We start from the raw sequence: 288,358 nt of genomic DNA on the forward strand, positions 1-288,358 counted from the left end.
AAGAACAACACTCAATAGTAAAATCCAGGTCACACTGAGACACATTCAGTTACATTGAGAAGGAAAAACAGCAGCCTGCCAGAAAGCATTTCTCTCTTAAAGTGCAGGCACAAGTCACATGACCAGGGGCAGCTGGGAAATTGACAAAATGTCTAGCCCCATGTCAGATTTCAAAATTGAATATAAAAAAATCAGTTTGCTCTTTTGAGAAATGGATTTCAGTGCAGAATTCTGCTGGGGCAGCACTATTAACTGATGCGTTTTGGAAAAAAACCATGTTTTCTGATGACAGGATCCCTTTAAAGAGTAGGAAAAATACCTCCTCCAGAATAAACAGAAGGGGGCACAGTTTAGAGGCGAAGTCAAACGCCTATTGTCTGGCTGATTGAGGCACAAATTTTAGCTTCTCTTGCCATTTGCTGAAAAACAAGTCGATGGAAAAGAAGTGTTTGGGGGTGAAATTGCTAGTGTGCCAGTCTTCCTTGTGGAGTCTCTCAAGAAAATTAGTTCTTGGCAACACAATCCCAAAGCGGCGCCAAGGAAAATATGAAACGTAGAACATAGCCGAGGCGTGATCTGTCACCCAGCTGAAACAAAATAACCAGTGCAGCAGCGTGTGTGTTTGTGTTGGCCTCACCGAGGGCCCGTCTTGGTGGCACTTACCTGGAGCTGAAACAAAGTATTTTTGTAGCCCAAAGTCACATATTTTAAACAGAGCACATTTAACATGGTGGTAACCAAAAAAAAAAAAACAACAAAAATCCAGCAAATATGAGACACGCTCACATGAGTCAGATTGTATTTGTTCACTAAGACCTGGAACAAATTTGAAATTTAAAAAAAAAAAAAAACCTCGAAAAATTGCTGTTTTCACATTGTAAATATGAGTAACGTTAGAAAAACAATTGTCTTTTTTGTCCAAACAGAGTGCTTTAAAAAGTGTTCCTTCAACAAAATCATTGCCTAAGGAAAAACGAAGGAGCTCGTTTCATAGCAATATTCCACTTTTTGCGTTCAAAATCAGCCGTCGCTGAGGTTTAAATTCAATCACGGATTATATGGGGAGGGGGGGGGATATATAACAGATATAAACCATACTTAGTTTTTTCTCTTTTTTTCTGGCTGCTGCCCAGCTCAACCATCATATGATAAAATAATGTAGAAAAGAAATAAAATAAATTATACATAACTTAACTAATCTGGGAACAGCTGACAATCATTATTATTCTTATAATTATAATATCAACACTAAGAAATAGAGGCAGTTGAACAGAACAGAAAAAAAAATACTCATTAAATACAAATGCATCCCCCAAAAAAATAAATGCCATGCAGACATATAAACTTTAACTAAAAACTCTAAATAGGAGAACGATAAAAGCGAATGAGAATTGGGCAAAAAGGGTTTAAAAAAAAAATTGCAACACATCCAATGGTTTTTATAAAAATCACTTTCGAGGTTGCATTATTTCATAAACTTCAGCAGGCAAACCAATGCTTTCAAGCGAAAACTGAAAAAAATAAATCTGAATTCTGAAATGTTTTAAAAGCAGTTAACATGTATTTCGGGTGTCAGAGGAGTTAGTCCAAGATGAAAAAATTCTCTTATGGGGGGGGGGGGTTGAGTCCTTAGAACAAAAATGCATCCATAGGTTAGAAACTATGGCGGACATTTTTCTACACTCTCACTGGGGTCTGACAGAAATCAGATGGGGGCCCTGGGAGATGCTGAGTGCTGAGACCTCACTATATCATCCACAATTTATTTGAAACTGGAATTTTAGCTCCAAATTTGAAATCTTGTATTCTAATGTCAAAGATGAGAGTTTATGGAATTTTTCGGCAAATTCATACAGGTCCCCCATAGCCCAGAAGAGAAATAGACCCATCTGATTCTATGAGTGGTTCTGTCCCCAATGAGTTGCCATTTACGATTCCAAAAAAACCCCAGAAACACTCATTCCCATGGGAACAGTCGTGGTACCCTAACGTTTGCAAATATTTGGTTATTGGAAAAACAGATGAAATATTTCTACTTAAAAATTCAGACCCTAATAAATTCTAAATATATTTTTGTCTTACAGCAAAAGCTTTATTGCCCACCCAACCCATATTTGCTGAATCTGAATTCTGAAGTGCAAAGAGTTCTTAAAAGTCTTTTCAAAGATTGACCACAACTTAAACGTGGGATTTTATCCACAAAAAGCACTACTTTTATCTAGCATGGTCAATTGTACCATAAAAAAAAGCTCTCTCTCTCACACACTCGCACAAAAATCCAAGTCACAATTTGATTCTCTTTCAAAAACTTCTCACTCCTTCACCTGAGAATGGCTCTTTCAATTTCTATTCAAATAAAAATATTATTCTTCACCTTCCGCTGGTGTTTTAATTTTTTGTTGTTGTTGAAAGATTGTCTAAGACGTTAACACTGCCCTCAATTAAGACAGACCAGGAGAAGTGATGGGGGAAAAAAAGTAACAAACTAGTAAGTAAAAATTTTGGCACGTTTTTGCTTAGAGATGCAATGTGAAATGTCGTCGATGGAGCGATGCCTAAGGAGTTATCATTGGAGAAAGTAAAATGTTGCTATTGAAGCTGCCGCCTTAGAATCTGTCCCCCCACAAGGGAAGAACCATAGGGTCAGCCAAGGTAAAAAATATCTAAATCCGGGAATTTAACTAACAAAAAGCAAAAAAAAAAAAAACTCTTAAAACAAAAAATTATAATCTTATTCCTCTTAAAACTGTAGCACAAAACAACAAAACACATTCACAAGCCACTGTTGGCACTGTGTACCTGAGTGAGAATTTCTAGAACAAACAGCCATAAAGTTTTTTTTGTTTTTTTTTAAAGTTTTTTTCTTTTCTTTTTTTCATTTTTATGAAAAAGAAAAGTTGAAGGGTAAAGACTTCAGTGCTTGGGGGTAGCAGCTGAATTTACTGGCTTTTCCTTGAATTTTTTTTTTTTACCCATAGCTTATTTTCTCTTCTTTTGGTGGAAATTGTTGATTTAAATTCTCTTCCTTTCCCCAGCCGGTAAGTTTGGGCTGAAGTCGAATTGTCTGTTGATGTCCCAGTAAGAGTTCTAGTAACAGTCAGTGTATGAGAAAGTTCATGTGCTTGGCCTCCACTGTGGAGAAACCAGGTTGGGCTTAGAAAGTCTATAAAGTTCCCAAGTCTGGCTCGTATCAGTTGGCTTGCGTTGCACTAGGGTTTTCACTGTCACTGCCGTAGTCTACATCGGGGTCATCGTCCACATCGTATTCGTCGTACATTTTTCCGTTGATGTTGTCTCCCCGTATCTCCTCCTTGATGTGTTGTTCTTCTTGTTTGATGCCGTAAGTGCTCTGGATGACGGGCATACCTGGCTCAGGGCTACTGGATACACTGGAGTGCTCCGATGGTAAATGAGGAGAGGGCATGCCCGCCATTGCGATGGCACCGGGGTAAACAACAGCAGCTGTGCTAATTGGGATTTGTGCTTGCTGCCTGAAGAAGGACAAGAAATAAAGACCACGTGAGCTCAACGAATACAGCCCAAAACATACTCACAGCCACTGGCCATGTATTCAGCTGAGGTTTTTTTTTTCCCTACCAATCATTAAAATAATCTCTACAAACGAGGCAATTTTTATTCATGAGCGATAGAAATCACTAATAAATTAGACTGCGTGCGACACTAAGGAGAATTTTTGGTTCAGCTATAGATAGAAGCCCTAAACACTTCGAGGCATTTCAGTTTTAACCTATTCATAAAAAAATTCAACTGATTTTTTCTACACTTCAAACTAAAATCTAAAAAAAAAAAAACATTATTTCAAGTGGGAGGGTCTAGAGTCTGTTTTTGTCAAAATTGTTGGAAATACAAAAAAATTACCATTTTCCAACATATTGGATATGAAATATTTGACACAGTAGGAAAGTACGGTAACTGGAATTTTAGTGGGATTTTACTGTTTTGATGTTGTTTCCTGCTGTAGGAGATCATTTAAGATCCAGACTCATTTACAGACCACCTCCTATAAAAAACATACCCCACATTGAAATACTGTCTCATCTCTTGCCTCCGGCTGCGCATAATTGCCTTGTATTCGCCGATTCGGAGCTTCTTCCCGTCCACTAAGCAGGTGCGCTTCGGTCTCGGCTTATATTTGTAGTCTGGGTACTTCTCCAGGTGCTGCTTACTGAGCCTCGCCTGCTCCTCGTAGTATGGCTGCTTCTCCAGATTCGTCATGGACTTCCAGCGAGAACCTGGTCCATAGGAAAACGCAAAGGCATCTGGGTTATTCCAGCCTAAAAACCTTTAATATTCCCTTTACATTTTATATTGAATATGAATGTGCTGAAAATACCATAGATAGGATTGGATATATTGATGACATTTCCTATGTGCCCAGAGCATTCCTCCTCGGCATATTTGTATTTTTACATATGGGAGGAGGTGCCATATTGATTCCCTTAGACAGTACAGTATGAGGGTATAGCTTATTGTGTGCCCAGAACATTCCTTCTCTGTATATTTGTATTTATACACATGGGAGGAGGAGGTGCCATATTGATTCCCCTAGACAGTACAGTATGAGGGTATAGCTTATTGTGTGCCCAGAACATTCCTTCTCTGTATATTTGTATTTTTACATATGGGAGGAAGGAGGTACCATATTGATTCCCTTAGACAGTACAGTATGAGGGTATAGCTTATTGTGTGCCCAGAACATTCCTTCTCTGTATATTTGTATTTATACACATGGGAGGAGGAGGTGCCATATTGATTCCCCTAGACAGTACAGTATGAGGGTATAGCTTATTGTGTGCCCAGAACATTCCTTCTCTGTATATTTGTATTTATACATATGAGAGGAGGAGGTGCCCTATTGATTCCCTTAGACAGTACAGTATGAGGGTATAGCTTATTGCGTGCCCAGAACATTCCTTCTCTGTATATTTGTATTTATACATATGGGAGGAGGTGCCATATTGATTCCCTTAGACAGTACAGTATGAGGGTATAGCTTATTGTGTGCCCAGAACATTCCTTCTCTGTATATTTGTATTTATACATATGGGAGGAGGAGGTGCCATATTGATTCCCTTAGACAGTACAGTATGAGGGTATAGCTTATTGTGTGCCCAGAACATTCCTTCTCTGTATATTTGTATTTATACATATGGGAGGAGGAGGTGCCATATTGATTCCCTTAGACAGTACAGTATGAGGGTATAGCTTATTGTGTGCCCAGAACATTCCTTCTCTGTATATTTGTATTTATACATATGTGAGGAGGGAGGTGCCATATTGATTCCCTTAGACAGTACAGTATGAGGGTATAGCTTATTGTGTGCCCAGAACATTCCTTCTCTGTATATTTGTATTTATACATATGGGAGGAGGAGGTGCCATATTGATTCCCTTAGACAGTACAGTATGAGGGTATAGCTTATTGTGTGCCCAGAACATTCCTTCTCTGTATATTTGTATTTATACATATGTGAGGGAGCTACCATTATACAGTACAGCACGAGGGTATATACATTACTCTGTGACACATTGCTACGCAGTTCTAGACAGTTTCGTAAGCGAGATTCTGGTGCAAATAAACACGTTACATTTGATGACAGCGCCCCTTTAAATTACACTTGTTTCTCTGTATAATGATTTCCTGCGCTTGCGGAGTCTGTGGTACAATCCCTGTCATTTCGGTAGGATCTATAATGAATGTGCACGTGTTTTTCTTCCAACTACTGTACGAGTAATGAAAGAAAGATGTCCCGGAGCTCCCTGATCCCGCGCCAGACAGTAAGAGGGGCCCCTCATGTGAGCAATTTCAGGAGAGAGCGGCTGATTAGAACCAGATCGCCACTATTGTTAAATGCTTAGAAGCCCTTTAAAATGTCAGCGGGAATCTCCGGAGACGCCACAAATGTCAGGCGGCTAAAGTGTCTGTTTTAAGAGAAAATGCGAGAGCCAAGCATCACCTCCCCGTGGTACTGACAGCTCCTTAAAGGGGAGGTTAGTCGCGCTGCTCAGCACAGTTATCCGCTATTTACAGACAACCGATTTGCCCTCCCCGGAGACAAGTCAGGTTAAAGCCTGTGTCACATTTTAAGTTAATTTATTTATATATATATATATATACATACATATACACATATACACATATATATACATACATATACACATATACACATACACATATACATATATACATATATATATATATATATATATATATATATATAATATATATGTGGGGTTTCTTTCCTCTGCCTATGCCAAGCTCTCTTATGTCTCTCAATCTCCTGCTTAAATCTATCTCACACCTCTCCAGTCTGCAGTGTTGCAAATGTAATAGTATTCCCTGCACTGCTCTTGAAACAACACAGCAGAAGCCAGCAGTCACAACCAGCAGTGCAGAGATTAAAAACAGAGACATACCATCTTCAATTACTTTCGCTAATTACTTTAAAACAACAGAACATCCGTTTCATTATGCAAAACAAATTCCTGCTCCGGAGCTCACATACCTAGTATTTTGCTGATGTTGGAGTTATGCATGTCGGGAAACGCCTGTAGGATTTTCCTCCTCTCATCTTTGGCCCAGACCATGAAGGCGTTCATAGGGCGCTTTATGTGCGGCTCGTTGCTGCCTCGTCCTCGCGCTTCCCGATATATTCTGGACTCGGAAATTCCTGCGCTTCCTGAGGTAGAAAGATAAACCAGTGTTACCTATAAACGTGTACCGTATATACTAGAGTATAAGCCGAGTTTTTCAGCCCCCAAAATATGCTGAAAAACTCTACCTCGACTTATACTTGGGTCAAGCGCAAAAACGGTCGCCGGTGTCTAAGAATAGTCACCGGCGTCCAAGAATAGTCTCCAAGAATATTTGCCGGCATCCAAGAATGGTCGCAGGCATCCAAAAACGAGACGCCGGCACCTCCAATGGGAGCAGAAACCCTCAATTTTTTGATTGAAACTTACCAGGAGCTGCTGCATTTCTCACCCTAGGCTTATACTCGAGTCAATAAGCTTTTCCTGTTTTTGGAGGTAAAATTAGGTACCTCGGCTTATACTCGGGACGGCTTATACTCGAGTATATACGGTATATATAGTTTCTCTTTCTAGGGCTCTCGGGCCAAAGTCATGAAGACAAAGGTGGAAATTAAACCCTAATAAGGGTCTACAGTTCTGAAAGTCCCGTTGAAAAATAGGGATGTACCGAATCCAGGATTCAGCTGAATCCTTTTGCCTGGCCAAATCTGAATCCTAATTTGCATATGCAAATTAGGGGTGGCGAGGGATATCACGAGACTGTCACAAAACAAGGAAGTAATAAATGTTTTCCTTCCCACCATATGCAGATTAGGATCCGGGTTCGATATTTGGCCGAATCTTTCAAGAAGGATTCAGGGGTTCAGGCGAATCCAAAATAGTGGCTTCAGTGCATCCCTAGTTGACAAGTACCCTGTTAGGAAATTGGAGGAGGTACCTACTAATCACTGGCCCAAGGGCCCCTCAATGGTACCAGCCTAGTAGTGAGCAAATGAGCCCGGATAGCGGCAAACTCACCATCTGAATCACCGCTCAGATTGAAATCCATCATGGCGTGGCTGAATTTGTCTTCGTTGGGTTTCCCCGTCAACTGCTGCGTCAAACTGTCTAGCGACGACTTGTCCTGTTGGGGAAGAAGAATAAAACGGTTATAAATGGGCCAAATGATCCCCCTAAAGTCACAATGCTGAAGAGACCTTTATGGGCGCAGACTGGGGGACCCGACCCAGGAACTTACAATCTAGAGAAAGGGACCAGGAGGGGGAATAATGCAATGCAGTGGTTATCACAGGATCCTATGTGGCACGCTGGGGACGGGGGGGGGGACAGGTCAAGAAACCACAACAGCACCCAATGGGCACCCCAACCTTAATATATGCCCAATGCACTTGAACCTGAGTACCCCTAGTAACTGGGCAGCCGGAAATCGGGCTACAAATTTCACTTTAACAAACACAACAAATGAGGAGATTTGGAAACAGAATCTGAAAATGTTCAAGAAAATCTTGGATCACAGAACTACATAGATGATTGTATCGCAGTCACCCTGGAACCCCAAAAAACATGTTGCGGCCCCTCAGGGTTCTGCTTTTTATTAAAAGGGCCAGTGGCGCCCAATTCGGACACAAACACGGTCACTTTCTATAGATTTCCATCCCAAAAGTCAGAAGAGGCAGTGACTTTTAGGATGGACTTTTTTTGGCCGAGTCCCCGCGGAGCCTTCCTGGTGGCGCATTTTTATAGGGTCTGTAAAAGAGAAGCATAAGCGAGACCACCAGAGAGGATAAAAGGCTCCTGCTAATGATTAATTACTTGTCTTTTATATTAACGAGACCGCCAAACCCCCCCTCTTCCATCTTATCCCGAATTTTCCCCAGATAAGCGAATCTTCCTCCCACTGCCTTCAGATACAGGGATTAAAGTTGCCCAAGTGCAGGCCGTTTCTGGATATTTGGTGCAACCAAACGTGGCAGTATAAATATAATAGAGATATTTGTGCAATTAAAGAGCTGCAGAGAAGGAACATTTCTATGAGCAGAAATAACATGAACTTATTTTCTGCTCATCGCCAGTGTGTGCCGTGCGTGGGCAGAGTCATTAGCTGGCACTCGTGGCACGGGTACAAAATGAAGGAAGGCAGACTCAATCGACAAGGATGTTACTGGCCATCTGTGAAAATCCGGCACGTAGCCATGAAACAGCTGTAAATATACACACACACCGTGCCACTGTGGGAAGGAGAGGGCACAGAGGAACGGCTCAACCGACAACTCCTCCGACAAGCTCCACATGGTGACTTTCTGGATAAACCGAGAATCGGGGAAGGAAAAAAAAGAAGGAAAAAATTGGCTGCAATATTCTGCAACGAGGAGGTATCCCAGCTGTGCCAGCGGGGCACCCAAACAAATACGAAGTTCAGTTGCACGTATTTGTGCCAAACCAGAATGAATAGTAAAATCACCTGCCACTCTGTTTTATTCTCAGTTAATGTGAATACATACGTAGGAGTGTGAGTTGCCATATTGCTACTGCAGCTTTGGCACCAGATAGAGCTAAGGAGAAGCCGTTCCTAAACATTTTGGGTACAGGATGAGACCTCATCGACTGTGAGAGCGTGGCTAATGTATCACAAGGGACGGTGGGTAAGGAAGTGGTTCCCAAATTATGAGTACCAGTATCTGACCCCCCCTATACTCCGAGAGACATGTCAGGGTGCTGGGAGTTATAGACAGATAAATAAAAGGAAGACACCAATGTAGAGGGAGGGCCGGCACAAAGTCATGTGTCAGAAGAAAGATCCGATGGGTATTAGAGAAGATTAACGAGGGGATTATATGAATACACTCCCATAAGCACAATTACCCCCCCCCATGCGAGTGACTGATGTGGAAACGCAGTTAAAGAGCGCGCAGATTAACGGCCCCGCCGCTTCATCAGGATAAATTTCCACCCCATCCAAATGCTTTTAATGGGATCCGTGATCCAACTCAAGACCCGCTTAGCAACCCGCGAGGAGTCGGGATGAAGGCTTTCTGTCCAAAAGGATTTGGGCACTTGTCACTTGACAACTCCCAGCTAGCACAGAGGAGGAGGAGGATTGGGAGGGGGGACAGGGAGACTACAGAGATTAAAAGAGAAGCTACAGATGTATCAACAGCTGAATGCAATGCGCTTAACAAATAAGGGCAATTTAGCTCCGCTGCCGACAAGCGGCTCCCGTCACTTTGTATTAGCCTCTGCCTGAGTGTTACAAGTCATTTCTACAGAGACGGCTGAAATGTCTGAATAGCAATGCCCCCTGCACAGTTTAGCTGTGCTTCAACTACAACTCCCAGTATATTTCAGCAATCTACACCTATACCCAAAGGGTTACAGTCTCCATGTGCCTTAATGTCACCAACCTGCTCAAGTCTCTATATATGTGGGGTGTGGGACATGGCAGGGGCTGCTGTAAGATGCCATAGACACTTAGTATTTTTCGGGCCGATTGGGCCTCCGCGTAGTTGAAATACGAAGGCCTATTCTGAATCCCAGACTTGCCCATTATTCACAGCTGGTACTTGGGTGGGCCAAGCTATGTGCAAGGCTCAGGGTAGTTATCTGCAGAAACCCCTTAAACTCCACTCTGGATGAAATCCCCCCCCAACCCTGGGGCTTCTCCGTGCTCTCCGCATTTGATTCCCAGTAGATGATGCTCCGTGAGATGTGTAAGCAGTGAAGGCAGCAGTGTTCCGGCTAATCAGAAGCGATTATTGTTATAGTCGCAGATAACAGGCAACGGAGGAGGAGATTGTAGCACCGGCTCGTGCATTACATCCCTAAACCGGATTATATTCCTGCAAAGCTGAGCCGAGTATCAACGGAGGTTTATTTCCTAGAGAGGCTCACGGATCCCCAAATCCTCCTCTGATCTCAGTAACGCGCACAGGCATTTCCATCAGTCCCAATCCGACCCGGGCACTTCTAACAACTCACAGCACCCACTAACCCAAAATTCATAATATGAAGTGGCACCCGATACCGACGCAATGATCAGTGGGAAAGGGAAGGAGGGAACATTGAATCAATAGGGGGTGCTAACAGGAACATCAGGGGTGCCAACAGGAATAATAAAGGGTGCTAACAGGAACATTAAGAGGTGCTATCAGGAACATTAGGAAGTGCTAACAGGAACATTAGGGTGTTCTAACAGGAACATTAGGGGGTGCTATCAGGAACATTAGGGGGTGCTATCAGGAACATTAGGGGGTGCTAACAGGAACATTAGGGAGTGCTAACAGGAATAATAAAGGGTGCTAACAGGAACATTAGGGGGTGCTATCAGGAACATTAGGGGGTGCTATCAAGAACATTAGGGGTGCTATCAGGAACATTAGGGAGTGCTATCAGGAACATTAGGGGGTGCTAACAGGAACATTAGGGAGTGCTAACAGGAACATTAGGGGGTGCTATCAAGAACATTAGGGAGTGCTAACAGGAACATTAGGGGGTGCTAACAGGAATATTAGGGAGTGGTATCAGGAACATTAGGGGGTTCTAACAGGAACATTAGGGGGTGCTAACAGGAACATTAGGGAGTGGTATCAGGAACATTAGGGGGTTCTAACAGGAACATTAGGGGGTGCTAACAGGAACATTAGGGGGTGCTAACAGGAATATTAGGGAGTGGTATCAGGAACATTAGGGGGTTCTAACAGGAACATTAGGGGGTGCTAACAGGAACATTAGGGGGTGCTAACAGGAACATTAGGGAGTGCTAACAAGGAAGGGGAAACAATGACTCATATGGAGGACTAACCTTTTCCGTCCTGCAGTTATTGAGCCCCAGACTGTTCACGACTTTCCCGTCCAGTGCCTGTTGCTCGCGGCGAAGTTGCTCTTTCATTTGCCGCGCTTCATGGATGGCCTTGGTGACAGCGTCGTGGTCGTTCAAATACCCCGGGGATGTTAAAGACGACAAGATATCTATAAAGGGACCAATTGAAATCAATTAGTATTGGAGCCTGGGTGTGACATTGATCATGACATTGGCTGCCAATCCACAGCAGCTGGACTTTGATTTGACCAATCCCCAAGCAGATACCAATTGGCCCCATATAAAGACTGGTCAGTTGGTATCTGCTTGGGGATTGGTCGAATACAATGTTGAAAATTCCATTGGGTGAGGGCCACTTGGGTCCATTGATGAAATCCTCTCCTAATAGATTCACTGTAGGCCACTACAGAATCCTGAGAGTTGTAGTTTAACTCAATCGCAACCCAGAGAACGGATCCAGTCTGGCGTTATAGCTGATTAATACAATATTTAACCCTGACACAGCCGTGCTGTCATTACCCAGAAGCCCCTGTGGGGAGGGTTAATCACAGAGAAGGAAAAACCTCAGTGAATTCCTCGGCGCAGCGTGACAGATGGGGGTGATTGTTGGACAGACGGCGCTCGCTAATCGCACATAAAGTGACCGGCTTGCCTGAACACGTTCCCCCCGTAGATTCCACAAAACTTTACACCATAATCCATTTTTAGAACAAAAAACATCTGGGCTGTAATTCCTCTAATCTGCCAAAACACGCGATTAAATCCTATGATTTGTTGCAAAACACTGAGATTAGAAGAAAGGAAATATAAAATGACTCGCGGCCTCGGCATGGATATGATATTAATAACCCTTTTCTCTCCCCAACTATGGGCCCTTCTGTATCTCAAACCCCCAGTCTGGGGCCCTTATTATAAACCAGTGTCTTCTCTCAATTTATACTTCTACCCATTCCCCCCTCTTTTCCTTTCTTCTGTTATTGGATCCTCTGATGTCTTCCCTCTTCTCTCCTGCTTTGTCTTCTTCGCTTCTTCTCCCTCTATTTATCCTTCCTTTTTTTCTTCCCTCTTCATCTGTTTTCCTCAGCTGTTTGACCTTACTCTCCCCCATCCTCCCTCTTCTCTCCCCTTCTATATTTCTCCTCTCCCCCATTTGTCTCTCTACTCCCTAACCCCCTTTCACTTCTCTCCTTCTGTCTCTCATCCCCTCTCCTTTCCTTTTTTCCCCCAACTGTTTGGCCTTACTCTCCCCCATCCTCCCTCTTCTCTCCCCTTCTATATTTCTCCTCTCCCCCATTTGTCTCTCTACTCCCTAACCCCCTTTCACTTCTCTCCTTCTGTCTCTCATCCCCTCTCCTTTCCTTTTCTCCCCCAACTGTTTGGCCTTACTCTCCCCCATCCTCCCTCTTCTCTCCCCTTCTATATTTCTCCTCTCCCCCATTTGTCTCTCTACTCCCTAACCCTCTTTCCCTTCTCTCCTTCTGTCTCTCATCCCCTTTCCTTTCCTCCCCCAACTGTTTGGCCTTACTCTCCCCCATCCTCCCTCTTCTCTCCCCTTCTATATTTCTCCTCTCCCCCATTTGTCTCTCTACTCCCTAACCCCCTTTCCCTTGTCTCCTTCTGTCTCTCATCCCCTCTTCTTTTCTTTTCTCCCCAACTGTTTGGCCTTACTCTCCCCCATCCTCCCTCTTCTCTCCCCTTCTATATTTCTCCTCTCCCCCATTTGTCTCTCTACTCCCTAACCCTCTTTCCCTTCTCTCCTTCTGTCTCTCATCCCCTTTCCTTTCCTCCCCCAACTGTTTGGCCTTACTCTCCCCCATCCTCCCTCTTCTCTCCCCTTGTATATTTCTCCTCTCCCCCATTTGTCTCTCTATTCCCTAACCCCCTTTCCCTTCTCTCCTTCTGTTTCTCATCCCCTCTCCTTTCCTTTCCTCCCCCAACTGTTTGGCCTTACTCTCCCCCATCCTCCTCATTTGTCTCTATGTTCCCTAAGTCATTTTCCCTTTCTATATGGGGTATATCTGTGCCCATACATTATACCGTGTGTGGGGGGCGGGGGGTTACACTGTGATTGACTGTAGATGAAATATTTGTTGTACATCTGCCCCATGCTCCTTTTTACCCAACTTACCTAATGAATTGACTCTGATGGGGGTACTTGCTGACGTGGAGGAGATGGGCTTGTGTGTGCTGCTTAACCGTGGTATATGTGGTGAGGTGGGGGATGAGGAAGATCTACTGTCGGAACCCTTGGGTTTAGCAGAAAGGTTCAGGGGCTGCGCCACATCATCCTGTAATTAAATAATAAGACATTAAGGAACTATGGTTTAAAGGTACAGTACACTGGAAGCCCTAACACTCAGAAACTCTTTTCATTCACTAGGACCAAAACCACCCCAAATACAAGTGATCATCATTCCACCCAAACTCTTGACACTCTTGGCTGTATTTAGTCTACCAAGAAGGCTCCACCCACACCCTGCTCTCCTTTACTTGATCTCATGGATATAAACTGGTGAAGCCCATGATATGGCCCACATTTCCCTTCACTGCCAGTATTAGTCCAATTAGATGAGTTTGCCTTGAGCTTTCCTGGGTCAACTCAACCACATGACCAGAGCAGAAGAACCAAAGAGAATCCTTTCTGCAGCTGGAAACTCACAGTGAGCTCCCATTCCCAAAAGAATGATGTCTGCCTTAATAACAATAATCATTTATACAAACAAATGCCATTTCAAATACACAATTCCCAGATGAAAATATTATTTTTAAAAACTGTACACAGGTGCCCATAGAGAAGGAACCTATAATGCACCTGGATTTAATGGAAACCTGTGTAATTCATTCCCTAAATTCAGGTCTTCAGCTACAGTTTGTATCACCATCAAAATCATGGGTTTTCATGTATTTATCTCATTCACATGTATTACTGTATCTCAAATGTGAAGAACAGCTTTTTCTTCCATAAATACAGTTTTTTTCTGTACCGTCTTATTTCACCTCCAGAGGTGTTACATCTTCAACATATATATATATATATAACATTAATTAGTGCATGCATGGGGAAAGGTGTTTTTTGAGTCTTTTAGCAGGTTTATAGTTTATAATTTGACAGCTGTATACGCCATTAATGATTTAAATAAATGGGTTTTACAGAGCTTTGTATGGGAGATTATTACTTAGCTTTAGGTTTCTACCAAAAGGATTGTGTTATGTATTTATCCCTACTGATACATAAAGGGCAGAAATGTTGTTAGAGGTGACGATAGGACAAGATAGACACATTAGGGCAAGATGGAGACAGTAAGACATGATGGAGACAGTAGGACAAGATGGAGACAGTAGGACAAGATGGAGACAGTAGGGCAAGATGGAGACAGTAGGACAAGATGGAGACAGTAGGATAAGATGGAGACAGTAGGACAAGATGGAGACAGTAGGACAAGATGAGGCAGTAGGACAAGATGGAGACAGTAGGGCAAGATGGAGACAGTAGGACAAGATGGAGACAGTAGGATAAGATGGAGACAGTAGGACAAGATGGAGACAGTAAGACAAGATGAGGCAGTAGGACAAGATGAGGCAGTAGGACAAGATGGAGACAGTAGGACAAGATGGAGGCAGTAGCGCAAGATGGAGACATTAGGACAAGATGGAGACAGTAGGACATGATGGAGACAGTAGCACATAATAAAGAGAGGAGAAAAAGATAGAGACAGTAGTATAAGATGGCACCGTAGGAAAGGATGAGGCAATAGGACAGGATGGAGACAGTAGGGCAAGATGGAGACAGTAGGACAAGATAGAGACAGTAGGACAAGATGGAGACAGTAGGACAAGATGGAAACAGTAGGACAAGATAGAGACAGTAGTATAAGATGGAGACAGTAGGGCAAGATGGAGACAGTAGGACAAGATGGAGACAGTAGGGTAAGATGGAGACAGTAGGGCAAGACTGAGACAGTAGGACAAGACGGAGACAGTAGCACATGATAAAGACAGTAGGACAAGATGGAGACAGTAGGGCAAGATGGAGACAGTAGGACAAGATGGAGACAGTAGGACAAGATGGAGACAGTAGGGTAAGATGGAGACAGTAGGACATGATGGAGACAATAGGACAAGACGGAGACAGTAGGACAAGACGGAGACAGTAGCACATGATAAAGACAGTAGGACAAGATGGAGACAGTAGGACAATATGGAGACAGTAGGACAAGATGGAGACAGTAGGACAAGATGGAGACAGTAGGACAAGATGGAGACAGTAGGGTAAGATGGAGACAGTAGGACATGATGGAGACAATAGGACAAGACGGAGACAGTAGGACAAGACGGAGACAGTAGCACATGATAAAGACAGTAGGACAAGATGGAGACAGTAGGACAAGATGGAGACAGTAGGACAAGATGGAGACAGTAGGGCAAGATGGAGACAGTAGCACATAATAAAGAGAGGAGAAAAAGATGGAGACAGTAGGACATGATGGAGACAGTAGGACGCGATGGAGACAATAGGACAAGACGGAGACAGTAGGACAAGACGGAGACAGTAGTACATGATAAAGACAGTAGGACAAGATGGAGACAGTAGCACATAATAAAGAGAGGAGAAAAAGATGGAGACAGTAATACAAGATTGAGACAGTAAAACAATACGGAGACAGCAGGACAAGATGGAGACAGTAGGGGATGATGGAGACAGTAGGACAAGATGGAGACAGAAGGAAAAGATGGAGACAGTAGTTCAAGATAGTAATACAAGATTGAGACAGTAAAACAAGATGAAGACAGCAGGGCAAGATGGAGACAGTTCATATCAGTGTTTCCAAAGCTGCAGCTATACCTAAATAAAACACTGATAAAAGATTTGCAGGTTTAAGATATATATATATATATATACTTATAACAGCATTACATGCATTATCCCAGGTCCTAAGAACTTGCACTTTGTTGTGATCATATAAAGAAATCCTAATCAGTACTTTTTGCTGTGGGGGAAATTCTTATATAAAGGGGGAACTAATTATACAAAGATGTTTGTGACCCACAAAACTGACTGGGAGCGAGGGAGGGGGGGGGTCGATACATTTGCAGCCTGGGGTAAGAAGCCCATAAGAAGTATTTAAAGTGATTGCCAGTCACAAATAGTCACATTGTGAAACTTGCGAGAGGCAAAATCAGAGCTGGGAATGAAGAATTTCAGCACAGGGCAAGGGGATGACTTTGAGGGGTGGAAAATAAAAAGATGTTATTTTTCGGTGAATATGAAAGAATATGATGGCGGTGTCAGATGTCAGGGGCGACTGCACTCATGTGATTCTTTGTCTAGAGAGAAAGAGGAAAACTATGCCGGGGTCACCCGCTCTTCACTTTCAACTTTCAGCTTTTCTTTCCAGCAAGGCCCCAGGCAACAACCAGCAGAAAGCGAGGAGGAGGGAGCAGAACACAGGGACATTTCCACAACCAAACCAAGCTGCTTTCTATTCAGAAAACTTCCCCTTTAAATGCTTCAATTCCCGGGGCAGGATCTGCATGGAAGCCTCGTTCAACGACCCCCCCCCGGATAACAAAGACCGCGCAGGTCGGGCCGTTTGCTGCAGATCCATAAAACCAGCAGACGCCTTCATTTCAGCAGCTTCAACGGTCTGAGGAGAAGACGTCTCCCCGAAACAGGTTTTTCACGAGCGCTGGGAACGGATTTGGCACAGAGCGAAAGTTTGGCGCGTCGCTGACCTTGAAAGCGTTTTTTGGAGAAGCTGTCCAAAAATATAAAAACCCCAAAACAGTAATAGCAGATTGCAGGAATCCTATAACCTGTCTGGTGGAAAAAAAAAGGCTTTTCCTTTGCTGATGGTGAAATGTCCTTTCCTCCAGTCACACTGTTATGTGATTGGATATAACTCTATATACAGTATAACTGTTTCTTTCTAATATTTAAATGCAAGTGTTGTATACCTTTATTTTAACCCTATGCGTTCGGTAGCAGTCTGGATGTGTTTCAACATGACTCAATGTTTTATTCAGCCAAATCCCCATGACCCAAGTGTCTGCGCTTGAAAGGCCTATTATAAAGGCAAAGCTAAGGGTGACAGCTGTCCCACATAGAGAGCAGGCTGGCTGGACTTAATAGATGGCCGTTCTGTGCAGCAGGAGGCAGATATCCAAGTGATCTATCGCCCGACGCGTTTCGCTCGGCCCCACAGCAGTTGGGAAACAGCGGAGGGATTTTCTGTCCTCCTATTAATTTGCTGATGTCAAAGGTTACCCAGGGCCATCTTGTTCTGATTGATGCCCAATCGCGAGGCACGTCTTTCAGCTTGAGCCTGACACTGGAAGACGTTTTCAGACCTCTCAGCGATTGGATGCCCGATGGCCGACAGCAACGTTATGTCTTTGGAAATAATCGGAGCCTCTGTCGGACGTTTGACAGACAATGTTATTTTGCCATACGGAATAGAACATTCATTGTGAGCCCAAAAGGGTCAATGTTGTGCCACAAAAGTCTTCAATTCTGCTGCACGACATGGACTTTCATTGGGTGCACCCAGAACTATATTCTAGACACAGGGCCCCTTTTTTGCAATCCAAAACGGTGTCAAGCCCCCCCCTTAGCGTAGGAACAAACGTAGAAATACATTGTATGATCCAAGTGAGCCCCTAGACAACTCCAAGAGTATCCGGAACATCACTTAGCATTCAGCCTGACATTTTAATCTGCCTTCAGCTTCGGCCCCTGAGTATAAAGATGCCCAGGGGGCTGTAGATGAAACAGTCCGGAACTGGGCAAAGTGTTCCCTTCCATAAAATCCCCCTCGGCTCCTCGGCTATAAACAGAACGAGGCCTCGGGGGGCACTGCCCTAATTCCAATTGTTTAGCTCTGTCTAATGGAGATTCTTTGCTTCTATACACAAGTGCTGCTCTGCAGGACCCTCTAGTAGTAGGGCAGTCCTATTCCGTCCATTAGGGAATAGGTATAAAAACTTCGAATTTCGAAGTTTTTTTTGGGCTACTTCGACCATCGAATGGGCTACTTCGACTACGACTTGAAGGATTCGAAGTAAAAATCGTTCGACTATTCGACCATTCGATAGTCGAAGTACTGTCTCTTTAAAAAATACTTCGACCCCCCTAGTTTGCCATCTAAAAGCTACCGAAGTCAATGTTAGCCTATGGGGAAGGTCCCCATAGGCTTGGCTAACTTTTTTTGATCGAAGGATATTCCTTCGATCGTTGGATTTAATCGTTTGATCAAAGGAATAATCCTTCAATCGTTCGACCGAACTATCTGCGCTAAGTCCTTCGACTTCGATATTCGAAGTCGAAGGATTTCAATTCCTAGTCGAATATCGAGGGTTAATTAACCCTTGATATTCGACCCTTAGTGAATCGGCCCCTTAATGTTACAGAGACCCTGATACAGGCTATACAGGGACTGTATATAGTGAATAAAGTAGCCCCTCTTGTAAATTATAAGGATATTATAAATTACCGAGGAGTTTCATGACCATATAAAAGTACGAGGCCGAAGGATTTTATACAGGTCATGGAACTCCGAGGTGACTTCTAATATCCTCATATTTTACAACTGGGGGTACTTTATTTATTATAATACACACGTTTCAGTGAGTCATGTGACAGAAATGACATCAGAACTCACCGTTTATAACTGATGACATCAGAACTCACCGTTTATAAGGATATCATTTACAAGATATTCATGGCTTTTGTGTATTATATATATATAATACACAAAAACCATGAATATCTTGTAAATGATATCCTTATAAACGGTGAGTTGTGATGTCATTTCTGTCACATGACTCACTGAAACGTGTGTATTATAATAAATAAAGTACCCCCAGTTGCAAAATATGAGGATATTAGAAGTCACCTGTATGACCTGTATAAAAAACACTCGGGGGTAAATTTATCAAAGAGCGAAGTTCCGCCACTAGAGTGAAATTCCGCCGCTCTCCATTCATTTCTATGGGATTTTGAAAGGCGTATTTATCAATGGGTGCAAGTGAAAGTTCACCCTTTGATAAATACGCCTATAAAAATCCCACAGAAATGAATGGAGAGCGGCGGAACTTCACTATTAACTTCACTCTTTGATGAATATACCCCTCGGCCTCGTGTTTTTATGTGGTCATGAAACTCCTCGGTAACTTCTAATATCCTTATAATTTACAAGGGGGGTACTTTATTCACTAGATACACTATAGTTACACAGGATACACTGTAACAGTAACTACAGGAAGCATTTGCTTCCTCAATATAAAAGCTGTAGGATTGTCTCAGCCAATGTCATGTCCTCTCCATACATGGGGGTCCTACGTGTAGGGTGGGGATGAGACACGTCCTTACACAGCAGTCAGGTGACCTCTCTCTAATCCCCACTCCTCTGTGTGTCTGTCTCTGGCACAGGGAAGTCACAAAGTGATCTGTCTGTCATCTGCCGCCTGCATTAGCCCACAATCCTGTTCTTTTATTCCAGCTGAACTCTGCCGGATTTCTCAGCAGGAAAGCAAAGTGAAATCAATGTCTTGGATTTCCAGGCTGAGCTCGGAGGTCACAACGAGTCTGTCATTTCTCAGCATTATCCGTTCCATCTCTCGCTCTCTCTCCGAGACTCCCACCGGCACCAGCAGATTGAAAACAGCGTGAATCACATGGATCTCGCTGCGCAATTTCATAGCCTTTTCTCTCAGGTTCCCCCTGTCAGTGGCCCATCCTTTCCCCTCTCTGCAATTTGCAAATACACATTCTGCCGTTTGCCAAGGACACAGGAAAAATAATTACACACATTTATTTTTAACCCCAAACCATTTACCCTCCTTACTAAAATTGTATTTATACATATGGGTTGGAGCTGCCATATTGATTCCCTTAGACAGTACAGTATGAGGGTATAGCTTATTGTGTGCCCAGAACATTCCTTCTCTGTATATTTGTATTTATACATATGGGAGGAGGAGGTGCCATATTGATTCCCTTAGACAGTACAGTATGAGGGTATAGCTTATTGTGTGCCCAGAACATTCCTTCTCTGTATATTTGTATTTATACATATGGGAGGAGGAGGTGCCATATTGATTCCCTTAGACAGTACAGTATGAGGGTATAGCTTATTGTGTGCCCAGAACATTCCTTCTCTGTATATTTGTATTTATACATATGGGAGGAGGAGGTGCCATATTGATTCCCTTAGACAGTACAGTATGAGGGTATAGATTATTGTGTGTGCCCAGAACATTCCTTCTCTGTATATTTGTATTTATACATATGGGAGGAGGAGGTGCCATATTGATTCCCTTAGACAGTACAGTATGAGGGTATAGCTTATTGTGTGCCCAGAACATTCCTTCTCTGTATATTTGTATTTATACATATGGGAGGAGGAGATGCCATATTGATTCCCTTAGACAGTACAGTATGAGGGTATAGCTTATTGTGTGCCCAGAACATTCCTTCTCTGTATATTTGTATTTATACATATGGGAGGAGGAGGTGCCATATTGATTCCCTTAGACAGTACAGTATGAGGGTATAGCTTATTGTGTGCCCAGAACATTCCTTCTCTGTATATTTGTATTTATACATATGGGAGGAGGAGGTGCCATATTGATTCCCTTAGACAGTACAGTATGAGGGTATAGCTTATTGTGTGCCCAGAACATTCCTTCTCTGTATATTTGTATTTATACATATGGGAGGAGGAGGTGCCATATTGATTCCCTTAGACAGTACAGTATGAGGGTATAGCTTATTGTGTGCCCAGAACATTCCTTCTCTGTATATTTGTATTTATACATATGGGAGGAGGAGGTGCCATATTGATTCCCTTAGACAGTACAGTATGAGGGTATAGCTTATTGTGTGCCCAGAACATTCCTTCTCTGTATATTTGTATTTATACATATGGGAGGAGGAGGTGCCATATTGATTCCCTTAGACAGTACAGTATGAGGGTATAGCTTATTGTGTGCCCAGAACATTCCTTCTCTGTATATTTGTATTTATACATATGGGAGGAGGAGATGCCATATTGATTCCCTTAGACAGTACAGTATGAGGGTATAGCTTATTGTGTGCCCAGAACATTCCTTCTCTGTATATTTGTATTTATACATATGGGAGGAGGAGGTGCCATATTGATTCCCTTAGACAGTACAGTATGAGGGTATAGCTTATTGTGTGCCCAGAACATTCCTTCTCTGTATATTTGTATTTATACATATGGGAGGAGGAGGTGCCATATTGATTCCCTTAGACAGTACAGTATGAGGGTATAGCTTATTGTGTGCCCAGAACATTCCTTCTCTGTATATTTGTATTTATACATATGGGAGGAGGAGGTGCCATATTGATTCCCTTAGACAGTACAGTATGAGGGTATAGCTTATTGTGTGCCCAGAACATTCCTTTTCTGTATATTTGTATTTATACATATGGGAGGAGGAGGTGCCATATTGATTCCCTTAGACAGTACAGTATGAGGGTATAGCTTATTGTGTGCCCAGAACATTCCTTCTCTGTATATTTGTATTTATACATATGGGTCAGTAGTAAATCTGATGGATTTATGGACATAGTAAAGACCCGTGACGGATGCCAAGTTCCTACAATAGAACCTTCTTTCCAACCATTCCAAATATTTTAACAGTGACAGATGTGAGGAAATGTCTGACGACTGATACATATTTAGTTTCACATAACACAGGACTCTTTAAGGGAAATGTAATTACAACTATTCGGGGTCTGTGACCCGCTAAGAAACAGCAGAGGCGACAGCAGGACAGAAAGGAAAGGGGTTCATTCCCAGGGTACCTTGCTTTTGGGTGGGGGGCTGCTTGTGCTCTTGTCTGTGTGGATGCTGCTCGGGGAGATGGAGTTGCTGAGATTATTTTGGGGTACGCCAGGTAATTTGGCCCCCGGAGACACCTGCATGGCGGCCAGTTGAGCTGCGTACAATTGCTGCAAAATAAAGAGACAAAAGGGGGAAAAAAGTCAGAATTATTTCGAAAGTTTCTGGCGGCTGTTGCGCTGTATTCAGATTTAAAGAGACGGATGACATATTTCTAGACAGGCGCCGTCACCTTAAGTTTTATGATTTGTGTCTCCAGGGGGAGGGGGGATAAGAGACAGGGCAGGAGTCACCTGTCGGATACAGACCATAAAGGGGAAGTAAACCTGGGGTTGGGGGGTTACATACAGTATATACAGTAGATATATATATATATAATCGTCTCTCTTCTCTCGGGGAAGGCAAAACGCCGGCTGATCATTTATCGTCGGTATTCGCCGCGTGCCGGCTCCACGCGCTCCTCCCTAATCCCCCCCAATATGCTGCAGCATCTGCCTCTCCATATGATGCCTGACCCCTTCCATTGACCCTCTTTACAAAGCTCGGGATTAGCCGAATGTTACGGGGAACAAATAATCTTCTCTCTCTCTTACTCTTTATTTTATATTCCCGGGTACAAAGCAGATTTTAATTTGGGGTTTTGAGTCACTGAGCCCTAATCTCTGATGCCCACTCTGCACCCCCAGACACAAAGTGGCACCCTAAAATTGTATAATTAAAAACAAACAGAAATGTCTCTGCAGGAAAGTAAAGGACATAATGGCAGAGATAAGTAATCAGAGAGGGTTGGCACATTCTCCTCATTAGTGTGATGCATCTGGCACGCTCATCCCAAAATGCATCCAGATCTGAAAATCCATTACTGTTTGTTTCAAGCTCACTTCCAGGGTACAAGAGTCTGGGGGTAGATTCCCCCGCAGGGGGTTTGCCAAAATCCAAACATTGGGTAGAGACCAAAATATAACCCCTTGCAACACACTTCAATTTAGCATGGTACTTTATCCAGCGGCAATATTTATAGATATGGGCTGGAGCTGCCATACTGTTTCCCCTACACTGTACAGTTAGACAGTATAGATTATCGTGTGGCCAGACTCGCCCTCATGCAAAGGAAGTAGAGACAGTCACACGAGTACCAGGAAATACACTCCCCGTGCAAAGGAAGTAGAGACAGTCACACGAGTACCAGGAAATACACTCGCCCATGCATAGGAAGTAGATTCAGTCACATGAGTACCAGGAAATACACTCCCCCGTGCAAAGGAAGTAGAGACAGTCACACGAGTACCAGGAAATACACTCCCCCGTGCAAAGGAAGTAGAGACAGTCACACGAGTACCAGGAAATACACTCCTTCATGCAAAGGAAGTAGAGACAGTCACACGGGTACCAGGAAATACACTCCCTATGCAAAGGAAGTAGAGACAGTCACATGAGTACCAGGAAATACACTCCCCCGTGCAAAGGAAGTGGAGACAGTCACACGAGTACCAGGAAATACACTCCCCCGTGCAAAGAAAGTAGAGACCGTCACACGAGTACCAGGAAATACACTCCCCCGTGCAAAGGAAGTAGAGACAGTCACACGAGTACCAGGAAATACACTCCTTCATGCAAAGGAAGCAGAGACAGTCACCCGGGTACCAGGAAATACACTCCCTATGCAAAGGAAGTAGAGACAGTCACACGAGTACCAGGAAATACACTCCCCCGTGCAAAGGAAGTAGAGACAGTCACACGAGTAACAGGAAATACACTCCCCCGTGCAAGGGAAGTAGAGACAGTCACACGAGTACCAGGAAATACACTCCTTCATGCAAAGGAAGCAGAGACAGTCACACGGGTACCAGGAAATACACTCCCTATGCAAAGGAAGTAGAGACAGTCACACGAGTACCAGGAAATACACTCCCCCGTGCAAAGGAAGTAGAGACAGTCACACGAGTAACAGGAAATACACTCCCCCGTGCAAGGGAAGTAGAGACAGTCACACGAGTACCAGGAAATACACTCCTTCATGCAAAGGAAGTAGAGACAGTCACACGAGTACCAGGAAATACACTCGCCCGTGCAAAGGAAGTAGATTCAGTCACATGAGTACCAGGAAATTAACTCCCCCGTGCAAAGGAAGTAGAGACCGTCACACGAGTACCAGGAAATACACTCCCCCGTGCAAAGGAAGTAGTGAGAGTCACAAGAGTATCGTGAAACAAACTAGGGAAACAAATGTAGCTGTCTGAATCCAAGCATTCTCCGGGGGGCAACTTTACTTCCCCTTTATTTAGTGGTGCCTATTCCTGCCTGATCACTTAGTAACAGGCAGCGCGAGAGCAGAAAGCATTTTGGCAGTGGGAATGAGGTGAGTTGGATGATGGAGGTGCGTCTCGCAGGGATGGGGGGGTTCTATTAAATCCCATTGTTATATTTGGTGCACGAGGAAGACATTTGCAGTGACACAAGCGGAGCAGCTGCTCCCGAGATCTTGCCCCCGCGCCACTCTATCCCTCTCCAACATCTCTATTACAGCCAATTAATCAGCGCTATTTGTCTCTCTGCGATTAACAAGCCACCGACCAGAAAGAAGGAACAATGGCGATTGTCAATTCGCTTTCTGCGCCACCGAAGATCCCCGCACTGCCAAGCCGTCACCCCCTGAGACATGGGGGCGCACCTGCATAACAGGGCAGTCTTCTTTATACTGTATACAGGGAGGGAGAACTTGTCCTTTAATTCCTTAAAAAGGGAATTTAGAGGTGTAAACAATGGAGGGGCCAGTAAATCTCAGTACTGATACCATTTAAATCTGACACATGGAAAGCAGACACAGCAGGCAGACTTTCATGTGGGGGGTCACACAACAGGGGGTCGCAGGCCGCCAGTTTAAGGGAATCAATATGGCACCTCCCAACCCTATTGATTTAACTAGAAATATACAGAGGAATTCTGGGATTTAATTCAAAACCAAAACTGTCACATGTAGTGGGCAGTAATGGGTCCTGCACCGCCCTGACAACAGAGGATTATGGGAAACAAAGGCTGGAAGCAGAGGATTAAAGCTGAGAGTAATAAGAAGGCCTCCCGGGCAGGTGTCTGACACTTACCTGTAACTGCAGAGGAGCCAGTCCAGGTGTTGCTGCCGCGGCTGCTGCCATAGTAGTTGGAATGAGCTGTAGAGGGTAGGGGTCACCTAAGCGAGACAATGAGAGAAGCATCAGCACCTTTTATCTTCCCTCCACCTGCAAATTAAAGTGCCGCATTCAGTGAGTGCAAAGCCGCCTTTTGTGCTCCGAGCCGAGTCCTAATGAAAGGGAAGTATTGTGCCGCGCTTCACTAACACTCCGCACAATGGCGGCCCCCAGACCAGTGCCGATAAAAGGCAGCAGGCAATTAAGGTGGAAACCTCATCCCTTTATTTCTCCTTCCTTTGCACAATGTACTGGGCGAGTGCACTCACATGGGACGGCAGCACTTCGGCTATAGGGGCAGCTGGCCCGGATTTGTCTCATCTGTCAATTTGTGCAACAATCACCTCTCACTAACCACATTCCTATCCCCTAATTGTCAGGGATTGTTCTCTCCCCTACTCCTCCCCTGCTCCATTCTTCTGCCTTATAAATCCTGCACAGGTGTCATTCAGCCCTGTCTAGTCAAACAACATGGCAGCACCACCCATAGATTTATATTTATGTATCCACAATAAGCTATACCCTCATACTGTACTAACGCAATCAATATGGCACCTCCTCCTCCCATATGTATAAATACAAATATACAGAGAAGGAATGTTCTGGGCACACAATAAGCTATACCCTCATACTGTACTGTCTAAGGGAATCAATATGGCACCTCCTCCTCCCATATGTATAAATACAAATATACAGAGAAGGAATGTTCTGGGCACACAATAAGCTATACCCTCATACTGTACTGTCTAAGGGAATCAATATGGCACCTCCCTCCTCCCATATGTATAAATACAAATATACAGAGAAGGAATGTTCTGGGCACACAATAAACTATACCCTCATACTGTACTGTCTAAGGGAATCAATATGGCACCTCCCTCCTCCCATATGTATAAATACAAATATACAGAGAAGGAATGTTCTGGGCACACAATAAGCTATACCCTCATACTGTACTGTCTAAGGGAATCGATATGGCACCTCCTCCTCCCATATGTATAAATACAAATATACAGAGAAGGAATGTTCTGGGCACACAATAAGCTATACCCTCATACTGTACTGTCTAAGGGAATCAATATGGCATCTCCCTCCTCCCATATGTATAAATACAAATATACAGAGAAGGAATGTTCTGGGCACACAATAAGCTATACCCTCATACTGTACTGTCTAAGGGAATCAATATGGCACCTCCTCCTCCCATATGTATAAATACAAATATACAGAGAAGGAATGTTCTGGGCACACAATAAGCTATACTCTCATACTGTACTGTCTAAGGGAATCAATATGGCACCTTCTCCTCCCATATGTATAAATACAAATATACAGAGAAGGAATGTTCTGGGCACACAATAAGCTATACCCTCATACTGTACTGTCTAAGGGAATCAATATGGCACCTCCTCCTCCCATATGTATAAATACAAATATACAGAGAAGGAATGTTCTGGGCACACAATAAGCTATACCCTCATACTGTACTGTCTAAGGGAATCAATATGGCACCTCCTCCTCCCATATGTATAAATACAAATATACAGAGAAGGAATGTTCTGGGCACACAATAAGCTATACCCTCATATAGTAGTGCAGTGTATCCAGCTATAAGCAGAGCTCTATGCCCAGGGCTGGGTAAAGACTCGGGCTGTGTCCTTCATGACATTTCAGCAGTGGGCACTTGGGCTGTGGGATTAGATCTGCCTCTTTGGGTCTCATATCTCCCTATAGGAATGGTTAGACCCCAGGGAACAATGATTTCTGCTCAGCAAAATGCTCAGCACTCCCCGGGCCCAGCAACGCTCTGCACAGAGATAATTATATCATCATCTGATCAGCCGGCCAAGCAGGGACGCTCTGCTGATTCCTATTAATTGAGCAGAAAGAGATTAAATATTATGTCTTGTAACTAGAAATACAGACTGGAACTAATTAGCTCAACACAAAGGGACAACTCATAGGATCGACCCGAAACCCACCGGCAACAGTCTTCCATTATCAGGTTTATTGGATCAGAATGGCAAATCCTGTCACACCCACAATTGTTATCTTTATTTTCCATTTCCCTTGTACAGTATGAGGGTATAACTTACTGTGTGCCCAGAACATTCCTTCTCTGTATATTTGTATTTATACATATGGGAGGAGGAGGTGCCATATTGATTCCCTTAGACAGTACAGTATGAGGGTATAGCTTATTGTGTGCCCAGAACATTCCTTCTCTGTATATTTGTATTTATACATATGGGAGGAGGAGGTGCCATATTGATTCCCTTAGACAGTACAGTATGAGGGTATAGCTTATTGTGTGCCCAGAACATTCCTTCTCTGTATATTTGTATTTATACATATGGGAGGAGGGAGGTGCCATATTGATTCCCTTAGACAGTACAGTATGAGGGTATAGCTTATTGTGTGCCCAGAACATTCCTTCTCTGTATATTTGTATTTATACATATGGGAGGAGGAGGTGCCATATTGATTCCCTTAGACAGTACAGTATGAGGGTATAGCTTATTGTGTGCCCAGAACATTCCTTCTCTGTATATTTGTATTTATACATATGGGAGGAGGTGCCATATTGATTCCCTTAGACAGTACAGTATGAGGGTATAGCTTATTGTATGCCCAGAACATTCCTTCTCTGTATATTTGTATTTATACATATGGGAGGAGGGAGGTGCCATATTGATTCCCTTAGACAGTACAGTATGAGGGTATAGCTTATTGTGTGCCCAGAACATTCCTTCTCTGTATATTTGTATTTATACATATGGGAGGAGGGAGGTGCCATATTGATTCCCTTAGACAGTACAGTATGAGGGTATAGCTTATTGTGTGCCCAGAACATTCCTTCTCTGCATATTTGTATTTATACATATGGGAGGAGGAGGTGCCATATTGATTCCCTTAGACAGTACAGTATGAGACCATTTCAGGTGTATATATATATATATATATATATATATGGGTGGGTGCTGCCATATGCCTTGTTACTGTGCAGTATTATGAGTAAGGGTCTGTGTGTCAGGGAATGAAACAATAGAAAGGAGACGGGAGCCTCTCTCTCACTCACTTGGCTTAGTGTCAGGTCTGTATGAGGATTTAAGGAATTGACTAAACACCAGGCAGCTCTGACAACCTACAGACTGTTGGTTCCTCTCCCAAAATCTCTCAGACAAAGATCCCGGCAGACTCTCCGACACAAAACAGATTTTATTGTCGCTGCGTGAATCTGCCCCCGACCCTTTGGATCCCGTCTCCCTGGAAGCAAACGGCATAGATTTGGCGCAGGCTCGGGGCGCGACTGTCGTGTTTGTGTTATAAACAGTCTCCCATTCGCTGCCGCTGCTTCGAATAAACGCCACCAGATTGAGACCTCACACTGCTGCCTAATAGGGCTCTATTAAAGGGGAAGTGCAGCCAAACACTGAAACATACATACATACAATGCTCATCTCCAAGGCAGTTATTGGCACTTGCAACAATGTAGGAAAATCAAAGCCAGAAAAGAGAAAGGGATAAACACCCCCCCCCCCCTTATATCCACTTACTGCATCCCGGCTTGTAACTGAATCCGGGGGGGATTAGGAACCCTTGTTGCGCCGCAGCCGCTGCTGCAAACGTCCTCTGGTCTGGGGGGAAAACCGGAATCATTAGGGGCGGAAGTTGACCTTGAACCTGTTGGGGGGAAAAAAGAGAGAGAAGCTTGATCATTTACATATATCATATATTAACTAAATATGCCTCAATCTTAAAGGCGGGGGCTCTGGGACCACCACGGCAGATCCGCAGGTGCCCCTGACCCCTAAATTCTATGGAGTTTTACCCTCGTCTTCAGCCCTTTGAGTCTAATGTGGGATTATAGGATCCAAAAACCTGTCCTTCCTCCGGGTGTTACAACTATAATGAAACTTATAAGAAGTAGGGATGCACCGAATCCAGGATTCGGCCTTTTTCAGCAGGATTCGGATTCAGCCGAATCCTTCTGCCTTGCCGAACCAAATCCGAATTTGCATATGCAAATTAGGAACAGGGAGGGAAATCGTGTGACTTTTTTGTTAGAAATGAAGGAAGTCAATTTTTTTCCCTTTTCCACCTCTAGTTTGCATATGCAAATTAGGGTTCAGATTCGGTTTGGTATGTGGCCGAATCTTCTGCGAAGGATTCGGCCGAATCCAAAATACCGTATATACGCGAGTATAAACCAAATTTTTCAGCCCACAAAATATGCTGAAAAACTCTACCTCGTCTTACACTCGGGTCAAGCGCAAAAACGGTCGCCGGCGTCTAAGAATAGTCGCCGGCGTCCAAGAATGGTCGCCGGCATCCACAAACGAGACACCGACACATCCAATGGGAGCAGAAACCCTCAATTTTTTGACTGAAACTTACCAGAAGCTGCTGCATTTCTCACCCTAGGCTTATACTCGAGTCAATAAGCTTTGCCAGTTTTTTGGGTTAAATAAGGCACCTCGGCTTATACTCGAGTATATACGGTAGTGGATTCGGTGCATCCCTAATAAGAAGTAATAAGGGCTCAGAAATATCCATTTTTAGGGGGTCTTTTACTAAACTCCGAATGCAAAAATCACGAAAAATTCGTGTTTTTTTTTTTTTTATAAAATCGGACTTTTAAAAAAATCACAAGTTTTTCGGAATTTATTAAACCCAGAGGATGGGAAAAGTCTGAATCTGAAAATCCGGCATCTCAGACCTGTCGAGGTTGCATATAAGTCAACGGGAGAAGTCCCAATGATTCTTTTGATGTGCGCTGGGTTTTTGGCAATACTCTGAGTTTTCTGGTAAAAAATCCTGAAAAAATCGCGAAAATCTTTCGAGATTTTTTTCCCGCAAACAAAATTTTCGGGAAAGTGTATTAATAAATAAGCCCAAAAAAACCCGTGTGGATTTCGTCAGTTTTTTTCAGAAAACATTGGACTTTGATAAATAACCCCCCCTAAAGGTTATAGGGGGGTTTAGGAAGGGATCTCTTCCCCCCGTAACTCCCTGATATTAACACTGTACATACAAACTATGGCATAAGGGAACAGCTGGGCGCAATTGTTACAATCTTCATTCCGGCAAAGAGCCATAAAACTTATTATTATTTTATTATTAATTTTTTTTTTCGTTAAAGCCGCGGTTTCCAAGGATAAAAGTGAGTTTGCCAAGGGAAGAGTCGACAACAGGCCTCGCAAACACGAATAGAAAGACAGATGGTTCTGCTGAGAGCGGAGCTGCCAAATATGTAAAAAAAAAAAAAATGAAATAAATAAAAATAAAACGGATGATATTGAAGCCGACGGTTATGTCCTCGAGCCGCTGCCAGTGGGAAAGGGAAGAGAAAAGTGGGTGCAAAGCCCCGACCTTATCAGATATCGTTATACAACCAACCAATTAATATAATGCTTCCAGCTGTGGTCAAACTACAACTCCCTGTATCCCCCCGACACAGCAACATCTGTCTAATCTCATCTTCTTCTGCCTTTTGTCGCTGCGGAGAATGAGTAAAGGGCACATTGTCCCTCTGTGTGAATTGGTACAAAAGCTTTTCGCTGGCAGCGGAGACACAAAGTAACTGCACTTTTGTTCTCATGCAACAATGCAGCAGCCAGCGAACATGTCAATAGATAAATGCGCACAATGCACCCTTCTGTTGTATCAAGGGCAACTTCACGTTCCTACAGGTATCGCATTCACCCACTAAACTAACAAAGGGTGTACAGGAAACATATACCTTATTCATGAAAGCACTTGTTCATAAAAGGTATAGCGTATTGTGTGCCCAGAACATTCCTTCTCTGTATATTTGTATTTATACATATGGGAGGAGGAGGTGCCATATTGATTCCCTTAGACAGTACAGTATGAGGGTATAGCTTATTGTGTGCCCAGAACATTCCTTCTCTGTATATTTGTATTTATACATATGGGAGGAGGAGGAGGTGCCATATTGATTCCCTTAGACAGTACAGTATGAGGGTATAGCTTATTATGTGCCCAGAACATTCCTTCTCTGTATATTTGGATTTATACATATGGGAGGAGGAGGTGCCATATTGATTCCCTTAGACAGTACAGTATGAGGGTATAGCTTATTGTGTGCCCAGAACATTCCCTCTCTGTATATTTGTATTTATACATATGGGAGGAGGAGGTGCCATATTGATTCCCTTAGACAGTACAGTATGAGGGTATAGCTTATTGTGTGCCCAGAACATTCCTTCTCTGTATATTTGTATTTATACATATGGGAGGAGGAGGTGCCATATTGATTCCCTTAGACAGTACAGTATGAGGGTATAGCTTATTGTGTGCCCAGAACATTTTGGTGCAAATCTCTTTGAAACAACAAAAAGTAAAGGAGACTATGACATCATCAGGCTGAAACAATGATGCATTTCCTGTTTCCTTGACATGATTACTGACAGCTGGAATCAGATTAGGAATCAATGTAAGAGCCGGATTGGGAAAGGGATAAATGAAAAGGAATTCCCCTCCCCCCAATCAGTAGCAGAATTAAATCCCGGGATTGGTTTCTCATTATCAGACAATGGGAACTTTTTCCTCTGTGATTTCTTCTCAGTGAGTCTTGTGGTTTGGAGGAGACTTCAGGCCTGATGAGTGTTTGGCTGGAGAGAGACGCGAGTTCTCTAATCACACAATTATTGTGCTGGGAACAATTTCATTCAGCATTTTGTTCTCAACCACACAACAATTACACAACAATTTTGGTTAACCAGAGAAGCATGCGGCCCGGGAGAAACGGGAACTGTCTGCGCAGGAAAAGTCTATTGTTTGATACTAAAACGCCACTGCAGGCCAACAACTGGCCGCCATCTTGCCGCTCAACTGAGATCCGACGCAACTCCTGCGCCCGTTATACAAGAGAACTGATCTGACACCCCTAATTAACTGCACAGTAATAATCTGCACCCCAAATACTATTAATTAACTGCAGCCATTCACCTGTACCCCAAATACTTGTTCTAGGCACCCCGATTAACTGAGACAGTCTTACATACTTATACTGGACACCCCTAATTAACCACAGCCGACACATTAGTCATCTACTACTCCCAGTATTTGGAGTAGTAGATGACTAATGTGTCGGCTGTGGTTAATTAGGGGTGTCCAGTATAAGTATGTAAGCCTGTCTCAGTTAATCGGGGTGCCTAGAACAAGTATTTGGGGTACAGGTGAATGGCTGCAGTTAATTAATAGTATTTGGGGTGCAGATTATTACCCCCAATTAACAAAGGCAGGCTTACTCAGTCAACTGAATGAGCACCCTCAATAATTCTACTGGGCACCCCTAAGTAACTGTAGCAGCACATTAGTCATCTACACCCCAAATACTTGTACTGGGCACCCCTAAGTAACTGCAGCAGCACCTTAGTTATATACACCCCAAATACTTGTACTGGGCACCCCTATGTAACTGCAGCAGGCACCTTAGTTATCTACACCCCAAATACTTGTACTGGGCACCCCTAAGTAACTGCAGCAGCACATTAGTCATCTACACCCCAAATACTTTTACTGGGCACCCCTAAGTAACTGCAGCAGGCACCTTAGTTATCTACACCCCAATTACTTGTACTGGGCACCCCTAAGTAACTGCAGCAGACACCTTAGTTATCTGCACCTCAAATACTTGTACTGGGCACCCCTAAGTAACGGTAGCAGACACCTTAGTTATCTACACCCCAATTACTTGTACTGGGCACCCCTAAGTAACTGCAGCAGACACCTTAGTTATCTGCACCTCAAATACTTGTACTGGGCACCCCTAAGTAACTGCAGCAGGCACCTTAGTTATCTACACCCCAATTACTTGTACTGGGCACCCCTAAGTAACTGCAGCAGGCACCTTAGTTATCTGCACCTCAAATACTTGTACTGGGCACCCCTAAGTAACTGCAGCAGACACCTTAGTTATCTGCACCTCAAATACTTGTACTGGGCACCCCTAAGTAACTGCAGCAGCACCTTAGTTATATACACCCCAAATACTTGTACTGGGCACCCCTAAGTAACTGCAGCAGCACCTTAGTTATATACACCCCAAATACTTGTACTGGGCACCCCTATGTAACTGCAGCAGGCACCTTAGTTATCTACACCCCAAATACTTGTACTGGGCACCCCTAAGTAACTGCAGCAGCACCTTAGTCATCTGCTACCCCACATACTTGTAGTGGGCTCCCCAATTAACCACAGCAGGGATTTGTATGAGCTCCCCAAATACTTGTACTAGCCACCTTTTTAATTAACCACAGCAGGCACCCCAATTCCTTGTGGCTCTTTAACCCTTATGCAGAATGTACAGACATTTAAAGGCGCAGTGCCCTTATTGTAAAGCAATCAATGGGAATGAAAGGCTCGAGATCCGGGGAAGAAAACATCTGCTGTTCAGCGGCTTCACGTCTGGGATAAAACGAGGTTTGATGTGGCCTTTAAACAGCGGCTTCTCATCAGATCTGAAATACCTTTTTATTAGGGGGAGAAATTGCCCCCGGGGGCCAGCGAAAGTCTCTCTTTAGAAGCAAAAGGAAAAAAACAAGATGCGCCCGGATTGAAACTTTTAATGACTTTCCTTTAAAATAAAAAAAAGAAAAAAAAAGGTGTAAGTGTTGCAGCCAGCTGGCACTCTATCCTGAAAGGCGGCACAGCTTGAACTTAAAGCGACGGTACGTGGTGAAGAAGTGCCAGTAATTAGCATATGTAGTGCGAACAGGTTTGCTGGCACGAGCCGGTGAAAAAGTCCAAGGTAAAGTTATTATTAGTGAGTAATTAGCTGTGTGAAGTAAACGAGCGAAACAATAGCTGCCAGCGCTCGCAATATGTCCAACATCTGACGCTGGAGAAGCGCCGCTCACTATTGCTCTGCGAGCGACAAGCTCTTAATAACCGTATGTCGCAGTAATTAATTCTGACCCCTCGTCACTTAGGAACAATACTGGCTTTTTATTCATTTCTATTCCCGCCGCTGACTTGCGCAGCACTCCCCGTTATTAAAGAGACAGACGCGCTTAGCAGCGCCCAATTAACGGCAGGCGCAAAAAGCGAGACGGGATCTGCGTGCGGGGTAAATAGGAGTCCAAATGTATTCGCCGACTCCAAACGCTGACGGGGCTTATTTATCAAAAACCCAATTTTAGAGAGGTTCTTTTTTCTACTTCGAATGAACTCAGGCGTTTCCGTATTTATTAAAAAAAAATCTGAATGTAAAATACAATTGTGGGGGGAAAAAAACTGCAAATAAAGGTATAGGAACTGTTATCTAGGGGTTTCTGGATAATGGATCTTTATGTAATTTGGATCTTCATACCTTAAGTCTACTAGAAAATCATATAAACATGAAATAAAGCCAATAGGCTGGTTTTGCCTCCAATAAGGATTAATTATATCTTAGTTGGGATCAAGTACAGGTATGGGACCTGTTATCCAGAATGCTTAGGACCTGGGGCTTTCTAGATAACAGATCTTTCTGTAATTTGGATCTTCATGCCTTAAGTCTACTAGAAAATCATGGAAATATTAAATAAAGCCAATAAGCTGGTTTTGCTTCCAATAAGGATTAATTATATCTTAGTTGGGATCAAGTACAAGGTACAGGTATGGGACCTGTTATCCAGAATGCTCGGGACCTGGAGTTTTCCAGATACTAAATCTTTCTGTAATTTGGATCTTCAAAATTAGAAAATCATATAAACATGAAATAAAGCCAATAGGCTGGTTTTGCTTCCAATAAGGATTAATTATATCTTAGTTGAGATCCAAGTACAAGGTACAGGTATGGGACCTGTTATCCAGAATGCTCAGGGCCTGGGGTTTCTGGATAACAGATCCTTCCATAATTTGGATCTTCATACTTGAATCTACTAGAAAATCATATAAACATGAAATAAACCCAATAGGCTGGTTTTGCTTCTAATAAGGATTAATTATTTCTTAGTTGGGATCAAGTACAAGCTACTGTTTTATCGTTTTTTTTTTAAAAATTTGGATTATTTGGTTAAAATGGAGTCTATTTCAGTTCGGATAAAGGAAGGATAAAATAGATTGTAAGCTCTTCAGGGCAGGATCTTCATGGCAAAGTATTCGCATGTACCGCTGCTTGAGTTTCCCCCCCTTAAGGCAGAGACACACGCTGCTATTTCGTGAGATTTTTTCGCCCAGCGACAAATCGCTTCTTCTTCGGGCGACTAATCTCCCCGGACTGCCTTCCCGCCGGCTAGAATGTAAATCGGTGGAATGAGTTGCCGGAAGAAGAAGTGATTTTTCGCTGGGAGAAAAATCTCCCGAAATAGCAGCGTGTGTCTCTGCCCGAATATACAATACAATTGATTTAGTTTCCCTTTAAATGTGCCCAGCTGCCCTTCCCCCTACCCATTGCTCCTGCCCAAATTTCTGTATCACAAAAACTCAACTAAACTCACAAGAAATATCCAAAAGAAACTTTTTTCCCCCCTGGGAAGTGGGTTTTGGATCTGTTTCAGGCCCCTCTCTCCCCTCGCTCACAATAAATGTTTTCCTGATGTTTCAATGTTATAATTAGCGACTGTATCACATAATTACCAGCCCGACGCTCTTAATAAGTCACCGGGTTCAACCCAACCAGCGCGGAGACACATTTTATTTGCTATTTTATCTAAATACCCACCATTAGTCTCCCCCCACCAACACAGCGATATGGAACAGCCTGGCATGCCAGATATTGGGGGTCGGGGGGCACCTCCATTACTGTGATATTCCCATATAATCCACTGGTACGAGCACATTTATCAGGATATTCATTATATATAATGTACTGGATAAATAATGTACATCAATATGGCACCTCCTCCTCCCATATGTATAAATACAAATATACAGAGAAGGAATGTTCTGGGCACACAATAAGCTATACCCTCCTACTGTACTGTCTAAGGGAATCAATATGGCACCTCCTCCTCCCATATGTATAAATACAAATATACAGAGAAGGAATGTTCTGGGCACACAATAAGCTATACCTTCATACTGTACTGTCTAAGGGAATCAATATGGCACCTCCTTCCATATGTATAAATACAAATATACAGAGAAGGAATGTTCTGGGCACACAATAAGCTATACCCTCATACTGTACTGTCTAAGGGAATCAATATGGCACCTCCTCTCATATGTATAAATACAAATATACAGAGAAGGAATGTTCTGGGCACACAATAAGCTATACCCTCATACTGTACTGTCTAAGGGAATCAATATGGCACCTCCTCCCATATGTATAAATACAAATATACAGAGAAGGAATGTTCTGGGCACACAATAAGCTATACCCTCATACTGTACTGCCTAAGGGAATCAGTATGGCACCTCCCTCCTCCCATATGTATAAATACAAATATACAGAGAAGGAATGTTCTGGGCACACAATAAGCTATACCCTCATACTGTACTGTCTAAGGGAATCAATATGGCACCTCCTCCTCCCATATGTATAAATACAAATATACAGAGAAGGAATGTTCTGGGCACACAATAAGCTATACCCTCATACTGTACTGTCTAAGGGAATCAATATGGCACCTCCTCCTCCCATATGTATAAATACAAATATACAGAGAAGGAATGTTCTGGGCACACAATAAGCTATACCCTCATACTGTACTGTCTAAGGGAATCAATATGGCACCTCCTCCTCCCATATGTATAAATACAAATATACAGAGAAGGAATGTTCTGGGCACACAATAAGCTATACCCTCATACTGTACTGTCTAAGGGAATCAATATGGCACCTCCCTCCTCCCATATGTATAAATACAAATATACAGAGAAGGAATGTTCTGGGCACACAATAAGCTATACCCTCATACCATACTGTCTAAGGGAATCAATATGGCACCTCCTCCTCCCATATGTATAAATACAAATATACAGAGAAGGAATGTTCTGGGCACACAATAAGCTATACCCTCATACTGTACTGTCTAAGGGAATCAATATGGCACCTCCTCCTCCCATATGTATAAATACAAATATACAGAGAAGGAATGTTCTGGGCACACAATAAGCTATACCCTCATACTGTACTGTCTAAGGGAATCAATATGGCACCTCCTCCTCCCATATGTATAAATACAAATATACAGAGAAGGAATGTTCTGGGCACACAATAAGCTATACCCTCATACTGTACTGTCTAAGGGAATCAATATGGCACCTCCTCCTCCCATATGTATAAATACAAATATACAGAGAAGGAATGTTCTGATGATGGAGGACAAGGTATTGCTGATTAGGGAACATTGGGATCGGGGGGGGGGGGCTCTATACAATCAGTAGGTGTTTCATTAAGTGCAATTGTCAGCCATTTATAAAAAGTGTGGGGGGGGCATTTATAAAAAGAACTGTTAATTACATTTAACAAATCGTATTTCTTAGGGGAGAGAAGAGCGAAGAGCGTTGGCCAAGAGATAAACGTTTGGAAGGAACCACTGCATTTGTAAAGGGGAACTTCACCCCAAAAAATATCTTTGCCTAACGGAAAGGAGCGCGGAATTGAAGCGTCCGATGTGCTGTCTAGTTGCACTTCTGAGTGACGCTGATGCTGAGGATTGGGGGGAAGATTTTAGGAGACGTCCAGTTGGAACCTCTTCCGATAATTCCCGCCCCTCAAAGTCTTAATGACACTTGCCGTGACTTTTTGTCACAAAACAAGGAAGTAAAAAACGGTTTCCCCTTTCCCACCCCTAATTTGCAAATGCAAATTATGGTTCGGTATTCGGCCGAATCTTTCTCGGAAGACTCGGCCGAATCCAAAATAGTGGATTCGGTGCATCCCTACCCCTCGTATTGCGGCCCCCGTTCCCACCTTCACCCTGTATAAGAACCAGAAATCAGCATTCAATCCTATTGTGGCCATTGTGGTGAGTGCAAGCTTCACTGCCCAGTGCTCAGCCATTCAGGGGAAAACAATAGAAATGAGTAAATCTCAGCAATTTGTGGCCCTAACGTTCACTCATGGCGGGGCTCCTGATAGTAACAGGTATGTGGGGCCCCATGGGAAGTGAATAAGGGCCCGGCCTCGAGGCTATTGATCTCTTCTATATGGGAATGAACCCAGGGGCCAATTAAATTCCGTTATTCTCGTGCTTAGGGCCCGACGGGGTCCCGAGAAACAAATGGAAATGTTTGGGTTTGTGGCTTAGAATTAGGGATGCTCCGTATTCAGGATTCGGCCTTTTTCAGCAGGATTCGGAATCCTTTTGCCCGGCCGAAACCAAATCGTAATTTGCATATGCAAATTAGGATTCGGGCGAATCTTTGTTGAAGGATTTGGGGGTTTCGCCGAATCCAAAATAGTGCATCCCTACTTAGAATAGAATTTCCACTCCTTTTTCATCCTAAATATTCATTGTACACCTTATTGTTTGGGCGTAATGCCCCCCAGCCAGGGATTCTGGGTAATATCCCACCCTAATACCCCCTGTCTAGGACCCCTCAGAGCTGAATCCCCCTTAGAAGTGACAATGGCTCTGTGGCATCAACTGGAACAAGAAAAGGATAAAGTGTTTTGGGAAGAAGCTTTCGCAGTCACATGGGGGACCCCCGGCATTTCCCCCCACAATAGACTGTTCCATCAAGGAGCGAGGGGGTGGGTGTCCTTGTCTCGCCTCTCACTCGCATGAAAGAAACACCTGGTTTATCCCAAAGGAGAAAATCCCACGCACAATGGGGTTTAAGGAGCGACAGAAAATGCGAATGCCGGAGATAAAACCGCGGGTAAATGTGGGCGGGACTCGGGCGCCTTAAATAAATCATAAGAAAGGGCAGAGGGAGTGTTGCAGTCGCACACAGCAGTGACAACCGTGCCGCCCCCAATCTCAACCATCATCAGCTACTTTATTTCAGAAGTCATAACCAGCAGTGCAGAGAATGTAAATCCTGTGAGAATGAGGAAAGCACTTTGGCAGCTCCTTCCTATAAATAGAAATCTACAGAGAGGGAAATGGAATAATGTGATTTCACCCAAACAAGGAATCGTCTGCTTTAGGGCCAAGTTCTGGGAGCTGCTGGGAACACTGGGAATGTGATGCCGGACTGGAAATATTTGGGATGGTCTGTGCTGCTGCTTCCCAGTCACAAGGAGGAGAGAGCGATGGCCCAATGGGTCGGAGCTGGAAGGGTTACTGGGAGTTGAGACACATTCTCCCTCTCCTTTGTGTTCCCAGGGCTTTATCTGAGGCGCCGGAGGGTGGGCCCCATTCTGATAGGAGATCAGCTGCGAGGGCCTCTGTGAGAAACAATTGTTCCCAATCTCTGAGCCACCGGCAGCTTCTCTTGTTTGGGAAAAGGTTGCGGAGTCATGGGAAAGGGACAGAAGCCACCAGAACCTGCATTCCATTTGTCTGAGGGAAACAGAATGGCAGCTCCCAAGCACAGGAAGGAATGCTCTGGGCACACAAGAAGGAATGCTCTGGGCACACAGGAAGGAATGCTCTGGGCACACAAGAAGGAATGCTCTGGGCACACAGGAAGGAATGCTCTGGGCACACAGGAAGGAATGCTCTAGGCACACAGAAAGGAATGCGCTGAGTACACAGGAAGGAATGCTCTGGGCACACAGAAAGGAACGCTCTGGGCACACAGGAAGGAATGCTCTGGGCACACAGAAAGGAACGCTCTGGGCACACAGAAAGGAACACTCTGGGCACACAGGAAGGAATGCTCTGGGCACACAGAAAGGAATGCTCTGGGCACACAGGAAGGAATGCTCTGGGCACACAGAAAGGAATGCTCTGGGCACACAGAAAGGAATGCTCTGGGCACACAGAAAGGAATGCTCTGGGCACACAGGAATGAATGCTCTGGGCACACGGGAAGGAATGCTCTGGGCACACAGAAAGGAATGCTCTGGGCACACAGGAATGAATGCTCTGGGCACACGGGAAGGAATGCTCTGGGCACACAAAGGAATGCTCTGGGCACACAGAAAGGAATGCTCTGGGCACACAGAAAGGAATGCTCTGGGCACACAGGAATGAATGCTCTGGGCACACGGGAAGGAATGCTCTGGGCACACAGGACAGAATGCTCTGGGCACACAGAAAGGAATGCTCTGGGCACACAGAAAGGAATGCTCTGGGCACACAGGAAGGAATGCTCTGGGCACACAGGAAGGAATGCTCTGGGCACACAGGAAGGAATGCTCTGGGCACACAGGAAGGAATGCTCTGGGCACACAGAAAGGAATGCTCTGGGCACACAGAAAGGAATGCTCTGGGCACACAGGAAGGAATGCTCTGGGCACACATAAAGGAATGCTCTGGGCACACAGAAAGGAATGGTCTGGGCACACAGGAATGAATGCTCTGGGCACACGGGAAGGAATGCTCTGGGCACACATAAAGGAATGCTCTGGGCACACAAAAGGAATGCTCTGGGCACACAGGAATGAATGCTCTGGGCACACGGGAAGGAATGCTCTGGGCACACGGGAAGGAATGCTCTGGGCACACGGGAAGGAATGCTCTCAGTAGCAACACAACTCTCTTTAGAAGCTTTGTTAGTCCATTAAAGTATCAAGTTTATGGCACGGAACATGGAAACTGAAGGTCAATCTGTGACACATACCCCCAGCCTTTTACCCTCAACTTCTCCTTAAAATGGTTTACGTTAACTTTAAGTTTGTTATAGAATGCCTAATTCTAAGCAACCTTGCAATTGGTCTTAATTATTTATTTTATATACTTCTTGAATTATTTGCCGCCATCTTCGGGCTCTTTCCAGCTTTCAGATGGGGGTCACCGACCCCATCTATAAACAAATGTTCTATTAGGCTACACATGTATTGTTATTACTCATCTTTCTATTCGGGCCTCTCCTATTCTTATTTTAGTCTCTTTTTCAAATCAATACATGGTTGCTAGGGGAATTAGGACCCTAGCAACCAGATGCCTGAAATTGAAGAATAAAAAGCTAAAAAAGTCAAAAACCACAAATAATAAAAAAATGAAAACCAATTACAAATTGTCTCAGAATATCATTCTCTTAATTTAAAGGGGAACTACCCCTTTAAGGTTTAGTTACCGTTTAACCTCTACCTCTCTGTTCCTGGGCAGCTGGTGAGAAGATGTTGGTGGGACAGGACGGATATAAAATTCACCCCCCAAAGGAATCTCTGCTCCTCCGATAAGGAAAACCATAAAAAAACTTTTCTGCTTTGAAGTTTTATTGCCCGGGGGGGGGGGGCAGAGAATCATTAACCCCTGGTGTCGTTATTGGGGTAACTATAGGGGGCACGGGGCTTCCCCAATCCCTGACTGTACCCACACTTACACCCTGTAGAGAAAGTATATAATATTATATGACATCTTTGCAGCTGCTCTTGCTTTATTCTCATTCTGGGATATTTTGGTTATTATTTGCCCAAACTGAATTCAGGGTCTGGGTCAGGAACACAAGATTCTCAATATTTGCACAAAAACATATAGATCCCAATTCAGTTTCCTCCGGGTCATTTCAGTTCTGCCGAGAGAAACAGGGGGCGCTGCCCATTATCCAATTGTCTCCCAATTACTAAAGCCACGAGCCGCCGGCTACTGACGCACACGGACCCCTCACTAATGGCTCTGCCTCGCGCTCATTTTGTTTTTCTGACTTTTATTATTATTACTGACAAAAACATTCAGTCAAGCTCCGAGGGAGGGGATTTTAGGGCAATTGTGGCCCCTGTCTGGGAGGGGATTTTAGGGCAATTGTGGCCCCTGTCTGGGAGGGGATTTTAGGGCAATTGTGGCCCCTGTCTGGGAGGGGATTTTAGGGCAATTGTGGCCCCTGTCTGGGAGGGAATTTTAGGGCAAGTGTGGCCCCTGTCTGGGAGGGAATTTTAGGGCAACTGTGGCCCCTGTCTGCAAAGGAATTTTAGGGAAAGTGTGGCCCCTGTCTGGGAAGGAATTTTAGGGCAAGTGTGGCCCCTGTCTGGGAGGGAATTTTAGGGCAAGTGTGGCCCCTGTCTGGGAAGGAATTTTAGGGCAAGTGTGGCCCCTGTCTGGGAAGGAATTTTAGGGCAAGTGTGGCCCCTGTCTGGGAGGGAATTTAAGGGCAAGTGTGGCCCTTGTCTGCAAAGGAATTTTAGGGCAAGTGTGGCCCCTGTCTGGGAAGGAATTTTAGGGAAAGTGTGGCCCCTGTCTGGGAGGGAATTTTTAGGCAAGTGTGGCCCCTGTCTGGGAGGGAATTTTAGGGCAAGTGTGGCCCCTGTCTGGGAGGGAATTTTTAGGCAAGTGTGGCCCCTGTCTGGGAGGGAATTTAAGGGCAAGTGTGGCCCTTGTCTGCAAAGGAATTTTAGGGCAAGTGTGGCCCCTGTCTGGGAAGGAATTTTAGGGAAAGTGTGGCCCCTGTCTGGGAGGGAATTTTAGGGCAAGTGTGGCCCCTGTCTGGGAAGGAATTTTAGGGCAAGTGTGGCCCCTGTCTGGGAAGGAATTTTAGGGCAAGTGTGGCCCCTGTCTGGGAGGGAATTTAAGGGCAAGTGTGGCCCTTGTCTGCAAAGGAATTTTAGGGCAAGTGTGGCCCCTGTCTGGGAAGGAATTTTAGGGAAAGTGTGGCCCCTGTCTGGGAAGGAATTTTAGGGAAAGTGTGGCCCCTGTCTGGGAGGGAATTTAAGGGCATGTGTGGCCCCTGTCTGGGAGGGAATTTTAGGGCAAGTGTGGCCCCTGTCTGGGAGGGAATTTAAGGGCAAGTGTGGCCCCTGTCTAGGAGGGAATTTTAGGGCAAGTGTGGCCCCTGTCTGGGAGGGAATTTAAGGGCAAGTGTGGCCCCTGTCTAGGAGGGAATTTTAGGGCAAGTGTGGCCCCTGTCTGGGAGGGAATTTAAGGGCAAGTGTGGCCCTTGTCTGCAAAGGAATTTTAGGGCAAGTGTGGCCCCTGTCTGGGAAGGAATTTTAGGGAAAGTGTGGCCCCTGTCTGGGAGGGAATTTAAGGGCATGTGTGGCCCCTGTCTGGGAGGGAATTTTAGGGAAAGTGTGGCCCCTGTCTAGGAGGGAATTTTAGGGCAAGTGTGGCCCCTGTCTGGGAGGGAATTTAAGGGCAAGTGTGGCCCCTGTCTAGGAGGGAATTTAAGGGAAAGTGTGGCCCCTGTCTAGGAGGGAATTTTAGGGCAAGTGTGGCCCCTGTCTGGGAGGGAATTTAAGGGCAAGTGTGGCCCCTGTCTAGGAGGGAATTTTAGGGCAAGTGTGGCCCCTGTCTGGGAGGGAATTTAAGGGCAAGTGTGGCCCCTGTCTGGGAGGGAATTTTAGGGAAAGTGTGGCCCCTGTCTGGGAGGGAATTTTAGGGCAAGTGTGGCCCCTGTCTAGGAGGGAATTTTAGGGCAAGTGTGGCCCCTGTCTGGGAGGGAATTTAAGGGCAAGTGTGGCCCTTGTCTGCAAAGGAATTTTAGGGCAAGTGTGGCCCCTGTCTGGGAAGGAATTTTAGGGAAAGTGTGGCCCCTGTCTGGGAGGGAATTTAAGGGCATGTGTGGCCCCTGTCTGGGAGGGAATTTTAGGGCAAGTGTGGCCCCTGTCTAGGAGGGAATTTTAGGGCAAGTGTGGCCCCTGTCTAGGAGGGAGTTTAAGGACAATAGTGGCCCCTGTCTAGGAGGGAATTTAAGGGCACGTGTGGCCCTTGTCTGGGAGGGAATTTTAGGGAAAGTGTTGGCTCCTGTCTGGGAGGGAATTTTAGGGCAAGTGTGGCCCCTGTCTGCAAAGGAATTGTAGGGCAAGTGTGGCCCTTGTCTGGAACACTGTTCAGGCCCCCCATGTGAGAATGGTTATGCCCCCTGGCTTGGGACACAAAAGCTGACAGCCAGTGACCTGCAGAGATTGGATTTCTCTGTCCTTCTATAAATATCACTTTCCTTCTCTATTACATTAAGGCCTCTCTTGTCTGCGCTGCTGTAAATAACTGGTACACAATGGGGCCCCTGTCAGTGCTATAAGAATGGGGGGGGGGGGTCTGACCTGAATCTGCTGCTGGAGGAGGTTGATTTTGTGTTGTTGTTGCAGGAGTTGCTGCTGTTGTCTCGCAATCTGGAAAAGACAAAAGGAACAGATCAGGGGAGAATTTGCAACGGGGGAGCTGCCATGTTGCTGTACAGAAGCTCTGATCAATATTCTCCTTCCTTTAAATGTATCCCCCCCCCCATTTATCTGATCAGGAAAAGGCAACAGAATAAGCCCCTCCCCTCCAAAATAAATGATGTCTATGTGCCTCTCACCCCACATGGTTATGATGTCACAATCCCAGGCCGGGCTGTTGCCAACCTCTATGTTGGTTGAAAAAAACTCAATTTCTGCTCATTCAATGACCCCAAATGTCAGGCTGTTACTCAGATCTCCCCCTGGGTTTTTACTCAATGAGCCCCACTGGGTTTCTCTCCCGTATCCGACCCATTAGTAACCACATGCTCTGCAATTGTGACGTCAATCTTGATCTGAGCAGTTCATTTACTGACATACAGGGGGGAAAATTAGGGGTTTAGTAAAATCTGTAGGCACCCCAGTTCCCTCACTCAGTCCCAAAAGACAAAATCTCACCCAAACCCCAAAAAAGGTGAACCCCCAACTCACCTGTTCTTGTTGTTGCTTGGCCAACTCCATTTGTTGCCGCTGCTTTTCGATTTGCGAAGCCGCCAGTTTCTTCTGTTCGTCGTGCGCTGCCAGCAGCTGTTCCCGTAAACTGGTCAACTGGTTAATCATTGCCATGAGCTGCCTCTCCTTTTCGGCAAGACTCTCCGGCGTCCCTGGGGGGGGGGGAAACATTTACGTTAGTACAGTCACATATCAACCATATGGCAACTCCATACAAATATACAGAGAAGGAATGTTCTGGGCACACAATAAGCTATACCCTCATACTGTACTGTCTAAGGGAATCAATATGGCACCTCCTCCTCCCATATGTATAAATACAAATATACAGAGAAGGAATGTTCTGGGCACACAATAAGCTATACCCTCATACTGTACTGTCTAAGGGAATCAATATGGCACCTCCCTCCTCCCATATGTATAAATACAAATATACAGAGAAGGAATGTTCTGGGCACACAATAAGCTATACCCTCATACTGTACTGTCTAAGGGAATCAATATGGCACCTCCTCCTCCCATATGTATAAATACAAATATACAGAGAAGGAATGTTCTGGGCACACAATAAGCTATACCCTCATACTGTACTGTCTAAGGGAATCAATATGGCACCTCCCTCCTCCCATATGTATAAATACAAATATACAGAGAAGGAATGTTCTGGGCACACAATAAGCTATACCCTCATACTGTACTGTCTAAGGGAATCAATATGGCACCTCCTCCTCCCATATGTATAAATACAAATATACAGAGAAGGAATGTTCTGGGCACACAATAAGCTATACCCTCATACTGTACTGTCTAAGGGAATCAATATGGCACCTCCCTCCTCTCATATGTATAAATACAAATATACAGAGAAGGAATGTTCTGGGCACACAATAAGCTATACTCTCATACTGTACTGTCTAAGGGAATCAATATGGCACCTCCTCCTCCCATATGTATAAATACAAATATACAGAGAAGGAATGTTCTGGGCACACAATAAGCTATACCCTCATACTGTACTGTCTAAGGGAATCAATATGGCACCTCCTCCTCCCATATGTATAAATACAAATATACAGTGAAGGAATGTTCTGGGCACACAATAAGCTATACCCTCATACTGTACTGTCTAAGGTAATCAATATGGCACCTCCTCCTCCCATATGTATAAATACAAATATACAGAGAAGGAATGTTCTGGGCACACAATAAGCTATACCCTCATACTGTACTGTCTAAGGGAATCAATATGGCACCTCTTCCTCCCATATGTATAAATACAAATATACAGAGAAGGAATGTTCTGGGCACACAATAAGCTATACCCTCATACTGTACTGTCTAAGGGAATCAATATGGCACCTCCTCCCATATGTATAAATACAAATATACAGAGAAGGAATGTTCTGGGTACAGCTATACCCTCATACTGTACTGTCTTGGTTAACACTTTGCTCACTGGGTGGCGCTGTTTCATTGGAGCTTATTAGTAAGTGATAAACAGGTCAGGGAGAGAGAGAAGAAAGTTTAAGCTGATTTCCCTGTGAGCAATTTGTCCAATTCGGGGGATTCGAACGCATTTCTCATGCGCCTCTGAGAGTTAAACAGTCCCCCCGTGCGGCGCATTTGCATCCGATTCATGTTTCGGTCCCTCAGTTATTGCTTAAAAGCCTCGGCGCATAATTATAGCCCATTGTGTGTAATTGTGTTAAAAATGGAAAACAGGAGGAGAGGAGGTAAATGCACAGCGGCTTGTGATAAATATTGAATTTATACTTCTTGGAATACATTGACCAATTGACTTGGCTCCTCTAATTATGGGGCATTTTTTTCCTTTCGCGCATTCGCCGTGCAAAGGTCAAATGCATTAATGTAACTCCAACCAAACACGCCACCCCCCCTCCTCTAATAATGTAATGCGCCGATGGGAATATAGAAAATTAATCTCGGAATGAGGCTAAAAACACTAAAATTGCACTGATCAGCCCAAGCTGGGAGTTTCAGTTCAACAACAGCGGGGGGGGGGGTATTACCCTTAAGTCTGTGAGTAACAACAACAAGGGGGCTAAGTGGGACCGGGGGAATTGCAATATGTTAAATAGAAAAGCAATAAGCTCTGCAGTGATGTCACTTTCAGGTTATTGTGATGTCATTTCTAGATAATACTGACAGATGAGAGTGACATCACCTCCAGGTTACGTTGATGTCATTTCCAGATTACAGTGACATCACTTCCATACTGTATATTATATGTCAACAATATATATATATATCTATTTTTTGAATTTGGACAAACCCTAAACTGAATAAGGCGAATAAGACTATTGTGACGTCACTTGCATTCGGTTGGCAGTTAGAATTCCGGTTCCGAGAAACTGATGTGGGTTCGGATCAGGAACAGTTAACTCTGTGGGGGTCTCTGGTTCATACAATGGAGAAATCTCCCCACTTTACTTTTATCTTTATTCTTCCATCCCAAGGGGTCAGAGAACACAGTCATTGTCTGTATGTAGAAACACACGTATGTTGCTCTGCACGGACCCACATTCCCTGGTTTTATTGGGAACCTCCCGCTCTCTGAGAATGAGGCTGATCCCACAGAGGTTCCTATGAAGGTGCAAATCAAGCACCGAGGTGAGAATGTCACAGGCAAACAAAGTTATATCACATACACACACATCCACCTAGCACCCAAACTCACCCACATTCATCCTAAGCACCCAAATCTGCCCTAACCACAAACTCAGTCTAAGCATCCAAACTCATTCTAAGCACCCAAACCTGTCCCTAAGCACTCAAGCCTACTTTAAGCACAAAGTTATTCTAAGCACCTAAACCCACCATAAGAACAAAACATCTACCCATAGCACCAAACCCACCCTAAGGACCCAAGCCTGCCCTAAGCACCCACAAACCTACTTTAACCACAAAGTTTCTCTAAGCACCCAAACCCACCAGAAGAACAAAAAATCTACCCTAAGCACCCAAGCCTGCCCTAAGCACCAAACCCACCCAAACCTGCCCTAAGCACCCAAACCCACCCTAACCACAAACCCAGCCTAAGCATCCAAAGTCATTCAAGCACCCAAACCTGCCTCTAAGCACCCAGGCTTCTTTAAGCACAAAGTTATTCTAAGCACCCAAACCCACCATAAGAACAATAAATATCTACCCTAAGCACCCAAAACCACCCTAAGGACCCAAGCCTGCCCTAAGCACCCACAAACCTACTTTAACCACAGAGTTATTCTAAGCATCCAACCTACCAGAAGAACAAAAAATCTACCCTTAGCAGCCAAGCATGCCCTAAGCACCCAAACCTGCCCTAACCACAAACCCAGCTTAAGCACCCAAACTCATTCTAAGCACCCAGGCCTACTTTAACCACAAAGTTATTCTAAGCACCCAAACCCATCTTAAGCACTCAAGTCTGCCCTAAGCACCCAAAGCCACCTAAAGCTTCCAACGCTGCCCTACGCACCCAAAGCTGCCATAAGCACCCAAACCTACTTTAATCACAAAGTTATTCTAAGTACCCAAACCCACCATAAGAACAAAGATCTACCCTAACCACCCAAACTCACCTAAGCACCCAAGCCTGCCATAAGCACCCAAACCCACCCTAAGAACCCAAACCTACTTTAAGCACAAAGTTATTCTAAGCACCCAACCCCACCCTAAGCACTCAAGCCTGCCCTAAACACCCAAACCTACCCTAAGCACCCAAACTTGCCCTAAGCACCCAAACTTGCCCTAAGCACCCAAACTTGCCCTAAGCACCCAAACCCACCCTAAGCACCCAAACTTGCCCTAAGCACCCAAACTTGTCCTAAGCACCCAAACCTACTTTAACACCAAAGTCATTCTAAGCACCTAAACCTACTTTAACCACAAAGTTACTCTATGCACCCAAACCCACCACAATAAGAAATAATCTACCCTAAGCACCCAAACCCACCCTAACTCACCTCCAATCATCCAGACACACCCTAAAAAGCAACAACACTCAACTTGTCCAAGAAAGCGGGGTCTTTCTCCCCCATAACTCATGACCCCGCTCTCTGCACAATCAGATGCTGATTTAGACAATATCATTTTTTGGGCTGAAACTGACTTTTAAGTGAAGGCGCCAAGAGTTGATTTAAAGGGCCGGTGACAAATGAAGCAGGAAAATAAGAAAGTTCAGTCCCTGCACAACAGCTGAACTCACACTCACACACCTTCCTTGTTGTCTCACTAAATACAGCTGGGCCACAGCTGAACTATTTGTAAATAGGGACCCAGTCCTGAGCAGTAAATTATCAGCCCTCTGACCCCTCCAACAACCAATAAGTCAAATTGCCTCCAGGGGTAAAGACTTCATTGTATCCCCCCATCTCTCTCACCTTCCTGCTTACAATAGTCACTAGCTGCGCCTGCCACGCTCCTCTGCACTAACAATAAACCCACGGCTGTTTTCTCAGCTTTCTGTCACATTTTCTCCTACCTAATAACCAGACACCCCCAACTACAGGTTTAGGATCACTAAATGTCTGCAACACTCCAACCAAACTTCAATAAACCTCTTATGGCTCAGACTCAATAAGAAACCACAGAAACATCTTCTCCTACTCTCACAACGTATTGCCCTGCTGTTCCCCTCTCACCTTACTGTTTTCTACTGTCTCCATCTTGTCCTACTGTCTCCATCTTGTCCTACTGTCTCCATCTTGTCTTACTGTCTCCATCTTGTCCTACTGTCTCCATCTTGTCCTACTGTCTCCATCTTGTCTTACTGTCTCCATCTTGTCCTACTGTCTCCATCTTGTCCTACTGTCTCCATCTTGCCCTACTGTCTCCATCTTGCCCTACTGTCTCCATCTGGTCCTACAGTCTTCAACTGGTCTTACTGTCTCCATCTTGCCCTACTGTCTCCATCTTGTTCTACTGTCTCCACTTCGTCCTACTGTCTCCATCTTGTCCTACTGTCTCCATCTTGCCAAACTGTCTCCATCTTGGCCTACTGTTTCCATCTTGTTCTACTGTCTCCATCTTGCCCTACTGTCTCCATCTTGTCCTACTGTCTCCATCTTGTCCTACTGTCTCCATCTTGTCCTACTGTCTCCATCTTGTCCTACTGTCTCCATCTTGTCCTATTGTCTCCATCTTGCCCTACTGTCTCCATCTTGTTCTACTGTCTCCATCTTGTCCTATTGTCTCCATCTTGTCTTACTGCCTCCATCTTGCCCTACTGTCTCCCTATTGTCCTACTGTCTCCATGTTCTCCTACTGTCTCCCTCTTGTCCTACTGTCTCCATGTTCTCCTACTGTCTCTATCTTGTCCTAATGTCTCCATGTTCTCCTACTGTCTTCCTCTTGTCCTACTGTCTCCCTCTTGTCCTACTGTCTCCATCTTGTCCTACTGTCTCCCTCTTGTCCTACTGTCTCCCTCTTCTCTTACTGTCTCCATCTTGTCCTACTGTCTCCATCTTGCCCTACTGTCTCCATCTTGCCCTACTGTCTCCATCTTGTCCTACTGTCTCCATCTTGTCCTACTGTCTTCAACTGGTCTTACTGTCTCCATCTTGCCCTACTGTCTCCATCTTGTTCTACTGTCTCCACTTCGTCCTACTGTCTCCATCTTGCCAAACTGTCTCCATCTTGGCCTACTGTTTCCATCTTGTCCTACTGTCTCCATCTTGTCCTACTGTCTCCATCTTGCCCTTCTGTCTCCATCTTGCCCTACTGTCTCCATCTTGCCCTACTGTCTCCATCTTGCCCTACTGTCTCCATCTGGTCCTACTGTCTCCTTCATATATCAAGGGAGATTGGCTACATGTGGAATGGTGTTACAATATCGCATGTAAAACACAGTGAAGGAGGCTGCACTAGGGCTGCACGTTACCTTTTACATCTCCCAGGTTCCCTGATCCCATTGCGAGGAGCTTGTCCTTCCAGTCTTTAGACAAAAGTTTTTCTATGCTGGGGGTTTCTGGGGAAGAGAAGAAGGATCAGGTCAGGATTTCATGAATTTTATGTCTATTTTCAGCCTGTTACTGCATTGCTACATCTGATGGACAGACCAGCTTAAGTATCACCCACTAACAATATAGTCGTCTTATTCACAGTCAGCAGTCAGTCCCATCTAAACTACAACTCCCAGCAACCCCTTAGGGCCACTGAAAGATATGATTTAGGAACAGGGGAACCAGCACCTGCCCAGCTCTTCCTTGTGATTCACATGATTTTAATTCATTCATCATAAAGGCCAATCACAGGCGTTCAGTCACTGACATCATATCGATGACATCACTGACTCCACTGTAAGAAGTCAATGTTGTCTAATCCTTGACAGGGCATGCTGGGAGATGTAGTTTATTAAGGGCCTGTAAAGTATTTGAAGCACAAATTCCCAAAGCCAATTGATGATAATGAGGGATCCATCTGCCCCCCCCCGTGTTTAAAGGCTGGACTTTTTGGGGGGCACTAAAATGATTTTGTTGTCCTTGTGCCCCTGGAATAGACATGGCTTCCTCTGTGTTTATGTAAATGACAAGTTTGCGACTCCCAGTGCAACTCCCGTCACGCTGCGGGGGCTGAGCCAGACAAAAAGCACATTTCAGAGCGACTATTTGCGATTTTGACATTGATTGTGGGGCGCAGTGACCCCCGTTTCTTTACATATATGTGAGGCTGAATGGAAACGCTATTGAAATGCAGAAGACAATGGAGTGAATGGAACAATGTCATTGTATAGTGGTGTCAGCGGAGGAGACGGACGCACAATTACTTCGCTTTTCAAATCCGTGATTATGACGGCGACATTCACAGTTAAAACCACAGAGAGGGAGAAGTGTCCCGATATGATTCCGCCGGGGAACAATGGGCTGCGTCTCTCATCCGCTTTTAAGAAAGTCGCCGCTGTTATTGCCCCCGCACTTGTGTTTATGTGCGTTGCCAAATTGTTTGCCCATTTCACTACCCCCTGTTGCGACTACCCAGCGCCTGCTTGTTAACTCATCAAAGGAAGCGTCAGCCCTGAAGGACAAGATTATTACAACCTGGTTAATTTCCCCACTGATGAAGAAAAGAGGGAGATAAGAGACTGGAACCATCATTATCCTCCGGGCTGAGAGCCGCCGTCATCTTTCTAAAGGTGCCACTTTGCTGCCATAATGGGAGAGCGGCGGCACTAACTGGCACTTGGGCACATAATACAGAAGCACCAATATCAATATACACATAATATATCTATCTATACATATAATATTGATACATTGTTGCACTTCATTAATGTAATAGAGCTGATCAACTGTATCAGGTCCACATTCAATAACTACCACACTGGGAGCACATTATAGGCTGCTCCTTCTATTCCCAACTGTCATACACAGCATTCCTTTACATGAACAATGACTATGATCCTCAACTAGAACATTCAGTAGGGCAAGATGGAGGCAGTAAGGCAAGATGGAGACAGTAGGTCAAGATGGAGACAGTAGGACAAGATGGAGACAGTAGGATAAGATGGAGACAGTAGGTCAAGATGGAGACAGTAGGACAAGATGGAGACAGTAGGACAAGATGGAGACAGTAGGACAAGATGGAGGCAGTAAGGCAAGATGGAGACAGTAGGTCAAGATGGAGACAGTAGGACAAGATGGAGACAGTAGGGCAAGATGGAGACAGTAGGGCAAGATGGAGACAGTAGGACAATATGGAGCCAGTAGGGCAAGATGGAGACACTAGAGTATGATGGAGACAGTAGGACAAGATGGGGACAGTAGGGCAAGATGGAGACAGTAGAGTAAGATGGACACAGTAGGAAAATATGGAGACAGTAGGGTAAGATGGAGACAGTAGGACAAGATGGAGACAGTAGGACAAGATGGAGACAGTAGGGCAAGATGGAGACAGTAGGGCAAGATGGAGACAGTAGAGCAAGATGGAGATAGTAGAGTAAGATAGAGACAGTAGGGCAAGATGGAGACAGTAGAGCAAGATAGAGACAGTAGGACAGTATGAAGACAGTAGGGCAAGATGGAGATAGTAGGGCAAGATGGAGACAGTAGGACAAGAGGGAGACAGTAGAAGAATATGGAGACAGTAGGGCAAGATGGAGACAGTGGGCAAGATGAAGACAGTAGGGCAAGTTGGAGACAGTAGGACGAGAGGGAGACAGTAGAACAAGATGGAGACAGTAGGACAAAATGGAGACAGTAGGACAAGATGGAGACAGTAGGACAAGATGGGGACAGTAGGGCAAGATGGAGACAGTAGAGTAAGATGGACACAGTAGGAAAATATGGAGACAGTAGGGTAAGATGGAGACAGTAGGGCAAGATGGAGACAGTAGAGCAAGATGGAGATAGTAGAGTAAGATAGAGACAGTAGGGCAGGGATCCCCAACCTTTACAACCCGTGAGCAACATTCAGAAGTAAAAGGAGTTGGGGAGCAACACAAGCATGAAAAATGTTCCAGGGTGCCAAGTAAGGGCTGTGATTGGCCATTTAGTAGCCTCTATGTGGAATGTGAACCTACATTAAGGCTCTGTTTGGCCATACACCTGGTTTTAATGCAATACAACTTGCCTCCAAACCTGGAATTCAAAAATAAGCACCTGCTTTGAGGCCACTGAGAGCAACATCCAAGGGGTTGGAGAGCAACATGTTGCTCAGGAGCTACTGGTTGGGGATCACTGCAGTAGGGCAAGATGGAGACAGTAGGTAAAGATGGAGACAGTAGAGCAAGATAGAGACAGTAGGACAAGATGGAGACAGTAGAGCAAGATGGAGACAGTAGGACAAGATCGAAACAGTAGAACAAGATGGAGACAGTAGAGCAAGATGGAGACAGTAGGACAAGATCGAAACAGTAGGACAAGATGGAGACAGTAGGGCAAGATGGAGACAGTAGGACAAGATGGAGACAGTAGGGCAAGTTGGAAGCAGTAGGTTGAGAAGAAGAAAGAACATGCCAATGTGCTCCTCAACTGGATTAGTTCTCAAACCTTGCAATACATTTGTGGACAATTTGGGTGAAGATCTCAGTTAAGGGCAGGCTGTTGGAAGGGGCCCATACACTGTAACTCACTATTTGGCCCTAATATTTCTTATTTCCCAAGTGCCCTCTCCCCAGAAGGTTTTTTTATTTTTAAGCAAAATCGAATGTCTCTGCCGCCTGATTCTTTGCCCCATTGTCCCGTGTGCCCAAGAGGGGGAATTTGTGTAAGTCCAGGGAACAATGGGATAAACCCGTTCAGCCCAGCCCCCCCCCCCCCAGCCACTTTCACAAATAAAATGTAAGAATTATTTTTTTTTTGTCCCTTTTTTGAAGCCACAGTGGGGGCCGGGGAGAGCGGCGTGTTATTTGCGAGAGGCCTGTCAGTCATTAAAAGCTCCGAGCCCTTCGCATGGCAGGAATGAGGCAACAGAAATCCTTTGTGCGCTGACAATGGGGCTGTGGAACCTTCAGGCGGCAGAATCAAGTCATTTCACTTATAAGCCCATTGTCAGGCGAGTGGATGATAAAGTCGTTCCCCGCAGCGACACAAAATACACACACACTGCCGAGCGCCTTGTAAAGGAACCGCAACTCACACACCAACCCGCCTAAAACTTCTTTACCATTAAATCAACACAGAGCTGATGGGAGAGCAAAGGAGTTCATGAAAGGACTCAGCCTGTAGAACAGGGGCGCCCAACATGAGTCTGCTGGGACACTATGGATTCTATAGCGGATCCAATTTCTAACAAGTGGGACGTTCCTCACGGTGCAAGTAGCTTCCATGTCCTTCCATTATTCCCTTTTGTAAAAGGGAGACAATCTCTTGTCCAAAGAGCTTACAATCTAACCTGCCTTTCTAGTCAAAGGACATATTCCACTGAAAGACAGAACATCATTCTAGATTGATTCTATTTTCTTTCCTATAAGGTTCTTCATGGTGTAAATAGATTTCATGTCCTTTCATTATTCCCTTTAGTAAATGGCAGACAATCTATTGTCCAAAGAGCTTACAATCTAACCTGCCTTTCTAGTCAAAGGACATATTCCACTGAAAGACAGAACGTCATTCTAGATTGATTCTATTTTCTTTCCTATAAGGTTCTTCATGGTGTAAATAGATTTCATGACCTTTATTATTCCCTTTAGTAAATGGGAGACAATCTCTTGTCCAAAGAGCTTACAATCTAACCTGCCTTTCTAGTCTAAGGACATATTCTGCTGAAAGACAGAACGTCATTCTAGATTGATTCTATTTTCTTTCCTATGAGGTCCCTCATTCCTCATGGTGCAAGTAGCTTCCATGTCCTTCCATTATTCTGTTTTGTAACTGAGAGACAATCTCTTGTCCAAAGAGCTTACAATCTAACCTTTTAAGTCCAAGGACATATTCTGCTGAAAGACAGAACATCATTCTAGATTGATTCTATTTTCTTTCCTATAAGGTTCTTCATGGTGTAAGTAGATTTCATGTCCTTTCATTATTCCCTTTAGTAAATGGGAGACAAGCTATTATCCAAAGAGCTTACAATCTAACCTGCCTTTCTCGTCTAAGGACATATTCCGCTGAAAGACAGAACGTCATTCTAGATTGATTCCATTATCTTTCCTATGAGGTTTCTCATTCCTCATGGTGGAAGTAGCTTCCATGTCCTTCCATTATTCTGTTTTGTAACTGAGAGACAATCTCTTGTCCAAAGAGCTTACAATCTAACCTTTCTAGTCTAAGAACATATTCCACTGAAAGACAGAACATCATTCTAGATTGATTCTATTTTCTTTCCTATAAGGTTCTTCATGGTGTAAGTAGATTTCATGTCCTTTCATTATTCCCTTTAGTAAATGGGAGACAATCTCTTGGGCAAAGAGCTTACAATCTAACCTTTCTAGTCTAAGAACATATTCCACTAAAGGACAGAACGTCATTCTAGATTGATTCTATTTTCTTTCCTATGAGGTTCCTCATGGTGTAAGTAGCTTCCATGTCCTTCCATTATTCCCTTTAGTAACTGGGAGACAATCTATTGTCCAAAGAGCTTACAATCTTACCTACCTTTTTAGTCTAAGGACATATTCCGCTGAAAGACAGAACATCATTCTAGATTGATTTTATTCTCTTTCCTATGAGATCCCTCATTCCTCATGGTGTAAGTAGCTTCCATGTCCTTCCATCATTCTGTTTTGTAAAAGGGAGACAATCTCTTGTCCAAAGAGCTTACAATCTAACCTGCCTTTCTAGTCTAAGGACATATTCCACTGAAAGACAGAACGTCATTCTAGATTGATTCTATTCTCTTTCCTATGAGGTTCTTCATGATGTAAGTAGCTTCCATTTACTTCCATTATTCCCTTTAGTAACTGGGAGACAATCTCTTGTCCAAGGAGCTTACAATCTAACCTGTCTTTGTAGTCTAAAGACATATTTCCCGCTGAAAGACAGAACGTCATTCTAGATTGATTCTATTCTCTTTCCTATGAGGTTTCTCATTCCTCATGGTGCAAGTAGCTTCCATGTCCTTCCATTATTCCCTTTAGCAATTGGGAAAAAAACAATTGTCCAAAGAGCTTACAATCTAACCTTTCTAGTCTAAGGACATATTCCGCTGAAAGACAGAATATCTTTCTAAATTGATTCTATATTCTTTTCTATGAGGTTCTTCATGGTGTAAGCAGCTTCCATGTCCTTCCATTATTCCCTTTAGTAATTGGGAGACAATCTCTTGTCCAAAAAGCTTACAATCTAACCTGCCTTTGTACTCTTAGCAGATATTCCACTGAAGGACAGAACTTCATGATTCTTTCTTGTTTCCTATGAGGACAGGCTGCAATTTGTAGCTGGTGTGACTTGCCCTAAAGAAACTAATGAGATGAATTTAACCAGCAGAGAGACCAGTGTGAGGCACCGGCTGTTAATATGAAGGATTTTTAAAAAATTTTAAAGGTCGAATTTTTTTAAAACTCTTAAATTCGAATATAATTCGACTGGGGGGTTATTCATAAAAAAAAAAAATTGAATATCTAAAACTCTGACTAATTTTCCCGACCTGAAAACTCGAATTCAATTTGAAATGTTTTCAGATTGTTCCCCGGAAATAAGGACTTTTTTCAATTACTTTTCGTTATTTTTTTTTTTTTACTGTTTTTCCAAAATCTAAGTTTAAAGTTGAATTGTCTTTAGCATTTCAGTCTGGCAGCTCAGTGATCCAGGAACTGTTACAATTAGTTGCTACAATTAGTTGCTACAATTAGTTGCTACAATTAGTTGATCCATTTCTCAGCAGTATCTGCGCGATATTAGCAACTATTGTATCAAGTCTAACAGCTGCCTGTAATGAAACTCGGGGATTCTGCTCAGCAGAGACAAAGATAAGATTAAATGTTTACAGGGTCGGCGACCCCTCCTCCCAGAGCTGCTTTAGAAGGTGAAAAACGACACCTCACTTCAATATTACAAAACCGGTGACACATAGAAAATAGAAAGTCATTGGAAAAAGTGGTTATTTCTGGTGATCTGAAACCAACTAGTTGTTTGTAGGTGAACAACCCGAGGGTCTGTGTGTCGCACTGGGGGGACGGAGGGAGAGGAGGGCAGAGACAAGGCGGGGGATGGAGGGAAGAGACAGGTGGGGGTGGGAAGAGAGAGAGAGGGGGGTGGGTAAGTGTAAGGAGAGAGACAGCTGAAGGCTGGGAGGGGATGCTGGGAGCTGTAGTTAAACATTAGCTGTAGGTAACATGCTGTTAATTCCCAGGGGGCAAATAGTTTCTCCTGAAATGCTTCCAAAGAATTCAGCAGCCCCTCACCCAACCCAACCAAATCCAATGAGGGAGTGTTGGGGTTAAGTTCTCAGAATTCCTTCGTTGCCCATTTTCCTTCTGACACATATGTTTGCTAGCCTCAGCAGCCATTCCCGTGCCCACTGGCTCCCTGCTCTCTCTCTCTCTGTGCCAACTCCACTTACACTGACATTCTGGCGCCACTGCCAACCAGCGACTCCTTCATGTGGAACAATGCGACCCCCAAACGCCGGCCAACCTTCTGCCCCCCCCCCACAGCCAAAAAGACAAATCAATACAAAAGGCAAGCGGAGGGGCTGGCAGAATCCTTGGCACCGACGCGTGTGGCCCTTTAACTGGAGCAGGGAATCTCTTTGCTTTCATTACTCATTCATTGACGACACCATTTCCAATAGAGAAGCAATTAAAGGTCTTGTTGCACTACAACTCCCAGCATCCCCTGCTGCTGCTGCTGTTGTAGTTCAGTCACGGCCAGACCTTATTACACTGGATCTTCATTGACTCAATGGGAAAGGCTGAACTTGATGGACCTTATGGGTCTTTTATCAACCTGAGCTGCTACGTCAGCATATAAATATACAAGATATAGAGTCTCATGTAACACAGGAAGATTATACAGGTATGGGACCTGTTATCCACAATGCTCGGGACCTGGGATAATGGATCTTTTTTTACTTTTTTGTACCTTGAGTCTGCTAGAACGTCATGTAAACATTAAGCCAATAGGCTGGTTTTGCTTCCAAAAAGGATTACTTATATTGGGATCAACTACAGGTATGGGACCTGTTATCCAGAATGCTCGGGACCTGGGGTTTTCCAGATAATGGATCTTTCCATCATTTGGATCTTCATACCTTAAGTTTACTAGAAAATCATATAAACATGAAATAAAGCCAATAGGCTGGTTTTGCCTCCAATAAGGATTAATTATCTCTTAGCTGGGATCAAGTACAAGGTACAGGTATGGGACCTGTTATCCAAAATGCGCGGGACCTGGGGTTTTCTGGATAACAGATCTTTCCCTAATCCGGATCTTCATACCTTAAATCTACTAGAAAATCATATAAACATGAAATAAACCCAATAGACTGGTTTTGCCTCCAATAAGGATTAATTATATCTTAGTTGGGATCAAGTACAAGCGACTGTTTTATTATTACAGGTATGAGACCTGTTATCCAGAATTCTCAGGACCCTGGGTTTTCCAAATAACAGATCATTTGGATCTTAATACCTTAAAATTACTATAAAATCATATAAACATGAAATAAACCCAATAGACTGGTTTTGCCTCCAATAAGGATTAATTATATATTAGTTGGGATCAAGAACAGGTATGGGACCTGTTATCCAGAATGCTCTGAACCTGGGGTTTTCCAGATAATGGATCTTTCCATAATTTGGATCTTCATACTTTTCATCTACTAGAAAATCATATAAACATTAAATAAAGGCAATAGGCTGGTTTTGCCTCCAATAAGGATTAATTATATCTTAGTTGGGATCAAGTACAAAGTACAGGTATGGGACCTGTAATCCAAAATGCTTGGGACCTGGGGTTTTCTGGATAACAGATCTTTCCCTAATCTGGATCTTCATACCTTAAGTCTACTAGAAAATCATATAAACATGAAATAAACCCAATAGGCTGGTTTTGCCTCCAATAAGGATTAATTATATCTTAGTTGGGATCAAGTACAAGGTAAAGGAATGGGACCTGTTATCCAGAATGCTCGGGACTTGGGATTTTCCAGACAACAGATCTTTCCATAATTTGGATCCTCTTACCTTAAGTCTACTAGAAAATCATATAAACATGAAATAAACCCAATTTGCCTCCAATAAGGATTAATTATATCTTAGTTGGGATCAAGTACAAGACACAGGTTTGGGACCTGTTATCCAGAATGCTCTGAACCTGGGGTTTTCTGGATAACAGATCCTTCCATAATTGGATCTTCAAATATTAAATCTAATAGAAAATCATATTAACATTCAATAAACCCAATAGTTTGGTTTTGCCTCCAATAAGGATTAATTATATCTTAGTTGGGATCAAGTACAAGCGACTGTTTTATTATTACACAGAAAAAGGAAATCGTTTTTAAAAATCTGGATTATTTGGATAGAATGGAGTCTATGGGAGACGGCCTTCCCGTAATTCGGAACTTTCTGGACTATGGGTTTTCCTGATAATGGGTTTCCCGATAACAGATCTTTCCATAATTTGGATCTTCATGCCTTAAGTCTACTATAAAATCATATAAACATGAAATAAAGCCAATAGGCTGGTTTTGCCTCCAATAAGGATTAATTATATCTTAGTTGGGATCAAGTACAAGGTACAGGTATGGGACCTGTTATCCAGAATGCTCTGAACCTGGGGTTTTCTGGATAACAGATCTTTCCATAATTTGGATCTTCAAATATTAAGTCTACTAGAAAATCATATAAACATGAAATAAACCCAATTTGCCTCCAATAAGGATTAATTATATCTTAGTTGGGATCAAGTACAAGCGACTGTTTTATTATTACACAGAAAAAGGAAATGATTTTTGGATAAAATGAAATCTTTGAGACACAGCTTGTCTGTAATTCAGAGCTTTCTGGATACGGGATCCCATAGCTGTATATCTAGCCATATATATATATATATAATAGAATCTACCCCCTGTTTATGGCAGACAATGTGTGTAGGAGGGGCGGATATGTGATAATAAATAGGGAGCAGCTGTCAGATTGGGGTCAGAAATGAACGTTTGGCAATTGCCACATGACAGCTGTCATCTTTAAATCCCCCCATGTGGCCTGCGAAGCCGACAACATCCTCAAATGGGTTTTTTAAAAAAAAAAACGCAACGCAGGAAAGCGGGGAAAAGAAAAAACAATTAAAGGGGCGCCGGCGCACAACGATTTCATCAAAAATTCAACATTTAAATATTTTTTTTTTGATATTTCCCCTCCGCTGTACAAGTGTTGAAGCAACGCCAGGCTCAGATCTGCGTTTCCCATGATGCCCCAATACTCTGTGCCAAGCAGGGGGGGGGGGCACAATCTGAGGGGCCCCCCACTATCAAGCACTAAATGCAAAACATTCTGATTTTAACATGAACATTTTGGGCCCCTTTCTGATTATATTAAATGTCCTGCTACACAAGTGATGGCAAAGAGGAAATGGGAGAATAAAATCATTACTGGTATCCGGGGTCACAAGTTCCACGGCAACGGTGGGTTTCCTTCCCCGGAGATTAACACTCGCCGTCCAGTCTCTCCTGTCCCCTGACATTCCTCTAACTTTACATTTACTTCCCAATGTGCTTGTCAGCAGGAGGAGGAGTCTGCATGGAGAAGGGGCGGGGCTTCTACCTTCCTTAGTGCCGGCCCTATCCCCCCCCTCCGGCGCATATTATGTTCTTAATTATTGCAGCTTTTTTTAACTCCCTGCGCTGACAGCTGCCTCCTATATCACCCCAACAGGTGCCCCAACAATGGCCTCACAATCCTGACAAGTGAAAGGAGCAACAAATGGTTTGACAAGTCACTCACTTACTATACAGTATGAATGTCTAGCTTATTGTGTGCCCAGAACATTCCTTCTCTGTATATTTGTATTTATACATATGGGAGGAGGAGGTGCCATATTGATTCCCTTAGACAGTACAGTATGAGGGTATAGCTTATTGTGTGCCCAGAACATTCCTTCTCTGTATATTTGTATTTATACATATGGGAGGAGGAGGTGCCATATTGATTCCCTTAGACAGTACAGTATGAGGGTATAGCTTATTGTGTGCCCAGAACATTCCTTCTCTGTATATTTGTATTTATACATATGGGAGGAGGAGGTGCCATATTGATTCCCTTAGACAGTACAGTATGAGGGTATAGCTTATTGTGTGCCCAGAACATTCCTTCTCTGTATATTTGTATTTATACATATGGGAGGAGGTGCCATATTGATTCCCTTAGACAGTACAGTATGAGGGTATAGCTTATTGTGTGCCCAGAACATTCCTTCTCTGTATATTTGTATTTATACATATGGGAGGAGGAGGTGCCATATTGATTCCCTTAGACAGTACAGTATGAGGGTATAGCTTATTGTGTGCCCAGAACATTCCTTCTCTGTATATTTGTATTTATACATATGGGAGGAGGAGGTGCCATATTGATTCCCTTAGACAGTACAGTATGAGGGTATAGCTTATTGTGTGCCCAGAACATTCCTTCTCTGTATATTTGTATTTATACATATGGGAGGAGGAGGTGCCATATTGATTCCCTTAGACAGTACAGTATGAGGGTATAGCTTATTGTGTGCCCAGAACATTCCTTCTCTGTATATTTGTATTTATACATATGGGAGGAGGTGCCATATTGATTCCCTTAGACAGTACAGTATGAGGGTATAGCTTATTGTGTGCCCAGAACATTCCTTCTCTGTATATTTGTATTTATACATATGGGAGGAGGAGGTGCCATATTGATTCCCTTAGACAGTACAGTATGAGGGTATAGCTTATTGTGTGCCCAGAACATTCCTTCTCTGTATATTTGTATTTATACATATGGGAGGAGGAGGTGCCATATTGATTCCCTTAGACAGTACAGTATGAGGGTATAGCTTATTGTGTGCCCAGAACATTCCTTCTCTGTATATTTGTATTTATACATATGGGAGGAGGAGGTGCCATATTGATTCCCTTAGACAGTACAGTATGAGGGTATAGCTTATTGTGTGCCCAGAACATTCCTTCTCTGTATATTTGTATTTATACATATGGGAGGAGGAGGTGCCATATTGATTCCCTTAGACAGTACAGTATGAGGGTATAGCTTATTATGTGCCCAGAACATTCCTTCTCTGTATATTTGTATTTATACATATGGGAGGAGGTGCCATATTGATTCCCTTAGACAGTACAGTATGAGGGTATAGCTTATTGTGTGCCCAGAACATTCCTTCTCTGTATATTTGTATTTATACATATGGGAGGAGGAGGTGCCATATTGATTCCCTTAGACAGTACAGTATGAGGGTATAGCTTATTGTGTGCCCAGAACATTCCTTCTCTGTATATTTGTATTTATACATATGGGATGAGGAGGTGCCATATTGATTCCCTTAGACAGTACAGTATGAGGGTATAGCTTATTGTGTGCCCAGAACATTCCTTCTCTGTATATTTGTATTTATACATATGGGAGGAGGAGGTGCCATATTGATTCCCTTAGACAGTACAGTATGAGGGTATAGCTTATTGTGTGCCCAGAACATTCCTTCTCTGTATATTTGTATTTATACATATGGGAGGAGGGAGCTGCCATATTGATTCCCTTAGACAGTACAGTATGAGGGTATAGCTTATTGTGTGCCCAGAACATTCCTTCTCTGTATATTTGCATTTATACATATGGGAGGAGGGAGGTGCCATATTGATTCCCTTAGACAGTACAGTATGAGGGTATAGCTTATTGTGTGCCCAGAACATTCCTTCTCTGTATATTTGTATTTATACATATGGGAGGAGGAGGTGCCATATTGATTCCCTTAGACAGTACAGTATGAGGGTATAGCTTATTGTGTGCCCAGAACATTCCTTCTCTGTATATTTGTATTTATACATATGGGAGGTGCCATTAGACAGTACAATATGGGGGGGGGATATAGACACATAGGGAACATTTCATGTAGTTGAGGCAAAAAGCAGTAGAAAGAAGCCCCTGGGGCAAATATCAGGAGTCAGACAATAGATTTACGGGCTGTTGTTGTCACTTACTGACTCAGTAGCTGAGAATAAAGAAGCAGCTGTATTTTATTATGGAGAAATAAAGGGTTAATAAAGGGCAAGAAAGAAGTTGCAGCGGCTTGAGGGCTGCACTGCTGATTGTGACTGTTGGTGAAGAGAAAGTAAAGAAGATTTAGTTCCAGATCTAGGGCTGTGTTTAGTGGGGGGCAAAGAGTTGGGGCCTTTCAGTGGCTCAAATATACCCCCCCCTGCAGAGCCACCAGTATTGGGTGTGAGGAGTGGGGGGGGGGCAGCAGTTATTATTGGGCTAATTAAAGACTTGGGGCAGTTATTGGCCAGACACTGGTACTTTATAGAAATATAATGGGACCCCTATAGTGTTGTCTGGGGGTATGTGATTATGATGCAAAGTGTTGCCCCAACCTGGCACATGCCCCCCCGTTCTACTCTCATCCACCACCCCCCCCCCATTTACATACTGAGCCTTTAATATTGATCAGAGGAACAAACATTGTGAAAAACGTTAAACAATAAAGTCGCAGCAGCCAAAGACCCCCCCGGGCTAAACTGAGACATCACCCCCCCCCCCCCCAGCTGTCATGAACTGCCCCCCAGGGGATCCAAAAACGCTGACACTCATTAGGGAGACATGTCAATTGTTTTGCACATTTTAAAGGGAACATGAACCCAAAAGTTACAGCCGCTCTAACCGTCCTGATGATAAATAATTAACCCCTACAGCTCCCACTGCTTGGCACCCCCCTTTATATAAATATGTAATGGAGCTCCCCCAGAAACACTGAAAACAACTCGACTTTATGGAATGATTTGCCTTTATCTTCTGAGAGTAAAACTAGAAAAAAATGCCTTGGGGTTGCTATGGTCAGTGACCCTGGCAACTAGAAAGTAGATGAAGCGCGAGACTAGATTTTTATTTTTTTTATTATTATCAATCATTATATCTTTCCTTTAAGACCCGGCACTATTAGGGTATGTGCCTGTTGCTAGGGTTAGTCACCCTAGCAACCATATAACGGGCCAAGAGCAATAACCATTAGTAAAAAGTAAAAACCAACTGCTAATTGCCTTATAACTGCCCCCGTCTAAACTGACAACAAAGACAGGTCTTGGCTCTTACGGGTCCCCAGGGGCCAAAGGAACATTTTCCATGAGAAATGAAACACACTGATATCATGGAAGGAATAATCTCCCATTAACCCTTTAATTCTCTGCTTAGAGCCCGTCCAGGCAGAGAGGAAAGTGGCCCTGCACCCCCACAATTACAGGGGTCCCATGAGGCTACTGAATATTTGTCAATACTGATAATAATTAGTGATATACCCAGTAATGTTTATATTGTATCTCCCAATGAACCAGCACGAGGGGCAACTGCAAGGAAGTCAATTTAATGTCTATAGTGAATATATATATATATAGTGAATGTATATAGTGAATGTACTAAATGTCTCATTAGACTTTTATAGATTTATGTATTTAAAAGCTCTGTGGGTTTGTTTGCTTTAAGCTTAGTCCGTCACAGGCAACTCTTGGCAGCAGTGCTGTAAATGTGCCTTTCACACAGATGTCACACTGTTAGATACTCAGCATTACTACAACTCCCAGCATCCCTAGCCAATTAAGGGTTCAGTGCCCTGAGAGCCCACTGGGAGTGGATCAGCTGCACAATCTGTGATACACGGGGTTAAATGGACCCGTGTTACGTTATTGACTGGCTACATGGGATCTCCTGAGCTTGTGGGGTGCATTTGTGGGGTGCCAGGGTCCCTGCTGAACATACTGGGCCCATTACATTTATATTGAGCAGGTCAGTGTTATAGTTACATGTAAAGGAAATGACAAATGTATCTCTGTAACGTTGTATCACTGTAATGTTGTATCTCTGTAACGTTGTATCTCTGTAACGTTGTATCTCTGTAATGTTGTATCTCTGTAATGTTGTATCTCTGTAATGTTGTATCTCTGTAATGTTGTATCTCTGTAACGTTGTATCTCTGTAACGTTGTATCTCTGTAATGTTGTATCACTGTAATGTTGTATCTCTGTAATGTTGTATCACTGTAATGTTGTATCTCTGTAATGTTGTATCTCTGTAATGTTGTATCTCTGTAATGTATCTGTAATGTTGTCTCAATGTAACATTGTATCTCTATATGTTGTATCACTGTAATGTTGTATCACTGTAATGTTGTATCTCTGTAACGTTGTATCTCTGTAATGTTGTATCTCTGTAACGTTGTATCTCTGTAATGTTGTATCTCTGTAATGTTGTATCACTGTAATGTTGTATCTCTGTAATGTTGTATCTCTGTAATGTTGTATCTCTGTAATGTATCTGTAATGTTGTCTCAATGTAACATTGTATCTCTATATGTTGTATCACTGTAATGTTGTATCACTGTAATGTTGTATCTCTGTAACGTTGTATCTCTGTAACGTTGTATCTCTGTAATGTTGTATCACTGTAATGTTGTATCTCTGTAATGTTGTATCTCTGTAATGTTGTATCACTGTAATGTTGTATCTCTGTAATGTTGTATCACTGTAATGTTGTATCTCTGTAATGTTGTATCTCTGTAATGTTGTATCTCTGTAATGTTGTATCTCTGTAATGTTGTATCTCTGTAATGTTGTATCTCTGTAATGTTGTATCTCTGTAATGTTGTATCTCTGTAATGTTGTATCTCTGTAATGTTGTATCTCTGTAATGTTGTATCTCTGTAATGTTGTATCTCTGTAATGTTGTATCTCTGTAATGTTGTATCTCTGTAATGTTGTATCTCTGTAATGTTGTATCTCTGTAATGTTGTATCTCTGTAATGTTGTATCTCTGTAATGTTGTATCTCTGTAATGTTGTATCTCTGTAATGTTGTATCTCTGTAATGTTGTATCTCTGTAATGTTGTATCACTGTAATGTTGTATCTCTGTAATGTTGTATCTCTGTAATGTTGTATCTCTGTAATGTTGTATCACTGTAATGTTGTATCTCTGTAATGTTGTATCTCTGTAATGTTGTATCTCTGTAATGTTGTATCACTGTAATGTTGTATCACTGTAATGTTGTATCTCTGTAATGTTGTATCTCTGTAATGTTGTATCACTGTAATGTTGTATCACTGTAATGTTGTATCACTGTAATGTTGTATCACTGTAATGTTGTATAACTGTAATGTTGTATCTCTGTAACATTGTATCTTTGTAATGTTGTATAACTGTAATGTTGTATCTCTGTAATGTTGTATCACTGTAACATTGTATCTCTGTAACATTGTATCTCTGTCTGCATGTTGTATCTCTGTAACGTTGTATCTCTGTAATGTTGTATCTTTTAATGTTGTATAACTGTAATGTTGTATCACTGTAACGTTGTATCTCTGTAACATTGTATCTCTATAACGTTGTATCTCTGTAATGTTGTATCTCTGTAACGTTGTATCTCTGTAATGTTGTATCTCTGTAACGTTGTATCTCTGTAATGTTGTATCACTGTAACGTTGTATCTCTGTAATGTTGTATCTCTGTAATGTTGTATCACTGTAACATTGTATCTCTGTAACATTGTATCTCTGTCTGTATGTTGTATCTCTGTAACGTTGTATCTCTGTAATGTTGTATCTTTTAATGTTGTATAACTGTAATGTTGTATCTCTGTAATGTTGTATCTCTGTAATGTTGTATCTCTGTATGTTGTATCTCTGTAACATTGTATCTCTGTAACGTTGTATCTCTGTAACATTGTATCTCTGTCTGTATGTTGTATCTCTGTAACATTGTATCTCTGTAACGTTGTATCTCTGTAATGTTGTATCTCTGTAATGTTGTATCTCTGTAATGTTGTATCACTGTAACATTGTATCTCTGTAATGTTGTATCTCTGTAATGTTGTATCTCTGTAATGTTGTATCTCTGTATGTTGTATCTCTGTAACATTGTATCTCTGTAACGTTGTATCTCTGTAATGTTATATCACTGTAACATTGTATCTCTGTAACATTGTATCTCTGTCTGTATGTTGTATCTCTGTAACGTTGTATCTCTGTAATGTTGTATCTTTTAATGTTGTATAACTGTAATGTTGTATCTCTGTAACGTTGTATCTCTGTATGTTGTATCACTGTAACGTTGTATCTCTGTCTGTATGTTGTATCTCTGTAACGTTGTATCTCTGTAATGTTGTATCTTTTAATGTTGTATAACTGTAATGTTGTATCTCTGTAACGTTGTATCTCTGTAACGTTGTATTAATGTAACACTGTATCTCTGTAACATTGTATCACTGTAATTTTGTATCACTGTAGTGTTGTATCTGTGTATGTTGTATCAATGTAACATTGTATGTATTGTGATGGATTGGGTAGAAATTGGTACAGGTTGGTGTAGGTCTGAGAAGGTTGTGATCTTGCAGCTCTATACAGACACCTATATATATACAGTATATACAGCTACAGATTAGTGGATAGATGGACGGACAGACATATAATAGATAATAAATGTACAGATGTGACTGTAGCATTAGAATCAAGTCATTGAGTAAAGAGAGTCATTAGATGAGATGGGGGGAGTTGGATGCGACTCATGACTATTTTTAGTTCAGTTCCAGACATAAACAAAATTACTGGCTGTTTTTCCTTCTGTTTTTATCTCTCGCTCAGAGTTTTCTTTTTGTGCTGAAATGGGGCCGTCGAATAGTAAACAAGTAAATAACAGGAACTCGGCCCATTCGTAACTGGCCTGGAATCCGCCGGTGACAGTCAAGGGGTTAAATGTGGAGGGAACCATTTGTGCTCCATTAGTCAGGGCCGGAATTCCAGCCATTCGTTTAACTGGGACCCAATGAGCCCCTAATCCCACCAGCCCAACACATTAGGGCACCGATGCCCCCCGCCTTCCTATTGGCTCACGTTAATGAGTCGGGGAGGGTATCCCTTACACTAGGGAGTGGGAAAGTGAAGCGGAATACTCTCACACGCATTGTATAGTGATTATAGGGGGCTTACACTTGTGCTACATGTCACCGATACCCCCCTGGGCCCGAAATAGACTTGCCCATCAGCAAAGTGCCATGTATGTGTATATGTATTTATGTAGCCACACGTCATCACTACTTGGCCTTGTTCCCCTTTAAATCAACTCTTAGCATCATGCCGACAGGGAGATTCTCAGACAAGTTGCAGTTGGTCTTTATTTTTTTATTATTTGTGGTTTTTGACTTTTTTATTTTATTCAGCAGCTCTGCAATTTCAGCCGTCTGGTTGCTAGGGTCCAAATTACCCTAGCAACCAGGCATTGCTTTGAATATGAACAGGATAGGGAATAGAAGAAAAAAAAAAGAGTCATAAAAAGTAGCTTTTGTTTTCTACACGGGGGTCGGTGACCCCTGTTTGAAAGCCGGCAAGAGTCAGAAGGCGAGGAATTCGAGAACTATAACAAAAAGGAAGGCCAATGGAAAAGTTGCTTAGAACGAGTCATTGTATAAGATACTGAAAGGACATAATAATACGATATATAATAATTACTAAACGATATACACTGATATGGGGTTGGGGATAAACCAACTAAAAATAAATCGTTCACTTTAGAAAAGAGGGTTCGACCCCAAACTTTGCCCGTACCCCACAAAGTCTCCCTCTACTTAAACCAGTCCTTTCCTACACCTTTTCCTGCACTGCTGCTCCTGACTACATGTATCCATTAGCCACATTGTTGTGCCATTCACGATCAAGGCATTGACTGGAGGAGCCGACTCGGGCCACATAGATTTGATGGTACACGCAGTCGGGACCAGCAGTGCATCCAGTAGCAATTACACTTCCAGATCACTAATTAACGTAGGGAGGAAATTGCTGAGAAAGGCCTTTTCTTTCATTAAAGGGACATTTTGGCTTTACTCCCCCTTTAAACAAACAGACCAACATTCCACGGATCCCTCACGAAGACGCCCAACAAAATCGCCAGTTTTCTTTCAAAATCAACTTTGCTCCCCCGCAAATTTCCCTTAGTGAGATGGGGGGTTTCCTGAGGAACTCCGTGACTTATATATTTAACAAGGACCCTCTCAGTTTGGCATGAATTGAATTGGGCGCCATGCAAATAATAAAGTGCTGTTGTCTGCACCGCCGGTTCTGACTCCTGAAACAATGTGTTACACAAGGGATTTCTTTGTTCTGTTTATTCAAGGGAAGCGGAATGATTCGAGGGGTTGAACCCAATGGAAACGATTTCATTTTCCAGCCTCGGCTGCTGTGAATATTGTGAGAACAATACAAGGGGGCCCCTGTTCTGCAGAGCTGACAATCAATGGCTCGGCACTCTGGTCATATAACAGCGTGTTTATTTAAAGCTGCTGAATTGAAGGAACTGAACATGAGGTCATTGACTGGATGGGGGGTGGGAATATATTTATTTTTGCTAAACAGACCCCCCCCGCTCTCACATTACCCCCCCACCCTTTATTTCCCAGACTCCCCGGCTGCTGCTGCTCCTGGATAAGAGCACAAAGTCCATGTATTTGTGTCGCTGGGAGACTGGAGGGGAGAGCAGGGGGTCGGCTGATGTGTAACAAAGAGACGGGGTCAGACCCAGACATGGAGAGAAGGAAAAGCTCCCACTCACTCCACTCACTCGCTCCACTCACTCACTACTCTCAATCACTACACTCACTCACTCCATTTACTCACTACTCTCACTCACTCACTACTCTCACTCACTACACTCACTCGCTCCACTCACTCACTACTCTCACTATACACACTCACTCACTACTCTCAATCACTACACTCACTCGATCCACTTACTCACTCACTCACTACACTCACTCGCTTCACTTACTCACTCCACTCACTCACTCCACTCACTTGCTCACTCACTACACTCACTCACTATACTTGCTATTCACTACACTCACTACATTCACTCACTACATTCACTCACTACATTCCCTACACTCACTACTCACTACACTCACTACATTCAATACACTCACTACATTCACTACACTCACTACACTCGCTACTTACTACACTCACTACATTCACTACACTTGCTACTCACTACACTCACTCGCTTGCTCACTCACTACACTCACTCACTACACTCGCTACTCACTACACACACTACACTCACTACATTCACTACACTCACTACATTCACTCACTACATTCATTACACTCACTACACTCGCTACTCACTACACTCACTCACATTGGCAACAGCTCCCCATGTTCCAGGCCAGGGGTCTGGAATTAAATAACAAATGATCCCACCGCTCATTCACTTTATCCAACATTTCCAAACTCTTATTATAGGCCAGTGCACCCCCCCCCTCATGTGTTATCATTTCATTACTGGGGACACTTCTGGGGTACGGCACAAGGGGACCCCCGGGAGGAGAAGGGGGGAGGGTGTAGGTGTCTTGGGGTAACTGGGGATCAACTGTACCCAGAGTTAAAGGGATATCTCACAGACATTATATTTGGGGTAACTGGGGCTCCATTATTATTAAAGTCTATTTATTCTCATGACATAAATAATATTGCCCCCCCCACTCAGCAGAAGAGACGATTATTTCCTGCGTGGGGGGAACAGCTGGTGTTTGTGGTACAACCCGTTCCCCACGAGATCCTTATTCTACATTCATGGGGTCGTCTGCCCTGGGCAAATTGTCACCTGTCACTCACTGACTGACTCCTGCCCCCCCCCCCACCCCTCATCTGCACATTAATAACTATACACCCATTCCTACTGCCAACTTAACCCCTTCACTGCACCCCCCCCAACTGACACTCTGAACATGGAGTCTCCTTACTGCAATGATCAACCACGAGAGTCTAATGGGGGACGTAATGTCTTATTAGGGCTCCTGTATGGGGAGTTCACATGAGGAACAGTAGCTGAGGGACATGATAGAGCAACATGGAGACAATAGGACAACATGGAGACAATAGGACAAGATGAAGACAGTAGGACAAGATGGAGACAGTAGGACAAGATGGAGTCAGTAGAGCAAGATGGAGACAGTAGGGCAAGATGGAGACAGTAGGGCAAGATGGAGACAGTAGGACAAGATGGAGACAGTAGGGCAAGATGGAGACAGTAGGACAAGATGGAGACAGTAGGGCAAGATGGAGACAGTAGGACAAGATGGAGACAGTAGGGCAAGATGGAGACAGTAGGACAAGATGGAGACAGTAGGGCAAGATGGAGACAGTAGGACAAGATGGAGACTGTAGGGCAAGATGGAGACAGTAGGACAAGATGGAGACAGTAGGACAAGATGGAGACTGTAGGGCAAGATGGAGACAGTAGGACTAGATGGAGACAGTAGGGGAAGATGGAGACAGTAGGACAAGATGGAGACAGTAGGACAAGATGGAGACAGTAGGACAAGATGGAGACAGTAGGGCAAGATGGAGACAGTAGGACAAGATGGAGACAGTAGGACAAGATGGAGACAGTAGGGCAAGATGGAGACAGTAGGACAAGATGGAGACAGTAGGACAAGATGGAGACAGTAGGACAAGATGGAGACAGTAAGACAAGATGGAGACAGTAGGACAAGATGGAGACAGTAGGACAAGATGGAGACACTTGGAAAAGATGGAGACAGTAGGACAAGATGGAGACAGTAGGACAAGATGGAGACAGTAAGTCCAGATGGAGACTGTGGGACCAGATGGAGACAGTAGGACAAGATGGAGACAGTAGGACAAGATGGAGACAGTAAGACCAGATGGAGACTGTAGGACCAGATGGAGACTGTAGGACCAGATGGAGACAGTAGGACAAGATGGAGACAGTAAGACAAGATGGAGACAGTAGGGCAAGATGGAGACAGTAAGACAAGATGCAGACAGTAAGACAAGATGGAGACAGTAGGACAAGATGGAGACAGTAGGACAAGATGGAGACACTTGGAAAAGATGGAGACAGTAGGACAAGATGGAGACAGTAGGACAAGATGGAGACAGTAGGACAAGATGGAGACAGTAGGACAAGATGGAGACAGTAGGACAAGATGGAGACAGTGAGACAAGATGGAGACAGTAGGGCAAGATGGAGACAGTGGGACAAGATGGAGACAGTAGGACAAGATGGAGACAGTAGGACAAGATGGAGACAGTAGGACAAGATGGAGACAGTAGGACAAGATGGAGACAGTAGGACAAGATGGAGACAGTAGGACAAGATGGAGACAGTAGGACAAGATGGAGACAGTAGGACAAGATGGAGACACTTGGAAAAGATGGAGACAGTAGGACAAGATGGAGACAGTAGGGCAAGATCACATTGTGAGTTCATACTGCTCGGGGTATTATTGCACCCAATTAGTTTGTAAATTCATCATTAAAGTAAAAGTGGGTAAGTTAAAGGGGAAGTGTCAGAGGAGCAGTAAATACCTTGTGTTGTTATATTTATACAAATGTTGAGCGGTGGGAGTAACATGGGGGGGGGGATGGTACAATTGTGGGTGACGCACAGTGAGTTTGTAGGAAAGGAATCCCCCTCTGTAATATAAATATCCCTGTGACAATTCTGCAGGGAAATAAATATTTTTATCCCATTAGGTGCGACCAATCAGGCTGCTTCCCCCTGTCCCCACTGAACATTCTTTCACTTCTATTTGGGCCCCTAGTCTGGGACGGCCGTGACCCCAATATGTTTTGTTGTTACAGGACTTTTTTTCCCCCTAAACAAACCATTATCAGCTCATCCCTTGTCCTTATATTTATCTATAATCTGTGCCCTGTCCAACTGTCAGTCACAAAACCTCCTGCCTTGTAATCTGCCTGTAATGCTACTTCTGTTACTGAGTCGTATCCACGGTGCACAACTAATGGACAAATTGCTCATCAACTGTCACCTATAAAGTCTCCACCTACTTAACTTTCATTGGTTACCTAATGTCATTGTGTCTGTCCCTTTCTCTGCACTGCTGCTTCTGACTCCTGATACAACTTCCCAATATCCATTCATTCCTCATTCTCACTGGGTTTATAGTTCTGTGTAACTGTCATTGTGTCTGTCCCTTTCTCTTCTCTGCACTGCTGCTTCTGACTCCTGATACAACTTCCCAATATCCATTCATTCCTCATTCTCACTGGGTTTATAGTTCTGTGTAACTGTCATTGTGTCTGTCCTTTTCTCTGCACTGCTGCTTCTGACTCCTGATACAACTTCCCAATATCCATTCATTCCTCATTCTCACTGGGTTTATAGTTCTGTGTAACTGTCATTGTGTCTGTCCCTTTCTCTGCACTGCTGCTTCTGACTCCTGATACAACTTCCCAATATCCATTCATTCCTCATTCTCACTGGGTTTATAGTTCTGTGTAACTGTCATTGTGTCTGTCCCTTTCTCTTCTCTGCACTGCTGCTTCTGACTCCTGATACAACTTCCCAATATCCATTCATTCCTCATTCTCACTGGGTTTATAGTTCTGTGTAACTGTCATTGTGTCTGTCTCTTTCTCTGCACTGCTGCTTCTGACTCCTGATACAACTTCCCAATATCCATTCATTCCTCATTCTCACTGGGTTTATAGTTCTGTGTAACTGTCATTGTGTCTGTCCCTTTCTCTGCACTGCTGCTTCTGACTCCTGATACAACTTCCCAATATCCATTCATTCCTCATTCTCACTGGGTTTATAGTTCTGTGTAACTGTCATTGTGTCTGTCCCTTTCTCTGCACTGCTGCCTCTGACTCCTGATACAACTTCCCAATATCCATTCATTCCTCATTCTCACTGGGATTATAGTTCTGTGTAAGTGTCATTGTGTCTGTCCCTTTCTCTTCTCTGCACTGCTGCTTCTGACTCCTGATACAACTTCCCAATATCCATTCATTCCTCATTCTCACTGGGTTTATAGTTCTGTGTAAGTGTCATTGTGTCTGTCCCTTTCTCTTCTCTGCACTGCTGCTTCTGACTCCTGATACAACTTCCCAATATCCATTCATTCCTCATTCTCACTGGGTTTATAGTTCTGTGTAACTGTCATTGTGTCTGTCCCTTTCTCTGCACTGCTGCTTCTGACTCCTGATACAACTTCCCAATATCCATTCATTCCTCATTCTCACTGGGTTTATAGTTCTGTGTAACTGTCATTGTGTCTGTCCCTTTCTCTTCTCTGCACTGCTGCTTCTGACTCCTGATACAACTTCCCAATATCCATTCATTCCTCATTCTCACTGGGTTTATAGTTCTGTGTAACTGTCATTGTGTCTGTCCCTTTCTCTTCTCTGCACTGCTGCCTCTGACTCCTGATACAACTTCCCAATATCCATTCATTCCTCATTCTCACTGGGTTTATAGTTCTGTGTAACTGTCATTGTGTCTGTCCCTTTCTCTTCTCTGCACTGCTGCTTCTGACTCCTGATACAACTTCCCAATATCCATTCATTCCTCATTCTCACTGGGTTTATAGTTCTGTGTAACTGTCATTGTGTCTGTCCCTTTCTCTGCACTGCTGCTTCTGACTCCTGATACAACTTCCCAATATCCATTCATTCCTCATTCTCACTGGGTTTATAGTTCTGTGTAACTGTCATTGTGTCTGTCCCTTTCTCTGCACTGCTGCTTCTGACTCCTGATACAATGAGGCAGCTGATGAACTGACCTGACTTTTGCTACATTGTTTCAGGAGTCAGAACCAGAAAACAAACAATGCTTTCATTACAATGATATTCCTCTTTTGTTGATATAAATCTGCAGATAACGGGGTTCTTTGGGCAGAAAACGTTTATTTTAGAGAAGGAGCCAAGCGAGGGGAGACTTCCCCAATAGACACAACTCATTCTGCTGCAATTTCCGACTCCCCACGCGGATGTTTTCTTACATACCGTACATGTTATCTGTCAAAATAATTCCTGCAGCTTCTTGGGAAAATAATATTCTTTGCTAAGGGTCGTCGGACCCCCCGACTGCGCTCAGACCCAGCCCTGCCATGTTACGAGGGGGACGGAGGGAGGGTCGAAGCAGAGAAACTAAAACCACTGCAGTTTTATACCGCTCTGGTCTAAGCTCTAATGGGACAGAGGGTTACGTAGACGCCAATTAATAAATCAAGATGATCAACATAATCCTAATATCACAATTCTCATACATACCCTCTCCTCTATATATATATAATGTTGATTTAATTCCTATGTAGAAGAACTGGCCTATTGAGTGTAGGAAATGAGAAATCTCTACAGCCCCATCTGCTGGATGATAATGTTGGTTAAAATCCTCTGAACCCAATTCCTCATCGTGAATTCAAAGCCAGGCAGCTCCCACCGGGCTAATTGCCAGAGACTGGGCGCAAGAGCTTCAGTTTAATCTCAGGTTTAATCCATCAGAAAACAATAAGGAAATTTCTATCCAAAGATGCGACGATTTCGGCTCCTTCTGTACAACCCCCCCCGGGTGCGACTCAGAGACACGGGCGAATGGTGCCAGCGCAGCCCTTGGCAACGGGCGAGGAACACAACCGAAAACGAGTAACAGCTGGAGCCGACAGTTGTTTTAGCAGCTGAGCCGACACGATTAATTCACATGAACTGAAATGAAAAGCCGCCAACACCTGTTTAGTCTTGCGGGGCCAGCGGACAAGGTGGGGCCCCGGAGCTTCTGCCAACGCTCGTGCGTCTAATTCTTCTACTGACAGTTTGTGTGGGACACTGCAGTAAAGCAACATGGTGTGACAACATTGCAGCAAAGTGAGATGCTCGCCTCCAGCTCCCCAGTGCATGCTGGGAGATACACTGTATAAATAGACTGGAGTAAGGAGGGCCCCGTATAAGGGATCATTCAGGGGCCACAGGAGCAGCTGGGAGAGGAGGTCGTCGCCCAATTGTTGCACCATGTTGTTCCCCCCCGGGCCCCTCTCTAGATGTAAACGAGCGGATTTCAAATTCTCTGGGGCTGATTAGCACTTTCTCTTTGAGCTCCCGAAATCTCCCTCTTCCCTTTCATCGACCCCTCCATCCTTCAAGTCACTTATTGGCCAACTCACAACTTCTTTATCCACATGAAAAAAACTCACCATAAAGGGAAAATAAAATAATAAAGGCAAGTGAGATAAAAAGTCTGGAATGTTAGAACTTTATCTGAGATTCAACTGCTCCAAATCAGCCAATGACTGTTCTCTAATGGGGTGTCTCAGAGGGGACACTAAAGGGGGAGCCCTGGGAACCACAATTTAAACAGGAGATGGAGACAGTAGGACAAGATAGAGACAGTAGGACAAGATGGAGACAGTAGGACAAGATGGAGACAGTAGAACAAGATGTAGACAGTAGGGCAAGATGGAGACAGTAGGGCAAGATGGAGACAGTAGGACAAGATGGAGACAGTAGGGCAAGATGGAGACAGTAGGACAAGGTGGAGACAGTAGGACAAGATGGAGACAGTAGGGCAAAGTGGAGACAATAGGACAAGATGGGGACAGTAGGGCAAGATGGAGACAGTAGAACAAGATGGGGACAGTAGAACAAGATGGGGACAGTAAGACAAGACACAGTAGGACAAGATAGAGACAGTTATGACAAGATGGAGACTGTAGGACAAGATGGAGACAGTAGAACAAGATGGAGACAGTAGGACAAGATGGAGACAGTAGGGCAAGTTGGAGACAGTAGGACAAGATGGAGACAGTAGGGCAAGATGGAGACAGTAGGACAAGATGGAGACAGTAGGGCAAGATGGAGACAGTAGGACAAGATGAAGACAGTAGGACAAGATGAAGACAGTAGAACAAGATGGAGACAGTAGGGCAAGATGGAGACAGTAGGACAAGATGAAGACAGTAGGACAAGATGGAGACAGTAGGACAAGATGGAGACAGTAGGACAAGATGAAGACAGTAGAACAAGATGGAGACAGTAGAGCAAGATGGAGACAGTAGGACAAGATGGAGACAGTAGGGCAAGATGGAGACAGTAGGACAAGATGGAGACAGTAGGACAAGATGGAGACAGTAGGACAAGATGGAGACAGTAGGACAAGATGGAGACAGTAGGACAAGATGGAGACAGTAGAACAAGATGGAGACAGTGGGACAAGATGGAGTCAGTAGGACAAGACAGAGACAGTAGGACAAGACGGAGACAGTAGGACAAGATGGAGACCGTAGGGCAAGATGGAGACAGTAGGACAAGATGGAGACAGTAGGGCAAGATGGAGACAGTAGGACAAAATGGAGACAGTAGGACAAGATGGAGACAGTAGGACAAGATGGAGACCGTAGGGCAAGATGGAGACAGTAGGACAAGATGGAGACAGTAGGACAAGATGGAGACAGTAGGACAAGATGGAGACAGTGGGACAAGATGGAGTCAGTAGGACAAGACAGAGACAGTAGGACAAGATGGAGACAGTAGGACAAGATGGAGACAGTAGGACAAGATGGAGACAGTAGAACAAGATGGAGACAGTGGGACAAGATGGAGTCAGTAGGACAAGACGGAGACAGTAGGACAAGACGGAGACAGTAGGACAAGATGGAGACCGTAGGGCAAGATAGAGACAGTAGGGCAAGATGGAGACAGTAGGACAAAATGGAGACAGTAGGACAAGATGGAGACAGTAGGACAAGATGGAGACAGTAGGACAAAATGGAGACAGTAGGGCAAGATGGAGACAGTAGGGCAAGATGGAGACAGTAGGACAAGATGGAGACAGTAGGGCAAGATGGAGACAGTAGGAGAAGATGGAGACAGTAGAACAAGATGGAGACAGTAGGGCAAGATGGAGACAGTAGGACAAGATGGAGACAGTAGGACAAGATGGAGAAAGTGGGACAAGATGGAGACAGTAGGGCAAGATGAAGACAGTAGGGCAAGATGGAGACAGTAGGACAAGATGGAGACTGTAGAACATGATGGAAACAGTAGGGCAAGATGGAGACAGTAGGGCGAGATGGAGACAGTAGGACAAGATGGAGACAGTAGGGCAAGATGGAGACAGTAGGAGAAGATGGAGACAGTAGAACAAGATGGAAACAGTAGGACAAGATGGAGACAGTAGGACAAGATGGAGAAAGTAGGGCAAGATGGAGACAGTAGGACAAGATGGAGACAGTAGAACAAGATGGAGACAGTAGAACAAGATGGAGACAGTAGAACAATATGGGCTGAGGTCCAATACTCCCAAAGGAAAGAATCACTCATTGCACTTTTCATTCCCCAGATGCATCACATGATTCCCTAATGACACTCGTATTATGTGAACAGGAATTAGGAACTTAAGTTCAAAGTCAAAGTTTCTTTACGTGGGCGGGGCCAGCACATCAGTGAGATCATGTGATGGTATAATTGTCCCCTGTATAGATTTCCTGGGGGCAGTGTCAGATCCAGCTCAGCCACTACTGCAGGATCTTTGCAGTTAAAGTCAAATATTAAAGGGCAGACGTTCCCTCAGTGGGAGATTCTATAGAAACTCTGCAGAGAGAGAGAGAGTACAATGTATATGTATATTATGTTGCAAATAAACGAGGAGCTGCTTTATCCTCTCGCACTAATGAATCACGTTGGAGCCGGTACCTATTGTTATGGGCCCAGTTGGCATCGCAGATTTTCTCTCTTTTCTCGTTAATTAAAAGAGATTCCCATCTGCATTTCTCTAATTAAATTCCCCCCTCTCTGTCCCCAGCGAGAATCATGGGAAGGAGACAAGGACATTCCACAGGGGGATTTGTTACTGCCAAAAGCTTCTCTTTTTCACATGGGACATTAGACCTGCAGATGTGCAACCGTATATAGTGGTATTAATAGTATTATTATAGGAACATTGCTCACACGAGTACCAGGAAATACACTCCCCCGTGCAAAGGAAGTAGATATATTCAGACGAGTACCAGGAAATACACTCCCCCGTGCAAAGGAAGTAGAGATAGTCACACGAGTACCAAGAAATACACTCCCCCGTGCATAGGAAGTAGAGACAGTCACACGAGTACCAAGAAATACACTCCCCCGTGCATAGGAAGTAGAGACAGTCACACGAGTACCAGGAAATACACTCCCCCGTGCAAAGGAAGTAGAGACAGTCACACGAGTACCAGGAAATACACTCCCCCGTGCAAAGGAAGTAGAGACAGTCACATGAGTACCAGGAAATACACTCCCCCGTGCAAAGGAAGTAGAGACAGTCACATGAGTACCAGGAAATACACTCCCCGTGCAAAGGAAGTAGAGACAGTCACAGGAGTACAAGGAAATACACTCCCCCGTGCAAAGGAAGTAGAGACAGTCACACGAGTACCAGGAAATACACTCCCCCATGCAAAGGAAGTAGATATATTCAGACGAGTACCAGGAAATACACTCCCCCGTGCAAAGGAAGTAGAGATAGTCACACGAGTACCAAGAAATACACTCCCCCGTGCAAAGGAAGTAGAGACAGTCACACGAGTACCAAGAAATACACTCCCCCGTGCATAGGAAGTAGAGACAGTCACACGAGTACAAGGAAATACACTCCCCCGTGCATAGGAAGTAGAGACAGTCACACGAGTACCAGGAAATACACTCCCCCATGCAAAGGAAGTAGAGGCAGTCACACGAGTACCAGGAAATACACTCCCCCGTGCAAAGGAAGTAGAGACAGTCAGACGAGTACCAAGAAATACACTCCCCCGTGCATAGGAAGTAGAGACAGTCACACGAGTACCAGGAAATACACTCCCCCGTGCAAAGGAAGTAGAGACAGTCACACGAGTACCAGGAAATACACTCCCCCGTGCAAAGGAAGTAGAGACAGTCACACGAGTACAAGGAAATACACTCCCCTGTGCAAAGGAAGTAAAGACAGTCACACGTGTACCAGGAAATACACTCCCCCGTGCAAAGGAAGTAGAGACAGTCACACGAGTACCAAGAAATACACTCCCCTGTGCAAAGGAAGTAGAGACAGTCACACGAGTACCAGGAAATACACTCCCCCGTGAAAAGGAAGTAGAGACAGTCACACGAGTACCAGGAAATACTCTCCCCTGTGCATAGAGACTACTACAGAGTCAACTACAGTACAAAATGTTTCAATATAATCAGGGAGGGGATCCCGCGTTTATTTGGGGTACAGGACATGATTATAATTTGCTGAAGAGAAAGAAGGAAAGAAGGAATTCCTCACATGAAAGTGACAACTCGGTGGCTGGAGCTTTAGAGGGTGGAACTTTGCAGATGAGGGGATTTCCTGAATGTTGTGGAACTGTATCTCTCACAGACCCGGGTGCTCTGTTTGCCCATCTTATTTGTAAGGATTTTAGTTTTGGATGAGGGGCTACCAGGGCTCCCTACTCCCAGGACAAGAAACAGGGAAATTCCAGGAAGAGGAGTTGGGAATACTGGTGCTTCCGTGGCCACTGTTTGTGATTCGGCTGAGCTGACAGTTAGTGAAGATGATTCTTTCCAGAAAACAAGAAACGTCTCTTCCCAGCTCTGCTCATCCCACAGATTCCGAGGAGATAATTACTAACAATTCCTGAAGAACGGATCCATGCTGCTAATTTCTACAACAAACTAATTACTCCCAAATGGTTAAAGTTCCTGTCTCCCACGCACCCAACCAATCAGCATCTGTCTGACAGGGGCCCATGTACTCAGCACTTGTATCAGGGGATTCTGGGATTTGTAGTACAATCATTGATCTCTGTTCCTTATTCCCTGGGGTGAAACCTGCACAATACTCCCTGCACAATACTACTCCTCGCACAATACTCCCTGCACAATACTCCCTGCACAGTACTACTCCCCGCACAGTACTCCCTGCACAATACTACTCCCTGCACAGTACTACTCCCCGCACAGTACTCCCCACAAAGTACTCTCAGCACAATACTCCCTGGACAGTAATCCCCACACAATACTACTCCCCGCACACTACTCCCCACACAATACTACTCCCTGCACAATACTACTCCCTGCACAATACAACTTCCCACACAGTACTCCCAGCACAATACTATTACCCGCACAGTACTCCCCAAAAATACTCTCAGCACAATACTCCCTGGACAGTAATCCCCACACAATACTACTCCCCACACAATACTACTCCCTGCACAATTCTACTTCCCGCACAGTACGCCACGCAAAGTACTCCCCGCACAGTACTCTCTGCACAATACTACTCCCTGCACAGTACTCCACGCAAAGTACTCCCTGCACAGTACTCCCTGCACAATACCACTCCCCGCACAATACCACTCCCCACGCAGTACTACTCCCCGCACAGTACTCATAGTACAATACTCTCTGCACAGTACTCCCAGCACAATACTACTCCCTGCACAGTACTCCCCGCACAATACTACTCCCTGCACAATACTACTCCCCGCACAGTACTCCCTGCACAATACTACTCCCTGAACAATATTACTCCCTGCACAATACTACTCCCTGCACAGTACTACTCCCTGCACAGTACTACTCCCTGCACAATACTACTCCCTGCACAGTACTACTCCCTGCACAGTACAACTCCCCACACAGTACTCCCCGCAAAGTACTCTCAGCACAATACTCCCTGGACAGTAATCCTCACACAATACTACTCCCTGCATAATACAATTCCCCACACTGTACTCCCTGCACAATACTATTACGTGCACAGTACTCCACGCAAAATACTCCCTGCACAATACTACTTCCCACACAATACTACTCCCTGCACAATACTACTTCCCACACAATACTACTCCCTGCACAATACTAATCCCTGCACAATACTAATCCCTGCACAATACTACTTCCCACACAATACTACTCCCTGCACAATACTACTTCCCACACAATACTACTCCCTGCACAATACTACTCCCTGCACAATACTACTTCCCGCACAGTACGCCACGCAAAGTACTCCCCACACAGTACTCGCTGCACAATACTACTCCCCGCACAGTACTTCCCGCACAATACCACTCCCCGCACAGTACTCATAGTACAATACTCCCTGCACAGTACTCCCTGCACAGTACTTATAGTACAATACTCCCTGCACAATACTTCCAGGTAAAAAACTGCATTTCCAGTGACCCCAGTGTTTCGTGACCATAACAATCAGGTTCTGATTCTGCAATAAGCAATAAATGGTCAATAAAATGAGCTTTTTACTCCCCCTGTCACCCCCAACAAACATCCAGACTCCTGGTGTACCTGTGTATTGGGTAGGGCAATTAGATTGTGAGCTCCACTGGCCAGTGACTGTGATAAATAAAGAACAATAAATAGCATTGCTACTGTTTACTTTCCCTTTAGGAATGACTGTGTGACAGTGGGTCCATGTGTACAATAGCTGAGAGCAGGGCTTTATGCTCCAGGCAAGTCGTTACAGGCTGCGGCGGCACTGAAATTCGATTACGTTGGAACAAAACAACAAAAACGTAAAGGTTTAACTATTTCTGTTCTGATTTGAAGTAGAACCCCACCCACTGAGCCCATGACTCCGCCTCACACGGGAAGCTTCATAAATAGCAAATTGCAGGGAGTTGTGACTCCCAGACCGGCCCCTGTGTCTAGAACTATTGATTTAGGGACCACAATCTACCGTTCCCGCCCCACTGATGATGGGCGGAGCCAGGGCATATTTTTATTGTCTGGTTTCTAATACAATAGATTGAGATATGAGGGTGGGGCTAAAGGAGGGGGCGGGGCAGAAAGAGATAAAGAGACTGAAAGGGAATTTCCTGCGTCACGATGTGACACTTAAAGGGGTGGTTCACCTTTAAAGTAACTTTTATTATGTTATAGAAAGACCAATTCTAAGCCACTTTTCAATTGGTTTTCATTATTTATTTTCTTTATTTTTCTACTTATTTGTCTTCTTCTTCTGATTCTTTCCAGCTTTCAAATAGGGGTCACCGACCCTCATCTAAACAACAAATACTCTGTAAGGCTACAAATGTGTTGTTATTGCGACTTTTTATTTCTCATCTTTCTATTCAGGCCTCTCCTATTCATATTCCAGTCTCTTATTCACATCGGTGCATGGTTACTAGGGGGGTTTGGGCCTTAGCAACCAGATACCTGCTGAAATCTTTCATCTTTCTATTCAGGCCTCTCCTATTCATATTCCAGTCTCTTATTCACATCGGTGCATGGTTACTAGGGGGGTTTGGGCCTTAGCAACCAGATACCTGCTGAAATCTTTCATCTTTCTATTCAGGCCTCGCCTATTCATATTCCAGTCTCTTATTCAAATCAAGGCATGGTTGCTAGGGGAATCAGGACCTTAGCTACCAGATTGCTTAAAATGCAAATTGCAGAGCTGCTGAATAAAAGGCTAAATAAGTAAAAAAAACACAAATAATAAAAAATGAAAAACAATTGCAAATTGTCTCAGAATATCCCTCTCTATTTCATAATAACAGTTAATTTAAAGGGGAACCACCCCTTTAAAGGGTTTTGTTGTTGGGAAACAGAATGTGACCCCACGTCACTCACCTGCAGACAGGGGGCGCTGTTCTCTCGCTGCTCATAGGCTGGTCCCACCCACATAAAAGGGGTTGGGCCAGGTGCTGATTGGTCAATAACAGGCTGGGTTTGAGTTGAGTCTGCGCTGTGATTGGACCTAATGGGGTCTGTGTTGGTAAATGGAGCAAATGGAATGGGGTCAGATATGGGGGTACCAGTAGAAATGGCGGGGGATTCATTGGGTGCAGGTGGGTGGCATGTGCGGCGGGTGCAAACAAGCCCCGATGTGGCACAAAAATGAACATTTGGACAAGTAAATCATTGAAATGATCAGTGAAAACTTGCCGGTCGATTGAGGGTTAAACCCTGCGACTACCAATCCCCTTTCAGGCTCAGAACAAATGCTCGGCGCTCCCCTTAATGTGTTAAAAGGGAAAGTTGGTCTCTTTGATGGGACCTTTCTTCCCTCCCGCTGAGACTAAAAGAAGCGCCCCCATTCCTCCCGGGGGGCTCCCAGCTCTCTCTCCGCATTTATTAGAGGGGAGCACAGAATAAAAGGAGCCAGTCGCATGTGAACTCCACATAGAGGCCCAGATCTGTTACATTTCTGCCCCCCGGGGGATGGGAGGGGGGTAATTATTTGTATTTGGGAATTATAAACCAATGTTTAATCGCTTGCCCCTCCCCCACGAGGGTCAGAACCAATAAGAGTCTAGACTGATGCGGCGCAGGAAATGCAACATCCCTCCCCCCCCCACAGCTTCATCCCATAACCCTTCACTCTGCATGAGATCATGGAATTCTCACTGTGGCCCCTGAGATTAGGGGCCAATCTCTGACTCCCTCATAGAAGCCTCATATGCCTACACTTCCTTCCTACGTATTTATCCCGATGACATCATCCCATCGCATCACATGTACACCGCGGGGGCGGGGCCTGTGCGGCACTCCGGTTCTGTTTCTTCAAACGGTTCCTGGTGCACCCCAAAAGTATTTCCCAGGTCTCGACTTTAAGGGGCAGATTTATCAAAGGTCGAAGTGAGAATTCGAATTTAAAAAAATTCTAATTTCAAGCTAATTTTTCTGTACTTCGACTAGGGAACAGTTCAAATTTGATTCAAATTTGAAAAAAACCCGAAAATTCTAATTTCTGTCTCTATAAAAATTCGGCTTCGACCATTCGCCATCTAAAACCTGCCGAATTGCTGTTTTAGCCTATGGGGGACCTCCTGGAGTCAATTGGTGAACTTTGAAAAAATCGAAGGTTTTTTTTCCATATGATTCGAATTCGATCGATAACAGACCTATTTGGCCAAAAAAAAATTTCAATTGCGGTTGGTCTTTTTTGAATTCGAATTTCGACGTTTTTCAAATTCAAACCTTGATAAATCTGCCTCCCAATGTAGCTGATTTTTTTTTTTAAAAAAAAAAATTTCGAATGACTTCAAGGTGTTTTTAAAGGCGAACTAAAGCCAAAAAATAAATCAAGGTAGAAATGTTGTATTTTATATACTGTACTTACTGTACCAGGACAAATGTAGAGCAGCCCTATAGCAGTAATGATCCAGCCCTTCAATGTTGCCCTCCAGTAGGCCGCCATGTTGGATCTTGTTCGGCATCTTGTGCACATGCTCAGTGGGCTGATGGGGAGGAGCTAAGCTTAGGGGTTGTGGGAAATTATCCAGCAGGAAGTTTATTGATCCTGTATATTGTGAGTGGCTCAGGTAAGTGAATGAGCAGAATGTGTTGCCCCTGGCCTCCTGTTGTAAGGCTACTGCAGTAGTGAAAGGAACTTCGGGGTAATCCCGAGACGCCAGGAATTTCCATTGAACCCTATTTGTGACATGTGATGAACCTGGACAAGGAGCAGGTGAAGACAAAGGTGCGGCGGGGGGCGGGGACAAAAGGGGGAGGGGCACAAAGGTTGAAGAATCGCCGTCACCCAGGCGGAACCGACAAACAAAGGACATGGTCCGGGAATAGAACTCGGTCAACAGAGCGAACAAAAGGGCCGACGAAAGAGATATTTACTCGCACTCGCTCTCTCTCACACTTTGCATTGTCCCACTCAGCAGCCAATGGGAGGCCGGCGTTGGAACGGGCGCAGGGTGGGGAGCGCGGGAACAATGGCCCCAACAGACACTTGTGTGAGGAAGGAATTCGGCAAATAGTACAAGAACAACAATGGGCCCGGCAGCTTTCAGCACTGCAATGGTTGCACAACTCCCCGTACAACTCCCCGACACCTGCGTTGTTGTGCCCAAATATTAACCCCGTTCCACTTTCTCTTTCTGCCCACAAAGATCATTACAAAGTGCCAGCTCCTCTTCTTCCTCTTGGCATGACACTTGGGTGAGGGTGCGGGGAATCCTCGCTGCTTGGGGTGCAGGTGGCAGGGAGTTCCCATTCTATGGGCAGAGTGGCACTAGATCAAACCCAAGACGCTCCAATTAACGAGGGGCCGAGCCCCAGACTCTTGAGTTAATCACAGGCCGGGGCATCAGAATTACTGTTAATATTCAGCACCACAAATGGACCCCGGGGCCCACACTGGAGTCTAATGAAGCTCAGAGACACAGGCTGAGCCGTGGCCCCTGATTGGCTGATCATTATTCATGGGTGGGTATGACTTGAACCTCTTGATTATCCGCAGAATAGTAGCCCTTCAACAGGACACCGACGCAACACTGGGCTCAAGTCCCAGCACCAGACGGGCCAATATATTGTTTCCTTGGGGTCCCCTTGAGACCCAGTTATACCAGTCTATCTGAGCCGACGTTTAAAGGGAAACTAAACCTCACATTAAAGTAGCGATGCACCGAATCCACTATTTCGGATTCAGCCGAACCCCAAATCCTTTGCAAGAGATTCGACCCAAAACCGAACAGAATCCTAATTTGCATATGCAAATTAGGGGTGGGAAGGGAAAACATTTTTTCCTTATTTTGTGATAAAAAGTCACGCGATTTCCCTCCAGTCCCTAATTTGGCCGAAACCGAATCCTGCTGAAAAAGCCCAAATTCTGGATTCTGTGCATCCCTACTTTTAGTATGTTATAGAATGGCCAATGCTAAACAATTTTTCAATTGCTCTTTATTATTTATTTTTTTATAGTTTTTGAATGATTTGCCTTCTGACTCTTTCCAGCTTTCAAATGGGGGTCGCCGACCCCATCCAAAAAACAAATGCTCTGTAAGGCTACAAATGTATTGTCACTGCTACTTTTATATTTCTATTCAGGCCTCTCCTATTCATATTCCAGTCATTTATTCAAATCAATGCATGGTTGCTAGGGGAATTTGGAACATAGCAACCAGATGGCTGAAATTACAAACTGGAGAGCTCCTGAATAAAAAGTTAAATAACTCAAAAACCACAAACAATAAAAAATGAAAACCAATTGCAAATTGTCTCCAAATATCCCTCTCTACATCCTACTGACAGTTAATTTAAAGGTGAACAAACCCTTAAAGTAATTTTCCCCCCCAACGTCTTATTGGGATTGGTGTCAAGTTTAAGGTGATGGGAGGAGAGATGAACCCGCACCCTATTCAGCCTGTGACACTTCATACACAATCCCAAGATGCACTGCAGTATTTTTGGGAATGGAATTGTTTCCTTGGATCCCCTGGGGGGGAGGGGTTCCATTCCTTCTAACGGTCCAATCAGGTTGGAGTCAGTCAGTGAGTGACAGCGATAGAGACAAAACCATTACAAGTCTCTTCCTTTCATGTTGAGCCAATGGGACTGTGAAAAAGCAACAACAAAGGAAACTCGACCCGCGGCCAATTAAATGGTTCTTCCTCCCCCAACACTCCCGACAATGGGGGGTTCACTCGATTCCATTATCCTCCTCGTTACTGGGGCAGAATATTATACGGCTAAATACCCCCCGCATTCATTATCTCATTGGGAGACAAGGGGAAACTCATTCCAATTCTACAAGTTACAAAAAGAAATAAAAACTACAAGTGGCCCATGTCGCCTCCAGGAGCGCGATTAACCGGCGAGTTCCCACGAATCAAATCGACCGACGCGCCAATGACTGAGTCTCCCAAGTGGGGTCGCAATGTATCGAGGTATAAATCTGCCAGGGAACGTCATGATGAGGAATACTTCCCCTTTAAATCAATTGTAATGACAAATGGAGAGTTTTTAACTTTTTTTTTAGTTGAATTCTGATACTGAAATTCTGTTTTCCTGAAAGGAGAGAAAAAGACTGAGACTGAGACAGTTCGGCAGAGAGAGAAAGGGAATCTGATCAACTTGTTAGAGACAGACAGAAAGGGAGACTGCTCAGTTTATTAGAGAGACAGAGAGGGAGTCTACTCAGCTTTTTGGATAGACAGAAAAAGAGACTGCTCAGCTTGTTAGATAGACAGAAATGGAGACTGCTCAGCTTGTTAGAGAGACAGAAAGGGAGACTGCTCAGCTTGTTAGATAGACAGAAAGGGAGACTGCTCAGCTTGTTAGAGAGACAGAAAAGGAGACTGCTCAGCTTGTTAGAGAGACAGAAAAGGAGACTGCTCAGCTTGTTAGAGAGAAAGAAAGGGAGACTGCTCAGCTTGTTAGAGAGACAGAAAGGGAGACTGCTCAGCTTGTTAGAGAGAAAGAAAGGGAGACTGCTCAGCTTGTTAGAGAGACAGAAAGGGAGACTGCTCAGCTTGTTAGAGAGACAGAAAGGGAGACTGCTCAGCTTGTTAGAGAGACAGAAAGGGAGTCTGCTCAGCTTGTTAGAGAGACAGAAAAGGAGACTGCTCAACTTGTTAGAGAGACAGAAAAGGAGACTGCTCAGCTTGTTAGAGAGAAAGAAAGGGAGACTGCTCAGCTTGTTAGAGAGACAGAAAGGGAGTCTGCTCAGCTTGTTAGAGAGACAGAAAGGGAGACTGCTCAGCTTGTTAGAGAGACAGAAAAGGAGACTGCTCAGCTTGTTAGAGAGACAGAAAAGGAGACTGCTCAGCTTGTTAGAGAGAAAGAAAGGGAGACTGCTCAGCTTGTTAGAGAGACAGAAAGGGAGACTGCTCAGCTTGTTAGAGAGACAGAAAGGGAGTCTGCTCAGCTTGTTAGAGAGACAGAAAAGGAGACTGCTCAACTTGTTAGAGAGACAGAAAAGGAGACTGCTCAGCTTGTTAGAGAGACAGAAAAGGAGACTGCTCAACTTGTTAGAGAGACAGAAAGGGAGTCTGCTCAGCTTGTTAGAGAGACAGAAAAGGAGACTGCTCAGCTTGTTAGAGAGACTTTATATATAAGTGATATGACTAAGGGAATTATTGGTGGTTGAGACTTTTGTAGCACAAACTACATCAGATACATTTGGGGGTATCAGGTTGGGTATTTGCAGGTCCCTGTGACTGAGCAGATGGTCTGTGGGTACCGTGTCTGGGTTTATGGGTAAAGTGTGGGAACAAATCTGAAATTGCCCCCCCCATTTAATGGCCACATATAAACCCCCTCGCTCTGTTTCACCTCGCCGACCCCTTTCCTTTAAGTCGCTTTTCTTACCCGCTGCCCCCGGCGGGTTTTTTATTGAAAAACACAAAAAAATAAAAATCTATTTTCCCATTTCCTAATTTTTTCAGTGCGTTTCTCGCCGGCTGAAGGGCGACTATGAATATGGCGGCTCATAATGACGGAACAAAGAATTAATGAAATGTTCATCATAACCCGCTGTTCATTTTAATGGCCTCTGCAAGACAATGGAACAATGGGGAAGGGAAGCCTCAGATTGGTCGCCCTCTTCTTTCTCTTCTCCCTCTTAGGTTTTTTTTTTTTTTCCCTCTATCAAAGAAGCGAGAGGATCTTTTGTTTGTACATTTCCATTTTAGCCAAAGCCGAGATAATGTGTGGGCTCGGCAACCATTTCCATGTCGAGCGCTAACCTCTGCTAATGGGGTCCTTTCAATCTGTGCAATCTCCTACTTAAATCTCTACCTTTACATGTCCCCAATTGTTGGCGGCTGTCTTTCACTCCAGAGACTTTCCACCGTTCCACAAGCACCGGGCCGGATTAGACACAAAGTATTTACTTTCTACTGAAAGGCCTTTCTAGGCAAGACAAAAGTATCTGATCTATAAAACACACTTCAGTAGGGTTCAAAGATCACCTTTATCTTGGTGGTGTCACAGCAGATGTTCATCAGAACCTGGATGAGAACCATTCAAGTCAGTTACAACCATGAGGCCCAACCAAAGTACTCAAGGTCTGTCCATCATGAGATCTAAACATATCAAGAGATCAAGAGATCTGGACATATCACAGGTACAACCATGAAGACTTCATAGACTGTCCATCAATAGGTCTAAACATATCAACTATGAACCCCAAACATCAAGAGATCTGGACATATCACAGGTATAACCATGAGGACTTCAATAGGTCTAGGTACGGCAATGAGCATCAACAAAAATACTCATGGACTGTCCATCAATAGGTCTAAACATGTCAACTATGAACCCCAAACATCTAGAGATCTGGACATATCACAGGTATAACCATGAGGACTTCAATAGGTCTAAACATATCAACTATGAACCCCAAACATCAAGAGATCTGGACATATCACAGGTACAACCATGAAGACTTCATGGACTGTCCATCAATAGGTCTAAACATATCAACTATGAACCCCAAAAAACATTAAGGGATCTGGACACATCACAGGTACGGCCATGAGCATCAACCAAAATACTCAAGGACTGTCCACCAATAGGTCTAAACATATCAACTATGAACCCCAAACATCAAGGGATCTGGACCCATCACAGGTATGGCCATGAGCACCAACCAAAATACTCAAGGACTGTCCCTCACAAGATCTAAACATATCAACTATGAACCCCAAGCATCAACGGATCTGGATACATCACAGGTATAACCATAGGCACAAACTACAATCTCATGGATTGTCCATCACTAGGAAAAACAGAATCCCAACCAAAAGCGGTAGACATCTAACAGTTCATCATTTATGAGGACCATCATTTCACTTGATGTTTTTCCTCTTCTTAAATTCAATTCAGTACTTCTATCATTTACCATTTTACAAGTTAAGGTGGCCGTACATAGTGAGATCCACCTATGTGGTTGACCAAATCAAGGCTTGATACATTAAACACGTAGGGGTCTCTGTGTGCCGCTTCTTCATTTGTTGTTTCTTGTAGATCCACGGGAGGGCCGTCTCCCTACAGGACTGAGCACCGGATATCTGGATTATAGGAGGGCCTGGGAGTGCTTGCGGAGTTTACTTTGACCAAATCAAGCCCAGGTCACCAAACTTTGGGTGGTCAAGGACTATATTGGAATGTTGATATGATCCATGTCATATGGTCTTGTAGGTCCCACTGTATGCTCCAATGATTGGCCCCAGAGTCATATAATGGACAAAGTCTACAGCAATGCACCAAAGTGGTCCTTGTCTGGTGGGATTTTCAAATCTACCATATCCCAAATTCAAATGCATTAAAGGGGGCAAACACTCTTGCATGCTGGATATTCTTGACAAACCTAATGCCGCCCAACCCCTCCCCCCCAACAATGAATACATACATTTGCCATTGGGTCTAAATTTATCAAGAACTCAAAAATGACCCAACATTGACCAACAAAAATATTCCCAAGATGCTCCGAGGCCACCAAATATCCACAGCCTGAAATGTTCCACAAATTGCTCTACGTACATTGTATCCAAAGCCTTATCCCTGAGCAAATAGAAATCCTCGGCTGTAGCCAATCAGCAACTGATATTTAATCAACACAAGCACCACTAAACCACAAGCCAAGCTTATTTATAGTCAAGGTCAAGGTCAGAAATAGTCAATGGATTATTGTCCAAGCAGGAACCTTCCTTACCTTCTGGCTCACTCTTTATGAGCTCTTCCATCTTCCTCTGCTTTAGGGTGTCCACGACATCCGCTAAACTTCCCTTGCGTCTCTCCGGGGTTCCAAGCATGGCGTTGGCTAAAGACTCCCCGCTCTGGCGCCCCAAGTCTTCTGCCTTCATGGGTGAGGTAGCTACGTTGTGCAGGGCAAATGCTGACATTTTATTACAATCAAGTTCCTGAAATGTAGAAATGGAAAGGTTAAAGGTAATGTCAACCCATGTAGAGTAAACTAGAGAAAGTACAGAGAAGAGCAACTAAGCTGATAAAGGGAATGAAAGGGATCAGTTATGGGGAAAGACAAGTTGGGATTGGTTACACCCGAGTCCCGATCCCGACAAAAGTGCGAGAATTCTGGGAGTAATTTCCCATGATTCCAGAGGGATACAGAGGGCCCCCTGAGTCAGTGGGTCCCAGGAAATGTCGGGGGGTATCAGGAATGAGAATGACGTGGGTTGGGCAGTCGCTGTATATACAGAGTTTATTATACACAGTCCCTATAGCCGGGCGTCTGCGATATGTTTCCCACATGTGAGTGTGCGGGGGGGGGGGTGAGTGTTTACTCAACAGACAAATATTTTAAGCTCCAAAGTCAGTTCTTCTGCAGCGCTGCCCTGTGAACTGGGAGATACGACTGTCTGACAAATGTATGTGTATGGAACAGATCAGCAGCTCCGACTCTGCTGCTACTTCATTTATTGCACTGGCGGCTCATTCATTTGTCTTTCATTTGTTTCACATGAACTTTAATTGCTCCTTATGTCAAATTCATCCTCAACATCCAAATATTTATGTTTTCTAAAGCTCCGTTCCTTCATTTCCTTCAACTCAACTGAGTTTTATCATCTCCCCCACCCACTCTCCTACTCTCCTACTCTCTTACACTCCCCCGTGCAAAGGAAGTAGAGAGAGTCACACGAGTACCAGGAAATACACTCCCCCGTGCAAAGGAAGTAGAGACAGTCACACGAGTACCAGGAAATACACTCCCCCGTGCAAAGGAAGTAGAGACAGTCACACGAGTACCAGGAAATACACTCCCCCGTGCAAAGGAAGTAGAGACAGTCACACGAGTACCAGGAAATACACTCCCCCGTGCAAAGGAAGTAGAGACAGTGACACGAGTACCAGGAAATACACTCCCCTGTGCAAAGAAAGTAGAGACAGTCACACGAGTACCAGGAAATACACTCCCCCGTGCAAAGGAAGTAGAGACAGTCACACGAGTACCAGGAAATACACTCCCCCGTGCAAAGGAAGTAGAGACAGTCACACGAGTACCAGGAAATACACTCCCCCGTGCAAAGGAAGTAGAGACAGTGTCACGAGTACCAGGAAATACACTCCCCTGTGCAAAGGAAGTAGAGACAGTGACACGAGTACCAGGAAATACACTCCCCCGTGCAAAGGAAGTAGAGACAGTCACACGAGTACCAGGAAATACACTCCCCCGTGCAAAGGAAGTAGAGACAGTCACACGAGTACCAGGAAATACACTCCCCCGTGCAAAGGAAGTAGAGACAGTCACACGAGTACCAGGAAATACACTCCCCCGTGCAAAGGAAGTAGAGACGGTGACACGAGTACCAGGAAATACACTCCCCTGTGCAAAGAAAGTAGAGACAGTCACACGAGTACCAGGAAATACACTCCCCCGTGCAAAGGAAATAGAGACAGTCACATGAGTACCAGGAAATACACTCCCCCGTGCAAAGGAAGTAGAGACAGTCACATGAGTACCAGGAAATACACTCCCCCGTGCAAAGGAAGTAGAGACAGTCACACGAGTACCAGGAAATACACTCCCCTGTACAAAGGAAGTAGAGACAGTCACACGAGTACCAGGAAATACACTCCCCCGTGCAAAGGAAGTAGAGACAGTCAGGTGAGTACCAGGAAATACACTCCCTCGTGCAAAGGAAGTAGAGACAGTCACACGAGTACCAGGAAATACACTCCCCTGTACAAAGGAAGTAGAGACAGTCACAGGAGTACCAGGAAATACACTCCCCCGTGCAAAGAAAGTAGAGACAGTCACACGAGTACCAGGAAATACACTCCCCCGTGCAAAGGAAGTCGAGACAGTCACACGAGTACCAGGAAATACACTCCCCCGTGCAAAGGAAATAGAGACAGTCACATGAGTACCAGGAAATACACTCCCCCGTGCAAAGGAAGTAGAGACAGTCACATGAGTACCAGGAAATACACTCCCCCGTGCAAAGGAAGTAGAGACAGTCACACGAGTACCAGGAAATACACTCCCCTGTACAAAGGAAGTAGAGACAGTCACACGAGTACCAGGAAATACACTCCCCCGTGCAAAGGAAGTAGAGACAGTCAGGTGAGTACCAGGAAATACACTCCCTCGTGCAAAGGAAGTAGAAACAGTCACACGAGTACCAGGAAATACACTCCCCCGTGCAAAGGAAGTAGAGACAGTCACACTAGTACCAGGAAATACACTCCCCCGTACAAAGGAAGTAGAGACAGTCAGGTGAGTACCAGGAAATACACTCCCCCGTACAAAGGAAGTAGAGACAGTCACACGAGTACCAGGAAATACACTCCCCTGTACAAAGGAAGTAGAGACAGTCACACGAATACCAGGAAATACACTCCCCCGTACAAAAGAAGTAGAGACAGTCACACAAGTACCAGGAAATACACTCCCCCGTGCAAAGGAAGTAGAGACAGTCACACGAGTACCAGGAAATACACTCCCCCGTGCAAAGGAAGTAAAGACAGTCACAGGAGTACCAGGAAATACACTCCCCCGTGGATCTGGCTGGGGAAGAAGTAAAATGGGGGAGGTTTGGGGTTTAGAATGTTGAGGGAATAGAAATACAGGAGGTCTCCGGGCAGACGACACAATATTTGCCACTGACTCTCCGGCAGATGAAACAGAAGGAGAATAAAGAGAATTTATGGACATTTATAGATTGAATGACTTTCAGGCTCCTCATTGTGTCTCTCCCCCTGTAACAGCGCCGCCAGCTCAGCGTCTCACCCTAAATCACATCCATGATGATTCACAGGGCGACTGACAAGAGACCCCAGGCCCCCCGATACTCGGCTCATTCACAGGCCAATCAGTGTCGTGCTGCGTCCCCACGGCTAATGGCCCGGGGCAAAGGGCAAGTAAAGAGAAAGAGTTGGGAGAGGGGCAGGTAGCAGCTCCCCTGGGAATTATGAGGGTCTGATTTATACAATAGTCGTCTCCCCTAACACTTTAATCTGGTTATACACACAGGCTTGTTGCCCCCTGAAAGTACCCCTGCCCAATAACTACACTTGTTGGGGGCAAAATAAGGTAAAGGATTTGGCTTTCAGGGCAACAAGAATCCTATAGGGGCTTTGTGCTGTGTCAGCCAACGTCCAGCCCAGTTTAAAGGTTCCCATGTAGATATGAACTAGAAGGGGAGCCATCGTTGCACCCAGGCATGCTGGGAAAATAAAAATATGGTCACATGGATCTCCCCATAAGGTTCAAAGTAGGGCGTCTGCCTTCCAAAAATAGTCTGTGCCAACCCATAGGACATTCATTGTACCAACCCATAGGCCTGGGGCAGATGATGGGGCAAAACAGGCGTCTGATGATTCCCCAACAGGGAGGCCGGGGGCAATTACACTGCGGGACTCCAGTAATGTGGGTTCTACTAACAATTCAAAAAGGAAAAGTTTCCCTGGCGATGACTTGTTATTGTTGGGTACAGATTCCCCCCAAACTTCCCAAATGAAAAGTACAAAATCTGTACATTGTCCCTGTGCCCCCTGATATCATTCTGCCCCCCGTCCCCTGACTTAGCAACTGCCCCTCTCCTTCTTAGCAACTGCCCCTGTCCCCTGACTTAGCAACTGCCCCTCTCCTTCTTAGTAACTGCCCCTGTCCCCTGACTTAGCAACTGCCCCTCTCCTTCTTAGTAACTGCCCCTGTCCTCTGACTTAGCAACTGCCCCTCTCCTTCTTAGTAACTGCCCCTGTCACCTGACTTAGCAACTGCCCCTGTCCCCTGACTTAGCAACTGACCCTCTCCTTCTTAGTAACTGCCCCTGTCCTTCTTAGCAACTGCCCCTGTCCCCTGACTTAGTAACTGACCCTCTCCTTCTTAGTAACTGCCCCTGTCCTTCTTAGCAACTGCCCCTGTCCCCTGACTTAGCAACTGCCCCTCTCCTTCTTAGTAACTGCCCCTGTCCTTCTGAGCAACTGCCCCTGTCCCCTGACTTAGCAACTGCCCCTGTCCCCTGACTTAGCAACTGCCCCTGTCCTTCTTAGCAACTGCCCCTGTCCCCTGACTTAGCAACTGCCCCTCTCCTTCTTAGTAACTGCCCCTGTCCTTCTGAGCAACTGTCCCCTCTCCTGACTAAGTAGCTGCCCCTCTCCTTCTTATTAAGTGCCCCTGTCCTTCTTAGCAACTGCAGCGTCCCCTGACTTAGCAACTGCCCTCTCTTTCTTAGCAACTGCCCCGTCCTTCTGAGCAACTGCCCCATCCCCTGACTTAGCAACTGCCCCTGTCTTTCTAAGTAACTGCCCCTAAGTAACTTCCTTCTGAGAAACTGAACAACTAGTCCGGGACTTGATTTTACTTTTTAAAACCATCAGGTCTTCATTTGCTTAACAGGAGTTGCGGGGAGTTGCGGGGAGTATGGGAGCAGGTAGGAGTGAGAGATGGGCTCATTATGCTGCCGACATCAAATGGGGGGAAGATAATTAAAAAGCTGACACTGAGCAACACGCAGAGCGGGGGGGGGGGGGGGTCGGACAAAGGCAGCGGCCGGGGCTTTGTCTCTTTAATTAATTCTTATGGCGTTTCCTGTGCATTTCCCTGACATTTATACGACTGTCGATTTTAACCCTCTCACGGCCGCCTCCATCCACGGCCGCATTCTGATTTCTTTTTTTACTGAATTTTACCGAAATGTAAATATTGGTGGAGGGTTCACGATTCAGCCAAATATAACAAATGACGGATTCAGCAATTAATCAGATATTTGTCATTGCGGGTGGCGCTGTTGCTCTGATCTCTAGGGGAAATAATCTGCAGTGGGCGCTGGTGAAACGGTGGTACTGCAAGTGCTATGGGGGAAACCCTGCAGACACTCTCTATGTGCATGAGATGCGACTGTGTTTATAAAATAATAAAGTGGAGAATAAAGAAAAGCCTCAGCCGAGTCGAAGAAGGTCACTACTGCTAAATGGAGCGCCGCCACTTTAATTTGCTACGACAACATAAAGCCCTAATCCTTGCTCCGACAGTCTGTAAACCGCCTCCCCCAACGCACTCCATCTCCGTCTCCATCATCTCCACTATCTATCACTTGCTCCAACGCCCAGGACAAAGCACCCCGAGTTATGCATGGAAATCAGCACCCTCTCTAAACTGAGGGGACCCCCTGGTGCCCCCCAGCTCCACCCCCTCCCCAAACCCAAGACAAAATGTTTAACATTCCCATAATCCATTGAGCTCAATCTGTCGCCCCAAAAACCCTCATAGTCCCAAACATTTGCCTTCTCCGAGCCTGATGCCCCCGGAAAAGCCTCCACTACATTAGATCCCCTAAAAACCCCAAAAGAACCTGCAATTAAAACACAGCAACAATTTTTTATTACATTTTTAAATTTAAAAAAATATATAAATTTAAAAAAAAAAATTAAAAAAGTTTTATTTAGGGATTCGGTTCAGGATTCAGTTCAGAATTCAGTTCAGGATTCGGTTCAGGATTCGGTTCAAGATTCAGCCTTTTTCAGCAGAATTCAGACAAATCTTTCTGCCTGTCCGAATCCTAATCCCAATTTACATATGCAAATTAGGGAAAGCGCTTGACTTTTTGTTTTCCAGTTCCCACTCCTAATTTGCATATGCAAATTAGAATACGGAATCAGTTCGGTAAAATCTTCCAAAAATAGTGAATTCGGTGCATCCCTAGTTTTTTTCTCATTTTGCAGGTGTTATTTCATTGTTTGACGTTATATAATTCATATATAAATATATTGATATAAAAATCGAATTAGGAAGGGTTTTATTACATTTTTAATTTTCCATGCGAGAGACTTTCGAAATAATGTTTTTTTAAAAAAAAATAAAATATTTAACAATATTCATTTTGAAATCTTTGAGCAATATTCGGTTGGAATATTCACGGCGGATAAAGGTTTCATATAGGAATTATTTTAGAAATAACTGATGTATAACTGCTGAAGTCAGAGGTGTGAGAACAGGGGGAGCAGTGAAGCCTGTGATCCCGGGGAGGACAAGGTGGGGGTAACAGAGAGACTCCCCAAATTTGGGGGTTTGAATTGCCGGGAGGAGTCCGGGAAGTTGTCTGTAAATCTGAGATTTTAAATTTCAGAGAAAACAAAAGGTTCTGAAAAACTTTGGAGAGGCCATTTCCGAATAAAAGGCAAAAAATATTCCGTTCAATTTATGATTTTATTTCAATGATTATTATTTTGTACACGATTCCAGTTCCACAGGGTTTTCACAGACGGAATAAGAAGTAACATTTGTGACTGGGGACGAGGGAGACTCTGGGCATCGCCTGCAGATAAACAAAACTTCCCGTTTTCTCTTCTTTCTGTTCTGCAGTCAAAACGTTCAACTTGATTCAATGAGACAATTTGGGAAGAAAAATACGTAAAATTTCCAACGTGCCGTCATTATCCCTTATAATACATGAGTGATACTCAGAGTTCCCTGTATAACTCAGCCTGCAGCCTTGTGTCTTTATATGGTCACAGAACAACCCCTCAGTGATTTCTAATATCCTTATCATTTACAGTAGGGGGTACATTATCCCTTATAATACATGAGTGATACTCAGAGTTCCCTGTATAACTCAGCCTGCAGCCTTGTGCCTTTATATGGTCACAGAACAACCCCTCAGTGACTTCTAATATCCTTATCATTTACAGTAGGGGGTACATTATCCCTTATAATACATGAGTGATACTCAGAGTTCCCTGTATAACTCAGCCTGCAGCCTTGTGCCTTTATATGGTCACAGAACAACCCCTCAGTGACTTCTAATATCCTTATCATTTACAGTAGGGGGTACATTATCCCTTATAATACATGAGTGATACTCAGAGTTCCCTGTATAACTCAGCCTGCAGCCTTGTGCCTTTATATGGTCACAGAACAACCCCTCAGTGACTTCTAATATCCTTATCATTTACAGTAGGGGGTACATTATCCCTTATAATACATGAGTGATACTCAGAGTTCCCTGTATAACTCAGCCTGCAGCCTTGTGCCTTTATATGGTCACAGAACAACCCCTCAGTGACTTCTAATATCCTTATCATTTACAGTAGGGGGTACATTATCCCTTATAATACATGAGTGATACTCAGAGTTCCCTGTATAACTCAGCCTGCAGCCTTGTGTCTTTATATGGTCACAGAACAACCCCTCAGTGACCTCTAATATCCTTATCATTTACAGTAGGGGGTACATTCTCCAGTATAATACAAGTTCATGGTTGAGGGGGAGTGAGGGGGCAGGGCCAGTGGAACGAGTAGGTAAATCCCTGGTAATTACAAGACTATTATAGAGCTCAGACGTTGCCCTTGAGAGCCGGGGACTGGAAGTTCTTATCAGGACAGGACAAATCTCTTTTGCCCCCGGGTGTCACTGATCAGGAGTTCAGAGAGTGAGACGTGAGCGGTACAGATAGAGATAATATTATATATAATAAGTGAGTGTTATGTGAGAATTGAATGAGAAGTTCCTATAGGACTGAATCAAAGCCACACACCTCAGATCAGCAGCTCCCAAATTGTTACGTTTGCCCCACTGAGGGCGTTGGAGCAGGGACAGGGGCAGTTATTAAGAGATGGGGGAAATCTGCCCTTATACATACACCTCACAGCCCACTGATACCCTGACATTTCTTATCCCTGTAACTGTCCCTTTAAGGAAGGTTTCAGCCCGGGAAGGTGTCAGCTTCTTGCTTCAGTCTCAGCGAGACGCTAAATACAACTTCTACTTCCCAATTAACCCGATGGACTCGTTTGTCCCGAACTGGAACGACGATCAGAGCAAACTCATTGGCAACTCAGCCGGGAAGGGACGGGCACAGCCACGACGAGACGCTGCCGGCAACACTCTAAAGAAAATGGATGAGACCCTCCCCTTCTCTGTTTGTCTGTCATCTATGTCTCTGTCTTTTTCTCTCTCACTCTCCCTGTCTCTGTCCCACTCTCTCTCTCTCTCTATCTCTCTAACTTTCTATATCCCCCTATCTATCTGACTTTCTCTATGTCTCTCTCCCTGTCTCTGTTCCTCTCTCTGACTTTCTCTGTCTCTCTCTCCCTGTCTTTGTCACTTCCTGTCTCTGTCCCCTCTCTCTCAGACTTTCTCTGTCTCACTCTCTGTCACTTCCTCTCTCGGTCCCCCTCTCTCTCTCTCTGACTTTCTCTGTCTCACTCTCTGTCACTTCCTCTCTCGGTCCCCTTCTCTCTCTCTCTGACTTTCTCTGTCTTTCTCTCCCTGTCTTTTTCTGCCTCTTTCTGACTTTCTCTGTCTTTCTCTCCCTGTCTCTTTCTGCCTCTCTCTGACTTTCTCTGTCTCCCTCTCTGTCTCCCTCTCTTTCCCACACTCTCTCTGACTTTCTCTGTCTATCTCTCTCCCTCTACCTGTATCTTTCCTTCTCTCTCTCTCTCTCTCTCTCTTTGACTTTCTCTATGTTTCTCTCCCTGTCTCTGTCCCTCTCTCTCTCTCTCCGTCTCTGTCCGCCTCTCTCTGACTTTCTTTGTCTCACTCTCTGTCTCTGTCCCTGTCTCTGACTTTCTCCGTCTCTGTCTGTCTCTCCCTGTTGGTGTCTCGTGCAGTCTCGTTGTTGGGACGTGTAATTGAGGGGTGCAGGAATGTAAATAGGAATATTACAGGGGAAACGATGGCACAAACAAACGCTGTTCCTTCCGCCACAAATCTCTCCGGCAGGAGAGCGGCATTTTGGGAAAGACGACAAATCTCGCCACTTTGGGGAAAAAAAACATTCCGCTTGCACCACAAAATGAGGATTGACTGTTTGTGCCCCAAACCGGTTTAGGGGGTTCAAGAGGGTTGAAAGCTGACTCAGCATTACCCCCATAATGTTAGCGCTTCCCAGGGGTCCTGCCCCCCATTATTTTATATAATAGATACAGTGTCACATTGTCTCTATCCAACCCCTCAGCAAATCAGCATTTGGCCCAAATCTCCCCAATATTGGCCCGTAGGGTGCGGCTTCAACTCTCCCAATTTTTATACTTCACAAATGAGTTTTCTCAGTTTACTAAAGTTTCTTTTAAAAAAATTCCATTCCAACATTTCTAACTGAACCTACGACGGAAAAACGGCTGAAAGTTCATCAAATGTTCTCACCTGCCCGACACATTCCTACAGCCCAATCCCCTGGGAAGCTGACGCTCTTTAGCAAATGTTATAATACAGAAAGCAGGATTTTTCAAATATATTTTTATTTATATAAAAATCTCTGAATATATAGTAGAAATCGATAGAAATATAATAATAATATATATATATATATATATAGAATATATATTTTATAATTTATTTAACTGCATATATATATTAAACGTAATATAACTATATATTATATATATTTTTCATATTATCCTTTAAATTAAAAAAATATTCAAATTAAAATTCCAATTAAATATCAAACATTAAATGTGTAAATTGAATATATAAAAAATTAAATATGTTAAATATTTTTGACTATTTATAATATATATTTATTAGATTTTTTAAAATATAAAAAATTTTCTTATTTATAAGGAAAAAAAATGTATCCGTATTTTTTCTACTGTTTTCAGTGATGGAAGGGAGGCAGGCTGCAAAGTGACAGATATTTGTAAGATATTTGTGCTTTCCCTTTAAATCCGGCGTGATACAAATCGGTGTGACGAGGTTCTGGTGGCAGCTGGGCCAATTGGCTGGCAGTTGCGTGCTGATATGTGACAGGGCTGTAAGTGAAGAGATCAGCGTCTCCAGCCCTGAAATCCCGGGATTATATCTGAGCAATAAGAGCTTTCATGTGGGTTCAGGAGATTGCACTCGACAAACCGCCCGTCAGACAATATCAATTCTCTGCTGTAACTGCCGCCCTGACAGCCAAAAAAAAAAAGCCCAAGCGCATCATCCGGGAAACGGGCGCAACTATCTCTCGCAGAAACATCAGTTTAAAGATACAAAGTGTGAAATCCCATCCAGGGAATTACTTTGAGGCATCAACATTGCACATATGGCTCCTAAGCCCGATTTACTTCAATCCCTATAGATCTACTCCCCGCACCCTCTCACACACCAGATAAGCAGCACTTTGACTTTCTTCTCTCAAAGGATGGATTTCAAGAAAAGGGGGGTTCCCATGGGGCGCAACCTAAATAACCATCAACCTACAACCTAGGCTAGACATCTAAACTTCTTACATGGACCCAAGAGTCCAAGCAAAGCCCTCAGAGATAATTCCCTGTAGGAATTGAACTAAACACCATAAACCTAACCCTAACCCTAACCCTAACCCGTCTACAGACTCATGCCAAATAAAACCCAGGCCCAGTCAAAATCAAATCCAAGGACCCACAGAAACATGGGAAATAACTACAGGCTCCTGAAATGTTGCCCAGTATCCTCAACAAGGCAGAAAGGGACTTATAGTCCATATTAACATCTCACGTGGACCCAAGAGTCCAGACAAAGCCCTCACAGATAATTCCCTGTAGGTATTGAACCAAACATCATAACTATAACCCTAAACCTGACTTGTCTACAGACCCCTGCCAAATGAAACCCCGGCCCAGTCAAAATCAACTCCAAAGACCCACACAAATATGGGAAACAACTACAAACTCAAACAAAATTTTGCCCAGTATCCTCAACAAGGCAAAAAGGAACTTCTAGTTCATATTAACTTACTTCCAGTGGTTACCTGGTTGGGACACTGCATTCATTAATGCATTTTAGCTCGAAACATCGTCATTAGGAAAACAACTCCTTTAATAAGCCCCCACCCGCCTTTGGTGTTTCTGCTGTGGAACAATGTTGTGGTTGGAAATGATGGAGACCAAGGAGGAAGATCTCAATGGAATTGTCACAATACGGTATGGTGTTTTGGGTGAATTCACATGGAAACAGATGTTTTATTCTGTCACCATTTTGCATTTTTGGAAGGATATGGAGTCTGAGCAGCAAGGTCAAAGCAAAGAATGTCTGGCATTGGAAGACGCCATCTTGAGGGAAAAAGAGGCACGTACCATTATGTTGTGTTGATATGAGGGGCTTCTACGGTCACAACTTTCTTGCGTCAGCAAAGAAACAGCCTGAAATTCCTCAGAGTGAGGCTTGTTGGGAAAACCCACATGTAAAGGAAGATGAAAAGCAGGGAGGCCATCACTGCCGTCGTCTTCCATTTTCTGCCTGCTCGTCACCATGGCTACCTCTCCATCTGCTTCCCCATACGGAGAGGCTGGTCGCTTGGAAGACATCCTGGAAGGAACAAAAGAAAAGAAAATAATGAAACCTCCACATAAATCCTTAATGCCGTCATTGTGTTGTTAGGGGCCATTGTAACAGAAATGGGTTTTTTTGTGCTTGGAGCGGGCAGGAAACCATCCAAATACCACTGCGGAGAATACACAGTCAAGAACAATGAGCGAGCAGGTAGCAACAGAACACTGCCTGTTTGTTATGAGAATAATCAACTAATAGCGCATTCTCTCCGGCTCCTGGAACCAGAAATATTACCTAAAATAACATGATCTGGTGGAGGCCTTCTGCTGGGAAACTCACTTTCCTTCACTTCTAAAGGATATTGGGCAAAAACCTCCTCAATCCCTTCATGATATGAACATCTCTACCTGCCCATGAACTCACATCCCCGTGTACCTGAGGAATTCTAGGGGCCTTGCTTCAAACAGGTCTCAGGCTGGGTCTCGGTCGGAGAAGAAGTCAACATGAGCTGCAAACTTTTATCTAGTCTTGGTCTATACTCTTCCATCCATACTTGGCCTACACTTTGCCATCTACACTTGGTCTAATCTCTTCCATCCACATTTGGTGTACAGTCTTTCATCCACACTTGGTGTACACTCTTCCATCCACACTTAGTGTACAGTCTTTCATCCTCACTTGGTGTACACTCTTCCATCCACACTTGGTGTACACTCTTCCATCCACACTTGGTGTACACTCTTCCATCCATACTTGGTCTACACTCTTCCATCCATACTTGGTCTACACTCTTCCATTCACAATTGGTGTACAGCCTTCCATACACAATTGGTGTACACTCTTTCATCCTCACTTGGTGTACACTCTTCCATCCACACTTGGTCTACACTCTTCCATCCACACTTGGTCTACACTCTTCCATCCACACTTGGTCTACACTCTTCCATCCACACTTGGTCTACACTCTTCCATCCACACTTGGTCTACACTCTTCCATCCACACTTGGTCTACACACTTCCATCCATACTTGGTCTACACTCTTCCATCCATACTTGGTCTACACTCTTCCATCCACACTTGGTGTACAGTCTTCCACCCACACTTGGTGTACAGTCTTTCATCCTCACTTGGTGAACAGTCTTCCATCAACACTTGGTCTACACTCTTCCATCCACACTTGGTCTACACTTCCACATACTCTTGGTTTACACTCTTCCATCTACACTTGGTTTACACTCTTCCATCTACACTGGTCTACACACTTCTAACTATGCTTGGTCTTCCACCCACACTTGGTCTACACTCTTCCATCCACACTTGATGTACAGTCTTCCATCCACACTTGGTGTATAGTCTTCCATTCACACTTGGTGTACACTCTTCCATCCACACATGGTCTACAATCTTCCATCCACCCTTGGTCTACACTCTTCCATCCACACTTGGTCTACACTCTTCCACATACTCTTGGTCTAGACTCTTCCACCTACTCTTGCTCTACACTCTTCCATCTACACTTGGTTTACACTCTTCTAACTACTCTCTTCCAGCTACACTTGATCTATAGACTTCCAACTGTATCTGGGTTAACATTCCATCTACCTTTGGTCTATATGTCCAACTCTCCGTTGTCTACACAGTTCCAACTGGTCTTGGCCGAGACACTAATAACTACGCTTGGTCTACAACAACTACATATGCCCTATGTTTACAACTACATTTGGTCTGTATTTTCTCAGGTTATTTGGCTCCTGATATAACTGATCCTAGGGTGTTGTAAGTTCTGGGGCATGGACTTATGGGACCTTAGATTGTAAGCTCACTGGGGCAAGGGCTGATGTGAATGATATATAAACTGTAAAGAATATTAGGGTTAGGTGCTATACAAGTAAAGAATAAGGATAATGAAATGCTTTTACTTTGATGACATTTGTCCTTTAAAGAGACTTTTCTGAGCTTAGAACCCCGTTTGGTGCATAAAATATTCTGATCAAAAAACATGATGAATTTCAGACGCCTGGCGGCAAGTTAAATCATTCCTGTATTTGCCGCCATTGTTAGCGCAAGGCTAATTATACAAGAAGAAGGTATTAAATAGGCAACTAATGTATGGGGCATAATTACAGTTTGGGCAGGAAAATGCTTTTGCAATTAAAAAGGCCAATTGCCAGACAACATGAAAAAGGTAAATTACATGCGGAATTAAGCGACTCGGAGTGAAACAAAGGCGCGTCGCGAGCAGGTTAAATCTCTCGTAACCGTAACTACTTGTAACACACTGACATTTGTGTCGCTCACTAATTTCCATAACGATGGATCGCGGTTTTACCGTCGCTCGCTGTGATGCTTTTATCTCCGAGCAGAGGAAACTCGCAGTTACCGGGGCACTTACGCTCCTTCCACTGAATACACCGTTAATTAGGATTGTTTCTTCAAAACAAACAAACAAAAAGTCATTACACAGAGTGTTCTGCGGATTTATTCTACACTCCCTGTCCCAATGAGCTTACAATCTAAGGTCCCTATCACATTCCCATCAGTCCCTGCCCCAGTGAGTTTACAATTTAAGGTCCTTATCACATTCCCATCAGTTCCTGACCCAGTGAGCTTACAATCTAAAGGTGCTATCACATTCCCATCAGTCCCTGTCCCAGTAAGCTCACAATCTAAGGGCCTTATCACATTCCCATCAGTCCCTGCCCCACTGAGCTTACAATCTAAGGTCCCTATCACATTCCCATCAGTTCCTGACCCAATGAGCTTACAATCTAAGGTCCCTATCACATTCCCATTAGTCCCCGCCCCAGTGAGCTTACAATCTAAGGCCCCTATCACATTCCCATCACTTCCTGTCCCTTTGAGCTTACAATCCAAGGTCTCTACTACACTTCCCCTTAAGAATCAATGTACTTGTATTACTTTGACTAATGAGTGCGGAAATTTGAAAGCCTGGGGCAATAGTGGGAGGAGGAGACAACAACTAAATGAAAAGTTAGCAGTCAGTCAAATTAACATTCGCTTTGAAACTGCCACCAGTCTAATGAACTCCTCCTTATCTGTGAACCTAAGACAAAGGCAACTGCTGGAGCTCATTGAAAGTATAAGCTGTGCTCGTTCCTTAGTATGAGCCCTATAAATAAACCCTATAAATAACCCCTATAAATAACCCCTATAAATAACCCCTATAAATAAACCCTATAAATAACCCCTATAAATAAACTCTATAGATAAACCCTATAAATAAACCTTATAAATAACCCCTATAAATAAACTCTATAAAAAAACCTATAAATAACCCCTATAAATAAACCCTATAAATAAACCCTATAGATAAACCCTATAAATAAACCCTATAAATAACACCTATAAATAAGCCAAAATGAAACAATATTAATTAATATGAGATAAAATCAAGTCCCTCCACTGATTCCTTCTCTACACGGGATTCTACAAACTCTTCTTCTGGCCATTACCTCTCCCCCTCCCACCTTAGAATGTATTTTTGGAAGGTTGACTTGAGTTTGTTGATTTTTCTGGGAACTTAGAAAAAAACCTCCCCCCCCCCCCCCGGGACGTGACAAGGTGAGGGGCAGCTCGGGGGACACAATGGGATCCATTCAGGCCCTGTAGGTAATTTGTCAGGAATCTGTTGTTCCTCAGATAAAGCCGTAAAACAGCACAAGGGCCCCAGCTGAACAAACCTGAGACCCACAACATGTCACTGAGGGAGGGGGGAAGGACCTGGGGGGGGGGATAACCAGTTCTGTTTGTTTACCTGTCCCTTCCAACCCCCCCCACCCCCATCTGAGAAGCTTTTGTGTCTCCTACCCCCCCCCCCCCATTGCTCAATTTCCACAAACTCTGCAAATAAAGCGAAAAGGACAGAATTCTGCGGGTCGGTGACGTGTCCCTCAATTGTCTGAGAAAAAAAGAGACAATTTGTTATTTAGCGAAGGATTTGTCTCACGGTGACACTCGGGTTGGACCATTGTCTCTCCTGCAGCCGAGAATTCTCGAAATTATTGTCCTGATCCGTCTTATTCTATGTGATATTCTCTGTATATTTGTATTTATACATATGGGAGGAGGAGGTGCCATATTGATTCCCTTAGACAGTACAGTATGAGGGTATAGCTTATTGTGTGCCCAGAACATTCCTTCTCTGTATATTTGTATTTATACATATGGGAGGAGGAGGTGCCATATTGATTCCCTTAGACAGTACAGTATGAGGGTATAGCTTATTGTGTGCCCAGAACATTCCTTCTCTGTATATTTGTATTTATACATATGGGAGGAGGAGGTGCCATATTGATTCCCTTAGACAGTACAGTATGAGGGTATAGCTTATTGTGTGCCCAGAACATTCCTTCTCTGTATATTTGTATTTATACATATGGGAGGAGGAGGTGCCATATTGATTCCCTTAGACAGTACAGTATGAGGGTATAGCTTATTGTGTGCCCAGAACATTCCTTCTCTGTATATTTGTATTTATACATATGGGAGGAGGAGGTGCCATATTGATTCCCTTAGACAGTACAGTATGAGGGTATAGCTTATTGTGTGCCCAGAACATTCCTTCTCTGTATATTTGTATTTATACATATGGGAGGAGGAGGTTCCATATTGATTCCCTTAGACAGTACAGTATGAGGGTATAGCTTATTGTGTGCCCAGAACATTCCTTCTCTGTATATTTGTATTTATACATATGGGAGGAGGTGCCATATTGATTCCCTTAGACAGTACAGTATGAGGGTATAGCTTATTGTGTGCCCAGAACATTCCTTCTCTGTATATTTGTATTTATACATATGGGAGGAGGAGGTGCCATATTGATTCCCTTAGACAGTACAGTATGAGGGTATAGCTTATTGTGTGCCCAGAACATTCCTTCTCTGTATATTTGTATTTATACATATGGGAGGAGGAGGTGCCATATTGATTCCCTTAGACAGTACAGTATGAGGGTATAGCTTATTGTGTGCCCAGAACATTTCCTTCTCTGTATATTTGTATTTATACATATGGGAGGAGGAGGTGCCATATTGATTCCCTTAGACAGTACAGTATGAGGTATAGCTTATTGTGTGCCAGAACATTCTTCTCTGTATATTTGTATTTATACATATGGGAGGAGGAGGTGCCATATTGATTCCCTTAGACAGTACAGTATGAGGGTATAGCTTATTGTGTGCCCAGAACATTCCTTCTCTGTATATTTGTATTTATACATATGGGAGGAGGGAGGTGCCATATTGATTCCCTTAGACAGTACAGTATGAGGGTATAGCTTATTGTGTGCCCAGAACATTCCTCCCATTCAGTTATATAATGGTAAAGAGTATATGAGAATGAGTATATAATATAATGAAGGACGGGGGGGGTGACAACGAGTGACGGGACAATAATGGAGGTGACAAGTCGTTAGTCTCACACTTGAGCGAGTGGATTAATTGTACCTTCCGTGGCCCATAAATCCCCGGTCTTGGCTGAGCCCATTGTTCTTGCAGTTGGGCGTGTTTTTCCCCAGTCCCCCCCCACGTCCTCTACTTAATTGACTTTTAGTCTTAAAGGAAAAGCAGAACCTAATTCACTTAATTGTCTCAGTTAATTAAAAAAGACCCTTGTCTTTCCTCTCGTGATTCCTCCCTGGATGCGCCCAATGACCCAGCAGCTGGTGTATAATGTATAATATATAATATATATGGGACTGGGGGGGGATCAATATTTTGGGTTTTGAGTTCCTCAGAGTCAAATGGAAACAATCAGATTGGAAGGTCCCCCTAAAGGGCAAATCTGGAATCTATTCAATTAAAGGATCGGGTTAGTAGATCTTTCCCTTTAAATTTATCCTTAAAGAGACACTGACGTCCATCACTTCCCTGTACCTGCCTGTTTGGCCCCTATAAAGCTCATTATTAAAGTGCGATATCCCCTCCCCCGGGGGTCTCGGTGCAATGAGGGGTTCAGGGGCACAATCTGTTACCCCAAGAAAAGGGCAACAAGTTTAATTATCTGGAAATATTTAGGGAAATGTCTGGAGTGAATCACCTGCTTTGTAACAATTTGTCACTCACTATTGTAATGTAACACTAATATACAGCACTGAACTCTAACACTCACACACTCAGACACTCACACTCACTCACACACTTACTCAGACACTCACTCACACACTCACTCAGACACTCACACTCACTCACACACTTACTCAGACACTCATTCACTCAGTAACACACTTACTCACACACTCACTCACTCACTCAGACACTCACTCACTAACACACTTACTCACACTCACTCACACACTCACTAACACTCTCTCACACATTCACTAACACACTCACTCACACACTCACTAAAACACTCAAACACTCACACAGACACTCCCTCATTCATTCACATAGACACTCACTCACATACTCACTCACTCACACAGACACTCACACACTCACTCACATACTCACTCACTCACTTACACACTCACTAACACACTTTCTCAGACACTCACTCACTCACTCAGTAACACACTTACTCACACACTCACTCACTAACACACTTGCTCACACTCACTCACACACTCACTAACACTCTCTCACACATTCACTAACACACTTACTCACACACTCACTCACACACTCACTAAAACACTCAAACACTCACACAGACACTCCCTCATTCACTCACATAGACACTCACTCACATACTCACTCACTCCCACAGACACTCACATACTCACTCACATACTCACACAGTCACTCACTCACTCACACTCACTAACACACTCTCTCAGACACTCACTCACTCAGACACTCACTCACTCAGTAACACACTTACTCACACACACACTCACTCACACACTCACTCAGACACTCACTCACTAACACACTTACTCACACACTCACTAACACACGCAAACACTCACATAGACACTCACTCAAATATTCACTCACTCACACAGACACTAACACACTCAAACACTCACACACACACTCACTCACATACTCACTCACACACAGACTCACCTACACACTCACACTCACACACTTACATATTGAAACACAAAAGCTTTAGTTAAGTGAAACAAGGGAATATTTGATGCGTTTGGATTCCGGTGGTGTTTGTGTAATTACAAGACATAATTGTGTAACAAAGTGAACGTCACACAAAACACACTCTCTCAGCAGCCAGACTTTGTGTCTCAGTGGGGTTTGTATCAATCACAAGTGTGTTTAGGAGGGGGGATAAGAAACACAATGGGGCTCTTGGATCAGGTAGTTATTAGACTGTAAGCTCTTTGGTACAAGTTTCTTTGCCTTTAACACAAACCCTTTCAATGTATTTCTGGAAGCTTTAAACAGACGCAGATGTCGGAGGAGCCGTAACACAAGTAGCCGAGACCCGTCAGCCCCCACTTTTACACTCGCACCCCCCAATGAAGGAAAGATTCGAGAGCTGAACACTGAGCAATGTCCCAAACTGACAGTTTGTAACTATATTATCCCTAATCAAACGACAACAAGTTCAAGGTGCTCGGGGGGTGGTTGTGTTAATGGGGTCACAGCTCGGCAGTCTTATTATAGAACAGCACAAGTGATATTTATCATCATCTTCCCGTGGGGAAAATTGTTTATGTCCAAGGAAAAGTATATTCAGTGTGGAATTCGACTGGCAGCACATCGCTAGGCTCATTGTCCATAGCAACCAGCAGTGGTTTGAATGACAGGAAGATAAACAGAGAGTTTATATAGTGGATAAAGTACCCCCAGTTGTAAATTATAAGGATATTATAAGTCACCGAGGAGTTTCATGACCATATAAAAGTACGAGGCCGAAGGCTGAGTTATACAGGTCATGGAACTCCGAGGTAACTTCTAATATCCTCATATTTTGCAACTGGGGGTACTTTATTTATTATAATACACAAGTTTCAGTGAGTCATGTGACAGAAATGACATCAGAACTCACCGTTTATAACTGATGACATCACTAGTCATCGTTTATAAGGATATAATTTACAGATATTCAGGGCCTTTGTGTATTATATATATATATAAATATATTAGATAGATGGTTTGTTCCAGTGTATCTTTAGGGGTTGGGAAACATTATGATGCAATGAAACTTCTCAGGGACCCTCCTCAATTCAACGACTTTTTGTTGATAAAGACATTGACCCCCACTTGCAATGACCCTGAATATCACGGGGCCCCATCTAATACCCCATATCAGTCATTTGGAGTCAATATTTAGCTTATCAGGTTGAGTCTCCCCCCCCCCATCCAGGAGACAATCAATATTTACTTTTTATTGAAAAATGCTTGTCGGCCGCCTACAGTGCCCCCCCCCAGTCTATCTGACCAATCAGATTTGGATATTCCATCTACAATGATTCAACAAGTCTATACGACCAATCAGATTTGGATATTCCATCTACAATGGCCCCACCAGTCTATCTAACCAATCCAATTTTTATATTCCATTACAATGGCCCCACCAGTCTATCTGACCAATCCAATTTTTATATTCCATTACAATGACCCCACCAGTCTATGTGACCAATCAGATTTGGATATTCCATCTACAATGGTCCCACCAGTCTATACGACCAATCAGATTTGAATATTTCATCTACAATGGTCTCACCAGTCTATACAACCAATCAGATTTGGATATTCCATCTACAATGGCCCTACCAGTCTATGTGACCAATCAGTTTTGGATATTCCATTACAATGACCCCCTAGTCTATACGACCAATCAGATTTGGATATTCCATCTACAATGGTCCCACCAGTCTATGTGACCAATCAGTTTTGGATATTCCATTACAATGATCCCCTAGTCTGTACGACCAATCAGATTTGGATATTCCATCTACAATGGTCCCACCAGTCTATGTGACCAATCAGTTTTGGATATTCCATTACAATGACCCCCTAGTCTATACGACCAATCAGATTTGGATATTCCATCTACAATGGTCCCACCAGTCTATGTGACCAATCAGATTTGGATATTCCATTACAATGATCCCCTAGTCTGTACGACCAATCTGATTTGGATATTCCATCTACAATGGTCCCACCAGTCTATACGACCAATCAGATTTGGATATTCCATCAACAATGGCCCCACCAGTCTATACGACCAATCCAATTTGGATATTCCATTACAATGGCCCCACCAGTCTATCTGACCAATCATATTTGGATATTCCATCTACAATGGCCCCACCAGTCTATCCCATTCTTGCCTCGTCCTAAAGAGTTTGACGGGACTCTAGTTACTCAACAAGGGTCTCCCCCCCTCACTGTGGCTTTAATTAGAGATGAGCAGGCGGCGGGTCCCTTTAAGTGTTCCATCATGTGGGGCAGAGTGGGGGGCTCATGTCACAACGTTGGGAATCAGTAGCATAAATCAGGCCTCAGATACAGGAGTTTTTAATTAAAATGTACACGGGGTTTAGTGAAAAAGAAGTTGGAGCCCAATAAACAAAAAGAAGTGCCCTCTGGGGCCAAATTGAACATCAGCTCCGAGTCAAAAGGCCACGAGATCCTCTGGTTAACGAGACATTCCAGGGGACCGGGGGGGGCATGTGGCAAGCAGATACCTCTCCAGCTGGAGGGGGGGCATTAGGTAACAATAGGGTGTTGTTCCCCCCAATTCATGCCCAACATAAGGAGCCACTATTCTCCCCCCACTGGGGAAACGACACCCCAAATCTTACGCAAAATCTCGTCGGCCGCAAACACTTTACTGTTCCACATAATTGAGAGTCTGGGGGTGGGGGTGGGGGGGGCTAAGACATTCCTACCAGAGTCATTTAATAGCAGAACACAGGAGTTTTTGGACAGCAAAGGCCTCTTTGTTCGGACCTGTGAAAAGCTTCTATTCAGCCCATTACGTCTGGGACCACGTGTGCCCCGAGAAGGGGGGGGGGGAAAGAAAACTTATTTTATAGAGAGAATATTGTCTAAAAAGGAAAAACGAGTGAGTGTATTTAGGGCCGCGCCCCCCCCCCAATGTAAAGAAAAAGGGGGGACCCGTCCAAAATGTCTTCTCCTCGACTGACCCTAGTCCTTCAACGAAGGGTTAAATCCGACTGCCTCCAGGGCGTTTCATAATGTTACCTACACCTGGTCAGGTCCTGCCTCTAATTAGCGTTCATTAGCCGCAACCCAAGGTTCACGCGTACAAAGGAGCCGCCTGTTCCCGGCCTGGAAAATGTGATTTTAACAGAGAAATATTTATACCCAGATATAAACCATCCCTGAGACGCCTGTCAAACAAACGGCCCTGAAAAAAAAAATAAAAACTGCCGAGGCAGAAACTGGAAAACTGCAGGAAAATCTTCCAAAAAGTCGTTTCTCCTTCATTTCTAGTTAATTTGTCTATTTATCAAAAATTTTAATCTCAAAACACTTTAATCCCCCACGATACGTCTCACCTGAACCCCCAAATGTCTATTTTGCCAACAGCCTCCCTGGGATTTACTCCCATTTTAATAAAATTTCGGCCAAGAAACCCTCAGGCATCAATTTATTCCCCTTAATATTTAGGGGCAGATTTATCAAAGGTTCAAATATCGAAATTTATCACGTACTGACGACCATTCCCCATCTAAATCCTGCCAAATTGACTTCCTAGAACCTATTTGGAGTCAATTGGTGGACTTTGAAAAATCGAAGGTTTTTTTTGAGGAAAAACTTTGAATCAAATTCGATTCGGCCGAATACAGACTTATTCGATCGAAAACGGACCTATTTGACCCAAAAAAAACCTTCGACTTGATTTCGGTTGGTCTTTTTGATAGTGTTTCTCCCGTATATCTTCAATATTTAACAATAGTTTTTCTCTTCTTGAGAAAGCAAAGGAAATTAAAATGAAAATTTAAAAGAAATTTCATCCCCCTATTTCATTTTTTTTTTTTTTTACCTATTTCAATGAGATCATGTTCATAAATTCAGACTTCAAATATATTGAACAAATTAAGGATTGAAAAAAAAAATGACATTTAGTGGTGAGAAATAAAGCAGCCGGCAATTGAGATTTGCGAATCAATTCAGACGGAATCGAAGGCGACGCTCAAATCAATTGAAGGTGAAAATGAGTTTTCAATATTTTTCCTTTATCTCCACCAATATAATACACACACATATAAAAAGAGAATTAAATAACATAAAATGAAAACAAATATAATTTATAGAAAAATCTCAGAACAAATTCTCCCTCTTTCCCAGACAAACAGCGAATTCCGTTCATTAGAAACAGGATGAAATGTTTCCACTTAAAAACCAGTTGTCTGGGAAGAAAAGAAAAAAAAAAATCCCTTCAAACTGTGTTTGGTTTTCAAATTAACAGAATGTCATTTTCATGATTTAATTAACGTTAATAAAACCTCCGAAACCACAAGCAGATTCCCTCGTACGGAAAGACGATATTCTCCCTCTCGGCTTCTGCAGAAATATCGTTTTGCATAATAACCATAATAATAATAATAATGATAATAAAAATAAAAAAATGTGAGTTTCTATAACAGATTTATCAATCACAATATTTGAAGTTCAGCGTAATTTTCCGAATGGAATTCACTGGCCACTCAGACATTCGTCAGACTCTTTTAATAGAAAACTAAAATCTTGGGATTTATTGGGAACAAGGAATCTCTTTCAAAGCTCCGAGAAACGGCGACAGATTTCCTTCTAAATCAGAAACCAGTGACAAGCGAGCGGCGCTTCTTTCTTTTGGGACTTTCGGAAATAAAAAATGTTTCGTGTTTGATGGAAGTTGAAACGAAAACTTTGATGTGTAAACGGCACTCGCTATTTTGCCTGGATTTGCCTTTCTGGTTTGTTACATTCAGCTCCGAAGTCGCAACAGCAAAACTCAATGGGAGAAGAACTCATGTTAAAGAGAGGGAGAAAGAGTGAAGATAATGGAGAGAGAGATGGGAAGAAACCAGAGAGAGCGAGAGAGAGACGATGGGAAGAAACCAGAGAGAAAGAGACAATGGAAAGAAATAAGAGAGAGAAGATGGGGGGAAAAAACAGAGAGGGAGAAGCGGAGAGTGTGAAGAGGAAAGACAGACATATTTAGACAGAGAACGGGAAAGGAACAGACTGAGTTGGAGAAAGAGTGAAGATAGTGGAGAGAGAGAGACGTTGGGAAGAAACCAGAGAGAGAGAGATGATGGGAAGAAACCAGAGAGAGAGAGAGACGATGGGAAGAAACCAGAGAGAGAGAAGATGGAAAGAAAACAGAGAGGGAGAAGGGGAGAGTGTGAAGAGGAAAGACAGACATATTGAGACAGAGAAAGGGAAAGGAAGAGACTGAGTTGGAGAAAGAGTGAAGATAGTGGAGAGAGAGATGATGGGAAGAAACAAGAGAGAGAAGAAGGGGAAAGTGTGAAGAGAAAAGACAAACATATTTAGACAGAGAACGGGAAAGAAAGAAGTCAGGAGAGAGAGAGAGAGAGATGGAGAGATAATAAAAAAGAATTAAAAAAGGAGGAGAGAGAAAAAGTGAAAGAGGAACTGAGAAAGGTAGAACTGGGGAGAAAGAAAGGGGGACAAAGATGGGAGAAAGAAGGAAGAGAGAATAAAACAGAGAAGGGAGAAAAGTAAGGGGGGAAGAGAAAACCCCTTTAATAGAGAAATTGAGAGAAAGAGGAGGACAGAGGACTTTGAGAAGAAAAGAAAATGAGAAGTCCTGGAGAATGACAGATGAGAAAGAAAGAGAAGTAAAGGGAATTTGGAAAGAAAAAAGAAGTGAGGGAGACAGAGAAGAATTGGAGGAATGAAGTATTAAAAAGAAGGAGAAAGTGAGAATAAAGAGATGGAAAAGAAAATGGAGAGATAAAAAAAGGCAAGAGGACAGAGTGTAGAAGAGAGAGATAAAAAGAAAGAACAGAAAGGAAGAAAAATACAAAAGGAGGAGAGAGAAATAGTGAAAGGAGGACCAAGAAAAGAACTGGGGAGAAAGAAAAAGGGACAGAGATAGGGGAAAGAAGGACGTGAGAATAAAACAGAGAAGTGAGAAAAGTCTGGGGGAGACAGAGAAGAACCTTCTAATAGAGAAAGAGAGAAAAGAGAAGGACAGAGGACTTTGAGAAGAAGAGAAGAAGCGAGAAGTCCTGGAGAATGACAGATGACTGAGAAAGAGAGAGAAGTAAAGGAAAAGTGGAGAGAAAGAAGAAGTGAAATATGAAAGAGAAGAGTTAGAAAAGGGGAGTTAGTGGGAATAAGAGATGGAAAAGAGAAGGGAGAGAGAGAAGAAGGGCAGGTAGGAGAGAGTGAAGAAGAGGGAGAGAGATGGGGAGAATAAGAGAGTAACGAGTGTGGGAGAAATATGACGAGAAATCAGAAGAAATGAAGGTTGAGAAATTGCCACAATATGATCATCACGTTGCAGCAGAGGGTAATGTGGATTAAGTAGGGAAAACTGCTATAAATAAGTGGCATAAGGAGAGCAGAACCCTGACCTGCACAGCTTACACTCTAATTAGTATAATTGGTGACAAACAAGCAAACTGGGGAAGAATCATGTTTTCCCTCGAAGTGACGCACTTTATAAATAGCTCAACATATGGGCACCGGGCAAGGGGGCGTCCTGGGAACGTAACTGACACCCGATTCGCCGCGTTAGATTCCCCCACAGACGATGTGATTATTCTTATACGTGAGATTCCCGCCAGCCTCACTTACATAGAAACGCCGCGACTGCGGCAAATAACCGCCGCTAATTACATTTGTGTTTAGGATTTCTCGTAAAATCACCGACAAAAAATATCCTGTAAATTGTGCAATGAAATAAACTGGCAGTTTGGGATTTGCACCAAAAACATTCAAACTGATTAAAAGGCAAATTAAAATCTTCTAATAATAACCAGCCATCCAAAGACGAACCAATCAAAACCTGCCAAATGTCAGACCTCTATTCCTATTGGGCTCTCTGATTAAGGACCAGGTACATTTTCCTTTTTAATTTCTAAATGTGAATTGGGGGAGGGGAGCGTAAGATGTAAACTATTAAAGGGGTTGTTCCCCTTTAAATTAACTGTCAGTATGATATAGAGAGGGATATTCTGAGACCATTTGCAATTGGTCTTTATTTTTTTATTATTTGTGGTTTTTGACTTATTTAGGGTTAGTTTGTAGTTTCAGCTGTCGGGTTGCTAGGGTCCCAATTCCCCTAGCAACCATGCATTGATATGAATAAGAGACTGGAATATGAATAGGAGAAAAATGAGTCATAAAAATGAGCAATTACAAGAAATGTGTAGTCAAGACCAATTGGAAAGTTGCTTGGAATTGGCCAGTCTATAACATAAAGGAGAACTAACCCTTTTAAATCAAGAAGCCAAAACTCCTTCCAAAAACATTCGTTTTATTTTTTTTAAAGACCCAAAAGAAAATATTTTGACACTGACCACAACATCGTGGGACAATTTGTTTGGGTCGACCTCAGTCGGGGGTCCGAACAAGCACCAATTACCGCACCATTGGCCAACGTCTCCGACAAACTCCCCCAAAATCAGAATTCTATAGTTTTTATTCATCTTTTATGAAAATCATTCCAAAAACCTTCATATTGAAGACGCATAAAAACGACTTTATTTAAGCTTCACCCCCCGTCTTTTCTACTAAGGAGAATTGAACGGACGTCGCCCAGTTTTTTTTTGCAGTTACAGATATTAATTTGGGGAAATATTTCCCTTATTGGAGACTCAAGGGGAAGTCACTTAGGGGCAGATTTATCAAGGGTCGAGGTGAATTTTCGAATGAAAAAAATTCAAATTTATTTGTTGTGTACTTTGACTAGGGAATAGTCCAAATTTGATTTGAAATTTGAAAAGATTTCATAATTCGAATATCGAAATGTATCATGTACTATCTCTTTAAAAATTCGACTTTGAACATTCGCCATCTAAAAACTGGCGAATTGCTGTTTTAGCCTATGGGGGACCTCCTGGAAACCTATTCGTAGTCAATTGGTGGACTTTGAAAAACGAAAGGTTTTTTTGGGGGAAAAACTTTGAATTGAATTCAATCAAATTCAATTCATAAGATTCAAATTCAGCCAAATACGGACCTATCCGATGGAAATAAACTTCAACTTAATTTCGGTTGGTCTTTTTGAATTCGTATTTTGAAGTTTTTTCAATTTGAAATTCGACCCTTGATAAATAGGCCCCTCGGTGTCTCGAAGTTTCCTCGTTGTGAGTGAAAGACCCTCTTGGGGTCTGCGACCACCTCTAAAACATGAAAAAAGCGCCTTTATTTGAGGGGTGCAAGAGATGGACCCCCCCCCCACCTCCGCCCCATTGAGTCGACATTAATTCCATTCTAATGGGGGGGTGGGGGAGTAGTTTCAACTTTTATTAAACACATTGTCCACAAACAGGAGGAAGAAATGAAAGCAGTGAAAGTCCAGAGCAGACTGTACCCCAATACAGTGATACAGGGGGGCACCTTCCCTTATGGACCAACAAGTCTGGAGTGAGAAGACCCACATTTTGTACCCCCACCTGGTGACGTGTGACCCGAGTGAATAATAAGAGAATCACTTTGTATCAACTGCAGCCGACAGTCTGGGACCCCCCCCCCCCAACCATCACTCACGTTAAGTCTCTCGGAACAACTCCCTTAACAAAAGTAACATTGTGTATTATTTATGTTACAGACCCCCGGCCCCTCCGACGCAGCAAATGGAACCCATATGTTCTGGGCACACGGCATCCTACCCAGACTCCTCTCCTGTCACAATAGTCTCCCTGTGCTTGCACTCTAATTTATCTGACGAGCTGTCACTTGCACCTCTCTACTGCAAAACCACAACTCTCTAACTAAGTCACACATAGGGGCCCAAACTGAGGAGACACTCATAGGCTCCACTTAACCAGGGGCCCTCAAGTACAACAGATGTAGCTAAGAAAAAGGAAGAAAGATAATTAGCTACAACCTGTAGTAACAGCAGCTGTGGCCTCAGGGAAGGGAGTGTGACTGTGAGATAGCAGGTATAGTAGGGAGAGATGGTGTCTATAGTAACAGTGGATAATAGTCTCTGGGAAGGGAGTGTGACTGTGGGATAGCAGGTATAGTAGGGAGAGATGGTGCCTATAGTAACAATGGATAATTGTCTCTGGGAAGGGAGTGTGACTGTGGGATAGCAGGTATAGTAGGGAGAGATGGTGCCTATAGTAACAGTGGATAATAGTCTCTGGGAAGGGAGTGTGACTGTGGGATAGCAGGTATAGTAGGGAGAGATGGTGTCTATAGTAACAGTGGATAATAGTCTCTGGGAAGGGAGTGTGACTGTGGGATAGCAGGTATAGTAGGGAGAGATGGTGCCTATAGTAACAGTGGATAATAGTCTCTGGGAAGGGAGTGTGACTGTGGGATAGCAGTATAGTAGGGAGAGATGGTGTCTATAGTAACAGTGGATAATAGTCTCTGGGAAGGAGTGTGACTGTGGGATAGGCAGGTATAGTAGGGAGAGATGGTGTCTATAGTAACAGTGGATAATAGTCCTCTGGGAAGGGAGTGTGACTGTGGGATAGCAGGTATAGTAGGGAGAGATGTGTCTATAGTAACAGTGGATAATAGTCTCTGGGAAGGGAGTGTGACTGTGGGATAGCAGGTATAGTAGGGAGAGATGGTGTCTATAGTAACAGTGGATAATAGTCTCTGGGAAGGGAGTGTGACTGTGGATAGCAGGTATAGTAGGGAGAGATGGTGCCTATAGTAACAGTGGATAATAGTCTCTGGGAAGGGAGTGTGACTGTGGGATAGCAGGTATAGTAGGGAGAGATGTGCCTATAGTAACAGTGGATAATAGTCTCTGGGAAGGGAGTGTGACTGTGGGATAGCAGGTATAGTAGGGAGAGATGGTGCCTATAGTAACAGTGGATAATAGTCTCTGGGAAGGGAGTGTGACTGTGGGATAGCAGGTATAGTAGGGAGAGATGGTGTCTATAGTAACAGTGGATAATAGTCTCTGGGAAGGGAGTGTGACTGTGGGATAGCAGGTATAGTAGGGAGAGATGGTGTCTATAGTAACAGTGGATAATAGTCTCTGGGAAGGGAGTGTGACTGTGGGATAGCAGGTATAGTAGGGAGAGATGGTGTCTATAGTACAGTGGATAATAGTCTCTGGGAAGGGAGTGTGACTGTGGGATAGCAGGTATAGTAGGGAGAGATGTGTCTATAGTAACAGTGGATAATAGTCTCTGGGAAGGGAGTGTGACTGTTGGGATAGCAGGTATAGTAGGGAGAGATGGTGCCTATAGTAACAGTGGATAATAGTCTCTGGGAAAGGAGTGTGACTGTGGATAGCAGGTATAGTAGGGAGAGATGGTGTCCTATAGTAACAGTGGATAATAGTCTCTGGGAAGGGAGTGTGACTGTGGGGATAGCAGGTATAGTAGGGAGAGGATGGTGTCTATAGTAACAGTGGATAATAGTCTCTGGGAAGGGAGTGTGACTGTGGGATAGCAGGTATAGTAGGGAGAGATGTGTCTATAGTAACAGTGGATAATAGTCTCTGGGAAGGGAGTGTGACTGTGGGATAGCAGGTATAGTAGGGAGAGATGGTGCCTATAGTAAACAGTGGATAATAGTCTCTGGGAAGGGAGTGTGACTGTGGGATAACAGGTATAGTAGGGAGAGATGGTGCTATAGTAACAGTGGATAATAGTCTCTGGGAAGGGAGTGTGACTGTGGGATAGCAGGTATAGTAGGGAGAGATGGTGCCTATAGTAACAGTGGATAATAGTCTCTGGGAAGGGAGTGTGACTGTGGGATAGCAGGTATAGTAGGGAGAGATGGTGTCTATAGTAACTGTGGATAATAGTCTCTGGGAAGGGAGTGTGACTGTGGGATAGCAGGTATAGTAGGGAGAGATGGTGTCTATAGTAACAGTGGATAATAGTCTCTGGGAAGGGAGTGTGACTGTGGGATAGCAGGTATAGTAGGGAGAGATGTGTCTATAGTAACAGTGGATAATAGTCTCTGGGAAGGGAGTGTGACTGTGGGATAGCAGGTATAGTAGGGAGAGATGGTGCCTATAGTAACAGTGGATAATAGTCTCTGGGAAGGGAGTGTGACTGTGGGATAGCAGGTATAGTAGGGAGAGATGGTGTCTATAGTAACAGTGGATAATAGTCTCTGGGAAGGGAGTGTGACTGTGGGATAGCAGGTATAGTAGGGAGAGATGGTGTCTATAGTAACAGTGGATAATAGTCTCTGGGAAGGGAGTGTGACTGTGGGATAGCAGGTATAGTAGGGAGAGATGGTGTCTATAGTAACAGTGGATAATAGTCTCTGGGAAGGGAGTGTGACTGTGGGATAGCAGGTATAGTAGGGAGAGATGGTGTCTATAGTAACAGTGGATAATAGTCTCTGGGAAGGGAGTGTGACTGTGGGATAGCAGGTATAGTAGGGAGAGATGGTGCCTATAGTAACAGTGGATAATAGTCTCTGGGAAGGGAGTGTGACTGTGGGATAGCAGGTATAGTAGGGAGAGATGGTGTCTATAGTAACAGTGGATAATAGTCTCTGGGAAGGGAGTGTGACTGTGGGATAGCAGGTATAGTAGGGAGAGATGGTGTCTATAGTAACAGTGGATAATAGTCTCTGGGAAGGGAGTGTGACTGTGGGATAACAGGTATAGTAGGGAGAGATGGTGCTATAGTAACAGTGGATAATAGTCCTCTGGGAAGGGAGTGTGACTGTGGGATAGCAGGTATTAGTAGGGAGAGATGGTGCCTATAGTAACAGTGGATAATAGTCTCTGGGAAGGGAGTGTGACTGTGGGATAGCAGGTATAGTAGGGAGAGATGGTGTCTATAGTAACTGTGGATAATAGTCTCTGGGAAGGGAGTGTGACTGTGGGATAGCAGGTATAGTAGGGAGAGATGGTGTCTATAGTAACAGTGGATAATAGTCTCTGGGAAGGGAGTGTGACTGTGGGATAGCAGGTATAGTAGGGAGAGATGTGTCTATAGTAACAGTGGATAATAGTCCTCTGGGAAGGGAGTGTGACTGTGGGATAGCAGGTATAGTAGGGAGAGATGGTGCCTATAGTAACAGTGGATAATAGTCTCTGGGAAGGGAGTGTGACTGTGGGATAGCAGGTATAGTAGGGAGAGATGGTGCCTATAGTAACAGAGGGATAATAGTCCTCTGGGAAGGGAGTGTGACTGTGGGATAGCAGGTATAGTAGGGAGAGATGGTGTCTATAGTAACAGTGGATAATAGTCTCTGGGAAGGGAGTGTGACTGAGGGATAGGAGGTATAGTAGGGAGAGATGTGTCTATAGTAACAGTGGATAATAGTCTCTGGGAAGGGAGTGTGACTGTGGGATAGCAGGTATAGTAGGGAGAGATGGTGCCTATAGTAACAGTGGATAATAGTCTCTGGGAAGGGAGTGTGACTGTGGGATAGCAGGTATAGTAGGGAGAGATGGTGCCTATAGTAACAGTGGATAATAGTCTCTGGGAAGGGAGTGTGACTGTGGGATAACAGGTATAGTAGGGAGAGATGGTGCCTATAGTAACAGTGGATAATAGTCTCTGGGAAGGGAGTGTGACTGTGGGATAGCAGGTATAGTAGGGAGAGATGGTGCCTATAGTAACAGTGGATAATAGTCTCTGGGAAGGGAGTGTGACTGTGGGATAGCAGGTATAGTAGGGAGAGATGGTGTCTATAGTAACAGTGGATAATAGTCTCTGGGAAGGGAGTGTGACTGTGGGATAGCAGGTATAGTAGGGAGAGATGGTGTCTATAGTAACAGTGGATAATAGTCTCTGGGAAGGGAGTGTGACTGTGGGATAGCAGGTATAGTAGGGAGAGATGGTGTCTATAGTAACAGTGGATAATAGTCTCTGGGAAGGGAGTGTGACTGTGGGATAGCAGGTATAGTAGGGAGAGATGTGTCTATAGTAACAGTGGATAATAGTCTCTGGGAAGGGAGTGTGACTGTGGGATAGCAGGTATAGTAGGGAGAGATGGTGCCTATAGTAACAGTGGATAATAGTCTCTGGGAAGGGAGTGTGACTGTGGGATAGCAGGTATAGTAGGGAGAGATGGTGTCTATAGTAACAGTGGATAATAGTCTCTGGGAAGGGAGTGTGACTGTGGGATAGCAGGTATAGTAGGGAGAGATGGTGTCTATAGTAACAGTGGATAATAGTCTCTGGGAAGGGAGTGTGACTGTGGGATAGCAGGTATAGTAGGGAGAGATGTGTCTATAGTAACAGTGGATAATAGTCTCTGGGAAGGGAGTGTGACTGTGGGATAGCAGGTATAGTAGGGAGAGATGGTGCCTATAGTAACAGTGGATAATAGTCTCTGGGAAGGGAGTGTGACTGTGGGATAACAGGTATAGTAGGGAGAGATGGTGCCTATAGTAACAGTGGATAATAGTCTCTGGGAAGGGAGTGTGACTGTGGGATAGCAGGTATAGTAGGGAGAGATGGTGCCTATAGTAACAGTGGATAATAGTCTCTGGGAAGGGAGTGTGACTGTGGGATAGCAGGTATAGTAGGGAGAGATGGTGTCTATAGTAACTGTGGATAATAGTCTCTGGGAAGGGAGTGTGACTGTGGGATAGCAGGTATAGTAGGGAGAGATGGTGTCTATAGTAACAGTGGATAATAGTCTCTGGGAAGGGAGTGTGACTGTGGGATAGCAGGTATAGTAGGGAGAGATGTGTCTATAGTAACAGTGGATAATAGTCTCTGGGAAGGGAGTGTGACTGTGGGATAGCAGGTATAGTAGGGAGAGATGGTGCCTATAGTAACAGTGGATAATAGTCTCTGGGAAGGGAGTGTGACTGTGGGATAGCAGGTATAGTAGGGAGAGATGGTGCCTATAGTAACAGAGGGATAATAGTCTCTGGGAAGGGAGTGTGACTGTGGGATAGCAGGTATAGTAGGGAGAGATGGTGTCTATAGTAACAGTGGATAATAGTCTCTGGGAAGGGAGTGTGACTGAGGGATAGGAGGTATAGTAGGGAGAGATGTGTCTATAGTAACAGTGGATAATAGTCTCTGGGAAGGGAGTGTGACTGTGGGATAGCAGGTATAGTAGGGAGAGATGGTGCCTATAGTAACAGTGGATAATAGTCTCTGGGAAGGGAGTGTGACTGTGGGATAGCAGGTATAGTAGGGAGAGATGGTGCCTATAGTAACAGTGGATAATAGTCTCTGGGAAGGGAGTGTGACTGTGGGATAACAGGTATAGTAGGGAGAGATGGTGCCTATAGTAACAGTGGATAATAGTCTCTGGGAAGGGAGTGTGACTGTGGGATAGCAGGTATAGTAGGGAGAGATGTGTCTATAGTAACAGTGGATAATAGTCTCTGGGAAGGGAGTGTGACTGTGGGATAGCAGGTATAGTAGGGAGAGATGGTGTCTATAGTAACAGTGGATAATAGTCTCTGGGAAGGGAGTGTGACTGTGGGATAGCAGGTATAGTAGGGAGAGATGGTGCCTATAGTAACAGTGGGATAATGAGGAGCAGAGGAATATAGAAGATAATGCAGAATAGGTCACATTATATAAATATAAAACAATAATAATAATAATAAAGAGCAGAATAATATTTCTCTGTGGCCCAAACCCATTTTCTGTTTCCCTAGGGAATTGGGGGCAGAGGGATTAATACACAGAGAGGAGAAGGAGCTGACACTTCTCACAACATGAAGTACAAGTGGTTTATGGGGAGACGGGGGGAATGAGAATATTGTGACAGTTGCTCGACTGTGAGACAATGGAGGTTTGGGCTTTTATCCTGCGAGTGGCGCAGAGTCGCAGACACAGAAGTTTAGGAAAAGCAACGGGATTAACCCTTAGCGAGCAAGTTCCCAGACGCTTCCATTCCTGTGACATATTCGGGGGATGGGAAGGCAAAGTTCCCCCAGGGCTGCGAGAGAGAGGGCGGTCTGTGCGTCTCGCTGCGGCTAATTGTCAGCCCACGCGCCAACTCGAATATCGCCATATGTCTCACTTCATTATTTCACTTTAAAACTTTCCTTTTTTATTGTTACAATATTGAGAAATGAAAAGTTTGAGGCGTTTGGGCGACTTTCTGAACTTCTGTATGGGCTGCTCTGGATTCCCTGGCTCCCTGTTGTAAGGCTACAAGTTGAAATCAACTCACCTAAGGGGCACCGCATAGTAAACAAGTACTACATCTCCCAACTGCCTGTTTTAAGGGGTCACTTAAAACAACGGAAAAATTCAAGCAAAAAACTCGAAAATTGACACCCGCATTCATTTTGGACGCACGTCCGTAAAGGCGTTAAAGTCAATGGGCGTTCGAATAGTGTTGTCCAAAATTATTTGACCCCAGCGAATTTTCATAGGAAATGTGCGAATTTCTTCACCAGCGGCGACACACTGAAATTCGCGCAAGGCCAAGTTATTCGCCCATCACTAGTGAAGAGTCGGATTAGGAATGGATCCCCGTTTCACCGAAAAGTATCAGCCGGGGCCACGTCACCCTAATGGGGCGCACACAGCTCTCGGCGACACTTAAAGGGCCCCACGTTGGAGCCACGGCAAAGACACAAGATTATTTGTTACTCTCAAACACCTGATCGTTCACAGTCACATGACCCTGCACCCAAAGAGCTGACAATCAATTTACCCTAAATCTGGGCACACACAATAACATACCGTATATACTCGAGTATAAGCCGAGTTTTTCAGCCCCCAATATATGCTGAAAAACTCTACTTCGGCTTATACTCGGGTCAAGCGCAAAAACGGTCGCCGGCGCCTAAGAATAGTCTCCAAGAATATTTGCCGGCGTCCAAGAATGGTCGCCGGCATCCAAAAACGAGACGCCGGCACCTCAGAAACCCTCAATTTTTGATTGAAACTTACCAGAAGCTGCTGCACTTCTCACCCTAGGCTTATACTCGAGTCAATAAGCTTTCCCAGTTTTTGGAGGTAGAATTAGGCTTATACTCGAGTATATACGGTACTAAGGGACGTCACCAAACGAGGGGATCCCCCGACACCTGGTGCCAAATAGAAATGAGACCTGTTGGGAAAGGGCCCCATTAATGCCCCACTGGCTCTGGCCTGGCAGGATCTGCCAACTTGCCCCATACTGGTAGGGCCACATTCACGGGCCAATCAGCTGCCAACACTTCTGTTAATCATAAATTGCCACCAATACCCAATAACAAGTCCAATTTTTGGACAATCCAACTCCCCTTAAAGGAATCCAGCACCCCTGAACCCTCAATGAAGCCCAGATCTTACTCCTCTCCCCCAAGCCTGGCACATTGTACCCTAAAATGATTCCACTGGGGGGTAAACATTTCATATCAAGAAACGCAGCTGTACCTCTGTGATTTAAGGGAAAGGGCCTAATTTGGGGGGCAGCTATACAGTGGCGCCCACTATAAATACAATGGAAGTTGCTTCTGTATCAGCCGTTGGTCGGAGCAGCTGAAGGAGGAGAGATGCAGTTCAACTACGTTCCATAAACCATTTCCTGGGATTATTAGCCGATCAATGGAAGGAATCTATTAATTAGCCGCTTGCTGATTCCGCTAAATCGCCCAATAAAACGCAGCCGCTCGGATTCGTTGTCAATGAATCACTCGCTGGTCAGACATAAATCCCTTTAACCCCACTGGCTCTTCCTTCCATTGGATGGGGGGCAGATTTAACCCTTTATTTATTATTGCAGCCGAGTTGTTGGGTCAGAGATGGAGATATTGGGGTTCTCTCTATTGAAGCTCAAATGCAACTCATTATCCCCAGTTTAGCAGGTGGGTCCCCTTGATATTTCTTGGTTTGTTCTACTCCTGCTGGTGCCCAGTTTCCCCAGTAGTGCCAGCTCTCACTCACATTATAAGATTGGCACATTATACACCCAGCGGTGCCTTTTATGTTACACAGGTGGGACCTCAGAACAAGAAGCCAATCTAGGGGCCCCAATGGGCAGAAGGTGTTTTATGGCCCAGTCACCTTCACCCCCTGGCACTGATACCCCTTCTACATCTCACCAACCCACTAATGCCCGACTGAAACCCACTTACCCACCTCTTCTCATTCACAGCAACACCCCAAACCCCCCTCAACTGCAAGGAGCCCACCTAAAGGGATTTAACAGTTAAATTGCCCCAATGCCCAACTCTCCAGTTGGCACAGCTAACGGGCACTGATACCATTCACCAGTCACAATCAGGTTCCCAGTGGGGGGCACAATAAGTCTCTATGGCAGGGATTATACAGCAGCCGTTCCAATAGATTGTAAGCTCTTGTGGACCGAACGCCAACCTTTAATTCCTTTAATTAGACATCACCCAATCACACCCTGGATGAGTGCACCCAAAACATCTGTAAGTAAATTCCATGGGGGGACTAAACGAATAACTAAATTTCCCCAAATCTCCACGTGTGTCTCTGCCCTTAACAAACACCTAGAGGCACATTTATCAAAGGTCGAATTTCGAATTCACGTGAGTTATTAAAAACTCCCCTAAACTCCCATAAAGTCAACCCATCGAAATGTATTAATATAATCGAATTGACCGGAAAACTCGAATAAAATTTGATTGACCAAAGGTCGAATTTCTAATTCACGCGAGTTTTTAAAAACTCCCCAAAATCCGACCCATCGGAATTTATTAATATAATCGAATTGACCCAAAAACTCGAATCGAATTCGATTTATCAAAGGTCGAATTTCTAATTCACGTGAGTTTTTAAAAACTCCCCTAAACTCCCATATAGTCGACCCATTGAAATTTATTAATGTAATCGAATCGACCCAAAAACTTGAATCGAATTTGATTTATCAAAGGAGGAATTTCTAATTCAAGTGATATTTTAAAAACTCCCATAAATTTCGACCCATCTGAATTTATTAATATAATCGAATTGACCCGAACTCGAATCTAATTCGATTTATCACGAATTCACGTGAGTTTTTAAAAACTCCCCTAAATTCGACCCATCGGAATGTATTCATATAACCGAATTGACCCAAAAACTCAAATCGAATTTGATTGATCAAAAGTCGAATTTCGAATTCACATGAGTTTTTAAAAACTCCCATAAATTGGACTCATTGGAATTTATTAATATAATCGAATTGACCCAAAAACTCGAATCGAATTCGATTTATCAAAGCTCGAATTTCTAATTCACATGAGTTTTTAAAAACTCCCATAAATTCGACTCATGGGAATTTATTAATATAACCGAATTGACCCAAAAACTCGAGTTTTTTCTCCGGGAAAAAAAAAATGTCGGGAAGGCTGCAAATAGCTCACAGATTGATCCCGGGACGTCTCCCATTGACTCAAACAGCCATTCGGCAGGTATTAGGGGGCGGAAAGTTGAATTTGAATTCTTAAAGGGCCAGAGTATGATAAATCTCGAAAATCTGATTTTTTTAAATTGAATTGGAATAATTTCCTGAATTGAAATCTAAATTTTCAATTCAAACCTTGATAAATCTGTGCCCCTAATGCCCTTGGAGTGGGGGTGCAAGTCGCTCTACAACCCCCCGTTCCTTTAAATAAAGCCCCGGTCAGCTGATAAACAGCCCCAATAACAACACAACATCACTGCAGCCCTTGTTTACACAAAAAAAAAAAAACGCACAAACGCAGAATCGCGGCCAATGGAGTGGAGGAGGGAGCGCGTCGGCCGGGCGATTACGGGGAAACAAAAGCAAATTGTTATTGCACGACTAATTACCTAATGATTGATCTGTCACGCAGGAGTTTGGGAGAGTGAATAGAGCAGAACTGGACCAATTCCAGACCCCTCACCCCCACTTTTCTTTTCTTTTAAATCCCATTGAATGTAAACTGAGAACTTTCCTTGTTTTGCACCCACAGATCTGACACTTTATCAGCGAGGCACCCTTCCCATGCCAGGCCGCAGTCACAACAGCACCCCACGAGGGAACGCCAATGGGTGCTGCACCCCCAAAACTGCAGCCAATAAAATCCTGATACACAATTACTGCTCAGTTTAGTCACAGACACAACAGGCTCCATATATTCTATATATATATATATATATTCTATACAGGGGGCATTTATTACTCACCCACTGCAAGTGAATACAAACAAATGCCAATGGGACAGGGACACCCACAAACAGAGGAGGGTGCTGCTTCTCTAACAAGCCTATGGCTGCTGAATCCAAAAAAAAAAACATAAGGTGCTGATTTCTGAGGAACCTGCGGGCGCTCGTCGGCTCAGCAACAAACGCAACTTACGGAACTGAGCTTATAATGGATCTGTCACTTTAAATAATTCAATCTTTTGGTTTGACAGATAAAAGGGGGTTGGTATAGGACCTGTTATCCAGAATGCTCATGATCTGGGATTTTCTGGATAACGGATCTTTCCATAATTTGGATCTTCATACCTTAAGTCTACTAGAAAATCATATAAACATTAAATAATGTTGGGCTCAAGTACAGGTATGGGACCTGTTATCCTGAATGCTTGGGACCTGGGGTTTTCTGGATAATGGATCTTTCTGTAATTTAGATCTTCACACCTTAAATCTACTAGAAAATCATATAAACATGAAATAAAGCCAATAGGCTGGTTTTGCTTCCAATAAGGATTAATTATATCTTAGTTGGGATCAAGTACAAGGTACAGGTATAGGACCTCTTATCCAGAATGCTAAGGACATGGGGTTTTCCAGATAACGGATATTTCCATAATTTGGATATTCATACCTTAAGTCTACCTTAAATAGGCTGGTTTTGCCTCCAATAAGGATTAATTATATCTTAGTTGGGATCAAGTACAGATATGGGACCTGTTATCCAGAATGCTCAGGACCTGGGGTTTTCTGGATAACAGATCTTTCCATAATTTGGATCTTCATACCTTAAGTCTACTAGAAAATCATGTAAATATTAAATAAACCCAATAGGCTGGTTTTGCCTCCAATAAGGATTAATTATATCTTAGTTGGGATCAAGTACAAGCGACTGTTTTATTATTACACAGATTAAGGAAATCATTTTTTTAAAAATTTGGATTATTTGGATAAAGTCTATGGAGTCTAAACTTTCTGGGTAACGGGTTTCCGGATAACGGATCCCTCAACCTTTACACAGAAAAAAGGAAATCATTTTTAAAATTCCGGATTATTTGGATACACTGGCTCTCTGGGTAATGGGTTTCCGCATAATGGATCCCATAACCTGTATATAGATCTTATATATCCCACTCTTCATATAATATATATATATATAGATCTATAGAGCAATGATATTCCCTGTATATAATCAATCATCGACTCTCTGCCCAATTAGGATTTGAATTCGATCTTAAACGGACCTATTCGGCCAAAAAAAAAAACTTCCGATTTTTACATTAGAATTTTGAAGGTTTTCGAAATTTGAAACCCGACCCTTGATAAATCTGCCCATACCTTTTAGATTGTCAGCTCTTTATCGGCATGTGGTTGTACAGCGCTTGGAGCTCTATAAATACTCATTATTACTGATATTAATACTAATAATGCAGACGAGGCAAAGAGCGGTGTGTGACGATTACAGGATAGAATTAAGATTTAACCCCTTCAGTTTCTTTATATAAATATATACTGTATATATATATATATATATATATATATATATATATATATATATATAGAGGCAATTTCTCTAATACCCTGGGGCTTAAATTGTAGAATTAATAGGAACGTAATTAGTGATCCCACGGAATCCCCACGGGAAAGGGTCGCGGGGATTTGCAGAGAAGAAGAGGGTTGAACCCCCTGGTTTTTATCGTCAGGATCTGCAGGAGCTGAAGCCAAATACAGACAGAGACGCAGATGTGTTTGGGTTTTACATGAAACGGCCCAGGGTTTAAACAGTTGCGAGTGTTTATTAAACTCTCCCTAATCCACTCGCAATACGGAAGGGAAAGATCCCGACTCGCGGGGGCTCAGAGAATTAATTGTATAAACCTCACAGGGGCCGGGGGTGAGGGGAACATTTAAATGTCTCAATGTTACTTCATCTTCATCATCATCAGATACAAATGGAACGTTCAGTTTAATTCTCTTCCTCCCAATTGTGTCCTTTATTGATGTGACAGTTGCAGGGAGTTAATGGGGGGGGGGTAAGCGACCACCCAAATATCAGAAGATTCAGGAGCCGCTCCCAAAAGTGAACAGGAAACTCGGGAAAGGCACCGATTTGCCCAGACTTTCCAATAATAATAATAATAATAATAATAATAATAATAATAATAAGGCGAGATTTTCAGAAAATGGCTTTATATTTAGTGATTATTGGGGGGGGATGAGGTGGGGGAAGAGGGGACAGCGGCCGCAGGTGAAACGATAATGGGACAAGAAAACTGTTTCGGGTTTCGGGAATAACGGGGAAGACGTTTGTAAGGGAGAATTTGGGGTGCGGCTGCACCTACGTTACAACTCCCTGCAACCCTTCCACAGTCACAGCCGCACACGTTGGGCAAAAGGGTTCACACTTGACCATTTGTGAACTTTAACCCCCTGAATCAATGCGGAGGCGGCCGCTTTATTCTCTCTACATTTTCTCTCTATTTATTCTCTATATATTCTCTCTATATATATTCCCTCTACAAATTCTCTATAGATATTCTCTATACATATATATTCTCTATAGATAGTGCCTCTATTTTTTCTCTCTACATATTTTCTATATATATTCCCTCTATATATTCTCTATAGATATTCTCTATATATATATATATATTCTCTATACATAGTCACTCTATATTTTCTCTCAATATATTCTCTCTATCTATTCTCTATAGATATTGGCTCTATATATTCTTATAGATATTCTCTATATATATATATATATTCTTTCTATATTGTCTCTAAATATTCCATATAAACAACAGGGGGTCCTGTTGTCTCCCCTCAATATTACAGACTCCCCCCCCCAGCGCTGACCCATCGTCTATTTGTGCTGGAGAAATAAACAGACCCTTTGTGCCATCAGCTCGGCTTAACCCTTCCAGCACCAGTGGGGTTGATGGCAGACAATTTAGATTGAATTCTAGGATAGAATGTGACACGTCCAGCACAGAACATTCTGTATATACCACCCATATATCTATATCTATATACACACAGTCTCTATATACAGTCAGTTATAGTCGGACTCTCCGCGGCCGAGTTTTGGTGGCGGAATAAAATGATCCAATAGAGACAGAAACTTTCCCACTCGTCACATCTCAGAATAAATTCATATTTGTCACCTCAATGTTTCAGTCTTCCCCAAAATTCCTCACATATATATATATGTTCTCCTATACAGTGTATATATGTATATATCAGTATATTCCCAAGTTTTCTGATATACAGTGTAAATAAATATATATATATATATACAAGTATCAGTATATTCCCAGTATATATATATATGTATCAGTATATTCCCAGTATATATATATATGTATCAGTATATTCCCAGTATATATATATATATATATAAGTATCAGTATATTCCCAGTATATATATATATGTATCAGTATATTCCCAGTATATATATATATGTATCAGTATATTCCCAGTATATATATATATATATAAGTATCAGTATATTCCCAGTATATATATATATATCACAGTATATTCCCAGTATAAACACATGAGTACGAGGAGTAAATCGAGATCAATGATGAACAAACGGGGGGGGGGTTAAGGGAAATAAGATTTACGGGGGGGGCACAGACGAGGTGAATGAACTTCGGGGAATTTAAACAACTGAAAGTCCCGGCCGGTGGGGGGGGATTTCTAGTCCGTCTCTGGGTACAGGTGAGACCAGCGGGGGTTAAACAGGGGAGACACTTACCCCCCCAGGTCCAGCAGTGAAACAGTCACTAATAAAGTCTATAAAACTCATTTCTACTGAAAATAGGCCCAAAATATCAGTCACTTTACTGAGTTTCACCAGAATCTGAGACTTTTACCCCCAATAAACCAATAAAAGCCCCCGAGGGTGAGAAAGTGACCAACTGCATAAAGGGACACAAGCCTGGAAGTCGCTCACAGCAGTGACTCTATAGTCTCCAGGCAGCCCCCCCAGAAAGCCATGAGACCCCCCAACCTCTTCTTATTGGCTGAATGGGGGGCAATTAGTGACTGCGGGGGGGGGACAATGTGTCTCATTTCATCTTCTCCGGATTTACGGGATTTTATGTCACAAATAAAGTCACTGAGTCAATTTATATTTCATTAAAATAATCACATTTAATCCCCCAAAAACAAGAGGCTTCAGCAATGTCAATTTGTTGGCCAGTGCCAGGCTGGGGGTACACGGGGTACAGGGAATACCAGGGGTACAGGGAGTATAGAGGGTAGAGGAGGTAACATGGGGTACAGTGGGTACAGTAAGTACAGGGGGTACAGGGAATACCGGGGGGTACAGGGAGTACATGGGGTACAGGGAGTATAGGGGGTACCGTGGGTACAGGGAGTACAGAGAGTACAGTAAGTACAGAGGGTACAAGGAATACTGGGGGTATAGGGAGTACAGAGAGTATAGGGGGTACAGGGAGTATAGGGGTACAGTAAAGGGGGTACAGGGAATACCAGGGGTACAGGGGGTTTAGGGAGTACAGAGAGTATAGGGGGAACAGGGAATATAGGGGTACAGTAAATACAGGGGGTACAGGGAATACCGGGGGTGCAGGGAGTAGAGGGGGTACAGGGAGTACAGCAGGCAGCACATTTATATTGGGGGGACATTCAGGCTTTGAGTGCAGTTGTTATTTTGAGGGGAATAAAGTAAAATTGAGTAAAAGTTGGAGTATTTTCTTTGCTGGAGGAATAAAAGCTCCTGGGCATCATGTCGGGGACATGTGATTGGATCCTGCTTCCCCCCCCCCCTCACCCCAAATCTCGGAGCCAACACTGAGCACAAGACTCGGGAATATTGACTTTGCGCTCGGGAAATTCAAACACAAATTTCCATTTCCACTGGGAAAGAGAAAAAAAAAATTTTCAGCTTTTTACCAAACAAAGTTTCGCCGACGCTGAGAATGAAACTCCCGGGACCTCTGCCAACGCTGCCCTTTGGACACAGGGTAATGGGAGTCGCAATAACAACAGAAACACTTGCCTGACAGTCAGGGAGCGACACTCGACTCTGGGCTACTAGTCTTCCCTCAATTGCACCCTCACTACTCCCAGCACCCTCACTACTCCCAGCACCCTCACTACTCCCAGCACCCTCACTACTCCCAGCACCCTCACTACTCCCAGCACCCTCACTACTTCCAATACTCCCAGCACCCTCACTACTCCCAGCAGCCAAGGCTCAGGACTGGGAGCCAGTAGGAGCTGCCATACAACTGCCAGTTCTATACGGAACATGAAGAAAGTGAAAGGGGTCCCAGTTGGATGTTGGGGTTCACAGACTGAGTGAGTGTGAGTGGAGGGGTGAGGGTCAGTAGAAGACAGAGGGGTCGCATGTTGTTGTTGTTGTTGGAGGGTCGCGGGGTCGGGAGCAGAGGGAGTCAGTTTCCTGCCCATCTGCTCCGCTCTCTGATTTCCTCATATTCCCGTTACTGGAGTCAATCCCCGGGGTCGGGCAGCAGTTTTCAGGGAAAGTGAATTGGGGGGAAAGTATTGGGAGAAATAATCAGATAAAAGTTTGGGGCACAAAGCTCCTTCCCCGGGGGGAGGGGGGACTTACCTGTCCAGCTCGGGCTCACTGAGCATTTCTGGGGAGCAGCCGGGGGTCCCTGTGTCGCTGCAGCCGCTTCCCAGTCCCAGATCCAGAGGAGACTGATCGTGTCCCTCCCTCTCACTAACACTCACTGACACCCGCACTAACACGCCCCGCCCCTCCCTCCTCCCCCCGCCGCTTCCTGCCGCTTCTCTGACTGTCACTTATTCCTCGCGACTGCCGCCCGCGCCTCTCCTGCTTCTCAGCGACACTCCCGGAGCAACGAGCGGATCTGAAACAGCGGAGAATCAGCGAGAGGCACCGGGACTTGGACTGACGCAGCACCGGGAGCTGAAATGGGAAAGAACCGCGAGAGAAGAGGGAAATATCCAGCGACTGCGCAACCGTTACCCCCAAATCTGAGAAATACGGGGGCACCTCAGGGTCAGAATTGGGGTAACACAAAGGGCACCTGGGGGTCGGAATTAGGGTAACACATAGGGCACCATGGGGTCAGAATTGGGGTAACATATAGGGCACCCGGGAATAAGAATTGGGGTAACACATAGGGCACCATGGGGTCAGAATTGGGGTAACACATAGGGCACCCGGGTATCAGAATTGGGGTAACACATAGGGCACCATGGGGTCAGAATTGGGGTAACACATAGGGCACCCAGGGATCAGAATTGGGGTAACATATAGGGCACCTGGGAATCAGAATTGGGGTAACACATAGAGCACCCAGGGATCAGAATTGGGGTAACGCATAGGGCACTCGGGGATCAGAATTGGGGTAACACATAGAGCACCCAGGGATCAGAATTGGGGTAACACATAGGGCACCCAGGGATCAGAATTGGGGTAACATATAGGGCACCCGGGAATCAGAATTGGGGTAACACATAGGGCACCCAGGGATCAGAATCGGGGTAACACATAGGGCACCTGGGGATCAGAACTGGGGTAACACATAGGGTACCAGGGGTCAGAATTGGGGTAACACATAGGGTACCCGGGAATCAGAATTGGGGTAACAGACAGGACACCTGGGGGTCAGAATTCCGGTAACACAAATGGCACCCGGGAACCTGAATTGGGGTAACACAAAGGGCACCCGAGGATCAGAATTAGGGTAACACAAATGGCACTCGGGGATCCGAATTGGGGTAACACAAATGGCACCCGGGGATCCAAATTGGGGTAACATATAGGGCACCTGGGGGTCAGAATTGGGGTAACAGACAGGGCACCTGGGGGTCAGAATTGGGGTAACACATAGGGCACCCGAGGATTAGAATTGGGGTAACACAAATCGAACCCGGGGATAGGAATTGGGGTAACACAAAGGGCACCCGGGGATCAGAATTGGGGTAACACCTTGGGATCCGATTTGGGGTAACACATAGGGCACCTGGGGGTCAGAATTGGGGTAACACAAAGGGTACCCGGGTCAGAATTGGGGTAACACATAGGGCACCCGGGAATCAGAATTGGGGTAACAGACAGGACACCTGGTTGTCAGAATTGGGGTAACACATAGGGCACCCGAGGATTAGAATTGGGGTAACTCAAAGGGCACCCGGGGATCAGAATTGGGGTAACACCTCGGGATCAGAATTGGGGTAACACCTGGGGATCCGAATTGGGGTAACACATAGGGCACCTGGGGGTCAGAATTTAGGTAACACAAAGGGTACCCGGGGGTCAAAATTGGGGTAACAGACAGGGCACCTGTGGGTCAGAATTGGAGTAACACATAGGGCAGCCAGGAATTAGAATTGGGGTAACAGACAGGGCACCTGGGGGTCAGAATTCCGGTAACACAAATGGCACCCGGGAATCCGAATTGGGGTAACACATAGGACACCCGGGGATCAGAATTGGGGTAACACAAATGGCACTGGGGGATCCGAATTGGGGTAACACATAGGGCACCTGGGGGTCAGAATTGGGGTAACACAAATGGCACCCGGGGATCCGAATTGGGGTAACACATAGGGCACCCGGGTATCAGAATTGGGGTAACACATAGGGCACCATGGGGTCAGAATTGGGGTAACACATAGGGCACCCAGGGATCAGAATTGGGGTAACACATAGGGCACCCGGGTATCAGAATTGGGGTAACACATAGGGCACCATGGGGTCAGAATTGGGGTAACACATAGGGCACCCAGGGATCAGAATTGGGGTAACATATAGGGCACCCGGGAATCAGAATTGGGGTAACACATAGAGCACCCAGGGATCAGAATTGGGGTAACACATAGGGCACTCGGGGATCAGAATTGGGGTAACACATAGGGCACCCAGGGATCAGAATTGGGGTAACATATAGGGCACCCGGGAATCAGAATTGGGGTAACACATAGGGCACCCAGGGATCAGAATCGGGGTAACACATAGGGCACCTGGGGATCAGAACTTGGGTAACACATAGAGCACCCGGGGATCAGAATTGGGGTAACACATAGGGTACCAGGGGTCAGAATTGGGGTAACACATAGGGTACCCGGGAATCAGAATTGGGGTAACAGACAGGACACCTGGGGTCAGAATTCCGGTACACAAATGGCACCGGGAACTGAATTGGGGTAACACAAAGGCACCGAGGATCAGAATTAGGGTAACACAAATGGCATCGGGGATCCGAATTGGGGTAACACAAATGGCACCCGGGGATCCAAATTGGGGTAACATATAGGGCACCTGGGGGTCAGAATTGGGCTAACACATAGGGCACCCGGGAATCAGAATTGGGGTAACAGACAGGGCACCTGGGGGTCAGAATTGGGGTCACACATAGGGCACCCGAGGATTAGAATTGGGGTAACACAAATCGAACCCGGGGATCGGAATTGGGGTAACACAAAGGGCACCCGGGGATCAGAATTGGGGTAACACCTTGGGATCGATTGGGGTAACACATAGGGCACCTGGGGTCAGAATTGGGGTAACACAAAGGGTACCGGGTCAGAATTGGGTAACATAGGGCACCCGGGAATCAGAATTGGGGTAACAGACAGGCACTGGTTGTCAGAATTGGGGTAACACATAGGGCACCGAGATTAGAATTGGGTAACTCAAAGGGCACCCGGGGATCAGAATTGGGGTAACACCTCGGGATCAGAATTGGGGTAACACCGGGATCGATTGGGGTAACACATAGGCACCTGGGGGTAGAATTTAGGTACACAAAGGGTACCGGGGTCAAATTGGGGTAACAACAGGGCACTGTGGGTAGAATTGGGTAACACATAGGGCAGCCAGGAATTAGAATTGGGGTAACAGACAGGGCACTGGGGTCAGAATTCCGGTAAACAAATGGCACCCGGGAATCCGAATTGGGGTAACACATAGGACACCCGGGGATCAGAATTGGGGTAACACAAATGGCACTGGGGATCCGAATTGGGGTAACATAGGGACTGGGGTCAGAATTGGGGTAAACAATGGACGGGGATCGATTGGGGTAAACTAGGGACCGGGTCAGAATTGGGTAACACAAGGGCACAGGGGTCAGAATTGGGTAACACATAGGACCGGGATCAGAATTGGGGTAAACATAGGGCACCGGGATCAGAATGGGGTAACAATAGGGCACATGGGGTCAGAATTGGGGTAACACATAGGACCGGGATCAGAATTGGGGTAACATATAGGGCACCGGGATCAGAATTGGGGTAACAATAGAGCACCAGGGATCAGAATTGGGGTAACACATAGGGCACCGGGATCAGAATTGGGTAACACATAGGGCACCAGGATCAGAATTGGGTAACATATAGGCACCGGGAATCAGAATTGGGGTACAATAGGGCACAGGGATCAGAATCGGGTACAATGGGACGGGGATAGAACTTGGTAAACATAGAGCACGGATAGAATGGGTACACATAGGGTACAGGGTAGAATGGGGTACACTAGGGTACCGGAATAGAATTGGGGTAAAGACAGGACACTGGGGTCAGAATTCCGGTAACACAAATGGACCGGGAACTGAATTGGGTACACAAGGGCACCGAGGATAGAATTGGTAACAAAATGGCACTCGGGATCCGAATTGGGGTACAAAATGGCACCCGGGATCCAAATTGGGTAACATATAGGGCACCTGGGGTCAGAATTGGGCAACACATAGGGCACCGGGAATCAGAATGGTAACAGACAGGGCACCTGGGGTCAGATTGGGGTCACACATAGGGCACCGAGGATTAGAATTGGTAACACAATCGAACCGGGATCGGATTGGTAACACAAGGCACCGGATCAGAATTGGGTAACACCTTGGATCCGATTTGGTAACACATAGGCACTGGGGTCAGAATTGGGTACACAAAGGGTACCCGGTCAGAATTGGGGTAACACATAGGGCACCGGAATCAGAATTGGGTAACAGACAGGACACCTGGTTGTCAGAATGGGGTAACACATAGGGCACCGAGGATTAGAATTGGGTACTCAAGGGCACCGGGATCAGAATTGGTAACCTCGGGATCAGAATTGGGGTAACACTGGGGATCCGAATTGGGGTACACATAGGGCACCTGGGGTCAGAATTTAGGTAAACAAAGGGTACCGGGGTCAAATTGGGGTAACAGACAGGCACTGTGGGTCAGAATTGGAGTAACACATAGGGCAGCCAGGAATTAGAATTGGGGTAACAGACAGGGCACTGGGGTCAGAATTCCGGTAACACAAATGGCACCGGGAATCCGAATTGGGGTAACACATAGGACACCCGGGGATCAGAATTGGGGTAACAAATGGCACTGGGGATCGAATTGGGGTAACACATAGGGCCTGGGGTCAGATTGGGGTACACAAATGGCACCGGGGATCCGAATTGGGGTAACACATAGGCACCCGGGATGAATTGGGGTAACACATAGGCACCGGGGTCAGAATTGGGGTAACACAGGGCACCGGGTCAGAATTGGGTAACACATAGGGCACCCGGGATCGAATTGGGTAACACAGGGCACCAGGGTCAGAATTGGAGTAACACAATGGCCCGGGATCAGAATTGGGGTAACAAAGGGCACCGGGATCAGAATTGGGGTAACATAGAGACCAGGGTCAGAATTGGGGTAACACATAGGGCCTCGGGATAGAATTGGGGTAACATAGGCACAGGATCAGAATTGGGTACATAGGGCGGAATCAGATTGGTAACAATGGACCAGGATAGAAGGGTAATGACTGGGTCAGACTTGGAAAATAGCACGGGATGATTGGGGTAACACTAGGGTACAGGGTGAATTGGTAATAGGGTACCGGTAGATGGGGTAAGGAATGGGTAGATCGGTAAAAATGGCACCCGGATGATGGGTAAACAAGGGCACGAGGATCAGAATAGGTAAAATGGCACTCGGGATCGAATTGGGGTAACACAAATGGCACCGGGATCCAAATTGGGGTACATATGGCACCTGGGGGTCAGAATTGGGCTAACCATAGGGCACCCGGGAATCAGATTGGGGTACAGACAGGGACTGGGGTAGAATTGGGGTCACACATAGGGCACCCGAGGATAGAATTGGGGTAACACAATCGACCCGGGATCGAATTGGGGTAACACAAAGGGCACCCGGGATCAGAATGGGGTAACACTGGGATCCGATTTGGGGTAACACATAGGGCACCTGGGGGTCAGAATTGGGGTAACACAAAGGGTACCGGGTCAAATGGGGTAACACATAGGGCACCGGGAATCAAAATTTGGGAGGGTAACAGACAGGACACCTGGTTGTCAGAATTGGGGTAACACATAGGGCACCGAGGATTAGAATTGGGGTAACTCAAGGGCACGGGGATCAGAATTGGGGTAAATCGGGATAGAATTGGGTAACACCTGGGGATCCGAATTGGGGTAACACATAGGGCACCTGGGGTCAGAATTTAGGTAACACAAAGGGTACCCGGGGGTCAAAATTGGGGTAACAGACAGGGCACCTGTGGGTCAGAATTGGAGGTAACACATAGGGCAGCCAGGAATTAGAATTGGGGTAACAGACAGGGCACCTGGGGGTCAGAATTCCGGTAACACAATGGCACCGGGAATCGAATTGGGGTAACACTAGGCACCGGGATCAGAATTGGGGTAACACAAATGGCACTGGGGGATCGAATTGGGGTAACCATAGGGCACTGGGGTCAGAATGTGGGTAGCATGGGTAACACAATGGGCACCGGGGATCCGAATTGGGGTAACACATAGGACACCCGGGGATCCGAATTGGGGTAACACATAGGGCACCCGGGGATCAGAATTGGGGTAACACACAGAGCACCTGGGGGTCAGAATTCGGGTAACACAAAGGGCACCCGGGGATCCGAATTGGGGTAACACAAAGGGCACCGAAGGATCAGAATTGGAGTAACACAAATCGAACCCGGGGATCAGAATTGGGGTAACACAAAGGGCACCCGGGGATCAGAATTGGGGTAATGCATAGAGTACCAGAGTGTCAGAATTGGGGTAACACATAGGGTGCCCGGGAATTAGAATTGGGGTAACATACGGCACTGAAGGATCAGAATTGGGGTAACACATAGGGCACCCAAAGATCAGAATTGGGGTAACACAAATGGCACCTGGAGATCAGAATTGGGGTAACACAAAGGGCACCCGGGGATCCGAATTGGGGTAACACAAAGGGCACACATGGATCAGAATTGGGGTAACACAAAGGGCACTAGGGGATCAGAATTAGGGTAACACAAAGGGCACCCGGGGATCAGAATTGGGGTAACACAAATGGCACCCGGCGATCAGAATTAGGGTAACACATAGGGCACCCAGGAATCAGAATTGGGGTAACACAAAGGGCACTAGGGGATCAGAATTGGGGTAACACAAAGATCACCCAGGGATCAGAATTGGGGTAACACAAATGGCACCCGGGGTCAGAATTGGGGTAACACATAGAGCACCTGGGGGTCAGAATTAGGGTAACACAAAGGGTACCCGGGTCAGAATTGGGGTAACACATAGGGCACCCGGGAATCAGAATTGGGGTAACAGACAGGGTACCTGGGGGGTCAGAATTGGGGCAACCCATAGGGCACCTGGCAATCAGAATTGGGGTAACAGACAGGGCACCTGGGGATCAGAATTGGGGTAACATATAGGGCACCCGGGGATAAGAATTGGGGTAACACATAGGGCACCCGGGGGTCAGAATTGGGGTAACACAAAGGGCACCGGGGGTCAGAATTGGGGTAACACATAGTCACCCGTGGATCAGAATTTGGGTAACACAAATGGCACCCATGGGTCAGAATTGGGGTAACATATAGGGCACCTGGGGGTCAGAATTGGGGTAACACATAGGGCACCTTGGGGTCAGAATTGGGGTAACACAAATGGCACCTCGGAATCAGAATTGGGGTAACACATAGGGCACCTGGGGGTCAGAATTGGGGTAACACAAAGGGCACCCAGGGATCAGAATTGGGGTAACACAAAAGGCACCCGGGGATCAGAATTGGGGTAACACAAAGGACAACCGGGGTCAGAATTGGGGTAACATATAGGGCACCCGGGGATAAAAATTGGGGTAACACATAGGGCACCTGGGGGTCAAAATTGGGGTAACACAAAGGGCACCCGGGGTCAGAATTGGGGTAACACATAGTCACCCATGGATCAGAATTGGGGTATCACAAAGGGCACCTGGGGATGAGAATTGGGGTAACACAAAGGGCACCCGGGGATAAGAATTAGGGTAATTCATAGGGCACCCGGGGGTCTCTCTCTACTACTCAACCTCTACACCCCTCACCTTTCTCATTTCTCGATTACCCCAAGTCACTAGATGTTGTATTGTAAATCTGGGGGTCCCATTGGGCCCTGAACCTGCAATGTTTGTTGTGTTGTTATATAATGAGTGGAGGGGGATACTCCTAATGTATATTATTGGGGTGTAGGTACCAGTCAGGAAGCTGTGGGAGAAATGATGATCATCTTTTCGGGGACAGACCCCCCCATACAGATATATAAATATAAACACATTTGGGGGCGATACTGACACTGAGCCGACTGGGAGAATCTGCAGATATTAGTGAGTCGCATTGTAATTATAATCAATGTAATTAGTAAAGGAAAACAAAGCTACTGTGTCAAGTGCATGAGAATACGGAAACGATTATTTCCCCTCTGAAACCTGATTATAAATCACAACTGATCCCCCAACAGCAATTTGTTTATTTTCATTCATCGCTCATTAAACTGCAATTACAACAAATACTTTGATCTATAGATTGTGATATGGTGTCTAATTAATCTCAGTTACACACAATAAGCTTTACCCTCATACTGTACTGTCTAAGGGAATCAATATGGCACCTCCTCCTCCCATATGTATAAATACAAATATACAGAGAAGGAATGTTCTGGGCACACAATAAGCTATACCCTCATACTGTACTGTCTAAGGGAATCAATATGGCACCTCCTCCTCCCATATGTATAAATACAAATATACAGAGAAGGAATGTTCTGGGCACACAATAAGCTATACCCTCATACTGTACTGTCTAAGGGAATCAATATGGCACCTCCTCCTCCCATATGTATAAATACAAATATACAGAGAAGGAATGTTCTGGGCACACAATAAGCTATATCCTCATACTGTACTGTCTAAGGGAATCAATATGGCACCTCCTCCCATATGTATAAATACAAATATACAGAGAAGGAATGTTCTGGGCACACAATAAGCTATACCCTCATACTGTACTGTCTAAGGGAATCAATATGGCACCTCCTCCTCCCATATGTATAAATACAAATATACAGAGAAGGAATGTTCTGGGCACACAATAAGCTATACCCTCATACTGTACTGTCTAAGGGAATCAATATGGCACCTCCTCCTCCCATATGTATAAATACAAATATACAGAGAAGGAATGTTCTGGCACACAATAAGCTATATCCTCATACTGTACTGTCTAAGGGAATCAATATGGCACCTCCTCCCATATGTATAAATACAAATATACAGAGAAGGAATGTTCTGGGCACACAATAAGCTATACCCTCATACTGTACTGTCTAAGGGAATCAATATGGCACTCCTCCTCCCATATGTATAAATACAAATATACAGAGAAGGAATGTTCTGGGCACACAATAAGCTATACCCTCATACTGTACTGTCTAAGGGAATCAATATGGCACCTCCTCCTCCCATATGTATAAATACAAATATACAGAGAAGGAATGTTCTGGGCACACAATAAGCTATACCTTCATACTGTACTGTCTAAGGGAATCAATATGGCACCTCCTCCTCCCATATGTATAAATACAAATATACAGAGAAGGAATGTTCTGGGCACACAATAAGCTATACCCTCATACTGTACTGTCTAAGGGAATCAATATGGCACCTCCTCCTCCCATATGTATAAATACAAATATACAGAGAAGGAATGTTCTGGGCACACAATAAGCTATACCCTCATACTGTACTGTCTAAGGGAATCAATATGGCACCTCCTCCTCCCATATGTATAAATACAAATATACAGAGAAGGAATGCTCTGGGCACACAATAAGCTATACCCTCATACTGTACTGTCTAAGGGAATCAATATGGCACCTCCTCCTCCCATATGTATAAATACAAATATACAGAGAAGGAATGCTCTGGGCACACAATAAGATATACTGTTAATGGCTGTGCAAATCGGGGCCCATGTTCGTACATAAAAGTCGGTCTTGTGTTACTTTAGTGTAAAACTAAAAGGTATCAGAGATTATCTGCATTGTTTGCACTTTCTATTCAGGCTGAAAAGACGTGTTTTGTTCACACCTGTAGGGACCTGCATTGTTTATACCTCTAATCCCCTGTATTGTTCTCATTGTAAAACCCATCTTTGTTCTCTCCTTCTATTGTCAGTGCCACATTGTTCACCTGTTCACACCCAATACAGACTGTGGGAGCAGCACTAGCGTTGTGTACAGTGTGTGTGTATTTATACATATGGGCAGGACCTTAGTACATTATGGGGGTACAGTTTATTCGAGGTGCTAATTATCATCACTTGAAGGTGTTTTCTTGCCTTTAAAGGAACAGTAACGTCAAAAAATAAAAGTGTTTTAAAGTAATGAAAATATAAAGCAGTGTTGTCCTGCACTGGTAAAACTGCTGTATTTGCTTCAGAAACACTACTATAGTTTATATAAACAAGCTGCTGTGTAGCCAGGGGGCAGCCATTCAAGCACAGGATACACAGTAGATAACAGATAAGTACTACTATAGTTTATATAAACAAGCTGCTGTGTAGCCATGGGGGCAGCCATTCAAGCACAGGATACACAGTAGATAACAGATAAGTACTACTATAGTTTATATAAACAAGCTGCTGTGTAGCCATGGGGGCAGCCATTCAAGCACAGGATACACAGTAGATAACAGATAAGTACTACTATAGTTTATATAAACAAGCTGCTGTGTAGCCATGGGGGCAGCCATTCAAGCACAGGATACACAGTAGACAACAGATAAGTACTACTATAGTTTATAGAAACAAGCTACTGTGTAGCCATGGGGGCAGCCATTCAAGCACAGGATACACAGTAGATAACAGATAAGTACTACTATAGTTTATATAAACAAGCTGCTGTGTAGCCATGGGGGCAGCCATTCAAGCACAGGATACACAGTAGACAACAGATAAGTACTACTATAGTTTATAGAAACAAGCTACTGTGTAGCCATGGGGGCAGCCATTCAAGCACAGGATACACAGTAGATAACAGATAAGTACTACTATAGTTTATATAAACAAGATGCTGTGTAGCCATGGGGGCAGCCATTCAAGCACAGGATACACAGTAGATAACAGATAAGTACTACTATAGTTTATATAAACAAGCTGCTGTGTAGCCATGGGGGCAGCCATTCAAGCACAGGATACACAGTAGATAACAGATAAGTACTACTATAGTTTTATAAACAAGCTGCTGTGTAGCCATGGGGGCAGCCATTCAAGCACAGGATACACAGTAGATAACAGATAAGTACTACTATAGTTTATATAAACAAGCTGCTGTGTAGCCATGGGGGCAGCCATTCAAGCACAGGATACACAGTAGATAACAGATAAGTACTACTATAGTTTATATGAACAAGCTGCTGTGTAGCCATGGGGCAGCCATTCAAGCACAGGATACAGTAGATAACAGATAAGTACTACTATAGTTTATATAAACAAGCTGCTGTGTAGCCATGGGGGCAGCCATTCAAGCACAGGATACACAGTAGATAACAGATAAGTACTACTATAGTTTATATGAACAAGCTGCTGTGTAGCCATGGGGCAGCCATTCAAGCACAGGATACACAGTAGATAACAGATAAGTACTACTATAGTTTATATAAACAAGCTGCTGTGTAGCCATGGGGGCAGACATTCAAGTACAGGAGTCTGAGCAATTGCGGCAATAAGGTGCTGGGAGTTGGAACAGTTGTGGCAATAAGGTGCTGGGAGTTGGACCAGTTGTGGCAATAAGGTGCTGGGAGTGGGAGCTCAGGGTTCCCGAGTGTCAGTTGTGCGTACGTGTGGCAGGATTTACAAGGGATAATTACAGGATCTGTGAGCAATAAACAAACTGTCGGTTCTTTCATGTTGACCTACAAATTTTTCCAAATAATGCCCTGTGCCGTCACCTCCAGCTTCTGACAGAGTTTACTTGCCCTTTAAAATTACTTTTTTTTGGGTTCTTATAAAAACCTGGGGGTGAGCATGAAATCTCCCTGTAGGAGCATCAGCGACCGGCCTCCCCCAGTTGTCCTTAAAGGGATACTGTCATGAGAAAAAACATGTTTTTTCAAAATGAACCAGTTAATAGTGCTGCTCCAGCAGAATTCTGCACTGAAATCCATTTCTCAAAAGAGCAAACAGATTTTTTTATATTCAATTTTGAAATCTGACATGGGGCTTGACATATTGTCAATTTCCCAGCTGCCCCTGGTCATGTGACTTGTGCTCTGATAAACTTCAATCACTCTTTACTGCTCTACTGCAAGTTGGAGTGATATCACCCCCTCCCTTCCCCCCCCAGCAGCCAAACAACAGAACAATGGGAAGGTAACCAGATAGCAGCTCCCTAACACAAGATAACAGCTCCCTGGTAGATCTAAGAACAACACTTAATAGTAAAATCCAGGTCCCACTGAGACACATTCAGTTACATTGAGAAGGAAAAACAGCAGCCTGCCAGAAAGCATTTCTCTCCTAAAGTGCAGGCACAAGTCACATGACTGGGGGCAGCTGGGAAACTGACAAAATGTCTAACCCCATGTCAGATTTCAAAATTGAATATAAAAAAATCTGTTTGCTCTTTTGAGAAATGGATTTCAGTGCAGAATTCTGCTGGAGCAGCACTATTAACTGATGCGTTTTGAAATAAATGTTTTTTCCCATGACAGTATCCCTTTAAACTACAACTCCCAGAATTCTCTGCAGGGACACTGTTGATACATATATATCATTTGTTACAATAATCTTTCCTTTGCACTTTTATCTCATTGTTTCTCCTCCAGGTGATGTTAGAGCTCAGGGCAATTTCTCTTACTGGGGGGAAAAGGCCTTTCACTGCTGCTGTGCCCCAAAAATAGTCCCGGCTATAGGCAAAGATCCGTTTCCCAATCCAGGGAATATATACGTTTCCTCTGCTGACAAAGACAAGAATTAATGCAACTGCCATGCCTTGACAGGCCAGATTCCAGGCTACGGAGCCCCGGGGCCACACGCACTATGGAGAGAGCCAATCCCTAGCTGTGAGCGCACACATTGTATTATGTTCAAATGAGATGCTCAGCCATTGCCCAAACATGACCGGCTTTTGGGAACCCCGCCCCTAGGATTGTAAACCCCAACGGGAGCTTGCAATCTAATCTCTGCATCACATGACAACCTTTTGTCTTGTGTCGCTTGCAGTACCTCTTCCCTCCAGCAGGCCCTGAATATTAATGATAATGATTAATTCTACCCCCAGTGCCTTTATAATAAGGATCTCGCTGTGTCCCACTCAGCACTAACGACAAAGGGCTCGTTATAAAATCATTAAATTGCATCTGTTTATTCATGAAAACCTGTTTTAAGGAATCAAAAATCAATACTATGATGTCTGGGAAACATGTGACACCTCCTAATAAATAAGAGGAAAATCATTATGCAAAGCAGAATTAATCTGATTGGTCCTGAGCCAGGCTCACAGTCAGCTGACTCCCAGGTGAGAGGCGGGGACAGGTGAAGGTTTATAACACAGGGGCATTTGGGGTAACCTGAATTAATTGTAATTGTTTCCTTAAAGGGACGCTTCACCTTTAAGTTAACTTTTATTCAATGGCTAATTCTAAGCAACTTTTCAATTGGTCTTCTTTTTTTTTTTAAATAGTTTTTGAATCCTTATTATCTGCAGCAGGGGGTGGGGGCAAATTCCGGCCCTTCTCATTGGACCGCAGCACCCAGAGGGAAAGTGGCAGTTGTAGTTCATCGAAATCTGAAAGGGCAGAGGCGTTTCCTACCCCCCCGTCCATAGAACTAACAATCTACTCTCAAGCGTTGCCCCCCGACCTGATCTTTTTAGTTAATCCGCAATCATTTCATTTTTTTTTTTAGATGACAGAATATTTCTGGAATGTTCTAAAAATGGAGCTGAAGCGCGAGCGAGTGTCACTGATAATTACATTATACGCCAGCGAAGCTTCCCGAGCCTTCATTAATGTCTTTAAATCAGATGCGAAACGACTTAATCTGACGCTCGAAATGTGATGTTTGGCCCCCCCTCGCTGCTGGACGTGGAGGGAATCGAAATGCCTTGATGTGACTAGTGGGGGGGAGGGACCCCCTGATCTTTAATTTAGTCCATCAGAGTGTAGGGAAGACGGACATCAACTGAAAAGAATAATAGTCCTGTAACCTCCTTTAATTAAAGGGGCAAAAGAACATTCTAGATCCCATAAAACTATGGCAGCCTAGGTATTCCCTGTACTAAGCACAATTCAGCAGGAACAGTCCCCTACGTTTGCTCATAGTCTGTACAAAGAGATCCCATAAAACTATGGTACATAGGTATTCCCTGTACTAAGCACAATTCAGCAGGAACAGTCCCTAAGTTTGCTCATAGTCTGTACAGAGAGATCCCATAAAACTATGGCAGTATAGGTATTCCCTGTACTAAGCACAATTCAGCAGGAACAGTCCCTAAGTTTGCTCATAGTCTGTACAGAGAGAGATCCCATAAAACTATGGTACATAGGTATTCCCTGTACTAAGCACAATTCAGCAGGAACAGTCCCTAAGTTTGCTCATAGTCTGTACAGAGAGATCCCATAAAACTATGGCAGCATAGGTATCCCCTGTACTAAGCACAATTCAGCAGGAACAGTCCCCTAAGTTTGCTCATAGTCTGTACAGAGAGATCTCATAAAACTATGGTACATAGGTATTCCCTGTACTAAGCACAATTCAGCAGGAACAGCCCTACGTTTGCTCATAGTCTGTACAGAGAGAGATCCCATAAAACTATGGTACATAGGTATTCCCTGTACTAAGCACAATTCAGCAGGAACAGTCCCTAAGTTTGCTCATAGTCTGTACAGAGAGATCCCATAAAACTATGGCAGCATAGGTATCCCCTGTACTAAGCACAATTCAGCAGGAACAGTCCCCTAAGTTTGCTCATAGTCTGTACAGAGAGATCTCATAAAACTATGGTACATAGGTATTCCCTGTACTAAGCACAATTCAGCAGGAACAGCCCCTACGTTTGCTCATAGTCTGTACAGAGAGATCCCATAAAACTATGGCAGTATAGGTATTCCCTGTACTAAGCACAATTCAGCAGGAACAGTCCCTAAGTTTGCTCATAGTCTGTACAGAGAGATCCCATAAAACTATGGCAGCATAGGTATTCCCTGTACTAAGCACAATTCAGCAGGAACAGTCCCTAAGTTTGCTCATAGTCTGTACAGAGAGAGATCCCATAAAACTATGGTACATAGGTATTCCCTGTACTAAGCACAATTCAGTAGGAACAGTCCCCTAAGTTTGCTCATAGTCTGTACAGAGAGAGATCCCATAAAACTATGGTACATAGGTATTCCCTGTACTAAGCACAATTCAGCAGGAACAGTCCCCTAAGTTTGCTCATAGTCTGTACAGAGAGATCCCATAAAACTATGGCACATAGGTATTCCTCTGTACTAAGCACAATTCAGCAGGAACAGTCCCTAAGTTTGCTCATAGTCTGTACAGAGAGATCCCATAAAACTATGGTACATACTGTAGGTATTCCCTGTACTAAGCACAATTCAGCAGGAACAGTCCCTAAGTTTGCTCATAGTCTGTACAGAGAGATCCCATAAAACTATGGTACATAGGTATTCCCTGTACTAAGCACAATTCAGCAGGAACAGTCCCCTAAGTTTGCTCATAGTCTGTACAGAGAGATCCCATAAAACTATGGCAGCATAGGTATTCCCTGTACTAAGCACAATTCAGCAGGAACAGTCCCTAAGTTTGCTCATAGTCTGTACAGAGAGATCCCATAAAACTTTGGCACATAGGTATCCCCTGTACTAAGCACAATTCAGCAGGAACAGTCCCCTAAGTTTGCTCATAGTCTGTACAGAGAGATCCCATAAAACTATGGTACATAGGTATTCCCTGTACTAAGCACAATTCAGCAGGAACAGTCCCCTAAGTTTGCTCATAGTCTGTACAGAGAGATCCCATAAAACTATGGTACATAGGTATTCCCTGTACTAAGCACAATTCAGCAGGAACAGTCCCTAAGTTTGCTCATAGTCTGTACAGAGAGATCACATAAAACTATGGTACATAGGTATTCCCTGTACTAAGCACAATTCAGCAGGAACATATTAGGGAGTAGTTGGCCTTTATATTACAGCAGCCTTGTGTTGTACAGTTACAGCCTTGTGCCGGCCCTGATATAATTCCCTCGTTGATAAAAACAAGGACCAATCGAATCCACAACGTTTTAGTTCCAAACAACGACAGACCCAGTGTTTGTTCAGTGGCCACGACTGTTTCAGAACAAGAAATGTTCCACAAATCCCACTGGGCGATTATAAATGATTTGCGCTCCATTGACCACTTTGGCCTCCTTGTTTCACCAGTCGGCTGACAAATAAAACACTGGGGGTGATTGAACTACAGGGGGAGAATGATTCTGCCATGACAGTTAACCCTTCATCTGCTGAGATTGGTTAAACATGATTAAACTGCACCAGCAGGGCACAATGTTGACAGATTTGCTTCAGCTCCCCAGGGTCTGGTTACTGTGTTGCCCCAGGGCAGAGAGTCTGGTTACTAAACATACTGGATAATAATAGAGTAAAAGTCTTCTTTATCGTAGCATTAAAGGGAAAGTAGGGCATGTCATCTTCAGATCTCCTGGGGTAACTCCCTATTATTATTGGAACACCCACCTGGACTTCCAGGTCTAGCTCATTAATGAGAAATAACTTGGATCTGGATTCCCCTTTTCCCCTATCGTCATTCAATATAAATATCCAGTTGTTGGGTAGGTGGCCATTGGGCATTGGTTCCCCCTGCAATTGTAGTTGCACCAGATTTGATTGGTCAAAATAGAAAATGGCACTTGCATAGGCCAGTCAATTGATCTCAAACTGCCCCCTCCCCCCACAGCACCTGTAGAGCAGGTGATCAGTGATCATTTGTCCCCTACCTTCTTCCAATACATGCCCCCAAATCCTCCTTATGTAGATACAGATTAGGAGGTAGAATGAGGTGTGCGTGGGGAGAATGTAGTTCGGCTACAGGAGGAGATGTTTAATACTTGCTCTATTGAAATATGGTGAGACAAGGACATTGCTGGACCAGGACATTCCTGAAATGATGGAAGCCAATGGTGTAATTTACAGGCAACCTTGTCATGAGTTATGGGGTCCCGTCAATATTGATGAACCTAAAATGGGAGTTTCAACCAAAACAAAAGAATAAAAAGCATTGGGTTAGGGGGTAAGTCTTTCCAAAAATGAGCAGAGGTGTCCAGGTAACACATCTACTCTGAATTGATGCCTCTGAGATATCAACATTGGTCATTGTCAGGCCAAAATGTGGTGGAAATGCCCAGTCAATGCTTCTACTTAGGAAAGGAGGAACCTTCAAGATATATGGTGGAGGTTCCAAGGCAATGCTTATATTGGGGGAGAGGAGGAACCTTTGCAAGAGGGGTTAAGAGTCTCATAGCTTTGAGCATTGGTGATCATTAAGCCAAAATATGGTGGTGCCAAGGCAATGCTTCTACTGGAGAAGAGACTTCATGAGAGAGGCTAAGTCTCTGACATATTTTGTCAGCATAAAAATATGGTGGAGATACCAAAGCAATGCTTGTTCTGGAGGAAAGAAGAATCTTGGTGAAAGGGTCTAAGATATGAACATTGGTCATTGTCAGGTCAAAATGTGGTGGAGACACAAGGTTGATGCTTCTACTGAGAATAAGGGGAACCATTGAGAGAGGTGATAATGCTCTCTGAGATATTTTGTCAGGGGAAAATATGGTGGAGGTGCCAAGGCAAAGCTTGAATTGGGGGAGAGAGGGGAAATGAGTCTCTTAACTTTTAGCATTGGTCATCTTCAAGCCAAAATATGGTGGTGCAAAGGCAATGATTATATTGGGGGAGAGGAGGAACCTTTGCAAGAGTTGCAAGAGGGGAAAATATGGTAGAGGTGCCAAGGCAATGCTTATATTGGGGAAGAGGAGGAACCTTTGAAAGAAGGTTCTCTTAGATTTGAGCATTGGTCATCATCAAGCCAAAATATAGTGCTGCAAAGACAATACTTATATTGGGGGAGAGGAGGAACCTTTGCAAGAGGGGAAAATATGATGGAGGTGCAAAGGCAATGCTTATATTGGGGGAGAGGAGGAACCTTTGCAAGAGGAGTGTCTTAGCTTTGAGCGTTGGTAATCAAGCCAAAATATGGTGGTGCCAAGGAAATACTTTTACTGGAGGAGATCCTTTATGAGAGGGGCTAAGTCTCTGAGGTATTTTGTCAGCATAAAAATATGGTGAAGATGCCAAAGCAGTGCTTTTACTGGAGGAAAGATAAACCTTTGTCGAAGGGTCTATGATTTTTTAAGATATGAACATTGGTCATTGTCAAGTCAAAATAAAATTGACTCTGGAGAACCACATCAAATTCTGTGTGTTTATTCCATCACAACAGGTCAAACTGTGGTGGAGACGCCAGGTTGATGCTTCTACTGAGGATAAGAGAAGAGAGGTGATAATGCTCTCTGAGATATTTGGTCAGGGGAAAATATGTTGGAGGTGCCAAGGCAAAGCTTATATTGGGGGAGAGAAGGCACTTCTTATCTTTTAGCATTGGTCATTGTCAAGCCAAATTATGGTGGTGCCAAGTCAATGCTTCTACAGCAGGAAAGAGGAACCTTTGTGAGAGGGGCTACGAGTCTCTGAGATATGAACATTGGTCATTGTCATGCAGATAAGTTGTGGAGGTGCCCAGGCTATGCTTCTAGTGGGGGACAGGAGGAAGCTTTGTGAGAGGGGATAACACTTGTCATTGTCAGGGCTAAATATGGTGGAGGTGCCCAGGCAATGTTTCCATTGGGGAGTCTCTGAGATTTATTCAATTATTCCTGAACGCACAATATAATGGAGAGAAGCGAGTGATGGGACTGGCCAGCCCTGATTTTCATTGTCAGAGTTGACCACTGCCCTCGCTGAATGATGACGTTTTTAGGCCCCGACGGTTCAATCAGAACATTTCAAAGACTCCCTAAATTGTGCAACGTGGGGTGATTATGGCGACTGAAGATGGGGGCCCGGTGGGGGTGTAAAAAAGAAAAAGAAGAGTTTATTATTTCATTAAGTTCTTTCTTTCTTGCCAGTTGGGCGATTTGAGAAGAGAAGTCCCGGCTTTGTGTTGCAAGGTCAAGACCTTTGACAACTTTGGAGTTTGTTCCTTTCATGTCCCGGTTCCCCGGAGACCCCCGTAAGTTGCAGAAAGCTGGAAGCCCCCTAAGCCTGGGCCAGACAGGATTCCGTATTGTTATGGGACTAACTTCTTTCTCTGATTTTCTCTCTCTCTCCCTCTAAACAAAACAGATCTGAACTGAGCCAAGGAAACAAAACCGTATTGTTCCTCGCAGATGGAAGCGAGTGTCGCCTAGGTAACGGGATTAATCTCCTTTTTCTATCCATTCCTCTCTTGTAGTGCCGTAATCGGTGAGCTCTTTTCACAAAAAAGCCAGCCTCAAAGCTAGAGGCTCTAACTAGGTTCCTAATTAGCTGCAATTTACAATGAAGACAACATGATGAGATAATAGAAATTTGCAAAATAATGACATACCTTAGCAAAATATTCCACCTCCTAAGAACCATTTTTATACCAAAACAATAAAGAGGGGCCTTCTAAAGCGGAGCTGGAAAATGGTGGTGTATTATGTGACACAGAACATTATTGTTCCCCTCTTGTTCCCCCAATCAACAGCTCATTGTTTGGCATCTTAAATAAAAATGACTCAAATACAGGCCACATAATGATCTCCATTGCGCTAATATATACAGAGGGGAGCGAGGGAGAGACGTGTATCCAAGCCCGAGCCAACAGGCCTGGCGCTGTAACAGGCCCAAAAGGTAATTAACAATACAATGGAATCAAATGGGCCTTACAGCAAAGTCTATCCATTGTGGTCACAGGAGCTGAGATTGGGGGCATATGAGACAAGTGCCAGGCGACAGTTGGGCGGCTCAAAGTGATGGAGAGCTTTTGTATTACTGGCAAATCTCAATATATTGGGTCCCAAACTGCCAGAAATGTGGGCAGTCGCTTGGATTGAATTGTCTTGTGGCTGATGGTATTAGGGTTTTATACCACCACCACCACCAATGTAGGGTCAGAAGCAGTGGCGTAACTACCAGGGGTGCAGAGGGTGCAATGGCACCTGGGTCCGCACCCTCTTGGGGCCCACGATAATGGATATCGTGGGTGGTTGGGCAGGGGGAGATTTTACAGCGCACTCGATTCATAGGGGGGGAGGGCCCAACAGGGGGGCCCAGGTGTTCATCCTATACCAGGGCCTGTCGGTGAGTAGTTAAGCCACTGGTGAGAAGATGGTCTTGAAGATTCTGAATCATTGTGTCTCACATCTTTATCCACGACTTTCCCTCCAGAGTCGGATCAACGGTGGTGCCCCATCCAAGATGGCGGAAAGAGGAAGAAGAATCTGTGACTTGGAATCGGTCTACTTTGTGAGCTCCAAGAATAGTGCAGTATATCGGATTCTTGTCCTTATTCTTTAATCGCTATGAGATTCTGCAGGGTCACCATGGGAAGAAATGCTGATAAAAATGGTAAAATGTCATTTTTTCACCAACTAATAGTGGCGGAGTCTTAGGGGCAAATTCACTAAGATTCGTAGTTGCACCAGCGTCCGCTTCACCGCACTTCGCCAGGCGTATTTTCGCCAGCGCTGCGCAAATTCACTAAAATGAGAAGTTGTGCTCAAAATTGCCGTTGCGCAAATTCGCCAGGCGTAAGGGTGCGAAGTAACACTAGCGAATTTACGCCAGCGTCCGTTAGTGAATCAGCGAATTAACGAAAATACGCTACGCTACTGAATTAACGCTAGCGTTAGGCGCTTGGTCCTTTAGTAAATTTGCCCCTTAGGGTCAAATGGCAACTGGTATCAGTTTGGGTTCTGTTATTGTTACATGTGACTTCGACTTTCTTGCGCTGGGACGGGAATCGCGACTCAATAATCGCCCCTCTCCTCCCACAGCGACTCTGCAGAATCAGTAGGAAACTGTTTTCATTAAATGCGTAAAAAGTCCTTATTATTTGTGTTTGGGAGGAATGATGTGGATTTATCAGTTAATACCCCCTGGTTGTTTCTCCTGAAGTCACAATGCCTTTAACTGCCCCCCCCCCCATGTATACAAATGGAATGAGCCAGTCCCTCCAAGTCTGTAAAGGAAGGAGACAATTAAGTGCAAGAGAGGGGTAATCTCATTTTGGGAGCTTGTGAGCGGGCGCCTGGGCCTGATATCATTCTGCTTTAATTAAAATAGACACAGGCGCTGGGTGCTCTGAATTAGCGATAGAACAACCCGCAGCTTGATTAATTCACAGCTCATGTTGGATTAATAAGTCCAAACAAGGAACAAAAGGAAATTGTTATGTGAATTGCAGCTCCACCAGGCAAAGGTCATATCCCAGGATTTCAATTTCATCCGGAGTTGCTCAATCAGCCGCTCTAGGAAGGAAGAGTCAGCTCATATTTACAAGTCTGTTGGCCTCAGTCAGCTGATAAAGCAACAGATACTCACAGCTTTCTCCCCTCTCTCTGCTGCACAGACCACTCATACACAGAGTAGTAGGGGATATAGCAGTATCATAGGAGCAGAGTTATATTTCCTATAGAGTCATGTGACCCCTGATATGATGCCCCCTTGGAGCCCAGTTCTGCCCCTGCCTGTGGTCCTGAGCTCGTATCATGTCTCACTGTCTCTATAGATGACTTTGAATGGAGACGAGGAAGAAATGGGCACATTGTACAAATTACACTCATCAAAGTTGACGGACGTGAACTCGTGTAATTATTGATAATGGCTTTTGCCGCTTTAAAGTGCTCAGTAGAAGTCAGAGGACAGGGGGGGATTAACAGCACAGAAATGAACCCCCAACTGGAGATGCCAATGAGACAGAAACTGACACTGTAGGATCATATCATATGTATCTAGGTAATTACATGTCCCCGTCTAAATTAGGGCTTTCATTAGTGTTGCCCTGTCTTGTCATGTCTCAGTGCGAGTGGAGCATGGAGAGAAGACAATTCATTTCCACTCAAGATTAAATTCCTTGTCAGGGGCCCCACCCGCTGGGAGAGGAAACAAGATTAGCAAAAGGAAAGGACAGGGGCTGAAAGAGCTGCTCTAGGGGTGGTTATATTTGGAGGAGGAACTTGATGAAGATGCTTAGGTTATGGTGGTGGTGGTGGGTTTGGCTTGATGGAGCTTGTGGTGGTTGGGCTGATGCAGCAGAGTTTTGTCTTTGGAGTAATTAAAGTAGGGGTTGAAGCTGTTGTAGTAAGAGTTATGGATCTTGAGCTGTTACAGCAGGAGTTATGGATCTTGAGCTGTTGCAGCAAGTGTTATGGAGGTGGAGCTGTTGCAGCAGAAGTTATGGAGGTGGAGCTGTTGCAGTAAGAGTTATGGGTCTGGAGCTGTTGCAGCAGGAGCTATGTAGGTGGAGCTGTTGCAGCAGGAGTTATGGATCTTGAGCTGTTGCAGCAGGAGTTATGGATCTTGAGCTGTTGCAGCAGTAGTTATGGAGGTGGAGCTGTTGCAGCAGGAGTTATGGATCTTGAGCTGTTACAGCAGGAGTTATGGAGGTGGAGCTGTTGCAGCAGGAGTTATGGATCTTGAGCTGTTACAGCAGGAGTTATGGAGGTGGAGCTGTTGCAGCAGTAGTTATGGAGGTGGAGCTGTTGCAGCAGGAGTTATGGATCTTGAGCTGTTACAGCAGGAGTTATGGAGGTGGAGCTGTTGCAGCAGGAGTTATGGATCTTGAGCTGTTGCAGCAGTAGTTATGGAGGTGGAGCTGTTGCAGCAGGAGTTATGGATCTTGAGCTGTTACAGCAGGAGTTATGGAGGTGGAGCTGTTGCAGCAGGAGTTATGGATCTTGAGCTGTTACAGCAGGAGTTATGGAGGTGGAGCTGTTGCAGCAGGAGTTATGGATCTTGAACTGTTACAGCAGGAGTTATGGAGGTGGAGCTGTTGCAGCAGGAGTTATGGATCTTGAGCTGTTGCAGCAGTAGTTATGGATGTTAAGCTGTTACAGCAAGAGTTATGAATCTGGAACTGTTGTAGCAGGAGTTATATAGGTGGAGCTGTTGCAGCAAGAGTTATGGATCTTGAGCTGTTGCAGCAGGAGTTATGGAGGTGGAGCTGTTGCAGCAGGAGTTATGAATCTGGAGCTGTTGTAGTAGGAGTTATGGAGGTGGAGCTGTTGCAACTGGAGTTATTGATCTAGAGATGTTGCACCAGGAGTTATGGAGGTGGAGCTGTTGCAGCAGGAGTTATGGATCTGGAACCGTTGCAGCTTGAGTTATGTAGGTTTAGCTGTTGCAGCAGGAGTTATGGATCTGGAACTGTTGCAGCAGGAGTTATGTAGGTTGAACTGTTGCAGCAGGAGTTATGGAGGTGGAGCTGTTGCACCAGGGGTTATGGAAGTGGAGCTGTTGCACCAGGGGTTATGGAGGTGGAGCTGTTGGAGGTTAAAGGTTATGCTAGACACAAAGGGGACATCTACTTATACATTGTCTCCAATTTGGTGAAACTGATGGGAAACAGACAGCGACTCTTCACAACTGCGGCAACAACACCTCTGATACTTCCAACATGGCGCCACCCATTTCTTGGAGTCTTTCCTTGAAAAGTACTGGGAGCCTTCGTAGCAATACAAGGATATGGGGTTAATACTCATGGGACAATGTTGATGGAGGGACTGGTCCAACTGCTGTTCAGGAGTCGAGGCCCAGTTAGAAGCATTTGTGCAAAAACATGAAATTGATGGATTTTTTTCCCAAGCGCAGTTACTATGTAACTATATTTCTTTTCCCTTTATCCTGTCCCTGTGCCCAGAGATAACGTTTCTGTTTGTGTCCTGTGACCCTATTCCAGGTGACTCCGCCCTGTACCCCCGTTATGGGGTCAATAAGTCTTGTGATGCCCCAGACACTGCGGTGCATTGTGACCCGTGGGCAATGGGTGGCTCCGGAAAGGAATTAATTCCTCCTTTAGGAACATGTTTCTCTCTAAGGCTTCCACCTACATTCAATCCATTTGGAGATGAAAGGTGAGTTTTTTTTGGGTTCAACCTGCGCCGATTGTGCTCCCACCTTCCCCTGCCCATATGAAAGGGCCCGAGTCATCCTCAGCTTTTCCACTGGGTTTGGGTCGGGCCGGGGGAAAGCTGATTTTTCCATAGTCGGAGCATTCCGGGCCCCTGTTCATCAATGGGAAGAGTGTTGGTGGTTTGTTTTTCTCTGAGCAGCTGCGGAGAAGTTGGAATTCAGAGTTGACTCCCTTCTCCACAATGAATCCCCTTGTCATTGCATTCAGCTTTAGATCAGGAGAGACGGGGAGTCCTGGCAATACTGGGGCCCCCCACTAATGGCATTGAGCCCAGGTTGCACACCATCTAAAGGCCACAGGTGCCTGGTATATAATACAACATCACTTGCCCTTTATCCTTCAGCCTATAAGGGGTTCCTGTGAAGCTGAGGGCCCTATCCTAATCCCTAATCATAAAACCTTTAAAGCAGAAAGACAAATAATAACCTTTATTCCGCTCGGGTGAATTGTCTATTGTGCTCACCTGGAGCGCGCAGGTTGTTATTGCTAAACGCGCGCCTGGAATGTGACTCCTGCCATTATTTACTGATAAGGTTGCTAAGATTAGCAGACAATAGAATGGAAAGGGTCCCCTTCGGAAAATAACACATCCCCGACCTTTGGACTCTTTGCTGACTTTGTACAAATCTGTAGGCTTTTTTTTTTTTTTTACCCGCCGTTTATTGGGATATAAAAACAACAAAGGATTTCACTGGCCAATCACATGGCAGAAACTGCAGGGATGCTGGGAATAATATAGGGGGCCCCTAAATATCAACTGTTCCCTCTATCTTCCTACTTATCCGTCTATCTATACCTTGCCCAGAGCATCTAGATGAAGTCTCTTGTGTGTTTGGTCTTGGGTTCAATCCTGCCCAGGTGTGTGGGATCCAACTAGGGGCTAAAATTTATTCCCAACACTGAAAGGTTAACTAGACCATAAATGATGGATAGGATATATAATATATATATATATATCTTCACTGCCAAGAGCTTGCAATCTACTGCTTCTCCCAAGACTGCGATGCACAAACAGGCAATAAAGTGTCACACCTCTGCCCTTATCAGTCACATTATCCATAAATCAGATAGGAAGAAAGCTCTCAGAGAACAATACAACCCTCTAATGTTTATGGTACATTGGGGCCCAGGTACAAATTCTCACGTTCCTAGAAGGAAATGTTTGTCAGGCAATTGCTCCGTCTTTTGTTCCTTCGTTCCTGAGTCCAAGGGTGGAAGTATTAATATAGACAAGAGCCCCCTCCGCTGTTAAGCTGCCCCCAACATCGTTCACAGTTACAAGTTCCTCTGAGATAAGCCTTTGACCCTCGGTGATGCCCCCAGTGGTGGTGTATGAAGGCCACTAATAGCCAAGTAGTATTGGTAAAGTGTCTATGGGAGAGGTAGCACCACCTTTATTTAAACTCTCACACGTTTTCATGTCTTTTGATTTATAGGACAGGCCTAATTTTGTGTATATATTTACTTGAAATTACTGTTTATTCACATTTTCTAATGAGTCTAGCAAGACATAAATAAAGAAAATAAATTGACCGCACAAATGACTCTCCAAATCATCCCTCTGCCTGTTGGATGTATGAACTGCCCCTTTGTGGGCTGAGCTGAATGCCTTGTCTTCTTGTTGGCTACAAAAATTACTCCCTTACTCCCCCTCTGCTTTGTTTCTTGCCTGTTCCATTAGGACGGGGTCTTGTAGAACTACTGAGAGGACTTTTAATGAGCTGTTAAAGTGCTGTGAGAACTGCAACGACAAAGTGATAACATTATGGCTACTGCTTTTAAAGCTGAAGACAACAGTGCAGCTGGAGACAGTAGGAAAAGATGCAGAGAGTAGGACATGAAAGCAACAGAAGGGCAAAATAAAGACAGTAGAGCAAGTTAGAGACAGTAGAGCAAGATGGAGACAGTAGACCAAGATGGAGACAGTGGGACAAGATGGAGACAGTAGACCAAGACAGACAAAGTAGGACAAGGTAGAGACAGTAGGTTAAGATGGAAACAGTAGGGCACGATGAAGACAGTAGGCCAAGGTAGAGACAATAGGGTTGGTTGAAGACAATAGGAAAATATGGAGGCAGTAGGGAAAGATGAAGACAGTAGAGAAAGATAAAAAGAGTAGGGCAAGACAGAAATAGGACAAGATAGAGACAGTAGACTAAGATGGAGACAGAAGGGCAAGATGGAGACAGTAGGGCAAGATGGAAAAAATAGGCAAAGATGGCAACAGTAGGGCAAGATGAAGACAGCAGGCCAAGATAGAGACAGTAGGCTAAAATGTCGACAGTAGACCAAGATGGAGACAGTAGAACAAGATGGAGACAGTAGGGCAAGATGGAGACAGTAGGAAACAATGGAAACAGTAGGGCTGGTTAAAGACAATAGGACAAGATGGGGACTGTAGGGCAAGAAGAAGACAGCAGAGCAAGATAAAGACAGAAGGACAAGATAGAAAAAGTAGGGAAAGTTGGCAACAATAGGGAAAGTTTAAAACAATAGGGCAAGATGGAAAAAGAAGGGAAAGATGGCAACAGTAGGGCAAGATGAAGACAGTAGGGCAAGATGGAGACAATAGGATGAGATGAAGACAGTAGTGCTGGTTAAAGACAATAGGAAAAAATGGAGACTGTAGGGCAAGATAAAGAAAGTAGGACAAGATGAAGACAGATGGCCAAGATGGAGACAGAAGGCCAAGATGGAGACAGTAAGGCGAGATGAAGGCAATAAAGTAAGATGGAGAAAGTAGGTAAAGATGGAGATAGTATGGCAAGATGAAGACAATAAAGCAAGATGGAGAAAGTAGGGCAAGATGAAGACAGTAGGGGAAGATAGAGATAGTAGGACAAGATGGAGGTAATAAAGCAAGATGGAGAAAGTAGGGCAAGAGTAAAGGAAAATGGAGATAGTAGAAGATGAAGATCTTGGAGAACTTATGAGAGGATTTTAATGAGCTGGTCAAGTCTGATGGTGGATTAGCTCTAAGTACTGCAACTACAAAGAAGTAACAATATGGCTACTGCTTTTCCCAGAGAGACCCCTATTTGCAACACAACCCCTTGTGTATCTGCAGATAAATAGCTGCAACAGCCCCAGTGGCCACGTTATTCCACACAAGAGAAAGTGGCAGAATTATATCTTGGTTTTATCTTGTAGCAACTTGTGGACATGTTGTCTCTGCTTTCAGTTCTATAATGTTCAAAGACCCAGAACGCATTAGTTTAATTCATTCCGACCTCATAGACTTTCCTGCTGGGAGTTTGACCCGAACTAAAAATAACTGAAAATAATGTCTCTTTGTAGGGCACGTTGTGACTCCCCCCAAAATATCATGTTTGATGAGAGGAGGGGAGTTGATTGTGTGACTTGGGCTGAATAGAGTCTGATTGTCCAGTGAAGCAGATTGGGAATGGGAGCAGTTCAGGGCCTTATACGGTAACATATCTAACAGTCCTATTATAATATGTTTTAAAAATGGCACTAATGGAATTTGCTTTGGATACATGCCTCGCAAAATAACACTAACGGCTTTCTAATGGGAAACACAATAATCTCATGGAGCCTTAAAATACTGACACTGGGAACGGCATTAATCATCCCATGCACAATTGTGTGCGAGGAATTACTCCAGCGTCTGGGGTTTCCCTTGTGCCGAGCTGCATTTATTGAAGAGCCAGTAGGACAAGATGGAGAGAGAAGAACAAAATTGAGACAGTTAAACAGGGTAGAGACAGTAGGACAAGATGGAGACAGAAGGACAAGATGGAGAACGTAGGACAAGATGGAGACAGAAGGACAACATGTAGACAATAGGACAGGATGGAGACAGTAGGACAAGATGGAGACAGTAGGACAAGATGGAAACAGTAGGACAAGATGAAGACAGTAGGGCAAGATGGAGAAAGTAGGGCAATATGGAGACAGTAGAACATGATGGAGACAGTAGGGCAAGATGGAGACAGTAGGGCAATATTGAGACAGGAGGACAAGATGGAGACAGTAGGGCAAGATGGAGACAGTAGGACAAGATGAAGACAGTAGAGCAAGATGGAGACAGTAGTAAATGATGGAGATGGTGGGAAGACAGTAAGGCAGAATGGAGACAGTAGGACAAGATCGAGACAGTAGGGCAATATGGAGACAGTAGAACATGATGGAGACAGTAGGGCAAGACGGAGACAGTAGGACAAGATGGAGACAGTAGGGCAATATGGAGACAGTAGGACAAGATGGAGACAGTAGGGCAATATGGAGACAGTAGAGCAAGATGGAGACAGTAGGACAAGATGGAGACAGTTGGGCAAGATGGAGACAGTAGGACAAGATGAAGACAGTAGAGCAAGATGGAGACAGTAGGACAAGACGGAGACAGTAGGGCAAGATGGAGACAGTAGGGCAAGATGGAGACAGTAGGAAATGATGGAGATGGTGGGAAGACAGTAAGGCAGAATGGAGACAGTAGATATGTAGACATGATGAAGAAAGTGGGGCAAGATGGAGACAGTAGAGAAAGATGAAGACAGTAGGGCAAGATGGAGACATTAGAGCAAGATGAAGACAGTGGGGAGTGTGAGGGAGGATGGTTAGTTCCCCTTATTCTGACAAAATTTAAAATGCATTTAAAGCAGATTGTACTTTTAAATCTGATTGTTTTTTGAAGTCCAAATGAAAGTGAAAATAGAAGCAGATTTTGGTGGCGTTTCACAGAGAATGAAATATTCATGGTACATTCTGGAGACACTTTGGGTTATTAAGAATTCAGTAACTACAGATGGGGGACCCCTCTATAAATCTTATATGCGTCAGCCCCTCTGATGGGGGTGGAGTTTACACTGGGAAGAAAATACAAATGAATAGAGATTAGACTAAGGAACATATTTGGGGGAAAATCGCTATTTTAGCTGGGTATTGAGAATTTTAATGACATGAGAGGAAAACACTTGTTCCTGGGTTGGGCAATAGGGAAGCTGATGAATCAACTCCCAGGTTTTGGCATACTTGTATTAAAAAAAATAATGTAAAACACAAAAATACTTTTTTTTAAGAGACAGTTAATAACTCATGTGACTGTCTCTACTTCCTTTGCACAGGGGAGTGTATTTCCTGGTACTCGTGTGACTGTCTCTACTTCCTTTGCATGGGGGAGTGTATTTCCTGGTACTCGTGTGACTGTCTCTACTTCCTTTGCATGGGGGAGTGTATTTCCTGGTACTTGTGTGACTGTCTCTACTTCCTTTGCACGGGGGAGTGTATTTCCTGGTACTCGTGTGACTGTCTCTACTTCCTTTGCACGGGGGAGTGTATTTCCTGGTTGTCGTGTGACTGTCTCTACTTCCTTTGCACGGGGGAGTGTATTTCCTGGTACTCGTGTGACTGTCTCTAATTCCTTTGCACGGGGGAGTGTATTTCCTGGTTGTCGTGTGACTGTCTCTACTTCCTTTGCATGGGGGAGTGTATTTCCTGGTACTTGTGTGACTGTCTCTACTTCCTTTGCATGGGGAAGTGTATTTCCTGGAACTTTTGTGACTGTCTCTACTTCCTTTGCACGGGGGAGTGTATTTCCTGGTACTCGTGTGACTGTCTCTACTTCCTTTGCACGGGGGAGTGTATTTCCTGGTACTCATGTGACTGTCTCTACTTCCTTTGCACAGGGGAGTGTATTTCCTGGTACTCGTGTGACTGTCTCTACTTCCTTTGCATGGGGGAGTGTATTTCCTGGTACTCGTGTGACTGTCTCTACTTCCTTTGCATGGGGGAGTGTATTTCCTGGTACTTGTGTGACTGTCTCTACTTCCTTTGCACGGGGGAGTGTATTTCCTGGTACTCGTGTGACTGTCTCTACTTCCTTTGCACGGGGGAGTGTATTTCCTGGTTGTCGTGTGACTGTCTCTACTTCCTTTGCACGGGGGAGTGTATTTCCTGGTACTCGTGTGACTGTCTCTAATTCCTTTGCACGGGGGAGTGTATTTCCTGGTTGTCGTGTGACTGTCTCTACTTCCTTTGCATGGGGGAGTGTATTTCCTGGTACTTGTGTGACTGTCTCTACTTCCTTTGCATGGGGAAGTGTATTTCCTGGAACTTTTGTGACTGTCTCTACTTCCTTTGCACGGGGGAGTGTATTTCCTGGTACTCGTGTGACTGTCTCTACTTCCTTTGTGTATTTCCTGGCACTCGTGTGACTGTCTCTACTTCCTTTGCACGGGGGAGTGTATTTCCTGGTACTCGTGTGACTGTCTCTACTTCCTTTGTGTATTTCCTGGTACTCATGTGACTGTCTCTACTTCCTTTGCATGGGGGAGTGTATTTCCTGGAACTTTTGTGACTGTCTCTACTTCCTTTGCACGGGGAGTGTATTTCCTGGTACTCGTGTGACTGTCTCTACTTCCTTTGCACGGGGGAGTGTATTTCCTGGTTGTCGTGTGACTGTCTCTACTTCCTTTGCACGGGGGAGTGTATTTCCTGGTACTCGTGTGACTGTCTATACTTCTTTTGCACGGGGGAGTGTATTTCCTGGTACTCACCTGACTGTCTCTACTTCCTTTGCACGGGGGAGTGTATTTCCTGGTACTCATGTAACTGTCTCTACTTCCTTTGCATGAGGGAGTGTATTTCCTGGTTCTTATGTGACTGTCTCTACTTCCTTTGCACGGGGGAGTGTATTTCCTGGTTGTCGTGTGACTGTCTCTAATTCCTTTGCATGGGGGAGTGTATTTCCTGGTACTTGTGTGACTGTCTCTACTTCCTTTGCATGGGGAAGTGTATTTCCTGGAACTTTTGTGGCTGTCTCTACTTCCTTTGCACGGGGGAGTGTATTTCCTGGTACTCGTGTGACTGTCTCTACTTCCTTTGTGTATTTCCTGGCACTCGTGTGACTGTCTCTACTTCCTTTGCACGGGGGAGTGTATTTCCTGGTACTCGTGTGACTGTCTCTACTTCCTTTGTGTATTTCCTGGTACTCATGTGACTGTCTCTACTTCCTTTGCATGGGGGAGTGTATTTCCTGGAACTTTTGTGACTGTCTCTACTTCCTTTGCACGGGGAGTGTATTTCCTGGTACTCGTGTGACTGTCTCTACTTCCTTTGCACGGGGGAGTGTATTTCCTGGTACTCGTGTGACTGTCTATACTTCTTTTGCACGGGGGAGTGTATTTCCTGGTACTCGTGTGACTGTCTCTACTTCCTTTGTGTATTTCCTGGTACTCATGTGACTGTCTCTACTTCCTTTGCATGGGGGAGTGTATTTCCTGGAACTTTTGTGACTGTCTCTACTTCCTTTGCACGGGGGAGTGTATTTCCTGGTTGTCGTGTGACTGTCTCTACTTCCTTTGCACGGGGGAGTGTATTTCCTGGTACTCGTGTGACTGTCTATACTTCTTTTGCACGGGGGAGTGTATTTCCTGGTACTCACCTGACTGTCTCTACTTCCTTTGCACGGGGGAGTGTATTTCCTGGTACTCATGTAACTGTCTCTACTTCCTTTGCATGAGGGAGTGTATTTCCTGGTACTCGTGTGACTGTCTCTACTTCCTTTGCATGAGGGAGTGTATTTCCTGGTTCTTATGTGACTGTCTCTACTTCCTTTGCACGGGGGAGTGTATTTCCTGGTACTCGTGTGACTGTCTCTACTTCCTTTGCACGGGGGAGTGTATTTCCTGGTACTCATGTAACTGTCTCTACTTCCTTTGCACGAGGGAGTGTATTTCCTGGTTCTCATGTGACTGTCTCTACTTCCTTTGCACGGGGGAGTGTATTAAGTTAAGAGAGTGAGTGAGAGAGCTTGTCTGTAGAAGAACAAATAAAACCACTAAATTGTTAAAATAAACACAACTGTGACATAAGAATCTCAGGATAATGAGACAATACAATGACACTATAGGGATTCCCGTATACTAAGTACAATTCAGCAGGAACAGCCTGTCAGTTGCAAGTTTAGACAGAAGACTGGAGGAGACGGAGAGATATAAAAATGTAATTGACTGAAATCTGAGTCTCTAAAAAGACAATACATTTCGCAGCACAAGGAACGTTTCTTTCAAAACGACATTTAATAATAGATTGTTGTGACAGTTTCCCTTTAACAGAAGCAGGTTGGATTCTTCAAAGGCAGAAAAGGCAATTATTTTCATAAATACTTTGTTTCAACATTAATAATGGTATTGAATCAATAACGAAGCATTGTCTGTGCATAAGCCTCGTACTGAATTTCATTTAGAGGTAAAAACAGAATAGGGATTAAAGGCAACTAAGCTCTTCTTATGAATTGTGTTTGTGTAATGGAAATATTAATTGTGCGACAAAGACTCCAAATCTGTCGCTTTATAATGCAAATATTTCTATTATTTCTCCCTTTATTCCATTGTAAGTTAAGAGACTGACGGTGAAATGTGGGGCGAGTGCTTATTTGTACCCTGGGTACCCCTCGAACTAAAGGAAGGTGACACCCCAATGTTTCTATATATCTGTAACCTTGTTATGAGCTAAGGGGGCCCAGTCTGAAGGTCAGTTAGGGGAGATTTGGGGTGTGTTTATTTGTACCCTGGGTACCCCTGGAACTATAGCAGGGTGACACCCCAATGTTTCTATATATCTGTAACCTTGTTATGAGCTAAGGGGGCCCAGTCTGAAGGTCAGTTAGGGGGAGATTTGGGGTGAGTGCTTATTTGTGCCCTGGGTACCCCTGGAACTATAGCAGGGTGACACCCCAATGTTTCTATATATCTGTAACCTTGTTATGAGCTAACTTCATTAATATACATCTATTACCGTTACAAATTTACAATAGGGATCTTTGTAGGAGTGGGTGGAGCTGCAGCGAGGGGTATAGAAATAAAACAGGAGACCCCCAGATCACAGACCCCCGTGGGTGCATTATGGGTAGACATGAGTTTATACATAAGACTCGGCCATTGTTCCGCTCGCTGGATCTCCCCGAGTCTCTCTATTAAGTTCAATGACACAAGGAGCCTCTGATGGTTCTAAAAAGAATTCGCCATCAACAGGCCGGATTGTTATTTGGGGAAACAAAGAATTCCATTCATGTGTGAGTATAATGACTGCTCTAGAGTTCAGACACCCCCCCCCCCTCCCCAAACACAATAGCTGGGGAAACAAAAGGGAGATTATTAGGTTAAAAAATGCAGTCGTCCAAAGTGCCCCGGACTTCAGACACCCTTTCCCATCACATCTGGTAGCCATGTGTGCCACCGGCTAATAAAGTCTCTCCTGAGTGACTTACAATTAGTTGTGACGGCTGAACCTTCCCCTCCAAGTGACGAACAACCCCCCCATTGGGCTCAACCTTCCTCGGCTTTTGTACCAAATGCAGAAAATGAGACGGGAGAGAGGGGTCGGCCCCCCACTGGCAGATAAATAGGGGTATCAACTGGCACTGGGATTAACTGAGCTAATCTGAATTAATTAGAGATAAATAGATGATAGAGTCACGGCAGATACATAAATAGATAGATATCCCAATATCCACTAATATCTCTCCATCACTTCTAATATCCTTATCATTTACAGTAGGGGGTACATTATCCCTTATAATACATGAGTGATACTCAGAGTTCCCTGTATAACTCAGCCTGCAGCCTTGTGCCTTTATATGGTCACAGAACAACCCCTAAGTGACTTCTAATATCCTTATCATTTACAGTAGGGGGTACATTATCCCTTATAATACATGAGTGATACTCAGAGTTCCCTGTATAACTCAGCCTTGTGCCTTGTGCCTTTATATGGTCACAGAACAACCCCTCAGTGACTTCTAATATCCTTATCATTTACAGTAGGGGGTACATTATCCCTTATAATACATGAGTGATACTCAGAGTTCCCTGTATAACTCAGCCTGCAGCCTTGTGCCTTTATATGGTCACAGAACAACCCCTCAGTGACTTCTAATATCCTTATCATTTACAGTAGGGGGTACATTATCCCTTATAATACATGAGTGATACTCAGAGTTCCCTGTATAACTCAGCCTGCAGCCTTGTACCTTTATATGGTCACAGACCCCTCAGTGACTTCTAATATCCTTATCATTTACAGTAGGGGGTACATTATCCCTTATAATACATGAGTGATACTCAGAGTTCCCTGTATAACTCAGCCTGCAGCCTTGTGCCTTTATATGGTCACAGAACAACCCCTAAGTGACTTCTAATATCCTTATCATTTACAGTAGGGGGTACATTATCCCTTATAATACATGAGTGATACTCAGAGTTCCCTGTATAACTCAGCCTGCAGCCTTGTGCCTTTATATGGTCACAGAACAACCCCTCAGTGACTTCTAATATCCTTATCATTTACAGTAGGGGGTACATTATCCCTTATAATACATGAGTGATACTCAGAGTTCCCTGTATAACTCAGCCTGCAGCCTTGTGCCTTTATATGGTCACAGAACAACCCCTCAGTGACTTCTAATATCCTTATCATTTACAGTAGGGGGTACATTATCCCTTATAATACATGAGTGATACTCAGCACACAGAGACACAATACCACTGTACATGGCGGATCATGGGGGAGGGGGGGAGGGGAGTCACATGGGATGATTTTTGTGGTGCAATAAAACAGATTTACTGGTCAGATGTGAATCTCCAGTTTGCCCCATGGGCCCCGGTGCTGTAGGAAAGGGCAATTTACAGACAATCAGATGATTATTCAGTAGAAATGTCACATTAATGTTGAGAAGATGAGGCCGGAGGGATCACTATTTGCTCATCTTTGGGTGAATATCTGCCCCACCCAGTACTTACCTACCCCCCATTATAACCAGATTCACTGTGGTACTTACCCACTCACCCCACACTCCCCTGTATAAAAGACATATAGGGATGTTGTGGGTCCATATGAGAGTGCCGATACCTTTCCCACTTGCAGTACCATGTTCCACCTGTTAGTTCCCATAGGAAACCATAGAACAGCGCCCCCATGTTTACTGGTAAGAAAGGGAGACCCCATTCCCCATAAATGAGCCATTTCAATAATGAAACAATAATTACTCCCCCAGAGAAGGAAGGGAAAGTAGAGTTTTCCCATGAGTCAGTGCAAGTGTCTCTGAGCTGAACTAGTAAAGGAGGCAAAGCTGAAATTTCATTTCTTTAACTTATTAGGGGTAATTGTTTGTCTCCCCTGCTGGGATTCTGCTGCCGAAGGGGAGATTCTCAACTAAACCCCCTCATCTTCTCACATGGAGCTTCAACACTGCAGAATGGGCAGGGGAGGGTAACTCCTTTTACAGGACCCCCTTGAGCCCTAGTCCCCCCTAGTTACTGGGTCTTCTGTATCATATTTATTCCACTGCACCCATTATATACACCTAGTTATTTGCCCCAATGAGTCCAGCAGATCTCACATCCCTTCATTCTTCCTTAATTTCTCTCTTCCTTCCTTCCTTCCCTTCTTTCTTTCTTTCTTTCTTTCTTTCTTTCTTTCTTTCTTTCTTTCTTTCTTTCTTTCTTCTGCTTTTCCTTCCCTTGTTTCTCTCATTCTTCATTTCTTCCTCTATTCCTTGAATTGTTTCTCTCATTGTTCCTCTCTTTCTCGTTTCCTTCCCTTATTTCTTTTTCTTTCTTTCTTTCTTTCTTTCTTTCTTTCTTTCTTTCTTTCTTTCTTTCTTTCTTTCTTTCTTTCTTTCTTTCTTTCTTTTCTTTCTCTCTTCCTTCTCTTGTTTCTCTTATTTTTCCTTCCTTTCTTTCTTTCTTTCTTTCTTTCTTTCTTTCTTTCTTTTCTTTCTCTCTTCCTTCTCTTCCTTCTCTTATTTTTCCTCTCCTTCTCTCTCCCTTCCCTTGTTTCTCTCATTCTTCCTTTCTTCTTCTCTTCCTTCCCTTGTTTCTCTCATTATTTCTTCCTTCCTTTCTTTCTTTCTTTCTTTCTTTCTTTCTTTCTTTCTTTCTTTCTTTCTTTCTTTCTTTCTTTCTTTCTTTCTTTCTTTCTTTTCTTTCTCTCTTCCTTCTCTTCCTTCTCTTATTTTTCCTCTCCTTCTCTCTCCCTTCCCTTGTTTCTCTCATTCTTCCTTTCTTCTTCTCTTCCTTCCCTTGTTTCTCTCATTCTTCCTTTCTTCTTCTCTTCCTTCCCTTGTTTCTCTCATTATTCCTTCCTTCCTTTCTTTCTTTCTTTCTTTCTTTCTTTCTTTCTTTCTTTCTTTCTTTCTTTCTTTCTTTTTTCCTTCCTTCCTTCCTTCCTTCCTTCCTTCCTTCCTTCCCTTGTTTCTCTCATTATTCCTTCCTTCCTCTCTTTCTTTCTTTCTCTTTCTTTCTTTCTTTCTTTCTTTTTTTTTTTCCTTCCTTCCTTCCTTCCTTCCTTCCTTCCTTCCTTCCTTCCTTCCTTCCTTCCTTCCTTCCTTCCTTCCTTCCTTCCTTCTCTTGTTTCTCTCATTATTCATTTCTTCCTCTATTCTTCCCCTTGTTTCTCTCATTCTTTCTGTCTCTCTTCCTTCCCTTGTTTCTCTCATTCTCCCTTTCTTTCTCTCTTTTCTCTCTTTTTCCATTCCTGCCTTTCCTTTCTCCTCTTTCTTTTATAACTCTACATTACTCTGACTTTCTTGCTATTCTTTCTTTATTCCTTTTTCCTCCCCTTATCCTCTCATTCTGCTTTCTCTGAATGTTTACATTTTGCAATAATGAATTTATTTTACACACTTTTTTCTTTAAGGAAACATTTATTTTGGAGGCAGAGAATCTCTGAAATGCGATTGGTTTGGGTTGGGAAGAAATGAGTGCCAATCATTTGTTTCCACCCCCCATGTGATTGGCCAAAGTTTAATGTCAGACTAAGAAGTGTCTCATGGAGCTGCCCCAGTGTTTGCACATATCTAGTGAACCCACCATTACAATTACCATTACAATTACATCCATGATGATTAAAATACAATTTCTTGATACAAAATAAAATTCTTAAAGGGGCAGTTAACCTTTCAGTTGACTTTTAGTTTGTTATAGAATGACAAACTCTAAGCAACTTTTCTTTTTTATTTTGTCTTAATGATTTCCCTTCTTCTTCTGACTTTTTCCAGCTTTCAAATGGGGGTCACTGACCCCATCTAAAAAGCAAATGCTCTGTAAGGCCACAAATGTATTGTTATTGATTTTTTTATTCCTCATCTTTCTATTCAGCCCCTCCCCCCCAGTCTCTAATTCAACTCAGTGAATGGTCGCTAGGGTAATTTGGACCCTAGCAACCAGACGGCTGAAATTGCAAACTGGAGAGCTGCTGAATAAACACATTGCAACAATTGCAAATTGTCTCTCTACATCACACTAACAGTTCATTTAAAGGGAAACAACCCCTTTAAAGAAAAGAGAGAAAACAGAAATAAAAACTTTGGCCTCTCAGGGCCCCAGCAGTAGTTTTTGGGGTCCTTTGTACCCCAGTATCGGGAGGGTTCAGAGACATTTGTGCATATTTTTCCGTTACAGCTGAAAACCAAACCCATTTATTTGTCTTTTCCAAACTCACAAAATGACAGAAATTGTTCCACTTGTGCAAATTGTATTTCGGGGGCCACACCCAACACACACAAAGCCCCAGCGAAAGGCAAAGTAAGAACATAAAGGGCCTTTTTCCCATATTTCTGGCTTTCAAACAATTCCTCTCTGGCTCGGGGCCCCAGTGCCCATGTGACGGGGAGACTAACGACCGCTAATTAATGGGATTTTAATGACAAATGCAAAAACATGAAACCACGGAGCAAGGATTTTGGAAAGTGTGATGGCGGCTCCAGGTGTGGAATGGATTGTCCAGAAGGGCCCAGATGTCAGCGGAACTCAAACACTCTCGTCCCAGGTTCTGTCTCGCAGCTCTCACCTCCCGTAATTAAAATCTCTGCTAAAAGACAAGAGAAATAGGAAATATCACTCGGAGTGTCCTCGGGACCCAGAACATTCCCATCAATATTGCAGCTGTATCCAGGGACCTCTGGAGATGGGGACTGGGGGGCTAAAATGAGGGGTTTCAGATGCCATTAACTCATCTATTGTTTTATGTTGGGCATTTTATTCAAGGACAGAGGCATTTGCTGGTGTCTTTAACACAGAGCTATTAGCGAGTGCATTAGTGCTGCCCGAGGCTCTCCATGTGCCCAGGCCAAATAAAATAATCCGCTTTGCCATTATCTGTCATCCTCATTATGGAGTCGCCTGCCATTAACAGGAGTGTTTTGCTTGGGACGTTGAATCCTCCTCATCATTTCTTTCCTACAGTCATATGACTTACATTCAAGGGAACTAAACCTTATGCAAATATCTGGAAGTATATCCAGTCTTTACTGCCCTAAATAATAATATCAATGGACCTCTAGCCGCTCCTCACAGAGTTAATGATGCAGTGTTGTCTGGGCATAAACACGTAAGGCACCATAGACTGCCACCTGGGCACAGACAAGTGAGGAACCATAAAGTGCTGTCACATAGACAAGTGGGGCACCATAGAGTTCCATCTGGGCATAGACAAGTGAAGCACCATAGACTGCCATCTGGGCACAGACAAGTGAGGAACCATAGAGTGCTGTCACATAGACAAGTGGGGCACCATAGAGTTCCATCTGGGCACAGACAAGTGAAACACCATAGACTACCATCTGGGCACAGACAAGTGAGGAACCATAGAGTGCCATCACATAGACAAGTGGGGCACCATAGAGTTCCATCTGGGCATAGACAAGTGAAGCACCATAGACTGCCACCTGGGCACAGACAAGTGAGGAACCATAAAGTGCTGTCACATAGACAAGTGGGGCACCATAGAGTTCCATCTGGGCACAGACAAGTGAAACACCATAGACTACCATCTGGGCACAGACAAGTGAGGAACCATAGAGTGCCATCACATAGACAAGTGGGGCACCATAGAGTTCCATCTGGGCATAGACAAGTGAAGCACCATAGACTGCCATCTGGGCACAGACAAGTGAGGAACCATAGAGTGCTGTCTGGGCATAAACAAGTGAGGCACCCTAGACTGCCATCTGGGCATAGACAAGTGAAGCACCATAGACTGCCACCTGGGCACAGACAAGTGAGGAACCATAAAGTGCTGTCACATAGACAAGTGGGGCACCATAGAGTTCCATCTGGGCACAGACAAGTGAAGCACCACAGACTACCATCTGGGCATAGACTAGTGAGGAACCATAGAGTGCTGTCTGGGCATAGACAAGTGCGGCACCATAGAGTTCCATCTGGGCATAGACAAGTGAAGCACCATAGACTACCATCTGGGCACAGACAAGTGAGGAACCATAGAGTGCAGTCTGGGCATAAACAAGTGAAGCACCATAGACTGCCACCTGGGCACAGACAAGTGAGGAACCATAGAGTTCCATCTGGGCATAAACAAGTGAAGCACCATAGACTGCCACCTGGGCACAGACAAGTGAGGAACCATAGGGTGCCGTCACATAGACAAGTGGGGCACCATAGAGTTTCATCTGGGCATAGACAAGTGAAGCACCATAGACTACCATCTGGGCACAGACAAGTGAGGAACCATAGAGTGCTGTCTGGGCATAGACAAGTGCGGCACCATAGACTGCCATCTGGGCATAGACAAGTGAGGAACCATAGAGTGCTGTCACATAGACAAGTGGGGCACCATAGAGTTCCATCTGGGCACAGACAAGTGAAACACGATAGACTACCATCTGGGCACAGACAAGTGAGGCACCATAGAGTGCTGTCTGGGCATAGACAAGTGCGGCACCATAGAGTTCCATCTGGGCATAGACAAGTGAAGCACCATAGACTACCACCTGGGCACAGACAAGTGAGGAACCATAGAGTGCTGTCTGGGCATAGACAAGTGCGGCACCATAGAGTTCCATCTGGGCATAGACAAGTGAAGCACCATAGACTACCACCTGGGCACAGACAAGTGAGGAACCATAGAGTGCCGTCACATAGACAAGTGGGGCACCATAGAGTTCCATCTGGGCATAGACAAGTGAAGCACCATAGACTGCCATCTGGGCACAGACAAGTGAGGAACCATAGAGTGCTGTCTGGGCATAAACAAGTGAGGCACCATAGAGTTCCATCTGGGCACAGACAAGTGAAACACCAAAGACTACCATCTGGGCATAGACTAGTGAGGCACCATAGAGTGCTGTCTGGGCACAGACAAGTGAGGAACCATAGAGTGTTGTCTGAGCATAGACAATTGAGGAAACAAGAGTGTTGTCTGAGCATAGACAATTGAGGAAACAAGAGTGCTGTCTGAGCATAGACAAGTGAGGAACTATAATAGACAACTGAGCAACTAAAGCGTTCCATCTGGGCATAGACACGTAAGGAACCATAGAGTGGTGTCTGAGATGAATGGACTTGAATGGCCCACCAATTGGAAACGGGGGGGGGGGGGGGCTAGACAGTAAGAGAAGGGGTGGGGATTGGTAAGAAATGGTTGAATTTTGGGACAGATCCAGGGAATGTTTGGAGGTACAGAAGCAAAACAGGCCCCATTATATCTCAAGACAAGCCTGACAATATTGCAAGGCCTTCCTTTAGCCATATCAGTGCTGTAAATCTAACAAGCTGCTCAGCCTCCCTTTCTGGCAGTCAGTGACATCACTGGAGGCGGGGCAGCTATGGCAAGTGTGAGCCTCTGATTGGCTGAAACAACAACGCACTGATTTCAGTATTGTCCCTTTAAATAGAAAATGCAATTATTTCCCAGGCGGCAGATTTCTGCATTTATTTTGTATTATTATTATTTTTTTTTTTATAGGAATCTGATTCCACAGATGTCTCTGCGCCGACCCTCCTTGCGGCAATGTGAGGCGCGTCTCGCTCTACGGAATTCGCAAAGGTTTTTTTTCAGATTGAAGTGTATTTATAAATCACTGCCATTGTGTGTAATTATTGCGCATTGTGCTGGTATTTCTGTGCCGCACATCCAGCCGCCGCTTTGTCTCCCACCACTTACACTTGTGACCCTTGATCCGCACAGCTGCAGGGAGAGATTGCAAGCACCGCGGTTCAACATTTTGGCCCGGACACAATCCCCGTCTGATTGGACCTGCTGACTGCGCCGCTCATGCTGGAACTTATTATTGTGTACGGAGAATTTATTTTCATTTTGCTGCTGGAGGGCGGGAAAAAAAAAAAGAAAATTTAAAGGGCAACATAGGTTGGGCATTAATGGACCAATGTAGAATGATCATATGAAACTAAACAGCCAGTCCAAGTCATAATCAACAAGGGGGTCATTGAAATGGGGCTGCTGTACCTCCTGTCACCATACTATGGCGCTGTGTTGCTTTAACATGTCCTGTACTCAGTAGGCCAAGTAGGCCCTTTTAATTGCATTGAGCTGCACCTTCTGAGGTTGTACTTACTGTACCTACTGCAAAAGTGTCATTCCTAAATGTCATGGAGCCCAATGATACCTGTGCTTCTTACCCCAGTCCATAGTCTGGCTGTCCAACTGGAGGCCTATGGGCTCAGACACATATTCAGCTCTTCTGTCCTCACCAAATTGGGGGGACTTGGGGATTATGGGACATAAGGAATGTGTACCCCCTGTTTGCAGTAGCCGGTGCCTTAGACAGATATTCAGCTCTTGCCTCTCTATTGAGGGACAAGTGGATTATGGGACATAAGGAATGCACCAATCAGAGGCTTGGATATGGATCCCTTCCCAGAAGGCTACAGGATGGGTGAGAGGGGCATTATGGGTCACAGGGAGCAATACAATTTGCTTCTAGGGTATAGTTACCCATAGGGGCCAAATTGGTCTGATCCAATGGTTTGTTCCCTGGGGGACTTTGGAGAGAATTTGGAGCGTTCCATGGTAGATACCGTAAAGAAAAGGGGAAATATCCCACTATTTCAGAATAAATGAATAAAGACTTTCTGTATCAACATAGAGAGAGAGAGAGGGGTGATACAGATGTTGGGGTCCCAGGGGCAGAACTGTTATTGCCTTTGGGTTAATATCCCTATGGGGCAGTCACACATTTAGGCTTATTAGGCCCTCGTAGCCTCACAGCCAATGCGTGCGATGGGGGGGCGCTGTTCTATTGCAGTTCAATGGGGAATATGGACTGACAGGCGACGGCTGGTGAGAAGCGGAACTGCAGGGAGTCCCCCATAACCCTGCCTCCCATTCCCACTTATCGGAGGTGAGGAATGTACATATATATCATCACTTTATCTCTGCTCCTGTTGAGACTTAACCACACGACGAGTCTATTTCTAGGGCAGAAAAATCCATTATTCCCCCGTGAGTCGCTCCACGTATATTGATATTGGCGGTTATTACGCTCCTCACCTCTCCTCTTACACAACAGAACAACGTGCAACATAATAGCAACAATGTCTCCCAGATAAACCCACAAAGGCTCCTCTTCTGCCCCCTCCGCTCATTTTCTGTTTCTCGTTTATCTCCCTCGCCGTTTCTCCGGCGCAACAATTGCACAATTCTATTTCCATTCCATTGTGTGTTTTGATAAACTCTCGGATCCGTTTAGAAGAGAAATGAGAGGTGGTTTGAGGCATTTATCTGCCGGTTATTACAGCGAGTTTCAAATCGTCCCTCTCGCTGGCGCTTCTTCCAGCTACTCACTATGCTAACTGCCAGCTCACCTGCTGCGGGGGCTTATTCACCGAGAAAATCAGGGGGTCAAGGAAATGTAAAATATGTCAAATGGGATGGAAAATGTAAAAATTAAATATAAAGCAGGAAAGAAGAGAAATCACATTAAATATCAATCAGTTTAATCCATTTTTTTCCAAGAGTCAGGCCATAGGGCCAACGCGTTTTATACTCATCTCCTCTTTATTTCCCCTTTAACAGATTCATCAACTGAGTAAATAATAAATGATAAGGATATTAGAAGTCACTGAGGGGTTGTTCTGTGACCATATAAAGGCACAAGGCTGCAGGCTGAGTTATACAGGGAACTCTGAGTATCACTCATGTATTATAAGGGATAATGTACCCCCTACTGTAAATGATAAGGATATTGGAAGTCACTGAGGGGTTGTTCTGTGACCATATAAAGGCACAAGGCTGCAGGCTGAGTTATACAGGGAACTCTGAGTATCACTCATGTATTATAAGGGATAATGTACCCCCTACTGTAAATGATAAGGATATTAGAAGTCACTGAGGGGTTGTTCCGTGACCATATAAAGGCACAAGGCTGCAGGCTGAGTTATACAGGGAACTCTGAGTATCACTCATGTATTATAAGGGATAATGTACCCCCTACTGTAAATGATAAGGATATTAGAAGTCACTGAGGGGTTGTTCTGTGACCATATAAAGGCACAAGGCTGCAGGCTGAGTTATACAAGGAACTCTGAGTATCACTCATGTATTATAAGGGATAATGTACCCCCTACTGTAAATGATAAGGATATTAGAAGTCACTGGGGGGTTGTTCTGTGACCATATAAAGGCACAAGGCTGCAGGCTGAGTTATACAGGGAACTCTGAGTATCACTCATGTATTATAAGGGATAATGTACCCCCTACTGTAAATGATAAGGATATTAGAAGTCACTGAGGGGTTGTTCTGTGACCATATAAAGGCACAAGGCTGCAGGCTGAGTTATACAGGGAACTCTGAGTATCACTCATGTATTATAAGGGATAATGTACCCCCTACTGTAAATGATAAGGATATTAGAAGTCACTGGGGGTTGTTCTGTGACCATATAAAGGCACAAGGCTGCAGGCTGAGTTATACAGGGAACTCTGAGTATCACTCATGTATTATAAGGGATAATGTACCCCCTACTGTAAATGATAAGGATATTAGAAGTCACTGGGGGGTTGTTCTGTGACCATATAAAGGCACAAGGCTGCAGGCTGAGTTATACAGGGAACTCTGAGTATCACTCATGTATTATAAGGGATAATGTACCCCCTACTGTAAATGATAAGGATATTAGAAGTCACTGAGGGGTTGTTCTGTGACCATATAAAGGCACAAGGCTGCAGGCTGAGTTATACAGGGAACTCTGAGTATCACTCATGTATTATAAGGGATAATGTACCCCCTACTGTAAATGATAAGGATATTAGAAGTCACTGGGGGGTTGTTCTGTGACCATATAAAGGCACAAGGCTGCAGGCTGAGTTATACAGGGAACTCTGAGTATCACTCATGTATTATAAGGGATAATGTACCCCCTACTGTAAATGATAAGGATATTAGAAGTCACTGGGGGGTTGTTCTGTGACCATATAAAGGCACAAGGCTGCAGGCTGAGTTATACAGGGAACTCTGAGTATCACTCATGTATTATAAGGGATAATGTACCCCCTACTGTAAATGATAAGGATATTAGAAGTCACTGAGGGGTTGTTCTGTGACCATATAAAGACACAAGGCTGCAGGCTGAGTTATACAGGGAACTCTGAGTATCACTCATGTATTATAAGGGATAATGTACCCCCTACTGTAAATGATAAGGATATTAGAAGTCACTGGGGGGTTGTTCTGTGACCATATAAAGGCACAAGGCTGCAGGCTGAGTTATACAGGGAACTCTGAGTATCACTCATGTATTATAAGGGATAATGTACCCCCTACTGTAAATGATAAGGATATTAGAAGTCACTGAGGGGTTGCTCTGTGACCATATAAAGGCACAAGGCTGCAGGTTAAGCCATATAGTTTCAGTTTAGTATGAGGGTAGAACTTACTGAGCACTTATAGACAAATATACATCCCTGATTAATATACTAGAAATAACTCTCATTCATGACACAATATAACTCTTATGGACGTATCATAATAAATGTATCCTTTGTATCCATTACACCCTATTCTGCCCTGTTCTGTTTCCCATTGGCTGTTATTTGCCAGTTAATAGGAAGAGAAGACACAGAAAGAAACACTGGACTAAATGTAAGTACAAACAGTTGGACATTAAATCTGCACAAAGAAATGGATATTGTACAAGCGTTGGCTTTGTCTGGCCATGTAAGGGCTCCTCTAATCTCCCCTCATCTCCAGCAATGGTAGGAGGACCGTCTCCCTCTACACTGAGAAACAATAGGCCCTTTCTTCCAATCTGCCACTTGTATATATATATTTATCCTTCTTCCCCCTCACTGGCTTCCTCTTGGGTGGAAGGCCTGTCTGGAATGAATCACCAATCATGGTGGAGCAACACCGCGGGAGACAATATCTGAAACCAATTGGATTGTTTTCACGCCAATTCTATTAGCCTGAAGAAGTCAGTCTGGTCACAGAAGTAATAGAGTTAGCTAGCCTGGGGGACAGAAGTGTTCATTATTTATCTTACAGATTAAAAATCAGAGTGACAGATCATAGGCCAACCTGTAGCCAATCAGAGCATTAGAACATTCATAGGGTAGACCAACTTGTAGCCAATCAGAGCTTAAGAAAATTCATAGGGTAGACCAACGTGTAGTCATTCAGAGCATAAGAACATTCATAGGGTAGACCAGCCTGTAGCCAATCAGAGCATAAGAACATTCACAGGGTAGACCAACCTGTAACCAATCACAGCATAAGAACATTCATAGGGTAGACCAACTTGTAGCCAACCAGAGCACAAGAACATTTATAGGGTAGACCAACCTGTTGCCAATCAAAGCATTAGAACATTCATAGGGTAGACCAACCTGTAGGCAATCAAAATATTAGACGACTCATAGAGTAGAACAACATGTAGCAAATTAGAGCATTAGAACATTCATGGGGTAGACCAACCTGTAGCCAATAAGAGCATTAGAACATTCATAGGGTAGACCAGCCTGTAGCCAATCAGAGCTTTAGAACATTCATATGACAGACCAGCCTGTAGCCAATCAGAGCTTTAGAACATTCATAGGGTAGACCAACCTGTAGCCAATTAGAGCATAAGAACATTCATAGGGTAGACCAACCTGTAGCCAATCAGAGCATTAAAACATTCATAGGGTAGGCAGCCTATCAAAGGATGAGGACATTCTTAGGGTTAGGTTTAGCCAATCAGAACATGAGATTATTCATAGGGCAAGACCAACCATGTGTAGAATTAGAACATTCACAGGGAACAACCTGTAGCCAATCAGAGCAAAAGAACATACAATGGGTAGACAAACCGGTAGCCAATCAGATCATTAGATTATTCATAAAGATGAAAAACATTCTTATGGTTAAAGTGGCCAATTAGAGCATGAGATTGTTTGAAGGGCAAAACCAACCTGTAGCCAATCAGAACTTTAGCAGCAATATAGAACAACACGCAGAAGACCTCACTCTGTGCCACCATGAAGAAAAGTGTCTACAAGATCCATAGGTGATACCAGAGCCCTGGATCCTGGGATATAATATATACTGTACATCAGCCTTTGCTCTGTGCAGCAGAAGAAAATGATGGTGGATATGCATAGAAGGTTCTAGGTTTAGAACAGGGATGTCCATCTCATGGCTCATTGTGGCCCACCAAGATATTTTTATGGATCCCAACATGCCCAAGGCCAGGTGGATGTGCTATGATAAATATAGATTAGGCAACTGGTCCATGCCATGGAAAACCATGGACAGCAGTGCCCTCACATTTGGTGGCCAAGGTCTGACCACAATGCAACCCACCCCAAGATGGTTTCTCCTAGGGAACCCAGGGGCCTTAAGACTAGGAGACATGCCATCCCACTGGAACCAGAACATTACTGGCAGCAGCCTGGTAGGAAGACCCTCATGAAGTTTTAACATGGACACGCAACTGGAAAAGCGACAGAAAACCGTACATTTCAACAAACCCAACAAATCATCTTCAACATCACCGTGTCCATTACTATTAAGATGGACTTGCCCATCACAAGCTGTTGCAAATATAAGTGGAAATGAAAAGTCTCAATGCATTCGGCACGATGAGCTTTACAGAAGGCAGAGAATCTATTATAAAGCCCCAGAGATGAGACTCACACGTGAACACGACGGCAAAGTTTGACAGTATGTGAAAATATGAGGAACGCGACTATAATGAACATAATCTAAATACAACTCATCCACCAGATTGTTTTTGGTAATTTATCAGCTCATAATGAATTTACCGTTCGTTTGGTGTTTGTGTACAAGGAAACATATGCTCCGAGTATAACGTACAGACCCAGCACATTGCTTTCCTTTTAGCATTAAGTACTGGAGTTTTTTTTTTATAACAGCCAAATATGTTCTTTTACTGGATGATATGGAGGAATGAGCCTAAGTTATATGGTGCTAGGTGCCATATTGTTTCCTATAAAGGGATAGAGGTGCCACAGACATTGGTGATGATGATGACCACAGATTAGAACTACATGAACATCCTTTCGTACGGGGCTAAGTGCTGCCATATTTGTTCTTGTGATAAGTAAAAGCAGATGAGAGTCAGTGAAAGCCACTTCCATATAATCCCATGATTAACAGTAATCTCTTTTTTTTCCTTGGCGGAATTATTCATTGTCCAGTTCTTTTTAATCTCCACATTGGGAGACATTGTGAGGATTACAGCAATAATTTCCTTTTAAATGGAACCTCCTTGGTCTAGTGGGTTGTTTCTGTAAGAAGATTGTACTTATAAATGGATTTACTACAGAGTAGATTACTCTAGAAATGTTTTTTTACTGCAAAAGCATTAGGGTTAAGAGTCCCCAAACCTCATGCAAATGATTAGCAGGACTGTCCAAGGAAATGCGGCTATCTGTATTTATAGTAGGGTTATGGAAAAAAGATGGAGATTGTAGGGCAAGATGTTGACAGTAGGACAAGATGGAGACAGTAGGACAAGATGGAGATGGTAGGGCAAGATAGAGAGGGTACGGCAAGACAGAGAAAGAAGAACAAGATGGAAACAATAGGACAAGATAGGGATGGTAGGACAAGATGGTGACAGTAGGACAAAATGGAGATGGTAGGGCAAGATGGAGACAGTAGGACAAGATGGAGACAGTAGGGCAAGATGGAGACAGTAGGACAAAATGGAGATGGTAGGGCAAGATGGTGACAGTGATAGGGACGGTAGGACAACACTGAGCTAGTAAAGTATGCTGGTGACAATAGGCCAAGATAGAGATGGTAGGAGAAGGTATAGAATGTAGAGCAAGATTGAGCTAGTTGAGCATGATGTTGACAACAGAACAAGATGGAGTTTGAAGGACAAGATGAAGACAGTAGGACATTCAGGAGATGGTAGGGCAGGATTGATACAGTAGGACATGATGAACACTGCAGTACAAGGTGGAAACAGTAAAACAACATGGACACAGAATAGCAAAACAGTAGGACAAGATGGAGACAAAGGTATAAGATATAGACAGTATGACAAGGTGGAGACAGTAGGATAATATGCAGACATAAGGACAAGATTGAGACAAAAGGACAAGATGGAGACAGTAGGACAAGATAGAGAAAGAAGAGGAAGATGAAGAGTTTACGACAAGGTGGACACAGTAGGATAAGATGGAAACTGAAGGACAAGTTGGAAACAGAAGGGCAAGATAGAAATAGTAAGGCAAGGTTGAGACAGTTGTACAATATGGAGCCAGAAGGATAAGATAGAGACTGAAGGACAGGATGGAGACAGTAGGACAAGATGGAGACAGTAGGGCAAGATGGAGACAGTAGGGCAAGATGGAGACAGTAGGACAAGATGGAGACTGTAGGAATGATGAAGACAGTAGGGCAAGATGGAGACAGTAGGATAAGATAGAGACTGAAGGACAGTATGGAGATAGAAGGAGAAGACCACAGTAGGATATGGTGGACCTGCAGCCGTTCAGTTGTAGACGTGCAGCTAATACAACTTGTGAATATGTGAAGTGTGAGGTGTAAGAGGCTCGTATTGCTCTGGAAATCCCAAAAGAACTATGGATATTTGGACCTCAATTGCACATTGAGTCTTTTTTGTACACAATGCCAAAATCCATGTAAGTTTGAGAAAATGTTTTCAAATCAAAACCGGTGCGACTAATGAAAACCTGAGATGATAAAAAAAAGGTTCCCCAAATAAATTTGGCCCAAACACTTCCGAACTTTCCTTTCTCCTTCTGATTTCAAACGTTTCTGTTAAGTGGAGAGTGAAAAGCGTCTGTCTGCTTGAGCGGATCAGTTTGAGATTTAATGACCCCGCACTTCTGATCATCACTTTGACAAGATAATCTCGGAGAACGTTCAATTAGATACAGTCAGAATTATTCATCTAGCGTGAAAGCTAATGAGACGCTAAACATTATAAATAGACTTTGGGCCGAATACGGAGACCGCGGAGGTTTGGGGAGAAATCGGGTTGCTGACTCGGGCGAAGCTGGTGGTTTCCATGGAATGGATAAAAATTTGGGGTGGTCTTATAATGGGCAATAAATGAGGCTTGCCAAAATGGGAGCATTATCGTCCCCATAGAGGCACCCCAAATTCACCAAAGGCAACTTCAAGTGGATGGAAAGAGTGGATAGAAGCTTTCAGTTTTGGTTCTCTGTTCACAAGAAAATGCCACCATTCTTTTCACCAGCAGCCAATCACAAGCAGATAAAAAGTTAGGGCCAGATCAACAACTGGTCACCTGGACCAACCCAGGAACAATCCCAGGCCAGAACCAGACCTGCTCACCCATTACATGACCAGTTAACTATAATCCTGACTCAAAACCAAATGAATTGGAAGTGAGGTCACTTCATGAGGTGGATCAACCAGGTTGCCCCAAAAATGTCCATGTCCTCAGTGGGGATCAGAGATCTTCAGCCTCAACACCACAACCTGACTGGTATTCCACCAGTACCTGACCCAATGTAAGACTCTCAGAGATGTCCAAACTGCAACCCTTCAGCTGTTGTCCAACTCACATTCTCAAGAGTATGGGTACCCCCTAATTGTTTCCTGATATAATCAGCCCTTTTTTGGTTTTATCTGCTTTTCCCTCATCAATGTCTCACTGCAATTCTGGTGGAACAGGGCAAACCCCTATCATAAAATGACCCTGGTCCCCTGGATGAAGCTAGGAAGCCCCAATAAATAACGTATTAAAAGTAGTTGCATTTGGATCAAGTCTAAAAAGCAGTTAAAGGGTCAGACACTGGCTCTGGGAAGTGAGGCTGAGGGGTGTTACAGCAGGGTTGGGGGGTCCGTGGGGATTGTGGAGGGGGTTGGGGCAGCCACTGTGGGCCAGTGCCCCCCAGTAATCTCTGATTTTAGTATCTCCTGCTGTGACACCACCTGATACTATAGGATAAGTTGTACCATCTAATCCACACTTGTATTTTACTTACCCTTTAATAGATCCTTGCCCCTCCTCTCATGTTTTCACTTGCAATGGGGGGGGCTGTTCTTGATGAGAAATGTCTCGGTGCAATTAGGAGTGGGGCTCATTCTGGTACAGGAGCCTTTGACTTTTATCAGACAGATTTATTTATAAGCCGTCAACTCCTTGAAAGACTTTATTTTGGGAAACGGCTCCCAGTAGCTGTAAAAGGGCTTAGTGTTCTCCCCGAGAATGAGAGCAGAACATGTCATAAATGTCTCCTCCATCTGCGAGGAACCCGGGCAAAAACAATGGCATTCTTCTCCACGAGACTTTCATTAAATTAGTTCAACTCAATTAAAAATAACTTCAAAAAACATTTCAGGGTCTTTTGTTTCCATGAAAACTTGGAACGCACAATGGAGATTGTCATTCGCTTCTCACTAATGTCCTTTGCCCAAATCAGAAGAATGGAGGTATTGTGACTTCAGAGCTTCCGAGGGTCCCCATAGAACTAAATTGTGCTCCGAACAAGACAATCCCCAACAAGCAACTGCCATTTATCCCTTCTCCCCAACTCCATCAAACGTCTCTTTCTTCTTCTTCTGGGCAAAACCCTCCCCAGGACAATGAGAAAAGCTCCCAGTGCCAAGTATTGTATTGTGCCCATTGTGCCCATTCTCCCCCTGTACTGCCAACTGACTAAAAGGAATTTCTTACCATTGTGCTCACACTCTAAAGTGTCCAAATACAGGTGATTGTAACAGTGCCCTGCTCATCAGTGAGTACAAAGATACCCGGAATAATACCATGAATAGTATAATAGTCTCTGGGAAGGGAGTGTGACTGTGGGATAGCAGGTATAGTAGGGAGAGATGTGTCTATAGTAACAGTGGATAATAGTCTCTGGGAAGGGAGTGTGACTGTGGGATAGCAGGTATAGTAGGGAGAGATGTGTCTATAGTAACAGTGGATAATAGTCTCTGGGAAGGGAGTGTGACTGTGGGATAGCAGGTATAGTAGGGAGAGATGTGTCTATAGTAACAGTGGGATAATAGTCTCTGGGAAGGGAGTGTGACTGTGGGATAGCAGGTATAGTAGGGAGAGATGGTGCCTATAGTAACAGTGGATAATAGTCTCTGGGAAGGGAGTGTGACTGTGGGATAGCAGGTATAGTAGGGAGAGATGGTGCCTATAGTAACAGTGGATAATAGTCTCTGGGAAGGGAGTGTGACTGTGGGATAGCAGGTATAGTAGGAAGAGATGGTGTCTATAGTAACAGTGGATAAAAGTCTCTGGGAAGGGAGTGTGACTGTGGGATAGCAGGTATAGTAGGGAGAGATGGTGCCTATAGTAACAGTGGATAATAGTCTCTGGGAAGGGAGTGTGACTGTGGGATAGCAGGTATAGTAGGGAGAGATGGTGCCTATAGTAACAGTGGATAATAGTCTCTGGGAAGGGAGTGTGACTGTGGGATAGCAGGTATAGTAGGAAGAGATGGTGTCTATAGTAACAGTGGATAAAAGTCTCTGGGAAGGGAGTGTGACTGTGGGATAGCAGGTATAGTAGGGAGAGATGGTGCCTATAGTAACAGTGGATAATAGTCTCTGGGAAGGGAGTGTGACTGTGGGATAGCAGGTATAGTAGGGAGAGATGGTGCCTATAGTAACAGTGGATAATAGTCTCTGGGAAGGGAGTGTGACTGTGGGATAGCAGGTATAGTAGGGAGAGATGGTGCCTATAGTAACAGTGGATAATAGTCTCTGGGAAGGGAGTGTGACTGTGGGATAACAGGTATAGTAGGGAGAGATGGTGTCTATAGTAACAGTGGATAATAGTCTCTGGGAAGGGAGTGTGACTGTGGGATAGCAGGTATAGTAGGGAGAGATGTGTCTATAGTAACAGTGGATAATAGTCTCTGGGAAGGGAGTGTGACTGTGGGATAGCAGGTATAGTAGGGAGAGATGTGTCTATAGTAACAGTGGATAATAGTCTCTGGGAAGGGAGTGTGACTGTGGGATATCAGGTATAGTAGGGAGAGATGGTGTCTATAGTAACAGTGGATAATAGTCTCTGGGAAGGGAGTGTGACTGTGGGATAGTGGGTATAGTAGGGAGAGATGGTGCCTATAGTAACAGTGGGATAATAGTCTCTGGGAAGGGAGTGTGACTGTGGGATAGCAGGTATAGTAGGGAGAGATGGTACCTATAGTAACAGTGGATAATAGTCTCTGGGAAGGGAGTGTGACTGTGGGATAGCAGGTATAGTAGGGAGAGATGGTGTCTATAGTAACAGTGGATAATAGTCTCTGGGAAGGGAGTGTGACTGTGGGATAGCAGGTATAGTAGGGAGAGATGGTGCCTATAGTAACAGTGGATAATAGTCTCTGGGAAGGGAATGTGACTGTGGGATAGCAGGTATAGTTGGGAGAGATGGTGTCTATAGTAACAGTGGATAATAGTCTCTGGGAAGGGAGTGTGACTGTGGGATAGCAGGTATAGTAGGGAGAGATGTGTCTATAGTAACAGTGGGATAATAGTCTCTGGGAAGGGAGTGTGACTGTGGGATAGCAGGTATAGTAGGGAGAGATGGTGCCTATAGTAACAGTGGATAATAGTCTCTGGGAAGGGAGTGTGACTGTGGGATAGTAGGTATAGTAGGTAGAGATGTGTCTATAGTAACAGTGGATAATAGTCTCTGGGAAGGGAGTGTGACTGTGGGATAGCAGGTATAGTAGGGAGAGATGGTGTCTATAGTAACAGTGGATAATAGTCTCTGGGAAGGGAGTGTGACTGTGGGATAGCAGGTATAGTAGGGAGAGATGGTGTCTATAGTAACAGTGGATAATAGTCTCTGGGAAGGGAGTGTGACTGTGGGATAGCAGGTATAGTAGGGAGAGATGTGTCTATAGTAACAGTGGGATAATAGTCTCTGGGAAGGGAGTGTGACTGTGGGATAGCAGGTATAGTAGGGAGAGATGGTGCCTATAGTAACTGTGGATAATAATCTCTGGGAAGGGAGTGTGACTGTGGGATAGCAGGTATAGTAGGGAGAGATGGTGTCTATAGTAACAGTGGATAATAGTCTCTGGGAAGGGAGTGTGACTGTGGGATAGCAGGTATAGTAGGGAGAGATGTGTCTATAGTAACAGTGGGATAATAGTCTCTGGGAAGGGAGTGTGACTGTGGGATAGCAGGTATAGTGGGAGAGATGTTCTATAGTAACAGTGGATAATAGTCTCTGGGAAGGGAGTGTGGACTGTGGGATAGCAGGTAAGTAGGAGAGATGGTGCCTATAGTAAACAGTGGATAAAGTCTCTGGGAAGGAGTGTGACTGTGGGATAGCAGTATAGTAGGAGAGATGTGTCTATAAGTAACAGTGGATAATAGTCTCTGGGAAGGGAGTGTGACTGGGGGATAGCAGGTATAGTAGGGAGAGATGGTGCCTATATAACAGTGGAAATAGTCTCTGGAAGGGAGTGTGACGTGGGATAGCAGGTATAGTAGGGAGAGATGGTGTCTATAGTAACAGTGGGATAATAGTCTCTGGGAAGGAGTGTGACTGTGGGATACAGGTTATAGTAGGAGAGATGTGTCTATAGTAACAGTGGATAATAATCTCTGGGAAGGGAGTGTGACTGGGGGATAGCAGGTATAGTAGGAGAGATGGTGCCTATAGTAACAGTGGATAATAGTCTCTGGGAAGGAGTGTGGACTGTGGGATACAGGATAGTAGGGAGAGATGTGTCTATAGTAACAGTGGATAATAGTCTCTGGGAAGGGAGTGTGACTTGGGATAGCAGGTATAGTAGGGAAGATTGTCTATAGTAACATGGATAATAGTCTCTGGGAAGGGAGTGTGACTGTGGGATAGCAGGTATAGTATGGAGAGATTGTCTTATAGAAAACAGTGATAATAGTCTCTGGGAAGGGAGTGTGACTGTGGGATAGCAGTATAGTAGGGAAGAGGGGTCTATAGAACAGTGGGATAATAGTCTCTGGAAGGGAGGTGACTGGGGATAGCAGTTATGTAGGAAGATGGTGCCTATAGTAACAGTGGATAATAGTCTCTGGGAAGGGAGTGTGACTGTGAGATGCGGGTATAGTAGGGAGAGATTGCCTATAGTAACAGTGGGATAATAGTCTCGGAAGGAGTGTGACTGTGGGATAGCAGGTATAGTAGGTAGAGATGGTGTCTATTGTAACATGGATAATATTTCTCGGGGAAGGGAGTTGACTGTGGGATAGCAGGTATAGTAGGGAGAGATGGTGCCTATAGTAACAGTGGGATAATAGTCTCTGGGAAGGGAGTGTGACTGTGGGATAGCAGGTATAGTAGGGAGAGATGGTGCCTATAGTAACAGTAGAAGGGAGTAGCATTTAAGCTGTAAATTAGGGGGGCTGTTCCATGGGCTCTGACCTGTGGGTGAAATCTATGAGACGTGATTGGCTGAGAGGGAACAAAGCGCAGAGATAAAACACGGAACAATGTGATTGTAGGAGACAGAGTCAGGCAGAGACAATGGCAGGTTCAGACTCGTCGCATTTCTCGGCCTCGATTTTATCAACAAATAAACCACTCGTTGGAGATATTTTGTAAGCGAACTGGTCGTGTTGTGTAAGAGAAGAATGTGCCGCACACAATTCGTGTAAAAAGAGACGCAAAAGAGCCTCACCCCAGATTTATATATGTATTTGTGTATAAAGAAAATCACAATAAGGAAGGTCCTTCTGGAGTATCTTCTTATTTATTATGGAACAAACAGACAGACGGGAACAGAACATAATGCAGCATATGAGAAGGTGATGGGTTTAAAGACACAGTAACCAATAATTAAATCTTTTGTTTTATTTGGTCTTTGGAAACTTAAGAATTCCCCTGTACTAAGCACAATTCAGCAGGAACAGTCCCTAAGTTTGCTCATAGTCTGTACAGAGAGATCCCATAAAACTATGGCAGCATAGGTATTCCCCTGTACTAAGCACAATTCAGCAGGAACATCCCTAAATTTCTCATAGTCGTACAGAGAGATCCCATAAAATATGGTACATAGGTATTCCCTGTACTAAGCACAATTCAGCAGGAACAGTTTCCCCCAAATTTGCTCATAGTCTGTACAGAGAGATCACATAAAACTATGGCAGCATAGGTTTCCCTGTACTAAGCACAATTCAGCAGGAACAGTCCCTAAATTTGCTCATAGTCTGTCAGAGAGATCCCATAAAACTATGGTACATAGGTATTCCCTGTACTAAGCACAATTCAGCAGGAACAGTCCCTAAATTTGCTCATAGTCTGTACAGAGAGATCACATAAAACTATGGCAGCATAGGTATTCCCTGTACTAAGCACAATTCAGCAGGAACAGTCCCTAAATTTGCTCATAGTCTGTACAGAGAGATCCCATAAAACTATGGTACATAGGTATCCCCTGTACTAAGCACAATTCAGCAGGAACAGCCCCTAAATTTGCTCATAGTCTGTACAGAGAGATCCCATAAAACTATGGCAGCATAGGTATTCCTCTGTACTAAGCACAATTCAGCAGGAACAGTCCCTAAGTTTGCTCATAGTCTGTACAGAGAGATCCCATAAAACTATGGTACATAGGTATTCCCTGTACTAAGCACAATTCAGCAGGAACAGTCCCCTAAGTTTGCTCATAGTCTGTACAGAGAGATCCCATAAAACTATGGCAGCATAGGTATTCCCTGTACTAAGCACAATTCAGCAGGAACAGTCCCTAAAGTTTGCTCATAGTCTGTACAGAGAGATCCCATAAAACTATGGCAGCATAGGTATTCCTCTGTACTAAGCACAATTCAGCAGGAACATCCCTAAGTTTGCTCATAGTCTTGTACAGAGAGATCCCATAAAACTATGGTACATAGGTATTCCCTGTACTAAGCACAATTCAGCAGGAACAGTCCCTAAGTTTGCTCATAGTCTGTACAGAGAGATCCCATAAAACTATGGCAGCATAGGTATTCCCCTGTACTAAGCACAATTCAGCAGGAACAGTCCCTAAGTTTGCTCATAGTCTGTACAGAGAGATCCCATAAAACTATGGCAGCATAGGTATTCCCTGTACTAAGCACAATTCAGCAGGAACAGTCCCTAAGTTTGCTCATAGTCTGTACAGAGAGATCCCATAAAACTATGGTACATAGGTATTCCCTGTACTAAGCACAATTCAGCAGGAACAGTCCCTAAATTTGCTCATAGTCTGTACAGAGAGATCACATAAAACTATGGCAGCATAGGTATTCCCTGTACTAAGCACAATTCAGCAGGAACAGTCCCTAAGTTTGCTCATAGTCTGTACAGAGAGATCCCATAAAACTATGGTACATAGGTATTCCCTGTACTAAGCACAATTCAGCAGGAACAGTCCCCTAAGTTTGCTCATAGTCTGTACAGAGAGATCCCATAAAACTATGGCAGCATAGGTATTCCCTGTACTAAGCACAATTCAGCAGGAACAGTCCCTAAGTTTGCTCATAGTCTGTACAGAGAGATCCCATAAAACTATGGCAGCATAGGTATTCCTCTGTACTAAGCACAATTCAGCAGGAACAGTCCCTAAGTTTGCTCATAGTCTGTACAGAGAGATCCCATAAAACTATGGCAGCATAGGTATTCCCTGTACTAAGCACAATTCAGCAGGAACAGCCCCTAAGTTTGCTCATAGTCTGTACAGAGAGATCCCATAAAACTATGGTACATAGGTATTCCCTGTACTAAGCACAATTCAGCAGGAACAGTCCCTAAGTTTGCTCATAGTCTGTACAGAGAGATCCCATAAAACTATGGTACATAGGTATTCCCTGTACTAAGCACAATTCAGCAGGAACAGTCCCTAAGTTTGCTCATAGTCTGTACAGAGAGATCCCATAAAACTATGGCAACATAGGTATCCCCTGTACTAAGCACAATTCAGCAGGAACAGCCCCTTAAAGAACTAAGCTGGGAACGGTGGGAATTTTTTCAGCTTGAGCGGCCAACCTTGCGCTGGAGCCAATTAATGGTAAATATTAAAAGCTGTAAAATAAAGGAGCCAGGTTTCCCAGCCCAGGTTTATATTCTGGTTAGACCAAATATATATTTATGGGGAATTTAATACAACAATAAATCTCACGTGCCACTGCAGTTATATCCCTGCGCTATTTCTCCTTTGCCTTTACAGACTGAGAATTAATGGACCCTGATTGGACCAGGAGGCTTTTCCCTGTTACTCTTTGGTCTCAGCGGCACCCAGAGCCCTATAATAATAACCCAAATGGGCCAATTAGGTTGAGTCAGAGCAGCTCATGGTCTTCTGTTTCACCTCATTAATAGAACCTTATACATTCAAGAGTCCAAACAGAAATCAGCATCAGGCTCTTTCCTGACTTCTGCTACATTGTTTCAAGAGTCAGAACAGCTGGAGCAGGACTGGGTATGGTATAGATATTATGGTATAGATATTATGGTATAGATATTATGCTATAGATATTATGCTATAGATATTATGGTATAGATATTATGGTATAGATATTATGGTATAGATGATATTATGGCATAGATATTATGGTATAGATATTATGGTATAGATATTATGGTATAGATATTATGGTATAGATATTATTATGGTATAGATATTATTATGGTATAGATATTATGCTATAGATATTATGGTATAGATATTATTATGGTATAGATATTATGGTATAGATATTATTATGGTATAGATATTATGCTATAGATATTATGGTATAGATATTATGGTATAGATATTATTATGGTATAGATATTATGGTATAGATATTATGGTATAGATATTATGCTATAGATATTATGGTATAGATATTATGGTATAGATATTATGGTATAGATATTATCATGGTATAGATATTATGGTATAGATATTATGGTATAGATATTATTATGGTATAGATATTATGGTATAGATATTATGGTATAGATATTATTATGGTATAGATATTATGGTATAGATATTATGGTATAGATATTATCATGGTATAGATATTATTATGGTATAGATATTATGGTATAGATATTATGGTATAGATATTATGCTATAGATATTATGGTATAGATATTATGGTATAGATATTATGGTATAGATATTATTATGGTATAGATATTATTATGGTATAGATATTATGCTATAGATATTATGCTATAGATATTATTATGGTATAGATATTATGGTATAGATATTATGGTATAGATATTATTATGGTATAGATATTATGGTATAGATATTATGGTATAGATATTATTATGGTATAGATATTATTATGGTATAGATATTATGCTATAGATATTATGGTATAGATATTATTATGGTATAGATATTATGGTATAGATATTATGCTATAGATATTATTATGGTATAGATATTATTATGGTATAGATATTATGCTATAGATATTATGGTATAGATATTATTATGGTATAGATATTATGGTATAGATATTATGCTATAGATATTATTATGGTATAGATATTATTATGGTATAGATATTATGCTATAGATATTATGGTATAGATATTATTATGGTATAGATATTATGGTATAGATATTATTATGGTATAGATATTATGCTATAGATATTATGGTATAGATATTATGGTATAGATATTATTATGGTATAGATATTATGCTATAGATATTATGGTATAGATATTATGCTATAGATATTATGGTATAGATATTATGGTATAGATATTATGGTATAGATATTATTATGGTATAGATATTATGGTATAGATATTATGGTATAGATATTATCATGGTATAGATATTATTATGGTATAGATATTATGGTATAGATATTATGGTATAGATATTATGCTATAGATATTATGGTATAGATATTATGGTATAGATATTATGGTATAGATATTATTATGGTATAGATATTATTATGGTATAGATATTATGGTATAGATATTATGGTATAGATATTATTATGGTATAGATATTATGGTATAGATATTATGGTATAGATATTATTATGGTATAGATATTATGGTATAGATATTATGGTATAGATATTATTATGGTATAGATATTATTATGGTATAGATATTATGCTATAGATATTATGGTATAGATATTATTATGGTATAGATATTATGGTATAGATATTATGCTATAGATATTATTATGGTATAGATATTATTATGGTATAGATATTATGCTATAGATATTATGGTATAGATATTATTATGGTATAGATATTATGGTATAGATATTATGCTATAGATATTATTATGGTATAGATATTATTATGGTATAGATATTATGCTATAGATATTATGGTATAGATATTATTATGGTATAGATATTATGGTATAGATATTATTATGGTATAGATATTATGCTATAGATATTATGGTATAGATATTATGGTATAGATATTATTATGGTATAGATATTATGCTATAGATATTATGGTATAGATATTATGCTATAGATATTATGGTATAGATATTATGGTATAGATATTATGGTATAGATATTATTATGGTATAGATATTATGGTATAGATATTATGGTATAGATATTATCATGGTATAGATATTATTATGGTATAGATATTATGGTATAGATATTATGGTATAGATATTATGCTATAGATATTATGGTATAGATATTATGGTATAGATATTATGGTATAGATATTATTATGGTATAGATATTATTATGGTATAGATATTATGGTATAGATATTATGGTATAGATATTATTATGGTATAGATATTATGGTATAGATATTATGGTATAGATATTATTATGGTATAGATATTATGGTATAGATATTATGGTATAGATATTATTATGGTATAGATATTATGGTATAGATATTATGGTATAGATATTATTATGGTATAGATATTATGCTATAGATATTATGGTATAGATATTATTATGGTATAGATATTATGGTATAGATATTATGGTATAGATATTATTATGGTATAGATATTATTATGCTATAGATATTATGCTATAGATATTATGCTATAGATATTATTATGGTATAGATATTATTATGGTATAGATATTATCATGGTATAGATATTATTATGGTATAGATATTATGCTATAGATATTATGCTATAGATATTATTATGGTATAGATATTATGGTATAGATATTATGGTATAGATATTATTATGGTATAGATATTATTATGCTATAGATATTATGCTATAGATATTATGGTATAGATATTATTATGGTATAGATATTATTATGGTATAGATATTATTATGGTATAGATATTATGCTATAGATATTATGCTATAGATATTATTATGGTATAGATATTATGCTATAGATATTATGGTATAGATATTATTATGGTATAGATATTATTATGGTATAGATATTATGGTATAGATATTATTATGGTATAGATATTATTATGGTATAGATATTATGGTATAGATATTATGGTATAGATGATATTATGGCATAGATATTATGCTATAGATATTATGCTATAGATATTATGCTATAGATATTATGGTATAGATATTATTATGGTATAGATATTATTATGGTATAGATATTATGGCATAGATATTATGGTATAGATATTATGCTATAGATATTATGCTATAGATATTATTATGGTATAGATATTATGCTATAGATATTATGCTATAGATATTATTATGGTATAGATATTATGGTATAGATATTATGGTATAGATATTATGGTATAGAATTATAGATATTATGGTATAGATATTAGGAAGTTCCAAGGAAGAGAAGATCCCATTCCCCCAGCACAGAGACGGCAGAGATTTGAATGCCCCATTGTTACTGCCCCAGTGTAAGGAGTAATGATCGGCCGGGGCACAATAACATTCCATGGGATTCACACAAAACCTGGAACAGCTGTCCGGTCCATTTCTGGCACCAGTTCTCTAAACCGTGGCCTTTTGGGAAATGGCTGCTCCAAAGAGGCTTTGTCTGGATGAGCCCAGATTAGGTACAAACAAACCGAAGGGTCTTCCCTATTGAACCCAACAGTCGGACCCTCTGTTCTTGAATTTATCTCCATAGCAACGGGGCCCGAATACAAGAGTGTGGAACGGGGCCGCCACAGAGATTCCTGTTGTTTGGCTCATGGGCCTCTGAATGACCCGATTGTTCTGTCAAACGCCCTGATACAAGTAATAAATAGTAAGTATTGCTAATTCTGGCAGGAACAGGTGTGAAGCGTGGGTCAGCGACTCCCCGACAACTAACTAACTGGCACCTGTTGATTATGGGGGATAAACTGTCTATATATATATATATATATATATATATATATATATCCTAGTCTGTCAGATATCATTCAATTATATTTAATTATAAAATCTCCTTGCCACTCCCCCTGTAAGTTTCCATTGATGTATTCTAGCCCCACCCACTGCTTGAGTCACAGACTCCTTGCCCCCCCTGTAAGCTACCATTCTGGCGCCACCCACTGTAAGTGTTGTAGCCCAACCCACTACTTCAGTCTTAGACTCCCTCCCCCTGTAAGCTTCCATTCAAGTAGTCTAGCCCCACCCACTGATTGAGTCTCAGACCCCCTCCCCCTGTAAACTCCATCAGAGTGTTCTAGCCCCACCCACTGCTTGAGTCACAGACTCCCTCCCCCTGTAAGCTTCCATTGGAGTATTCTAGCCCAACCCACTGCTTGAGTCTCAGACTCCCTCCCCCTGTAAGCTTCCATCAGAGTGTTCTAGCCCCACCCACTGCTTGAGTCACAGACTCCTTGCCCCACCCCTGTAAGCTACGATTCTGGCCCCACCCACTGTAAGTGTTGTAGCCCAACCCTTTACTTGAGTCTTAGACTCCGTCCCCCTGTAAGCTTCCATTCAAGTAGTCTAGCCCCACCCACTGATTGAGTCTCAGACCCCCTCCCCCTGTAAGCTTCCATCAGAGTGTTCTAGCCCCACCCACTGCTTGAGTCACAGACTCCCTCCCCCTGTAAGCTTCCATTGGAGTATTCTAGCCCCACCCACTGCTTGAGGTACAGAGTCTCAGCTCCTCCCCCACAGTGATATAAATTAAATGATCTCTGATAGTGACATTATAAGGGGAAATACATTTAATTGTATGTGTGTCTCACTTTCCCTCGCACCTATAGAAATCAGCGCAGTGGGCGGAGCAAATTCCCTCTCTGCCAGGAATTCAGGGCACTTTCACCTGGAAATAACCACAGATCTAACTGCTAATTATAACACAGAACATTGCGGCTAATGTGAGTTTTTTGTGGGGGGAGCTCCGTCAAATCAGGGGCCACAGCCTCTCATTCCCTTTCCTACTCAGCAGAGCTGACAATCTGCACCAACATAAATATAGAGAAGAATCTCCGTCTCGTCGTGACCCGGGCTTGAGCCGCACTCAACGTGAAATTAAACAATCGCTCCGAACAAACGAATCTCGAAGAACAATGAATCACTGGCACTTTCTGTTTTATTTCCACTCGATTAAATGCCGATTGCCATGGGGAGATTAAACACAAAGGGAAATAAGAATGAAGGGCGGGGTGTTCCTGTGATTAACACTCGGCGCCCCATTAACCTAAATAATCACCAACCAACAATCACCTCTCTCTGTGCCATCAACTAATACTTATATATCCACCTACCTGCCACATACCTCTACTTACCTCTATATCAGTAGGAAATATACTCGGAATTCTGCTCTCATTTCCCTACAGAAATAGGGATTGGTAACACTAGATAGGTACCTAATATATAGAGACAAGAGGAAAGTGTTGGAAGGGTTACTGTCTGCTCTCTCTCATTTCCCTACAGAAATAGGGATTGGTAACACTAGATAGGTACCTAATATATAGAGACAAGAGGAAAGTGTTGGAAGGGTTACTGTCTGCTCTCTCTCATTTCCCTACAGAAATAGGGATTGGTAGCACTAGATAGGTACCTAATATATAGAGACAAGAGGAAAGTGTTGGAAGGGTTACTGTCTGCTCTCTCTCATTTCCCTACAGAAATAGGGATTGGTAACACTAGATAGGTACCTAATATATAGAGACAAGAGGAAAGTGTTGGAAGGGTTACTGTCTGCTCTCTCTCATTTCCCTACAGAAATAGGGATTGGTAACACTAGATAGGTACCTAATATATAGAGACAAGAGGAAAGTGTTGGAAGGGTTACTGTCTGCTCTCTCTCATTTCCCTACAGAAATAGGGATTGGTAACACTACATAGGTACCTAATATATAGAGACAAGAGGAAAGTGTTGGAAGGGTTACTGTCTGCTCTCATTTCCCTACAGAAATAGGGATTGGTAACACTAGATAGGTACCTAATATATAGAGACAAGAGGAAAGTGTTGGAAGGGTTACTGTCTGCTCTCTCTCATTTCCCTACAGAAATAGGGATTGGTAACACTAGATAGGTACCTAATATATAGAGACAAGAGGAAAGTGTTGGAAGGGTTACTGTCTGCTCTCATTTCCCTACAGAAATAGGGATTGGTAACACTAGATAGGTACCTAATATATAGAGACAAGAGGAGAGTGTTGGAAGGGTTACTGTCTGCTCTCTCTCATTTCCCTACAGAAATAGGGATTGGTAGCACTAGATAGGTACCTAATATATAGAGACAAGAGGAAAGTGTTGGAAGGGTTACTGTCTGCTCTCTCTCATTTCCCTACAGAAATAGGGATTGGTAACACTAGATAGGTACCTAATATATAGAGACAAGAGGAAAGTGTTGGAAGGGTGATGCCGGCGTCACTTTGAAGAACTTGACGTCAGCGCCGGATACGCCCCCTCAGTTAGGAAGAGTCGCGCCAGGAGGTAAGAACGCTGGAAAATCTCCCGGCACGTCTTACAGTACCCCCTCTTCAGGAGTAACCTCTGGGAATTCCAAAAACTTGTCAGGAAACTTCTTGTGGAAGATCTTGATCAGTCAAGGAGCATGAGTATCCGCAGCTCTCAACCAAGACCTCTCCTTTGGTCCAAACCCATTCCAATGAACCAAATACTGAATATTGCCTCTGAATTTTCTAGAATCGAAAATCATTTGAAACTCAAACTCTTGATGATCATCGAGAAACTGCTCCAGGATTTGATTGATCCTCTTAGTCTGACCATACCTTTGAGGATGGTAAGCCAAAGAAAAATTAATTTGATACCCAAATGTTTTGAAAAAGCACGCCAGAATCTCTGCTCGATCAGACACAATAGACTGAGGAACACCATGCAAACAAAAAATCTCTTTGAGGAACACCATGCAAACAAAAAATCTCTTGAGGAACACCATGCAAACGAAAAATCTCTTTAATGAAAACATGGAACAACCCAGCAGCAGAGGGAAGTTTCTTCAGAGGGATAGAATGAGCCATCTTGGAGAATCTGTCTACTACTAACAAAATAGTAGTCATATCCGAAGACCTTCACAAATCCACAATGAAGTCCATAGCTACATCTAGCCAGGGTTGAGTAGGTATGAGTAAGGGTTGTAGAAGACCACACGGTAAAGAGCAAGGACTCTTCTGCACACACAGTGCAGGCCGAGACAAAGAGTTTAATATCTTTAGCCAATGAGGGCCACCAACAATATCTTTAAATAAACTTAGTCTTCTTGATGCCGGGATGGCCAGCAATCTTAGAAGAATGACCCCAATCAAGAACCTGAACTCTTTGCTGGGCTACAAAAATTTTGCCGGAAGGAAACTCAGGAGGACGTTCCAAGTTGGACAAATCAGACACCGACAGAGAAGTAGGTGCCACTACCAAATCAGGGGAGATAATAGGGGCGGGTGGGGTTGGATTACCCACTTTCTGTACCAGGCATCTGGATAAAGCACCTGCTTTCGTATTCTTTGAACCAGGCCAATAGGAAGTGAAAAAGATAAATCTAGAGAAGAACAAATCCCAACGGGCCTGACGAGCATTGAGCCTTCTAGCAGAGGAAATTAGAGGTTCTTGTGATCCATAAAGATGCTAATAGGCTATGAGAAAAATAAGCGCATGGATGAAGGGTCCCTTGAAACGCCGCCCGTTGAGACAAGACGGCACCAACTCCCACCTCAGAAGCGTCAACCTCCAGAATAAAAGGCCGGCCAGGATCAGGATGAAGAAGAATTGGCGCAGAACTAAAAAGTTTCTTCAGAGTCACAAATGGCTCCTGTGCTTGAGGAGTTCAAGAATCGTGAGATTCATAATGGCCATCCCGGGTGTTGAAGGCTGTCTTCCACTCATCACCCTGATGTATACGGATTAGGTTGTACGCATCTTGCAAGTCTAACTTGGTGAAGACTTTGGCTCCTCTCAGTCTGTCAAAAAGTTCTGGAATGAAGGTAATGGATAACGGTTCTTAATCGTTATCTTTTTCAAGGCTCAATAATCAATGCATGGTCTAAGAGAGCCATCTTTTTTCTGAACAAAAAAGAAACCAGCTCCACCAGGAGATGTAGATTTCCTGATGAAACCCTTGGACAAGTTCTCCAGAATGTATTCTTTCATCGCTTGGGTTTCAGATACGGACAAAAGATATGTTCTACCCCTAGACGGAATGGAGCTGGGGATTTAATCAACAGGACAATTGTAGGGAAAAATGATGTGAGTTTCAGGACATTCAATGAGCAAGAACGAGATCTCCTCTTCATGAAGACTGCCAACACGAATTAGGACTGGAGCAGTAGCAGAGGTGAGAACACCGGGAGAAATCGGTCTGCCATCCACAGCCCGGACAGAAAGAGGAATCTTGAGAGGTACAAAACTTAGACCACAGGACTTGGAAAAGGAATTGTCAATAAAATTTCCTGAAGCTCCGGAATCCAGAAAAGCTTGGCAGGAAAATGTACCAGACAAGGTAGAGAGGGAAGCAGGGAGGAACATACAAGATCTGTAGGTAACTGGGAGTGCAGAAATCTTGCCTTGGGGAGACCCCTCACACCTAGACTGGAGCGTTTCCCTGAAGCTGAGGTTTTGTAGGACAGGATCTCAGCAGATGTCCAGCGAGGCCACAATACATTCAGAGGCCAACATTTCTCCTACGGGTTCTCTCCTTAGGTGTTAAGCGTGTAGCTCCAATCTGCAGAGGTTCATCTCAAACTGGTGGTGTGGGAGGCACAGGAGGAGGAAACTCAGACCTGACGAAAGGTTTGCGGACAGGGAACTCAAGTGAAGACTTCTCCCTCGTTCTGGAATCTATCTTGACAATGAAGATAACAAATTCTTCAAAAGACGTAGGTAGCTCCAGAGTAACCAGCTCATCCTTTAGATCCTCATGAAGTCCCCTCCAGAAAGCTGCAAAGACACTTCTGCAGCCAGAGTCCGGAAATTATTGGCAAATTCGGAGGTCGTATTGGATCCTCAGTTGATTTTCATGGACAGATCAGATCAAAAATTTACTGAAATGTTGAAAGAAAGGCCGTGTAGTCATGAACCATGGGATTGTCTTCATCCAGTAATGGAGAAGCCCAAGCCAGGGCATTCCCCTGTAGAAGGGCGATGATATAAGAAACTCGTAAATTGGTGGGGTGCCAGATCAAACTGGATCTTGCATTGAGTCAGAAATCCATGACAAGCATCCGCATCACCCCCAAAACAAACTGGAGCAGGAATCTTGAGAACCTTTGCAGGTGCAGGCTCAGAAGAGTGAGCCGCGGACCCAGAAATTTGAAGTGCCTTCAGATGTGACGTAATGTGCTGCAACGCTTGATCTCAATGAGCCTGTTGAGCCTCTGGACTGTCCAGATGTTTCATCATTACGTCGAAATATCCCTCCACAGCCGAGGAACAGCCTGGGAAGGTTCCATGATAGAGGCCCAAACTAACTGTAACATACTAGTCTGTTAGGAACCTTAAAAGGATACTGTCATGGGTAGTGATGGGCGAATTTGCACCGTTTTGCTTCGCCGAAAAATTAGCGAATTTCGCGAAATGGCGAAAAATTCACGAAATCACGCCGGCGTCTCGTTTTTGACGCCGGTGCCCGTTTTTCGACGCCGGAGCCCGTTTTTGACGCCGGCGTCTCGTTTTTGACGCCGGCGTCCGGTTTTTCGGAAATTTTTTTTTTGACGGATTTTCGCGGGCGTTTCACGAATTTATTCGCTGGCGGCGAATCACGCAAATTACCTGCGAATTCGCGCCTGGCGAATAAATTCGCCCATCACTAGTCATGGGGGAAAAAATAATTTTTTTTCAAAATGAATCAGTTAATAGGGCTGCTCCAGCAGAATTCTGCACTGAAATCCATTTCTCAAAAGAGCAAACTGATTTTTTTATATTCAATTTTGAAATCTGACATGGGGCTAGACATATTGTCAATTTCCCAGCTGCCCCAAGTCATGTGACTTGTGCTCTGATAAACTTCAGTCACTCTTTACTGCTGTACTGCAAGTTGGACTGATATCACCCCCCCCAGCAGCCAAACAACAGAACAATGGGAAGGTAACCAGATAGCAGCTCCCTAACACAAGATAACAGCTGCCTGGTAGATCTAAGAACAGCACTCAATAGTAAAATCCAGGTCCCACTGAGACACATTCAGTTACATTGAGAAGCGCTGGATACGCCCCCTCAGCCGGGAAGAGTCTCTCCGAGAGGTAAAAACGCTGGAAAATCTCAGTTTTTGTTTAAAAATAAACAAAGTGTCAGTTGTGTTATCTGTCACTAATATTCGCTCTTCCCCCCCGGAATGATTAGGAACATTCACCTGTCAGTTATCGGGTGTCACCGAGGCGCCACATTCCCATCAGCACTTCTCACCTGTGAGCAGATCTTAAAGGTGTTGTTTCCGCTGCATTAAACCCTTTGTTCAATTAAACGTCTTTTCCTTTAATTATTCCTTCCATTAGTGCCCCCCCCCACTCGCTCCGGAATAATTACCTTTGTCTTTCCCGTTTGATCTCCACTATTATTTGGGCTGTTCATTTAGTCTCTCCGGGCACCGGCGGAACAAAGAATTCAACAAAAAAAGCAGAATTGAACCATTTCTTAGTTGGATTTCCCCTTAAATCTCATGCAGCCGAGAGCCAATCACATCAATTACACCTGAGGCTCCAATAATGCCCCGGCCTCAGTAATTAACCCCTCGTCTGCAAACTCAATATCAAACGGCAGCGAAGTGCACTGACTCCATATTTGGTAGAAACAAAGTAATAATTAACCTTCTATTTCATGATTCAGTTTGTTTCAAGGGGAACTGTGTCTTGTCCCCTGCACTGCTGCCTCTGACTCCTGATACAACTTCCCAATATCCATTCATTCCTCATTCTCACTGGGTTTATAGTTCTGTGTAACTGTCATTGTGTCTGTCCCTTTCTCTGCACTGCTGCTTCTGACTCCTGATACAACTTCCCAATATCCATTCATTCCTCATTCTCACTGGGTTTATAGTTCTGTGTAACTGTCATTGTGTCTGTCCCTTTCTCTGCACTGCTGCTTCTGACTCCTGATACAACTTCCCAATATCCATTCATTCCTCATTCTCACTGGGTTTATAGTTCTGTGTAACTGTCATTGTGTCTGTCCCTTTCTCTGCACTGCTGCTTCTGACTCCTGATACAACTTCCCAATATCCATTCATTCCTCATTCTCACTGGGTTTATAGTTCTGTGTAACTGTCATTGTGTCTGTCCCTTTCTCTGCACTGCTGCTTCTGACTCCTGATACAACTTCCCAATATCCATTCATTCCTCATTCTCACTGGGTTTATAGTTCTGTGTAACTGTCATTGTGTCTGTCCCTTTCTCTTCTCTGCACTGCTGCTTCTGACTCCTGATACAACTTCCCAATATCCATTCATTCCTCATTCTCACTGGGTTTATAGTTCTGTGTAACTGTCATTGTGTCTGTCCCTTTCTCTGCACTGCTGCCTCTGACTCCTGATACAACTTCCCAATATCCATTCATTCCTCATTCTCACTGGGTTTATAGTTCTGTGTAACTGTCATTGTGTCTGTCCCTTTCTCTGCACTGCTGCTTCTGACTCCTGATACAACTTCCCAATATCCATTCATTCCTCATTCTCACTGGGTTTATAGTTCTGTGTAACTGTCATTGTGTCTGTCCCTTTCTCTTCTCTGCACTGCTGCCTCTGACTCCTGATACAACTTCCCAATATCCATTCATTCCTCATTCTCACTGGGTTTATAGTTCTGTGTAACTGTCATTGTGTCTGTCCCTTTCTCTGCACTGCTGCTTCTGACTCCTGATACAACTTCCCAATATCCATTCATTCCTCATTCTCACTGGGTTTATAGTTCTGTGTAACTGTCATTGTGTCTGTCCCTTTCTCTGCACTGCTGCTTCTGACTCCTGATACAACTTCCCAATATCCATTCATTCCTCATTCTCACTGGGTTTATAGTTCTGTGTAACTGTCATTGTGTCTGTCCCTTTCTCTGCACTGCTGCCTCTGACTCCTGATACAACTTCCCAATATCCATTCATTCCTCATTCTCTTCTCTGCACTGCTGCCTCTGACTCCTGATACAACTTCCCAATATCCATTCATTCCTCATTCTCACTGGGTTTATAGTTCTGTGTAACTGTCATTGTGTCTGTCCCTTTCTCTTCTCTGCACTGCTGCTTCTGACTCCTGATACAACTTCCCAATATCCATTCATTCCTCATTCTCACTGGGTTTATAGTTCTGTGTAACTGTCATTGTGTCTGTCCCTTTCTCTTCTCTGCACTGCTGCCTCTGACTCCTGATACAACTTCCCAATATCCATTCATTCCTCATTCTCACTGGGTTTATAGTTCTGTGTAACTGTCATTGTGTCTGTCCCTTTCTCTTCTCTGCACTGCTGCTTCTGACTCCTGATACAACTTCCCAATATCCATTCATTCCTCATTCTCACTGGGTTTATAGTTCTGTGTAACTGTCATTGTGTCTGTCCCTTTCTCTTCTCTGCACTGCTGCTTCTGACTCCTGATACAACTTCCCAATATCCATTCATTCCTCATTCTCACTGGGTTTATAGTTCTGTGTAACTGTCATTGTGTCTGTCCCTTTCTCTGCACTGCTGCTTCTGACTCCTGATACAACTTCCCAATATCCATTCATTCCTCATTCTCACTGGGTTTATAGTTCTGTGTAACTGTCATTGTGTCTGTCCCTTTCTCTGCACTGCTGCCTCTGACTCCTGATACAACTTCCCAATATCCATTCATTCCTCATTCTCTTCTCTGCACTGCTGCCTCTGACTCCTGATACAACTTCCCAATATCCATTCATTCCTCATTCTCACTGGGTTTATAGTTCTGTGTAACTGTCATTGTGTCTGTCCCTTTCTCTTCTCTGCACTGCTGCTTCTGACTCCTGATACAACTTCCCAATATCCATTCATTCCTCATTCTCACTGGGTTTATAGTTCTGTGTAACTGTCATTGTGTCTGTCCCTTTCTCTTCTCTGCACTGCTGCTTCTGACTCCTGATACAACTTCCCAATATCCATTCATTCCTCATTCTCACTGGGTTTATAGTTCTGTGTAACTGTCATTGTGTCTGTCCCTTTCTCTGCACTGCTGCTTCTGACTCCTGATACAACTTCCCAATATCCATTCATTCCTCATTCTCACTGGGTTTATAGTTCTGTGTAACTGTCATTGTGTCTGTCCCTTTCTCTGCACTGCTGCCTCTGACTCCTGATACAACTTCCCAATATCCATTCATTCCTCATTCTCTTCTCTGCACTGCTGCCTCTGACTCCTGATACAACTTCCCAATATCCATTCATTCCTCATTCTCACTGGGTTTATAGTTCTGTGTAACTGTCATTGTGTCTGTCCCTTTCTCTTCTCTGCACTGCTGCTTCTGACTCCTGATACAACTTCCCAATATCCATTCATTCCTCATTCTCACTGGGTTTATAGTTCTGTGTAACTGTCATTGTGTCTGTCCCTTTCTCTTCTCTGCACTGCTGCTTCTGACTCCTGATACAACTTCCCAATATCCATTCATTCCTCATTCTCACTGGGTTTATAGTTCTGTGTAACTGTCATTGTGTCTGTCCCTTTCTCTGCACTGCTGCTTCTGACTCCTGATACAACTTCCCAATATCCATTCATTCCTCATTCTCACTGGGTTTATAGTTCTGTGTAACTGTCATTGTGTCTGTCCCTTTCTCTGCACTGCTGCCTCTGACTCCTGATACAACTTCCCAATATCCATTCATTCCTCATTCTCTTCTCTGCACTGCTGCCTCTGACTCCTGATACAACTTCCCAATATCCATTCATTCCTCATTCTCACTGGGTTTATAGTTCTGTGTAACTGTCATTGTGTCTGTCCCTTTCTCTTCTCTGCACTGCTGCTTCTGACTCCTGATACAACTTCCCAATATCCATTCATTCCTCATAAATGGATACTGAAACAATGTAGCACAGTCCGGCAACTTAAAAGACCTGGAGTAGAACTGACTTCTACAACATCATTTCAGGAGTCAGAACCAAAGAACAGAAAAGGGCAGCAGTTGCATTTGCAGCTCTGAATTATAATACAGCACACAGAGAGCATTAAAGGGGCAGTAAACCCTGCTGCTCTGCACTGCTCAACCAAACTTGTTACTAGACTATAAATCCCACAATATTGTTATTTATAATGAAGGCTGAGGGGTTGTTGATATATTTGAAATGACAAAATACTCGATTGTACAAAATAATCTGTGTTTTTCATTCAGCCCAGGGCCCCTCCCTCACACATTGTGACACAATTCTTTGTTTTGTCACAACATCAATCTCTATATGATAATTAGTATGGCAGCGTCACTTGTCATGGATCCAGGGCTCTAACTAATAGACTCTCTTACTCCTACTATACCATAGTACTAAGCACAATTCAGCAGGAACAGTCCCCTAAGTTTGCTCATAGTCTGTACAGAGAGATCCCATAAAACTATGGCAGCATAGGTATTCCCTGTACTAAGCACAATTCAGCAGGAACAGTCCCCTAAGTTTGCTCATAGTCTGTACAGAGAGATCCCATAAAACTATGGCACATAGGTATTCCCTGTACTAAGCACAATTCAGCAGGAACAGTCCCTAAGTTTGCTCATAGTCTGTACAGAGAGATCCCATAAAACTATGGTACATAGATATTCCCTGTACTAAGCACAATTCAGCAGGAACAGTCCCCTAAGTTTGCTCATAGTCTGTACAGAGAGATCCCATAAAACTATGGCACATAGGTATTCCCTGTACTAAGCACAATTCAGCAGGAACAGTCCCCTAAGTTTGCTCATAGTCTGTACAGAGAGATCCCATAAAACTATGGTACATAGGTATTCCCTGTACTAAGCACAATTCAGCAGGAACAGTCCCTAAGTTTGCTCATAGTCTGTACAGAGAGATCCCATAAAACTATGGCAGTATAGGTATTCCCTGTACTAAGCACAATTCAGCAGGAACAGTCCCTAAGTTTGCTCATAGTCTGTACAGAGAGATCCCATAAAACTATGGTACATAGGTATTCCCTGTACTAAGCACAATTCAGCAGGAACAGTCCCTAAGTTTGCTCATAGTCTGTACAGAGAGATCCCATAAAACTATGGCACATAGGGATTCCCTGTACTAAGCACAATTCAGCAGGAACAGTCCCTAAGTTTGCTCATAGTCTGTACAGAGAGATCCCATAAAACTATGGCACATAGGGATTCCCTGTTCTAAGCACAATTCAGCAGGAACAGCCCGTATCCTAGCATTGGTGTATAACTTTATTAAGCAGGACAGAACACAGGGCCCCTTGGGTGGGAGACCCGGCCTCGTGTGGAGCAGTGACAATGATACTGGGGGCTGGTGGGTCCATTTCGCCAGTTAATTAGCCCAGGGATGGGGGGCCTTTCATGTGTGAGTTACAACAGCAACACCTGGAGTGAGGGACTTCAAAGCACGGGGAGGGGGGGTTCAGCGACTGCAGCAAAGGAGGCAACAGAGGAGAAACTGTCTGAGTCTGACCTTCACCCGCTGCCAGTAGTATGGGGGGCATTATCTGCGCCCCCCGAGAACAAACACTTTCAGGGACACTGCCGAGATCTAAAGGACACGCTAATTGTTCTATAACCTAATTAATGTGAGGGGGGAATCATTAGGAACCTGAGCTGAGAAGTGAGCTGTTTAAAGGGGAAATAATGTTCTTAAAGGAGAAGGAAAGATACAGAGGCAGTTTATTGCCAATAGATTAGCCACAATAGTACAGGCTATAACACTATTTATTCTGCAGAATGCTTTACCATACCTGAGTAAACAGCTCTAGAAGCTCTCTGTTTGTTTAGGATAGCAGCTGCCATATTAGCTTGCTGTGACATCACTTCCTGCCTGAGTCTCTCCCTGCTCACTCATATCTCTGGGCTCAGATTACAGCAGGGAGGGAGAGAGGAACAAACTGAGCATGCTCAAGCCCTAGCCCTGGAGGTTTATTTATATAGACCTTTCTGATAAAGCTTACTTAGTTTTAGCCTTTCTTTCCCCTTTAAATATCAACCTCATCAAATGAGGCTTAAAGGGATCATTTCCTTTAAAAATAAACCTTTTACTGAATGTGGTTCTCCTCTGCTTCTGCTACATTGTTACATTGTTTCTTTTATTCTTACCTATAAATTCTTATCATTCCATCCCAGAATTGGGCAGGGAAGAATGGGGTACGGGGTACCCTGTCAGAGACCCCCAAGAGCCCAGGTAGAATTTATTGCTAAACTTTATTTTAAAGACAGGATTTGGCGAAATGTAGCAGAAATCATGTGGAATTAGAAGCCCGAGAAACCCGTCCCAGCGATTGTTTGCTCAGCACTTATTGTGGCATCGGCATCTGTCAGTGGAATGCGAAACTGCGTGAATGAGAGAGAAAAGTCGCCATTATTCCCACCTGTGTTTATTTAAATCCGGCGCAGTCAATAATGTTCTGCCAGAGCAACATTTTCTCATTTGTTTAACCTGTTTCTACTCGTATCATCTGCACTCGCATCAGCCTTCACCTGGGAACAAAAGGGGCTGCAGAGCTTACGCTTCCCCATTCTTTCCCTTTGTTTATATACAAATATAGACACTGCCCTATTGTCTCCCTTAGACAGTACAGTATGAGGGTATAGCTTATTGTGTGCCCAGAACATTCCTTCTCTGTATATTTGTATTTATACATATGGGAGGAGGAGGTGCCATATTGATTCCCTTAGACAGTACAGTATGAGGGTATAGCTTTATTGTGTGCCCAGAACATTCCTTCTCTGTATATTTGTATTTATACATATGGGAGGAGGAGGTGCCATATTGATTCCCTTAGACAGTACAGTATGAGGGTATAGCTTTATTGTGTGCCCAGAACATTCCTTCTCTGTATATTTGTATTTATACATATGGGAGGAGGAGGTGCCATATTGATTCCCTTAGACAGTACAGTATGAGGGTATAGCTTATTGTGTGCCCAGAACATTCCTTCTCTGTATATTTGTATTTATACATATGGGAGGAGGAGGTGCCATATTGATTCCCTTAGACAGTACAGTATGAGGGTATAGCTTATTGTGTGCCCAGAACATTCCTTCTCTGTATATTTGTATTTATACATATGGGAGGAGGTGCCATATTGATTCCCTTAGACAGTACAGTATGAGGGTATAGCTTATTGTGTGCCCAGAACATTCCTTCTCTGTATATTTGTATTTATACATACGGGAGGAGGAGGTGCCATATTGATTCCCTTAGACAGTACAGTATTAGGGATGTAGCGAACGGCGGAAAAAATGTTCGCGAACATATTCGCGAACTTGCGACATAACTTTCGAATAGTTCGCGAACGTCGCGAACCCCATAGACTTCAATGGGAAGGCGAATTTTAAAAGCTAGAAAAGACATTTCTGGCCAGAAAAATTATTTTAAAGTTGTTTAAAGGGTGCAACGACCTGGACAGTGGCATGCCAGAGGGGGATCAAGGGCAAAAATGTATCTGAAAAATCCATTGTTGACACAGCGCTGCGTTTTGTGCTGTAAAGGGCAGAAATCACACTACGTCACTCAGGTGATGCTTCTGGACACGGAATGTGAAAAAGCTCACACAGCTAGGTGGCACTTGGTTAAAGACTGGGCAAACAATGCCTGCAAGGGCAACGTATACACTACAGCAGTGGATACGGAATATATTATTGCTGCTTGGAAAACGTCACTCAGGTGGTGTTTCTGGAGACGGTATTATTATTGATATTTAGACAGAATGTGAAAAAGCTCACACAGCTAGGTGGCACTTGGTTAAAGACTGGGCAAACAATGCCTGCAAGGGCAACGTATACACTACAGCAGTGGATACGGAATATATTATTGCTGCTTGGAAAACGTCACTCAGGTGGTGTTTCTGGAGACGGTATTATTATTGATATTTAGACAGAATGTGAAAAAGATCACACAGCTAGGTGGCAGTTGTTTGAAGAACAGATGCAGATGAGAGATCAGAAGCAGTGCCCACAGCAGCTACATACAGAGCACTGCAGTAGAAGGTAGATTACTAGCCAGCAAAGCTACCTAACCGGAAATGTCCCTCAAATCCCTGCAGACTTCTGTCCCTACAATACAGAGCAGTATCAAGTATATTACTAGCCAGCAAACTTACTATCAACTGTCCCTCAAATCACTAACAGCTCTCTCCCTACACTAGCTCTTCCAAGCACACACAGGCAGAATTAAAAAACGCTGCAGGGCTTCAGTTTATATATGGAAGGGGAGTGGTCCAGGGGTGTGGGGGTGGTCCAGGAGGGAGAGCTTCCTGATTGGCTGCCATGTATCTGCTGGTCTGGGTGAGAGGGCAAAAATAAGTGCCAGCTAAGGCGAACCCAAATTGGCGAACGTCGCGCGACGTTCGCGAACATTCGCCGAACGCAAATAGTCGATGTTCGCGCGAATTAGTTCGCAGGGCGAACAGTCCGCGCACCATCCCTATACAGTATGAGGGTCTAGCTGCTATTGGTGCCCAGAACCATTCCTTCTCTGATATTATTGGTTATATATTTCTATACATATTGGAGAGAAGTGCCTACCAATATTGAGTTCCCCTAGCTAACGCCAAGTTGACATGAGGGAATACACGTTGCCAAAAACGATCTCTCTATTTGTGTGTATAATTTTGTATTATCAGTGAGAGAGATTTTCAATAATCCCAGAAATATTGATTCAAGAAGACCAGTATGAGTGTATAGCTTATTGTGGCCACAGCCTACCTGTTCTATTCTTTCCATTATTATAAGCAGTGACAGGTACAGTGAGGAATGAACTGGGAGTACACTATGACGGCGATATAACTTCTGTGTGTGAAACATTCCTTCTACTGATATTATGTATTCCATATACATTATGGGAGGAGGACGGTATTGATTCTAGAACAGTACAGTATAAGTTCTAGAGTAGAGCTTATTGTGAGCAATCCTTCATCATATTCTCTGTATTTATACAGGAGTGGAGGTGCCCATATTGGATCTCCCTTGACAGTACAGTATGAGGGTTAAGCTTATTGTGTGCCAGAACACTGTATATTTGCGTATTTATACATATGGGAGAGGAGGTGCCACATTGATTCCCTTAGACAGTACAGTAATGAGGTATAGCTTATGTTTGCCCAGAATTCCTTTCTGTAATTTATAACATATGGCAGGGGGAGGTGCCATATTGATTCCCTTAGACAGTACAGTATGAGGGTATAGCTTATTGTGTGCCCAGAACATTCCTTCTCTGTATATTTGTATTTATACATATTATTGCCCAGGCTTGAGTGCCATTATAACCAGTTTACCCCAGTGCACCTACAGTAGCCTCAGATCAGTCTGGGTCCACCTTCCAGTCAGTCATTTTGGCCTCCTGATGGTCTCTTGAGATAGGTGGCTTGAAGTGGTGCAGTAAGGGTGGTTCTTGTGCCTTTGAGCCTTGATTCTAATTGGTCCCCTGTATTTTAGGGAAGGGCTATAAATAAGAATTACACATCATCTGGAGCAACAAGCTCCTGCTGTGCCCAATGATGTAAGACCTTCTGGGGCAGGAGAGACAACATGGGACTGTATGAGAGGTAGGATCGATGGTCACCAACACCCCGCAGATTCATATATTAATGGTGTCGTCGCTGATGGAAATGACTTCACCCAATAAGCTGGTATACGTCTAATAACACCACTTGCTGGATGACAAACATGAATGTTCGGGCAGTGGCCCCAGCATAACGTGGGTGAATCTGTCTGGTATCACGGAGCAAATTATCTCATTGATCAAACAAAGTCCCAAACACTCAGGTGTGAGGTTCCTGCTGGTGCCAATGGAGCGATATGAGGCTCCCTATATCACTTTGTCACTGAAAACCTCCTCAGACCCCTTCTCTGTTCTACACACCCGCACTGCTGGCACGACTCATGAAAACGCTGAGCTTCAGAAATGGGACGCCTCCTCCACAAATAATATGAGGTGTTGGTCCCGGGGGTGGGGGGGGGGCAGGCAGGGAAAAAATGAGCCAAGTTTAGAAAGATTGCTTCTCAAACACATGACGGAACCTGAGACTTGGGTAAAGGCAGCTTGACCGATGTCATTGGCACCCGCCTGGATATTACATAATAAATCATTTCCCAAATTGCCTGATAATTGGGATGTCAATTTTCCTTAATGGCTTGACAGTTGCTATAAAATCTTATTTTAGGACGACGGGTCCTGATTGGCCAGTATGATGGAGAAGCATTTGGGTCAGTTGAATCCATTAATTGTCCATTATAAAGTTGGCACATTTGGGTATCACCCATGGGTGCCACTATGACTCCTACATGAACCTCAGCAAATTCATTATTCCTGTAAAGAAACAATTGGGGGCCCTTCTGTGCCATGTAACGCACGCCCCATAAAATCAGGTCGGTGAATGCAATGTCTCATTTATCAGAATTTACAGTCTAGGACTGGGCAACGCCCGCAGGGTCCAAATTCCCACTTCGTTGGCAATTGATAACGTTGGGTTTTGAGATGCTGCTCCATAGACAATTAAGCCTGAGGAAGTGCAATGATATCAACCCAACCGTCCATCGTCCACCGTACACCACATCCATCCTTGTAAGCCCCACTTCTTTTGAAGCTGATGGACCTGCAAATCATGGGAGCTGCTGTAGTTTACAAGAGAGAGAGAGAGACTGGAGAAGACTAAGTCTTGGTGAGAAGCCATAGAAGAAAGGCGTATGGTCAATATTCAACTACAAATCATGAGTTTAGAACCTAGATAGAGTTCATGCAAGGATAAGGTGACCATCCACAGTATCATTAGCCTATACGCACTACATACTCCATTTGGAGCAACAACCCCAAAAAAGTTGCATAGTGCCCTCACCAACATGATATATATAGTCAAGATGAAGGATGACCACACACAAAGAAGTTGAAAGAAGAGCCGTGCTTTTCCAAAGGAAACCAACAACTGGGAGATGTGTGACCTCACAAGGGCAGATTAGGCCGCTTGGAGCAAAATTGGGCTCATTGCATGGATGCATTGATCCCAATGGTGGTTATCATCAGTGGAGCTTCTAGTTATCTTCAGGTGTCCAAGATATAAGCCTTCAAATAAAAGGTCTGGAATACTATGGCATCGTCGTTATCAGACAGCCAATGGGAGCAAGCCTACACAGGACCAAATGCATAAGCCAAGGACTCATAAATGTCTACAGCAGGCTAATACTTATGGATATGACCTCTGGCTTGTTTGTACTGTCCCAGTCTGAGTAATCTCAGGAACTTGCAGTGTCTATGGTGGATCTGCCAGCAGTTTATCCTCTTCTCTTTGGATTAGATGAGTTTAAAAAGTCTGTTTTAGGCTGTAATTTCTAAGTATGTGGGCCTAGTCTTTACATTGTTGTGTTCTTGAGGCCCTATATAACTAAATGGTCAGGACCAGTAGAAGTGCCACTGTGGCCACACCTAGGATTGAGAAGCCCTGGGCTTGCCCCAAAACTCCTACATCTCTTGCATCTAATAAACATGAAGGTGTATCCCACTTGTAACAACCTTGTTGTGTCAGTTTCCATTCTACTTGTAGTAAGAAGCCCCACCCATACCACTAGCCCCTATACAGTAGTCTTGTCTATTCATTGCCGATAGCACCCATTTGCACAGTCGCTGGCCTAAACACCCTACAGGACCCTACATGATAGCCCCAATACACCCAGACCTACAGTAACCTACACAGAAGCTGCTAGAAAGATTATCCTTCTGATGGGATTTACAGTTTGTCAATTTAACATAGAGCAATGTGGAAACTACAACTGTCAGATGCAAATCACCCTAGGGTTAGGATTAAGTCTAGGGCTATGATAAAATTAGGGTTTGGATTAATGTTAGAGATAGGATTAAGGTTAGGGTAAGGGTTAGGGTTAGGATTAGGGTTAGGGTTATGGTTAGGGTTAGGATTAGGGTTAGGGTTCTGGTTAGGATTAGAGTTAGGGTTAGGATTAAAGTTAGGGTTAGGATCAGGGTTAGTGTTTTAGTTACTGCTCTGCATAGCGATACATTCTCCATCCAGTGTATTAGGGTTAAGATTAGGATTAAGGTTAGGGTTAGAATTAAGGTTAGGGCTATGGTTAGGGTTAGGGTTATAGTTACTGCTCTGCATAGCAATACATTCTCCAGCACTATGAAATGCTGCAAAGTCATTGGTCAGATAGGAAAACTCCTGTTTTCTCCTTTGCAGCACTGAGTAGTTTTATGATTCTGGGGTAAATGGTACATTGGAAAACCCCAAAATACATCCTTTTTTGAATTTGGTTGTTACTTGTATAATATTGTTGATGAGAGGTTGGTCCCTACATTTGCACATGGAAAGCAGCAAAACTTTTCAGGTTTTAGGGTTAGGATTAGTGATGGGCGAATTTGCGCCGTTTCGCTTAACAATACAATCTGCAGCACTATGGAATGCTGCAATGTCATTGGCCAGATAGGTAAACTCCTGTTTTGTCATTTGCAACATTGAGTTGTTTTTAGAGGTGAATGGCACCTTGGAAACTCACAAGTAGGTCTGGGCGAAATTGACCCGTTTCGTTTCGCCAAAAATTCGCCGCCGGTGAAATGTCGCCGACACCCATTAAAGTCTATGGGCATCAAAACAATTATTTTGCGGCATTTGGGCGGCATTTTCACGGCAAAACCAGGCAAAAAAATTCGCCCATCCCTACCCACAAAATACATATTATGTTGAATTTAGTTGTCCCCTGTATAATGTTGTTGAGCTCCTCCTCTATGGGAGGTCGGTCCCTACATTTGCACATGGAAAGCAGCAAAACTTTTCAGGGGTGGTGATGAAATGAAATAACGCAGCAGGAGGGGCTTAAGCTACATGTAATAATTAATGATATTCTATAGATTAATTCACACTGTCCCAATATAATAAAGAACAACAAAAGTAACAATTGTTTCTTCTTTATGAATCCCGATCCCCACGTTCTACCCTATAGGGTACAGGGAGGTACCATCTGGATATGGGGGGGGAGTATTTGAGGAATGAGACAAGACACATGGTGGTGCCCCCCGCACTGCAATGTCACAGCTTTGTCCCTCATTACGGGGGTCCCTAACAATCTCCAGGAACAGAATGTCAGATTATCCCCCCCCGAGAGGCAGAATACGTCTCCATTTGGCCCCCGTGTTTCCCCCCGAGAGCGGCGTCCGACTCCAGACAAACTGCTCAGCTGTGACTGTTCCAAGTGGAATAATTACAAGTTGTCAGAAAGAATTAATTTTCCCATTTCTCATAAAGATGTGTAGAAATTACCATGTTATTATACACTGACACTCTCTGGAGGCAGAGACAAAATTTAATTTTGAATTCTTTCCGCATATTAAATTAAATCCATAAATAAGAGTTTAGGCATTCGCTCGGAAACATATGTTCCTCGCAAAGCGCAAGCCAAAAAAACGCGCCGCTGTAATGGCTGCTGTAATGTTTTAATAGCTCGCTCCTTGTGAGCACCAATAAATTCACATGATCACCGCGGTTGTGGGCAGGCGGGACGCACATTTACTGTCTGGGCACAAGAGCTTGTTTAAACAGGACGGGAAAAATGGGGGGGGCAGGGATTTCTCACTCCTCGCTAGTGACGGGCGAATAAATTTGCCTGGTGCGAAGTCACAGCAAATTTTCACGTTTCGCCGCCGGCGAATAAAATTTTTTGACATACGCCCGAAAAGTCACTCGCTTCAAAATCATCACGCATCAACACTATTCGGACGCCCATTGACTTTAACGTATGCGTCAAAATTGATGCAAGTGATTTTTCGGATGCACATCAAAAATTTAAAATTTCACTGTTTTTTCGTTAATTTTTCTGCGAAATGGGAGAAATTTACCCATCACGACTCCTTGTCTCTCCAGCTCTGGAATATGTATTCAAAGGGCAATTTGGCCTTGGGATTAAAGGGGAAGTTAACCCAAACCAGTTTTGCAATTTTCCGTAATAACGTAGTAATTTGACTGTAACCTAGGGTTGCCACCTTTTTTTTCTTGTGAAAACAGGCAGGGGGTGGGCCTGTGATGTATGGGGGTGTGGCGGGTGCTGTAAGGGGTGGGACTGGTGATGTGGCGATCATCGATTGGCTGATCACCATGTCAATCACTTCATGTCCTGTCCCGGCTGTCCAGGTGAAATCCAGACAGGTGGAAACCCTTACTAGAGTACGTCTTTGCTATGGAAAAGCAAAATCTGCCTGAGCTTTCATTCTTGCCCTTACTAGACATCAGCCTAGGACCTCAGTTCCCACAATGCTTTGCAGAAGAGTCACCAAAACTTATTATCTTGACCACACCCCTTTCATGCCAACCATGCCCCAATCCCACCCAAGCCACGCCCCTGACAGTGCTCCGGCTAGGATTTAGGTGGCACTTCCATACAGTTCAATGGATTCAGGTTCAAATAACTCACAGAAGGTGACTGGGCTGTTATTGTGGGTGACAAGGGACCCCTGAAAAATGTGGGTGAGTTTATATGTCTACATAGAAGGCATTGTGAGAACTTGAGTCTTGACTGAACTACTTTTATTCTGTAGTCATTGCAGGAGGTGCAACCAGTGGTGTCCCATCAGTTTTCCTAAAAAAAAATGTATGTACCCCACCTTTAGTCTAGGCTCCCCTCTCTGCAGTTGCTCCCCCTACCGTTGCTCTGTTTTTGGACCCAATCAATGTCAATATTTTATCAAAATTGATATTTAACATTATAGTCCTAGTTAATACATTGAACCACAAAACGAGAGGCCCCCCTAAAATCCCTCCTCCCACCCACTTAGGTTTAGATCACTTTCAAGGGGAACTAAGGAGCCGTCTCTCTCCAAGATTCTTTTATGCCAATCATTTAATTTTTTTTTTTGCAACAAGACAGACAGGTTGAGCGTCAGCTCACGTACGCCGGTTGAGAATCCTAATGAGCTCTTTTCCCCCCTTTGAGGTGAGGATTTTTTTTTCCCGAAAACAATATATTTACACCTTGCGTTGGTTTTAAGACTTCTTCTTCCAGATCACAGAGAGAAAATAAAGTTTCTTTGACACGAGGATGTGAAAAAATAAAAAAAACATCTCCAACTTCTTGATGATGACATTCAAAAACATTTCCTTGATGTGACAGCCGGAACCCCAGGCTCTCCTTTAGCCGCTCGGCGTATGAAAGGCGGTTGCTTCCAAGTCGAAACAAGTTGGATCCCCCTCTCCAGCAAGACGATGCCCCCCAGCCCCGATGGGAAGTGGAAGCTTCCCCTTGAAGTCGGTTTTAATTAGAGAACAGTTTGAGTAGAGTTGCTTTTCTTTTTATCCCAGAGCTTGTCGGGTTTGGGGGCAACACGTTGCAGTAGGTGAAAAACAACTTCCCCGGTTCATCAGTGGAATCGCTAACGAACCTGCTAAAAACCTCTCCCAATTTGTCTCAAGAGCAGAGGAATCCTGGTATATTGGGGCCTCCTGAGACACATTAAGTTCCTGTTCTATTAAAGGGAAGATGAGGCTGTGGACCAAACGTTTGGAGATGATTTAGGTTTCAGATGGATTCTGGGGCTCAGATATTTAGAGGACCCACAAAATGCACCAGAACCACAACCTGCTGGACGGCACAAAGCAGACGTTTCATTGTTGATCATTGTAGACGTCATCAACCAGAGGCAGGGAAAGGTGGCAGATAAGCTGGAGAAGACTTTAAGGCTGCTGAGCCTCCAACCTCCCAACTGTCATAAACCCAGAAACTCATCTCATTCAGGACAGGGGGTACCGTTGGGTGGAGGGGAGAAAGTCATCTGAGGACAGAAATACCCATTCACTTTCCAACAAGGTCACACAACTGTTTTCTGTATATTTGTATTTATACATATGGGAGGAGGAGGTGCCATATTGATTCCCTTAGACAGTACAGTATGAGGGTATAGCTTATTGTGTGCCCAGAACATTCCTTCTCTGTATATTTGTATTTATACATATGGGAGGAGGAGGTGCCATATTGATTCCCTTAGACAGTACAGTATGAGGGTATAGCTTATTGTGTGCCCAGAACATTCCTTCTCTGTATATTTGTATTTATACATATGGGAGGAGGGAGGTGCCATATTGATTCCCTTAGACAGTACAGTATGAGGGTATAGCTTATTAAATGTTATTTCACATGAGCATTTTGGGGGAACACTTGTTCCTTGGGGGACAGATTACACTGGTGTTAGAGAAAGTGTTGGGAGTAGCAGGGAGTGCAACAGTTAAAGAGCCGCTGCTAAATTAAATAACGAGGAGACAATGGTGCCTTAGTGTAATTCAGAGCGCATTAAAAGGAAGGAGCAATCATATCTAATTAGTGTTGAAATAAGGTTCCCCCTTTGAAATGTTTAATTAGCTCTGGTTTATTACCCAACATCCCTGATAGGCTGTGCGGGGAGAATGGGGCGAGTTAAAGAGAGCGAGTGCCAGTGGCACAGTCAGGGGCCCAACCTGACAACGACTGAGTGTTGTTACCAGATGTCGGGGCCACAAACTGCGCTCTCTCTATCAACCTTTGTTACTTCCACTCAAACCCCCCATTGTGCCTTCAATTTATCTGCATCACAAGCCGACAATAGAAACCTCGCTCCATATGCCCTTTCAGGTCGGAGACGAATTCTATTAAAGCTTCTCTAACCTTGTCTAATTTATATCTTATTGTCGCCATTTCTCCTTCCCCGAGTATCAAACTGCCACCTTGTGATCTGCTGTATGGCCTTTATATTGATCACACCCTGAACTCACTCCCTATAGTAGGGAGAGATGGTGCCTATAGTAACAGTGGGATAATAGTCTCTGGGAAGGGAGTGTGACTGTGGGATAGCAGGTATAGTAGGGAGAGATGTGTCTATAGTAACAGTGGATAATAGTCTCTGGGAAGGGAGTGTGAACTGTGGGATAGCAGGTATAGGTACGGCGAGAGCATGGACCCTATAGTAAACAGTCGATAATCAGTCTCTGGGCAAGGGCAGCTGTGACTGGTGGGATAACAGGTATAGTAGGGAGAGATGGTGGCCCTATAGTAAAGTGGATAAATAGTCTCTGGGAAGGGAGTGTGACTGTGGGATATGCAGGTAATAGTAAGGCCGACGAGATGGTGTCTATACGTAACAAGTGGGTAATAGTCTCTGGGAAGGGAGTGTGACTCGTGGGATACGCTAAGTCATAGTAGGTGAGAGATGGTGCCTATACTAACGTGGATATAGTCTCTTGCGGAAGGGAGTGTGAACTGTGGCGATAGCAGGTATAGTAGGCGAGAGATGGTGCCTATCAGTAACAGTGGGATAATAGGTCTCTGGGAAGGGAGTGTGACTGTGGCGATAGCAGGTATAAGTAGGGGAAGATCGTGTCTATAGTAACAGTCGCGATAACTAGTCTCTTGGAAGGAGTGTAAACTGTGGGATACGCAGGTATATAGTGGGAGGATGTGTCTTATAGTAACAGTGGATAATAGTCTCTGGGAAGGGAGTGTGACTGTGGGATAGCAGCGTATAGTAGGGGAGAGATGGAGCCTATAGGTACAAGTCGGATAATAAGTCCTCTGGGAAAGCGGAGTGTGGACTGTGGGAAAACAGGTATACGTCAGGGGAGCGATGGTGCCTATACGTACAGTGGATATAGTCTCTGCGAAGGGAGTGTAGACTGTGGGATAGCAGAGTTATAGTAGGGAGAGATGGTGTCTATAGTAACAGTGGGTAATAGTCTCTGGAAGGGAGTGTGACTGTGGGATAGTAGTATAGTAGGGAGAGATGGTGCCTATAGTAACAGTGGATAATAGTCTCTGGGAAGGGAGTGTGACTGTGGGATTAGAGGTATAGTAGGGAGAGATGGTGTCTATAGTAACAGTGGGTAATAGTCTCTGGGAAGGAGTGTGACTGTGGGATAGTAGTATAGTAGGGAGAGATGGTGCCGTATAGTAACAGTGGATAATAGTCTCGGTAAGGGAGTGTGACTGTGGGATAACAGGGTATAGTAGGGAGAGATGGTTCCTATAGTAACAGTGGGTAATAGTCTCTGGGTAGGGAGTGGTGACTGTGGCGATAGCAGTATAGTAGGGAGTAGATGGATGCGTATAGTAACTAGTGGAGTAGATATGTGCTCTGGGAAGGGAGTTGTGACTGTGGGATAGCAGGTATAGTAGGCGAAGAGATGGTGCTCTATAGTAACAGTGGATAATTAGTCTGCTGGGAAGGGAGTGTGACTGTGGCCGATAGGCAGGTATACGTAGGGAGAGATGGTGGCCGTATAGTAACAGTGGGGTATAGTCTCTGGGAAGGGAGTGTGAGCTGTGGGAATAGGTAGGTATTAGTAGGAGAGGATGGTGCCTTTAGTAAGCAGTGGGATTAATAGTCTCTGGAAGGGAGTGTGACTGTGGGATAGCAGGTATAGTAGGGAGAGATGTGTCTATAGTAACAGTGGATAATAGTCTCTGGGAAGGGAGTGTGACTGTGGGATAGCAGGTATAGTAGGGAGGATGTGTCTATAGTAACAGTGGATAATAGTCCTCTGGGAAGGGAGTGTGACTGTGGGATAGCAGGTATAGTAGGAGAGATGTGTGTCTATAGTAACAGTGGGATAATAGTCTCTGGGAAGGGAGTGGTGACCTGTGGGATAGCAGGTATAGTAGGGAGAGATGGTCTATAGTAACAGTGGATAATAGTCTCTGGGAAGGGGAGTGTGACTGTGGGATAGCAGGTATAGTAGGGAGAGATGTGTCTATAGTAACAGTGGATAATAGTCTCTGGGAAGGGAAGTGTGACTGTGGGATAGCAGGTTATAGTAGGGAGAGATGTGTCTATAGTAACAGTGGATAATAGTCTCTGGGAAGGAGTGTGACTGTGGGATAGCAGGTATAGTAGGGAGAGATGGTGCCTATAGTAACAGTGGATAATAGTCTCTGGGAAGGGAGTGTGACTGGTGGGATAGCAGGTATAGTAGGGAGAGATGGTGTCTATAAGTAACAGTGGATAATAGTCTCTGGGAAGGGGAGTGTGACCTGTGGGATAGCAGGTATAGTAGGGAGAGATGGGTGTCTATAGTAACAGTGGAATAATAGTCTCTGGGAAGGGAGTGTGACTGTGGGATAGCAGGTATAGTAGGGAGAGATGGTGTCTATAGTAACAGTGGGATAATTAGTCTCTGGAAGGGAGTGTGACTGTGGGATAGCAGTATAGTAGGAGAGATGGTGTCTATAGTAACAGTGGATAATAGTCTCTGGGGAAGGGAGTGTGACTGTGGGATAGCAGGTATAGTAGGAGAGATGTGTCTATAGTAACAGTGGGATAATAGTCTCTGGAAGGGAGTGTGACTGTGGGATAGCAGGTATAGTAGGGAGAGATGTTGTCTATAGTAACAGTGGGATAATAGTCTCTGGGAAGGGAGTGTGACTGTGGGATAGCAGGTATAGTAGGGAGAGATGTGTCTATAGTAACAGTGGGATAATAGTCTCTGGGAGGGAGTGTGACTGTGGGATAGCAGTATAGTAGGAGAGATGTGCCTATAGTAACAGTGGGATAATAGTCTCTGGGAAGGGAGTGTGACTGTGGGATAGCAGGTATAGTAGGGAGAGGGATGGTCTATAGTAACAGTGGATAATAGTCTCTGGGAAGGGAGTGTGAGACTGTGGATAGCAAGGTATTAGTAGGGAGAGATGGTGTCTATAGTAACAGTGGATAATAGTCTCTGGGAAGGGAGTGTGACTGTGGGATAGCAGGTATAGTAGGGAGAAGATGTGTCTATAGTAAAGTGGATAATAGTCTCTGGGAAGGGAGTGTGACTGTGGGATAGCAGGTATAGTAGGGAGAGATGGTGTCTATAGTAACAGTGGATAATAGTCTCTGGGAAGGGAGTGTGACTGTGGGATAGCAGGTATAGTAGGGAGAGATGTGTCTATAGTAACAGTGGATAATAGTCTCTGGGAAGGGAAGTGTGACTGTGGGGATAGCAGGTATAGTAGGGGAGAGATGTGCCTATAGTAACAGTGGATAATGTCTCTGGGAAGGGAGTGTGGACTGTGGGATAGCAGGTATAGTAGGGAGAGATGGTGTCTATAGTAACAGTGGATAATAGTCTCTGGGAAGGGAGTGTGACTGTGGGATAGCAGGTATAGTAGGGAGAGATGGTTGTCTATAGTAACAGTGATAATAGTCTCTGGGAAGGGAGTGTGACTGTGGGAATAGAGGTATAGTAGGGGAGAGATGTGCCTATAGATAACAGTGGATAATAGTCTCTGGGAAGGGAGTGTGACTGTGGGATTAGCAGGTATAGTAGGGAGAGATGTGTCTATAGTAAGCAGTGGATAATAGTCTCTGGGGAAGGGAGTGTGACTGTGGGGATAGCAGGTATAGTAGGGAGAGATGATGCCTATAAGTAACAGTGGATATAGTCTCTGGGAAGGGAGTGTGACTGGTGGGATAGCAGGTATAGTAGGGAGAGATGTGTCTATAGTAACAGTGGATAATAGTCTCTGGGAAGGGAGTGTGACTGTGGGATAGCAGGTTATAGTAGGGAGAGATGGTGTCTATAGTAACAGTGGATAATAGTCTCTGGGAAGGGAGTGTGACTGTGGGATAGCAGGTATAGTAGGAGAGATGTGCCTATAGTTAAACATGTGGGATAATAGTACTCTGGGAGGGAGTGTCTGACTGTCTGGGATGCAGGTATAGTAGGGAGAGATGTGTACTATAGTAACAGTGGATAATAGTCTCTGGGAAGGAGTGTGACTGTGGGATAGCAGGTATAGTAGTGAGAGTTATGTGCCTATAATAACAGTGGATAATAGTCTCTGGGAGGGGAGGTGACTGTGGCATATCAGGTATAGTAGGGAGAGAGTGTGTCTATAGTAACAGTGGATAATAGTCTCTTGGGAAGGGAGTGTGACTGTGGGATAGCAGGTATAGTTAGGGAGAGATGGTGCCTATCAGTAACAGTGGATAATAGTCTCTGGGAAGGGAGTGTGACTGTGGGATAGGCAGGTTATAGTAGGGAGAAGATGGTGTTCTAGTAGTAACAGTGGAAATAGTCTCTGGGAAGGGGAGTGTGACTGGTTGGATTAGCAGGTTATAGTAAGGGGAGAGATGTTGTCTATAGTAAAAGTGGATAGAATAGTCTCTGGAAGGGAGTGTGACTGTGGTGATAGCAGGTAATAGTAGGGAGAGATGGTGCCTATAGTACACGTGGATAATAGTCTCTGGGAAGGGAGTGTGACTGTGGGATAGCAGGTATAGTAGGGAGAGATGTGTCCTATAGTAACAGTGGATAATAGTCTCTGGGAAGGGAGTGTGACTGTGGATAGGCAGGTATAGTAGGGAGAGATTGTGTCTATAGGTAACAGTGGATAATAGTCTCTGGGAAGGGGAAGTGTGACTGTGGGATAGCAGGGTATAGTGGGAGAGGATGGTGCCTAATAGTAACAGTGGATAGATAGTCTCTGGGAAGGGGCGTGTGACTTGTGGATGCGGAGGGATAGTAGGGAGAGATGTGCAGTGGATAATAGTCCTCTGGGAAGGGAAGTGTGGACTGTGGATAGCAGTATATAGTAGGGGAGAGATGGTGTCTATTAGTACAGTGGAGTAATAAGTCCTCTGGAAGGGAGTGGTGACTGGTGGGGACTGGTATATAAGGGAGAGAGGTATTTGTCTATAGTAACAGGGACTAATAGTCGCTCTGGAAGGGAGTGTGACTGTGGGATAGCAGGTATTAGGTAGGGAGAGATGTGTCTCTAGAACAGTGGATGATAGAAGGGAGTGTGACTGGTGGGATAGCAGGTATAGTAGGGGAGAGATGGTGTCTATAGTAACAGTGGATAATAGTCTCATGGAAGGAGAGTGTGGCTGTGGGAGTAGCAGGTATAAGTAGGGAGAGATGTGTCTATAGTAACAGTGGATAATAGTCTCTGGGAAGGGAGTGTGACTGTGGCATAGCAGGTATAGTAGGGAGAGATGGTGCCTATAGTAACAGTGGGATAATAGCAGGTATAGTAGTGAAACATTGTAAAAATCTGAAATTTTTGTGAAGTGCCATAGACATTACTTAGTGTAGTATATTTTTGCAGGTGGGTTTTTCCAGCTGTCCTTGTTGTACTACAGTTCCCAGTATTCATATATATGACTGAGAGCTGGAGGGAAGCAGGTTGAATATTGCGGCACTAGTTTAGGCTGTGATTCTTCACATTGTCAGTGGCTGTAGCACCAAGGTCATCTCCTCGCTGAAAACATTAGATAAGAATTCATTTCTGCCTCTAATTAATGATCAGGTCATTGTGGAATGTTCCTCGGGGGAGGGGTTTGTGCCCTTTGGTGCCCGAGCTCTGAGCTTTACACCGGATACAATAAAACACATTAAATTATTTAACAGAACAAAAGTCCTTGATCCTCGGAGGAGTCTGATGTTAACTGGAAATATATTTGTTAATCTTTCTGTGCAGCAGCTCTGCCTCACTTTATGGCACGGGGCCTCAATATGCTTTCGGGGTCAGAGCGGTGGTCTCAAGGCAAATTAGCCTTTTTTTTAGAAAGATTTATTTACAGTGCAGCACTGCTAGGCAGAGATTCCTGTGATTGCTTTATCTGGGAAAGTTGGCTCCTCCCCTGCAGGAGGGACATTAAAAAAAAATTCACCTAAAGAAGAGAAATTAGAAATTAGTCTGGCTCCTCGATTGCAAAAAGAAAATAAGAGACCAGCTTAACTCTGCCCCTGCAGAACGCATAGTAGAGACAAATTAATCTCCCCCTCTGGAGACCACATATTAGAGAAACATTTAGCTCCTCCCCTGCAAAACACATACTAGAGAAACATTTAACTCCTCCCCTGCAGAACACATACTAGAAAAAGTTTTTAACTCCTACCATACAGAACACATGTTAGAGAAAAAATAATCACTTCCCCTAGAGAGCACAAACTAGAAACAAATAAACTCCTCCCCTGCAGACCACATACTAGAGAAAAGTTTAGGCCCTCCCCTGCAGAACACATACTAGAGAAAAATGTAACGCCTCCCCTGGAGACCACATGCTAAAGAAAGTTTTAGCTCCTCCCCTGCAGAACACATACTAGAGTAAAATGTAACTCCTCTCCTGCAGAACACATACTAGAAAAAAGTTTAGGTCCTTTCCTGCAGAACACATACTATAGTAAAATTGAACTCCTCCCCTGCAGAACACATACTAGAGAAAATGTATCTCCTCCCGTGCAGAACACATACTAGAGTAAAATTTTACTCCTCCCCTGCAGAACACATACTAGAGAAATTAGGTCCCCCCCTGCAGAACACATACTAGCGTAAAATGTAACTCCTCCCCTGCAGAACACATACTAGAGTAACATGTAACTCCTCCCCTGCAGAACACATACTAGAGTAAAATGTAACTCCTCCCCTGCAGAACACATACTAGAGTAACATATAACTCCTCCCCTGCAGAACACATACTAGAGTAAAATGTAACTCCTCCCCTGCAGAACACATACTAGAGTAAAATGTAATTCCTCCCCTGCAGAACACATACTAGAGTAACATGTAACTCCTCCCCTGCAGAACACATACTAGAGTAAAATGTAACTCCTCCCCTGCAGAACACATACTAGAGTAACATTTAACTCCTCCCCTGCAGGAAGCATTACTAAGAAAAAGTTCTTTGACTCTACCATATCAGAACACATATTAGAAAAAAAACTTAACACCTCACCCTAGAGAGCACAAACTAGAAAAAAATGGAACTCCTCCCTGCTGCAGAACACATACTAGCGAAAAGTTTTAGGCCCTCCCCTGCAGAAGACAGCATACTAGAGAGAAAAAATGTAACGCCTCCCCTGGAGACCACATGCTAAAGAAAGTTTTAGCTCCTCCCCTGCAGAACACATACTAGAGTAAAATGTAACTCCTCCCCTGCAGAACACATACTAGAGTAACATTTAACTCCTCCCCTGCAGAACATATACTAGAAAAAGTTTTTAACTCCGTACGCGCATGAGTGATGGGTGAGTGAGAGTCAGCGTGAACGGAGCTGTTAGAGATCCAGGTAAACGAGAGTCAGTGCTAGCGTCGTTCTAGTAACGTTGACTGAGAAGTATCAGAGGTCATTTCAGAGCTGAGCTAACTTGCTTCCGCCTGTCGACAGGAGGGTGGAAAAGACTCAAGAAAGAAGCGGACGTAGAGATCATACGAGATAGGTCGTCAAGGAGCCTCTCCCTGCCGTTGTTCAGTAGATGAGTCTGATTGGCTTATGCTCTTCGATGATGATGTCGCTGGTAGAGGGAACGAGAGAGAGTGTCGAATGGTATTGTCGCGGTCGTCGTTGTCAGGAGCACTACTCGCAGTTGAGCATGTATGCAAGTTTATGGTCGCGAGAGGTCGGCGAGAGTGGATAATCTTAGGTGTCAATTGGTGGGTAGCTGTTTGCATGTGAAGAAACTGCGTCAGCCAGTTGCGCTCACGCTGGAGGACCAAGAACAGTGTCTTAAGAGAAGAGTCGTTGGCTAAGGAGTTAGTTTAGCGTCCGCGATGACTGTCCGCTTGCTGCTAAACGAAGATACGCGATGTACATCGTAGTGGATGGTCATGTAGCCCATTGAGCTGTCTCTGTCTTGTAGCAGCTGAGAGGATGTCTGTCAAGCCAGGTAGGGCTCCTCAGCTCGCTGACGTCTGGCTAATACCGGTCGATGACGCTGAAATTACACTCACGCTTCGTGAAAGGTTGGATGTTGGATCAAGGATCAATGTAACGATCCCTGCCGTCCTGAGGAAACACATATTGAATCGTGTAGGATATGTGTAAGCAAAGGTGCTAAACGCGTTGCCACGTCCGCCTCTGCAGAGGGAAACGCACGGTTGAGCTAGCATGGGATTGTGAAAGGTATCTGATTGCCATTGGGTAGCTTCCACCCATGATTCGCTGGCTACGGATACAGGCAGACCGATGAGCCAGAGAGCGAAAGCAATTGTGTTGAAGCGCTGTGCTCTTTGTGATAAAAGAGAAGTTGAAGACCGTAGTAAGAGATAGATATTATGCTGCTGAATATGGTTCCACGTGCTTCGATCGCGTAGCTAGTGGATGCTCTTCTCGGCTGGAGAGCGTTAGTGTAACGTGTGGGAGGTATCGGTGTACAGGAACGTGTAGGTGTTGGTAGTAGTATTGAGTTCGTGTTTGACGACGATTGGTTGTGTGCCTGCGTACTACGCGGAAGATTAATAGTGCTCAGTCTGTAGGGCTACAGCTGGCAGTGGGATGGTAAGGAGGTGCTGTAGTGTGTGTGTTAGTCTGTGAGCTCGTGGTGAGCTGGATTATTGTTAATGTATGGTCCAAGGTGGAAGATTGAGGTATGAAGAAGGTATTAGCCTTCGTCGTTGCTTCCGCGGTAATCGAAGTCTCTGCTCGCGTGCTGCCGCCTCGAGCGTGTGCTGTTGTAGTTACGGAACTCGGTGAACTGCTCAAAATTTACTGTGGCGATTTGCCCAGTTGGCAGACTCAGTGTTGCACGAGTGTTGTGCTGTAGTGGACTCTGGGATGAGGCCCGTGCAAGGATGGAAGGTACGGGGAGAAGTCTGTTCTCGGGCTGCGCCAGCTGAGCATATTTGAGTGTGACAGAATAGTGCGGTTGAGCAGCCCCTGGGTTTACTTGCCCTTTATCCTTTGATCATATTTATCTATGTTACCATCAGGATAGGCTTTTAGTTTCATGGTGACTCAATGTAATAAAGAGGAATCTAATAAATCATAAGGGAGGGTTTGGCAGTAGACTTGGAGCTGATAGAGGTTGGGTGGGAGCTGTCGGCCAGTTCTTTACTCATTAGAGACCAGTCGTTAGCGCATGAGATTGTTACATCAGGATAATTATCCAGTGCAGTCCTTGAACATATTGATTTCCCTTCTTCCGATTGATTGTGCTGCGGGGCCCGACTCTTATCCACAGACTCTCCAGGCTTGTTTAATGCACAACATGAGCCAACTAGGAGACCGGGCAATTTTTAGAGAGCGCGGAGATAAAAATCACTGTAATTTGTCTATTTTCTTACCTAAAAGGGACTATTTGCCAACTGGATGTGACAGCAGAGAGGAGGTGAGTTCCACAGCCTGGGCTGTACGGGGGTTAATATTATTAATTTGTAATATTAGTGGAGGAATGTCAGTACAGCCGTATAATAAAGATATTTGATTCAGGCAGTGTAATAAATTGTATAGGATAGTGTAATTGATAAGAGCATTGATATGAAAGGAAATTTCAGCACAGGAAGGACAGTCAGGTTATGGGAAAGGAGATTTCACCATCAGCATAGGACGGGGTTCTTTACTGTAAGGACAGTCAGGTTATGGGATTCCCTACCAAGAGAGGGGAATGAGTGATTCATTGGTGGGGAGGAAAGGAGATCTCACCATCAAGCATAAGGAAGGGGGTTCTTTACTGTAAGGACAGTCAGGTTATGGGATTCCTACCAAGGAGAGGAGGAATGATGATTCATTGGTGGGGAGGAGATCTCACCATCAGTATAGGAAGGGGTTCTTTACTGTAAGTGACTAGTTCAGGTTAATTGGGATTCTCCTACGCGAAGAGAGGGAGGATAGAGTGATTCGATTGGTGGACGGTGGTGAGGCATCAGGAGATCTCTAACCATCAGCGCATATAGGAAAGGGGTTCTCGTTTACTTAGTATTTGAGAGAACCAGTCGTTATGGTATTGTAGCCTATTCTCGAAAGGATGATGGGGGGAATGAGTGATTTCATTGGTGGGGAGGAAAGGAGATCTATCATCATGCAGGCATAGGAAGGGGTTCTTTAACTGTATTAGGACAGTCAGGGTTATGGATTCCCTACCAAGAGAGGGGGAATGAGTGATTCATTGGTGGGGAGGAAAGGAGATCTCATCATCAGCATAGGAAGGGGTTCTTTACTGTAAGGACAGTCAGGTTATGGGATTCCCTACCAAGAGAGGGGGAATGAGTGATTCATTGGTGGGGAGGAAAGGAGATCTCACCATCAGCATAGGAAGGGGTTCTTTACTGTAAGGACAGTCAGGTTATGGGATTCCCTACCAAGAGAGGGGAATGAGTGATTCATTGGTGGGGAGGAAAGGAGATGTCACCATCAGCATAGGAAGGGGTTCTTTACTGTAAGGACAGTCAGGTTATGGTATTCCCTACCAAGAGAGGGGGAATGAGTGATTCATTGGTGGGGAGGAAAGGAGATCTCATCATCAGCATAGGAAGGGGTTCTTTACTGTAAGGACAGTCAGGTTATGGGATTCCCTACCAAGAGAGGGGGAATGAGTGATTCATTGTTGGGGAGGAAAGCAGATCTCACCATCAGTATAGGAAGGGGTTCTTTACTGTAAGGGCAGTCAGGTTATGGGATTCCCTACCAAGAGAGGGGGAATGAGTGATTCATTGGTGGGGAGGAAAGGAGATCTCACCATCAGTATAGGAAGGGGTTCTTTACTGTAAGGACAGTCAGGTTATGGGATTCCCTACCAAGAGAGGGGAATGAGTGATTCATTGGTGGGGAGAAAAGGAGATCTCACCATCAGCATAGGAAGGGGTTCTTTACTGTAAGGGCAGTCAGGTTATGGGATTCCCTACCAAGAGAGGGGAATGAGTGATTCATTGGTGGGGAGAAAAGGAGATCTCACCATCAGCATAGGAAGGGGTTCTTTACTGTAAGGACAGTCAGGTTATGGGATTCCCTACCAAGAGAGGGGGAATGAGTGATTCATTGGTGGGGAGGAAAGGAGATCTCATCATCAGCATAGGAAGGGGTTCTTTACTGTAAGGACAGTCAGGTTATGGGATTCCCTACCAAGAGAGGGGGAATGAGTGATTCATTGGTGGGGAGGAAAGGAGATCTCACCATCAGCAAAGGAAGGGGTTCTTTACTGTAAGGGCAGTCAGGTTATGGGATTCCCTACCAAGAGAGGGGGAATGAGTGATTCATTGGTGGGGAGGAAAGGAGATCTCACCATCAGCATAGGAAGGGCTTCTTTGCTATAAGGACAGTCCTTCGTAGCTCTTAAAAGAATTGGTGGGCCCAATTAGTGCAGAATCATATAAATAGCTGAGTGGCTGAGGCTGGCAGAGATCACTCAGGGTGCCCATGGGTTAATGAAAGTCCCAGTGACTTGTGGCCTGTGAATGTTTGAGCCCAAATGCCGTGTATATTGGCAGCGGATGCCACACTTGTGCCAGGGCAGCAGAAGGAATGAGCGAGTTTGATAAGTTTGTTTGAACAGTTGTACTGAATGGAGAGATGATGGAGATAACTGGGGACAATGGAACTGCTGAAAATACCCAGTGGCCCACGAGTTGGGCAGGGCCGGGCCCCCAAGGGGAAAGAGACACTTGTAAAAAAATAATAAGCCAATAAATATAAAGAAATAAATCATTAAGGGAAATAAAACTTAACAGATGCTGTTTAAAGGGGAAGTAACATCTCTTGGGTGATCCTCCCTGAGGCTTCAATCTTCTACTATTGGGGTTTGAGCCAATCAGAGCTGCTGCTGTATTTCTGACTATGAGAATCGAGCCAGTGATACAATATATAACGAGAGTCGAGAGATAACGACTGAGGTGAATCCACTTCCATAACGAGCCGCTATCAAACTGCCAATAGTCACAATAAAGGGGATTTTATTGTCAGATCCATTAGGCCCTGAGAATCCCAAAATATGGACTCCCTTGTTCTTTATATGTGTCTGTCATTGATTGGATAAAAGGATGAAGTCGATTTGTTTTTTATGTCTCACCGATTTCCATATTGAAATAAACGGCAGATGGGGGGATATCTATAAATGGGAGAAAACCCCTTAAACCCTCCTGTCCCCCCAAATAACCCATTCACTGATTGGACAACATTATTATTATTATTATTCCTCTGATTATTATTATCATGTCCCTTCTCTCTCGTTCCCAAAGTTCTGCTCTTTCTTTCCCTCTTGATGTCACCTCCTGTTCTGACTCCAACTTCAGGTTTCCCGAACCCCCTATATATTTATTTACACTCCTTACACCCCCAGATCTTCAGAGAAGTCTTTAATCACATCTCTGGTTTCTCATGTTGTTCAACATTATCCTTTAATTCTCTACTTCTGATATGAGAATAGAGTTGCCACTTGTCTGCTTTTCACCTTTCACTTGGGGCAGGTCATTGCCAAAGCCAAACAAAATCTGTCCAATACCAAACTGTTGTGTTACAACTCCACCCCCACATGGCACAGACACGCCCCCACATGGCACAGACACGCCCCCACATGGCACAGACACGCCCCCACATGGCACAGACACGCCCCCACATGCCATGACCTCACCAACATATGTCAATGCTCTGCCCCTGATGTCATTTCTCATCCCTCTTGTCCCACATCTTACACTTTATAGAGACTGATCCTTGTTCATCTCATTCATCTTAATGGAGGTTATCATGTAAGGTCTCTTTAAAAAGTCTCTGCTTCTAAGTTTCACCTTTTCCTCTTCCTGTCTCCATCTTGTCCTACTGTCTCCATCTTGTCCTACTGTCTCCATCTTGCCCTACTGTCTCCATCTTGCCCTACTGTCTCCATCTTGCCCTACTGTCTTCATCTTGTCCTACTGTCTCCATCTTGTCCTACTGTCTCCATCTTGTCCTACTGTCTCCATCTTGTCCTACTGTCTCCATCTTGTCCTACTGTCTCCATCTTGCCCTACTGTCTCCATCTTGCCCTACTGTCTCCATCTTGCCCTACTGTCTTCATCTTGTCCTACTGTCTCCATCTTGTCCTACTGTCTCCATCTTGCCCTACTGTCTTCATCTTGTCCTACTGTCTCCATCTTGTCCTACTGTCTCCATCTTGTCCTACTGTCTCCATCTTGCCCTACTGTCTCCATCTTGCCCTACTGTCTCCATCTTGCCCTACTGTCTCCATCTTGTCCTACTGTCTCCATCTTGCCCTACTGTCTCCATCTTGTCCTACTGTCTCCATCTTGCCCGACTGTCTCCATTTTGTCCTACTGTCTCCATCTTGTCCTATTGTCTCCATCTTGTCCTACTGTCTCCATCTTGTCCTACTGTCTCCATGTTGTCCTACTGTCTCCATCTTTTCCTACTGTCTCCATCTTGTACTACTGTCTCCATGTTGTCCTACTGTCTCCATCTTGTACTACTGTCTCCATCTTGTCCTACTGTCTCCATCTTGTCCTACTGTCTCCATCTTGTCCTACTGTCTCCATCTTGTCCTACTGTCTCCATCTTGTCCTACTGTCTCCATCTTGCCCTACTGTCTCCATCTTGCCCTACTGTCTCCATCTTGTCCTACTGTCTCCATCTTGTCCTACTTTTTCCGTCACTCAGTATCCCAAGGAAAGAGAGTCACTCAGTATCCCATTAGAATTACAATAGAAATGAATTAAAATTAAAAAATTTTCCATATTTAGTAAAACCGTATGACATGTGACCCACAATCTCACCCTAATTGGACCTTTCACTTTTTGCTGACTCTGTACTGTAAAATCCACTGGAAAGTACCAGAATTTCTGGGTCCCATCTTGCCCTATAGTCTCCATCTTGACCTTCTGGCTCCATCTTTTTCTATTGTCTGCATCCCAAGGAAAGTGTGCTCACTCAGTATCCCAAGGAAAGAGAGGTCAGCGACTATCCCAAAGAAAGAGAGTCACTCATTATCCAAAGGAATGAGAGGTCACAAAGTGTCCCAAGGAAAGAGAGTCACTCAGTTTTCCATAGAAAGAGAGTCACTCAATATCCCAATAGAATTACAATAGAAATGAATTAAAATATAATGTTTTCAATATTTAGTAAAACCGTATGACGTGTGACCCACAATCTCACCCTAATTGGACCTTTCCCTCTTTGCTGACTCTGTGCTGTAAAATCCACTGGAAAGTACCAGAATTTCTGGGTTCAAGGACCCATTACACGACACCATGAGAATGTGTCGCATTTAAAGTGGCAGCGCTGCTCATATTTCTGTGTGTGACAAACGCTCGCTGGCGATTTGGGAACAGATTTAATAACATCAGGCAAATCCACTTTGTCTCCTGAATGGATCAGGGGAATCAATCAGAACCAGCGCTCACTTATCTCACCAGCAAACCCATAAAACAAGATGATGCCTCAGTTCCAATGTGTTAGTTCTGGTGCTGATATTTATACAGATACGATTCCTGCGCCTCTCCCAGATGCATCACATGCGCTCAGACATTCCTGCTCAGTATATTTATACACATGGGAAGGAGCTGCCATGTTGATTCTCTTTGGCAACAAGACTGAAACACCTGCAGGTCCCACAGAAATGATATCAGGGGCCCACATGGTTCAGTGGGTGGAATTTTGGAAAGTGAGAATGAGTCTGATTGGCTGCTAGACATTGCTCCCCAGCAAATGAAACGAATGATACAATGGTGCCGATAGAGAATAGAGACCCCCCATTGGGCTTTTGTTTAGGAACAGTGCGTTTGATTTGATAAAAGCAGCCGAACCTGGAAAGTGCAAATGAAGCCATTAAATATCTAAAAATACCGCTTACTAATGTTCCCTTTTCTATGGAGGTCACAATGGAATCATTTGGGGGTCCCAGGGAGTGAAGGAGGGGCGCCCGCAGTTTCAGCTTCATAAGGAAACGCATTGTTAATTGTCACTTAAACAAGTGTAACAAAGAAATCTCGTAATCGATGTTCTTTAGTAAAGGCGAGGGGTGGGGGGGCAGAGAGGGGGATGGGGGGGTGGAGAGGGTTTGGGGTGGGCGAGGGGGTGCAGCGCAATGTTAGAGTGAAATCGTAAGAAAAACGCAGCAGAAATAGATAAATATTTTGCAATAAAATACTGGGATTATCGATTCGCTATAAAATCGCAGCCGCCGATAAATCAGCAAAAATTTTAACATCTTGGGAGGGAAACGGCGTCAGACTCTGCGTTACGTTGATGAAGAACTTTAATCTGGGGCTGCGACGACTTATTAGATGTTTAATGCAATAACCTTGTGTGTTGGGTGATGAGCCCCACGGGCAGCGGCGCATGCAAATCCTTTGATCTATGGACCCGGGAAACTGACGCTTGATTTAAGGAAACTAATTCCATGTTAATTCCCGACTTGTTGCAAATCTCCGGGTGCTGTTCCCGCACATCCACTGCATCCTTATAGGTCCGGGGGGAGAGGACTCAGAAGTTGGAGACAGTCACACGAGTACCAGGAAATACACTCCCCCTTGCAAAGGAAGTAGAGACAGTCACACGAGTACCAGGAAATAGATTCCCCCGTGCAAAGGAAGTAGAGACAGTCACACGAGTACCAGGAAATACACTCCCCTGTGCAAAGGAAGTAGAGACAGTCACACGAGTACCAGGAAATACACTCCCCGTGCAAAGGAAGTAGAGACAGTCACACCAGTACCAGGAAATACACTCCCCCGTGCAAAGGAAGTAGAGACAGTCACATGAGTACCAGGAAATACACTCCCCTGTGCAAAGGAAGTAGAGACAGTCACACGAGTACCAGGAAATACACTCCCCGTGCAAAGGAAGTAGAGACAGTCACACCAGTACCAGGAAATACACTCCCCCGTGCAAAGGAAGTAGAGACAGTCACATGAGTACCAGGAAATACACTCCCCTGTGCAAAGGAAGTAGAGACAGTCACACGAGTACCAGGAAATACACTCCCCGTGCAAAGGAAGTAGAGACAGTCACACCAGTACCAGGAAATACACTCCCCTGTGCAAAGGAAGTAGAGACAGTCACACGAGTACCAGGAAATACACTCCCCGTGCAAAGGAAGTAGAGACAGTCACACGAGTACCAGGAAATACACTCCCCCGTGCAAAGGAAGTAGAGACAGTCACACCAGTACCAGGAAATACACTCCCCCGTGCAAAGGAAGTAGAGACAGTCACACGAGTACCAGGAAATACACTCCCCCGTGCAAAGGAAGTAGAGAGTCACACAAGTTCCAGGAAATACACTCCCTGTGCAAAGGAAGTAGAGACAGTCACACGAGTACCAGGAAATACACTCCCCCGTGCAAAGGAAGTAGAGACAGTCACACGAGTACCAGGAAATACACTCCCCCGTGCAAAGGAAGTAGAGAGTCACACAAGTTCCAGGAAATACACTCCCTATGCAAAGGAAGTAGAGACAGTCACACGAGTACCAGGAAATACACTCCCCCATGCAAAGGAAGTAGAGAGTCACACAAGTACCAGGAAATACACTCCCCCGTGCAAAGGAAGTAGAGACAGTCACATGAGTACCAGGAAATACACTCCCCCGTGCATAGGAAGTAGAGACAGTCACACGAGTACCAGGAAATACACTCCCTCGTGCAAAGGAAGTAGAGACAGTCACACGAGTACCAGGAAATACACTCCCCTGTGCAAAGGAAGGAGAGACAGTCACACGAGTACAGGAATACACTCCCCGTGCAAAGGAAATAGGAGACAGTCACACGAGCACCAGGGAAATACACTCCCCGTGCAAAGGAAGTAGAGACAGTCACAGGAGTACCAGGAAATACACTCCCCCGTGCATAGGAATAGAGACAGTAACACGAAGTACCAGGAAATACACTCCCCGTGCAAAGGAAGTAGAGACAGTCACACGAGTACCAGGAAATACACTCCCCTGTGCAAAGGAAGTAGAGACAGTCACACGAGTACCAGGGAAATACACTCCCCTGTGCAAAGGGACAGTAGAGACAGATCACACGAGATACCAGGAAATACACTCCCCCGTGCAAAGGAAGTAGAGACAGTCACACGAAGTACCAGGAAATACACCTCCCCGTGCAAAGGAAGTAGAGACAGTCACAGCGGTACCAGGAAATACACTCCCCGTGCAAGGAAGTAGAGACAGTCACAGAGTACCAGGAAATACACTCCCCCGTGCAAAGGAAGTTAGAGACAGTCACACGAGTACCAGGAAATACACTCCCCCGTGCAAAGGAAGTAGAGACAGTCACACGAGTACCAGGAAATACTCTCCCCCGTGCAAAGGAAGTAGAGACAGTCACACGAGTACCAGGAAATACACTCCCCCGTGCAAAGGAAGTAGAGACAGTCACACGAGTACCAGGAAATACACTCCCCCGTGCAAACGAAGTAGAGACAGTCACATGAATACCAGGAAATACACTCCCCCGTGCAAAGGAAGTAGAGACAGTCACACGAGTACCAGGAAATACACTCCCCGTACAAAGGAAGTAGAGACAGTCACACGAGTACCAGGAAATACACTCCCCCATGCAAAGGAAGTAGAGACAGTCACACGAGTACCAGGAAATACACTCCCCCGTGCAAACGAAGTAGAGACAGTCACATGAGTAGCAATATTAATAAAATTGTCAGCTTTTAGTCTGGGCTAAAAATGATCATTAAAAATAAAAAGATGTGTTATGGTCCATGCGAGAAGCACAGTAGGAGAGGGACAGCCAATCACAGGGGGGCAGAGGAAAGAGTTAAACGTGTGAGTGTATAAGTGAAATCACACAGAGTCCTCTCAGCTCATTGTTAGACATACAGCGAAGTCTCCCATGGGGCAGAACAACAAGCGCAGTTTCGGCTGATGGAAAACAAGAAAGTCTTGACCTGGAAGTGGAGGCGAAAACTCTCAGAGGCCCAAAATAAACAGAGAGAAAGAGAGAGAGAGACTCAAACCCACAGGTTCTGTATCTGCATCAAAGATATGATCTTATTATTATTATTATAATTAACATGTGTTTATATAGCGCCAACATATTGCGTAGCGCTGTAAAGTAAATGTGATTATACAACTAAATCACATGAATTATATAAGTAGAACATATGGAGTTACATACATCACAATCAATACAAATACAGGTACCAATACAGGTACAAAAGATGAGGAAGGCCCTGTGCAGAAAGAGCTTACACTCTAAAGGGAAGGGAGTAATACACAAGGGGGCAAATTTACTTAAGGTCGAATTTCGAGGGTTAATTAACCCTCGATATTCGACTGGAGAATTGAAATCCTTCGACTATGAATATCGAAGTCACAGGATTTACCGCAATTCGTTCGATCGAACGATTGAACGAAAATCGCTCGATCGAACGATTAAATAATTTGAATCATTCGATTCGAAGGATTTTAATCCATCGATTGAACGATTTTTCTTCGATCAAAAAAAGATTGCAAAGCCTATGGGGACCTTCCCCATAGTCTAACATTGACTTCGGTAGCTTTTAGGTGGCGAACTAGGGGGTCGAAGAGACAGTACTTCGACTATCGAATGGTCGAATAGTGGAACGATTTTTAGTTAAGTCGAAGTTTGAAGTAGCCAATTCGATGGTCGAAGTATCCAAAAAAAACATTCGAAATTCAACGTTTTTTTTCCTCTATTCCTTCACTCGAGCTAAGTAAGTGGGTGAGAAATGTGATACTGTATGTGGTGTTGCATTTGGTAATTAAGCCGAGGCTTTTCGAAAGAAGTGCGTTTTACGAGATTTCTTGAAATTGAAAGGTTGGGAGAAAGTGCGAGAGAGCGTGGGAGAGCGTTCCAGAGGAGGGAGCAGCCCTTGCAAAGTCTTGAATGTGAGCATGTGAGGAGGTAATGAGAGAAGAGTTGAGGAGCAGGTCAGTAGAGGAGCGTAGTAAGCGAGTGGGTGAGTATATAGAGATGAGTTCAGAGATGTAGGGTGGGGCAGAGTTATGAAGTGCTTTGAATGTCAGGGTCATTAATTTGAATTTGATTCTGAAAGGTAACGGAAGGGATTGACACAAGATGTTTTACAATCTATCAAGTATTCTATTGGCTGTTATAGTCTCATCCTCACCAGCACCGGCCCCTCTATAACAAGGGGTCCAATTTGCCTATAGACACAGCGGGAGACACTGCAGATGCCCTCGTCTGTTATTGGCTGCAAATTGTATTGCCACAAGTGAAATTGGGAAGAGGCCGCTCCTAACCAGCGAGTCCAGAAATAAGCGTTAAAAGGTTAATTTCGCTGTTAGAAACTGGGAGTTTGTCCAGGGAGTTACTGTGGCCCTTGTGCTGTAACGACTCTGACTGCACTTACTAATGGCATTAGGGGGGCTTTACAATAGCGGACGATCAATCTGATGGGCAGTTTTATCACCAGACCTTAGGAAATTATAATCCCTTTTAGGTCAATTACTTTGGCTGCCGCTTTCCTATTAAATTTAGAGGCTACTTGGGCAGAGGGCCAGTGGGCTGTGCCAAAACCGCAGTGCAACACTTACCCACATACAGTTAATTCATTAACCCCTTCTACTCCCTAGTCCCAGGCAACAAGGCACCCAAGGTTACCGACCCCCTGATTCTGTCTCCAGTGATGTCCACAACCTTCTAACTTGTGTCAGAAATAGAGAAAGTACAGAGAAGAGCAACTAAACTGATAAAGGGAATGGAAGGGATCAGTTATTGGGAAAGGTAAGTTGGGATTGGTTACACTGGAGAAGAGACAGTTAAGGGGGATATGATCACTATATATAAATATATAAGGAAGATATGATCACTATATATAAATATATAAGGGGGATATGATCACTATATATGAATATATAAGGGGATATGATCACTATATATAAATATATAAGGGGATATGATCACTATATATAAATATATAAGGGGATATGATCACTATATAAACAATATATAAGGAGGATATGATCACTATATATAAATATATAAGGGGATATGCTCACTATATATAAATATATAAGGGGGATATGGTCACTATATATAAATATATAAGGGGATATGATCACTATATATAAATATATAAGGGGGATATGGTCACTATATATAAATATATAAGGGGGATATGATCACTATATATGAATATATAAGGGGGATATGATCACTATATATAAATATATAAGGGGATATGATCACTATATATATAAATATATAAGGGGATATGATCACTATATATAAATATATAAGGGGATATGGTCACTATATATAAATATATAAGGGGATATGGTCACTATATATAACTATATAAGGGGATATGGTCACTATATAGTAATATATAAGGGGATATGATCACTATGTATAAATATATAAGGGGATATGATCACTATATATAAATATATAAGGGGGATATGATCACTATATATAAATATATAAGGGGATATGATCACTATATATAAGGGGAAATAGGGACATTACATAAGTAGAAATACAAATATACAGAGAAGGAATGCTCTGGGCTCTCAGTAAGATTTTCCCTGGTACTTCGCTGTTACATTGTCTCTATAGAATATTTTCTCTTCTATTCGGAGCTGCCAAATGGCTTTTCATGGTGAATATTTAAAGAACAATAATTCCTGCGCATATAAATTGTCAGTAACATTGTTCCGTATAATAAAGGATTAGTCGCACCTCTGGAATGGAATTATCTCTTTACGGAAATCTGTGATCAGTTTTTCCCCCGTTGGAAGGGCGAGTGGAGCAGGTGAGCTGACACACAGACTGAAGCCTCATTTATTAGGGACGGAAATTTGACAGCAATGAAATGGGCCGATGTGGGTAAATAAATGAGAATGTGGAACATCTGGGGCCGATTGGAACAATTCACTTACAACTGACACCAGACTGCACCCCCTCTCCTCAATGTGGGGCAAATCTCTATTAATAGGTTTCTCTTTAAGTTTTCTTTGTTTATATTGAAACACTACTTAAAGGGATACTGTCATGGGAAAAAAACATTTTTCCCAAATGAATCAGTCAATAGTGCTGCTCCAGCAGAATTCTGCGCTGAAATCCATTTCTCAAAAGAGCAAACAGATTTTTTTATATTCAATTTTGAAATCTGACATGGGGCTAGACATATTGTCAATTTCTCAGCTGCCCCCAGTCATGTAACTTGTGCTCTGATAAACTTCAATCACTCTTTACTGCTGTACTGCAAGTTGGAGTGATATTACCCCCTCCCTTCCCCCCCCAGCAGCCAAACAACAGAACAATGGGAAGGTAACCAGATAGCAGCTCCCTAACACAAGATAACAGCTGCCTGGTAGATCTAAGAACAACACTGAATAGTAAAATCCAGGTCTCACTGAGACACATTCAGTTACATTGAGAAGGAAAAACAGCAGCCTGCCAGAAAGCATTTCTCTCCTAAAGTGCAGGCACAAGTCACATGACCAGGGGCAGCTGGGAAACTGACAATATGTCTAGCCCCATGTCAGATTTCAAAATTGAATATAAAAAAATCTGTTTGCTCTTTTGAGAAATGGATTTCAGTGCAGAATTCTGCTGGAGCAGCACTATTAACTGATTCATTTTGAAAAAAACATGTTTTCCGATGACAGTATCCCTTTAAGGTTTATTTTGCTTTCATGTGGGACAGAATGAGATGTTCTGGGGTAGGAAAGGATGAAATGGAAAGTTTGATCATTTAGAGCAAATTTACTAAGGGTCGATTTTCGAAGTTAAAAATTTTTTCGAAATTGGACTCTCGAATGAAAATCCTTCGACTTCGAATATCGAAGTCGAAGGATTTTTAGTGTATATGATCGATGGAATGATCGAATAGAAATCGTTTGAACGATTCAAACTATTTTTAGCGATCGATCGAAGGATTTCTATTCGATGTGCCAAGACGTAGAAAAGTGCCGTGGAAGGTCCCCACCGGCTAACATTGCACTTCGGTAGCTTTAATTTGGCGAAGTAAGAAGACAAAGTTTTTTTTAAAGAGACAGTACTTTGATTATCGAATGGTCGAATATTCGAAAGATTTTTAGTTCAAATTGTTATAGAAGTGGAATGGTCGAATATAGCCTATTCGATGGTCGAAGCACCCAAATATTTACTTCGAAATTTGAACTTTTTTAACTTCGAAAAGTCACTCGAGCTTAGTAAATCTGCCCCTAAACGTCCCTGTTGTTTTATAGGGATCAGGTTGTTTCATGTTGTGGCTGATACATTGGAATTGTTTAGGGTTCAAGGAACAACTGGAGGCTGAATGTGGTAATCATAGGCCCAAATGTATCTGCATTCATTTTTCCATCCTTTTTTCAGCAGTCCTGCCCTGCTTTATGGCTGAGATTCTAGCTCTCTGTATAACAGAGAATACTGTCACATTGCATGGTTTAAAAAAATGTTTTTTTGAGTGGAGTTTTCCTTTAAATATTGTAAAGCTCTGCCCTAAGATCTAAACTGCAGATGTGAGCTTTATAATAATAGAAATTCCTATATTTCAGCTATAGAAAAGGGCTTTATTGTCACAATGGGACCCCCAGGCTGATTAGTCAATGGCAATTAGTTACACATGTATTAATGGGGTGGTTCACCTTTAAGGAAACTTTTATTATGTTATAGAATGGCTGATTAGTAAATGGCAGTTAGTTACACATGTATTAGTAAATGGCAGTTAGTTACACATGTATTAAAGGGGTGGTTCACCTTTAAGGAAACTTTTATTATGTTATAGAATGGCTGATTAGTAAATGGCAGTTAGTTAATCATGTATTAGTAAATGGCAATTAGTTACACATGTATTAGTAAATGGCAATTAGTTACACATGTATTAGTAAATGGCAATTAGTTACACATGTATTAGTAAATGGCAGTTAGTTACACATGTATTAGTAAATGGCAATTAGTTACACATGTATTAAAGGGGTGGTTCACCTTTAAGGAAACTTTTATTATGTTATAGAATGGCCAATTCTAATCAACTTTTCAATTGGTTTTCATTATTTATTTTGTATCGTTTTATAGTTGTTTGCCTTTTCCTTCTGACTCTTTCCAGCTTTCAAATAGGGGTCGCTGACTCCCTTTTAAAAAAAAAAAATGCTCTGCAAGGCTACAAATGTATTGTTATTGTTACTTTTTATTACTGATCCTTCTATTCAGGCCTCTCCTATTCATATTCCAGTCTCTTATTCAAATCAATGCATGGTTGCTAGGGGAATTTGGACCCTAGTTACCAGATTGGTTAAAATGCAAATTGAAGAGCTGCTAAATAAAAATAGCTCAAAAACCACAAAAAATTAATGCAAATTGTCTTAGAATATCCCTCTCTACGTCATACTAACAGTTAACTTAAAGGGGCACAACCCATTTAAGCAGGCGGATTGGACGAAGGTTTCAATTTCCATCACTTGGGGAACTTACAGAATAAAATCTTTTAGGAGCAATTGGGAAGCCCAGTCGGTCACTTTTCTATAGGAAGGAATTTATATATTTTAAACATTTCATTGGGTCCCAGTGCGCCTTTACCTTCCAGCAATAAAACCTGAGTTTTGTCTATGAAATAATGGAGCAACTTTAGAGTTGTTGGAATTCTTCAATAAAATAATCTACAGGTGGAGTTTCCCTTTAATTGCAGGGTCAGAGGCCAGACTTCCTCGCTGGGGGGGAACAATGAAACATCATGTTCAGGAATTTCAAAGCTCTTTTCATTTGCTGCTGATCAAACCGACACTTTGTCAGTAGTTTTAGCCCCTGAGGCTGGGAAACGAGTCGAGACCATTGTTTGACTTATCCCATAATAACCTGACAGCTTCGCTGCACCCCCAGTGCACGACTCCTGACACAAACAGGCTGAGAGGAGTCAGAAGGGAAGCGTCTCGCTCAGGAATGGAAGAATGGCGGCCGATTGCGATTCTGACGGACAGACACGGCGTGTCACATTGAATTAACCTTCATTCCAAGGAACGGGGCAATTAAATTAAGGAAATAAATCGGTGTGACAAAGGGACATAATACAGGGCCACACAGAATAGACACTGAACATATTCACAATTACTGCACTGTCACAAACGAAATGATTCTTATTCATTAGAGCTGATAAAGCAGATCCCTATTATTCTAAATAACGTAGATATTCATTAAACAAATGTGCCATAAAGCAGGGCAGGAATGCTGTTAGGATCTGTGCAGCCACTGGGACAGAATGTTCTGTTATACAGATAGCTAGAATCTCAGCTGCCATAAAGCAGGACAGGACTGCTGCTTACAATGGGGATCAGATAGGATCTGTGCAGCCACTGGGACAGAATGTTCTGTTATACAGATAGCTAGAATCTCAGCTGCCATAAAGCAGGACAGGACTGCTGCTTCCAATGGGGATCAGATAGGATCTGTGCAGCCACTGGGACAGAATGTTCTGTTATACAGATAGCTAGAATCTCAGCTGCCATAAAGCAGGACAGGACTGCTGCTTACAATGGGGATCAGATAGGATCTGTGCAGCCACTGGGACAGAATGTTCTGTTATACAGATAGCTAGAATCTCAGCTGCCATAAAGCAGGACAGGACTGCTGCTTACAATGGGGATCTGAAAAAAAATCTTAGATTTAGAAATGGGGTTATTCCTGACAGTTTCTCGGGTGTAAATTGGGTAACAGTGAGGGGCTTCCCCCCTATGAGCCCCCCTAGTCACATTCATATTTAAGTGTTAATTGGATTGTTGTTATTTACTGGTGAAACATAAACATTTGGAGCAGTTGGATAGAAATGAGGCGTCTGGAACCCAAACATTGTGACATTGCGACTGACGCTGGAATCTGTTCCCCGTTTTCTCTTCGATTCCCTATTTCCCTCCCGTCACCCGCCGAGCGCACGGACCAGAAGGAAAAAGCGAATCTGCCGGCGACAAAACGATAATGGTGACAGAATGTGGCCGTTTCTTTCCCTCCCTTCATCAAAGGCTAATTAGGCGAGACGTTAGCAGGAATAATTACACATAAGGTTTTGGACACAAAAGCTTCGCTTGGCGCCGGCGTTTTCCCTGCATTTAAATCAAAACATTTTCTGTCCATATGGCACCGACTTAATCACTTGATTATCTCGCTTTTATCAGGCGCTTTTTCTTCTGCCTCAATTCACCTTTTATCCCCCAACATATTGTGAGGGGCACAAAGTCAGCGCAGGTAGTGGCTGATTAACCCTCGCTGTGCCGCCTGCTGAGAACATGGGGCTACAGGGCACAACACATGAGATCCACAAACTGAGACATTGGCTGGGACAGGGAGGCACCCCCCAAAAAAACCTGGATATTCACCCCTGATACATTGTCCCCCCTCATTGCACTAGAGTAGAACTAAAAGGGGTGTTGGTGCAGGGGTGGGGGGTGCAGGTACAGACACTTTTGTGAATGGAATTTAAATATCAGCGTGGGGCAGAGTGCAAGCTCCTTTGGCTGAAATACTTTAGCATGTTGTTCATTAAAGTGCAACTCCTTGTTCTTGTTTCATGCAAAGTGCTGCACCCCAAATCTCTGCATACAGGTGAGCGGCACATGCAAGTCCCTTGAATAACCCTGGGGTGCAAAGTGGTGATTATAAAAGGTATTATGGACACAGCTGAATTGCACTTTAGGGTTCCATTGTATCAGTACATATTACTTCTTGTTCCATTGTATCAGTACACAGGGCCGCCATCAGGGGGTCACAGGGGGGGACAGTCCTCCAGGGCCCGGAGGATTTTTAAGTTTTAAGTGGGGCCCGGCCGTGCTGTACATAAAAAATTTCACCGGCAAAATTTACATTGGTTGCGTCCCGTACGTACGCATGACGGGCGCAACTCTATTTAAACCGCCTGCCGCCTGCTGATTGAAGACGCGTCTGGAGAAGGAGCTTCTTCCTGGAGACGGCGAAGACGCGGAAGACACCGCTGGAGGAAGAAGAAGACCGCACAGGACAAGAAGTCGCCACTGGCAGCGCCGGATTTCTTCTCCGGCCGCCCCTAGGCCGCGCGGTCCGAGCAGGCGGCCGCGCGGTCCTACCGCCCACCTTCCCAGCGCGCTGGCGAAAAAACGCCGGCGCAGCTGGTGTAGTTGAACGGGGACGCGAACATCCCCATAATGCGGCTGGGCAGCATGCCGCCCCTATTCTTTGCCGCCCTAGGCCCGGGCCTATACTGCCTTGCCGCAAATCCGGGCCTGGCCACTGGAGACCCCCAGTTGCAGGTAAGTGCTACTGACCAATGTGAGCCCCTGATCCCACCATGCAGTGCCACTAACCACCAATGAGTCACTGACCACTAGTGTTGCCACCCAGCCGGTATTTTACCGGCCTAGCCGGTAAAACACCAGCCAAGGCTGGGGCCGGGATTACAAATTTACCGGCCGGTAAATTAGTAATACACCAAAAAAAAAGCCTGTGGCCTGCCCCCAGCCTACTCAAAACTAACCTTTTTTTTCCAGGGCTTCTTGCCAAATGTGTGCGTTTGGCCCTGCCCCTTTGACGTCACGACCTGCCCAGCCAATAGCGCGTCACAGCCCGCCCCCTTTGGCATCACAACCCACCCTTTTAACCCCGCCCCCTCCACCTGACGGTGAAGATTTTTTTAAAAGGTGGCAACCCTACTGACCCCCAATGTGAGCCCCTGAACCCCTGTGTGGCCCCTGAAGCCCCAATGCAGGCCCCTGAATTCCCCCAAGGAAGGGCCCCTGAACCATCAATGTCCATGTGACTTGGTGGGGGCGTGGTTAGGGGAGGCGTGGTTTGGGGAGGCGTGGTTAGGGGAGGCGTGGTTAAGGGAGGCGAAGGGGCCCAGAAAATGTTGTTGTGTGGGGCCCCGTGATTTCTGATGGTGGCCCTGTCAGTACATATTACTTGTTGTTCCATTGTATCGGTACCTATTCTCTGTTGTTCCATTGTTTGGGAATATCCCTTTGAGCATCTCATCCTCATGAAGTGGAATATGTACTGATACAATGGAACGGAGATTAAATATAAAGATACAATGGAACATGTACCTGATCCAGTGACTCCCTCTGTATAATGAGAATCCCCTGAGCAGTAAAATATCCATTTATATGATGATGATCCAAAGCAAAAGTCCCAATCTCCCCCAGTCTCACGCTGCTCTGCTATTTGCTGTCGTTTCCCCCTGCTGAGTCTTCTTTGCAATTCATTCATAGACCCGACCCCCCCATATATAATATTTCCACTCGCTCTTGGGGATCAATAGAACTAAAAAAAACAAAGGATTGGGTCTCTCCATTCCCCCTTGTGTTTGGTATAAAAATGATGAATTAGGTGTTGAGTTTCTTTACATCGGGACATTGGGGTGGTCTCTACTCTCTACCTTCCTCGCCATTAATATCCATGTACTTTTTATAGTCATTAAATAGTGAAGTTTGGGGGAGTTCTTACTCCTTGAAGAAACATGAGAACGTTACGTTACCCTTCTCTGTCCCCCAACTTGAATTACTATGAGGGCAATTTGGCAGAACTTGGGAACATTGGAGGTTGAGTTTGGGAGGATAGAAGAGGGGGGAATTCATGTAAATTAAATTGAGCAGGTAGAAATCATTAAATAACAGGTTTATAGATAATTAGTTGCACTTCTTCCCACCAGTCTTGGCCAACAACGAATGCCTCCCATTGGGCAGCCATGAAACAGCGCCACCTTCGGACGAAACGAAGAGCATTTGAGTCTTTTAAATGAAATCAGAGATTGCTGGATTCTCGGCCAATCCCAATGTAATGTTACCGCTTTTAATACCATTTTGTAAAGGGGAAACAGGAGCCTGTGAGTCAGAGAAAGGCCAGAGTGATGCTGAGCGGGGAGCTTACATTCCGTGCGTCTGCCATTGGCCTAATCGCTTATCCTACTGGGAAGCTAATGGCGACATCTATTTTCCTCCACCGTGTCTGTAACCATCGCGTCTCCGCACCATCAAGTCTTGAAGCAGATCAGCAGCAGGGAGTTGGGGCGCACATTAAATTAAAATTAATTCTGTGCGCGGCTCCCTGTTGTAGGGCACCTGCCCCCAGTCACTAACAGAATTCAGTGCCCCAGATCCTGCAGGCTGTGCCTGGGCCAAAGTAAAAAGGAGGGGAATAAAATAGAAAGAGCTGCTGCCCTGATACTGGGGAAACATTCTGGGGTGGGGCTCTTTCTATTAAAGGAGAACTAAAACCTAACTAACTAAAGAAGTAGCTAGAAATGTTGTACATGATGTTTTGTGCTTCTGTACCAGCCCAAGGCAACCACAGCCCTTTAGCAGTAAAGATCTGTGTCTCCAAAGATGCCCCAGTAGCTCCCCATCTTCTTTTCTGCTGATTCACTGATTCACATGCTCTGTGCTGCTGTCACTTACTGAGCTTAGGGAGCCACTCACAATATACAGTACACATAGAATAGAAATGTCACAATATAAGGCTGATTAGTAATTAATACACATAATTACTACATGGCAGCACAGAAACCAGTGCAATTAGCATCAGAATTGAATAATCAGCAAACCTGTAGCATCAGCTTATATTACAGCCAGGGAAGCTCATTTTCTGCTGCTGGATAATTAGTGACGAGCCCTAAGCTTAGCTTCTCAACAGCCAATCAGAGCCCACTGAGCATGTGAGTGTCACAGACACTTTCCAAGATGGTGACCCCCTGTGACAAGTTTGAAGTCCTGGATCATTGCTGCTATTGACAAGCTCAAACTTTAGCCTCGTGCAATAAGTTCACTATAGAAAATAGGACATTTTTAGCCATATTCATTTTTAGGGTTTAGTTCTCCTTTAAATATATTAAATAAGAGGATAAATACTGGACTGTTTTTATTATATACAGGTATGGGATACATTATCTGGAAACCCATTATCCAGGAAGCTCTGAATTATGGAAAGACCGTTTCCCATAAACTCCCTTTATTCAAATAATTCACATTTTTAAAAAGGATTTGCTTTTTCTGTGTAATAATAAAACAGTCGCTTGTCCTTGATCCCAACTAAGATATAATTAATCCTTATTGGAAGCAGAACCAGCCTATTGGGTTTATTTCATGTTAATATAATTTCCTATTAGATTTAATATTTGAAGATCCAAATTATGGAAGGATCTGTTATCCAGAAAACCCCAGGTTCAGAGCATTCCGGATAACAGGTCCCATACCTGTACCTTGTACTTGATCCCAACTAAGATATAATTAATCCTTATTGGAGGCAAAACCAGCCTATTGGCTTTATTTCATGTTTAAATGATTTTCTAGTAGATTCAAGGTATGAAGATCCAAATTATGGAAAGATCTGTTATCTGGAAAACCCCAGGTTCAGAGCATTCTGGATAACAGGTCCTATACCTGTACCTTGTACTTGAACCCAACTAAGATATAATTAATCCTTATTGGAAGCAAAACCAGCTTATTGGGTTTATTTCATGTTTAAATGATTTTCTAGTAGACTTAAGGTATGAAGATCCAAATTATGGAAAGATCTGTTATTAGGGTCCTTAGCATTCTGGATAACAGGTCCCATACCTGTACCTTGTACTTGATCCCAACTAAGATATAATTAATCCTTATTGGAGGCAAAACCAGCCTATTGGCTTTATTTCATGTTTATATGATTTTCTAGTAGACTTAAGATATGAAGATCCAAATTATAGAAAGATCCATTATCTGGCAAACTCCAGGTCCTGAGCATTCTGGATAATAGGTCCCATACCTGTACTTTGTACTTGATCCGAACTAAGATATAATTAATCCTTATTGGAGGCAAAACCAGCCCATTGGGTTGATTTAATGTTTATATGATTTTCTAGTAGACTTAAGGTATGAAGATCCAAATTATGGAAAGATCTGTTATCAGGGTCCTTAGCATTCTGGATAACAGGTCCCTTACCTGCACTACACAAATCCCACAGCAGAAACAAAACCTTTCCTCTGGTCTGAAAAATATTCCATTATATCCCATTGGCTCTGTGACTCCCTGTGATTCCTTCCTATCTGGGACTCCCATAAACCTCCTCTTATTATTATTATTATTATTATTATTATTATTATTCTTGCTCTCTCTCCCCATGCCTTCCAGGCACAAGCCTTGTTACTAGGACGAGGGACCATAGCAACCAGGTAACAGTTTCGATTCCAAAAGCCGCAGAAAAAAAAGTTATTTAACTCCAAAAAACTAGAAGAAAAAAGGAGATAAATATGGGATAAAAACCCCCCACAAAGTAGCCGCGGTAATTGTTCATTAGCTGAAGAGACGAGTGAAGGTCACTGGGAGTTGCTGTGGAAGAGAAGAGAGCAATTAAGAAACAAATCAGGTCTTTTGCCCCCCAATCCCACCACCCCCATTCATCTTAGAAGCTGCTGGTTTGGCTAATTCCTGGCGGCCTTGGGTTGGTAGCGGCGCCCCCAGTGTGTGTTTGGGGGGGGCGATGAGAGTGGGTAATGGGGGTCCGTTAATTAACTAGAAGCAAAGTCGCACGGTAGGAATGGAATCACGCTGCACCCCGCCGCTCCCACAGAGAGAGATGAAATGCAGAACGAGCTTTAAAGACTTCTCGTCATTAGTGGAGACCTTGCCTGCCCCCCCCAGCACCCCCCCCATGGACCCCTCCTGATTCCCCCCGAACAATGAGGACAATAACGGCATCAAATGGAACTGAGACAAGAACAAAAGCCTCTGCTCCCAACCCACAGAGTCACAAAGAGCCCCGTTACAAAGAAGGGGGGCCGACTGTCCCTTTGAGGGTCCCCCTTCTACTTTTCATTCATTTCTGGTGGCCGGAGACAATAATGTGTTAATTTGCTTCCCTGGAGGGTGAACAGGACAAAACAGGGGGCGCATGGGTCTGACAACCCCATTGGAACATCCAGTAGAAGCTCAGGTGGAAAAAAAGTCCATCAAGTTGAGTTTGTTAAAAACGTCTCTTCTCATTTCTTCTATTTATCAAATGAATCCGCCATCGCCCCATGACTCAATCCCTTTGAGGTTTCCATCTTATTAGTCCCTTTTTAAAACAATGTATCACTTCTTACACGAGCTGTCATGTGATCTTCATCAACGGTTTTCTTGGGTTTTGTTTGCTCTGCCATTGCCAAAGCTTCTTCTTCTTCTTCTCCTCAGTCTTCTAGTTGAAGCAGTTCTGAGGCTGCAAGGCCTTCCTACAGATTAATGTTGATTTGTGATGAGAGAAAACTATTATTTTGGTATTTCTGCTATTGCAGGTGCTGTTTTTCCAGCAGGTCTGTGTGACCCCATTGTGTTGCATTGGACCCAATAGGAAGTGGTGCCAACGAATTAACGTTCCCCATCTGGTCGGGCAGCCGGTGATTCGGGCAACTCATGGGCCTCTCTTGTATCTCATCTCCCAGAGAGAGGCATTTCTATAAATCTCTATGAACATCAGATCAGGATGTTACAGAATTATCTCTTCTCCTCTGAGAATTTCCATCTAAATCAGTTAACGAGACGCCGTCGCATTAAAGGTTCCAGAGAGAGTCTCGCCTTGAGCCCCCAGCTCTGCACAACTCACTATATGGGAACAGATGGCAAATGGTGCTGATTATAATGGCAAGATGGGAAGAGCCTTCTGCAAATTCTTTCCATTTGTTTTGCAAATTATCCCTCAGCATCTCTAAAATGCAACGGAATCTGCAGCACTGTATGGAAATGCGACACACCCAATGATTAGACGAGGTCCCAGGGTGTCAGTCATTGGCTCACAAAGAGTAAATTGAAGCCTCTCCATTGAGGGTATAGCTGTATATTTACTGAAAAAATGGGTGAAAAACGGGATAATTCTAACTGAGTAACGTTTGAAGGCATGTTTTTAATTCAAAAACAGATGGATGGATGTGTGAGTTATAGTTCACACAGAAGATTCAGGGATCTGATTTGTAGCTCAGCCACAGATGGAGGCCTGTTGTAAAAGTAACAATAGATGTAGGTACTGGGTGAAGGATGTGTAATTCCACAAAGAATTCTAGGTATGATTTGCAGATGGAGCAAATCAAAACATAAATGTAGGTTTGGAATTTTAGGACAACAACAGATGAAGAGATGGAGGTAAAAAAAATGTAGTTCAATGTAACATGGATATATGCTGGTAGATGGAGGACATCAACAGATGGAAGCTTGTTGGAGGAAGTCTATAACACATGGTCATGGAGTAGATATTGTAGATCAACTCCAGATGCGGTTTCCCCAGTTTTATAGGTCAAGGACAGATGGAGGTAGAGGGAGTGCATTAGTCAAAAACAGATGGAGGGTAAGAAAGAGATCACCAGCAGGTGGAGGTTGAAAGAGAGTCATAGGTGAGTGGCAGATGGATATATAGGGAGAGCCATTAGTCACCACCAGATCAAGGAAGAGTCATAGGTCAACAACAGATGGAGGTAAAAGGCAAGCCAAAGATCAACAACAGAGAGAGACAAAGGGAATGTCTTAGATCAACAGGAGATGGAGGTAGAAGGAGAGTCATAAGTCACCAAAAGCTAAAGGGAGAGGGGGAGTCATAGGTCAACAACAGATAGAGGTAGAACGCAAGCCAAAGATCAATAAAACAAATGGAGGCAGAGGTAGAGAAAGAGATCACCAGCAGGTGAAGGTTGAAGGAGAACAATTTGGGAGTAGCAGAAGGGTATAGAGGGCGAGCCATAAGTCACCACCAGATCAAGGAAGAATCGTAGGTCGACAAGAGATGGAGGTAAAAGGAGAGTCATAGGTCAGCAACAGAAAAAGGCAGAGGGAGAGTCAGAAGTTAAAAACAGATGAAGGTAGAAAGAGAGTCATAGGTCAACAACAGATGGAGACAAAGGGGAAGTCTTAGATCAACAGAATATGGGGGTAGAAGGAATATCATGGGTTAACAAAAGCTAAACGTAGAGGGGGAGTTATAGTTCAACAACAGATGAAGGTAGAAAGTGTGTCAAAGATCAACAATAGATGGAGGCAGAGTGAAAGTCTTAGATCCACATGAGATGGAGGTAGAAGGAAAGTCATGGAGAGCTGCAACTAAGATATTTCCTTTGAAGGGGTTGGATGTGCTGAGGTTATGGTGGGTCTGGTTCCATGGGAGACAGAGATGTCCAACAGTTGTAATGTTGCCGGGTAGGAGACACGGGGCATTTTTGGACTCTCTAAAGCTCAAATTTTGTTCATATTATTCTGTTGTGCAAGAGCCAAATAATCTCTGGATCAGAACCAACTTCTCATCTCAGACCCCTGAGTGAAACCCAAAATCCCATTGGCAGTGGCCTGGCCAGGTAGCGCTGGGTTAACTTAACTCATCTCATTCCTCTGGAAGAACTTACCCTTATACCTAAACATCAGTGGAACGGGAAGGCACTGGGAGGGTTTTGGCAGCAAGTGGAAAATATTTAGAGACTGAGGGATAATCGGAAGATAAATGGCCCTTTAACTGCAATGCTGACAAATGGGTCGATTCTGTGCCAAAATACTCTCAGAACTGACTGAACTAATGCTGAATCCACAAACTGTGAAGGAATTACCTGAACATGGAGATGATCTGAGAGATAAAGCACATCCCGTAGCTGCCCAAATACTGCATGGAGAGACAAGACTCCTCCCCCAATTATGGGAGCCCAACCCACATTCCTCAGCACCCAGTTCCATGGCCCTGACAATGGCAGACAGTTTACTTTACTGGAGAACCTGAGTGTCCAGAGTCCAAACAATGGTACCGGCCCAATCTGGCCCACATTACTGAATACAAAATGTATACCCAGTCTGACTGCAATTTACTAAACGTTACTGTTATTATGGCATAGTTTCCTTTTAAATTGCAGCAGCCGTAACTTGAAGTAAAGGTTGTTCCCTCTCTGTGGGTCCGACTGCTGATTCACTGTAACGCAGAGTAATTTATAGAATTCCTTTTTTGTGCTCCACCATCTCTGACTCTCCACCATCTCTGACTGACTGTAAGGCAAGAATAGGGGGGTGAGCATTAGTCTGACCCCTCACCTTCCCCTCTGTCTGGGAGGGTCCATCTGTGGTTCCTCATTCTGTATGTGCCCCTCACCTTTCCCTCTGTCTGGGCAGGGTCCATCTGTGGTTCCTCATTCTGTATGTGCCCCTCACCTTTCCCTCTAGACAGAGGGGTCCATCTGTCAGTACCTATATTTATTTATGTGACTTCCAGTTGCACCTCCTAAGTCATTAAGCCATAATAACCCAGTATTGTAACTGGTCTCTATATTTTACCCAATTTGAAGCTGAGATCATGAGTAACTTGACCTTTTTTTGCTGGAGTTAAATGATTTGATGAAAGGACTGAGTGAGTGGGGATAGGGCTGAGTGAGGGCAGAGAGGGCTGAGTGAGTGGGGAAAGGTATGAGTGAGTGGGGAGAGAGATGAGTGAGTGCAGAGAGGGCTGAGTGAATGAGAAGAGGAATGAGTGAGTGAAGAGAGGGCTGAGTGAGTGGGGAGAGGGCTGAGTGAGTGGGGAGAGGGCTGAGAGAGTGTAGAGAGGGCTGAGTGAGTGCAGAGAGGGCTGAGTGAATCAAGAGAGGGCTGAGTGAGTTGGGAGAGGGTTGAGTGAGTGGAGAGAGGGCTGAGTGAGTGAGGAAAGGGCAGAGTGAGTGGGGAGAGGGCTGAGTGAGTAAGGAGAGGAATGAGTGAGTGGGGAGAGGAATGAGTGAGTGGGGAGAGGAATGAGTGAGTGGGGAGAGGGCTGAGTGAGTGCAGAGAGGGCTGAGTGAGTAAGGAGAGGAATGAGTGAGTGGGGAGAGGAATGAGTGAGTGGGGAGAGGGTTGAGTGAGTGCAGAGAGGGCTGAGTGAGTAAGGAGAGGAATGAGTGAGTGGGGAGAGGGTTGAGTGAGTGGGGAGAGGGCTGAGTGAGTGGGGAGATGCTGAGTGAGTGGGGAGAGGGCTGAGTGAGTGGGGAGAGGGTTGAGTGAGTGCAGAGAGGGCTGAGTGAGTGCAGAGAGGGCTGAGTGAGGAGGAGAGGAATGGTAGAGTGGGGAGAGGAATGAGTGAGTGGGGAGAGGGTTGAGTGAGTGCAGAGAGGGCTGAGTGAGTGCAGAGAGGAATGAGTGAGTGAGGAGAGGAATGAGTGAGTGGGGAGAGGGTTGAGTGAGTGGGGAGAGGGTTGAGTGAGTGGGGAGATGCTGAGTGAGTGGGGAGAGGGTTGAGTGAGTGGGGAGAGGGCTGAGTGAGTGGGGAGAGGGCTGAGTGAGTGGGGAGAGTGCTGCGTGAGTGGGGAGAGGGTTGAGTGAGTGGGAAGAGTGCTGAGTGAGTGGGGAGAGGAATGAGTGAGTGGGGAGAGTGCTGAGTGAGTGGGTTGAGTGAGTGGGGAGAGGGTTGAGTGAGTGGGGAGAGTGCTGAGTGAGTGGGGAGAGGGTTGAGTGAGTGGGGAGAGGGTTGAGTGAGTGGGGAGAGGGCTGCGTGAGTGGGGAGAGGGTTGAGTGAGTGAGGAGAGGGCTGACTGAGTGGGGAGAGGGTTGAGTGAGTGGGGAGAGTGCTGAGTGAGTGGGGAGAGGGTTGAGTGAGTGGGGAGAGTGCTGAGTGAGTGGGGAGAGGGTTGAGTGAGTGGGGAGAGGGCTGAGTGAGTGGGGAGAGTGCTGAGTGAGTGGGGAGAGGGTTGAGTGAGTGGGGAGAGGGCTGCGTGAGTGGGGAGAGGGTTGAGTGAGTGGGGAGAGGGTTGAGTGAGTGAGGAGAGGGCTGACTGAGTGGGGAGAGGGTTGAGTGAGTGGGGAGAGTGCTGAGTGAGTGGGGAGAGGGTTGAGTGAGTGGGGAGAGGGCTGAGTGAGTGGAGAGAGGGCTGAGTGAGTGGAGATAGGGCTGAGTGAGTGAGGAGAGGGCTGAGTGAGTGGGGAGAGTACTAAGTGAGTGCAGCAGTTGGAGAGAGAGATGGAGGGACAGCAGGTGGGTGGGGGTCTCTCTCTCCAGCTAAGAGACTTGTTGTTGTTGTTGTGAAAGTGAGAGTCTCGTTGGGTCTAATAATGACTCTAAACCTTGTTCGAGGCCTTTCTGAGGGTCTGAGTCACAGGGGCTGAAGAGCTTCTTGTGAAACAAATGTCACTGTGACTGGCGTCTCTCTGGGCCGATGGATCGATATTGGGGGGGGGGGACACAGGATTATGTTTTTATTCATTTCAGGGGCCCTGGAGCAGAGTCTTTTAAGCACAATAGAAGCAAATGATGCACTTGAGTGTGTGTCTGCGCGAGGGGGGGGACTACAGAAAAGAACAGAGGGGGGAATAATGTCACTTCCAACACAAGGGCTTTTGTTAAGTCACTAACCACTTCAGTGCCGGCACCAGAGAGATTTCCTTGTATATGAGCACAAACCCAATTCTTTTTGTTCACTGGGGCCCTATTCAAGGGTTAACTGATCCCCTCCATTTAGCCTTTGTGTAAGAGAAAGAACTGTGAATCCTTCAGCCCCAGAACTGGAGATCTTAACTGCGGTGAAACTACATTTCCCAGCATCCTCGGGAAGCCTATAGAGGTCGAGCATTAACAGCGTTTACTCCACTGCTTTCCCATGATGCTGCTTCAAACATCGGCTGTTACTGTGACATCACTGAGATGACATCAGCAAAGATCGGTGACCGGTTATATCAACTGCAATGCCAGCATCATAAAGAAAAAGAATGAACTGTGACTATGACATCACTAAGGTGACATAAGCAGAGACAAATTGTTGATCATGTGATGCTGACCTGCTAAAGGGACCCAGTCTGAGCTCAGCAATGAATTACACACAAGGTATCAGGTAACAAATCAGCAGGTAGGAATCTCCTTGTTCTGCTCTGATTCCTCTTTCTTCCCCGACACCGAGCGTCACCCCCGTAATGAACACAAACTGCAAAGAAATGAACCTGAAAATGAGATTCAGCTGAACACACGCAGGGAACAGGGAGTTGGATAATAGTCGTTCCCAAAGTTCCCCCATGGGGATTCCTGCTCAGTTTATGGAGAGGACCGGGGGTTAAGGACAGAGAACTATTAGTATTAGATGTTTCCTGTGCTACTTCCTCCTACTTCCTCTCTAGAACCAACAGCTTCACTGATATTAGTATCAATATTACTGACAGATTTCCTTCAACTGATACTGTCCCCCGAAATGAGAATGTTCTGATTACACTTTATTAAAGTCAATGGGGAAATGTGGAACTGAATCACAGGGTTAAATATATATATATATATATATATATATATATATAATAATTTAAAGTGGAGCTGTATTAAAAAAAAAGGCACATTCACTGTCTCTGTGGGTACACCTGTACTTCCTTTGCACGGGGGAGTGTATTTCCTGGTACTCGTGTGACTGTCTCTACTTCCTTTGCACGGGGGAATGTATTTTCCTTGTACTCGTGTGACTGTCTCTACTTCCTTTGCACGGGGGAATGTATTTCCTGGTACTTGTGTGACTCTCTCTATTTCCTTTGCACGGGGGAGTCTATTTCCTGGTACTCCTGTGACTGTCTCTACTTCCTTTGCACGGGGGAGTGTATTTCCTGGTACTCGTGTGACTGTCTCTACTTCCTTTGCACGGGGGAATGTATTTCCTTGTACTCCTGTGACTGTCTCTACTTCCTTTGCACGGGGGAGTGTATTTCCTGGTACTCATGTGACTGTCTCTACTTCCTTTGCACGGGGGAGTGTATTTCCTGGTACTCGTGTGACTGTCTCTACTTCCTTTGCATTGGAGAGTGTATTTCCTGGTACTTGTGTGACTGTCTCTACTTCCTTTGCACGGGGGAGTGTATTTCCTGGTACTCGTGTGACTGTCTCTACTTCCTATTCACGGGGGAGTGTATTTCCTGGTACTCATGTGACTGTCTCTACTTCCTTTGCACAGGGGATTGTATTTCCTGGTACTCATGTAACTGTCTCTACTTCCTTTGCACAGGGGAGTGTATTTCTGGTACTCGTGTGACTGTCTCTACTTCCTTTGCACGGGGGAGTGTATTTTATGGTACTCGTGTGACTGTCTCTACTTCCTTTGCACGGGGGAGTGTATTTCCTGGTACTCGTGTGACTGTCTCTACTTCCTTTGCACGGGGGAATGTATTTCCTTGTACTCCTGTGACTGTCTCTACTTCCTTTGCACGGGGGAGTGTATTTCCTGGTACTCGTGTGACTGTCTCTACTTCCTTTGCACGGGGGAGTGTATTTCCTGGTACTCGTGTGACTGTCTCTACTTCCTTTGCACGGGGGAATGTATTTCCTTGTACTCCTGTGACTGTCTCTACTTCCTTTGCACGGGGGAGTGTATTTCCTGGTACTCGTGTGACTGTCTCTACTTCCTTTGCACAGGGAATTTCCGGAAGATTCAGGTTATGAGCAAACTTAGGGACTGTTCCTGCTGAATTGTGCTTAGTACAGGGAATACCTATGCTGCCATACAACTATTTGCAGGTATAATGGGGGTGGCTGAGGTTTGGTTGGATTATGGTTGTGGTTCTGATGTAAGAGGAGGAATGATGTTGGGGGGTGACCCTGTGTAAATGGGCCATTTATTTAAGTTGGGGCCCCATTCTACCCCAGGTGCCCAGTGAATTATTATTGTGCTCTCTGGGGATGGGCCTGTATCTGAGCAGTAGGAATATGTTACTAATTCAATGTATCACATGAGTTTGTTACTTTATTTCTATATTGTTACACTGGAAACAGTTAATCCCTGTGGAGCCTTTTCTCTTTGCTCTGCTCCTGACAGGAGAGGGTTAATGTAATGACATTAATTTGACTTGTTGTCACGTGAGAGGGAAATGGCGCTCGGCGTGGGTCGTAATTACGTGAAATATTTTGTAGCCGTGTGATTGGCTGAGCCTGTGATTCGGCGCCGACGAGGGTCGGAAAGAGAAACGTGTTTTTCCTCTTCTGTCAAAATAAAAGGGAAAAAAATGCCATTTCTGCCATATCTGAAATTGGCATGGTTGCTAGGCAACAAGCCCATGATGTAGCTTGTAGGGACCTATGACATCATACCCTTCAGGAGGGAGGGGCCACAAAGTATGACATCAGAATCTTAAGCCTCCTGTTATTTCCTTTGGCAGCAGTGTGACTGTATATGAGATGTATTACAGAACAGGACCGGTGTCTCAGCACAATGAATTCACCTTGACGCTTTGTAAATCCCTTTATTTCCGTTGCTTTAAGAGCGACGCGGAGAAGTTGTTATTACAGTGAATGGGACGTGGGAGCTGAATAGAGCGCAGAGAGGAGAATGTATCATTAGCAGCCACAACATCTCGGTGTAAAGGCAACTGTATAGAGATACAAAGGGAAGGGGCGTGGGGGAGGGGCAGCATCAGCACTGGGTGTAGTTGCACAACAACATCCATACACTATACACAGAGATCTGCATTGATGGGGAATTAAAGGGGAACTTGAGTTCTGAATCCATAATCCACGAAACCAAATACCCCCAGGCGGCCATGGAGAGCTTCATTCTGGGGCCCCGTGGAATAATTAGTATTTAAGGGAATTTTAAACCATTGGGGCCCCGTTCTGTGTCACGCAGAGGACCAAGGTGACCAATAGGTAATAATTTGGGGCCCCTAGTACTAACTAGTATGGGGCCCCATGATAACTGATGGCAGCCCTTAAAGAAACACATCAATTGTCCCATTACCCCCACCCCCATAAGTTTTATTCATTCTACCCAACACCATAGCAAGAAGGGGGTTCATTGTGATCATTTGCGTCTCATTACACTGCCGCCATCTTGGATCTCATGACCACGCCCTCGAGGGTCATCGATGAACCCCCCTGACTGCTACATTGTTTCAATAGTCGCAACCAGCAGTATTGACGGACAAGTCCAATTTATTTTTTTAGACAAAATGTTTTGCTTTTGGGGGGTTTCATCCCCTTTAACTGTGTCCCTGAAATGACTGTATTAGACTGCAGGGCAGGGATAAGTATTTCTGTATTAAATGGGACCACCCCATTTTAGGGGCCTTGAGTTTAAAAAATGCGCTTTTTTACGGGATTAATGGTATTGGGGTAAGAGCAACTCCCTGCAGCCTTGAAACGATTATATTGGACTATTGGATATTGGGTTAAAGCAAGTGAAATATTCAAGGAAGGGAAGGCTGAAGGCTGTATCTGCACATTGGAGAGAGAGAGACAAAATTTGGAAAAACAAAAAAGACCAACCGCTAAGATTGATTAGATTCCTTCTATACTTGCCCTTTAAAGCTGCCATAGAAATGTATAAGTTTGAATATAAACCCCCTTCCCCCGGCCGTGGGGCTGAGATTTCAGTTTATTAGAGAGTCTCGTTTGTCTTCCATTAAACAAAGTGTCACCTCGAAGGGTCAGCGACTTCCATTGCGTAATATTGCGACTGGGCCGGAGAGTAGAAATGGCCCAATAGCAGCTGATTCCTCTTTATTAAGCTCAAAAGGTCAGCGTTTCCCATTGATAATTTTATGCAGAGTTGGTGCCACATCCATATGTATCAGTAATTATTGCTTCCCGGGGAGACACATGCAAATTCCTCTCTCTCTCACGGCCGAGAGCCCCTGGGAAACGAGACAAAAACAGAACAATGAGCCATTAGAATAAATCCCTCCGACCCAACGGGACATGCAAATGGGACAATTTAACTCTTCCCTCCTTACAGCTGCCCGACACTTAGAGGTGGAGCTTGTCTGATTTATCATATAATGAGACATTATTCCAGCTGCTCTTAGAGGTACTGTGGCCCCGGGGCCCCCATTATTTATAATCCAACCAGTAACGCTTCAGCTGTTCTTAAACTACGAATCCCAGGATTCTCGGACATACATTAGGTCCTCACTGTTCCTTTGCACGGGGGAGTGTATTTCCTGGTACTCGTGTGACTGTCTCTACTTCCTATTCACGGGGGAGTGTATTTCCTGGTACTCGTGTGACTGTCTCTACTTCCTATTCACGGGGGAGTGTATTTCCTGGTACTCATGTGACTGTCTCTACTTCCTTTGCACGGGGGAGTGTATTTCCTGGTACTCGTGTGACTGTCTCTACTTCCTTTGCACGGGGGAGTGTATTTCCTGGTACTCATGTGACTGTCTCCACTTCCTTTGCACGGGGGACTCTATTTCCTGGTACTCATGAGACTGTCTCTACTTCCTTTGCACGGGGGAGTGTATTTCCTGGTACTCGTGTGACTGTCTCTACTTCCTTTGCACGGGGGACTCTATTTCCTGGTACGTGTGTGACTGTCTCTACTTCCTTTGCACGGGGGAGTGTATTTCCTGGTACTCGTGTGACTGTCTCTACTTCCTTTGCATGGGGGAGTGTATTTCCTGGTACTCATGTGACTGTCTCTACTTCCTTTGCACGGGGGGAGTGTATTTCCTGTTTGTCGTGTGAATGTCTCTACTTCCTCCACCTGTAGAATATATATCCTGGTACAAACAGCAGTTGTGCCTTGCTTTATGGCAGCGATTATAGACTCCTAAAAAAAGCCTCAGAAGTTCATTGATGAGAATTTTACATTTGTTCCTTTTTCTGATTTTGTTTTCTCCTGTCCCATCCCCCACCCCCAGTACAAGATGTTGGGGGGCCGTGTTATCGCTGAGTGAAAGCTCTGGGGGTCACAGACACAAACAAACACAACAGGAGAGCAAATCGAGACCAAACAAACAGTAAAAGTGTCTGTGGGAGGATGCGACGTTTATTCTCCAGTCTGGACCTATATTTCTAGACCCAATCGGTTTGTGCAATGCGCTTCCTGCGCCAGATTCATCGACACACAGACGATCCGCTCATTGTTCTGCACTAATTGCTCCTTGGCTCTCGCCCCGACTTGGATTTTGGGGATCAGTCCAAACGTGTACAAACAGCAGCAGCACCTGTGTAACAGATTAGGGGCAGAACTGCTGGAAGGAGCCGGGAGTTGAATAGAAATCTGCACGTTTTGTTAACAGAATAAAATCAATGGAATTTGTATTGTATTATCCCAAATCCTCATTAATATAAGAGCTGTCACATTTGCAGATAAAGGAGTAGCACAATTGTACCCCATGGGCAGCTATTTGTAACCCATACCTATATATGTCTAAATGTCTGAGCAAGGGCGAGGCTTTTCCCTATGTAAATTAATGTTGTCGTCTCACCCACTGCTTCAGTCACAGACTCTCCAACTGTGAGTTTCTATATTTGTGTTCTAGTCCCACCCACTACTGGAGTCACAGACTTTTTGCCCCTGTGGTCTAGTCCCACCCATTGCTTGAGTCAGAGACTCCCTGCCCCTCCTCCAATAAGTCCCCATCAAAGTATTTTTGTGTTCTAGTACCAACCACTGCTTGAGTCCCAGACTCTGCCCCTCCCCAATAAGTTCCTATCAAAGTGTTGTAGTCCCATCCACTGCTTGAGTCACATACTCCCCTCCCCCAATAAGTTCCAGTCAAAGTTCTAGTCCCACCCACTGCTCGAGCCACAAACTCCACCTTTCCCAATAAGCTCCCATCAAAGTATTTTTTGTTTTCTAGTCCCACCAAATGTTTGAGTCACAGACTCTGACCCTCCCCCAATAAGTTCACAGCAAAGTATTCCAGTCCCACCCACTGCTTGAGTCACAGACTCCCCTCCCCCAATACGTTTCCATCAAAGTATTTTTGTGTTGTAGTCCCACCCACTGCTTCAGCCACAGACTGCCCCTTCCCCAATACGGTCCAATCAAAGTGTTCTAGTCCCACAGACTCCCTAGACCCACCACCCGTCATGTCCCTCCAGCTAAGCCAACATCCTATTGGTCCATGTATGGGGCCCACTGACTGACTTGCATGACCAATATTGATCAGATGTCTATTGAGCAGGTTTTAAAATGCATCAGTTATGGACCCCATTGGAGCATCATTGTCTGATTGGTCTCCATGAAAGCATCCGGAACCATAAGTAAGATAATTGGACCCCAAAGAGTCTGATTTGCCACAGGTACCTCTAAAGAAGACCCCCTCTGTACTATCTGCCAGCTCAGGCCCAGATCCTCACTTCAAACCTGTGCGATTATCAGGGTCATTGGCTGATTAAACAGTAAATTCCTTCAATCCCAATAACGAGAAATTATATTATTTGATCTGATCCTTTAGGGAGTTCCATAGCCACTTGGACTTCAGTTTTGGGGAATGTGACAACATGACTTCCTAGAAGACCGATGACCTTACTGAATCCAGTGAAGTTCCCCCTCACCTGCTGGACCAGTAGACTTGACCCCCGGGTGGAAGCGGCATTTTCATGTATCTAACAATCGGTTTCAGGAGTCGCAATCACAAAATGATCAATGTTTTCAAACTCATTTTTTTCTCTTCTCCTGCGAATCCTGCCAAACGCTCAGGAGAGAAGTGACATCCAGTCCAAATCTTCGGTGGAATGAAGCCAAGTCCAACATCTGTGAGAAGTGGGTAATGTTGTTATTATTCACTGTACCGTAAAGTCAGAGACTTCTCTCCCTTCTACTTCTTATGGCAGTTTATGCCTTTCCAGCGACTCTTTCATGTCAATCACCCAAATGATTGGATGAAGATCCGCTTCTACTGCTTTTTGTGCCTCTACTGCCCTTTGTGCCTCCACTTCTCTCCCTCCTTTGGCTTCCCATCGCCCGACAATAAACCAAAACCTTAGATAATAAGTGTGTTTCCCAGGGACAATTGTGCCGCTTGGAAAAGTTAAGAGGGAAAGAAGAAGAAGGGAAAGACTCTAATCTGTGAGGTGGTTGGAGACTTAAAAGGTTGTTGAGATCTAAGGAGAGAAATACAGTAAGTCGTTCTGCTCCCAAATAATTTACAGTTACAGTGAATAAAAAGCAATTTTGTGTCTCGCGCGAAGGATCTTCAAACACCCAACAGCCAAGGAAAGCTCCATCCTCTGTGATAACAATTGTAGGTGGGAAAGGCAGTTCGGGGAATTCTGTGTGTTGTTTTCTTGGAGCAATTACTAGTAATGAAGCCCTAGTTTGACTTGGTTGCAATATTCTCAACCTCAACACCCACCTTGCTGCCAATTAGGCTTGGACATTCGCAGAACAAAATAATCCTCCTAACACCCCAACAACACCTTGTGTGTTATCCAGTGTGCCATCACTTGGCTGTGTGTATGGTTGACTTCTTCTAATGTTTAGTTTAGGTCATAGAAGGCCTGAATGGTGCAGATGAAAGACACAAAGAACCTTGAGGGATCTCCAATCTGCTGACCATGGACCAGTCATGCCCTAATTCTTTGTATCAGGGCTTGTCTAGTCCATGGTCAGTATTCTAATAATTAATTTAGGCCACAGAAGGCCAGAATGGTGCAGATGAAACACAACGAACCTTGAGGGATCTCCAATCTGCTGGCCATGGACCAGTCATGCCCTGATTCTTTCTATTATACTATTTGAGTTAGGCCATAAAAGGCCAGAGTGGTACAGATGAAAAACACCAGAACCCTTGAGGGATCTCCAGTCTACTGACCTTGGACCAGCCAAAAACTTTTTTCTTTGTATCAGTTTTTATCAAACTAGAAGACTCCAATGTCAGGATAGTATTCAACTCCTATGAGGCCATGTTGGATGCTTTGACCACTATGCATGACACTTAAAAGATGTGAGCGCTTTCAAGGCTTGTTCAGTGGTCTCACCAACCCCACCGATCCCAATGAAGTCCATCAGAGGGAGAAGTTAGAAGTCTGAGAGGTTTCAACAAACGGGAGGTAGAAAAGACAGTAGCCAAGAGTAGAGCTTTGTGATACTTCCACTGGTCTCCAAACACGTGTTCCGGAACTGATCCAGACAAGGAGAGCTTTGTGACTTCTACACAAGAGAATATTATGGGCCCACGGCAGATTTACGAGCAAAGATCGTGACTTGGGAGATTTATGGCAAGAGTCAGAATTCCATTGTTGGTTTCTGTAGGACGCCTTGTTGTCTTCAAGGGTCTCACAATGCAGAGAAGAGCCAGAAAATTGACTTAAACGAGTGGAACATTCTGCCCGCTGGAAGAGAGTCTTCAGAGACATCCGTTAATGTAGAGGGGGGGGATAAAGGTCTCATTGTGCCTTCCATGAACAATGGAACCCAACAGACAGGGGCCAGATTTACAACTACCCAAAAGAATATGGAACTTGACATTCCCATGTTATTATGGTTGCACTCAGTGTGACTCCAAAGGGCAATAATTATGTCCAGGCACTATGGCTGTAGTTGAGCAGTATCTGCCTGTGATTCTCTGCACTGCTGGTCCTGACCACACGTGTCATTAAAACAATGCTGTGGTAGTCAGCTCTCCAGCCAAGGCTCCATTTCCCACAGCACAATAATGGGTTTTAGTTGCCCTTTAAAACCAGCTAAGTACATATATAAGTACATATATATAAAGAGCTGCAGAACCTCTTGGCTCAGAACTTTGGAGTAGCCTCCAACCATTGTGCAGAACGCCCCCCTTTCTCCGTGTGTGGGGGGATCCGCTCCCCCGTTTGTCAGCGAGGTTATTAGCGCCACTGACAGGCAGAAATAAAGACCCAGAAACGCTCAAAGTAGTTACTAGAGGCAACCTCATAGCCTTAAGTTCCAGACTGAAAAAGGAACACAACTCTAAAACACAACTACTATTTCAGGAAATCAGACTGTTGGAAGAAAGGCATAAGGAATCTTTGGCAAAACAAGTACAAACAGAATTGGAACTTAAGAGACTTCAATTGAAACATCTTCTAGATTCTTATACGGAGCAGGCATATCTAAAATGCAAACGTGACTATTATGAATTTGGGAATAAATCATCTAAAATCTTGGCTCAGTTAATTAAAGCACAAAAACATAGAACGTACATAGCCCAAATGAAAGACAAACAGCAGAAATTGCATCATAACTATCCAGATATAGCGAAATGCTTCCAGGAATTTTATCAGGAATTATACAATTTACCGCCAGCAATGCCGATACCCAATAAGCAACAGAAGATAGACAAATATCTACGACAATTACAGCTACCTAAGCTGCCTGAGGAGCTGTTCAAGCAGCTAGAAACACCGATTACCTTGGAGGAGCTCAATAAAGTGATCATGGCCCTACCCTCTAACAAGAGTCCGGGCCCAGATGGCTACAGTGCAGGATTCTATAAAGAGTTCCACAACCAACTTGCACCTATCCTTCACCAACATTTTAACTTTATATCTGCCCATAACCATTTCCATAAGCAAGCTCAGGAGGCTCAAATCACGGTTCTCCACAAGGCCAATAAAGATCCGGCGACGTGTGGCAGTTACAGGCCGATATCACTGATCAATCTGGACCAAAAGCTGTTTGCCAAAATAATAGCTAATAGGCTTCAGAATATTATCCCGTTGCTGATTCATCCTGATCAAACGGGTTTTGTGAAAGGGAGAGAAGGAAAGGACAACTCGGTCAAAATCATAGACTTGATTTCTTATGCTTCCAAGACGGCTACCCCTACGGTGCTGCTGACAACTGATGCCGAGAAAGCATTCGACCGAGTCGACTGGAACTTCCTAGAGGCCACTTTGAGAGCATTCGGCTTCGGCCCCCTGACAATGGCTCGGATAATGGCCCTTTATAACGCGCCGTACGCACGTATAAAGGTCAATGGCATTCTCTCCCCTCCTTTTGACATATCCAATGGAACACGACAGGGCTGCCCCTTGTCCCCGATTTTATTTGTTTTGGTGATGGAGACCTTGATAACCGCCATCCGACAAAATGTGAACATCTCTGGTCTTACTGTTGCCAAGCAAGAACATAAAGCGGCTGCATTTGCCGACGACTTGCTGCTGGTGGTCACGAACCCTGAAATATCGCTTCCAAATATAATACGTGAATTTACGGAATTTGGGTCTGTGTCCAATTTTAAGATCAATTATTCTAAATCTGAAGTGCTGAATGTCAATCTCCCCCCCGCAAGAGCAGAACGTATCCATACATCGTTCCCATTCAAGTGGGCAGACCAAGCTATTAAATATTTAGGAATTAATCTAACTGCTCAGTTGGGGAGGATATTTGAGCTGAACCACGTTCCACTACTCAAAGACATTTGTTCCATGTTGGATAGATGGCAATCCAAGCCTATTTCGTGGATGGGAAGAGTAAATGTCCTGAAGATGATGGTGATGCCCAAATTACTGTATTTATTCCAAATGGCACCGATTAAGCTGCCTAAATCCTTTTTCAGCAATGTCAGAAAGGCATTTTCAACTTTTATTTGGGCGAAAAAGCACTCGAGACTTAACTATAACATATTGACTAGGCAAAAGGTGGATGGTGGTTTAGCCCTCCCCTGCCCGGAACAATATTACTTCGCTACTCACCTGCACAGGATCTGGTTATGGAAGCAGGACAGCACTACTAAACTGTGGAAAGAAATTGAGAAGCATGAGATACAGGGTAGCTTGAGGAATATTATGAATGTAAACTATACAGACTTACCTGATCAGACGAGGTCACATCCCACCATTGGGGCTTCATTGGAGGTTTGGAACCAATTACGGGATGATAGAGGGATGTCTCCATTTCCGTCTCCAGATTTAGAACTGCTAAACAATCCAGGTTTTCCGCCCAGCTGCGAAAAGGGATTATTAGATAGATGGGCCAAGACTGGTGATGAATCCACTAAATTATACCAATTTGTAGAATATGGGGTTATCGTGCCCTTGAGCAGGGTTGAAGAACACTGGGGACGTCATCCTAGAAACCATTGGAACTACCTACAACTATCAAGCTATCTCCGTACTGCGGGACTACCACTGAAGATTAGACCCCCAACAGCCTGGGAAAAATTGTTACAGCAGCCCACCTTGAAACATCCTGTGTCCCAATTTTACAAAAAACTGGTTAAAGGGGAACAGGATGTGAAAACGCTGTTTATGAGACACTGGGAACAGGAACTGAATGTAGACCTCCCTTATACCATCTGGTCCAAGATCATGACGAGAGCACACAGAGGGGCCAAATCGACGAGAGCACAAGAGTCGCATTATAAGCTTCTTAGCAGATGGTATCGCACACCACTTAATTTACACAAAATGTATCATAATGTACCGGCGACTTGCTGGAGATGTGGAAAGGAGGAAGGCTCATTCAGCCATATTTGGTTCTATTGTGCAGGTATGAAACAGTACTGGAAACAAATTTTTGACACAATTGCAGAAGTGCGGTCCCTGAGACTTACGGAGAGCATAGAGATGGCATTGTTCAGCTATGACAAGCGGGAACAAAACGTGATAAAGGATAAACTCACCATACATATGCTCCAGGCAGCAAGAATGACAATCCCAAAATACTGGAAGAGTCAACAAGCACCGGATAAAGCGGATTGGATGAAAGAAATTGAATATATTAGGATGATGGAGGAGTTATTGGCAATCAAGAATGGGGCAACTAAGACCTACAGACAAACCTGGACGGACTGGATCCGATATGTAGAGGCTAACTAGCTCTTTCAGGGAGAACGAAATGGGGTCTTTAATGCTGGCCTTCAACGGAGATTTGGCTACTTAAAAAGGCTCTAGACCTGCTTCCCCCCCCAGCCCTCCTCTTTCCCCTGTTATGTCCACTCCTCTATTTTCTGCTCCTTCTTCCCTCTTTCTTTGCCTTCCCCCCTATTCGAACCTTTGTTCAATGCTCAGTTGTCAGTTATCAATATGTATAAGCGAGAGACAACTATTGATATGTCCATTGATGCGAATTGCCAGTCGGCGACATGGAAGGAATATGTAATAATGTGCTGAACTTGGTGTGGACAATTGTTCTTTGACTCTGGATGACTTGTGCAAATCTTTGACCCTCATCCCCCTTTTCCTTTCTGTACCCCATGTTATGATGAAAAGTAAAATAAAGACTTACAAAAAAAAGAAATAAAGACCCAGAAACATTGGATCCTGATAAATTCATTTATCTCCCTTGTCAGGAGTCGGAGCCCAGGAGATTTGTCAGTCCCGCTCCAATGGCAGTTCCTGAATTGGCAGTTGACTGAATTAGTGAGGGGGGATGGCTGTGATATGGGGGGTGAGAAAGGGCCATGTTTGCCTTTTTCTCTCTGCTATTAACTCCCATTGGACTGTGTGGCGCCGCAGAGCATGTTGGTTCTTTAATAAAGCCCAGGGGTGGTTGCGGCTGAGACGGGGGGACCAAGGTAGCCCCTCAAGATAGAGTCCTGCAGCGGGTCGGGTACGCGCTGGTACCTGCAAAAACCTGCGGGTTGAAGGTAGGAGTTCCGGGTGCGGGTATAGACGCGGGGTCGGGGTAGACTGTGGGTTTGCAGGTCGCGGGTCGGGCCACAGGTCTTCTCAATAGCGATTTTTGCTCCTTTTTTCTGACCACGCCTACTTCCGGTGATGTCATTTCCGGTTTACAATGACAGCACTTCCTGATTCTTGATGGTCAGGAGGCCGCGGGTCCAGGTTGCGGATAAGGTACTTGTGGGTCGGGTAGCAGGTCCAAGCGAGTAAGAATGCGGGTTGCGGATTGCAGGTTGCGGGTACGGGCCTGGTACGGGTTCAAAAAATTGACCCGCGCAGGATTCTACCACAAGATGCTACAACTCCCAGCAGCCCTTTAACGGGTTCACCAACAGCCGCGGAGGCACAGCTTGCAGGTCACCAATCTCTCTCTCTCTCTCTCTCTCTCTCTCTCCCTTTTCTGCTTGTGGACTGGGCCCTGCCCATTGTTTAGACCTGAGTGAAACAGGGTGATACAATGAGGGGTGAATCAGGGGTGGTGGGGGGCACAGGTCAGTCAAGACTGAGAGAGGTTGGGCTCAAGACACCGCCATACCCCCCAACATTTGAAATACGGAAAGCAGAACGAAAAGTTGTGCCCATCAGACTTTGGCCTTCCTCCTCTCCACCTTTGCTACTAGTGTTTTGAGGCAATTAGGCTTGGCCATTAGTGATGGGCGAATAAATTCGCGGCAAATTTCTGCTTTACGCAAAAAAAAAAATTTGCTGGTACATTTTCCAATTTTAGAAAAATGTTCCAATTTCAGGATTTTTTTGTGAAAACTTTCGAATTTCACAATTTTTTAGTGAACTTTCCGATTTCGCGATTTTTTTTTGCCGTTTCTCGAATTTTGCGAGAAATTCGCCCATCACTATTGGCCATATGCAGAACAACCCCCCAAAGATACATTGTGTTATTACGAAATTTGGCAGGTGATGAAACACATTTCTGGGAGTTTTAGTGCCATGTTTTTATGGGTTATGACAGTTACAATTGTATCTTTGTGTATCTTGAATTGTTTACAAAACTGCAGGCGCTGAGTGTTCTGGGCTCTCTGCCAAAAAGCCTCTTATTTTCAATTACGTTTCGGAAACTTTGTAACTTTAACTCGAGTCAGTGCAGGAGATCAAAGTGAAAGTCGGGACATTTCAGCAACAGTCCGGGATTGAGCTGTAAAAAATCGTGACTGTCCAGCAGAAAACGGGGCAGTTGGGAGGTATGCTGAAAGGGTTAATATATGATAAGCAGGGGTGGTACTATAGAGGAAGCAGATCCTGGTCTTCTTGATGGTGGGGTGCACCTATTCCCCCCAGTCTTTGGCACCTCACTAGTGATGGACGAATAAATTTGCCTGGCACAAATTCGCTGCAAATTTCCACGTTTCGCCGCCGGGGAATAAATTCGCAAAACTCCCGTGAAAATTCGCCGGCGTCAATTTCCGATTTTCACAATTATTTTGTGAAAACATTTGAATTTCACGATTTTTTTGTGAAAACGTTCAAATTTCACGATTTTTTGTGAACTTTCTGTTTTCACAATTCTCGCATTTTTCGCAATTTTGTGAATTTCACAGGAAATTCACTTATTTTCGGCGAAACGGGAGAAATTCTCCCATCACTACACCCCACTCCTCTGCATTTCTATATAGGGTCCCGCAAGCTCATGGGGTATACGTGTTCTTATTCCCAAAGTTTTGGGAGGACCTAAAATGACTTTGCTGTGGGGCCCTGTACATTTGAGTGGTCCGTGAAGCGTAGATAAGGGGTGCAATGTAAATACCAATGTACATTTATTATTCCTCCGGTGTTTTGCCATATTTAGGCCCATGAGACGCCGCCGCAGCCTGCACTGCCGAGTGGATTATTTCACTTCTTGGAAATCGTTTACCTGATCCCTTTTATAGACGCGAGTGCCCCGCCCCCAGTCCAGTAGCGCCGTTCACTTTGTACGTATTTGCTTCGTTTTTTTTTTTGAACATTTAAACGCTCATTAATCTCCCGGCGCACAATGCGGGCACAAAGCATCAGGGTGTTGTGACTGCTGCGAGTGTTTAATTTGGGAGATTTATCATTGTTCCTGGTGTATACACAATAGGCTCTTTATAAATGAAGATACTTCTGCGGAGCAACACGATACGTAAATGTTATTACAAGGCCTTCGCCGCTCTGTATATTTTCCGGCGGGAGAGGAATCTGCTTCCCATTTTGGCTTTCGGGGATTATTTTAATTCCTCTTAATAAACTGATTGATTGGGGGAAAATGGGGGAGGGGGGGGATAAAGGAGCGATTTGCTTAGGAATGAATGGGGGGAGGGAAATCTGTTTGGTGCCAAGGGGCTACAGGGGGTGGATGGTGACAAAACATTCTGAATTGCCCCCATTTAGGGCAAGAAGTTGGGGTGGCCAGTTGGGGGCAGGTGCTTTTTCCATAGTTGCACGTTTTTTGCCTTCCTCTGGATCAACTGACAGTTAGGCAGGTTATATATAGACTTAAGGTTGAACTTGATGGACGCTTGTCTTTTTTCAACCTCACTTACTATGTTACAAGTTACAAGTTGATCCAGGGACTGGTCCCATTGCCATTTTGGAGTCAGGAAGGAAATTGTCCCCCTCTGAGGTAAATTGGAGAGGGTTCAGATGGGTTTTTCGCCTTCCTCTGGATTAACTGACAGTTAGGCAGGTTATATATAGACTTAAGGTTGAACTTGATGGAAGTGTGTCTTTTTTCAACCTAACTTACTATGTTACAAGTTGATCCAGGGACTGGTCCCATTGCCATTTTGGAGTCATGAATGAATTTTTCCTCCTCTGAGGCAAATTGGAGAGGGTTCCGATGGGTTTTGTCGCCTTCCTCTGGATCAACTGACAGTTAGGCAGGTTATATATAGACTTAAAGGAGAATTCAACCCATAATAAAAAAACCCTCCCCCCTACTCTGGGTAAACCCCCCTCCCTCCTCCCCCCAGCCTGCCTGCCCCACCGAGCAATAGCCCCTAATTTTTTACTCACCCCTCCATGCAGATTCTGGCCTCAGAGTTCATTGGCGGCATCTTCAGTCTTCTTCTGAAGTTTCGGCGCATGCGCAGTTAGAGTAAATTTCTGGTCCCAAACCACTGCGCATGCGCCGAAAGTCACAAAAATTTCCGGAATTTATTTGGAAATTGACGTGACTTTAGGCATAAAATGCCGCCAAGACACAAAGATTACTGGAGAAGAAGAAGATGGCTGCCGTGAATGATGGACTTAAGTTTGAACTTGATGGACGTGTGTCTTTTTTTCCACCTAACTTACTATGTTACAAGTTGATCCAGGGACTGGTCCCATTGTATTTTGGAGTCAGGAAGGAATTTTTCCCCCTCTGAGGCAAATTGGAGAGGGTTCAGGAGGGTTTTTCGCCTTCCTCTGGATCAACTGACAGTTAGGCAGGTTATATATAGACTTAAGGTTGAACTTGATGGCCCAGCTCTGCCCCCATTTATTCCTATAGGAACCACTTGCACCGATACAACAGGTGATTCTGAGAGTTTGGTGTCTGCTATCAGGGGGTACACCAGTCAGGGGCCTCGTGGTAGTGTGGACCCCAAGAAGTGTGATTCATAGGTGGAAAATTGGGAATTGCATGGGGCCCCCTTCTACTTCTTGGCAGGACCCACAACCCAGGAGGCCCAGGTGCAATGGTGTAACTTGATATTGTGGGGCCCCACAGCAAATTATTTTTCAGGTCCCCAAAATGTCTAGAGGTTGACCTTTTTTACCAATGTTTATTGAAATTGTATATGAATGAGCACCCCTATACCTCCTGGGCCCCCCTGTAGCTGCAGAGTCTGCTTCCTTTGTAATTGTGTCCCTGACCAGGTGACCAATGGGATAATGTTTTGGACCCCTATTAACTTAGCAGCAATAGTGGGAACCCCACTTTCACCGAACTCACAAATGTAGGTGCCCAATGCAAGGAAATCTCTACCTATCAATGGTGAAACATAGATTGTAAGCTCTACAGGCCAGGCCTCTCCTTTCTCTCACTGTTACACTTTTAGATGTCCAGTTTATGGGCAACAAGGGACCCTTTCCCGTGATGTAAAGTGCCACTGACAGCCCCCCATTAATCTCTCTATTATAATAGAACAGGTCGGCCATGCGTTTCCGTCATCTAAATTCGCAGCCGCGATATTTAACTCCTGCGGCAGATGAATGTTCTGTGTGATGGAGCTCGGGGAGAAATTGTGTAAATAAAAAGAAGTGGAGATGTGACAACTCACATTTTAGAGCTTTTTTTTTATTGTGGTCTCAACCTAAACAGAACCCAGCTGTGTTATACTTACTGCCTCGCCGACCCCATGCCCCCCTCAGCTCTTAAAGAGCCACTGCCTCTATCCGAAAACGCTCCATTAACTAGTGTCGCTCCTCATTATTCTGTAGGGAAATGAGAGAGAGCAGACAGTAACCCTTCCAACACTTTCCTCTTGTCTCTATATATTAGGTACCTATCTAGTGTTACCAATCCCTATTTCTGTAGGGAAATGACAGAGAGAGCAGACAGTAACCCTTCCAACACTTTCCTCTTGTCTCTATATATTAGGTACCTATCTAGTGTTACCAATCCCTATTTCTGTAGGGAAATGAGAGAGAGCAGACAGTAACCCTTCCAACACTTTCCTCTTGTCTCTATATATTAGGTACCTATCTAGTGTTACCAATCCCTATTTCTGTAGGGAAATGACAGAGAGAGCAGACAGTAACCCTTCCAACACTTTCCTCTTGTCTCTATATATTAGGTACCTATCTAGTGTTACCAATCCCTATTTCTGTAGGGGAATGAGAGCAGACAGTAACCCTTCCAACACTTTCCTCTTGTCTCTATATATTAGGTACCTATCTAGTGCTACCAATCCCTATTTCTGTAGGGAAATGAGAGAGAGCAGACAGTAACCCTTCCAACACTTTCCTCTTGTCTCTATATATTAGGTACCTATCTAGTGTTACCAATCCCTATTTCTGTAGGGAAATGAGAGAGAGCAGACAGTAACCCTTCCAACACTTTCCTCTTGTCTCTATATATTAGGTACCTATCTAGTGTTACCAATCCCTATTTCTGTAGGGAAATGAGAGAGAGCAGACAGTAACCCTTCCAACACTTTAATCTTGTCTCTATATATTAGGTACCTATCTAGTGTTACCAATCCCTATTTCTGTAGGGAAATGAGAGAGAGCAGACAGTAACCCTTCCAACACTTTCCTCTTGTCTCTATATATTAGGTACCTATCTAGTGTTACCAATCCCTATTTCTGTAGGGAAATGAGAGAGAGCAGACAGTAACCCTTCCAACACTTTCCTCTTGTCTCTATATATTAGGTACCTATCTAGTGTTACCAATCCCTATTTCTGTAGGGAAATGAGAGAGAGCAGATAGTAACCCTTCCAACACTTTCCTCTTGTCTCTATATATTAGGTACCTATCTAGTGTTACCAATCCCTATTTCTGTAGGGAAATGAGAGAGAGCAGACAGTAACCCTTCCAACACTTTCCTCTTGTCTCTATATATTAGGTACCTATCTAGTGTTACCAATCCCTATTTCTGTAGGGAAATGAGAGAGAGCAGACAGTAACCCTTCCAACACTTTCCTCTTGTCTCTATATATTAGGTACCTATCTAGTGTTACCAATCCCTATTTCTGTAGGGAAATGACAGAGAGAGCAGACAGTAACCCTTCCAACACTTTCCTCTTGTCTCTATATATTAGGTACCTATCTAGTGTTACCAATCCCTATTTCTGTAGGGGAATGAGAGCAGACAGTAACCCTTCCAACACTTTCCTCTTGTCTCTATATATTAGGTACCTATCTAGTGCTACCAATCCCTATTTCTGTAGGGAAATGAGAGAGAGCAGACAGTAACCCTTCCAACACTTTCCTCTTGTCTCTATATATTAGGTACCTATCTAGTGTTACCAATCCCTATTTCTGTAGGGAAATGAGAGAGAGCAGACAGTAACCCTTCCAACACTTTCCTCTTGTCTCTATATATTAGGTACCTATCTAGTGTTACCAATCCCTATTTCTGTAGGGAAATGAGAGAGAGCAGACAGTAACCCTTCCAACACTTTAATCTTGTCTCTATATATTAGGTACCTATCTAGTGTTACCAATCCCTATTTCTGTAGGGAAATGAGAGAGAGCAGACAGTAACCCTTCCAACACTTTCCTCTTGTCTCTATATATTAGGTACCTATCTAGTGTTACCAATCCCTATTTCTGTAGGGAAATGAGAGAGAGCAGACAGTAACCCTTCCAACACTTTCCTCTTGTCTCTATATATTAGGTACCTATCTAGTGTTACCAATCCCTATTTCTGTAGGGAAATGAGAGAGAGCAGATAGTAACCCTTCCAACACTTTCCTCTTGTCTCTATATATTAGGTACCTATCTAGTGTTACCAATCCCTATTTCTGTAGGGAAATGAGAGAGAGCAGACAGTAACCCTTCCAACACTTTCCTCTTGTCTCTATATATTAGGTACCTATCTAGTGTTACCAATCCCTATTTCTGTAGGGAAATGAGAGAGAGCAGACAGTAACCCTTCCAACACTTTCCTCTTGTCTCTATATATTAGGTACCTATCTAGTGTTACCAATCCCTATTTCTGTAGGGAAATGAGAGCAGACAGTAACCCTTCCAACACTTTCCTCTTGTCTCTATATATTAGGTACCTATCTAGTGTTACCAATCCCTATTTCTGTAGGGAAATGAGAGAGAGCAGACAGTAACCCTTCCAACACTTTCCTCTTGTCTCTATATATTAGGTACCTATCTAGTGCTACCAATCCCTATTTCTGTAGGAAAATGAGAGAGAGCAGACAGTAACCCTTCCAACACTTTCCTCTTGTCTCTATATATTAGGTACCTATCTAGTGTTACCAATCCCTATTTCTGTAGGGAAATGAGAGAGAGCAGACAGTAACCCTTCCAACACTTTCCTCTTGTCTCTATATATTAGGTACCTATCTAGTGTTACCAATCCCTATTTCTGTAGGGAAATGAGAGCAGACAGTAACCCTTCCAACACTTTCCTCTTGTCTCTATATATTAGGTACCTATCTAGTGTTACCAATCCCTATTTCTGTAGGGAAATGAGAGAGAGCAGACAGTAACCCTTCCAACACTCTCCTCTTGTCTCTATATATATTAGGTACCTGTCTAGTGTGGAGTGAGACAGTAACATTCCTATACTGTGTTACCCATGAGCATTTGCAGTAATATACCGAGTGCTGCTGAGACATATTGCCTCTTTATTCGGGGGGATTACTAACCCAGAACATCTGTTTGTCGGGAGAAAGGCAGATAATATTCATATAATCTCAGTAATTACACAGGTGCGCCGGCGACTACGGAATAGTTGGGAAGCGATGAAATATTGTCTTATTTCCAAAGAACTTTCTTGGCACCGGCCCAGTAAATATTATATGGAACAAAGCCCCTTTAATCTCTGTACATCTAAATGTATATTGGCAAGATTAATGCACCGAGTGAGCTTGTAATCTACATGACTGAGTATCAACCTGCCCCGCTCCCCACTCGCCTCGAAAATCTCTTCCCCAGCCCAGGAGATATATATGTGTGTCTGTGTATTTATATATATATATATATATGTACTGTATATGCAGGAGATTGCTCTCCCCTCTCTACTGGGAGTCTGTAGAACAAAAACTTGATATATTGAACACAAAGTGGATACTTGATACATTTATTCTAGTTTGTTCTACTTGATATATTGTATAAGAACAGAAATAATACAAATATACAGAGAAGGAATGTTCTGGGCACACAATAAGCTATACCCTCATACTGTACTGTCTAAGGGAATCAATATGGCACCTCCTCCTCCCATATGTATAAATACAAATATACAGAGAAGGAATGTTCTGGGCACACAATAAGCTATACCCTCATACTGTACTGTCTAAGGGAATCAATATGGCACCTCCTCCCCCCATATGTATAAATACAAATATACAGAGAAGGAATGTTCTGGGCACACAATAACTATACCCTCATACTGCACTGTCTAAGGGAATCAATATGGCACCTCCTCCTCCCATATGTATAAATACAAATATACAGAGAAGGAATGTTCTGGGCACACAATAAGCTATACCCTCATACTGTACTGTCTAAGGGAATCTATATGGCACCTCCTCCTCCCATATGTATAAATACAAATATACAGAGAAGGAATGTTCTGGGCACACAATAAGCTATACCCTCATACTGTACTGTCTAAGGGAATCAATATGGCACCTCCCTCCTCCCATACTTAGCTTCCTGCTTTAGCAGCAATGGGACCAATCAGATCGGTCTCCTACTTTTGGGACATTCCCATTGGTCAGAACCAGCGGAATCATTTCTCCAGCAGATAAAGGGTTAAAATTTTTGTGCTTTAGAAATCTAAATATTCCTCCAAGATTAGAAAGTTCTCGTGATGAACTCATCAGTTTATTTCTAGTGAATGTGACTTGGACGTGTTTCTAACAATAAGGGAATAAATTGGTCATTACTCAGGGGCCCGACGGCTGCCGAATGCTCTGGGCTCATCTGAAAATGCCCCATTTACCATTTAATATTGATGGGCCCCCCGGCTTCTCTCTCTCCTTAATGCTCCGCAGTTTCACTCTGTCTGTTTCTCTTATTCCAGAGAACTGACATTATCCTCAGTTTATCACTAAAGGAAAAAATGCAAAGGGAAAGTATTAATCAGATTTTAATCTGACATTTCAACAATAACACATGAGGGGCCACATATTTATATCAATAACTGGGCCCCACTGAGTCTTTTCCCACAGTTACTAATTTTATACATGATGTTTCCTTATTGCCTCTCCCAGGGGCCGATAAATGAGGTCACAATGGGGAGTTCAGAGTGAATTTTATATAAGAGTGAGACACACCTGTCGGGTTCCACCTTCCTAAGTTACTATAGACACCATCTCTCCCTACTATACCTGCTATCCCACAGTCCCACTCCCTTCCCAGAGACTATTATCCACTGTTACTATAGACACATCTCTCCCTACTATACCTGCTATCCCACAGTCACACTCCCTTCCCAGAGACTATTATCCACTGTTACTATAGACACATCTCTCCCTACTATACCTGCTATCCCACAGTCACACTCCCTTCCCAGAGACTATTATCCACTGTTACTATAGACACCATCTCTCCCTACTATACCTGCTATCCCACAGTCACACTCCCTTCCCAGAGACTATTATCCACTGTTACTATAGGCACCATCTCTCCCTACTATACCTGCTATCCCACAGTCACACTCCCTTCCCAGAGACTATTATCCACTGTTACTATAGGCACCATCTCTCCCTACTATACCTGCTATCCCACAGTCACACTCCCTTCCCAGAGACTATTATCCACTGTTACTATAGGCACCATCTCTCCCTACTATACCTGCTATCCCACAGTCACACTCCCTTCCCAGAGACTATTATCCACTGTTACTATAGACACCATCTCTCCCTACTATACCTGCTATCCCACAGTCACACTCCCTTCCCACAGACTATTATCCACTGTTACTATAGGCACCATCTCTCCCTACTATACCTGCTATCCCACAGTCACACTCCCTTCCCAGAGACTATTATCCACTGTTACTATAGACACATCTCTCCCTACTATACCTGCTATCCCACAGTCACACTCCCTTCCCAGAGACTATTATCCACTGTTACTATAGACACATCTCTCCCTACTATACCTGCTATCCCACAGTCACACTCCCTTCCCACAGACTATTATCCACTGTTACTATAGGCACCATCTCTCCCTACTATACCTGCTATCCCACAGTCACACTCCCTTCCCAGAGACTATTATCCACTGTTACTATAGACACATCTCTCCCTACTATACCTGCTATCCCACAGTCACACTCCCTTCCCAGAGACTATTATCCACTGTTACTATAGACACATCTCTCCCTACTATACCTGCTATCCCACAGTCACACTCCCTTCCCAGAGACTATTATCCACTGTTACTATAGACACCATCTCTCCCTACTATACCTGCTATCCCACAGTCACACTCCCTTCCCAGAGACTATTATCCACTGTTACTATAGGCACCATCTCTCCCTACTATACCTGCTATCCCACAGTCACACTCCCTTCCCAGAGACTATTATCCACTGTTACTATAGGCACCATCTCTCCCTACTATACCTGCTATCCCACAGTCACACTCCCTTCCCAGAGACTATTATCCACTGTTACTATAGACACATCTCTCCCTACTATACCTGCTATCCCACAGTCACACTCCCTTCCCAGAGACTATTATCCACTGTTACTATAGACACCACCTCTCCCTACTATACCTGCTATCCCACAGTCACACTCCCTTCCCAGAGACTATTATCCACTGTTACTATAGACACCATCTCTCCCTACTATACCTGCTATCCCACAGTCACACTCCCTTCCCACAGACTATTATCCACTGTTACTATAGGCACCATCTCTCCCTACTATACCTGCTATCCCACAGTCACACTCCCTTCCCACAGACTATTATCCACTGTTACTATAGGCACCATCTCTCCCTACTATACCTGCTATCCCACAGTCACACTCCCTTCCCAGAGACTATTATCCACTGTTACTATAGACACATCTCTCCCTACTATACCTGCTATCCCACAGTCACACTCCCTTCCCAGAGACTATTATCCACTGTTACTATAGACACATCTCTCCCTACTATACCTGCTATCCCACAGTCACACTCCCTTCCCACAGACTATTATCCACTGTTACTATAGGCACCATCTCTCCCTACTATACCTGCTATCCCACAGTCACACTCCCTTCCCAGAGACTATTATCCACTGTTACTATAGACACATCTCTCCCTACTATACCTGCTATCCCACAGTCACACTCCCTTCCCAGAGACTATTATCCACTGTTACTATAGACACATCTCTCCCTACTATACCTGCTATCCCACAGTCACACTCCCTTCCCAGAGACTATTATCCACTGTTACTATAGACACCATCTCTCCCTACTATACCTGCTATCCCACAGTCACACTCCCTTCCCAGAGACTATTATCCACTGTTACTATAGGCACCATCTCTCCCTACTATACCTGCTATCCCACAGTCACACTCCCTTCCCAGAGACTATTATCCACTGTTACTATAGGCACCATCTCTCCCTACTATACCTGCTATCCCACAGTCACACTCCCTTCCCAGAGACTATTATCCACTGTTACTATAGACACATCTCTCCCTACTATACCTGCTATCCCACAGTCACACTCCCTTCCCAGAGACTATTATCCACTGTTACTATAGACACCACCTCTCCCTACTATACCTGCTATCCCACAGTCACACTCCCTTCCCAGAGACTATTATCCACTGTTACTATAGACACCATCTCTCCCTACTATACCTGCTATCCCACAGTCACACTCCCTTCCCACAGACTATTATCCACTGTTACTATAGGCACCATCTCTCCCTACTATACCTGCTATCCCACAGTCACACTCCCTTCCCAGAGACTATTATCCACTGTTACTATAGACACATCTCTCCCTACTATACCTGCTATCCCACAGTCACACTCCCTTCCCAGAGACTATTATCCACTGTTACTATAGACACCATCTCTCCCTACTATACCTGCTATCCCACAGTCACACTCCCTTCCCAGAGACTATTATCCACTGTTACTATAGGCACCATCTCTCCCTACTATACCTGCTATCCCACAGTCACACTCCCTTCCCAGAGACTATTATCCACTGTTACTATAGGCACCATCTCTCCCTACTATACCTGCTATCCCACAGTCACACTCCCTTCCCAGAGACTATTATCCACTGTTACTATAGGCACCATCTCTCCCTACTATACCTGCTATCCCACAGTCACACTCCCTTCCCAGAGACTATTATCCACTGTTACTATAGACACATCTCTCCCTACTATACCTGCTATCCCACAGTCACACTCCCTTCCCAGAGACTATTATCCACTGTTACTATAGACACCATCTCTCCCTACTATACCTGCTATCCCACAGTCACACTCCCTTCCCAGAGACTATTATCCACTGTTACTATAGACACCATCTCTCCCTACTATACCTGCTATCCCACAGTCACACTCCCTTCCCACAGACTATTATCCACTGTTACTATAGGCACCATCTCTCCCTACTATACCTGCTATCCCACAGTCACACTCCCTTCCCAGAGACTATTATCCACTGTTACTATAGACACATCTCTCCCTACTATACCTGCTATCCCACAGTCACACTCCCTTCCCAGAGACTATTATCCACTGTTACTATAGACACATCTCTCCCTACTATACCTGCTATCCCACAGTCACACTCTCTTCCCAGAGACTATTATCCACTGTTACTATAGACACATCTCTCCCTACTATACCTGCTATCCCACAGTCACACTCCCTTCCCAGAGACTATTATCCACTGTTACTATAGACACCATCTCTCCCTACTATACCTGCTATCCCACAGTCACACTCCCTTCCCAGAGACTATTATCCACTGTTACTATAGACACCATCTCTCCCTACTATACCTGCTATCCCACAGTCACACTCCCTTCCCAGAGACTATTATCCACTGTTACTATAGACACCATCTCTCCCTACTATACCTGCTATCCCACAGTCACACTCCCTTCCCAGAGACTATTATCCCACTGTTACTATAGACACATCTCTCCCTACTATACCTGCTATCCCACAGTCACACTCCCTTCCCAGAGACTATTATCCACTGTTACTATAGACACATCTCTCCCTACTATACCTGCTATCCCACAGTCACACTCCCTTCCCAGAGACTATTATCCACTGTTACTATAGGCACCATCTCTCCCTACTATACCTGCTATCCCACAGTCACACTCCCTTCCCAGAGACTATTATCCACTGTTACTATAGACACATCTCTCCCTACTATACCTGCTATCCCACAGTCACACTCCCTTCCCAGAGACTATTATCCACTGTTACTATAGACACCATCTCTCCCTACTATACCTGCTATCCCACAGTCACACTCCCTTCCCAGAGACTATTATCCACTGTTACTATAGACACATCTCTCCCTTACTATACCTGCTATCCCACAGTCACACTCCCTTCCCAGAGACTATTATCCACTGTTACTATAGACACATCTCTCCCTACTATACCTGCTATCCCACAGTCACACTCCCTTCCCAGAGACTATTATCCACTGTTACTATAGACACATCTCTCCCTACTATACCTGCTATCCCACAGTCACACTCCCTTCCCAGAGACTATTATCCACTGTTACTATAGACACATCTCTCCCTACTATACCTGCTATCCCACAGTCACACTCCCTTCCCAGAGACTATTATCCCACTGTTACTATAGACACATCTCTCCCTACTATACCTGTTATCCCACAGTCACACTCCCTTCCCAGAGACAATTATCCCACTGTTACTATAGGCACCATCTCTCCCTACTATACCTGCTATCCCACAGTCACACTCCCTTCCCAGAGACTATTATCCACTGTTACTATAGACACCATCTCTCCCTACTATACCTGCTATCCCACAGTCACACTCCCTTCCCAGAGACTATTATCCACTGTTACTATAGACACATCTCTCCCTACTATACCTGCTATCCCACAGTCACACTCCCTTCCCAGAGACTATTATCCACTGTTACTATAGACACATCTCTCCCTACTATACCTGCTATCCCACAGTCACACTCCCTTCCCAGAGACTATTATCCACTGTTACTATAGACACATCTCTCCCTACTATACCTGCTATCCCACAGTCACACTCCCTTCCCAGAGACTATTATCCACTGTTACTATAGACACATCTCTCCCTACTATACCTGCTATCCCACAGTCACACTCCCTTCCCAGAGACTATTATCCCACTGTTACTATAGACACATCTCTCCCTACTATACCTGTTATCCCACAGTCACACTCCCTTCCCAGAGACAATTATCCCACTGTTACTATAGGCACCATCTCTCCCTACTATACCTGCTATCCCACAGTCACACTCCCTTCCCAGAGGACTATTATCCACTGTTACTATAGACACCATCTCTCCCTACTATACCTGCTATCCCACAGTCACACTCCCTTCCCAGAGACTATTATCCACTGTTACTATAGGCACCATCTCTCCCTACTATACCTGCTATCCCACAGTCACACTCCCTTCCCAGAGACTATTATCCACTGTTACTATAGACACATCTCTTCCTACTATACCTGCTATCCCACAGTCACACTCCCTTCCCAGAGACTATTATCCACTGTTACTATAGACACATCTCTTCCTACTATACCTGCTATCCCACAGTCACACTCCCTTCCCAGAGACTATTATCCACTGTTACTATATACACTATCTCTCCCTACTATACCTGCTATCCCACAGTCACACTCCCTTCCCAGAGACTATTATCCACTGTTACTATAGACACATCTCTTCCTACTATACCTGCTATCCCACAGTCACACTCCCTTCCCAGAGACTATTATCCACTGTTACTATAGACACCATCTCTCCCTACTATACCTGCTATCCCACAGTCACACTCCCTTCCCAGAGACTATTATCCCACTGTTACTATAGACACATCTCTCCCTACTATACCTGCTATCCCACAGTCACACTCCCTTCCCAGAGACTATTATCCACTGTTACTATAGACACATCTCTCCCTACTATACCTGCTATCCCACAGTCACACTCCCTTCCCAGAGACTATTATCCACTGTTACTATAGACACATCTCTCCCTACTATACCTGCTATCCCACAGTCACACTCCCTTCCCAGAGACTATTATCCCACTGTTACTATAGACACATCTCTCCCTACTATACCTGCTATCCCACAGTCACACTCCCTTCCCAGAGACTATTATCCACTGTTACTATAGACACCATCTCTCCCTACTATACCTGCTATCCCACAGTCACACTCCCTTCCCAGAGACTATTATCCACTGTTACTATAGACACATCTCTCCCTACTATACCTGCTATCCAACAGTCACACTCCCTTCCCAGAGACTATTATCCACTGTTACTATAGACACATCTCTCCCTACTATACCTGCTATCCCACAGTCACACTCCCTTCCCAGAGACTATTATCCACTGTTACTATAGACACATCTCTCCCTACTATACCTGCTATCCCACAGTCACACTCCCTTCCCAGAGACTATTATCCCACTGTTACTATAGACACATCTCTCCCCTACTATACCTGTTATCCCACAGTCACACTCCCTTCCCAGAGACAATTATCCCACTGTTACTATAGGCACCATCTCTCCCTACTATACCTGCTATCCCACAGTCACACTCCCTTCCCAGAGACTATTATCCACTGTTACTATAGACACATCTCTCCCTACTATACCTGTTATCCCACAGTCACACTCCCTTCCCAGAGACAATTATCCCACTGTTACTATAGGCACCATCTCTCCCTACTATACCTGCTATCCCACAGTCACACTCCCTTCCCAGAGACTATTATCCACTGTTACTATAGACACATCTCTCCCTACTATACCTGTTATCCCACAGTCACACTCCCTTCCCAGAGACAATTATCCCACTGTTACTATAGGCACCATCTCTCCCTACTATACCTGCTATCCCACAGTCACACTCCCTTCCCAGAGACTATTATCCACTGTTACTATAGACACCATCTCTCCCTACTATACCTGCTATCCCACAGTCACACTCCCTTCCCAGAGACTATTATCCACTGTTACTATAGACACCATCTCTCCCTACTATACCTGCTATCCCACAGTCACACTCCCTTCCCAGAGACTATTATCCACTGTTACTATAGACACATCTCTCCCTACTATACCTGCTATCCCACAGTCACACTCCCTTCCCAGAGACTATTATCCACTGTTACTATAGACACATCTCTCCCTACTATACCTGCTATCCCACAGTCACACTCCCTTCCCAGAGACTATTATCCACTGTTACTATAGACACCATCTCTCCCTACTATACCTGCTATCCCACAGTCACACTCCCTTCCCAGAGACTATTATCCACTGTTACTATAGACACCATCTCTCCCTACTATACCTGCTATCCCACAGTCACACTCCCTTCCCAGAGACTATTATCCACTGTTACTATAGACACCATCTCTCCCTACTATACCTGCTATCCCACAGTCACACTCCCTTCCCAGAGACTATTATCCCACTGTTACTATAGACACCATCTCTCCCTACTATACCTGCTATCCCACAGTCACACTCCCTTCCCAGAGACTATTATCCACTGTTACTATAGACACCATCTCTCCCTACTATACCTGCTATCCCACAGTCACACTCCCTTCCCAGAGACTATTGCCGTATATAAAGCTGTGGTTGGAAGTTGTGTTGGTTCTGGGGAATTAGTGGCTGATGTTTCTCAGTATTAGTAGGAATAATAGAGAGTTACACATGGGGTGACCGGGGCAAGACTTCTTGGCATTAAGGAGAATTAAATGTACCCGGGAGGCTGAGGTTTCTATGTAAGAACTAATACATCATATTGAGCCCAAGTGAGAGACGGATCACACTCGGCAGTCCCGGCTGTTCCCGGCGCTCCATGTAAATGGTGTTTATAGTGAGGGAGTCATGTTCGGTGTGACTGCAGCTCTCACAAGCTCATGTTGTTGTCACTCCAGATTAAGTTCCCCTTTTAGCCACGGAGACAAGTGGAGCAGCAGCTGAGTGGCCCAATAAAATATTCAGCTCATTTCATTTAAAGCTGTCTTGTCTCTATTGTTCCTGACAGCGGGAGGATTAACCAGTGCAGGCCTGATGGGAAACACGCGGCTTCTCCGGAGAAACAATCGCTGCGAATTGAATAACCACTAAAGAAATGTCATAGTTTGTTGTTTTAATGGGAATATGTGTGAGAAGGAGGTACAATTACAATGAGGTGCTGTGATTAATATAAAGTTTATTTCTGCTAATAGATTTGTTTCCCATATGTTGTGTTTTATGAAATCCACGTCTCTTTCCCTTTAAGAGATGGGCCCAGTATCTGTAAGAGTGAGTTTCTGTGTCGCCGCTGGCATTTACATTAGACAGTTGTAGGTACTTGCCCTCGGGCTTTTGCAATTTAATGGTTTAGGCTTTTAGTTTGTTGCAGGGGTCGTGCTCTTGTTTCTTGGATCCGCTGCCGGCCCTACCGGAGATAAAAGTCGTCTGTCTCTATTCTGCATCATGAATGAATGGATATTGGGAAGTTGTATCAGGAGTCAGAGGCAGCAGTGCAGAGAAAGGGACAGACACAATGACAGTTACACAGAACTATAAACCCAGTGAGAATGAGGAATGAATGGATATTGGGAAGTTGTATCAGGAGTCAGAAGCAGCAGTGCAGAGAAAGGGACAGACACAATGACAGTTACACAGAACTATAAACCCAGTGAGAATGAGGAATGAATGGATATTGGGAAGTTGTATCAGGAGTCAGAAGCAGCAGTGCAGAGAAAGGGACAGACACAATGACAGTTACACAGAACTATAAACCCAGTGAGAATGAGGAATGAATGGATATTGGGAAGTTGTATCAGGAGTCAGAGGCAGCAGTGCAGAGAAAGGGACAGACACAATGACAGTTACACAGAACTATAAACCCAGTGAGAATGAGGAATGAATGGATATTGGGAAGTTGTATCAGGAGTCAGAAGCAGCAGTGCAGAGAAAGGGACAGACACAATGACAGTTACACAGAACTATAAACCCAGTGAGAATGAGGAATGAATGGATATTGGGAAGTTGTATCAGGAGTCAGAAGCAGCAGTGCAGAGAAAGGGACAGACACAATGACAGTTACACAGAACTATAAACCCAGTGAGAATGAGGAATGAATGGATATTGGGAAGTTGTATCAGGAGTCAGAAGCAGCAGTGCAGAGAAAGGGACAGACACAATGACAGTTACACAGAACTATAAACCCAGTGAGAATGAGGAATGAATGGATATTGGGAAGTTGTATCAGGAGTCAGAAGCAGCAGTGCAGAGAAGAGAAAGGGACAGACACAATGACAGTTACACAGAACTATAAACCCAGTGAGAATGAGGAATGAATGGATATTGGGAAGTTGTATCAGGAGTCAGAAGCAGCAGTGCAGAGAAAGGGACAGACACAATGACAGTTACACAGAACTATAAACCCAGTGAGAATGAGGAATGAATGGATATTGGGAAGTTGTATCAGGAGTCAGAGGCAGCAGTGCAGAGAAAGGGACAGACACAATGACAGTTACACAGAACTATAAACCCAGTGAGAATGAGGAATGAATGGATATTGGGAAGTTGTATCAGGAGTCAGAAGCAGCAGTGCAGAGAAAGGGACAGACACAATGACAGTTACACAGAACTATAAACCCAGTGAGAATGAGGAATGAATGGATATTGGGAAGTTGCTTAGAGTTGCATTGTTTCAGGAGTCAGAACCAGCAGTGCAGAGATTTTTTTTGGTTTACATCCCATTTAAAAGACACATTTAGTACATACACCCGCAGTGCTGTGGATTATTCTTTGCTACAAATTTGCACAACTGACAGTGTTTGTTTAGTAGAGGGAACAGTGTGTTTGTGAGTCGGGAGGGTGGAAATGAGAATATTTAATTCATATTTCACAGGTAAAGACCCGGTGTCACTAATCTCCATGTAGTCATTGATTGGACAGTGGAAGAGAGCAGGGACATTGGTTGGTCAAGAAGTCACTGACTGGTCACTGGCCGGGAATACACTATCACTGTACAGATGTTGGGACGAAACACAGTCATTGACACCAGTGGGAGGACACTGATTGGTCATTAAAGGGAAATTACAGCCATTAATTGGTCACTGGAATGGAAAGCAGCCACTTTATTGGCCATACAGTCTTTGGTTTGTTTGTCAATGGGAAGTCATAAAGTCACTGAACTGTCACTGGGAGGGAATACAGTTACTGGTTGGTAAGGGAATAAATGCATTGGCTGGTCAGTGGCAACACATCCAGTCATTGGTTGGTCACCGGAAGAGAGCACAGCCATTGGTTGGTCATTGGAAAGTTATTGGATAATCATTTCTTAGTCACTGGGGAGGATTGAAGTCATTGATTTCTAATTGGGAGGGAATACACTCATTGTTTGGTTTAAGGAAAGGGAGTAAAATCATTGGCTACTCAATGGGATGAAATGTAGTCATTGATTGGTCACTGGATGGGAGCTAAGCCATTGGTTGGTCATTGGGAAGATACAGGATAATCATTTGTTGGTCACTAGGGAGGAATAAAGTCATTACTTGCTTATTTGGAGGAAATACACTTATTGTTTGGTCAAGGAAAGGGAATAAAATCATTGGCTACTCAATGGACTGAAATATAGTCATTGGTTGGTCACTGGATGGGAGCTCAGCCATTGGTTGGTCATTGGGAAGGTATGCAGTCAATGATTGGTCACCATGAGGGAATATTATCAATTATTGGTCCTTGGGAAGGAATATAGTCATTGGTCGGCTGCTGGAGCTTCTGCAAACACTTATTTAATGGCAAATGTACAGTTTTATAGATTTATAATGGGAAGGAGTCATTATTCCACATTCTTCTTCTTCTAGAATCAGGAATCTATTGCTGAATTGTGTTCTTAGTACTTTTCTGCAGACATTGTTTATGTTCCCCCCACTGAGGAATGGAATATTGGGAAAGGGCTTGGAATTGCCATTGTGTCCCTAGAGTGTCCGCTCTTGGGCTCCTCCCCTCCAATGGGCTTAGCTGATAACAGAAAGAA

General features: G+C 44.0%; 1 protein-coding gene across 5 annotated transcripts; it reads right to left on the reverse strand.

Moving 5' to 3' along the window:
• Positions 1-1,069: 1,069 nt before the first annotated feature.
• On the reverse strand, positions 1,070-135,180 carry sox5.L (SRY-box 5 L homeolog). 5 transcript variants are annotated; one of them, XM_018251831.2, is made up of 15 exons: positions 135,037-135,180; positions 103,130-103,361; positions 91,839-92,046; positions 50,930-51,016; positions 45,028-45,200; positions 44,419-44,487; positions 28,982-29,108; positions 25,341-25,426; positions 22,203-22,349; positions 13,500-13,659; positions 11,354-11,520; positions 7,573-7,678; positions 6,528-6,701; positions 4,067-4,253; positions 1,070-3,491 (listed from the first exon to the last, which is right to left on the reverse strand). In XM_018251831.2, exons 1-15 carry the CDS (start codon positions 135,060-135,062, stop codon positions 3,191-3,193), a joined length of 2,250 nt encoding a protein of 749 aa, XP_018107320.1. In that variant the 5' UTR covers positions 135,063-135,180; the 3' UTR covers positions 1,070-3,190. The 5 variants fall into 5 exon arrangements, with proteins under 5 accessions (XP_018107320.1, XP_018107319.1, XP_041441729.1 ...); XM_018251830.2 differs by having other exon boundaries at positions 4,037-4,253; XM_018251832.2 differs by having other exon boundaries at positions 3,333-3,491; positions 4,087-4,253.
• Positions 135,181-288,358: the final 153,178 nt, after the last annotated feature.

The sequence above is a fragment of the Xenopus laevis genome, chromosome 3L (assembly GCF_017654675.1).
Source record: "Xenopus laevis strain J_2021 chromosome 3L, Xenopus_laevis_v10.1, whole genome shotgun sequence".
NCBI classification, from domain to species: Eukaryota; Metazoa; Chordata; class Amphibia; order Anura; family Pipidae; genus Xenopus; species Xenopus laevis.

Excerpts from the sequence above, each read along its gene's own strand:
- sox5.L (XM_018251830.2), bottom strand. The coding sequence starts at position 135,062 with ATGCTCAGTGAGCCCGAGCTGGACAG. Across the intron at positions 25,427-28,981 it reads CAGTTACAAGCCGGGATGCA|GTGACCCCTACCCTCTACAG; the intron begins GTAAGTGGATAT and ends TGTCTCGCTTAG. Across the intron at positions 13,660-22,202 it reads GCCCCCCACCCAAAAGCAAG|GATGATGTGGCGCAGCCCCT; the intron begins GTACCCTGGGAA and ends ATTTAATTACAG.